Source organism: Ochotona curzoniae, unplaced genomic scaffold (assembly GCF_017591425.1).
Source record: "Ochotona curzoniae isolate NIBS_2020 unplaced genomic scaffold, NIBS_Ocur_1.0 scaffold_2587, whole genome shotgun sequence".
Lineage (NCBI taxonomy): Eukaryota > Metazoa > Chordata > Mammalia > Lagomorpha > Ochotonidae > Ochotona > Ochotona curzoniae.
Genome location: NW_024467096.1, coordinates 4,650,458 through 4,894,971, shown reverse-complemented (window position 1 = coordinate 4,894,971; position 244,514 = coordinate 4,650,458). Strand labels below are relative to the sequence as shown.

Genomic DNA, 244,514 nt, shown 5'->3' with positions numbered 1-244,514 from the left:
CAATGGTTGGAGCTGTGCCAATCCAAAGCCAGGAGCCTGGAACCTCTTCTGGGTCTTCTGTGTGGATGTAGAGTCCCAATGCTTTGAGCCATTCTCGTCTGCTTTCCCAGACCACAAGCAGGGAGCTGGATGGGAAGCAGGACTGCCGGAATTAAAACTGGTACCCATATGGGATCCTGGTGTGTGCAAGGACAGTTAGCTGCTAGACTACTGTGCCGGGTCAAGCTGCACTTTTTTTTTTAAAGATTTATTTATTTTTATTGAAAGGCGGATATACAGAAAGGGGGAGAGATAGGAAGGTCTGATGGTTCACTCCCCAAGCGACCACAATGGCTGGAGCTGAGCCAATCCAAAGGCAGGAGCCAGGAGCTCTTCTAGGTCTCCCATGTGGGTGCAGGGTCCCAAGGCTTTGGGTGGTCCTCAACTGCTTTTCACAGGCCACAAGCAGGGAGTTGGACGGGAAGCAGGGCCGCCGGAATTAGAACTGGCAACCATATGGGATCCTGGGCGTGCAAGGTGAGGACTTTAGCCACTGCACTATCGCGCCGAGCCCAAGCTGCACTTTTTTTTAAATCATTTTTTCCCACAGTATTTTAGAAGTGTCTTCATATTTTTTCTAACTCAGAAAAGAATGGTCCTAGAGAGGTTTTAGTTAGCAGATGGCAATGTTTGTGAATTGGCTCCCCATTTAGACAGCATTGAGCAATATTCCACATTGGATCAAACAGGGGTGACCACTGTGACAGTTGGTGCTTATCATTCATTTGAATGGTAGAGTTAGAAGGAAAAGACAGAGGAAGAGAGATCTTCCATCTTCTGGTTTACTCCCCAGGTGGTCACAACAGCTGGGACTGGGTCAGGTCAAAGCCAGGAACCTGGAGATTCCAAGCATTTGGGTCATCTTCTGCTTTCCCAGGCACATGACCCGGGAGCTGAATCCAAAATGGAGCATACTGGGACACAAACAGCACCCTAAGGAATACTGGCATTGCAGAGAGGACTTAGCTCACTAGGTCACAGCCCCTTCTCCAGAAAGCATCCTTTAAATTCTGGCATTTGTGTTTTCTGCTGACCTGGTTGAAGTCCTGGGCAGGGCAGGACTGGGTGTTAGGTGCTTGCCACAGCCCCAAGGGGAAGCTCCCAGCCTCCCAGCTGGCCCAGACTCTGAGAACAGGCATGCTCTGAGAGCTCCCGCACAGGAGTCAGTTATCCTGTAGGCCCAATCTTTACTCTGTTGGCCCTTTGCTCTGGTTGAAGCTTTCAGATTTTGCACATTGAGTTTCGGTTCTAACGGTTCTAAACGGAGGCTTGATTTGTGCAAATCTTCCAGCTGGATTTAGTGCTAGATTGGGCTGCCATTGATGCTGACTAGGATGGGAGGTAGGTTGTATTCTGAAATTGGAGCTTGCAACTCTCATGAGCAAAGTTCTTAGTGTGCAGTCTACTGGCATGGGTAAGCCAGTAAACCTTCAGGGCATTCCATCCAGTGAGGAGGGAAGTGGTTCCTGTGGTCTTTTGATAAAGCAGAAGCTGTGCCCTTATCCACAGAACGTCAGAATGTCTTGGCAGTACAGCTATTTTACAGAATCTTCCTCTCTGCAAGCCATCAAAATGAAGAAGTGACCGATTGCATCCCTGAAGAGCTACGAAATTGAGGTTGAATTCTCAGGTGCTGTTTGCAAAGAATATCCAAATGCAATCAAAACAAACAAAATAAAACAAAACTACATGATGGGGACCAACACAATGGTTCGACTGAATAATCCTTCACCTGTAAGCACCGGCATCCCCGGGATTTCATATGGACTCTGGTTCATGTCCTGGCTATTCCACTTACAATCCCGCTCCCTGCTTATGGCCTTGGAAAGCCGGGGAGGATGGCCCAATCCCTGCACCCACGTGGGAGACCTGGAAGAAACGCCTGGCTTTGGATCAGCTCAGCTCTGGCTGTTGCAACTGTTTGGGGAGTGAACAAGCAGATGGAATATCTTTCTTTCTGTATCTCCTCTCTGTAAATCTGTAAGTGCATGGCAGGCATTTAGCCTAGTGCCTAAGACACCAATTAAGACACTCATGTATCATCTTAGAGTCCCTGGGTTCAATATCTGTCTTTGGCTCCTGATAACTTCCTGCTAATGCAGAGGCTGGGAGGTAGCAAGGATGGCTCGTGTCTCCCATGGGAGACCTGGATTGAGTTCCTGGCTACAGACCTTTGCCTGACCCAGTCCCAGCTAGGTGAAGAGTGAATTAGCAGATGTGTGCTCTCTTGTTTCCTGGCTGGTCTCTCTGTCTCTAACTTTGTGTTTTTAGAAATAATTTACTTGAGGCATGATAGCCTAGTGGATAAATCCGCCCCTTGCATGTGGCCAAGATCTTATATGGGCGCCATTTCCTATCCTGGCAGCTCCACTTCCCATTAAGCTCTCTGTTTGTGGCCTGGGAAAGTAGTAAAAGACGGCCCAAAGCCTTGGGACCCTGCAGCCATGTAGGAGACCCAGAAGAAGCTCCTGGCTCCTGGCTTTAGATCAGCTCGGCTCTGGCCATTGTGACCCTTGGAGAGTGAACCAGTGGATGGAAGATTTTTCTCTCTGTATATCTGACTTTCCAACTAAAAAATACAATAAAATATCTTTAAAAAAATAATTTACCTTAGGGGCTAGTGTGGTGGATCACCAGGCTAATTCTCCACTGGCATCCCATATGGGAGCTGGTTCTAGTCCCAGCTGCTCCACTCCTAATCCTGCTCCCTGCTTGTGGCCTGGTAAAGCAGCAGAGGGAGGCCCAAGGCCTTGGGACTCTGCATCCACATGGGAGACCTACAAGAAGCTCCTGGCTCCAGGCTTTGCATTGACTCAGCTCCAGCCATTGTTTATTTGGGAAGTGAACCAGTGGATCGAGGCTTTCTTTGTGTCTCTTCATCTCTCTGTAAATCTGCCTTTCAAGTAAAAATAAATTAATTTGCAAACAAGTTATTATAAAGGCAGGGTGACAGAAAGGGAGATGGCCTGTCTGCTAATTCACTCCCCAAATGACAGTGGCAGCTGGGGCTGGACCAGACAGCGGCTAAGAGCCAGAAACTCCATCTGAGTTTCCCATGTGGGTGGCAAGGACCCAAGCACTTGGGCTATCGTTACCAGGCACATTAGCAAGAAACTAGATTGAAAGCAGAGTGGCTAAGACTTCAGCCAGCTCTCTAATATGGCACACCTGTAGTTGAACCGCTCAGCAACGCATGTTTGTCTAGCTTGCTCTGAATCAGCTAACCACTCCCTACCTCAAGCTAACACGCTGTTCCTATGCCTTTTCTTCCAGTAGCGGCTCAAATGCCACCCTCTCTGACCACTGCCCATTTAATAACACGCTTGCACTTTACAATTTTGCTGCCTCTTCTTTATAGTTCTTCAGAACAGTTACCTGATGTTCATGCTCATCAATTGTGACTCAAGTAGAAGAACTTAAGGGGAAACTTTAATTTTCTATTTGGCAAATGAGAGAAACTTCTGGAAAGGGACTATGATGATGATTTTTTCTTTAAAAAAATAAGCAGGATTTGCGGGGGAAGAGGGACTGGCATTGTGGCATAGTGGTTAAAGCTGCTGTCTGCAGGGCCAGTATCCCACATGGGCACCAATTCAAGGCCTGACTGCTCCATTTCCAATCCAACTTCGTGCTAATGGATCTGGGAAAAGTAGCAGAAGTTGGCCCAAGTGCTTGGACCTCTGCCATGCACATGGGAGACCATGATGAAGCTCCTGACTCCTGGCTTTGGCTTGTTTCAGCTCTGTTTATTGCAACCATTTGAGGAGTGAAACCAGCGGGTGGAAGATCTGTGTATGTGTATGCATGCACAACTCTTCCAAATGAATAAATGTTAAAGTATAAATTAAATAAAAATTGTTATTTTTATTTATGTGAGAGAGAACCTGACAAAGAAAGAAGATGCTCTCCCACTCACCCACATACACCTGTAAAAGCTTGGTCTGGGCCAAGTCAGAGTCAGGAACCAGCAGCTCAATCTACGTTTCCCACAGGAGCTTCTGGCTGTGGCCTTTGTCATGATAAGTTCTTTCTATACCTCACTTGTTCGGCATTCATGAAACTATTTCAGATTTCATGAAATGCCATGTCTGCCTCTATTGAGTTGATCATGTGATCTTGGTCCTTGCTCTGTCGTGTATGACTGCTCTGGCCAGCAGCGCCAGTAATGTGGACAGGGAGAAGGTCTGGGGCTGAAGCACCGACAGGAGACCAGTGATGGTAGAAGTCTCTGGGAAGTCTGGCTTTATTGCTCCTTCTCCTCTCCTTATACGCTCTTCTCCCCCACATCCCCATTTAGCAGGATATTGGATACAGAAAAGTCCAATTAGTCTAGGTGTTTTTAGCTGCAAGTCCAGTTCCTGCCCATCCCAATAAATGCTAATCAACTCCTTAGCCCACAACATATGACATCCATTTGCATGTGTTGAACCATCTTTGCATGGCTAGGGTGAATTCCAGCCAGTGAAGATGATTCACATTTTTCACGTCCTGTTGGGAGTTGGCTTGTATTGCATTGCTTGTATTACATTGAGGATTTTCACATCCATGTTCCCCAGGGGTGCTGGCATATAGCTGCTGCTTTTCTTGTTTTCTCTTTGTCTTGTTTTGGTTATAAAGGTAATGCTGGTCTTGTAAAAATAAATGTGGAAGAATTTCTCCATCTTCCATTTAGAAAATTGTTCGTTTATTTCCATTTTATTTGAAAGGGAAAGAAAGATGGAGAGAGATCTTCCAACTGCTGACTCACTAGATGCCAGGGCAGGGCCAAATGGAAGCCAGAAACCAGGACGACAGGAATCCAAGTTCTTGAGTCATCATTTACTACATTCCTGGGGGGCATATACGAAGGAAGCAGGATTGGAAGCAGACTAGAGGGGAACTTGAGCCTAGGCATTCTGACACTGCCTGCTGGTATCCCAACTGGTGGCAGAGCCCTGTGCCAAGCACCTGCCCCTAATGTTACTTTTCATTTCGGTCATGGTTGTTTGGTTTTATTTATTTTTTCTTTTTCCATTTTTTAAATTATATTTTTGACAATTTTTACGTAGTTAATTAGGGTAAAAAGGTTCAAGGGCTATAGGAAAGTGGGTAAGACTATTATTTCCACATTGTTTATGTCATGTTCCTGAAGTAAAGAGGGATTTTAAGGGAGAAACCCCACCCAGTCTCCCACCCATGCCAGGTCCCCATTAGGGGCATGCTCCAAGGGTCTTGCTCAAGTGATTTTGATAGTTCAACAGTTATGACTTGCTGCCAAGCTCGTGATTCTAAGCCTGATGAGGTTGTTGAAGAATCCACTGATTGACATAGTCCATCATAGAGTCTCCCTTTGCCCAGTTTTTCACTGCCAACATATGGCTGGGGTAGTTGATTGACTTGTTCTGTCCTCTGTCTTCATGGTTAGGGTTCTAACTCCGGCAGTTCAACTGGGGAGATCCCCAAGAAACTTTGTCTGAGGTGTTGCCAGACCAGATTCTTGTATGTACTGGCAATTTACAGGACCCGGCACAGTCCATCACCCCAATCACCTGGTGGTTGCAATTGCTGGGTTGGTTCTTTTCCAGCCCTGTCTTCCACTGGAACCAGTGGGTATTACATCCAGCCTGATTCTGCCCAGCACACATTCGGCCCTCACAAAAACTGGTGGAAGCTGCAGCCTAGTTGGAGCGACCCACAATAACCCTGACCAGGCCAGCCCCCTACCCTAATTCCCAAGCTCACCAGTATGTGTAGCAGACTAGTCCAGTCTGTCCCACATCCCACTCAGCTCTCATACATGTCAATGGGCATTGCAGCCTAGTTCCATTTAACCAGCTCCACTATCCAGCCCACACATGCTGTTGGATGCCTTTCTGTCTAGCCACCTCAGCCCCTGTCCTGATTTTCATGCCCTCCTGTGGAAGTGGTAACCCAAGAGGGAGGAGCCCACTATTTCCCTTCTAGGCCACTCCCACTCCCGGATTATGCACTCTCCAGCTGGTTCTGTGATTTAACTTGACAGAATTAGCCCCAGTGCCAGCTTCTGCCAGCTGATGCTGTGGCTAAGCCCAACCAAACCTCACCAACTCTAATTTTTTATTACACCAGTAGGAACAATCAGCTCAGCCTGGCTTTTCCCTGATCTAGTCCACATGAGGCACACAGGTGTTGTAGCCCTGCCTAGTCTGGTCTGCACCCATCCCAGTTCATGCTCTCTAGTGGGATTAGCTGTCCAGCAGGGGAGCAGCCTCATATTCTCCCTGCTGGCTCCATGCCCTCCCTCCGTGGTTCTCATGTGTGCTGGTTGGGTGCTGTGGTCGCATCTGGTACAGGTAACTTCACCTTGGCATTCCGTAATGTGCACTGGCCACAATAATGAAATCAAGCATGCTGATCACTGCACACAAACAAGGATGTAAATTCTCCCTCAAGGCGCTAAGAACTCCACATTTAGAGAGAAGTTTAGCACCCAAGCCATTTTCAGCTACCACTGAAAACAACTGCTCTGGCATCACATACTGCTGAATGGGTGTCACAACCAAACCTGGCCTGACCCACACTCTATTCTGGATCTAATTCGCCAGTGGGTGATGTGAACGGATTCAGCCTGGTCTGCCCCCAACCCATGCCATTGTATGCCAGTGGAAAACTTTCCATTGCCTGTTCTGGGCTGTTTCCTATCATGTTTCTTGTGCTTTCCTGCAGGGTCTGTGTCCTGCCAGAGGAGTTGTCCAGGCTCCTCCATCAGAGCCTCTCCCAATGCCAGATTTCGCACATACCAGTGGGTCCATGAGCCAGCCCTACTCAGTTCACCTCCTGTCCTAGTAGGAACAGTGGCTTTTCCTGACTGGCTTTCAACCCAATCTGGTTCTTACTGTTGGATGTTTCAGCCTAGCCACAGCTCATCCATACCCACATATATCTCACACATGGGTCTGTAGGGGTTGAGACCTTGCCTAGTCTGTCCCACATCTACCCTGGTCTTCCAGAGCACCAGATGGTGTTGGATTCTAGCCTGGCTTGGTGCATCCAGTCCCAGGCCACACTTGTTTTAACTGAGACTACAACAGTATCGTGATCAGGACACAGCCTCCATTCCAGCCCCATGTTCCTTTGTGGGAACCTCAACCCAGCTAGGGTGTCCCTTAAGCTCCCCAACCAGGCCTGTTCCCAGCCATAGATCACACGCGTGCCTGTGATTGCTCTGATTCAGCTTGGCTCAGGCCCTCACCTGTCCCAACCCCTGCCCTAAATGCTGTGGCTTAGCGTCCCTGGCTCATGCTGACCAATAGGTGCAAGAGCCTAGTTCGGCATGACCTGTGCTCCATCCTGATTTCTAATTTTGCTTGTGGGCTAAGGTTTGCTCAGTCCTGCCCAGTACATCCCATTCCATTACCAATCCACACATTGGCCAGCCATTGGAGCTACTTAGCTCAGCTTGTCCGACCCCCAGGTCTGGACCACATGTTCACCAGTGGGAGCTATGACCCACCAGGGGTGTTTCCCAAGTTCCTCCACTTGACCCACTGCCAGACCCAGTTCTCATATATGCCAGTGGGTTTTACACCAGTGTCAGTCTTAGTCTGGCCTTCCACTTGGCCTTGTATGAGCGGGTGAATGTTGCAGCCCGGCCCACCCCACACCCTATTCAGGATGCACATTTGGGTGCTGCTGCCCTGACCAGTCCAGACTGTTGTCGGTTCCTTTACCTGTGAGTGATGGCAGGCTCCTTGGTCACACCTAGTTTAGTCCATCACCACTGCAACTCTTGAGCTAACTAGTGGGGCAAGTATTTCCACAGGGTTTGGTTCACACATCCCCCACAGAATCTACCTCCGAATATGGTTCTCTCATGTGCTAGTTAATGTCATGGCCCTGCCTAATGAGACCTGTCTCCTGATCCATCATCATGTCAGGTAACAGGATATGATCCTGCTGGACAAGCCCTGAGCCTTAGCTTTTGCATAGACTAGTGTTTGGTGGTCACCATTGTTTAGTGATTGCAAGTACTACACAGTATTTAAAGGAGTTTGGTATTTCAGCCTTATCCATAAAGATCATCTGGTGCCTCTGCTCTAACCTACCAGGTCTCATTACCCTCGCTTACCTTTAAAGGAAAAGTTACTCTGTCATTGGGAGTCTTTAGGATTGATTGACATCCCAGAAGTACAGTGGGCTTAACATGGAGCTACCTAAACAGCAATTCAAATCCCCAAAACCCCAGAGTTGGCTGCCGGGAGGCCAGCAGGCAAAGCCTGGTGGCTGGAAGTTTTAATCCCCAGACCCCAAGATCACCTCCTCCCCAAAACCATCCACTACAGAATGATGGTGGCAGATGGGGCTCAGGCCTGCCCAGCCCTCCAAACTTCCCCCTTCGCTGTACTCAATGTGAAAGGAGCAGCCTCTGGAATTCTGGCAGGTCCAGGGACAGGTCACCGCGTGAAGCAGTGGCTGGAATTGGGGCTCTGAGCATGGAGACGATCTCGGCCTGGCACCCACCCCCTAATGATATTCAATGAACAAGCCCATTATTCTATGTATTAATGGAGTAGAAAGTGGGTTTAGCATATTTATGCATATGTCAAGCTAACCCATCATTCATCTCATAATGACAAATAGCACCTGTAGAATCCTAAAAAGTGGAGCTTTGGTAGGCAGGAAATCCAGTGATGGTTACTGGATGTCTTGGTGGGGTGGATGGGGCATTTGTAGTCAAAAGTACAAGATTTCAGATGACCCAGAGGAAGATTTGGGACCCGTCACACAGCACAGAGACCAGAGCCTGAACTGCACACAGGGTGGGGAGGACAGGGAAGCAGAGTCCCAGCTCAGTGACCCTGGCCCATGCATCCCCGTGCCTGAGAGTCCTCATGAGCGAAACAGAGGTGCACACACCTGGCTCACAGCTTTGTCTCGCCCACAATGGTGTGCTCTTCCTCCCATCCTACCACAGAGACCACGTGTGGACCTGCTTTGATTTGGATCTCTCTTAGCTGATGATCTGCACCCATTCTTCACCCTACAACATAGTGCACCAGATCCTGCCTGGCCCCAGACTGTCCTCCTCACTCGGGTGGTCCTTCAGATGTCCCCTCCTGGGATTCCTGTCCTGAATGGCACTCCTGGCAGCTGCAGCATGATAGGATACAGTCAGGAAGGACTCTCTCCTTCTTGGGTTTTAGGAAGAGTTTGAGAAAGATCAGTGTTAAGTTCTTTGCATCTTTGGTAAAATTTTCTAATAAAGCTGTGAGATCCAGAGCTAGCCTTTTCGGGAGGTTTACTGTTTTGTTGGTTTTGGATAACTGACTTAATCTCATTACTAGCTTTTTCAGTCTAGTCAGGTTTTCTATGACTTTGTGCTTCAGCTTTAGTCAGTTTGATGTCTCTAGATCTTTGTTGGTGCCAGCACTGTGGCTCAACAGGCTAATCCTCCACCCTGGGATGCTGGCATCTCATATAGCCACTGATTTATGTCTCTGGTGCTCCACTTCTCATCCAGTTCTTGGCTGATGGCCCAAGTCCTTGGACCTCTGTACCGAGGGCCCAAGAAGAGTCTCCAGGTTCGTGGCTTTGGATCGGCTCCTCTCAGGCCATCACAGCCACTTGGGGAGTAGACCAGCAGATGAAAGAGCTTTCTCTCTGTCTCTCCTTCACTCTGTAATTCTACTTTTCCAATAAAAATAAATCTTAGAAAGAAAAAAAAACTGTCTAATTCTCCCTGTGATGGAATAGTTGCTTGTTTTATTTTATTTTTTTTCTTCAGCGTTTAATGGATTGTTATAGGTTAAAAACTTTATCCTTTGGTCTTGTTGGTGTAGTAGGTTATTCATACCAGCAGTTGGTGTCGCCAGTATACCTCAGCCTCACTGGGTAGCAGAGTCAGTGTAATTACTTGAGTACCTTTCCCAGGGTTGGTAGCTAGCAGCTCACCACCCCCAGGTTGTTGCACCTGCTGCCATAAGGAGGTCCTTGCTGGGTGTTATAAGGTCCTCAGGGCCACAGGTTCCCAGCAGCTCTGGCAAGCACCCAGGCCCCCATCAGAGTCATCTTGTGGAAAGATCAGAAATTTCTCCACCTCCTGCCAGCATGGGAGACACGGGTGGGCATGCAGGTGCTGGCCCCCAAGCAGCTTGAGGTTCCTAGAGCCTGTGATCTCCACAGAGCACCCCTATTCTGGGTGAGAGTGGAGCAGGGGACCCCAGTGTTGGATCAGATGTCACTGGCTGTGTGCTTCCACCACAAGAAGCTGTTACACTGACACAGGGACCTGACAGGGACTTGGAAAGCTGCATGCTGGCCTGAGCGTTCAACATGCTGGATCTGGCTAGAGCCACAGGGTCATGTGGGACAAAAGCTGGCTGTGTTCCCCCAGGACTCCCAGTGCTGTGCCCTGGCAGCTTCCAGACTTGGACTGGGATGGTGTCATAGCAGGACGTGTTGAGCCTCAGCGGCTGGCTCCATGCACTGTGCTAACAGGGTCCCCCTGCCCTGCAACCTGGGTGGCTGGCTCTGTGTGCTGTGCTGACGGGGTCCCCCTGCCCTTCAACCTGGGTGGCTGGCTCCGTGTGCTGTGCTGACGGGGTCCCCCTGCCCTTCAACCTGGGTGGCTGGCTCCGTGTGCTGTGCTGACGGGGTCCCCCTGCCCTGCAACCTGGGTGGCTGGCTCCGTGTGCTGTGCTGACGGGGTCCCCCTGCCCTGCGACCTGGGTGGCTGGCTGCATGCACTGTGCTGACGGGGTCCCCCTGCCCTGCGACCTGAGGTAGCAGGAAGACTGTGTCCCACAAGGATGGGACATGTACTTCCCTCTCATATAAGTTCAGTAGCGCCTCTTTCATTCCCAGAGAGATTGACCTGTGACCCCAGGGAGAAGACCATAGTAGAAGCATCCCAGGCCACTGACAGCTGAACCTGGGCCCCCACAAGAACCTTAAGTACAGACATGGAACCTGTGGTTGCTCCCGCAAGATGCTGAAATCTAAGTCCTCAGCCAGCCTGGGCTTCTGGCCAGGCCTGGAGCATGATCCTTGCCAGACAGTATGGCAGCACCATGGCCCTCAGGCTGGCTGGCTAGTTCCCTAACAGAAGGGCAACCCCAGGGGGTGGCATGGGGGCTGGGGTGCCTCGCAGCCCTGGCAATCTGTGCCTTGGGACTTGAGGGAGAATGCAAATGAATCTCATTTCCCTGCTGCAGCCTGTCTCTGCCTACTCCACTTCCAACCCTCCACTGCAGAAGGACCAGAAGGACTGTCCCCTCCCCAGCCTGCAGCTGAGCAGTCCCTCCCCCACTCCTCCCTGAGCACCAGGAGTGTGTGGCCACTTGCAGCAAGAAGCTGGCCCAGCCAGGCAGCCCCAGGAGGTCGTGGTGGCCTCGCCTCTCCCCCCCACCCCCCGGCATCCAGCAGGAGCCTGGGCTGGCAGTGGTCACTGCCCACCAGGAGGAACTTGAACTTCTTCCTGTGCAGTCATCCTGCATCCCACTGGCCCAGAGACAGGCCTCGTGAAGTCCAGAGGACAACAGTGGCTCCCTAGGAGACCAAGTCAGGGGGGAACATCCTCAAGAGGAGATTCCCGTGCTGCTTGAGTTTGCTTCATTTCTATTTGAAGCTTTTGGCCTTGCTTCTCGGGGATATTGATCACAGTTGTCAGTTTTCCACGTGATGTTTGCACACATTCGCATCATGGCATGGTTAGAGGCAGCACGTGACTGCTGCCCGGGTTACCACCTGATGACAAGCACATTGGAGCATCTAAAAAGGCAGGTCTTTTGGAAGCAGAGGAGAGCTGACGGGTTCCAGAAGCTGGGGGAGCGAGTGAAAGGCTTGAAGCACACCAAGTGCCGGGTCCCTAGGAAGGACCAGTCTGGTCTACAAGAATGTGTATGTCCGAAGAACTGAGAGAACCCATACGCAGTGCCCCCTCCCCACTCCACCCCACGCATTTTCAGTGGAGAACAAAGAGACCCTGAGAGCCACGGTGCTTGACATTATGGGGTAGGGTCTGAGCCAGGGATGAAACCCGCCAGCCGCATGTCAGGGAGGGAGACCAAGTGCCTGGGGTGTCTCTGTGAGGTGTTTAGCATGTCTGGTTGCAACCTTGGTTTTCCAAAGCCGCCTCTGCCAAGCCTGGGGTAAGCCAAAGGGCCGGGGAAAGCAGGCAAGGGAGGATCGATGCTGCCAGTAGAGAGAAGACCCCCTCCAGCCTGGGGACATGGCTGTGCAGGGGTGGGGTGCGGCGGGGACTGTGTTTCCCGGGACCCCAGCCTTTCCCTTACTCCTGTTTGTCTTCTCTTCCATGTTCCAGGGGGAGGGGAAATGGTTTGTAGAGCAGGACCCTTTTTCTAAACCTGGAAGGGAAACAGGTGCTGTAGCCTCAACACGGGTGGCAGATGTCCAGTCTCCCTCCTGGAAAGAACTGGGGCTGTCTTTGCTTCAGTCTGAGCAGACCATGAGTGATGTAGTCCTTGGCGTGCACCTGAGCTATTCCACGGAAAGTGACTGAGAGGATTGCCAAGGTAACCCACCCTCCCCCTTCCGCCACTCCCAGCAATAGCTTACACACGTTGATTCCAAGGAATAAGGCTTGGAGCCAGGCACAGGGTCGGTGCAGCAGCAGCTGTGTGTGACCTCTCGGCACTCGTGGTCCTTGCATCCCATTCTCAGGTGGACAAATGGGGACATTAGTTCCTGCCGGTATGTGTGTGTTCTGTGTGAAAGGTCACAGTGCCTTAGTGAAGTTCCATGAACCACAGTCAGTGGGCTGTCCCATTGTGGCGTATAGGCAGTGTTGGGACTCCTGGTGTGGGCTGTGCTGCTGAGTCCCTGATTATATAGTGTGGGCCTTGGGCCATTCTTCTGGGACACCTTCTCCTTTTGGTGGCAGTGGCACAAGCCATCCTTGCTCCATATAGGGGCCCTTTCACCCTCCTGAGTGCCCAGGGAATGATCAGCAGTGGGCCAGAAGTCCTAGAAGGAGAAGAGAGGGAAGGAGTAGGGTTCACGACAAGAAACAGTAGCTTGGAGGGGTGGGAGCCTGGTGGGAAGAGGGCCTTTCTAAGGCAAGGTCCCAGGTCCTAGTCCTGCAGTAATTCCATGTAGGGCCATGAGTTTGTGCCTTGGGAAGCCTGCGCAGGGACTTGCTTGGGAGCCTTGAGAATACCCAGCATGGCTCCCCGCACTTGTGTGTGGCCTGATCATGTTATCTTCACCATGCAGTGACCTGCCCATGGGGACCACTGCCAGGGATGGCCCTGGAATCTCACCCATTGGGTAAGATTGTCCATGTGTGAAGTGAGGAGGACCAGGTTTGAAAGAAGCAGGCTAGGGACAAGGTGGGAAGTTTGTTGTTCCCCCTGACTGTCCCCCAGGGTAGGTTCTATTTATGCCCAGCAGCCCGGTGTGTGGCCACTCAAGGTTGGCAGTCCCTCACGTCCATGCCTGGCCTCATTCCCTTTCTCAACCTTTGGACCCCCTTCTCCCCTATCCACCTACAGGTAGGTTCTCTTTCTCTTTCTCCCTTCTTTCTTTGGTCATCTTTCATCTGCTGGTTCGCTCCTCACGTGTCCTCAATGGTAGGGCTTGGACCAGGTTGAAGTCAGGAGCCTAGAATTCCCTCTAGGGCATGGAGCTGGATTGGATGTGGAGCAGCCAGGTCACCAGATGCCTCACAATGCTAGCCTGGATTAGGGATAACCTCCAAAGGAGGTAGGGCTAGCAGCCCTGTAGGAATGTGATTGCAGGAGATGGAGAGGGAGCTTGCTGGGCAGGGGGACCCCATTGCAGTGGAAGGAGAGGTGGAGAACCAGGCTGGCAAGCAGCAGGTAGGCCTCTGCCCTTGTTTCCCAGGCAAACTCCCATAGGTGCAACTTGCTCTGGTCTCCAAACTGAAGCACCATGGCCCTGTAGCTCCCACAGCAGGGCAATCTCCTGATGTGACTTAGGGCCCTGCAAGCAGTGACAGCAGCTCCTCTCTCTCATCACTCCAAGCTACCACAGGGCAGCACAACCCATTGACACGGAAGCACCATGGAGACTTCGTGTGTATTATGTCTCAGTCTTTTTCTTTGTGCTTAATTGCTTTTGGAGTTATAAGTAGTGTCTTAAATTTACAGCAAATTCGTTTTCATAATAATTTAATTTCAATCATGTACATATATTCTGCTCCTAGGCATATAAAGTACTTGAGGGGCCAGTGTCGTGGTACAACAAGCGAAGTCACAATCTACTACAGGAGTGTTGGTTCAAGACCTAGTTGTACTATTTCCTATCCAGCTCCCTGGGAAAACAGCAAAAGATGGCCCAAATCCTTATGTCCATGTACACACATGGAAGACTATGAGAGGCTCCAGGCTCCTGCCTTCAGCCCAGCACAAGCCTGGCTGTTGTGGCTGATTGGGGAGTGAACCCAGTGATGGAAGAGTCTCTCTCTCTCCAATTCTATTTCTCTGTTACTTTGCCTTTCAAACAAATAGAACACATTTTTAAGCAACAGCAACAACAACAAAAAAGTACTTAAAACCTCATGGAAAAATGCATTATCAGATAAGTTTATTTTGGTTAAAAAAAAACTTTTGGTGGGCTGACATCTGGTGTAGTGGGTAAAACAACTCTCTTTAGTACTGGCACCAGTGCAAGTTCCAGCTGCCCTACTTCCCATCCAGCTCCCTGCTAATGGCCTGGGAAAAAGAGCAGAAGTTGATCCAGGGGCTTGGGCACCTGCCACCCACGTGAGAGCCCCAGAAGAAGCTCCTGGCTTCTGCCTGGCCCAGTGCTGACTGTTGTGACCATTTGGGGGAAACCTGTATTTCCTTCCTCTGTTACTCTGCTTTGCAAATAAATCTTAGTGTGTGTGTGTGTGTGTGTGTGTGTGTGTGTGTGTGTGTGTGTGTGTTTTAAAATTTATTTTATTAGAAATACAGATTTACAGAGAAGGAGATACAGAAAAAAAGATCCTCCATCCTCTGGTTCATTCCCCAAATGGTCACAATGGCTGGAGCTTAGCTGATCTGAAGCCAGGAGCCAGAAGCTCATTCTAGTTCTCCCACATGGAGACAGTGTTCCAAGGACTTGGATCATCCACTATTGCTTTCCCAGGCCACAAGCTGGGATGGGAGCTGGATGGGAAGCAAAGCAGCTGGGACATGAATCAGCACCCACAAAGGATACCATGCTTAGAGGTGTAGGATTACCCAATTGAGCCATGTGTGTGTGTGTGTAAGTTTATAATTCATGCCTAATTTTCATGATCTGCATTTCTGTGAACTTTTTGAGGACTCTCCTCTAAGATGTTCAATGCCAAGACATATAATACTAGAAAAAGCAGTCAATCTTCCAGGTTCCAGCAGTACTGGGCCAGCATTAGATTGAAGCAATGATGTGTCCATAGAGTCCGGGGGCTCAGTTCAGAGGTCCCAGGGAACATGCTGAGGGATATACGGACACGATAAATATACCTCATCCTCCTGGATACAACCATTTTTGCTAGAGATTTTGAGGAGGAAAACACATTTTGATCCATAACCACATTATGAAACAGACTGTAAAATGCACATGGATTTTAAATATAAATTGCAAATCTTCAAAGAAATTTTTAGCTTACATCTGGCCTCTTTGGGCTACAATCTCATTTTAGCGGGGCCCCGTTGGTGTTCACGGGAGGGCGTGGAGTATATCAGGCCCGTGGCGGGGGTGTAGAGCTCTCCAGTGAACTGGATGCTCATAAGACAGAACCCACAGCCCACCTGTCAGCTGCGACGCTGACACACCTTGGCCAGCCTGCATACCGCTGTCTGGACTGTAAGCTTTTCTGGCATTTAAGACCCACTCAAGCAAGTGCACTAACAGGATTTCTTTAGAAAGCCTTGCCTCAAGATAGTCTTCAGCATCCCTCAGTCTCCTTTATAGCAGATCCACAATCATCGATTCCTGCTGGGATTTGGGTTCTAGAGGAAGCTGCCTCCGCAGAAGGATTTGCTAGAATTCTTGGTCTTATTGGACAATGAAAATTATGTAATGTCCTGGGCTTCCTTCCGCTTCACTGCCCGAATTCCTCATTCAGCTCTGGTGCCAGGGAACGCTGGCCCCTTCCGCCACCTTCAGGTGGTCCCGAGCCATCCTGTCCTTCTGTGTCCAGGTCTTTTCTGTATTGTAAGCAGGCAGCCAGCCCAGGCAGCCAGCAGGGCATGCGTCTCCATGTCAACAGTGCATCAATCAGCTTTTTAAAAAGAATTTGCTTAATGTAAAGCTAAAATTCATACATGTGTAAGACCAACATGTTTTAAAGTTAACTGTTTCTGATGATGATGATTACTTTTTGGAAAGGCAGAGAGGCAGAGTGCCTGGCAGCAGAAAGTCAGTCTTGTTCTGCGTAGGTGGCAAGGATCCGAGTACTTGAGCCTGTCGGGGTGTGCATTAACACAAAGTTGGAATTAGGAATGGAGGAAGGACTCCAGCCCAGGTACTCCTCTATGGGGTACAGGTGTCCCAAATAGTGTCCTGACCACGAGGCCAAACCCCCTGCCCCCCATGAAATTTCTAATACACACTACAAGCAAGTTAAACACCGGAGAGAACTCTTTTAAATTATAATCATAATTTATATCTTATAATCTTAAATTATATCTATGTATAGACACATATCTTTGTACATAGATATAATTTAAGATTAACTTATCTTTTTGAAAGGCAGCAGAACAGAAAAGGAGGGAGAAGCAGTGATTTTCCACCTGCTGGTTCACTCCCTAAGTGACCACCACAGCTGGGACTGGGTTAAACTGAAGCGAGGAGTGAGTTACTGCATCCTGGTCTCCCAAATCCTTGGCCGTCCTTTGCTGCCTGACAGGCACATCAGCAGGAAGCTGGATCAGAAGCAGAGTGACACTTGACCCTAGGTATTCTGGTCCAGAATGTGGGTATGCCATGCCGCACTGCAGCTTAACCCACTGCCCTTCCGTGCCTGCTGCTGTGATGAACTCCTCAAGATGTCATTCTGGAACTGAAGTGGTTTCCCACATGTTTACAAGAACTTATCAATGTTGCCACATCTGTTAGGACCCTGGCTTGCCACAGAAGCAGTGTGCACAGTGGCTGAGAACAGTCACTCTGGATTTCCTAGGTTGAAATTTTGGTTCCATTCCTTAGATTTCAAGGACAGACTGTTTACCCTTCAATCCACTCCATGCCCTGGTGATCCACCTAATAGTCTACTTGGGGAAAAAATAGAAAAGAAACATCAAGGCAACCTAAAAACCAGATCCATAAAGCAAAATGAAAGGGGCAGTCCCACAGACAACTGTTTAACAAAAGTGTGGATGAATTAAACTTACCCAGTAAAAGACAACGATTCTCAATTGGGTCCGAAGTCACATGAGCAACTGAACACCTCCTCACCTGCAGCTGGCTTATTCCACCCTGGGAAATCTGATCACCATGCCCACTTTACCACTGCTCTGGTCACCATGGCCACGGTCATGTTCAGGAGGTCACTACATCCAATAACCTTTTTATCTCCCCCAGCCCTTTGTTTTTCCAGTTCTTTTATTTAATGGTAAAATAATTTTGAATATCACTGGCTCCATTGAATAATGGAAAAATTATCTAATTGTTGTAATTTTTTCTAAGAAGTTTTCCCTCCCCTTTCCTGTTTTGTTTTATTATTTTTTTTTGCATTTTTAGTGTTATTATTTTCCATTACATGGTTTGGTAGGTTTAGGGGTTCCCCTCTCCACTGCTTCTCCCCTTTGTTTCTGCACATTCTCTCCCACCACCACCATTTTTCTTCATATTGTTACAATGATGTAGTCCTTCAGCAAAAGTCACAAGTCCAGCATTCTGCTGTTTAAGCATATCATGGCATGGTAGGTATAGACAATGGTAGAAAATCTAGTATCCTGTTGTTAAGGTGTGTTTCATTGTTTCACTGGGAGTCTATCTTTTATTTGCAAGTAGAGATGTGTATCTTCCCCTCCAGGTATGCTAATCTTCATTATACAGTTCATCTGTGAGAATATATGTATATCCCTTTGTTTTGTATTTGCATGAATGTTTCCTTACATCAGTGAGAACCAATGATATCTGTCTTTTGAGGAGTACTTGCCGCTCTTCAGCCTTGTGCCTCCTCCTGAAACACCAACTCCGCCTGTGGCTTGTGTGGAGTGTATTTTCTCTGCTTTTCATCCTACCTCTCTGGTTCTCCCAAAGAGTCTCTTCCTTTTGCCTTAATGTTTTCCTCAGGGTCCTGGCCTGGGTGCACATGTCTTCCCTCTCCAACTCTTCTTTGCATAAGACTCCAGCCATTCCCAGCATTTCCATTATCCACCTGCCAACAGACCCCTAACCGGGAATCCTAGTCTGGACCTCCCTGCTAAGCTCACACTCGGTATAATCCAGTGTGTATTGGATGCTCCCACGTAGGGAACCGTGGAGGCGCCAAGTGCACTTATCATCTGTCCTGTGTCTTCCTCCTGTTGGCGGTGAACTTGGAGCGCAGGGAGCCAGCTTCATCTTCCCCCTCCCTCTTGCCACCCACAGCCAATGAATCAGATTCTCCTAAATATATTTTGCTATTTGATTCTTCATATCCTCGCTCCCAACACCCTCTTCCAGCCTACTGCCCTTTCCTGCTTGGGCTATTGACTGCTTCCTCAAAGGCCTCCCTGCTTCTGATCAAGTCTGGCAAGCTCCAAGTAGGAGCTCGACCTCGGCAGTCCCCTCCCACCTCGGAAGGCCCTTTGTGAGTTACTTTCTTTCATCTTGAGAGTGTGCCTTGCTGTCTCCCGCTCACACTCAGGCCTTTGAACATGCTGTTCTCTCGCATGAAAATATTGCTTTGCCATTCTTTTCTTAGCTCAATGCCTCTCATTCTGAGGTCTTGGGTTCCATGGTACTTTCTTAGGCTGGGTTTCCTGGCTGTGCAGTCCCTTACCATTTTCTTTTCTCTGCTACTTGAAATTTCACATTCTTGTTTCCCTGTTGGGCCATGACATTCCTGAAGATGAGGACTGTATTGTCTTTTTCACCACCAACATTCCCCAGCACCTAGCACCATGCCCAGTCACCATTAGGCACCCAAGAAGTAGTTATCAAGCAGCTGGAATGGTGCCGTAACAGGCTAATCCTCTGACTGATGGTGCCAACATCCATATGAGTGCCAGTTCATGTCCCAGCTGCTCCACTTCTGACCCAGTTCCCTGCTTATGACCTGAGAAAACAGGGGAGGATGGCCCAAGTCCTTGGAGCCCTGCACATGCATGAGAGACCAGGGAGAAGCTCCATCCAGGCTTCAGCCTGGCCCAGCTCAGGCCACTGCAGCCATTTGGGGAATGAGGCAGCGGAGAGAAGTCTGATTCTCCCTCTTTCTCTGTAACTCTGACTTTCTAACTAAAATAAATGGATCTTAAAAAAAATTAAGAAATAGGTATTAAATTCATGGGCAGCTGTACATGGATGCATACTTTTCATGTGGCTCACAGTGGCAAAACAAACAAACAAAAACCTGGCACACACTGAATTAAATGAGCCTTCATACATTGAATTATCCACAGTCTAGTCATAAGAATATCATGGGGAAAAAAAAGTTAACGGCATCTTCTGTTAGATAAACATAGTGGTACTGAGTATATAGTCTGATTGTATTTTTGCTCTTCTTTGACTTTCCATGGAAGTCTTCCTCTCCTCTGCCTATGTCCTTGCTACTTTTGTCCTCTTCTGCTTCTCTTCCTTATCAGGCTGACTGCACAGGTTGTGTGGAAGGCACCCCTTCCTCCTTTCCATTGAACATGCCCCATGATTTCCCGACATTCTTTTCCATTCTCTTAGTCTTCAAAAAGAGAAGAGATTTGCCCATTCGCTTATTTCTTAGCCCTTGTTTTTCATGGACTCCACCTTTTGCCCTCCTCTTTTTATTTACTTGGAACAAAGGAAACAAAATTGCTCAGTTTATTTGGGGAATGACAACATCCTTATTTTAGATCAACAGTGTCAGAGGAAAAACTAGATAGGCAAGTAATGGTGGGAGGGCAACATATAAGGACGCAAAAGATATTTTCCCATTTCTCAACATATGGATCTCACTTGGTTTCAGAATCCAACAAACTATTCAATTTGAATAATTGAAACATTGGAGCCTCTCTGGGGATATCTATGTCTATATCTACATCTATATCTGTATCTATCTATCTAGTTAGTTAGGAAATGTCAGCTGTGGTGATAAAGGCACTGTACTCTGCTGAAATATTTACTGATGAAATGATGAAGTGTTTATGGAATCTTTCCCAGTTGTGCGGGAGGTGTGAATGGAATATAAAAGACACAAGCTTGGCCATGCGTTGGTACTTGTTGAGCTGCTAATTTTGTATAGAGTTTTAAAAATTGTAATTGCAGAAGATGATCAAGGAGTGTGTGTTTGGCCTGGCGGTTAAGACACCAGCTGGGATACCCGCACCCAATGGGACCTGGGTTTATGTCCTGCAGATGATGGCTCAAATGTTGAATATCTGCCACCCCCATGGGAGACCTGGACTGAGATCCCAGATCCTGGCTGTGGCTTGACCTAGCCCCAACTATTAATGTACATTTAGAGAATAAACCAACAAGAAGGATGAGTCTATCCTCCTATCTGTCTTTATCTCTCAAATAAATAAAATAAATGTCCTGTGTTGTGCCTTGGAGTTAACCTGCTACTGAGGACACCACATTCCAAAGCAGAGAGTCCTTTGGAATTCTAGGATCTACACTTTAAATCCATCCTGCTTGTATATCCAGGGAAACATCCAATGACAGCTCAAGTGCTTGGGTCCCTGTAATCTACCAGGGAGACCTGAATGGAATTATGTATTCCTGGTTTTGGTCTTGCCCAGTCTGGTCAGTTGTAAGTCACTGGAGAGTGAATCAACAGACATTAAAAAAATCTTGCTCTATCTCTATTGTTCTTTCAAATAGATGAAAATAAACAAACACTTTAAATCCTAAAATAACTAGATGAAATTTTAACTTAAAAGCAGATTTAACAGAGAGAGGGAAGAGAGAGAGATGTTTCATTTGCTGGTTCATTCCCTAAATGCAACAGCCAGAGCTGAGCTATTCTGAAGACAGGAGCCCGGAACTTTTTCCAGTTTTCCCACTTAGGTGCAGGGGGCCCAAGGACTTGAGCTACCTCCACTGATTTCCCAAACCATAAACAGAGAGCTAGATTAGAAATGGAGTGGCTTAATGGCTAAATCCTCCCCTTGCAATCACCAGGATCCCATATGTGCACCGGTTCATGTCCTGGCTGCTCCACTTCCACCCAGCTCCCTGTTTGTGGCCCGAAGGAAGTAGAGGATGGCCCAAAGCCTTTGGGCCCTACATCCATCTGGGGTACCAGGAAGAAACTCCTTGTTCCTGGGTTCTGATCAACTCAGCTCTGACCATTGTGGTCATTTGGAGAGTGAACTAGTGGATGGAAGATCTTTCTTTCTGTCTCTGCTTCTCTATGTAAATCTACCTTTCCAATAAAACTAAACAAATCCTTAAAAAAAAAAAAAGTGGAGTGTCCAAGACATAAGAAAGCACTTACCTGGATTGCTGGCACCATGGGCAGAGGTTTAGCCTGCTGTATTACCATGCTGGCCCCAAAAAATGAAATTTTAAAACTTGAAGGAAATAAACCAATAACACTTTACTCTCTGATAAATGCTGACTTTGGACAAGGCAATTTGTGATAAATATCTGTCTACCTATTATTCTATTTATTTATTTATTTGAAAGAGTGTCAGAGAAAGTGTGGGAAGAATATTCCATTTACTGGTTCACTCCGCAAATGTCCGCAGCAGCTGAGGCCGGGCCTTGTCGAATTCAGAGGCCTGGAATTTAATCTGGGTCTCCCACATGGTGGCAGGGCTTACGAGTCTGGTCCATCACCTGCTGCCTTCCCAGGCACATTAGCAGGAAGCTGCTTTGGAAGTGGACAGCCAGGACTGCAAGTGGCACTCTGATATGGAATGCTGGCCTGGTAAGGAACAGCTTAAACTATTGTACCACAATGCCAGCCCCTACAATTGTATGTGTGTGTGTGTTTTTTTTTTAAAGATTTATTTTTATTATTTTTTCATTGGAAAGGCGGATATACAGAGAGGAGAGACAGAGAGGAAGATCTTCCTCCAATGATTCACTCCCCAAGTGAGCGCAACGGGCCGATACTATGCCGATCCGAAGCCAGGAGACTCTTCCAGGTCTCCCACAGGGTGCAGGTTCCCAAAGCTTTGGGCTGTCCTCCGCTGCTTTCCCAGGCCACAGGCAGGGAGCTGGAAGGGAAGCGGGGCCGCCGGGATTAGAACCGGCGCCCATATGGGATCCCGGGCGTGCAAGGCGAGGACCTTTAACCACTTGCGCCACCACGCCGGGGCCCTGTGTGTGTGTTTTTAAAAATTATGTAATTATTTTCTTCTTATTATTACTTTATGACACAGTAGGTCCTGGGATTTCCCTTACTCTCCCCCCCCCACCCCCCCACCACAAGTCTCCTGACCAATCACCACTGAGTTCTACTATATTATTACTGTAGTATAGTTCTTCATAAACAGTCGTATGTCCATCATTGTGGGCATAAACGATAGCAGAGAGTCAACATCCTATTGTCAAGATATAACTAACAGCTTCATTGGGAGTCCATCTTTGATTTGGAAGTAGAGATGCATACTGCATTGTATCCTCACATCTGGATATGTTAGTCTCCATTACACAGTTACTATACATCCCCTTAAATGAAAAGCCACAATACAGAATCAACAATAGGAAGAAAAATAGAAATTTACAATGGCATGAAGTTAAATAACATGCTGCTGGGTATGATAGTCTCCATTACACAGTTACTGTACATCCCCTTAAATGAGAAGTCACAAAACAAAATCAACACTAGGAAGAAAAGAAGAAATTAAAAACACCATGATGTTAAATAACATTCTACTGAATGACTAACATATCACTGAAGAAATGAAAAAGAAAGTCAAGAACCTTCTTGAAGAAAATGATGCTACTGTATGATCTATGAGTCAGTGAAGAATTTAATGAGTTTTAAAGAGGTGAAACTAACAAAAAAAAATCAAAATCCATGAGATATAGTTTCCACTTTGTTGGTGAGATAAATTTCCTGTAGGCAACAAATAGATGTTTTTTTAAAATCCAGTCTACTAATCCTTGACATTTGATTGATGAGTTTAATCCAATTGCATTTAGAGTTTATATGAATGGGTGGTAATTTGGTCCTGACAATTTAGCAATGGGTTGTTCATTAGTCTTCTGTTATTTTACCAGGATGTTGTTCCCATTTGCCTTTGGTTTTGGTGGGTGCTATTCCTTTTCTCTGTCAAGAGAACATCTTTAAGTATCCTTGTAGGGTAGGTTTGGAAGAGACGTAGTCTTTTTAAAATTTTCTTTACTGTGAAAGAATTTTATTTCATTTTCAAACACGAAAGAAAGCATTGCGGGGTATGTTATCCTGGGCCAACAATTTTTTTCTTTTAGAATCTGTAATGTGTCACTCAATTCTCTTCTTGCCTGTAGAGTTTCCTGTGAGAGATCCCCTGTGAGCCTGATTGCCATTCATTTATATGTCAATTGATTTTTTTTTTCATGGGCACATCTAAGGACTTTTTCCTTATGTTCAACTGAAGAGAGCTTCATTACCCTGTGCCGTGGTGAAGATTGCTTTTGGTCAACCCTGCTGGGAGTTTTGTGCCCCTCCTGGCTCTTGTTTCCCAATTCTTTCCCTAGATTAGGGAAATTTTTCATTATTACTTCATTAAATACATTTGTAAACCCAGCTTCTCTTTCTGCACCTTCTGGGACTCCAAGAACTCATACTTGGCCTTTTAATAGTGTCTCTAAATTCTTGAAAAAATTTTTTTTTGCTTGCCCCAACTCTGCTTCCAGCTTTGTGTTTGTTTCCCCCTGGTGACAAGAAATATCTTCTAATTTTGAGATTCTTTCTTCTGCTTCCTTCATTCTGTTTTGGAAACTCTCCATTGTACTTTTAATTTGCTCCACTGTATTCTTCATTTCTGATATATCAGCTTTCATTTGATTCATTTCCAGTGTGACATATTCCTTAAATTCCTTGAATGCCTGCTTTATGGGCTTCTCATTGCTAGTAAGAAGCTTTAAAATGAGATTTCTGAATTCTGTGTCCCCCATATTCTCAATGTCTTCCTAAGTTAACTCTGAGATTGGTATACGCTTTTGCTCCTTTGCAGGGGAGTCTTCGGTAATATTCATTGTGCCTTTGTCTCTTCTTTTGCTCTTGGTCATTGTACTTCTGATCGTCAGAAGTACCTGGGGCGGGTTTCTAAGCTGTGTCACCCACAGGTTTACAGTTCGATTTTACTTATTTCAGTTGGTACACGGCTATTTATTTGCAGTCACTTATGCCACTCCCTCCAACGAGTTCTAGGTCTGGGTTCTTATGTTAGACTTCCACCATGGTCTCATAGCCCCAGCTCCTGGCTCACCACTCTCCACCTCCTGTGACACTGTGCTGAGGCTGCACCGTTGTCTATATAACCTTTCTCCTACTTTTGGTTGGAGCAGGTCTCAGGATTAGGGAGACACCAGGTTTCCTATATAGTTAGGTTGTTGGTGGCGCTGATCTTGTCAGAACCTGTTGGATATTAGGTCTGTGTGCCACACGGACCAATTTTGACCCATACAATGCTAAAGTTGGTATTATTTTCCTGCGGGACCAGTGCAATGCACTGAACTCAGTGAGTTCTCTTAAGTTCAGCATATGCATAGTTCACTGTTGTCCCTGCAGTTCTAAAGCTTTTTGTTTGCCACAGTGTACATAATGGTACCTGATATGCCACTACTAGAGTTCTTGGTCTGCTGGCAATCAGGTCTGATGGCTACCTGGACCTATCTTGGGTGGAACCTGTAGGATGCCACGTTGTTGCAGTTCACTGAGCCAGAAATGAGTTCACTCCCAGCTCAGTGCATGCACACACCTGACCCCTAGTCTCTGTCGGCCTACAAAAATGGCACTCGATTTGGCTCTAGGAGGTAGACTAGGCTGTGAAATCCACCCTGTTCCCGCACCACCTGTCTAGGACCTGCCGCTCTGTCTCTGGTCCTGGTCAGATCAAACAGACCAGCAGGATGGGCAGTTCTTTGGGCTCACCTCCTGAGCTCCCAGTGAATGCCCCTCCCCACCTTGTTGCTGGTGGAATTCTGGCCCATGATGGAGTTCAGATCGCCCTTAGCTGAATGCCACTCTGGTATCAGTCCCTGCTACACCACATCGTTGTTTTTGCTACTTCCCTGTGTCTGTGAGTCTCCAGGTGCCCCTCTGTTGTCATTCTGTCCTCTCCTATATCCTGGAATGTGCCCTGTCTGGTTTACACTGGCTAATGTTTCTCCATCTGTTTAAACGTGTTCTTATCCTATTCCGCCATCTTGATTCTCAGATTTATTTATTTTTACTGGAAAAGCAGATTTACAGAGTGAAGGAGAGACAGAGAGAAGGATCCTCTTTCTACTGGTTCATTTCAGAAGTGGTCATATGGGATGTGGTGCATGCAAAGCAAGGACTTTAGCTTCTAAGCTACTCTGCCGGGCCCCACAATTATGTTCTTTAGTCAGCAACTTAATTACCTTGAAAATCCTCTGTATTTCCCATTAAAGTAACCAAATGTTGCATATACCAAAGTGACCCTCCAAAAATTCATAGAAAATGTATTTAAAAGATAAGTTTATTTTGTTGCAAATTTTTAAAAAATCCAGTGAATGTCTGTGGTCCTCAGAAAGTTCATGCCTATTGTGAAAAATTTATGAGCTTTGAAGACTTTTGACACACAAGAAAAGTTACCTTGCAATTCATTTTTTACAAGAACGTTTTTGAAATACCTTAGTACCTTGCACCGGAGTTTTAAGTGTATTAGCATTGAACTTCTTTCCCCACTCGTTTTCCTGGTGCTGCCTTCTCTTGCTTCTCTCCTTACTCTATCGGCTACTTTGCTGCCTTCCTTCCATCCCCCGTTGCCTGCTCTTCCCTGTGTGCTATGACTTCTCAGGGAAGGTATTGAGTCTCATGGGCTTCAGTGATGTTGGTACACCGATGAGTCCTGGGTTGATACCTGTAACCCAGAGTCCTCCCCGGTCCTGACATGTCCCCTCGGTTGTCTTAAATGGCTGTCACGTTAACATCCTTGAAGCAGCACACTTACTGCCTCACCTTCCCCAATTTGCTCTGTCTCCAAGCTTTGTGGTTCACAAGTAGCAACAGTTTGCTCAGGCTAGAAACCTTGGACGTGACCTCCACACCTCTCTCCCCTCACCTGGTCAACCTTTCTACCTTTGAAATAGATTTAGAGTACTGTGACTTCTTACCACCTCCCTTGCCACCTTGATGGTGCAAGGTGCAAGTGTCTTTTTTTTGGGGGGGGGGGGTGCATCCCCTGCTGCTTTTCCAGGGCACAGGCAAGGAGCTGGATCAGGAGTGGAGCAGCTGGTACATGAATCAGCACACATATGGGATGCCAGCACCACAAGGAAGAGGAATAGTCAATTGAGCCATCGTGTCAGGCCCTGAAAGCAATGTTTTTCACCTGGAGTTTTTCAGTGGCTTTTCAACTGCTTTTCTGGACTTTGATACTTATTCCCAATTCATTTATTTAATTGAAAGGCAGAGCAACAGAGACAGGGAGAGATTTTCTACCCATGGGTTCATTCACCCACATGGCTGCAACATTTTTCCCCATGTCAGGGACCCAAGCATTGGGGCCATCCCCGGTTGCTTATGCCACCACGTTGTGGATTTCCATGGTGTGAGATAGAGGGATCCCCAGTCTCCCCACCTTGGTGGAACTGACTCCCACCAACAGCCACGAGAAAGAGGAGGGGAGATGTGTCCATCTTAGGGGACCTTCAGTGCAGCTGTGGGTTTAAGATAAACCAAGATCCATGGGACCCAGTGAAGCCACATGAGTTCCCATCCACCACAAGATACTAAATGTGTTGTGTGTCACCACTGAGTGCTGTGGTGTCTGTATCATGGCAAATTAACTAGGAGCTGGATCTGCTAACTAGACCCTAAATTCCTAGAGAGCAGGCACTGTTTACTCAGCGCTTGTCAGATGAGTCATTTGTGAATGTCTGAATGACAATCTTCATCTTTTCCTGTGTCCACGTGGACTTTAAGGGGGACGCTGGGAAATGCTGCATCAGATGGTTACAAGCCAGATGTTACTTAAGATGCGCTGTCTCCTGGTCTACAATCCCTCGAATTCTGGGGTGGGGGCTCCCATGGTGTGGCAGAGATGTCCTGCGTGGGTGACTACTCGCCAGCTGTGCAGGGTGTATATTTCAGAGAGGGGTGGAAGCACTATAGGTCAGGGAGCCCCTGGATTTGAAGAGTATGTATGTTGCTCTGCCTCTAATATGGGCCTCTGACTCTCCACCTCTAAGTGCTGGTGGCAGAGCCAGGCACTCTCTCTATGTCTTTCTAGGTGAGTGAATCCCAAGGGCATGAGCCTCTCAGTCTGGATGAGGCAGTGAGGGGATCTTGCCAGATCTATCCATGAGGCTAGCACCTTTCCTGGCCAACATTGGATTCACGGTCAGAGAGTGTGATAAAATCCAATGGTCTCAAGGTATGAACCCTTTGGGGGTCCTGATGTTTGGTTTGTGCAATGTTCCCATAGGCACAGCATAACACCTACTTTGAGAAGGAGCAAGTTCCTTTTGCTGGGAAGCTGACCAAACCCCCAAGTGAGAGTTCTTTATTGTAACAGCCAGAGAGGGTGCAGGGGACAAGTGCTGGGCTCTGCCAAGTCACATGCTCAGTGCCAGGGTGTGGGGAGAGCCAAAAGTCCTTTCACCAACTCTGCTCCTGTAATACCAGGCCTCTCCTGGGCAGGCAGCAGCAGCGGGAGGCCAGATGAACCTTGATTGGTGATCGGGTGGGAATCTTTTCCTCCAATCCCACTTTCTGAAGTCTGAATCTCTGTTCTCTGGGGGATGTGTTATAAGCCCTGGAGATGCAGAGAATGCAGCTGCTTGGAGGTTCGTTTTTTTGTTGTTGTTTTTGTAATTTAAATATGCATGCATCTCCTAAAGATGATTTTCACACTGCCAGGACTGGACAACACTAATTCTAATATTTTCACACACATACACAAAACAAAAAAATTAGGACTTTCCAAGTTGCTGCTTTTTAGGGGGAGGAGGAAAGTGCTTGATGATGCCTCACTAGCTGGACTGGGCCAAGGTATTCTACAGTTAGTACAACTGGGCTGTACAAGGCTAGGGGATTAGCCTGAGACCTAGGGACAGCAAGAGTGGCTTGGCAGGGCATCAGTGGGTGTCATTACGCAGAGTAGTAGGGCCCAGGAGAGTAGCCCTTTGTGAAGAGGGACTTTGAATATGCTCTGGCTGAGGGGGTAAAGGTCAGGGTACCATGCCTGTGGGCCTTCTGCCTGCTGGTTTTTCTTTTTCTTTTTTTAAAATTATTATTTTGTTTTGATAGTCTTTACATAGTTGATTAGGGAACAAAGGGTCAAGGACTACAGGAAAGTGGGTTAAGACCATTTTTTTCACAGTATGTTTCTTTTTTCTTCTTTTTCTATCATCTTTTCTGTATCTGGAGTAAGGGGGGAGATAAAGGGAGAAGCCCCACCCAGCCTCCTACCCATCCCAGGCCCCCGATGTGAGACATGCTCCGAGGGTCCTGCTCATGCAGTTTTGATAGTTCAACAGTTCTGAATTGCTGCCAATCTCACCATTCCAAGCACAATGAAATCTCTCCAGATTCCACTGGCTGATATAGTCCATAATTTTTCTTCTAAAGAAATATTTTGTTATTATTGAAAAGGTGGATTTATAGAAAGAAGAGACAGAGAGAAAGATCTTTCATCCGCTGGTTTATTTCCCCCAAGTGGCCGCCACAGCTCAAGCTGAGCTTATCTGAAGCCAGGAGCCAGAAGCTTCTTCCGGGTCTTCTATGTGGGTATAGTCCCAAGGCTTTGGGCCATCCTCTGCTGCTTTTCCAGGTCATAAGCAGGGAGCTGGATGGAAAGTGGAATAGCCAGGACATGAACTGGCATCCATATGGGATCCTGGCATTTGTAAGGTGAGGATTTAGCCACTGAGCCATCACACCAGGCTCCTGGTTGCTGATTTAGAAGGAGATTCAAGGCTTCTAGCAGATGGACCTGCTCTTGGCTACCTCCTGTGCCTCCCAGGTGGAAAGGTATCTCAAAGGCCTCTTGCTGGTCTCAGAGCGCCCTTCTGGGCAACTCTAGGTAAAAGCTGGATATGGAATCAAGGCACCTGTCTCCTTTCTAGGTGCTTTTTCTTATCTTGCTCAAGTCCTTTCTGAGCCCTGACTATCAGCAAACTCATCCCTTCTCCTGCAGACCTCACTGCACCATGGGCTTTGAGTTGGATGGCCTTCCTGCTTTGAAGTTCCAAGGTTGAGCAAGAGCCCTGGGGTGGTGGAGGTGCCTGCCTGGAGCTTGCCTTTGAGGCAAGGCCACAGGCCTTCACCTCCAGTGGGGTGGCTGTGGCTGCTGGCCCATCAGCTCCTGTGGGCAGCTGTGCCCTACTAGCTGTAGGGTGTGACTTTCCCCAGGGCAGCTATCTGGGAACACATTGTAGGCATGCATGCAGTCAGCATCTGAGAAGCCTCCCTAAAGGACTGTCTGCTCCTCTTGTTGGAGACTCTGGAAGCTTCAGGCATGCTTTTCTGCAGGTGCAGGAGAGCTGGGTCCCAGCAAGGGGCAGTGGAGGAAGCTCACAACACCCATGGCTGATTTTAGCTGGACCATGAAATCCTGATTCCATCATTTGGACAACGACACATATCGCGGCCTCCATAGTTCCGTCAGCTCACATGCTCATAGTGGGTGAGTGGACCAGAGGCACAGGCTCCACCAACAAACAGCAGAAATCAAGGGTCCATCCAGCATAACTGTTGAGCACAATAGTTAAGACACTACGTGGCAGGGCTGCGGAATAGTAGTCTAAACCCCCACCTGCAGTGCCAACACCCCCATATGGGCACCAGTTTGTATCCTAACTTCTTCACTTCCCATCCAGCTCCCTGCTTGTGGCCTGGGAAAGCAGCCGAGAACAGCCCAAAGCCTTGGGACCCTGCACCTGCGTGGGAGACCTTGAAGAGTTCCTGGCTCCTGATTTCAGATAGGCTCAGCTTTGGCCATTGCGGCCACTTGGGGAGTGAATTGGGAGGCAAAAGATTTTCCTCTCTGTCTCTCCTCTTCTCTGTATATCCGCCTTTCCAATAAAAATAAATAAATCTTAAAAAAAAAAAAAGACACTGCTTGGGATGCAGGCCTGGGTTTGAGTCCTGGCTGCACTTCTTATTCCAACTTCTTGCTCATGCTTGCTCTGAGGAGTCAGCAAACAGTGGGTCAAGTCCCATCACCATGGCATCCCTGCCAATCAGGTGGGAGAACCAGACAGTTTGTGGCCTCTGGCACTGGGTTGGCCCAGCTCCAGCTATTGCAGGCATTTGAAAGTGAACTAACAAAGTTGCAGTACCTGCTGACAGAAGTGTGGGTCAGGCCAGGGGGCGGGCCAGGTTGGGCCAGTTCATAACACCCACGAGCAGATCTGAGAACCAGGATGAGGTGCTGGACAGGTCAAGTCAGGCCACAACAACAGCCAGCTCATATTAGGGCTGGGACTGGGGCTGCCTGGGCTGAGCTAGGCTGCAGTACCCACCACCAGCATGAGCTGGAACTTGGGGCAGACCAGGCTGGTCCAGGCTATAGCAACTGCCAGCAAATGCCAAGATGAGATGGAGCCATGTCAGACTGGGCCACAGCACCCACTAGCATACTTGAGACCTACTGTTGGGGGACATACAAGCCCTGTAGGAAGACTACAAGGGATTCCTCTGCAGGGCCACTACTCCCTCTGGTGAGCATGAGAACAGAGTGGGGGCAGACCAGGCTGGGTAGGGCTACAATACCTCTTGGCCTACATGTAAGCTGGGTTAGAGGGAGAGCCAGGATGGGCTAATCAACTGTACCCACTGGTGCATGAATAGACCAGAGTAAGAGCAGGCTGATTGGGCTTTGCTGCAGCATCAGCTGGCAAGTGCTGGGATTGGGGGAAATACTGTCAAGTTAGACTGTATAACCATTTGAACAGTGCAAGATCTGGGCCTGATGGGGGGTTATCACAGGTCACTCCGACTAGGCCGCAGTTCCTGCTGGAGTACATGAGGCCCGAGTGTGTGGTGGGCAGTGTTGGGTTGAGCCACAGTATCCAATAGTTTACATAAGAGTTGGGGCTAGAGACAGAAGTGACTCAGCAGTTCCAGCTACCAGTGTGTACGTAAGCTCATGTGGGAGACAGACTGAGCAGGACCCAGTATTAGCAAGCACATACAAGAGTCAGATCTAAGATCACTTCAGACGAGATTTCGTTGGTGATCCCTCCAACCGAATCCCTGTACTCAAAACTCCAACCATGGGGAGAATCGCATGATCTGTGGTCTAACCATAAAGCTCATGTGTAAGAACTGGGGGTCTCCTCAGTGGCTTAGACAGAGCAGTGGACAGCATACCCAGATGCACATAGAGGACTTGGCAGTCTGTTGGAACCTGCAGAGGACATCTGGTACCATAATAGAGGAAGGAGGGAAGAACAAATTGATCAATTACCCCAGCCAAGTATTGGCAGTGAATATCTGGGTGAATGGAGATGCTAAGGTGGACTGTGTCAGCCAATGGACCTTGGAAGAATTTCCTCATCCTTGGATCCATGATTGAGAGCATTTCAGAACTATTGAAACCACTTAAGCAGAACCCTCAGAATATGTGCTACATCAGAGACCCTGGGGTGACATCAGGTGGCTGTTCCCCATCCTTGTGAGGCTGGGTGAGGCTTCTCCTCTTATCTTACCCCCTTCCCCCAGATACAGGAGGAAGAAAAAATAAAATTTGGAAGTAATGGTCTTACCCACTTTCCCCTGACCCTTCCCACCATGTAAGCATCATGAAAAATTAATTTTAAAAAAAGAAGAAAAAGAAGTGAACTAGCAGATGAGAACACTCCTACTCTCAAATATTGAAAAAAATATATATATATATAACAATTAAAAAGAATCTTTGTTCCTGAGTGGTAGTTTGGAATAGGAGATCCACTGGAACCCAGCCCAATAAACTGCTTGATCTGCAGTGATGTCTCAGAGGAACACACACCATGCAGTAAGTCTTAAACCTCCAGGAAGGGTTTCTCTCCCACGCTGCGTGTTGGAATTTCAGCAAATCCCCAGGGCTGGGCCCAACCCCAGCCCACTGAAGTCAAGGGCTCTGGATGGGGCCTGGGCAGTTAGTTGAAGCTCCTGGACTGCCAGCATGTAGCCAAGCCGAAGACGTACACATTTGAGCGCTCTGGGCTAGAGGTAGGGCTCCTGTTTCAGAGAGCAAAGGCAAGTTCAACAGACTGCTTATACACGCCAGAGGGACTTCCATGCTAACCAGCAAGCTGACCCATAGGTCTCAATTTTCCAAAGCCAGGTTCCCAAATTCAAATCCCTTTTCTAGGACCAGAAACCTTTAAAATGGCTTTAAAAAAAAAAAAGCACACTTTTATTCCCAAAGCAGCTTTGAAGTTTGAAATGTAAAAGCTGTCAGGCTGTGTCCACTTGCAGAAGGGTAAGATTTGCAATTGCTGGAGAGTGGGTCAGCATTTCAAAGAACAAGAATCACAGGCAAAGGCTGACTGATGTCCTGAGCCCCAAGCAGGCAGCAAAGCTTCCTCCGGGCTTGTGGTCGCTGCCACCCTCTGCACCCCCTACCTGTCTTCTGCATGGAAATAGATGTTGTCCTCCTGCCAGAGGACTGCTTCCAGCCCAGCCCTGCTGGAACGCTACAGGTGCAAAGGCAACTCCTGTCTTCCTGGAGCACAAGGCACCACTCGGTGGCAAAGCTGGGCTGCGGTGGAAAAGGCGTCCTTGATGCTGCTCCAAAAACAGCACCTGCCCTGCCCTGCTCCCATGTTGGAGTGCCCATGACAGCCATGTCCTTCTGTGAGTTGGCCCTCCTCCATCCTGCGTCCTACAGTGGTCTTGGTGTGAGTCAGTTCACATGCCTCACCCTATGTTGTCCTCTTAGATTGGTTTGGGTTCGTCCTGAAACCTGCCACCCAGGGGACATACACAGATGCGTGTGCCATACCCAGATGCTCCCATACCAGAAAGGGAGGGTCAAGTGCACAGGCGCCCATCTTCAAAGCAGCCACGCAGTCAAGGGAAGACAGCTGTGTGACTAAGCATCCTCTCCCACCCCCGCGGTCACTGAGGATCATACACACAGATGCTACTTCGCAGTTTTAATATAATCAGTCCCTTTATTTTCACTAGGGAATATCTTGAAAGTGCGTGGTTCACTCAATGTATGGTTTTGGTAATAGGGAAGGTTGAAGGAAAAAGGGAGAACAATAGCAGAAGGATTTGGGCAACCTTCCTGTGCCCTCCTGGGAGGCAAGAGCCCCCATGGACTGGGGTCTGGGAAAGTCAGAGGTCAAGTGGCACTGGGCATGCCCCAGGAGGAGCTGGTAGACTGGAAAAGCAACGTGGGGGAAGAGATGGAGCTGAATGGGCGTGTATGACCAGCTCTCAACCCCAGACACACTCATCAAATGCCACCCTCTGCCCCCTCCCTTGGAAAAAAGGAAGCGGACAGCTGTCTCAGCCGTTTCACACACCTGCTTTGGGAGTCAGGGCTGCAAGAATGTCAGGTGGGGTGTGGGAACGGGAAGTGATCTCCAGAGCAGCAGCCCGAGGCAGATCTGCCCTTGGAAGGCGAAGGCTGCAAGGAGAGCCCAGTCTGAAGGTGAGGCCAGCAGCAAGCAGGCAGCTTCCGGGTGCTGAAGCCAAGCAGGAGGAATGGTAATTAGGAGTGACGTCACTTTCTTGCCTGCTCCAGTGTCTGCAGTTGTCAGAGTGGAACCTGAAGAGCCTGCTGCCTCTGCAGTGGAGGAGAGGTTTGGGATCTTGCAGGCAGGAAGTGGGGTGTGTTTGCATGGAGGAGGAAGCAGGTACCGTGGTGGCTGCTGGCAGGCTCAGGTGGTCCTGGTGTTGGGACCCTCCCACAGGAGGGCGCCTCTGCACTTCCCTAGCCCAGTGGCCAGGCAGCAGCTTTCTCATTGTTTAGTCTCCAGCAGGTCACCAGGTGCACAATGCCTTATCGCAAAAGACTTCCTGATTTTCCGGATGGTTGACAGCTGATAAGGCAGCATCAAATCTGATTTTTGCCCTCTGGGGGGAATCTCCTAAGATAGTAGAGGTGAGACATACACAGGAGCCAGATGCACAGTGCATTCTTGAGTTCTCCCAAGGCCTGCGAGAGACCTGGGCAGGGGCTGCTGCTGCCTGCGATGCAGGCATTCCGTGTAGGCACCAGTTCAGGTCCCAGCTGCTCCACTTATATCCAACTCCCTGTTAATGCACTTGGGGAAACAGTGGAAGATGACCCAGCTACTTGAGCTCTTGGCACCCACATGGGAGACCTGAGTGGGAATCCAGGCTCCTGGCTTCAACCTGGGTCAGCCCCTGCTCCTGAAGATATTTGGGAAGTGAATCAGCAGGCCGAAGATCAATCTTTCCTCTCTCTCTCTCTCTCTCTCTCTCTCTCTCTCTCTCTCTTTCTCGATAGCTCTGCCTTTCAAACAACATAAATAATAATAAAAAATAAAGTGATCTGCCATAATGACAACTGGAGACAAATATTCACAAAAGATTTTCACAAAAGGATATTTATTTTTAGGGACCCCCCCTGCCCACTCCATCACCCCATTATTCATGCTAAGTCTTTCTATTGCAGCAAGTCAGCTTGCTGCCCGGCTCATGAGCAGGAGCTCATATTAGGGACTACACTGAAACACAGGATCCAGAGGCTCCCTTGGGAGAAGCCAGAGCAAAGGGGACTGTCAAGTCTCAGAGGAGAGAAAAGCAGGCTTGGAAATGGCATTTGCTGCAACAGATGTCAACCAGCTAGCAGTCACCGCCCGAGGGAGGAGAGATGGAAAGGTTGTGGACGCGTGTGGCAGTCCAAAGTCAACACAGTAGGACGTGGGCAGCTCCGTCTTCACACGTGCGTGTACCGAGTAGCAGCTCTTAGAGGGCCTGGGAGGGCAGTCCCTCGTGCACAGCGTCCTGCTGGGCTTCTCCAATGGGAAACAGCTCTGGCCCGGGGCTGCAACTATAGCTGGGAAGTACTGCATATTCATTACTTTCCTCCCAGAGAGGCAGGGTGCCTCCCCCAGACGCTGGGATGGATGCTAATCCACCCTAGCAGCAGTCCTTTCTCTGCCTTTTCTGTTAATTTCCCCAGCAGTCTCAGCTGTCGGAAAAGCTGATTGATGGGGGCAGATGACCTCACATGCTGTGGCTGTGACTGGGCTACCTGAATTCAGATTGGCTTGTTTGAGAAAGTGTCCTAGGCTCAGCACTCTACATGCCTCCGCCCCTCCCCGCAAGTCCTTTCCTGTTCCAGCCTCTTCGCAGCCTCACTGCAGTAACCTCCCAGGACCTCTCCACCTCTCCGATATCTCATCTCTCTCCTGCAGGGATGTACCTGTTTCCTACACCTGTCTCTACAAGCAATGTCTCTGTCTCTATTCCTTGTTTCTAATGACAACCTGCCTTCGCAGATGGTCTTCTTTCCTTCCCGTCCATCAGCTCCCTGCAGGCTCCTTAGGGCCCAGTGGAACCAGAACTGCAGAGGTGGCCAGCACTTTCCAGCTCCAGCCTTTGAAGCCATTTGGGGGAACGAATTGGCAGATAGAAGATCTCTCTCTTCTTCTCTCTATAACTCTGCCTTTCAAATCTTGGGGAGAAAAAACAACAACTTGTGAGCATGGTCCCATCAGACCTACCGTCTCCTCGTGATCAGGGCTGCCCTGAGGGTTTCGTTAGGTGGGTAGCTTTGTGTGCAGTGTGCTTTGGGGCTAATTAGTGTGCTACTCCCCACCTCTCTCTGCAGTTTCCTGGAAAGTTTCTCTTGCCTTCTCTGGATGATGATGGTATCAGGATTGAGTGGATAAGGAGAGAGGCCCCTGGTTTCAAAGGCAGATTGATCCATGTTCAAGTGCAAGCTACTTATAAGCATTGACCAATTACTAAGTATTGCAAAATCTGATGTAGGGCATGGGATATTTTTTAAAAGACTCTGTGAGAGAGAGAGAGAGAGAGAGAGAGAGAGAGAGAGAGAGACAGACAGACAGACAGACAGAACAGAGAGAAAAAATGCTATCATTTGCTGGTGTACATCCCAAAGGCCCACAATGGCTGGGGATGGGCAAGGAGTCAAAGGGTCAGAACTTGGATCTGGAAATTCTACCCAGGTCTCTCACATGATTGGAAGGAATCCCATGTCTTGAACCATCACTAGTGCTTTCCAGAGGCTGCAGGAACGGGAAGCTGGAGTTGAGAGCTGGGACCAAATAGGAAACCCAGGCATTGCCGTATGGAATGAGGAATGTGGGTATCCTAACTGGAGGTCTTTAAAAAAAAAATTGCACTTACTTATTTGAGAAACAAATGTTTCCAACTGCATCACGTTTTTCCTCCCCTTAAGTTTCACTTATTTACTTGAAAGGCAGAGTTACAGAGAGAGGGAGAGAAAGGGATTTTCCATATCTGGCTCACTCCCGATAGCCACAATGGCCAGAGCAGGACCAGGCTGAAGTCAGGGGTCTGGAACATCGTCTAGGTCTCACCATGTGGGTGCAGGGGCCTAAACACTTGGGTCATCCTGCACTGCTTTCCCAAGGATACTAGCAGGGTACTGATTCAGAAATGGAGCAGACTGCAATCAAACCAGTGCTGCTATGGGATAACCCAACCTGCTGCACCACAGCACCAGTCTGTTAACTGCAGATCTGCGCCTCTCGGCTACATACCTGCCTCTCCTTTCATTTACATCTTGCATTTATTATCTCATTAACTTTTCACGTGAGGCCTGAGGGTTTTAATTAGCTCCTGTCTCTTGACTGGAGGAAAAGCTCACTGTAGCAGGCTTGCTAGCCAGGGTAACAACTCAAGAATATTACAGTTAAATGAATGGCTCCAGATTAGGCTAGTTGCAGAAATGAGATTAAGTGGCCCTGAGATGGTGCTGAGCTCAGCCCCTGCTGACTCTGAGTAGGGCTCGCCCAGAGGAACTTGGCTTTCTTTCCATTGCAGGCACTGTTCTTGAAGGGCACAGCACTGCCATCTGGCTCTGGTCCTCTATGCTGCTGCTGCTTTAATGTTTACTCGTGGGGCGGGTGCAGGAGCAGAAAACTGTGTTAGAAACACAGGGGCAGAGTTTGGCACACAATGACTCAGTGTCTAAATCCTCACCTTGCAAGTACCAGGATCCCATAAGGGTGCCGGCTGATGTCCCGGCTGCTCCACTTGCCATCCAGCTCCCTGCCTGTGGCCTGGGAAAGCAGCAGAGGATGGCCCAAAGCCTTGGGAACCTGCACCTAGGTGGGAGACCCAGAAAAATCTCCTGGATCCTGGCTTCAGATCAGTTCAGTTTTGGCTATTATGACCACTTGGGAAGTGAATCAGTAGATGGAAAATCTTTCTCTTCTTTTCTCTGTGTATCTGCCTTTCCAAATAAATAAATAAGTAAATAAATAACTCTTAAAGAAGGAAAGAAAGGAAAGAAAAAAAGAAATGAAGGAAAGAAGAAAGAGGAAAAAGAAAGAAAGAAAGAAACAAAGAAAGAGGGGTGCAGGACTGAAGCTGGCATATGGGTCGGGGGCATTCCAACCAGGAGCTTCACCTAAGGACCATAACTCCTCCTCCCCTTCATGCCTCTGAAGTGCCATCATCATGGCATAGCAGGTAAAGCTGCCACCTATCATGCCAGGGCCAGTTCCAGTCCCAGTTGGTCCACTTCCCATCCAACTCCTTACTAATGTGCCCGGGAAAGCAGCAGAGGATGGTCCAAATGTTTGCGTCCCTGCACCCACGTCACAAACCTGGAAGAAACTCCTGGTTCCTGACTTGAGTCACATGGCTGCTGTGGCCATTTGGGGAGTGAAACAGCAAGCAGATGTTCTCTTTCTCTACCTCTCCCTCCCTCTCCTAAGTCTGCCTTTCAAGTAAAGAGAATTAACTTAAAAAAAAAAAAAACAGCTCTTGTAAGTGCAGTGGAGAACACAAGTAATTGTCTGTACCCCTTGCTTCTGGAAAGAAATAGGGCCAGATCGGATAGAAACCAAGGTTATTCTCTCTGTCCCCAGGTAAGATCCCGGCTTCCTTAGTGAGGGTTAGGCGGCTCCCACTGCACTGGCCTTCAAACACTGCATAGGACACACACGCTGACACACTCATAAAAATTTATCACCAGGCGTCCTGTATGGTGTCGGGCACTCACAACTAACAGGAGGTGAAGAAAAGCGAGGGTGGTGCTGCCTGGTCCTGTGTCCACGCGGGAGGAAGTCGCGGGCAGTAAAACCCGCTGGATTTTTTGTAGACAGACCCTGAACCAGCCGGGGCTTGTGGGAGGGGAGCATGAGGTTTGCTTTCTTGCTTTGCATGTTGTAAAGAAGCGCCTGAGCGCAGTCTCTTCACCCCGCTACCGTGCCAGCATGGGTTCTCCCGACCCAATCCAGATCCCCTATGCGCTTTGACTCGCCTTTTGAGCAACAGCATACTGGATGGAGGGGGATGGTGGGGAGAGATGTACAAAGGTACATAGCACAATGCCGAAAGTATAGCCTATGGTGGGCTAAGTGGAGCCCACAGGATCCTAAAAATGAGACACGTGGGCACCTCCAGCCTCTAATTACCCATGAGGATGACGCAGGTTGGCTGCCGCCCGGGGCTGCTATCCGAGCACACAAAACCAGACGTCGCCTTTTCTTAGGGTTGATGGGGAGGAGAAAAGGCACGTGTTTAATTCTTGCCACTACGCTGCACTTGCTGTTTATTCTACTTACCTAATAGAGTTCCGTGACTTTCAGTGCACCCCACGTGGTCTGCGAAGTGAAAAAAAAAAAAAAAGAAGAAGAAAGAAAGAAAAAAAGCAGCTGAACTCTCGCTTGTTATTGGGGAAAACTGAGATTCGAGAACGCGGCGCAATCCTCACTACCTGTCTTCTAGAAGGGCTAAAATTAAAATACAAACCCAAACAACGGATAGCCCCAAGAGCCAAGGAGTTAGATCAACAAGGCAAAAGTGATAGTTGCCCTGGAAACGGTGTGGCAGTTTGTTCTGAAGGTAAACACATGCTCAGCAAAGCCTCTGGCAGGACCACTGCTGGGGAAGAACCCAGGAGTCCACAGCGGCCCTGGGAAACGGGTAAACAAGCCGCCAGGACATCCAAACAACGGAGCGCGCAGCCAGGCGAGAGGAGCAGCGCTGTATGCAAGCAGAGCTGCAGCCCGAGGCTCCCAGGGACTGTGTCAGTGAGACAAGCCAGATGCCACAGGCTCCGGTGCTTTATGGTTCTGTTTATAGGCAGTGTTGAAAAAGGTGCAAAACTTGGAGGGGACCAGAAGCAGATCAGGGGTCGCCTGAGGCTGGGTTTGGATGGGGACTTGCCACACAGGGGCATGGGGGAGTTGGGAGGTGTGATGAAATTGGGCTGTGTCTGCATAGTGGTGGTGCTTGCACAATTGTGGACATTTGTCAGTACTCATTGAAATGTGTGTTTAAAAAGGATGTTTTACTCTGTACAAACTACACTTTGATAAGCTCTCAGAAAATCTAACAAGGGCTAGTGTTGTGGCATATTGGGTGAAGCTACCACCTTCGATACAGGAATCCCTTTTTTTGGAGTAAGGGTTGAATGTCTAGCTGCCTCACTTCTGCTCCAACTCCCTGCTGACGCTCCTGGGAAGGCAGCAGAAGGTGGCCCTGGTGCTTAGGCACCCACGTGGGAGGCTTGGATGGAATTCCCAAGTTTGCCCTTCCCTAGCTCTGGTTATTTCAGTCTTGGGGCGTGAACCAGCAAATGGAAGACCACTCCCACTCTCCACATTTTCCTTCCCAACCCCATAACTCTGCCTTTCAAATATTGACGCAAGTGGTTAAGTCCTCGCCTTGCACGCCCCGGGATCCCATATGGGCGCCGGTTCTAATCCCGGCAGCCCTGCTTCCCTTCCAGCTCCCTGCCTGTGGCCTGGGAAAGCAGTCGAGGACAGCCCAAAGCTTTGGGACCCTGCACCCGCGTGGGAGACCCAGAGGAGGCTCCTGGCTTCGGATCGGCATAGTATCGGCCCGTTGCGCTCACTTGGGGAGTGAGTCATCGGACGGAAGATCTTCCTCTCTGTCTCTCCTCTCTGTATATCCGCCTTTCCAATGAGAAAATAATAAAAATAAATCTTAAAAAAAAAAAAAACCTGTGATACGATTTTTTAGGATATTACTGTCACTTCTGTTAATGTGAACTAATATGTATTTATGCTGGGTATTTATTATGTACCAATGACAGTGCTATAAATTATATATATATATACATATACTTGTAAATGTATATTAGGTGATTATTATTTATGTTAGATGATTTTATATGCATATGAATGTATGTGTATTGCAGTGATCATCAGAAGACAAAATTGAGGCTTGAAGCAGTTAAAGAACTTGCTGAAGGCCACGAAGATGGTAGAGCTGGGATTTGAACCTGGGTCTGTGTGATTGCAGAGCCATTGTGGCTTTGTACCTTAGTTGATGGTGTAAGCAAGACTGCTCTCATGTACTAGTGAGGGTTTCTCAATCTTAGCTCTGTTGACAGTTGGGAGCTAGAAAAAAATTTTTTTGTTTTGAAGGGTCTGTCCAGGATATATATTTTATAAATACATATGAATACATAAAATTACATAAATAAGACATAAAAACCATAAATATTTAAATATATATTATATATATAATTTTATTAATTTTATTGTAAAGTTAGATATATAGAGAAAGAAAGACAGAGAGGAATATCTTCTGTCCATTGATCCACTCCCAAAGTGGTCACAATGATCAAAGCTGAGCCAATCCAAAGCCAAGAGTCAGGAAGCTCTTCCGGGTCTCCCACATGAGTACAGGATCCCAAGACTTTGGGCTGTCCTCCACTGCTTTCCCAGGTCACAAGTAGGGAGCTGGATGGGAAGTGGGGCCACTGGGATAAGAACCAGCGTCCATATGAGATTCCAGCACTGTAAGGTGAGGACTTAAGCCATTAGGCTACTGTGCCAGGCCCTGTCCAGTATATTTTTTAAATATCATTTTTGCTTTAATTTGAACATGTATTTAATTCATTTTTATGTCTATTTGAAAGGAAGAAAGAGATCTGCCATCTGCTGATTCATTTCTCTAATGCCCACAACATCTAGGGCTGAGCAAGCCCAGAAAAAGGAAAAATTCAGTCTGGGTTTCCCACAGGAGTGGCAGGAATCCAAAAACTTGAGCCGTCATCTGCCGCCTACCAGGGTGTGCGCTAGCAGGAAGCTGGATCAGAAACAGGTGGAGGTGGTACATGATCCCAGGTACGCCAATATGACATATGCAGGCATCCCAAGTGATTGCTTGCCCCGATTTGCATTTTTATATAATGTTTTTAAAACTTTTGTGTGCATTCCATATATATATATATATTGTATATATATATATTTGTTTTTATTGGATAGTCAGATTCATAGGAGAAATGGAGAGAAAAGTCTTCCATCCGCTTCCATTTACTTGCTAAATGGCCAAAACGGCTGCAGCTGAGCTGATCCAAAGCCAGGAACCAGGAGCGTCTTCTGGGTCTCCCACGAAGGTGCAGGGTCCTGAAGCTTTGGGCCGTCCTCTAGTGCCTTCCCAGCCACAAGCAGGGAGACAAAGGGAAATGGAGCAACCAGGACATGAACTGGCGCCCATATGGGATCCTGGTGTATGCAGAAGAGGATTGAGCCTCTGAGCCATCATGCTGGCCTCAGGAAATGTCTTTTTGAGCCTCTGACATCACTACTTTCAACTGAATACAACTTACATCAAAATCTTTGTCATAACAACATATGGGGCCTGGCGGCGTGACCTAGCAGCTAAAGTCCTCGCCTTGAATGCCGCAGGATCCCATATGGGCACCGGTTCTAATCCCGGCAGCTCTACTTCCCATCCAGCTCTCTGCTTGTGGCCTGGGAAGGCACTAGAGGACGGCCTTGGGACCCTGCACCCACGTGGGAGACCTGGTAGAAGTTCTTGGCTTCTGGCTTCGGATCAGCTCAGCACCAGCCGTTGCAGTCACTTGGGGAGTGAATCAGGAGATGGAAGATCTTTCTTTCTGTTTCTCCTCCTCTCTGTATATCTGACTTTCCAATTAAAAAAAAAAAATCTTTAAAAAAAAAAACTTATCAGGCCTGGCGGCATGGCCTAGTGGCTAAAGTCTTCGCCTTGAACCCACCGGGATCCCATATGGGCGCCGGTTCTAATTCCGGCAGCTCCACTTCCCATCCAGCTCCCTGCCTGTGGCCTGGGAAAGCAGTGGAGGACAGCCCAAAGCTTTGGGATCCTGCACCTGCATGGGAGACGTGGAAGAAGTTCCTGGCTACTGGCTTCGGATCGGTATAGCATCATCGTTGCGGTCACTTGGGGATTGAGTCATCGGACGGAAGATCTTCCTCTCTGTCTCTCCTCCTCTCTGTTTATCTGACATTCCAATAAATAAATAAATCTTCTAAAAAAAAAGACTTATCTGTTTATTTGCTATAAAAATAAGTCTTTAAAAAATGTTTAACATAAGGAAGATACATCTGTTGAAATAAAAAGAAAACACTATATTTGACTTGAGAACACACTAGTTTGATTTACAGCTTTTCAACATTCAGGTCTCTGGCCTGTGGTTTTAGCTTGCCCCAGGCTCTGCAAGGGCTAAGCCTGTCCTGGTACAGATTCAGGCATGTGGGTTCATTGGCCTAACAGCGCTGCTGAGCACTTCCGGACTCAGCTTGTGAAGAACGAAGCCCATCATGGTCCCAAGTTCACCTTCAGTCACCTGAGCTGGAAGCCTGGCAGTCATTCTGGGTGTTAACTTTCCTCTAACGTTCTAGATAATCCTTGTCCTCTGATCCGGGTTATCACAGACCCTTGCTGGGGCCCCCGGAAGACGCTATCTCAGTGCACAGACGACAGCAAGCTTCCGGATTATCTGCCAGGCAGGCTAAAAACAAACTGCTGGGCCCTACCCCTGCAGTTTCTGATTCACTCAGTCTTGGGTGAACCCTGATGACGTGCTTTCCTGTCAGGGTCCAGTTCCCATGTGAGGTCACTGCTGCTCCACTTTGGGACCCGTGGACTAAGATGTGTTTCAGATTCCCGCTCCCCGCCCCTCGTATTTCCTAGGCGTCCTTGAATTAGTTGCTTGGTGTCTCTGGTTTCTTCGCTTGTAGACCATGGGTAAACAGTTTACTTTGGGGAGTTGGAAACAATAAGGTTATACGGGGAAAGTGCTTAACGCGGTGAGCCAGGACAAGTAAGAGCTTAGTAAATGGTGGTTATATTGTAGGTAAGGAGACAAGGATCAAAGAGAGAACCAGAACTAGAATTCTTCACATGGCCGGCAGTGACTGTCACAGCAAAGCAGCTGCCCAGAATCTGTGCTATCCCCAAATGTCCAACATGGCCACTGACTGTGTCCCAGTGGTGACCTCTGGCCCATTATGATATGGTTCCAATTGAATTACCATGGCTGACACTCCCACACCTAATGGCCTGACACTTCTGAGATTTCCTAAAGTGGCCCGACATTCGGCAGGTTTCAGATTCCTGGCAATCCTCACGCTTTCCTGGAAAACTGCCTACTATACCACCTGCTGCACCTCCAGATTCTGTACAAGGGGTTGGCTGTGAACTTCGTTGTGGCTCACCCTAGCGTGTGTCTGCACTCCCTCTTCATTGTGTACCTATCCTTGGCTAATCTTATTCTTCACCTGACCTTGACCTATGCTTTGTCTTTTTTTTTTTTTGTATGTCAGAGACAACCTGGACCTGTCAGCTCCCTAACAGTTATTTAAGCTCTTGTTGTTTTTCTCCTGAACTCCCTACATGTTTCCAACAAGCCTTTTAAGCTGTACAAGTGACACATCTCTGTTGCTAATCACATCTGGTTTTCAGCTTGCTGTTTCTATAATGGTCATGCATTTTGCTTGAGGATTTTGAGCACTCTGGCATACCTGTAGGATGCTATTTGGAAAACCGGACGTCCCATGGTCCACGCCCGCCTCATGTTCATTCTCCCTTGTAAGGTTGAATCAGCTCGCTCTCTCCTGACCCTTAAAAGGAGAGAGAAGTGAGGTGGAATGACAGAGCTGTTGAGATTAGGTTGCACAAGACTCAGTTACTCTCTGGGCCTGACGTGATAGTGTAGTGGCTAAAGTCTTCGCCTTGCACACGCCGGGATCCCATATGGACGCTGGTTCTAATCACAGCAGCCCCACTTCCCACCCAGCTCCCTGTTTGTGGCCTGGGAAAGCAGTCAAGGATAGCCCAAAGCCTTGGGACACTGCACCTGTGTGGGAGACCCGGAAGAGCTCCTCGCTCCTGGCTTCGGATTGGCTCAATTCCAGCCATTGCAGTCACCTGGGGAGTGAACCATCAAATGGAAGATCTTCCTCTCTCTCTCCTCCTCTCTGTATATCTGACTTTCCAATAAAAAACAAATCTTTTTTTTTTTTTAAAAAAAAAAGACTCAGTTACTCTCTGCTCTGACTCATTTCTCAACGTCTGTGTTCCCGTGTTTTTGGAACTTGGATCCCACCAACCAGGATCAGGACGGAGAGCACTCTCCCAGAGAATCTTGCCAATGAGCCATGGTTTTGGCCAACACCTTGAGAACAGCCACTCTCTCTCTCTCTCTTTTTATTCTAAAGATTATTTTATTTGTATTGCAAATTCAGATATATGAAGAGGAGGAGAGACAGAAAGGAAGATCTTCCATCAATTGATTCACTTCCCAAGTGACCTGAGCCAATCCGAAGGCAGGAGTCTGGAACTTTTTCTGAGTCTCCCACGTAGGTGCAGGGTCCCACGGCTTGGGCTGTCCTCGACTGCTTTCCCATGCCACAAGCATGGAGCTGGATGGAAAGCAGGGCTTCCAGGATATGAACTGGTGTTCATATGGGATCCCGGCACATTCAAGTCAAGGACTCCAGCCACTAGGCCACCACGCCAGGCCCGGCAACAACCTCTTAACAAATCCTGTAACAGGACCCAATGCAGTAGCCTATCAGCTAAAGTCCTCACCTAGCATTTTCAGCATCCCAGATGCTCTGCTCTGGACCATCCTCGACTGCTTTCCCTGGGCACAAGCAGGGAGCTGGATGGGAAGCGGGGCTTCTGGGATTAGAATTGGCATCCATATCGGACCCCAGTGCATTCAAGGCAAGGACTTTCGCTGCTAGGCTATTGCACTGAGCCCTACGTTCACCTGTTTTTATGATTATTTATTCATTTGGAAGGCAGAGAGATGGAGGGAGATCTTGCATTTGATGATTCACTCCTCAAAAGGCCACAACAGGCAGGTTTGAACCAGGCCAGAGCCAGGAGCCTGGAAATTCTTTTAGATCTTTCTTATGGGTGGCAAGGATTTCATAGACATTTGAGTTAACTCACAGTAGGAAAGGGCACTGTGGGAGGATTTGGAATGGAAGAATCTTAGGATTATTCTGGTTCCTGTGTTTGGAACTGGAGGTAGAATGGCTCTTTATCTCTGTCTTCACATCTTTCTCGCGAAGTTCTGTGTATTTTACCTCTTGAATATATCTTGAACCCATCTGCAACTTTTAACTTCTACTGTTACCACCTGTGCCACCTCAACCACATCATTCACACCTCTTGGGCAGTGTCTATGTTCTGGGTACTCCTACTCTTCTCGGAGCTTGGGATACAGTAATGGAAAACCAGTCTATGTGAAGCTTCATCTCTTCTCCCTCTCTGAGTTAGAGAGAGAGGTCTTCCAGCTTCTAGAGAACCATAGTGGCCAGGGCTGGGTGAGGTTGAAGCCGGGAGCATCTCTCCTATGTAGGGGACAGTGGCCAAGGCTCTTGGGTCATTTTCTGCTGCTTTTCCAAGGCCACTAGCTGGGAAGTGGGTCAGAAAGAAGCAGTTGTAGGGGCTGGCATTGTGATATAGCTAGCTAAACTTCAGCCTGCAATGCCAGCATCCCATATGGGTACCAGTTTGAGTCCTAGTTACTTCCTTTTAGTGGCCTGGGAAAGCAGCAGAGGATAGCCCAAGTACTTCATCCCCTGTACCAAAGTGGAAGCCCTAGAGGAAGTTCCAGGCTCCTGATTTGGCCTAGCCCAGCTCTGGCCACTGCAGCCATTTGGGGAATGAACCCATGGATGGAAGATCTCTTTCTTTCTCTGTCTCTTCTTCTTGCTCTGTAATTCTGCCTTTCAAATAAATGACAACAAATCTTAAATACTTCATATGGTTTCAATTTTATATTAAAAAAAAGAAGTGGGGCAGATCCAACGCAAATTAGTACCCATATGGGATGCCAGCATCAGAGGCAGTAGCCTAACCTGCTACCCAACTACACTGGCCCACTCATTTCTTTCTTGGATTATTGATTCTAGGAACTTGCTGTCTCTTCATTACCCAGGTGTGAACTTTGGCATATGATCTATTTTGCTCACTAACTACATTCTCAGTTCCTAGAACAGCACCTATTATGCAAAATGTGTACAAGAATTACTAGCTTCCTAACTGGTCTATTTCCTGTGACTTTTAAACTTCCTTACATCTTTAAAAATGATTTATATGTTTTTATTGGAAAGGCAGATTAACACAGAAAAGGAGAGAAAGATTTTCCATCTGCTCATTCCCTCCCCAAATGGCCACAATCACTGAACTCAGCTGATCCAAAGCCAGGAGCCAGGAGCTTCATTCAGGTCACTCACACAGGTACAGGGTGCCAAGGCTTTAGATCATCCTTGACTGTTTCCTAGGACTTGGAAGAGAAGTGGACATCTGGGATATGACTCGGCATCCATATGGGATCCTGGTGCATGCAAGGTAAGGACTTTAGCCAAGCTACCATGCTAGGCCTAAAGGTATTGATTTTTCAAAAGGGCATTTGGCTTAGCAGCTAAGACACCAGTTATGTGGTTCATGACTTGTGTTAGAGTACTTGAGGCTCATGACCACTGCTTCTTTCTCACTCCAGGTCCCTGCTAAGGTAGACTCTGGGAAGCAGTGGTGATGGTTCAAGCCACTGAGTTCCTGCTACCCATGCGGGAGATCTTCATGGAATTCCTGACTCCCAGCTTCAGCCTGGGCCAATCCTGGGTACTGTGGGCATCGGAGGAATGGTCTCGGACCTCTATCTGTCACTGTCTTTCTCTGCTTCTCAAATTGAAAAATAAGTTTAAGAAAGTATTGGTATATGTGATAACATCCAACTAGGGGTAAAACTATTTAATATTCTTTATTCTTTCCCATTGTGTTTCATTTAAAAAACTCTCACAGTTACACATTTAAATTTGTATTGTGAATTTTCTTTGGTTGTTGGGGCCAGTGTTGTGGTGCAGCAGGATAAGTTGACAGTAAGTTAAGCTGATGAGTGAGGTGCTAATATCCCATATCTGGATGCTGGTGAGAGTCTTGGCTGCTCCATCTGCTATCTATATACTTGCTAATGTGTCTGGAAGGACAGTGGGAGATGGCCCAAGTATTTGAACCCCTGTCATTTTTATAGGAGACCTGGATGCGATTCTTGGCTCCTAGCTTCAGCAAGGCCTAGACTTGGGCTGTTGTGGCCATTTGGGGGGTAAACCAGTAGATCGAAGTTCTCTTTTTCTCTCTCTGCCTTTCCTCCTCTCTTTCAAATAAGTATTAGAGAGGCAGAGAGATGGACAACAGAGGACAAAATAAAGAGGGGAATAATGTGAGAGAGAGTTTCTGTCAGTTGGTTTACTCCCTGACTTACTGAGCCAGGAGCTTCTGCTTCTTCTGGGTTTCCCACATGGGTTCAGAGTCCCATGGCTTTGGGCTGTCCTCTACTGTTTTCCTAGGCCACAAGCAGAGAGTTGGGTGGGAATTGGAATAGCAAAGACACAAGTCAGTGCCCATATGTGATCCTGGCACCTGCAAGGCAAGGTTTTAGCTACTGAACCATTGTGCAGGTCCCCAGTCTTGCTTGGTCTTACCCCTCTGCCTTCAGCCGTGGGATGATGGAGCACTGAAACTTTGTCAAATGTTGGTGCCGTGCTGGCCACTGGACAAACGAGCTTTGTAAATCATCTCAGGTCTTCTGTTACACCAATGGACAATGAATGAGACAGACCCTATTCCCTTCTCTAGGAGCAGAGTCCTTTCTGACTTAGAAGTCCTGGTATGTTAGTTAGTGCTCTGCCTACAGTAGCAGTCTGGGTCACAGGCAATTCTTCCCAAGCATCAGTCTTTTCTGTTGGTTGATGGATGACTGATCCATCAGACAGTTGGTTGTTCAAGCACGCAGTGTAACCCAATATATTTAATCTTTGTCAGTTGAGTCACTTGTCATACAGCCTCATCCTGAACAGTAAAAAAGAAACAATATGCTGGATGCATGAGTTACGTATTATTTCTCATGTGTAGTGAATCTATGAACTACTAATAGAAGAACATGTTGGTTTGTGTACCACCAAAGATCTTACCTACCAGCCAACCACACTTTGGAGAAACCTGCTCTCAGGACAGATGTTAGATGCCTCAACCAAGCCACAGGGCCCTGGGGAGCTTGCTGTTGCTCATGGGTTTCCCTGCAGCATGTATTTATTTATTTATGCCAGTTTCTTTACACATTCACTCTGAGTGGCACACAGGTCCCCAAAGACACTGAATTCTGTCTGGCATGAGGTCTGTGCATGGGTCATCTCCTTCCTTTACCCAGAACTCTCCTTTCAGGTCTCAGCCTAAATGGTCCCTTGGGAAAGCATTCTTGGCCCCAGGACTGTGGCACATCCATACCCAGTATCTTCTGTCCCCCTCACCCCCCCATGGGAGCGCATCATTTTCAAGGGAAGTGGCTCTCTGGTTGATGATGACAGGCTTTTCTTGCAGCAGGTGAGTCTGTTTACTGACCACAGTATTTTTACTTTTTAAGATGCATTGATTTGTTTGAAAGTCAAAGTTCTATATATAGAGAGATCTTCTTGGAGCAGTTCATGCTCCGACATGGCCACCAAGGCCAGGGCTGGACCAGGCTGGAATCAAGAGCCTGGAATTTCTTCTTGGTCTCTCCTATGTATGGGGGCCAAACACTTGGCGGGTGGGGCATCTTTTGCTGCTTTTGCTAGCTTATTAGCAGAAAGTTGGAGTGGAAGTAAAGCAGCTGGGACATGGTCTGGCACCCAAGTGGGATGTTGGTGCTGTGCTCCAGGTCATGGCTTTACCAATTATTCCACAATGCCAGTCCCGTATGATTTGTTTATTTGAAAAGCAAAGTGGGCCTGACATGATGGCTCAATTGGCTAATCATCCACTTGTAAGTGCTGGGATCCCATATGGGATTTGTGTCCTAACTGCTCCACTTCCCTTCCAGCTCCCTGCTTGTGTCCTGGGAAAGCAGTGGAGGATGGTCTAAAGTCTTAGGATCCTGTGTGGGAGACCTGGAGAAGATTCCTGGATCCTAGCTTTGGATTGGCTCAGTTCCAGTCGTTGCAGCTACTTAGGGATTGAACCAAGGGATGGAAGATCTTTCTCTCTCTGTCTCTCCTCTGTGTAAGTCTGCCTTTCTAGTAAATCTTTAAAAAGAAATAAAGAGACCAGGGTGATAGAGGGAGAAACAAAGATGACAGAGAGAGAGAGAGAGAGATGGTTCATCTGCTGGTTCACTTCCTAGGAGACCTCAATAATGAGGCTAGACCAGGCCCAAGCCAGGAGCCAGCAGTTCCATCTAGGTCTCTCACATGGGTGGCAGGAACCTACACATTTGGGCCATCCTCAGCTGCTTTCCCGGGTGCACTAGTAGGGAGCTGAATTGAAAGCAGACCAGTGGGGACTTGAACTCCAAGTGGTCAAGGTTTTACCTGCTGTACTATAATGTTGACTCATTACCATAGTACTTCTAATATTTTATATAGTGCCAGGCATTCAGTGCCAATTTATTCAATCAATAAAAGAATAAATGTATGGATTTTTCAATAGATTGAATATACCTAAACTCAGCACATTAGCTGACATAAGCCAGGCATTCAAAAAAAAGTATTGTTGAGTGATTGAAGTGAGAGCTTTCTTCGTGCTAGTAATATACTTTTTACAAATTTTATTTACTTTTATAGGAAAGGCAGATTTATACAGAGAAAGAGATAAATATCTTCCTTGTGCTGGTTTAGTCACCAAATGGATGCAGTGGCTAGAACTGAGCCAATCTGAAGCCAAAAGCCTCTTCTGGGTCTTCCACGTAGTGCAGTCCAAAGAACTTGGGCTGTCTTCTGTTGCTTTTCTAGGCCATAAACAGAGAGCTGTATGGGAAGTAAAGCAGCTGGGACATGAATCGGTGCCTATGTGAGATGGCAGTGCTTTTAAGTCAAAGATTAGCCAATTGAGTCATCATGCTGGTTCTAACATGTTGTTTTTTTCATTTTTTAAATCAGGGGACAACGCCATGGCATTGTGGGTTAAGCCTCTGCCTGTGATACTAGCATCCTATACGGGTGCTGGTACGAATCCTAACTGTTCCACTTCTAATCCAGCTCCATGCTAACATGTCTGGGAAAGTAGAAGGTGACTCAAGTGCTTTAGCCCTTGTATGTATGTGGGAGACTCAGAAGCAGCTCCAGGCTCTTGGCTCCAGTCCAGCCCAGTTCTGGTTGTTGGGGCCATCTGGAGAGTGAATCAGAAATGGAAAATCTCTTGTGCTCTCTTTCTCATGCACGCACACTCTCTGTAAATCTGCCTTTCAAATAAAAAAAAATATATGTAAGTCTTTTTTAAATTTTGTTTTGAGATGCCTGCATTGTGGCACAGTGAGTAAAGCTATCTCTTGAGATCCTGGCATTCCATGTGGGTTTGCAGGGTCAAGTCCTGGCAACTCTGCTTCTGATCCAGCTTCCTGCTTATGCACACCTTTGGAGGCAACAGGTAATGGCTCAGTTTCTTGGATCCTGTCAATCACATGGGAGATTCAAATTGAGTTCCTGACTTCTGGCTTTGCCCTGGCCCATTCCTGGTTGATGTATTTGGAGATTGAACCAGTGGGTGTAAGCTCTCGCTCTCTCTGTCTCTCCTTTCCTCTGTCACTTTGCCTTTTGAATAAATCAAGTTTTTCTTTATTTTTTAACATTGTTACATAATTGAAAGGGATGCATGCCCATGTGGGTCTCTGATTTGGGTGAGGAGGGCCAAGGTGTGAAGGAAGGTAGGTGGGGCACATGTTTCAATTTTTTTCTTTCCTTTATCCACAGCAGGGAATAGCAAGGGGGCTATTCCTTGCTGCCAAACTAGATCAGCACCTGGGGATCGGACACCTAGAGACCCTGTGTGGGGAAGAGTGGCACAAGGGTGTTGTTTGAATGGTTTTGGCAGTTCTGAGACACTGTTGATTTCATTGCTCTAGGTTTGAGAAAATCTTTCTAAGGTATATTGGTTGACCAAGTCTATCTTAGTGCATCGACGGGCCCAGGCACATGCTGCAAAGCTTGGCCAGGAGAGAGGTCCGACCTGTTCTACATTCCATGCTCTGATGAGACACTCAGTGTTCTCTGCTGGCCTAGATGAGCTGGCTGTCATGCCCCCCATGTGCATTGGCGTATGCTGTCCGATGAACAAATATTAGCAACTGAGGAGCTCAGTGCTAACACATTCACTCCAAGGTCAGACTACACATATTGTGATTTTCCCTGTGGTTGGGGTTTGAGTCCAGTCATCAACTGAGGGTGTCCTCCAAAAAACTTCTCCTGTGGTATCCTCAGACTTGACTCTTGTGTGCCCCAGGCAGTGTAAGGTCAGATTCAGACTGTCACCTGCACCAGCCAAGACATGTACTGGTGGATGCAGCTGCCTAATCTGTTCTGCCTCCAGGCCCATTGCTCATTGACTGATGGGTGCTACAGCCTAGCCCAGCCCAGCCTGCCACAGGCCAGTTCTTTACTCACAGCAGTAGATGCTGTGGCCTGGTTGGGGTGACCCTCAATAACCCTGGCTGGCTGGCCTTCCCCTCTGGTTTTTGTGTGTGCTGGCAGGCTGTGGTCTAGCCTGGTGCATCCTGCATCCCGTCTGGCTCTCATGGGGACTGCAGCTTAGCTCAGCTTGATTCGCTGCCTCCAGTCTTGGCTCTCATGTTGGTATAAGGCAAACTAAGTAGTTGCCTACAGTTGGAGATAAATCAGCTTTTTTTTTTTTTTAAGATTTGTTTTTATTATTTTTTTTATTGGAAAGGAGGATATACAGAGAGGAGAGACAGAGAGGAAGATCTTCCGTCCAATGATTCACTCCCCAAGTGAGCGTATGGGATCCTGGCGCGTTCAAGGCGAGGAGGACTTTAGCTGTTAGGCCATGGTGCCGGGCTCAGCAGTTACAACTTGAATGAGTGCCATAATGGTATACTGCCTTTACAAGTAGATGCCTAATGGCTGTACCACAACACCAGATCCAAATAAGTGAATCTTAAAGAAAAAAAAAATTGAGGGATGGTCACCTACTATATACTTTAGTGCCTGGATTCAATTTCTAACTCTACTTATTCCAGATTTCTGCTCATAGGGGCAGCAATAATGACTCAGGTAGCTGGATTCCTGCCACACACATGAGAGATCTGAATTCCCAGGTCTGGGATTCAATCATCATGGCCTCGGCAGCTGCAGATACACGGAGTGAACCAGGGCGTGGGACCAGAGCACTCATTCTCTCCACAAATAAATAAGAAGAAATTCAAGGCTAACACTCTGAGGCTAGTCTTCAATAAAGCGTGTTTGTGTGACATTATCCTCCCCCTCTGAGCTCCAGGAGAGGTCAGACATGAGGTCAACAGGTGTATCTGTGACCTAAATCAAACAAGCCTTTCAAACCAGGGAAAGCCGTCACAGTGGGGGATATGTACCTGAAAGTGATTTTCTTATTCATTGCATAGTAGCCATAAATTAAATACAAAACATTGAATTAGTATTAAAAACATGCCTTATGTGGGTTGTCACCCACAGTTGAGGTTATTGTCACAGTACTTCAAGATTTTGATGCTATTTTCTCCCTTTTCTAAGTTTTTAGGAATCAACAGATGTGGATATGATTTTTATGACACCTGGTTACAGTGTTTCTTTTAAGATCATGGTATGCATAACAAAGGTTTCACATGAACTGCATTGTATTCAAAACCTTTTGTGTGGGCCTGGTGTGGTGGCCTAGCGGCTAAAGTCTTCGCCTTGAGTGTGCCAGGATCCCATATGAGCACTGGTTCTAATCCTGGCAGCTCCACTTCCCATCCAGCTCTCTGCTTGTGGCCTGGAAAACCAGTTGAGAATGGCCCAAAGCCTTGGGACCCTGTACCCACCTGTGTGGGAAACCTGGAGGAAGTTCCTGGTTCCTGGCTTCGGATCAGTGCAGCTCTGGCAACAGCGGTCACTTGGGGAGTGAATCAATGGATAGAAGATCTTCCTCTCTGTTTCTCCTCTCTGTTTATCTGCCTTTCCAATAAAAATAAATAAATCTTAAAAAAAAAAACCCTTTTGTGTAAGTCTAATGGGGAGTATACTATTGGGAATTACCTTGTGGTTGATTAGTTTTGTTTTGTAAACACCAAGACATTAAGAAACAAAAGGGAGGATTGGGGGTGTTTCTTGTGGACACTAGTAATTTGGGTGTCATATCTGTCCATGGTAGAGGTCCACAGGCAGGGGTGGACACATGCAACCAGAAGATATGTGGTCTGAGGCTAGGTGGATAATGACCTTAGCCCTGACACAAACTTATCTTAAAACAAACCCCCTGTGAGCTGATTCTGGGCTGTGCCTTACCTTCCCCCAACTTTCTTTTTTTTAAGGGAAGAATGATGCTTCCATAGAGAGAGTGTACAATGGTGAGTCTTAGGAAATACCAGTTAGTGATAGAAAATGTTAAGCAGCCTCCTCCCGCCAGAAAGCTATCTGCTTTGTCACTGCTGCTATCATTTCCTTCACCACTACAGCTGTAGATCACTTCCACTTCATGTTCAGTTTGTACTTGCCCTTCAACCTTACTTGCTTATAACTTGTTTGTGCAATGTGGAGGGCTATTCTGCAATCATTTCAAGGAAAACATGTGGGAAAGGACTTGCCTCAAAGTTTACACATTTTTTCAGAAAGACCTGTTTGTTTTCATTTGTAAGGCAGAGTTACAGAGAGAGAGACGGAGAGATCTTCCATCTGCTGATTTCACTCCCCAAATGGCTGTAACAGCCAGAGCTGGGCCAGTCTCATGTTGGTCCAGGCACCTGGGAATGTGGGCTCTCCTCCGTTGCTTCCGCTGGTCATAAGAAGGAAGCTGGAATGGAAATGAAATAGCAGGGACCAAAGCTAGTGCCCATATGGGTAGCTGGTGCCAGCAGGTAGAAGCTTAGACACAACACAGGCCCCAGCTTACACATTTTTTTTTTAATTATCCAGAGACAAATGCTTGTCTCAGTGTGAAAGTCCTTGCATACTGTTTGATACTCGCATAGAATTTTGTCTGTAAGGTTTTAAATATATAAACAAGGCAGGAAATGTTGCTTTGCTATCAGAACAATGTAAGAACCTGGAGGATGTGTTTGCCTGGGAGCCCAGAGCACTGTTTTTTTTTTTTTTTTAATTAAAAAATGTTAAATAACGATTTACTTATTTTTATTGGAAATTCAGATTTACAGAGAGGAGGAGAGACAAAAAACAAAAAACAAAACAAAAAAACCAATCCTCTGTCCGCTGATTCACTCCTCAAGAGGCAACAATGGCTGGAGCTGAGCTGATCCAAAGCCAGGAGCCAAGAGCTTCTTCTAAGTCTCCCGTGTTGATGCAGGGTCCCAAGGCTTTGGGTCATCCTCCACTGCTTTCTCAGGCCACAAGCGGGGCCCTAATTTTAAAAACTTTATTGAAAAGGCAGATCAGATTTACAGAGAGAAGACAAAAGATCTTCCACTGGGCCCAGCATGGTAGCCCAGTGCTTACCTTGCATGCACCAGGATCCCATATGGGTGCTGGTTGTGTCCTGGCTATGCCACTTCCCATCAGCTCCCTGCTTGTGAACTGGGAAAGCGGCCAAGAACGGCCCAAAGCCTTGGGATACTGAACCCGTGTGAGAGACCTGGAAGAAGTTCCTGGCTCCTGGCTTCAGATCAGCTCAACTCTTGCTCTGGTAGCCACTTGGGAGTGAATTGGTAGATAGGTAATCCTCTCTATATCTCCTTTTGTCTGTAGCCTGGACATGAACTTCTGCCCATATTTCGCATACAGGTGCCTTGAGGTGGAGGATTAGCCAGTGTGGGAACCCAGAGCACTTTTGACTTCCTTTGTTTTCAGCCCCTGATGTTAACTCACCTTTTAGTTTTCCCCTAGCTATACAGTTTTCTTTAGGGAAGTGCAACTGCCTACTTGAAAAAGCCAAGTAATCACAACCTTAACGCTTCATCCCTGTGTCTTTCATATCTTGACCTTTCTTTGTGTCTTTGCTTGGGACCTACAAACCCATTTATCTCATGGCTGATGGACTTATGCAACCCAATACCTCTTTTTCTGTGGGGTGTGTGTGTGTGTGTGTGTGTGCTTTTATAGTGACTTGAACAGGGGTGTTTTATTTTTATTTCTTTGAGATGCCATGAGAGAGAGAGAGAGAGAGAGAGAGAGAGAGAGAGAGAGAACGTGCAAGCACGCTGACCTGCTGGCTCACCTTCCAGATGCTTGAGCTGGAAGGGGAGCTGGAAGTCAGGAATGGGCAATGCACCCCAGGCCTGGGTGTATCTCCCACTCGGGCAGCAGGGAGCCAACTACCTGAGCCATTAGCTGTTGCCTTGCAGACTGCCCATGAGCAGGAACCTGATGTCAGGAGCCAGAGCTGAGCACCAGAGCCAATGTGGGAGGGGTGCATCCTAACCACTGGGCTAAACACCTCTCCTGGTAATGTGGGTTTTAAGTAAATATTTAATGTGAGATTGGCATGTAAGAAAATAGTCATTTTTGGGCACTCAACCAAGCTTCTCTGTGTTGATCTACATGACTATTTAGTAACAGGGTAGTTTAAAAATATTTTGGTAAATCCAGAATTTTGGCATACTTTTTAATTTAAATTATATGAAGATGGTAAAAATAAGAAAATTTCATTTCTGTATTATATTATACTATCTCTGCAACAAAGGTGTGAGTTCTTTGAAAGCTATTGAATCTTAAAAAATTTCCAATTGCTATTACTTGTATTTTGTGAGAACTCATGTCCTTAATCTAGAATAGTGACCTTGTCTTTGAAAAACAAGAGGGAGACACTTGGATAACCAGTAGCAAACAACTTTACAACTGATCAATTTGTTCAAGCCCCATAACATTGGTTAGGCAGACTCAGGGCCCTGTGACTAGTGTGTGGCATGGTAGGTAAAGCCAGCAGCTTCTTCTAGGTCTCCTGTGCAAGTGCAGAATTCCAAGCTCTTGGATCAACCTCTGCTGCTTTCTCAAGCCCTTAGCAGGAATCTGGATCAGAAATGGAACAACTGAGACTCAAACAGGTGCCCATATGCGATGCTGGCATTGACATCCATGACTTAACCCGCTGTGCCTCAACACTAGTGCTAGCATTTTTGAGGAGTTAAGTATCTCAGAGTGCAAAGCCCGTAAATGTTATAGATTGCATTCAAACCCACAATGCTTTAGCCGCTCTTTGTGTATTTACCCACAATATCAGCTTCTAGAGGTTAACAGCATTCTCATAATGCTGCTTCATTTTGTTGTGTTTTTCCTTTCTCATGGACATCATCCTGTTCCAAGGTCTCTTTTTATCCCATTCTTGTGTATCCTTTACTTCACACACTTTCTCCTGTATCTCTTCCAGTTGAGCTCACAGCTGGGGGACTTCAGTCTAGCACCTCCGTCCATTGGATGTTTCTGAGAGGCGGAAGACTACTTGCTCTTCCAGACTAAAATACTTACCTGTACTCCGTGTTCCAAGTGGGAGAGAGTGGACCATTCATTTGTGTCACTTGTTTGTTTTAAGCTATTTATTTGAGAGGCAAGGCTGGGGTGGGATAAAGGGGAGAAAGTGGTAGAGAGTACTCTCTCATGGACTGGTTCACTCTTCCAGATGCCTGTGACCACCAAAGCCAGGAGCCAGAGATGCAGTCTAAGTCTCCTACATGACTGGCAAAAGCTTAGCTGAGCCATCACTGCACTGACAGAAATTGCAATCAGGACCTGGGATTGGGACTGGAATTGGATGGTCCAAGTGGGATTGGGGGGGGGGGCGTCTTAAGCACTAGGGCTGAATGGCTATTCCTTGTTAGTTTCAGAACACAGTGAAGTGAGCCCTGGGATCCATGGGAGACTTGTTCCAGCACTCTCCATGGATGCCAAAATCCTTGGATCACCTATGCAATCCTTCTGAATAAAGCATCTCTAGATTATTTATTGTATCTAGAACAATGTGAATGTTAGAAATAGTTGTTTTACTACATTAGTTAGCAATAACAGGAAAATCTTATGTATTCCATATATATACATATAAATGTGTGTATATATATAATACACATTTTTTGAGAGTGTTTCTACCTTTTCACTTCACATTTCATCCACCCCACTTCTGCATCTCAAATATTTTTTAATGAATAAGTGAAACTAACAAATGGTCTACTCTCTCCTGCTTAGAACATGGAATGGAGGTAAATTCTTCAGTCTCAAAAAAATAAATTATCTCTGTGCTCTCAGAAACATCCAAAGGATGTAGGAAGTAGGTTGATCTAAAGTCCCTCAGCTGTGAGACAGCTCACAGTGCTTGGGCTGAAGCTGGGAGCCACCAACTCAGCCCAGTCTCCCAGAGAGGTGGTAGAATCCCAGCTACTTCAGCCATCACCTCCTCCTTTGGTGCCCAATAGCAGCAAGCTGGGTTTGGGGCTTGGAGCTGGGAGGATGGGACAGGGACATCTGTGGTAGCACTTCAACTGCAAGCCAAACACCAGCCCCCAGATATGGATTTTTTTTTAATCAATGTGTTTTTTAAAATTTAAGATTGATTTATTTTTATTGGTAAGACAGATTTATGGAAAGAAGGAGAGTCAAAGAGAAAGGTCTCCCATCTGCTGGTTCACTCCCTAAGTGGCTACAAGGGTTGGAACTGAGCCAATCAGGAGCCAGGAGTATCTCCAGCTTCTCCTATGCAGGTGTAGAGTCCCAAGGCTTTGGGCCATATTTTGCTGCTTTCCCAGGCCATAAGCAGGGAGCTGGATGAAGTGGAGTAGCTGGGACATGAACAGGTGCCCATATGGTATGTCGGCACTTGCAAGCTGATGATTGGCTAATTGAGGCACTGTGCCCACCCCTAAATGAATGTTCTCTATCTGTGTTGGTTGAGTGGGCTGATACAGAAAGATTATTTATCAAAAGCTCAAAAATGAAACAGTGACAATGCTGGCAAAGGGGAATGGAGAAACTGGATCTCAGATACTTTGCTAGTGGGTATGCTCAATGATAGTTACTCTGGAAAACAGTAGAGCGATTTCTAAAAACAACTAAATCATCTGACCTACTAATCATACACTTAGGCATTTATCCCAGAGAAATACAAATTTAAGTGTACGCAATATCAGCATATAAGTGTTTCTGGGAGTTACAATTTGTAATAGCAACAAACAAACAAAACCCAAACTACAAACAACTGAAATGTACCAAATTTGGGGAATGGATGAACAAATTCTGGTAAATCCATATAATGGGATGGCATTCAGCAAAGCACAAATAAACATCTGATACATGCAATAACATAGAAGAAACTCAAGATGCATAATATTAAGGGAGAAAGGTTACATGGCACAATATTCCATTTATGCAGCACCCTTTTCTGAGATAGAACACACACACACACAAACCCCTTCCATCTGTTGCTTCAGTCCACAAATGGCTGTAACCGCCAGAGTTGTGGCAATCCAAAGCCAGGAACCAGGAGCTTCCAGGTCTTGCACGTGAGTAGAGGGGCCCAATTACTTGGAGCATCCTTTGCTGCTATCCCAAGCCACAAGAAAGGAGCTGGATGAAAAGTGGAGCAGCTGGAACTAGAATCGGTATCCATATGGGATGCCAGCATCATAGGTAGAAGCTTAGCCTGCTATGCCATGGTACTGTTCCACAACACTTCTGCAATGACACAACTATGGAGATGGAGATCAGATTATCAGGGGACAGGAGTTAGCTTGGCAAGGGACTTGTAAACTTCTAACTACCAACAGCAGACATGAAGCAGTTCTGTGATGGCCCGACAATTTCATGGCTTGAAGCTTGCCATGGCTGCATGAATCTGCAATGTGAGATAGAACTGCACTGAACACTCACAAGTGAAGGTTAAAATAATGGTAAATATTACGTTCTGGAGTTCTAGTTGACAATTATTTCCATACCATTGTCAATAGCCCAGTGTGGAATCTTACGGGAGCTTTATGAAATGTCACCATGGTGGGGAGAATTGGGTCGTGGGTAAGAGACTCCATATTTTTCTTTCAAATCCTTCATTATTTCAGAAGGGTGTGTTTTGTTTTGAAAGATACCGAAAACGTAGGCGGGTAGTTTTGGGCTGATTTTTGGGGAGCTGGGCAAGAGGAGCATGGAGAGGTACACAGGACTGGCCCCATCTCTTCTGCTGTAACTGCCCAGGAGGGCTCTTGACCCCACCCACTTGATGCGGCTTTTTCTGTTCTAGGTCATGATGCTGAGCAGAGCTGTCTTACTTAGGGAGAAACAAGCAGTGTTGGCCCACTGGGTGAAATCTGCCAGCCTTCCATGCCTGACTTATTAGTTTTTCCCACTGCCTGATACTAAGCGTCTGCCGCTTTGCTGCCAGAGGTATATATATATTTTGGTAACATCTTGAATTTGATGCCATTGCAGATGCTAGAAGTTGCCAGAAGGCTGTCCTCCAGATAACTGTACCCTGCTCTAGCTTATATCACTGTTGGGTTGCAATTAACATTCAGAATATGCACTGTCATCTTATTAAAATGTATGCTTCTTAGTAGAGCTGGTGCAGGGAGCGTTGTTGGTGGAGCTGTCCCCTAGCCTTGCTCTTCTTAGGTACCTGTGTCTAAATTAAGCTGAACCCTGGTGTCCAGGCTATTTCTAAACAGGCATCACGACTTACTAAGGTTAAAGGCTAGGGGAACATCAACCTTGCAGACACTAACTCAGTGTCATCCCAAGTGCGTGATGCCAGAGTTGGGAGTTTGGCCAGAAAGTACTATTCACTTGGTAGGTAAGGGGTGGGAATGTGGGTGTGGGCCGGATATTTTAATGTCACCTCCTCCTTTCTCTCACCCCTCAGAGGTTATGTCCAAGTAAGGCAGAGAGGTGCTAAGCCGGGTCTTTGGTTCATCAGGAAGACATCTCAGGGAAGGTGTTTTCATCCTGTGGCCAAGTTCCTGTCGCTCACAATCACTCAAGATTCGCTGGGCTTCTTTTCTGTTGCTCGGCTGACCTTGCTGCTGGGGGCGGGGACACGTAGATGAGTCACGGTAAACCACAGCAGTATGCACAGGCGCCTCAGGGCTCCTCATAAACGTGAGAGGAACGAAGCCACCCCTAAGGCCACTGGTCATTTACAGGGGGGGAGAGGAGGCAAGGGATGTGACAACCGTGCAGTCCAAGCCCCGAGCCCAAGACCGCAGACAGGAGGTCTGGGTTCTAGTTCAAGCGAGCAGGAAACACTCCCCTACCCCTCGCCCCCCAAAGACCCTGCCTGGGAGTCTCGGTATCTTTGTCTATGCTTGACAACCTGCAGAGAGAGTTCGCCAGCTTCAAGGGCGAGCGGCTGCCTCGTTCGGAACGCGGTGGATTGGGGGCAGGTAAGAGAGGATGAACGGAGAGCCAGGAATGCTCCCGAACCAGCCTCCCTCTGAGGCGTCCACGTCTCCCGGCCCGCGGGCAACACAGGTGTAAAGGCTCAAAGGCGGCCGCAACCTCCTCTCGGAGGTTTCCTTCAGTCGCTTTCCCCGGGGGGCGCCGCGGGCTCGGAGCCAGCTCCCCCGGGCCACGCTGTTCTGGGTGACACGCAGGCGCCGGGATAGAAGCCACGCGCTGGGTCCCGTCCCAGTCAGGTCGCTGCGCCAGGCGAGGGGAGGGCGCCGCCGGAGCGCTTCCCGTGTGCGGGGCTTCCCACCATGCACCGCGCCGGCAAGTGGCGGCGACCGCGGCGGCGCTCTAGCCGCGGCATGTCTGCCTCTCGACTGCTCTGGGAGGAGGAAGAGAAGGAGGAAGAGGAGGAGGAGGAGGAGGGGGAGGAAGAGGAGAAAGGCGCAGGGGTGGGAGCTGGAGCCGAAGCTGCCACAGCAAAAGTTCTCCCCCCTCCCCCCCTTCCCCTCCTCTCCAAGCCCCTCAGGAAGGCTGGAGCTGCCGCCGCCTGCAGTCGGTGACCGCGCGACTCGGCGCCCGCCCGCCCGCGGTAAAGCGCTCCGGCCTGGCAGGCCCGGGCCCGGGGGAGGGCGCGGGAGGGGGAGGGAGCGGCGCGCGGCCGACGGGGGTGGCGGGGGAGCGCGCGGGGAACGGCCTGACCCCGGGGTGGGTGGGTGCGAGCGGCCGGGCGGCCGTGGGGGGGGCCCCCGGCGAGGCCGTGGGAGACGCGGGCGGGCGCCCAGCTGGGCGCACGGGGAGGAAGCCGGGCGCCGAGAGGGGTGGGTGGTAGGGTTGGCGAGCGGAGAATGACGGGGGTGGCGGAGACGAGCAGGCGGCCCGGGAGGCCCGAGGAGGGTGTCAGGGGTCGGGAAGGCGCGGGGCTGTGGGCCCCCGGGGGCGCCGGGCGGCGGAGGGTGGTGGGAAGAGGCGCGAGGGGACAGCAGGTCTGCGTGTGCACCCGTGCCTGGTGCAGTGCTTTATGCACCGCAGGCCTCAGTGCCTGTGAAGGGCAGGGGTTGGAGGATAAGCGAATGCTTGCAGGGGAACCTGGTGGGAGTGTTTGAGAGAGAGAGGCCCGAGGAAAGATGCCGGCTAGGTGGAGGAATGCAGGGGGTGGCCGGGTGGAGGAGTCTTCAGGAGTCTGGGGTTGGCGAATGTTGGGGAGGCGGTGGGGGAGCGGTGTGCATTGTGCAGCTACGTGAGGGATTTCGTGATGGGAAGAACCGGAGCGTTTCTGAGGGGACACGGGGCAGGAGTTTTTCTGTGAATAGAAACGACAGCGTTGGAAAGCCAGAGCGGAGGTGGTTGGTGGTGGGGTGCTAAATATTAAAAGAGAGGATGCAGGGAACGTGCATAATAGAAAAGACAGATGTACTATCATTAATAAACGTAGGCCCAAGGACTAAAGAGGTATTCCAGATGGGCCCGGGTGGCCTAGTTTCGAACCTGTTTGGGCTCCTCGGTAGATGACATCTGGTAAGTGTGGATATCAGGGCTGTGGCTGGGTGGGTTGGTGGGGGTCACTGACCATTAGACTCCCCTCTTCGGTAGTTTGATCTGAGACTATTTTTTTTTAAGACCCACGCACCAGTAAGCGTGAGAACGTTCCACACAGACCTTGAGAGAGAGAAGGGACACTGGCTTCGGACTCTTTGCCGGAGGGCTTTGAGATCCGCCGCCCCCCCTAGATCTCTGAAGTCTTGGCACTCCCCAGCGCCTGGGGGAACTGTTATCCTGGCTAGTGCCCCAGTGGAAGTGACTTGAATTGGCGCTTCTTGGTCGTTGCCTTCCAGTTCCCTGGGCCAGGAGGGCTGATGCCCAGCCTGGATGGCAGCACCCAAGATGCTGACTGACAGGTGAAGGGGTATCCATCTGGGGTGACCCTTCTCAGGAGGGACGTTGGGCAGGTGATTCCAGGGCTGTGGAGGTGGTGAGGGGAGGGAGAGACCCATGCTTCCATCCCCGGTGCCTGATGTTCTTGACTGTTGTCACCAAGGCACGCTGGTATGGAAGACACTGTCTGAGCCAGCCAAGCGTGCACCTTGCGGAATGGAGGAGCTAGAATACCGGTTTAGGTCTTGGGTTGCAGGGCGGTCAGGTTTGGTTATCAGGAGGTGGAGGAACCTGAAGAGACTGGATATTTCTGGAGGCAAGTTGGAGAGAGGATTAGCATATCGGCAGCAGGAAATGAGCCAGCCTCTCCAGCTGATTCCTTGTGCAGAACACCAGACACAGTTTTCAGGAGGGACCTCTGGGTCACAGTACCTGGATAATTACCTTTTGTTAAGAAGGAAAAAAAAAGTACATGCACATCACATTGTACTATTTCTTCAACTGAAGAGCGGGCACCAAGTGTGAAGGCTCTTTTTATGGAACTAGTGGGTGAAGAGATGAATGAGGAAGGTGAAAGGAATTTTGGAAAGGGAAGGGAAAACTCAATTATGTATTCCTTTGGCAAGTACGTTTGCAAGAGGATGATAATTTAGCTGCAGAGAGGAACTCTGTTTTTTTTTAATTACAAGCTTTCGTATAGAAATAATCCAGAATTATTATTCAGAAGGCTGAGAACGCTTCGTCAGTCCGTTTTAGATGTAGCCCTTCTTGCACAGGACTTGATTATATCACACAGTACTAACAGCGTACTGGCTGTTTTTATTGTTTCCATAGTGTGAGAGGGACAGCTTGCAGATACTGTGTTTTTGCCTGTTGTTTTGGTAGGTACAGTTCACCTCAGTGTGCTCTGGGTGTTTCTCTGCTCCTGCAAGTCTGAGGCAGTGCATGCGTGTGGTTTGGGATGTTCCTTGGAGGGGTTCATCCAGCAGCTGGAACCCTGCCTGATGGTGCCTTGGGGCACCCCCCCTCCCCAGGGCATTCCTTGCCTCAGTTCTCTCCCTTGCAGTGGACATTTACTGTTACTTCTTGATTTGTCAAGGACTCAGAAAACTCCTGGGTGAAGGGCTGAAAAGGGTTGAAGTCACTGACATTCTCCCTTTTTTCTTCTTTCTGACTTCTGAAAGCTATCATTTTAGCTCTTTTGTTCTGTGTCTTTACACCTGTGAATGGCATGCTTAAGCCTTGATTTTATCTCTATTTTTTAAATTGCTGGAGAGCTGCAGATCTCTAACCTGCTGGCTCACTCCCTAAGTACTCAAAGTTGAGGAGGCAGGAGCTCCTTCCAGGTCTCCCTGATGTGTGGTAGGGGCCCAGCTGCTTGCACCATCACCTTCCTCCTACGGTGTGTGCAGTGTGCTTTAGCAGCAAGCTGGAATTGGCAGCAGAACCAGGACCTCAATCCAGACACTGTCTCATGCACATCCCAAGCTAATGTGCACCCCAGCGTTGGTCTTTAGAGCTGAAGACACTGGGGCAGTATATCTGCACCTCCACAGTGGCAGGTGAAGGCTTAGGCAAGCAGTAGCTTTCTGAACAAAGGAGAGCATTTAAAGTTGGGCTCAAAATGCCAGTGAGATGATCGGGGAAGCTCTAGGTGGGCTGGGTAAGAAAGCAGTTTGTACATGGTGCACTTGGTGGGAGATGAGGAGGAAGAGGTTTTTGATGCTGGAGTTTGTGGAGTCATGGAGTTTGAGCGTGCGGCCCTGGAGATGCACTGGGATTGGCCTATGTGCTCCTTCCAGGTTTCTTGGGGGCAGTTCTTAGGGTTCTAGGAAGGAGTGGGGTCAGCCTACACAGGGATTTTGTTTTTGTTTGTTCAGAGGGCTAGGAGGGATGGGAAATGTGATAGAGGAGGAGGAAGAGGATGGAGGAGGAGGCCAGAGATGGTGATAATTGGGTGGGAGGGGGAAGGCTGAGAATTCTGAGGGCATCTGCCTGTGGAGCCTTTTCCCTCAGGGTGGTGGTGACATGGAGATTTGTGGCAGATAAAAGGGACTTAGCATATTTAAATCACTAGAATGTTGGGAATGTGATAGAAAAGATCTGGGGGAGGGGGTGCATGGCAGAACAGTGAGAGTAGGGAGCACCGCGGTCCAGTCTCCTAGCCTTCCTCTCTGGATGGTGTACTGCTGAATTTGTGTTTGCTGGTGAGAATTGCTTGCTTTGTTGTGCACATGGTCCCTGGACTGTAACCTGTGCTGAGCTGAGACTTGTTTGAGCTTGTTCACCACCGCTTGGTTCCTAGAATGACTGATAGACAGTAGTGTCCACTGCTGGTGAACACTGGGCGGGCTGTACGCCTTCCTGAGTGCTGTACAGGACCGTGTAGATAACAGTATGTCTCCGTGTGAGAGAGTGAAGGATGAAAGGGAGACCTGGCCGGGGCGTGGATTAGAATGGTGTGGGACGGTCCTGCAGACCAGGAGTGCTAGCAAAGTGTGTCCCTTTAATCTGGTGGGTTTAACCTGGAGCAGGGTGTTGTTGCCTTTGTGTTTTCTTACCTCAGGCATCAAGCTATTTTAATAATCTGTGTAGGGGCCCAGTGTTCAGGCGCTTATCAGAGTGACTCCTGAGCTTTGGAGCCACCTGCCTGCTCTTGCACCTGGAGAAACACAGGGGAGGGATGGCTCTAGTGCTGGTCTCCCTGCCACTCATGGGAGACACCTGCTGGAGTCCCAGGCCCCTGTCAACTCTTGTTGCCATGTAAGGAGTGAACCAGTGGATGGAAGATGCCTGTCTGTCTGAATTTCTTTCTCATTCTACCTTTCAAGCAAATAAAACAATGAGGTTTAAAAACAAAACAAAATCTAATTTGATTTTATTAATTTTTAGGACAATGCAAAAGATAACATTAGTTTCTTAGAGGAATTTACAGTTAAAAAAATGTTTGAAGGACTGGTGTTGTGATGTGGCAGATTAAGCTGCTGCTGCCCGCAGCACTGGCATCCGATATGGGAGCTGGTTCCAGTTCCAGGTCTTCCACTTCATATCTAGCTCCCTGCTAAAGTGCCTGGGAAAGCAGTAAGAGATGGCCCAAGTGTTTGGGCCTCCGTACCCACCTGGGACACCTGGAAGAAGCTCCTACCTCCTGACTTTGGCGTGGCCTAACCATGGGGCCATTTGGAGAGTGTCTGCTCTCTAAGTATCTCTTATCTTTCAAATAAACAAAGTCAAGTAAACAAAGTTACTTGTTCGAAAGGTAGAGAGCTAGAGAGAGAGAAATAGACATCTTCCATTCCCTGATACACTCCCCTCAAGTGCCCTTAAAGAGGCTGTGCCAGGCTGAAGCCAGGAGCCAGGGTCTGAGTCCAAGTCTCCTGCTTGGGAGGTGTGGTCTCAGGTGCTGGTACCATGCTGCTGTCTCCCAGCTGTGCGCTAGCATGAAGCTGGAATGAGCTGTGGGGTCAGAGTTGGACGCCAGGGACTCCAGTATGGTGTGTGGGTATCCCCACACAGCCATTGCACCGACCACCTGGGCCTGCCCCAAGATCCTACGTTCTTCTGGGGGAGAAAGACACATTGGGAAATAATTCAGTAGCAGTGTAAGATTTCAGGAGGTTAATAAATCCCAAAGTTACATCTCCAGATGAATTAATATTCTATTTATTTTTTATTTTTAGTGTAAAGATTTATTTATTTGAAAGGCAGGGTTACAGAGAGAGACAGAGGGAGAGGTCTTGGATTTGCTGATTTACTCCCCAAATGGTTGCAACAGCTGGAGTTAGGTCAGGCAGAAGGCAGGAGCCTGGAACTTGGATTCTCCCCTGTGGGTGGAGGGATTCAAGCATTGGGCCATCTTCTGCTGCTTCCCCAGGTACATTTAGGGACCTGGGTTGGAAGTGGAGCAGCCAGGACTCTCGCCAGCACTCATATGGGATTCTGGTGTCCACAGTGGCAGCTTAACCTGCCACACAGGTAGCTGTGTTCAGTCCTAAAGTTCCGATCTTTACTGCACCATGTTTTCTCAGTCATCTTCTAAAGCTCCAGTGCTGTTGCAGGTGGGGGCTGTATGGGGCAATGAGACGTGTTCTCTATATTTAAGGGTTTGTAATGCATTTGTAAATAACAAAAGGTACAGTGTTATTTCTGAATGATGTCATTGTTGGCGTATCGTTTTGCTTTGAAAGATTTGACTTTTAAAATTACAGACTATAAATAGAATGATTAAAGAATAGTTTTGCTTTAATTTGGATAGAAACAGAAAGGGAAATGATTTTCTTATTTAACTTATTAAATGGATTCTGGAGAACACTCCCAAAGAGGAAGTCAGGCGTATTTTGGATGGTGATGACAGCTTCACCTGTAGGTAGGCACTAGGTAAATGTTGGTGGAGTGTACTGGATGGTTGGATGATGGAGTGAGTAAATGAGTAAGTTATAGCCTTCCCAGATCACTTACTTTATAAAGGACCACAAACAGTCTAGTCCTCTGCCTGTACTGCCGGCATCCCTTATGGGGGTCTAGTTTCAGTCCCTGCTGTACCTGCTGCCTGCTAATTTGCCTGGGAAAGCAGCAGATGATGCCCCAAATACTTGGGTCCCTGTACCCATGCGGAAGGACACCCCTCTCACCGCCCTCCCCTCCATTGTGGCCATTTGGGAGTGAACCAGCTGATGAAAAATGTTTCTGTCTCTCCTCTCTGTAACTATGCCTTTCAAATAAAATAAACAAGCAAACAAAAATTTTAAAAAGGATCATACTGATTTGATATTTTAAATAAAATTTGGTAATGTTTATTAACAATTTCATTACCTCAAACTAAGATAGGTTATGATAGTTTATGGTTAAGCTTGTGTGTGTGTATGTGTATATATATACATATGTATATATATATTTTAAGATTTATTCATTTGAAAAGTAGAGTTAGACAGATAGACCTTCCTTTCACTGGTTCACTCCACAAATGGCTGCAGTGGCCTGGGCTGGGTCTCATTGGTGCAGGAGCCTAAGCACTTGGGCCATGCTTCACTGTTTTCTCAGGCACATTAACAGGGGGCTGGATTGTAAGTGGAGCAACTAGGACTTGAACTGCCCATATGGGTGTTGGTGCTCTAGGAAGCTTCCTTAAATGCTATGCTGATCGCCCACCAGTGGGCTTTACAGATCATAGGTGGGATAGGAGCGCAGATAATAGAGACACAAATATTGGTAAGGTTTGGGTTGCGGGGAGAGGATTTAAGTGAACTATGTTTTACCAGGTGGATGGAAGAATTCTTCAGGGATTTCAGAGAGGCACTGAATGGCTCCACATTTCCCTTACAGCCCTAGAATGAACTTACAGCCTGAATCTATTTCTGCTTTCTGCTTATTGCATTTTAGCTACTCCTACTGGTTTGTTCCTTTTGAAATTCACATTTGTTGGGTAGATGCTGAGCCCCCTGGAACAAGTGTGGATCTTTTTCCATCTGTGTCTAGTGTAGCTCTGAGTGTGCCCTTTGCTGAGCCTGTACCCTGTCGATGACTTGGTCTCTGTATGTGAAGAGCATGAGTCAAGTGGGTCCCTGTTATCCAAGCCTTTTCCTGAGCTCAGAGCTGCTTTATGACCTGCAGAATGAGACAGAAAAGGATTGAGAGCATTTGTCCAGTTAATGCATGCTTGCTAAATAAATAAATGAATGAATGGGAAAGTATTTGAGATCATTTAGGAGCTCTGAATTCTCTGTATGCATTCTGTTCTATTTTATTCGTAACCTACCTTTTTCTACAAAACACTTAATGGGACTGACAAAGACAGGTGCACCAGAAATGAGCTGAAGTAATTCAGAGAAGTCTAATTGAGGAGAAAAAAGATGAAGGAAAAAATCTGTTGAGGAAAGAAGCTAGGTGCTACCAGCACGGATGTGAGAGAACTAGGAAAGCAGTGCAAGGCAGGCAGATGGAGGAAAGAGGGCAAACCTGACAGCAGGGAGGAGTCCGAACACAGGGAACTGAGAGGATGTACAGAGGAGAAGCGGGAGCAGGTAGAAGGTGAGGGCGGGTATTTGAAAGGGCTGTTTGTGAGGAGGAAAATGGTGAGGCTATCGGAAGGACAGGAGTTCACAAAAGTGTGGAATGTAGGAATGTAGTAGAAATTGTGTGTGTGTGTGTGTGGTTTTTTTTTTAAGATTTATTTATTTCTACTGGAAAGTCAAATATACAGAAAGGAGTCGAGACAGAGAGGAAGATTTTATGTCTGATGATTGACTCCCCAAGTAGCCGCAACAGCTGGAGCTGAACTGATTTGAAGCTAAGAGCCAGGAGTTTCCTCTGGGTCTCCCACGCGGGTGCAGGGTCCCAAGGCTTGGGCCATCATTGCTTTCCCAGGTCACAAGCAGGGAGCTGGATGGAAAGTGAGGCCCCTGGGATTAGAACCGTTGCACATATGAAATCCTGACACATGCAAGGCGAGGGCTTTAGCCACTAGGCTTCTGCACTGGGCCCTGAAATTGTGTTATTTATAATAGAAAGTTTCAGAAAACGATGGGGTGAATTTTTCCTTATCTAACAGATAATACACAATTATTGCTTGCAAAAGTATTGTTAGATGTAATCAGGAATAACTCCTTTGGGATTCATATTCTCTTTTGTTTCATTTTTTTAAGATTTCATTTGTTTTTATTAGAAAGATTTACACAGAGAATATTGTACAGAGAGAAGCATCTTTCATCTGCTGCCTTGTTCCCCAAGTGGCCACAACTGTTGGAGCTGAGCTGATCCGAAGCCAGGAGCCAGGAGCTTCTTCCAGGTCTCCCATGTGGGCCATCCTCTACTGCGTTCCCAGGCCATAACCAGGAACCTGGAAGGAAAGTGGAACAGGCAGGATATGAACTGGTGCCCATATGGGATCCTGGTGTACGCAAGGCTAGAACTTTAGCTACTAGGCTACCGCGCAGATCTGGGGATTCATAATCTGGTAGGAGAGCTGGACTTGGGTACATATAGCTATCACAGATATCATAGGAAAAATAACCAGTATGCTTGAACTAAAAGGTAGAAACCAAATCCACTTAGGGCAAATTGTTGGACTGCATTTGAGTTGCATAGATGTAACCTTTTTTTTTTTTTTTTAAAGATTTGCATTTTTTCATTTGAAAGACAGAGGATGGGAAGAGAGTGAGCATGTGAGCGTGTGAGCGAGCGAGCGAGCAGGAGAGCACGTGCACTTCCGTCCACGCGGCTTCAGAGCTGGGACAGGAGAATCTTCCAGGTCTCATGTGGATGTAGAGCCCAAGGACTTAGGCCGTTTTCTGCTGCTTTCCTAGGCATAATAGCAAGAAGCTGCATTGACAATGGAGCAGTTGGGATTTGGAGCAATGCCCAGAGCATGCCAACACCTCGGGTGAAGGCTTAGCTGGCAATGCCATGGGATCCCCCCATACCATGCCACCATAGGCAGAATTTAGCTGGTTTTTGAAAGTATGGGTCAGATTTTCACTGGCAACCATTACTGAAAGACAGCATTCTCGCTAGCACAAAGAAAGACCATGGACATGATAAGCTTAGAATGTATGGAGAATGGTGCTTGTTTTTAATTTCTTAAGAAAGGTTTACTTATTTTTATTGGAAAGGATGTTTTACAGAGAGGAGAGACAGACAGAAAAGTCTTCTGTCTGCTGGTTCACTCCCCAAATGGCCGCAACAGCCGAAGCTGAGCTGATCTAAAGCCAGGAACCTGGAGCCTCTTCCAGGTCTCCCATGCGGGTGCAGGGTCCCAAGGCTTTGGGCTGTACTCTGCTGTTTTCCCAGGCCTCAAGCAGGGAGCTGGATGGGATGTGGAGCAGCTGGGACACAGATTAATACCCTTATAGAATCCTGACGCTTGAAGGTGGAGGATTAGGCAGTTGAGCTGGCCTCTTCCCCCCCGGTCAGTTTTTAATTTTAAATTGTGACCCACAGTAATAAATATAAAATATAAAATCTTCACCCAATTAGTCTGAATGCTTATAGATAAAACAAAGCTTTGTAACACAGTAACTGTTCCTACCATATTGGATATATTTGACGTTATCTATTCTGATTGATTAAAAAGAAAAAGTGCTGGCTGAGAGAAGGGAAAAAAATGTTGGTTGTCATTTGTTAGTCTGATCATGACCAACTAAACACATTGCAACTTGTCGTTTGGAACAGAATGAGTTAATGACTAGGGAAGCATGGGATATAAGGTAGGAAGAATGCGGATGGCCTTGAAGGGCAAGCTAAGGAGTTCATATTTGATATGATGTAATTTTGTGCTCAGTAAGCAAACACAAGTTGAATTTTAGTCTTGGCTCTTCTATTTACTTGCTTTTGATTATGGAAAATTATTTTCTTTGTGAATTTTAAGTTTTCTCATCAGGAAATTTATATTCTTTTTACCTTCCTGGAAAGGGTGGTTGTGAGGATTTGAATTCAAAATGTATTAGCACATGTTGTTAGAAATTATTACTGTTGAATCTAATTTGAGACATTGTAGAGGTGAGATTATGAATGAGAAGACCAGTTAGGAGGATATTGGAAAATTGATAAGGGCTTAAATTATTTGATAGCAGGAATATCAGAAATGTGGGGTGGGGTGTGATTAGAAGGAGGGAGACTTGAATAACTGTCAAGGTGACTAAAAGGTTAGAGTTGTGCAAAGATTGGAATTTCAGCAGTTGAAATTTGGTTGTGGTCTTTGGTATTTTAGCAGTGTATATTAGAGGATCTTGTTAGTTTCATGGAATAGAGGTTCTCTTTGCTGTTGAAGGATTAAACTCATAAATTGGAATTGAACATGAGTAGAGATAGTGATGGAGTATGAGGATGTGCTGTTGAAGGGTTCCCTGTCTCCCTCCCTCCCTTTCTTTTTAGCTGTTTGAAAATTATAGTGACAGAGAGAAAGAGAGAGGCAGCAAGAGAAATATTGTATCTGCTGGTTCATTCCCCATTTGGCAATGTCCTGGTCTGTGCCAGGCTCAAGCTGGGACCCAGAAACTGCAGCCAGGTCTCTCACATGGGCAGTAGGTCTCGAGCAGTCTTTTGCTGCCTTCCCAGGGGTATTAGTTTAACCAAAACTGTGATGTGGATGCTGGTGTTAACGAGTGGCAGCTTAACTTGCTGCACCGTATTGCTGGCCCCTGAAGGGTATTTTTGGTTGCATGCTAGAATTTATTCATTTAGGAAATATTTTTGTATATGTCTTATGTGCAGGTTTCTGTGGTAGGCAGTGAAGTGTACACATTTATACAGAGGGTTTCAAAAGTTTCATGGAAAATGTGGATTATGAAAAGGAAAATGTGGATTATGAAAAAACCGTTTAGATTTAAAACTTTCTAAACAAAAAATGATTTTGTTAATTTTCATTTTCTATGAACTTTCTGAAATACCCTTGTATATGAAATATGCATTCTATATTTATCAGAAATTTATCCAGGTACAGAATGTGTGTACATCCATGGTACAATCACTATGGCAAGTTTGATCAGGGCAGCTTTATTTGAGTAATTGGTGTATGGCTTAACCCTTGGAGGATAAATGGGATTATAGTAGGGCAGATGGCGAGGGCATTCTGAGATGGGGGAGTGATATGAATGATGGTGAGAAAAGTTATCATGTTTAGGGGTTCATGGTTTAGAATGGCTGTATTTTTGAGTTTCATGTTGAAAATAAAGCTACATGATAGAAAACCTCAAAATGTAGACTAAACTGATCTTTTAAAAATATGTATTTGAAAGCAAAGTTACAAAGAGAGAGAAATGGAGAGAAGAGCAGTGTCTTTTGTTTGTGGATTCACTTCCCAATGGCTACAGTGGCCAGAGCTGGGCTGGTCCAGAGCTATGTACCAGGAGCTTTTTTCCGGTTTCCCACGTGGATGCAGCGGCTCAAGGACTTGGGTTATCTTTCACTGCTTTCCCAGGAGCATCAGCAGGGAGCTGGATTGGAAGTGGATTGGCCAGGAGTTGAACCAGGATGATGTGGGATACGGCCACTGCAGGTGATGGCTTTAGCAGCCATGCTGCACACCAGCCCTAGTTTTGTGAGACATACGAATTGCTCTGGTCATAGGGGTACAAGTTAATGACTTTTTCTTAGGTATGTAGCAATCTGAATTCTCAGAAGGCACCCTGAAGTGTTGCCATCTCCAAGCTGGTGTTTCTTCCAGCTGAAAGTGACTGTTAGTCTGACCTCCAACATAATAGAGTTGTCTTGTGTTTCTGCATTTCATACAGGTGGAATCACATTTACTGTGTCTGGTTTTTCTTCTCTTCGTTTCTTCTTAAAAGAAAATTTTTTTTTGGAAGGGCAGAGACGCAGAGAAAGATGAATCATCCACTGGTCCATGCCCCAAATGCCCTCAGTAGCCAGGGCTGGAGATTCATTCTAGACCTTCCACATGATTGGCAGGGACCGAAGTACTTACGCCACCAAGTGCTGCTTCCTTGCTGGATGTAAGTGGAGGATGTGGAATTTGGTCCATATATCTGATACAGGATGTGGGCCCCCCAGGCAGCATCCTAACTGCTGTCTCACACGGCTCTCCTTGTCAGGTTTCTTCTGGTCACCTCTTGCCTGTAAGGGTCGTCCCCAGTGCATGTAACGGTCAGTCCTTCTTTTTCCTTCACAGTGTAAAATTCTGTTATTTGACTGTGTCACAGTGTTTATCCATTCTTTGATTGTTAGACATTTTCTTTCTCTTTTTTTGGGGGGGTCTAAGGAATTGTTTATTTTTAGTATTTCCTTTTTAAAGAGTTTTTTTTAAAATTTGAAAGGTAGAGAGGGTTAAATATAGGTAGATAATTGTCCATCTGCAGTTTGAGTACTCAGGTGCTTGGATTGGCTAAGCCGGACTAGGCTGAAATCAGGAGACCTAGTCTTAGTCTTCCCATGGATGGCAGGAAGCTGCGTACTGAGCCATTGTCTGCTACCGTCTAGGTTGCATGTTGGTGGGAAGCTAGATCAGAAGTGGACTTGAACCAGGCACTCTGACAGGGGGGGATAGAGATGTCCCAGGTAGCAAGCATCTTAGCCACTGCACCAACTGTGCCCCTGAGTCTGGCCCAACATACAGATGAGCTTCATCTGCATCATGTATAGCTGTAACTCACTGTCTTTACTGTGTGAGATTCCACTATTTGAATGTGTCACAGTGTTTCTTATTGCACAGGTGGATAGTTTCTAAGTTTTGGAAATCAAAGTAGCTTCAAGTTGATTCAGTATGCAGTGGAGAACCAGCGGTGATTTTGGACTGGGCAAATAATGAGGTGCTTAAGAATACTGATGTGGATCCTGGCGCGGTGGCCTAGCGGCTAAAGTCCTCAGCTTGAACGCACTGGGATCCCATATAGCCCCGCTTTCCATCCAGTTCCTTCCGTGCTTGTGGTCTGGGAAAACAGCAGAGGACGGCCCAAAGCCTTGGGACCTACACCTGTGTGGGAGACCCGGAAGAAACTCCAGGCACCTGGCTTTGAATCAGCTCCAGCTCCAGCTCTTGCAGCCACTTGGGAGTGAACCAGCAGGTGGAAGATTTTTCTGTCTCTCCTTCTCTCTGTAAATCTGCTTTTCCAATAAAAATAAATTAATTAAAAAAAAAAGATTTGATTGCACATGTGCTTTTGGGAAACTGGGGACGAAGAATCCTTCAGGGGCTTCTTTACGTGGTGACTGAGACTGCCGCTAACAGAAGTTACTGAATCAGGCAGCAGAAATGTTTTGTTGTTCTAAGGCACATCAACCCATAAGTGAGGCAGCAGTTGGAGTGCTCAGGGGCATTTATCTAGCTGGAGGGAAATACTGGCCTGGAGCTGAAAAAACGGTCCAGTGGAAATTTGGGACTAACACAGAGTCGATAATTGAAGCTGCTAATTCTGGATTTGATAGGGTGCTGCTGGTTATGACATTGTGTGGATTGACTGATAATTGAAGTGTTAATTGAAGCAGTGAAGAATGAAGTTTCAAGTATATATATTCTTGTTCCTCAGGATTGTCACAGAGGGTGATGGCTTAAAGATTGTTTTTTGGATTTAAGGAGAGATATTCACATGCAGAAAGAAAATGGAAGCAATGGTAAGGGTTGAGATTCTGAGGGGGAGTTAGAGAGAGCTCCAGGACAGACATTGGGAAAATCCACACAAGTTGGGCCGAAAAGAGGAGCAGTAATGCAAGCAGGAACATCAGCGCAGAATCCTGTGCCGAGAACCGTGTGCAGGCGTGTGCGCACAGCAGAAGCAGGTGCTCAGCTAAGCCAGGGTGGACAGCTCAAGTGTGACTGCTGAGCACTGAAGGAATGGGAGGACTGGAGATAGGGTTTCTATTCAGATTCTTTTTTTTTTTTTTTGTGCGGGTTGGGGGCAGTTGTGATCTTTAAGAGAGCAGTTTAGAGACTAGGATACATGGGGCTTTACTGAGGAAATTGGAAGAATATGAAAAGCGATAAGGGTAGGAATCTAGGAAGGAAGAATAACATTTTTTTAAAAATTTTATTTATTTTTATTACAAAGTCAGATATACAGAGAGGAGGAGAGACAGAGAGGAAGATCTTCCGTCTGATGATTCACTCCCCAAGTGACCACAACAGCTGGTGCTGTGCCGATCCGAAGCCGTGTACCAGGAACTTCTTTCCAGGTCTCCCACGCGGGTGCAGGGTCCCAAAGGTTTGAGCCGTCTTTGACTGCTTTCCGAGGCCACAAGCAGGGAGCTGGATGGGAAGTGGAACTGCCAGGATGAGAACCGGCGCCCATATGGGATCCTGGCACATTCAAGGCGAGGACTTTAGCCACTAAGGCCACGCCGCCTGGCCCAAGAATAACATTTCAAAATTACAGGCAAGAAGTAAAAAGCATTTTACAAGCTGTAAGAGGACATGATTACGGGGGAGAAGGTGTGATTTGAGCGAGTCTTTCGGGAGGGATTGAGTTGGATGAGATTACGGATTTGCATGTGCAAATGGTTGGGGTTATTCAGTGACCTTCTGGTGGTGCTTCAACCCCAGTGTGCTGCTGTGAGGAGAACAGACGGTGAAGGTTATGGTCCATGTTAAGAAGATGCCCACCGAAGGCAGTGGAAGGCCCTAATGTTCTAGGGGAGGCAAGTGATAAAAAGGCTGAGGGACAGTTTTCAGTTGTATGGGAGGTTAGTGAATCAGAGTATGCAGTGGTTATGATTGGAAATAAAAGGGGCGGGGGAGGAGGCTGAAGTCCTGGCCCACTGTGGTAGTATGCACTTGCAGTTTAGGACCAGCGTGGTGGGCTGTGTGCATGTGAAGGCTTCAGAGCTCAGGAAGGTCGGGTGTGGGAAGTCCTTAGCATGCTCGTAGAAGTCATGGAGAGTAATGGTTGAGTATGGACAACACAGAGTTGAAGTGTCTGGAGAGTGAGTGACCTAAGTGAGTTAAGAAAACTGCAGGCATTTTCTTCTTTAACTACTTGACTAACAGTGTGAGTGGCCCTGGGGTTGAGTCCCTTTATCAAGTGACTGACATCACCAGTTTGTGGAAGCAGGTGGTCCAGAAAAAGCCACGTTTGAGTTAAGGTGACGAGGTAGTTATTACAATCCAGGCAAGATGTGATGTAAATGTTTGAGGTATTGAAATTGAGGGAAATAAAAATATTGTTAGATTTACTAACCTTTTGATTTCTTTATAAAATAAAATAATATCTGGAAAAATCATAACTTCATCTACATTATGCTGATACAAATTCAGCTGAGGGATATTTGTGGATTAGCGATGAGACTGGATAAAATGGAGGTGGAGGTGAAAAGCGAAGCATGTGGGGCAGTTTGTTGGCAACACAACATGGACAGGCTGATAGAAGGCAGTAAATGGAGGGACTGGAAGTGAATGAGGAGGTTGGGGTGACCTGCATGTGAATAAGAGCAGGAGGGAAAAGGGAAAGGAGTACCTGCAGCGGAGAAAATGTGGGGAGACATGCCGCGTGGGAAACTGCCACAGTGCCTGGGTGACTCAGGGGTGGCAGCCAGGGCAGGAAGGACACATCCGAGTCCCTAAGGTGGCCCCCTTTGGCTCTGTCCTCCCGTTGTACTGAGTACCCACAGCAAGATAGAGAAAATGCTTTCTTGGCTTATTTTAGTTCTTGTTTATGTTTTGAGTTTCTCTAAAGGAGCTGTTTTGCCAATTCTGGAAACAAAATTTACCTGAAACTGAGACTTTTCCTTTTTTTTGATCTTGAGCATTAGAATCTTGGGGTTTAAAGCTTATCTTCCACTTACTTACCTCTGATGCTGGTATTTAAGACTTGGAGCAGGCCCTCTTTATTTTGGCTTGTGTTTTGACTCTCAGGCTTTAGTTTGTCCAGTTCTAAATCGTGGTATTTCAGTGGTATTTATTTTTGTCAAACTTTGTTTTCCATCACTTCTTCCGTTTTACTGGCTTCTGGTTATTTAACTTTTTAAAGGATTTATTTATTTACTTGAAAGGCAAAATTACACAGACAAAGAGAGAGAGAAAGAAAGAAATAGATTTCTCTGAATTTGCATTCTGTCCCTCCCATGACTGCTGTTTGTGAATGCAAAAAGCACTTTCCTTTTCTGGGTTTAGGTCAGAGTTTTTGATGTTAGTGTATGCTTCAGAGGGAGCGAGAGGGAGAAGACACAGAAACACAAAGTGACAGTGAGCAAAATATGACAAGGTGAAAATACATTGGATGGGTGGTGTTTCATCCTGGTGCTGCTTTGTTTCAGAGTCTCCGCCTGTGTCTAGCCCTGGGATGGTCCTCTTGCTTTGTTCTGCTTTTGCACCTGTGATGCAGCACGTGATGAGTAAGCCTCCGGGAAGGCCCCGCTTCCCAAACGTGGGGATATGATGTAGCAGTGTGGTCTGATTGTTCTAGGATCAGTTCTAGGCTCTGTTGTTGGGTGGTGGGGAGAGAAAGGCTGTTCTGTGGTTTTTTTTTTTTTTTAAGGTTTATTTATTTTTATTGGAAGGCAGATATACAGAGAGGAGGAGAGACAGAGGAAGATCTTCCATCCCATGGTTCTCTCCCTGGTGCTGAGCCAATCCAAAGCCAGGAACTTCCTCCAGGTCTCCCACGTGGGTGCAAGGTCCCAAGGCTTTGGGCCGTCCTCTACTGCTCTCCCAGGCCTCAGGCAGGAGCTGGATGGGGTAGGTTGGCTGAAATTAGAACTGGAGACCATATGGGATCCCAGCGCATTCAAGGTGAGGACTTTAACTGCAGTGCTATTGCGCTGGGCCCCTGTGTGGGGTATTTTGAGGAAGATGTTGGGAATAATTAAAGAAATGGAGAGAGGCATGTTTGCAATGATGACTAGAGTAGTTTGACCCAAGCTGGAGGTGGGATTCTTGGAAACCTAGGCTGGCGTGGGATTTCCCTTGTAAAGTGGAGAACCAATGTCTAAGGGCTTGTGATGACTGGGTGACTGTGTCCTGTATTTGTTGACTTGAACACACTTGTCCGTGTGGATGGGTAGAATGGTAGCGAGAGGGCATCCACCTGATTAGGTTGTCTTTGGGGAAAAGGGCCGGGTAGTGGGGAGTGTTCAAACCGTATAGTAGAGAATATTTTAAAAGATTGTTGTCTTTTTATTAGAAGTATACTTTAGAAATGGAAGCTTTCAACAGTTGGTAGCCTCTCTGAGGGCCCTTTGGGGGGCAAATTTATTTATTAAATTGCAAAGTGTTAGTTCTTAGGGAGTAAGGAAACAGACAAAAACAGAGTGCTGGAGAAGGTTGTAGAGGTTGTGTTTGAGTTGATCTGGTTGGTGTTGATAAAAATTCCAGAGGTTTTGGAGAGATTTTTAAGTAGCTGAAATAGAGGTGCTATGAAGGGACTTCTGCAGCTTGTCACTAGTAGAAAAGTAAACTTTAAAAAAGTTCAGATGGCAAGATGGCCTAGAGATGATTTTTAGGGAAAATGTGGCAAAGGCAGCCAAAAGGTGAAATGCATCATGTATGGAGAAAGAAGAGGGAGGATTGAGGCAGGTACTGAAAGGCCTTTTACGGTTAAGATTTCTGGGGTGTGACGTGGGCTACTATTCATTCTGGGCTCACTAAGGAAAGGGGACTTAATTAGCAGACCGTGGTTTGTAGGGGAGTGAATTTTTACCAAGGGCAATCAAATGTAATAGCTTTATTTAAGCTACCCAGGAAGTGGGGAGCCCAGGCCCGTTGGGACCAGCCGCACTTCTCTGGTGGCTTTCCTGGCTGCGGGCTGGCTCTGCGGTGGCGGCGCCACGGAACCGCGTGCGGGTGCTGGCCGAGTCCAGCGTTTTTGCGCACGCTCGGGCCTTTCGGGGGACGCTCCACTCAAGTGAGCAGGCCCGGGGCCCTGGTGCAGGGGGAGGGGCTCTGGCCACGCGGCTCCCACGGTTTCCTTTTGTTGGGGTGTGTGTGTGTGTGTGTGTGTGTGTGTGTGTGGACGTGGACGCACGCGCGTGCGTGCGTGGATCCGAGTGCCGGCCGGCGGCGGAGCGCGCACGATCCCAGGCTTAGCTTGCCGAGGTGGGGCGCTGGAGCCCTTGCGGCGGCCCGGCCTCCCTGACATCGTCTTCCGGGTCGGCCCGGCGGGCGCAGCGTGGGGGCCCTCTTCTCTGAACGAACTGGGAAACTGAGTGAGTGGCTTCTGGGTGGCTAACAAGTGTCTACCTCACTGCGCATGGTGGTGGGGGTGAGGGTGGCTGCCGCAGGCAGTTTGACCCCCCTCCTCTTCCTCTTAACTTCTTTTTACAAAACCTCCATTGCGCTGCATCGTGTTTACAGTCTGTGGGCTATGGAAGGTCGGCCGGGTAACTTGGTCTAGGGGAGGATTTATTTTTTAAGTTTGTGTCAGAAGCGACAGATGTACTGCGTGGTTATGTTAGTTGCACTAGTAAAATCTGCATGCTTAGAGGAAAGAACGATCCTAAGGCCTTTCTAGAATTAGGTTATGGGGCAAACTTTTGCTCTCCAGACTATGCAAAGCACTTTTTTTCCCTGACATTGCCAGGAAATAACTATTTGTATACTAGACCAAAAGCTAATTAAGAAATGTGAAAGTTGAACTTTTCCCAAAGCTTGATTTTAACACAGCTTTTGTTGTTGTTGCTTTATGTAATAATTGTGATTTGTTTAGTTTGCATACAAATTTTGCAAAATTGACTAAAAACAGTATTTCTTACTGATTTTATATAGAGCAATAGTAGAGATACCAGTTTTGAAATTTCAAGTATGTTAAATGTTGCTATAAATAAAACCTATTCAGATTTTTAGATTTAATAAATCTAAAAATATGTTTGCAGTTGTCCTGTGGGTGCGGGAGTTAGTCCTGGGCTTCTGTGTGCTTGTTTCTGGGCAGATTTTCAATATTGTCAGCATGATATGGGCGTAGAACCTTAACCTGAGTGAATGATTTGCTTGAGATTACCAGTCTGTTTTGCAGCTGGGAATAGACTCTGGGTCTCTTATTCCCAGTCTGATGACCTATCCGAGAATAGACCGAGGAAACTGGGTATTTATCTGTTTGTTGGAAAATGTGGCTCAGTTAATTTTATAGTGAGTATTAAAGAGCTAAAAATGTTAATGTGGGAATGTCTCATTTTCTGTGCTAACATTGAAATGTGATTGCTCTTCACAGGGCTTCTTTGACTCTTTTGAAAACATAAAGGGCTTGAGGACATTCTTGTTGCTTTTAATCGGATTTATATCACATTTACATTTGATTAAAATAGATGCTTTTGGTGTTGAGCTCTGGTGGATGTGGGGATCCTCAGTGGCTAGAGAAGAGCAAGTACTGGAGTTGTTCAGCCTCCTGGCAAACGCTGGAGAGAGGAGGAGGAATTACCTGAACGTCATTACTTTCTTTGAAACCTTTGCCCCTCTTCATTGAGGGTGCTTCTCAAGGTGTATGGACTTCCTACAGATTTCCCACACAGTGTCAATACCCTGCCCCTTACGCCAGCCACACAAAACAATATTTGGTTAATATTTTTCAATAGCCCTCATTCAGAAGGGAGCCTTTGCTTCTTAGGGTATATGAGTAACAGTTGTACCTTTTTGTTTTGTTGGAGAATATTGTTAGCTTTTCTTGCTGTATTACAACACACACACACACACACACACACACACACACACACACACACACACGATATTTCTTTGAAATCCTTAAAAGTACTTGGAAGTTTCTAATACAACACTGTAGACATTTTTGGTTATCACACTGGGGCACTTTCCTCGCTTCTAGTGGATACATGTTAAGTAAGAATCCTACAGTGTATTTGATGGTCTCCACACTAAGAAATAGTCCAGAGTGAAATGCCAGTGTTGCTGTATGGTTGTTGAGGTGCAGTGGGTTAAGCTGCTCATTAGGACACCTGCGTCCTATTATCAAGTGCTTAGTTGAAAATTGGCTACTCTGTTTTCTCTTCCTTCCTCCCTCCCTCGCTTCCTTCCTCCCTTCCTTTTCTTCCTTCCTTTTAAAGATTGATTTGTTTTTGGGCCCAATGTGGTAGCCTAGTGACTGAAGTTCTCACCTTGAACGCACCAGGATCCCATATGGGCACTAGTTCTAATCCCGGCAGCCCCACTTCCCATCCAGCTCCCTGCTTGTGGTCTGAGAAAGCAGTGCAGGATGGTCCAAAGCCTTGGGACCCTACACCCATGTGGGAGACCTGGAAGAAGCTCCTGCGGCCCTCAGGGAGTGAATCAGCAGGCGGAAGATTTTCTCTGTCTCTCTTCCTCTCTGTATATCTTTAAAGATTTATTTTACTTTTATTGAAAATTCAGATATACAGAGAGGAGGAGAAACAGAGAGGAAGATCTTGCATCCATTGAATCACTCCCAAAGTCACCGCAATGGCCGAACCTGAGCCTATCCAAAGCCAGGAGACCTGAGTCTCTCCTGGGTCTCCCATGCGGATGCAGGGTCCTAAGGCTTTGGGTTGTGCTTGACTGCTTTCCCAGGCCACAAGGAGTAGGATGGGAAGTGGAGCAGCTGGGACATGAACCAGTGCCCTTGTGGGATCCTGGTGCTTATAAGGTAAGGGCTTAAGCCACAGAACCAATGCACTTGCCGTGTTACTCTGGCTTGCACATCAATAATTCAGTCTTAAATGGAGGAGTGGTGGGAGCTGGCATTTTGGTATTGTGAATAGAGCAGTTGCCTGTGATGCTGGCGTCCCATATGAGCACACTTTCATATCCCAGGTATTTCAGTTCTAATCCAGCTTCCTGCTAGTGGGCAGGGAAAAGCAGCAGAGGATGGCCAAAGTACGTGGACCCTTGACACCCACTTCGGAGACCTGGATGAAGCTACTGGCTCCTGGCCCTGGCCATTGTGGACACCTGTGAAGTGAACCAGCAGATGGAAGATCTCTCTCTCTCTCTCTCTGACCTTCAGACAAAACAAACCCAGATACTCTTAGTTATTTATTTATTTTTATTTTTTAACATTGTTTACTTAATTGAAAGAGATGCATGCTCATGTGGGTCTCCAGTTAGGATGGGTAGTGTCCAAGTATGGAGGAAGGTGGGTGGGGCACATGTTTCAATTTTTTTTCCCCTGTGTCTGCAGGGACGGAGTTCTCAAACTACATTAGTACCTGGGGATGGGTGATAATCATTTGGTGATGTCCTAGAGACCTTGATGTGGGGAGGAGTGTTCCAAGGGATGTTACTTGAATGGTATGGATAGTTCTGAGACAGTTGTTGGTTTTGTTGCTCCAGGGTTGAGAAAATCCTTTCCAAGGTCTATTAGCTGACCAGATCCACCTTAGTGCATCCACAAGCTCAGGAGCATGTTGCAAAGCTTGAGCAGGAGAGTGGTCAACCTGCTCTGCTTTCTATCCTCTGATGAGGCACTTGACATTCTCTGCTGACCCAGAGGAGCTGGCCGTCACATATTGGTGCGTGCAGTTGCCCGATCAATCTTGTACCCAGCCCCATCTCTCATGCAAAATGATGGGTGCTGAAGCTTAGCCCAGTCCAGCCTAGCCTGCCACAGACTTACTCCTTATGTGTACCAGCAGATGCTGTCACCTGATCAGGGCGACCCCCAATAACTGTCACCAAGCCCCCCATCCTCCTGCCTTGGTTTTTGTGTGTGCATGCCAGTCTCTGCTTTGACCTAGCCCAGTGCATCCTGCATCGCATCTGGCTCCTGTGCATACCCATGAGTGCTGCAGCTTAACTCAGCCCAGTCTGCCTGGCTCTTGTGCTCTCCAGTGGCAGCTGTAGCCTGGCAGAGTAATGCCCACAGTTTCCTTACCAAGTCCACTCCCAGCTCCAGCTCTCGTGCCTGCCAGGGCATACTGCAGTCCAGCCATACATAACCTACCAGGCTCTGGCACTTTCCAGAAGAGTCTGTGGGCTAGCTGGGCTGGTGAGCAACCATTCTGGTTCTTGTGCATGTCAGTGAATGTGGCAGTCTATCCCAGCCTGGTCTACACCAGTCTTAGTTCTCGTGAAGCCCAGCCCAGCAAAGGAGCTGCTAAAGTTTCCCTACACATCCAACTTCCAGCCCCTGAGTCTTGCACATGCCAGCAGGTGCTGTGGCCCAGTCTGAGATGTCCTGCCCCTAGTTTTGGCATTTGCCAGGAGGTTCCACAGCCTTATTCAACTTTCCCCCCTCCTGGTTCTAGCTCTTGTCTGCAGGTGCGGCAACCTAGCCCAATCTGGCCCACCCCTAGCACTCATGGAACTGGCATGTGTTGTGGTCCTGCCTGACTTGGCCTGTGCCCCATCCTGGCTCTTGATTATGCCAGTGTGTGCTGTGGGTTGGCTCAGCCTGGCTTGCTCCCAGACCTGGCTCACACATATGCCAATGGATATTTCAACCCAGCCTGGCCTGGTCTATCCCACCCTCAGTTCTAACTCACAGTCACCAGCAGAAGCTTTAGCAGAAGCTTTAGCATAACAGGGAAATTTCCCATGTTCCCCTACCAGACCCTGCTCCCAGCCCTGGATCTGTTGTGTTCCAGCAGATACTGCAGTCCAGCCTTACATGGCCGGCCCCAGTCCTAGCACTCAGTGGCGGGTGCTGTGGCCTAGCCCAACTGCCCTGCACCCATTTGGGCTCTTGCTACAGCCTAGACTATTCTGGTCCACCCTTGACCTGGCTCTTGTGTGAACCAGCTGGTGCTGAGGCCTAGCCAGGTCTATCCCACACCCAGTCTCTTATGAGTGCCAGTGGGTATTGAAGCCTACCCCTGTCTGGCCAGTCCACAAACCCAGGCTAGACACATGCTGGTGGTGCTTCATCCTTGCCTAACTGGGTATGGCCCACACCCTGTCTCGGTTCTAGTGCGTGCCTGTGGTACTGAAGCCTGGCACAGCCTAAACTACCTTCAGACCTGACCCCCACTGATGCTGACCAGTGCTGCAGCCTTACCTGGCTTGGCCCACCCCTTGATCCAGCTGTTGTGTTCTCCAGTGGGAACTGTGGCTTAACGGGAATTTCCCATGCTCCTTTACCAGGCCCAGGATCTCAGGTATATTGGCATGTGCTGTGTCCTGCTTGGCATAGTTTGCCCTCATTCCTGGCCTTTGCATGTATTGACAGTGCTGCATGCTGATCCGGCCAGCCCCTTCCCAGCGTCAGTTCCTGTGAGTCAAGTGAGTTTCTCTGATCTAGCCTGGCTCAACCTGTCACCATCCCCAGTTCCCCAAGCAAACTGTTGGGTGCCACAATCAACAAGAGGTGATCCCAATTGTTTCCTACAGAATCTGTCCCCAGATCCGGGTCTCTCCTGTTCTGGTGCGTGCTGCAGCCTAGCCTGACATGGCTTGCCCCTTGCTGCAACATTGTGAGGGTAGGTACTATGGTCTAGCCCAGCAAGGCTTGCCTCCCAGCCCCAGCTTTTGTGTGTGTCAGAGGGTGGTGGGCAGGTGACTTGGCCTGACCTAAACATGCCCTTTAGTTTCCTCCCTGTAAACCAGTCTGTCTCAGCTCCCTTGCCTACCTGTGAGTGCAGTAGCTAGGACTGTAGAAGCCCACGGAAGTCATTCCTTCTGCCCTCAACCATTCCCACTCCAGTGTGTCCCCAGGCCTTCTTCCTCGAGCGGTCTGCAATCCCCTCGCCTTGAGGCCCTTGGGGGGCTGGTATTCCCCTCCTTCCTCTCTTATCTTTAAAAAAAGAGAAATAGAATAAGCAACTATGCTGGCACACTGGTGTAGTTAACACATTGGTATTAACCAGGCACAGACTGCATGCCAGCATTGACTGTCTCCCTGCAGTGTAACACTTGCCTAGGTACAGCAACCTAGACTGTTATCTCCAGCTGGAATAACCAGATAACCTTTAAACAAGTCTGTAGTGCTGGAGTTCATCTAGTTGGCTCCTAGTAACATCTCCCAAATAATTCAAAACTATGAAAGTAGTTTATTATGTAATTAATAGCTTTATATCACATATGGTATGACTCTTAGTCCAGAGTTGTTATCAGAATGATGAAGGAATACAGATAATAAAATATATTGTAGGACATTAGAATACAGGATTTTGGATATGGAAGAGTAATAAGTCTGTAGTTGAAGAAATGATGTTTCAGAGAAATTATCTGTGGTCCCAGATAATGTGTAAGTCAGGTCTCTTGTTACTCCCCCCTCTTCCCCTGCGCCATTTGGAAAGTCAGATTTTCAGAGATAAAGAGAGACAGAAAGATCTTCATCCACTGGTTCACTCCCCAAGTCGCCACAAGGACTAGAGCTGAGCTGGTCTGAAGCCAGGAGCCAGGAGCTTCTTCAGGGTCTCCCCCACAGGTGCAGAGTCCCAAGGCCTTGGGCTGTCGTTGACTAATTTCCCAGGCCACTTGCAGGCAGCTGGATGGAAAGTGGAGCAGCCGGGAGAAGAACCAGTGCCCATATGGGATCCTGGTAGATGCAAGGCGAGAGCTTTAGCCACTAGGCTGTTGCACTGGGCCCAAGTCTCTTGTTATTTCTATTATAATTTAGTTTTTAATTGTTTATAAAAAATAATTTCTATCATGTTAATGTGGGAAATGGTATTTTTTCTTGCTGTACAAGTTAAATAACAAAAGCTTTAAATAATTGCATTGTGAGAAGTATTCTTAAGTACTTTTAAGAGAATTATTGTTTTTTCAAATTCGCATGTTTGTTGAGTGCTGCATTTAGCAAGGTATTATAGCCGTTACAAATTTTTCAGTTTTGTAATCAGCGTTTTGGGAAAATGTTTGAAAATTCTAAACAATGTCACATATAAGTTAAAAAAAATTATTTCCATTTTATTTCAAAGGTGGAGAGAGAGGTGTCGTCTATCTGCTGGTTCACTTCCCAGATGCCCACACCAGGCTGAAGCTAGGAGCCTGGAGCTCCGAGCAGATCTCCCTGCAGGAGGCAAAGGCCCGTGCTCTTGGGCTGCTGCCTCCCAGGCTGTACAGCAGCCAGACACTGAGTCTCTTCAATGTAGGATGCAGGGATTGCAGGCGACCCCCTTCCTCCTCCCGGACACCCATCTCAAAATCTTGAAACACAGTGAAAGTTCGGTGTGATGTCTTAGGCCCAATTTTTGACTTATATCTATCCAAAATTATTAAAATCTCTTAACTGTTTAAAAAAGATTTATTTTATTTGAAAGTCAAATATACAGAGAGGAGGAAAGACAGAGAGAAACATCTGTCTGATGATTCACTCCCCAGGTGAATTGCAATGCTGGAGCTGAGCTGATTCAAAGCCAGGAACCAGACGCCGCTTCTGGATCTCCCATGTGGGTGTTGGGTCCCAAGGCTTTGGGCCATCCTTGACTGCTTTCCTAGGCCACAGGCAGGGAGCTGGATGGGTAGTGGGCAGCTGAAATTAGGATCAGCGCCCATATGGGATCCTGGTACTTGCAGGGTGAGTACCTTAGCTGCTAGGCTAGTGTGCTGGGCCCAAAATATCTTAACATTTGTTGAGTGAAAATCACTATAATGGTGAATTGTTGTGCTGATTTTAACTTTAGAAAAAGATTTGAGGACCTGGTGTTATGATGTAGTGGATTAAACTACTGTCTGCAACACTTGCATCCCATGAGCATTGAGTTTGACTCCCAACTGCTCCCTTTGGATCCAGCTTTCTGCTGATGTACCTGGAAAAGCAGCTGAAAATGGTCCAAGTTCTTGGGCCCCAACACTCCTGTGGGAGACCCAGATGGAGTTCCTGGCTCCTGGCTTCTGCCTGACCCAACCCTGGCCATTGCAGCCATTTGGGGGAGTGAACCTATGGATGAAATCGTTTCTTTTCTCTCTCTTTCTCACACCCCCTGCTTGTCTCTCTGCTCCCCCAACTTCGCCTCTTCCCCCACTTCTCTCTGTGACTCTGCCTTTCAAATGCATAAATGTTCAAAAACAGACGCTGAAGTCTGGGGAGTTGCTCGGTCATTTTCAGAGAGCTTGATTCTGAGTGAAGGGCAAAGGATGTGTCGGAAGTACAGAGGAGGATGGGTCACAGCAGTGGTGCTGAAGGTCACCAAGCCGTGCACGCCTGAAGCAGCCTGCTTGTCAGATTTCCAATTTCAGGGTGACTTACCCTGGTTTCAGATGTGCTCCTGTCACTTGGCGTGTCGCCAAAGTTGAGTTGGCTGTTAGAGTTTATGTGTTTTCTATGTCCTAGAAAATGATTTTGAAAACTTGAGGTGCAGTGCAGGTAAATAAGATGTAAATTGAATGTTTATATGAAATATTTTAAAGTTATTTAAGCAGGTTATTGTTAGAAGATGATGTAGGTTTTAGTTTTTGTTTGAGAAGCAGAGAGCAAGAGCAAGTTCTTATCTGCTGGCTGGTTCCTTCCCCAGATGTGGACAGGGGTGATGTCTGGGCAGGGCCTGGGGCTGCAGGGCCAGGACAGAAGGCTCAGGAGTTAGGGATCTGAGTTCCTGGCGGCAGTACCTCAGCTGTTGGAGCAGTCACTGCTGGCTCCTCTGATCTTCACCAGCAGGGCACTGGGGTCAGGAGCTCAGGCTGGGAATCAGGCTTTGGACTGCATAAGGACTGTGGGTGTCTTAAAGCTTGATGAATGTTCCTCAGTAGTGTTTTCTTTATATATATAAAAAAAATGAAACAAGACAAAAGACTTTACCATAAGTAAAGATTTTTAAAAAATGTTTCATGTGAGAAATTCATAGGTGTGGGTGCTGTGGTATAGTGGATTAAGGTACGACTTGGGACAACGTGTTGCATGTAGGAGTGCCTGGGATCTATTCTAGTCTCTGCTTGCAGTCCAGCTTGCTGCTAACCTGTACCATGGGAGGAAGCAGACGATGTCCAGTGCTTGGGTCCTTGCCACCTGTGTGAGAAGTCTGGAGGGATTTCTGTACTCCGAGCCTCTTCGCTTCGGCTTAGGCTGCCTTGGCTATTGGGGAAGTTTGGGGAATGAACTAGCAGATGGAAGATATCTTCCTTTGTCAGTCTTTCCTCAAATAAAAAGTGTGTTAAAAAAAAGTTTGTAGGGGCTAGTGTTGTAGTATAGCAGGTGAAGTTGTTGCCTGTGACAGGTGTCCCTTGTGGGTGCTGATTCATGCTATAGTTGCCCTCCTTCCAATCCATTCCCCTGCTACTGGTCTTGGAAAAGCAGTGGAAGATGGCCCAGGTATTTGGACCCTTACCACCCAGGTCGGGAGACCCTGCTGATGCTCCTGGTTTTGGTCTGGCTCAGCCCCGGCCATGAAGCCATCTGGAGAAGGAACCAGTGCATGGAAAAACTCTCTCTGTTACTCGGCATTTCAAATAAATCTTTAAAAAACTTTATGGAAGAAACCAAAAATGCATATTAGAAAAAAGAAAATCAACAAGAAGGACTGCTGTTAATATGTTAATAAAATTGCTTTCCTGTAGTTTGACCTACCTTTTATTTTGGAAGCACTGAAGTAGATGAAAAGCCAATGCTGTTCGCAAACATCGCTAGCCATGACTGCTCTGCCTTGAGCAGTTAGTGCTAGGAAGGGAGCTGGTTGCAGGGGGAAGTGATTGTGTGGCTAGGTGGTAGGAGCTTGCAGGCTTACCTCTTGGCCTGGGGAGGGATGCTGAAGGTTCAGCGGCTTACCAGCATCTGATGGAGGCCGCTCATCTCTGTAAGCAGGCTTCATAAAAAGCCCAAAGGTGTGGGCTTGTTCTGGATACACTTCGCCTGGGAGTAGTGCACATCCCCAACTGGCCTCAGTGGCTGGAGCTGAGATGTTTTGAACCCTGTAGCCAGAAACCTCTAATGGGTCTCTCACATGGGTGCTGGAATCCAAGGACTTGAACCATCTTCCACTGCTTTCTCAGGCCATTAGCAGGGAGCTGGATCAGATGTGGAATTGCTGGGATTGGAACTGGTGCCTGTATGCGATGCTGGTACCCATGCCACGCCCCACAGTTTATTTTTTTTAAGATTTATTTATTCATTTTATTGGAAAGGCAGATATACAGAGAGCAGGAGATACAGAGAGAAAGATCTTCCATCCAATGGTTCACTCCCCAAGTGGCCGCAATGGCTGGAACTGAGCCAATCCGAAGCCAGGAGCCAGGAGCCAGGAGCTGCCTCTGGGTCTCCCATGCAGTTGCAGAGTTCCAAGGTTTTGGGCCATCCTTGACTAATTTCCTAGGCCACAAGCAGGGAGCTGGATGGGAAGCGGGGCCACTGGGAGTATAACCGGTACCCATATAGGATCCTTGCACATTTAAGACGAGGACTTTAGCCGCTATGCTAGGCCCCGCAGTTTAGTTTGTTAAATAGTTGCAAAAGTATATGATCTGCCTTTAAAAAAAAATGTATGTTAGAAACATGTGTTTTTAAGAATTTGTATTTGAGATGGGGGGATGGAGAAATAGAATGGCAGCTCACCAGGTATACAGAAGGTGCTCTAATGTGTTGGTTTATTCCTCAGATGCCTGTGGTGGCTAAGCTAGGCTGAGGCTGAAGCTGGGAGCCTGGAACTCAATTTGGATAACTCAATTTGGGTCTGCATGGGCAGGAAGCTGGAGTCAAGAGCTGACACTGGAAATTCAACTCAGGTACTCACGGGATGTGGCTAAATGCCTGTTCCTCTTAAAATTTTCAGTGCTCAGTACAGTGTTTTTAACTTGCATTGTTAGTCAGCAGATCTCCTTTTTCATTTTGTGTGATTCAAACTTGGTTCCTGAATAGCAGCAGCTCTCTGCTTCTGCCTTTCCCCAGCTCCTAGCAACTGCCATCCCTCTTTGTCCTTCTCTGAGGGACTCCTTAGAGACCTCGAATCAGTAGGACCATAGAACTTTGAACCTCTGTGATGGACTCACTTTGCTTAACATAATGTTATCAAGGTTTATCCATGTGATTGAATATTACAGAGTTTGTTTTCTATGGCTGAATACCCAGAGTAGATTTGCTGGAATATATTGTAGTTCTTGCTTTCGTCTTTTAAGAAGCCTACAAAAGTTGCTTGGTGGTTGCATCATGTTACATTGCCACCAGTAATGCAGTATACAAGGTTTTCAATTCTTTTCATATCTTTGACAATATTATTTTTTTAATGGACAACCCAACAGGTGTGAGGTCATGACCTGTTACGATTGAGTTGCATTTCCTGGATGCTTAGGAATGCTTAGCATCTTCTTAGATACTCTCATTGGCCATTTATAAATTGTCTTTGGAGAAATGTTTATTCAGATCTTATGCCAGGACCAGTGCTAGAGTGTAGGCTATCTTCCACCGATAATCTGGCACCAGTTCTTGTACAGATGCTCTACTTCTGGTCCAACTCCCTACTAATGGCCTGGGAAAGCAGTGGAAGATGGTTTGAGTCCTGGGTCTCCCGGACTCACGTGGGAGATCTGGAAAAGCCTTCTGGCTTTGGATCAGCTCAGTTCTGGCTATTGTGGCTATTTGGGTAGTGAACCAGTAGATTGAAAATTAGTTTCTCTGTCTCTCCTCTTTCTCTCTCTCTCTCTCTCTCTCTCTCTCTCTCTCTCTCTCTCTCTCTCTCTCTCAGTAATTCTGACCCTCAAATAAAAATAAATAAATCTCTATCTCTCAGTAATTCTTTAAGTAAAAATAAATCTTTTAAAAAGTTCCTTTAACAATTTAAAAAATATATTTGTTTGAAAGTGTGTATGTATTGTGGAGAGGGGTTAAGGGAGAACCTGTATTTCCATCTGGTGCTTCACTCTTCAAATGTCTGCAACTGTGGGGCTGAGTCAGGAGGAAAGTAGGAACCTGCAGCTGCACCATCACGAGTCTCTATCTCATGTGATGGATGGCAGGGACCTGGGAGTTTGAGCCATCAGCTGTCACCTGCTGTGTGCAGCTTAGTAGGAGCCTGGAATCATAAGTGGAGTGGAGCTTGAACTCAAGCACTTGGATGTGGGATGTGGATCTTCCTGGAATCTGTGTAACTACCGTGCCAAAGATTAACCCTTTGCCTGTTTCTAAATCAGATTGTAGTGTTTTCCTTTTTTGCTATTGAGTTGTAGGAGTAGCTTCTATATTTTGATGTGAGTCACTTATCAATTGTGTTTTGCAAATAGCGTTTTCTGTTCCATAGGTTGCCTTTTCACTGAACTGGTTGTGGTAGTTTCTTTGCATAAGCCTTGTAGTTTGACCTGGTGTACTAGTCCTTTTTTATTTTTAAATTTAAACTTTTCTTTTAAATACTGTTTACATCGTTAAGAGGGATGTACACCCATGTGGGTCTTTAATTCAGGTGGGGAGTTTTGAGGTAGAGAGGAGGTGGGTTGGATAAATGTTTTATTACCCTGCGTCCTAAGGGAATGAGGAGGAGGGGCAAGGGGCCACTCCTTGCTGTCAAACTACATCAGCACTCGCGATGGGGGAGGGTCCTTTGGTAATGTGGGGAGGAGTGTTCCAAGGGATGTTACTTGAATGGTATGGATAGTTCTGAGACAGTTGTTGGTTTTGTTGCTCCAGGGTTGAGAAAATCCTTTCCAAGGTCTATTAGCTGACCAGATCCACCTTAGTGCATCCACAAGCTCAGGAGCATGTTGCAAAGCTTGAGCAGGAGAGTGGTCAACCTGCTCTGCTTTCTATCCTCTGATGAGGCACTTGACATTCTCTGCTGACCCAGAGGAGCTGGCCGTCATGTCCCTTGTGTGTATCTAGGCATGCTGTCTACTGCACAGGCATCAGCAACTGCAGAGACCTAAGGTCAGATTCCACATAAATTGTGATTTTCTCTGGCCGGGGTCTGAGTCCATTGGTCCAATTAGTGAGTCCTCCAAAAAACCTTGCTGCGACTGACCTCATAGTTTTATGTGTACAAGTTAGTGCAGGGTCAGGTTGTCTGTCACCTGTACCAGCCAGTGCACGTACTGATGGAAGCAGCCACAGTTTCATCCTGGCCCCATATGTGTGCTGTGGCCTGATCAGGGTGACCCCAATAACCCCCACCAAACCTGCTCCCAGTGTCCTGGTTTTGCATACGCCAGCCTATGCTTCGACCTAATTTGTTGTGTCTTGCATCCCATTTGGCTCTTGTATACACCCATGGGTGCTTCAGCTTAGCTCAGCCTAACCTCACCTATGCTTACAGGTGCTGCTGCCCTGTCTAGCTGCCCCACTCCAGCCCTGCTTGTTTTGTTCACCAACAATAGGTGCAGTCCAGAAGGGGAGAGCCCTGCCCTGGGTCTTAGTTCCCCCAGCCCTGGGTCTTATGCCTGCTAAGGGTTACTGGGGCCATCCTGACCTGACTCACACTCAGTCCTAGTACTTGCCAATGGGTGTGGCAGCGTAGCTCAGCTTAGCCTGCTTCCGGTTCCAACTTTGACTCTCACCCATGGAAGCAGTGGCCCAGCAAAGGAGTCCCAGCGGTTCCCCTACTGAACTTTGTCCCAGCCCTTGGTCTTATGTGTGCTAGTGGGTGCCTGTGATGGCCCACCCCCAGTCTCGGCGTTTACAAGCAGAATCTACAGCCTGAATTGGTGCAGCCCACCTGTCACCAGTGGGTGCAACAGCCTTGCCCAGACTGGCACACCCCTAGCCCTCATGTGAACTGGCAGGTGTTGTGGACCTACTTGGCCTCTTCTGTATCCGGTCCTGGCTCTCACTTGTGCTAGTGTGTGCTGTGGACTGACTTTGCCCATTCTCCCCAGACCTGGCTCAGACATATGCGTAGGTGCTGTAGCCCAGCTGGTCTGGTGTGCCCCCAACTCTGGCTCTTGTTCTCACCAGAAGATACTGTAGCCTAGCATGTGAGTTCCACAAGTTCCCCTACCAGACCTGCTCCCAGCCCTGGATCTCACGTGTGCCATTCGGTGCTGCTGCCCAGCCTGATGTTGCTGGGCCTCGGTTCTGGAGATTATTGCTGGATACTGTGGCCTAGCAGACAGCCTCCTCCCCCTCCCCCATTCTGGCTCTCTCCAATGTGTGCAACAGCTTTGCCCCGCAGATTTACTAATTTATTAGGGGAAGGAAAGACAGAGAGGGAAAGAGCCTCCATCTGCTGGTTCACTCCCCAAATGGCTGCAGTGACTGGAGCTGAGCCAGTCTGAAGCAGGGTTCATTATCAGGGAGCTGGATCAGAAATAGAGTGGCTGGGACCTAAATTGCTGCTTGTGTCCGTGTCTGCGCTGCATATGGCAGCTTTGTGTGCTATGCCAAGGTGTGGGCCTCACCATTTGGATTTTAACAGACATTGCATTGAATCTATCCACTCTGAGTACTATTTAGTCTTTTTGTGTTATTTTTAAAGTGAAAGATTTATTTGAAAGGCCAAGTGACAGAGATCTTTCATCACTCCCCCAATTATCACAGCAGCTCTCCCTGGGCCAGGAGCCAGTGATTCCATCTGGGTCTGCCATGGGGGTGGCAGAGGTCCGAGCATGTGGACCATCATCCATTGCAGTGCATTAGCAAGCACCTGGATTGGAAGCAGAGCAGCTGGTCTAGAATCAACACTGTGGTATGGGAAGCTGTTGTTGCAAGCTGAGGTTTAACTCATTGTGCCACAATGATAGCCCATATTTTTTTTCTTTCATTGGTATTGTGTAGTTGTAAGTCTACAGATATCTTGCCTTGTTAATTCTTACTGATATTATTTCAGCCACTCTTTTTTTTTTCTAAGATTTATTTTATTTTTATTGGAAAGGCAGATATACAGAGAGGAGAGACAGAGAGGAAGATCTTCTGTCCAGTGATTCACTCTCTAAGTGAGCGCAATGGCTGATGCTATGCTGATCCGAAGCCAGGAGCCTCTTCCGGGTCTCCCACGCGGGTGCAGGGTCCCAAGGCTTTGGGCCATCCTCCACTGCTTTCCCAGGCCACAGGCAGGGAGCTGGAAGGGAAGCAGTGCTGCCGGGATTAGAACCGGCGCCCATATGGGATCCCGGGCGTGCAAGGCGAGGACCTTAACCACTGCACCATCGCACTGGGCCCCACTCTAAGTTTTGATGACTTGACTACCACACCCTTTTTTCCCCATGCTTATGCTTTTGGAGTCACATCTAAGAAGGCTTTGCCTTGTCCAAGATTACAAAGATTTATTCCTAAGTTTTGCGAATTTTATGGCTTTAATTTTTTACATTTAAGTCTTTACTTTTAGAGTGGACTTTGGTGCATACTAATGAAGGAGTCCAAAGAATTATTTTACATGCGGATAGAAACCATTTAGTTCCAACACCTTTGCTGAAAAGGCTTTCTCCTATTGTCTTGCTTGGCTGTCTGCTAAAAAAAAAAAAAAGTTAACTTTAAATGTAGGTGTTTATTTTTGGATTGTTTTATTCTCTGATCTATGTGCTTATTTTTATGCCAGTAATACATCTTGGTTATAGTAGTTATTAAGTTTTTTTTTTAAGGTAGAGTTACAAGGAGAAAGAAAGAGGGAAAGATCTTCTATCCACTGGTTCAGTCCCCAGATGGCCCCAATAGCTGGAGCTGATCCAAAACCAGTTGCCAAAAATTTCTTCTAGGTCTCCCACATGGGTGCAGGGGCCCAAGGACTTTGCCAGGGCATAAGCAGGGAGCTGGGATGGGAGTGGGCAGCTGAGATGTGGATTGGTACCAATGTGAGATGCTGCTGCGGCAGGGACAGGTTACCTGCTAGGACACCATTCTGTCTTTAGGGATTAGCTTTTGAAAGTGTACATCCTCTGACTTTTTAAAGCTAACTACTTATTTTTATTGGAAAGTCAGATTTTTACAGATTGAAGAAAAGACAGGAAATTACTCCCTCCGCTGGTTCACTCCTCAAGCGGCCGCAACAGCCAGAGCTGAGCTCCCATCCGAAGCTAGGATCCAGGAGCTTCTAGGTCTCCCACGCGGGTGCAGGGTCCCAATGCCTTGGGCCATCCTCAGCTACTTTCCCAGGCCACAAGCAGGAAGCTGGATGGGAAGTAGAGCATCCAGGATACGAACTGGTGCCCATATGGGATCCCTGGTATGCAAGGAGAGGCTACCATGCTGGGTCCTTTAATTGTTTTGGGTTTTTTTGGTCTGTGTAATACCATATGAATTTTTTCACTTTTGCGAAAGAAAAAAAAGAGACACTGGTATTATGATATTTGTGAGAAGATTAATTAAATGAAATATCTTTGTCTTTTAAAAAAATATTTGTTATTTGCTTGAAAAGCTTATTTAGAATGAGAGATAGAGAGATACAGAAATCTTTCATTGGCTGGTTCACTTAGCAAGTGACTACACAGGCTAGAGTTGTGCCTATTGGGAGCCAGGAGCCAGGAGTTTACCTGGTTCTCCTATATCAGTGTAGGTCCCAAAGACTTGGGCCTTCCTCCATTGCTTTTCTAGGCATATCAGTAGGGATTTTGATTGGAAGTAGACCAGCTGGGTCTCAAAATGGGACCCGTATGGGATGCCAGTGCCACAGGCAACCACCCTGTTTCTGTCCTAACAATATTAAGTTTTCTGATCAGCGAGTGACAGTTATCTGTTTGGGTTGTTGTTGATTTCCTTCAGTGATAGTTTTTAAATTTTCAGTACATGAACATGCTTTTTTGCAGCTTTATTGCTAAATACTCTTTTTTGAAGTTTTGTTTTTGAAAGATTTATTTATTTATTTTATTGGGAAGTCAGATTTACGGAGAGAAGGAGAGATAGAAAGATAGACTTCACATTTGCTGGTTCACTCCCCAGTGGTAGCAGTGTTGAGAGCTGAGCCAATCCAAAGCCAGAAGCCACAAGTTTCTTTCATGTCTCCTATTTAAGTACAGGGTTCTAAGGTGTTAGGCCGTCCTCAATTACTTTCCTAGGCCACAGGCAGGGAGCTGGATGGGAAGCGGAGGCACAGGGACAGTAACCAGCCCCCATATGGGATCCTAGTGCATGCAAGGTGAGGACTTTAGTCACTAGGCTACTGCGCCGAGTCCTCTCGGCGTCCCTTTGAAGGTTTTATAAATTATGCTGTTTATTTCATTTTTGGATTTTTTTGCTTGTTTTTATTAATATAACTGATTTTTTAAAGTACTTTTGTAGTGTGCACATTTACTGAACTTGTTTATTGTAGTGGGTTTTAAAACTGTTCTTTAGGCTTTTCTGTGTATACATAAGGGAACTGCTTAAAAGTGATAGTTGTTCCTTTTGCCTTTAATGTCTTTGATGTTCTTTCCCGATTTACCTTAGTAGGGCATCAACATTTTTTTTTTTTAGGTTCTGCTTATTTTATTTTATTTTATTTTATTTTATTTTATTTATAGTTTCACAATCTTTACATAGTTAATTGGGGTAAAAAGGTTCAAGGGCTACAGGAAAGTGGGTAAAATTAGTATTTTTTTCCATATTGTTTCATTCATGTTTAAAGGGGGATATTAAGGGAGAAGGCCCACCCAATTTCCCACCCTCCCCAGGTCCCAGGTGTAGGGTATGCTCTGAGGTTCTTGCCCAAGTGGTTTTGATATTTCAACAGTTATGAATCGCTGCCAATCTTGCCACTCCAAGTAGTATGAGGTCCTTGACGAATCCACTGATTGGCGTAGTCCATCATAGCTGAGATGGTTGGTTGACCTGTTCTGTCTTCTCTCTTTTCTTGGTTAGGGTTGAGTCCAGTCCAGCATTTTGATTGGGGAGATCTCCAAAGAAACTTTGTCTGAGGTGTTCTCAAACCAGATTCTTACATGTGCTAGCAAGTTCAGGCCCGGCTCAGTCCATTGTCCTGATCAGCTGGTGGTTACAATTGCTGGGTTGGTTCTGTTTTCACTCCTATCATCCACTGGAACCATTGGGTGTTGCCGTCCAGCTTGGTTCTGCCCAGCATATACTTGGCCCTTGCATAAACCAGTGGGAGCTGCAGACTAGTTGGAGCGACCCACAATAACCCCACCAGGCCCGCCCCCTACCCTGGTTTGCCAGTATGTGTAGCAGTAGTCCAGTCTGTCCCACACCCCATTCCACCCCAGCTGCTCTCCTAGTTTTCGTGCCCTCCCATGGGAGTGGTAACCCAAGAGGGATGAGCCCACTATTTCCCTCCCAGGCCACTCCCACTCCCAGATTATACACTCCCCAGGTAGTTCTGTGGTTTGAATTGACAGAACTAGCCCCCAGTGCCAGCTTCTGCCAGCTGATGCTGTGGCTAAGCCCAAACAACCCTCACCCACTGAAATTGTAGCTTGCACCAGTAGGAACAATCAGCCCAGCCTGGCTTTTTTCCCTGATCTAGTCCACATCTGGCATGCGCACAGGTGTTGTGGCCCTGCCTAGTGTGGTCTGCCCCCATCCCAGCCCAGGCCCTCCAGCAAAAGAACCCTCCCTTATTCCCCTGCTGGCTCTGCCCCCACCTTTCCTTGTTCTCACGCTTGCTGTTTGGGCTCTGTGGTCCCTTCCGGTACTGGCAACCTCACCTTGGCATTCCGTATTGTGCACTAGTCTTTGTTGTGACCGAACCTGGCTCAACCCACACTGTTCTGGTGCTTGGACTTGCCAGTGGATGATGTGGACAGATTCAGCTTGGTCTTCCCCCAACCCTTGCCAATTGAATGCCAGTGGGTAACTTTCCATGGCCTGTTCTGGGCTATTTCCTATCATGTTTCTTGTGCTTACCTGCCGGGTCTGTCTCCTGCCAGAGGAGTTGCCCAGGCTCCTCCATTAGAAACTCTCCCAATGCCAGGTTTCACACTTACCAGTGGGTCCATGAGCCAGCCCTACTCAGTCTACCTCCTGTCATAGCAGAAACAGTGGCTTTTCCTGACTGGCCTTCAACCCAAACTGGTTCTTGCTGTTGGATGTTTCAGCCCAGCCATGGCTCATCCTTTCGCACGTATGGCTCACACATGGGTCTGTAGGGGTTTGAGACCTTGCCAAGTCCATCGCACATCTATCCTGGTCCTCCAGGACACCAGAGGGTGTTAGGGTCTGGCCCAGTTCGGTGCATCCAATCCCAGTCCATACTTGTGCCAAGGGAGACTACAACCGTTTCCAGATCAGAACGCAGCCCCCATTCCAGGTCCCACGCCCCTTGGTGGCAACCTCAACCCAGCTAGGGTTGTCCCCTTAGCTTCCCTACTGGGCCTGTTCCCAGTCACAGATCACATGCATGCCAGTGGTTGCTCTGACTCAGCTTAGCACAGCCCCTCACCTACCCTGACCTCTGCCTTAGGCACTGTGGCTTAGCGTTCCTGGCTCACACAAATGAATAGGTGCAAGAGCCTATCTTGGCGTGACCTGTGCTCCGTCCTGGTCTCTAGTTTTGCTTGTGGGCTAAGGTTTGCTCAGTCCTGCCCAGTACATCCCGTTCCATTACCAATTGACACATTTGCCAGCTGTTGGAGCTACTTTGCCCAGCTTGTCTGACCCCCAGGTCTGGACCACATGTTCACCAGCAGGAGCTAAGACTCTCCAGAGGCGTTTCCCAAGTTCCTCCACTTAATCCACTCCCAGACCCAGTTCTCATACATGCCATTGGGTTTAGGCCAGTGCCCTGCGCAGACTGGCCTTCCATTTAGCCTTGTATGAGCTGGTGAACGTTGCAGCCCGGCCCACCCCACACCCTGTTCAGGATGCACATTTGGGTGCTGCTGCCCTGACCAGTCCAGATTATTGGGGGTTCCTTTACCTGTGAGTGATGGCAGGCTCCTTGGTCACACCTAGCATTGTCCATCACCACCCCAACACTTGAGCTAACCAGTGGGGCTAGAATTTCCACAGGGTGTGGCCCACACATCCCTCACAGAATTTTCCCCCGGTTATGGTTCTTGAATGCTAGTTAATGTCATGGCTTGCTTAATGTGACCCTTCTGATCCATCATCATGTCACGTAACATGATATGATTATGCAGGACAAGCCCCAGGCCATAGCTTCTGCATGGACTGGTATTTGGTGGTCAGCATTGTTCAGTGATTACAAGTTTTACAAAGGAAGAGTTACTGTCAATGGGAATCTTTACAAATGCTTAACGTCCTAGAAGCACAATGGGTTCAACTTGGAGTTAACTAAGCAGAAAGAACCAAAATCCCAGAGGTCCCTGTCAGGTGGCCAGTAGGCACAGCCTGGCACCAAATGGTGCACTGGCTGCCCGGGGACAGCTCACCACGTGCACATGGTGGCTGTTGTCTGGGATCCAGGCTTGAGACGCCCCGTCCTCCTGAGACCCACACCGGGCATCAACATGTTAAGTATAAGTTGTGTAGGCAGACTTTTTTTTCCCCTTGGGAAGAAACATTCAGTGCTTCAGCATAGTAAGTTGCTGGCTCTTGACTTTTCAAAGGTGGCCTTCCCTAGGTTGAGGAAAGTTCTTCCTGTAACTTGTTTTTGAGGTAAGGGCGTTAGATATCTCACATGTTTTTTCTTCATTTATTGAGGTGCTCTGCCAGAAAAAAAGATTGTCCTTTGTTCTTTTGATGTGGTGTGTCTGATTTTGAGGTAATAAGCCAACTCCAGGTTCTTTAGGTAAATTCTACTGGCCATGTTGTATCATCATTTTTATGTGGGGACGGATGTGGTTTGCAGTCATTTTGTTGAGGATCTTTGCATCTGTGTTCATGGGATACACTAGCTGGTTGTTGTTTTCTCCACTTGGGATGTCTTTGTCTCCTTTTGGACTCAGTGATAGTGACCTGATAGACTGAGTGGGGAAATGAGCAACCTATCTCCATTTTTGGGGAAAATTTGGAAGAGTTTATGAACACTTGTTGTTGATTCCCCAATAACTATTTAGTGGAATTCATCTGAGCCTGGATGCTTCTTTTTGGGGAGGTTTTTGATTTTCCTTTGGTGGTTAGAAAGCTATTTATATTGTCTGTTGAATGTTGATTGTGTTTTGATAGTATGGTTTTGAGCAGTTTTAAGTTGCTAATAGTATTGCCTTATTCTCTTTGTGATTTGTTATAGGATTAGTACTGATAGACTCTGTTTCATTTCAAGTATTATTTGGGTCTCTTATTATTGGTTTTATATGGCTTTTACTGATCTTCATTTTTATTTTTCAGCTTCCTATTTTTTATTTTGTTGATTTCTGTTCTTTATTGTGACTTTATGCTTGGCTTGAGTACATATCTTTTTTTTTTTTTTTTTTAGATTTTTAAAATTTTTATTGGAAAGTCAGATATACAGAGAGGAGGAGAGACAGAGAGAAAGATCTGTCAGATGATTCACTCCCCAAGTGACCACAATGGACTGTGCTGTGCCAATCCGAAGCCAGGATCCAGGAACTTCTTCCAGGTCTCCCACACGGGTGCAGGTACCCCCAAGGCTTTGGGCCATCCTCAACTGCTTTCCCAGGCCACAAGCAGGGAGCTGGATGGGAATTGGAGCTGCTGGTATCGGAACTGGCATCCATATGGGATCCTGATGTGTTCCAGGCGAGGACTTTAGCTGTTAGGTCACGCCACCAAGCCTGAGTTCATGTCATTTTTTAAATTTTGTTTTAAGATTTCTTGTGGTAGATTATTAGGTTATTGGTTTAATGTGTGTATTGTTTTTTATTGAATATGATTAAGGAATGTTTGTGGGGGTGGTGAGAAAGAGGGAGAAAGAGAGAGAGCTATGTTGGTCTCTGTAGCGCATCTGTTGGATTTCCCCACTGCTCCTTGCAGCCGAGCCTGTGCTGAGGCTGAAGCTTGGAGCTGGGAGCTCAGGAGCTCCGTCCTTGAGCCGGTTCCTTGGCCCTCCAGGGCCTGCATCAGCAGCAAGCTAGAGGGTGCAGTCTCTGGACTCGTGTAAAACCCAGGCATGTTGAGAATGTCCTGCCTGCCCCTTTCTTTATTTCCAATTTCTCAAAACATTTTCTTATTTCTAAATAAATCTTGAGTGCTAAACATTTTTTTCTCATCATTGTGTTTTGTTATGTAATTTTGTCTTCATGCACACATGTACACATAAAATGTACATTTTTAAAAGTTCTTTAAATGTACAGTTTGATCCATGGATTTCTTATTTTATTATTATTAATTCTTCTCTTGTGTCTGTTATTGATTTCTAACTTTAGTTGATTATGGTCAGAGAATATACTGTGATTTTTCCAGTTCTTCTCTGTTTTAGATTTGGTGAATGTTGCATGAGTTAGGGGGAAGAGTGCTTTGTTAGGTGCAGTAGCCTGTGTATGTCAGTTAGACCCTGTTGGTTCATTATTTTATTCATCCAGGCACTTCGCTGTTAAGAAGTGTTATTGCATCTTTTTTCATTGGTTAAAAGAGATTTATTTTCTTGAAAGGCAGAGTCACAGAGACAGAAGGAGAGCTAGAGAGAGATCTTCCATCTGTGGGTTCACTCTCCAAATGGCCACAACAGTTGGAGCTGAGCCAGGAATTGCTTCTCTATCTTTTGTGTGGGTACCGGGACCCAGACGCTCGAACCACCTGCCTCTGCTTTCTGAGGCCATCAGCAGGGAGCTGGGTCAGAAACAGCGCAGCTGTGACTTGAGCTGGTGCCCATGTGGGATGGTGATGTCTCGTAAGTGATGGCTTTATCCACTATGCCACAGCCATGGGGCCCTGACACACCTTATCTCTTTGGTGCTTTGTCAGGAAGCTGGATTAGAAGTGGGGTAGCCAGGACTCAGATAGACAGGCTAGTGTGGGGTGAGAGTGTCTCAAGTGGCGGCCTAACCTAGTCTGCCAGAATGCCCACCGTGCTATCATTTAACTTTTTAATCTTTGAGCTTTTATTTTAACATAAAGGGCAGAGGTAACATTTTTATTTGAAAAATGATCAGAGTGGTATAAATTACCAAAAATTTAAAAGCATTTCTCATTTCAATGAAACTTTGAAAAAGATATCCTTAAATAATCTGGAAGTATGTTCTTTATCCATGGCTTTCTTGCAATAGTCATGTTTGGGAGTAACATTAAGGTACAAAAGAAAATTAAATAATTATAAATCAGTTAAATTTTTATTTCTTAGAAATTCATATTCATGATTTTAAAATTTAAATATTCATTTGAAAGAGTTACTTAGAGATACAAGAAGAGTCAGAGAGAGAGAAAGAGAGAGAATCTTGCTTCTGCTGGTTCTCTCTCCAAATGACTGCAGTGGCTGGAGCTGGGCCGGAGCCAGGAGCCAGGAGCCAGGAGCCAGGAGCCGGGAGCCGGGGAGCCGGGGAGCCAGGGAGCCAGGGAGCCAGGATCTTTTTCTGGATGTCTTATGTAGCTGTAGGGACCCAAGCACTTGGGCCTTCTGCTGCTGCTTTCTCAGACACATTAACAGGAAGCTGGAACTTGAAGCAGGGTGTATATGGGATGCAGTGCCACAGATAGAGGCTTAGTGTGCTGTAACACAGAATTCACCCCGACAGAGTTTTTATGGGTTTTTCTTTTAACACCTGTCCCCCCCCCCCTGAATTTTGCTACATCAGTTAAGAAAATTCTTTTTCTGCAATGCTTTTCTAGGCAATAATTCAAATTAAAATACAAGCTGATAGGCTTAGTATATTTTGCAAATAACAAGGAGGATAGAATTTGAAAATGCTAATAGTGGAAGTTGTCTTTTTTCTATACACAGAACATAAAGTATGTGAAGTATTTAAAATATTAATGTAATTATTCCTGGTTGTTATTGTAAATACTTGCAGATTTTGTGGCTTTTAACAAACGGTACTTAAAACAAAGGATGGGAACAAAGTTGGGGAAGATTAACTTGCCCTTTACTTTGCTAAGAACTATCATGTATCAGGGTACATTTGACACAGTGTTTCATAACTAAGGACCCAAAGCCACATCCTAGGTTTAGGACTCTTGAATGCTAAGACCTTCAAACCTTTTGATGGAAATTTCCAGGTGAAATGTTGCCAAAGCCTGGATAGACTGGTTTTCATGCAGGGTTCTGTCATTTCATTAGCTTCGTGTATCCTGGGATGTCTTCTGTATGGCTTGCTTTCATTAAATGTGGTTCCACAATTGAAGGAGAATATGTGGTCATTAAAGCATCTGGAGATTGATGTCCTAGGTGGAAACTTTAGCTCTGTTTGAACATTTAAAAATTTTAAGTGTGTAGTATGTGTGTGGTACCCATTAAGACAGATCAGTAAACAAAATAGGCAAGAATTCTTGCCCTTTTTCATGCTTGTGTATATTTGGGGCAGAAAACAATCATGAATAAGCAGATTGTGTAACATTAAGAGGTGGTAAATACAATACAGAGTGTATTAATAGCTCAAGATGGGATTGGATGAGTATGGCCAGGTTGCAGTTTTGTTCATATATTTATTTTTAAGAAATTATTTATTTGAAAGGCAGACAGAGACAGGGAAACAGGCAGGCAGAGAAAAGAGAGCTTTCATCTGCTGGTTGACTCCCCAAATGGACACAAGGGTTGCAGCTGGGCCAGGCTGAATCCAGGAGCCAGGAACTTAACACTCAGATCTCCTGCGTGTCAGTGGTTCAAATACTTGGCCTGTCTTCTGTCTTCCGTAGTGTATTAGTGAACTACATATGAAATGGGCCAGCTGGGACTAGATTGGTCATTCCCATAGGGAATGTTGGTATTGCAGGTAGCAGCATAACCTACTGAGCTGCAGCACCAGCTCCTACTTTGCAGTTTTAAATGATGTGGCTGGGAAAAAAACCTCATAAACAAGATGATATTTAAGCAAAAAGTTTGAAGTATGAAAGGAGTTTACTTAGGGTCTCTGTGGCAAGAGTGTTCTAGACAGATGAACAGTCAGTGCAATAGACCCTATGACTTACTGGAACATTCTGGAAATTCTCGAAACATGGGAAGGTTAGGTTGTGGTAGGAGTTGCATGGACAGGGATGAGCATATAGAAAAAGTAAGGTGAAGGTTGTGGTGATGATAGTGATGGGGATAGAACCACCGTATGTGGACCATTGTGAGGACTAAGCACTTCTGCTGGCTATGTGTTCTGTGATAAATTATGTAACTCTGTTGATTTCCCATCTGTAAAATGTGAATAATAGTATAGGGTGAGGCCCGGCGCGGTGGTGCAGTGGTTAAAGGTCCTCGCCTTGCATGCTGGGATCCCATATGGGCGCCAGTTCTAATCCCGGCGGCCCTGCTTCCCATCCAGCTCCCTGCCTGTGGCCTGGGAAAGCAGTCGAGGATGGCCCAAAGCTTTGGGACCCTGCACCCACGTGGGAGACCTGGAAGAGGCTCCTGGCTTCAGATCGGCATAGCATCTATCGTTGCACTCACTTGGGGAGTGAATTATCGGATGGAAGATCTTCCTCTCTGTCTCTCCTCTCTGTATATCCGCCTTTCCAATAAAATAATAATAATAATTTAAAAAAATGTTGCAATAAAAAAACATAGTGTAGGATGGAGTATTATTTTACCCAGAGTGCTTAGAACCAGAAGTGTTTTAGATTTTGGAGTTTTACATATTTGCAAATACTCAATGAGATTTTCTTTTTTGATTTGTTTATTTGAATATCAGTGAGGGAAAGACAGAAACAGACACACACACACACAGAGAGAGAGAGAGAGAAAGAGAGAGAGAGAGAGTCAGTCTTCATCCACTGACTGGCCCACTCCTCAGTGACTACAATGGCTGGGACTGGGACTGGGGCTGGGCCATGCTGGAGACAGGAGCCTCATACAGGTTTTCTGCATGGCTGTAGGAGCTCAAGGGCTGGGCCTTCCTCTGCTGCTCTCTCAGGCTCACTAGCAGAGCTGAACTGGAAATGGAGTAGCCATGACCCACACCTGTGCTCCTATGGGCTGCTAGTGTTGTAGGTGGCAGCTTTACCAATTATATCACCATGGGGGCCTTAATAATGGGATGGTGGTATTTAAGACTAAAACAGTATGCTTATATTTTGCATTTCACATACAGTTTATCAATGTACTTGAAGGTCATTGTATACAGTGTTTTTTTTTCCCCCATGTTCCTGTAGTTTGTGAACCATCACTTGAGGTCAAGATGAAATTTTCTGCTTGTGTGGTCATGTCAATGCTCAGAACATTTGGAATTTTGGAGCATTTTGGATTTTGAGTTTTTATATTAAGGATGCTGAGTCTGCACAAGTCTCATAGATTTGTTATTTACATTGAGTTAGGGCTGACAAAGTTCAAGGATTCGACTGAACAAAGTCTAAAGCATATAATGTTCATTGCATTCTTAAATGTGGAGTCTACATTCAAAGATCCGCTTCTTTGTCCTTGGAGAAAGTGGCAGAGGAAGAACTAACTGCTCTTTGATTTGTTTATGACAAGTTGCTTAAATTTCCTCCTAAGTATAAATCCTTTAGACCAAAGATAATGGTATTTTATGCATGTTTTAGGAATCTTCAAGATAATGTATTTGTCTGTATCAGATGAACAGAACTATTGACTGAATTAGTGACAAAAGTGTTGGCTTAATCAGGCCACCTGTTAGTACAGTTAGACCATTGCCAGGGTATCAGAGCTAAGTAACAGGTTGGTAGCTAGTGGTCTTCATAAAAACATTTTGGTTATTTTTTTAAAATATATTTTTACTATGAATTTTGAATTATGTGGTACAATTTTGTATAGGCTGGGATTTCTCCCCCAAACTCCCACCCCCCAACATTTTAGTTATTTTCTTTCTATGCTATTGTTAATAAAATTAGTAAGGACAGCAAATTAAATAAGTGTATTTATTTGTAGTGCATAATATAAAACATCTTATATTTATTATTATGGTTCTGTTAGCACCCACATTTCTTGGTTTAAAAACAAATACATCTTGTTTGGTAGCACACATATAATAAAGCCTCTACTTTCAAGTATATTTTATAGTGATGAGCGTAATGTCACCATCTGGGATGCCCTGTATCGTACATTGATCATTCGGTGTCTGGTTTAAGTCCCAGCTGCTACACGTGACCAGTCCAGCTTCCTGCTGAGTTACCTGGGATGCAGCAGATGGTGGCTCCTGTTTGGATTCCTGCCACTCATGCGGGTCCGGGCTCCAGGCTGTCTTTGTCCTGGTTGTTGTGACCACTGGGGGAGTGAACCAGCAGATGGAAGATGTCTCTCTTTCATCTCTCTGTCTTTTGTTTTTCTGCCTTTCAAATAAAATAAATCAAGGCAAAGTTAGAGAGAGAGAGACATTGAGAGAAAAAAGAGAGAGGTTTTCCATCAGCTTGTTTGCTGCTCAGATGGCTGCAATGGCTGGAGTTGGGTGAAATCTGAAGTCAGGACGGTCTTCCTGCTCTCCCACATGGGTGCAAGTGACCCAACTCCTTGACACTTTTCCTAGGGACAAAAGCAGGGAGCTGGATTAGAAATGGAGTGTCCAGCGTTTGAACTGGGACCCTATGGAATGTCAGCATTGCAGGCAGTGACTTTTGGGTACTATGCCACAGTGCTAGCCTTGCAAGTGATTCTTTAAGAAAAAAAAATTGTTGTTGTTGTTTGGGAGAGTGAGCAAGTGTGGGGTTGAGTAAAACTGCTCGATCTGTCAGTTTATTCCCCGGATGCCTGCAGTATCCTGGACTGGGGAGATGCTGAAGTAGGAACTAGGAACTTAATCCAGTTCTTGAAAGTGTGGCAGGATCCCTGTTCCTGTGGTCATCACTGCTGCCTCCTGCAGTCCTACTTGGTGGAAAGCTAGGGGTGGGAAGTGGAACCTGGAGGTGGGTTGTGAATCTCTTAACCCGAAGGTTTGCTGTGTGCCAGTTGTAACTAGCGGGTATTCAAGTCGGTGTATTTCCAAGCAGGACTATTTACTAACTGCTTAAGTGGGAGATTGGGGGCAAGGAAAGGGGAAGATCTTGCCTGACTTGGTTGGTTGTCCAGATGACCTTGTTCTTGAGAAGTCTTAGTTTCTGGCTTGATAGGTTCTCTTTTCATTCTTGGTGGAGGAGTGCAAGAGAGAGGAACAGAGACTGGAAAAAGAAATGAAATTGATAGACAGTAGAAAATCAATCAGGGTTTCACAGGAGAGGTTATATAGCAGATGGCTTGTGGAAAATTTTGGGTTTCCACGATAGAGGAAAGGTTGTAATGAGAAAGATGCTAAAATACTTACAGTTATAAATTTATATTTTGTATTGTGTGTGTGAGTGTGAGACATGTGATGTCTCCTTTTATTTCTTCAGTGTCTTGATTTCCTTCCCTTTTTACATATGTAGTTATAGTCATATGTGACAGCCTAACTCAGTGCTTTCGATAGAGTGATGCAAAAAGGTAACTATGCTTTTTCTGAAAATGATTCCAGTAGAATAGTAACACTTAAACACATTTGTCCAGTCTGAAGATACTGTCATATGGTGAAAGATAATAGTATCTGAATTGTCTGATATGGCAAGTCAACCTTGAGACTCACTATAGAAATTAAAATATAGAATTTGATGACTTTTCTTCTACAGAGACTGCATGGTGTTTACTTTTTAAATTAATTTATTTTTATTGGAAAGTCAGATATGCAGAGAAGAGGAGAGACAAAGAGAAAGATACTGGGTTCACTGACTCATTCCCCAAGTGGCTGCAATAGCCGGAGCTGAGCCAATCCAAAGCCAGGAACCCATAGGCTTCTTCCGGGTCTCCCACGTGGGTGCAGGGTCCCAAGGCTTTGGGCCATCCTCGACTGCTTTCCCAGGCCACAAACAGGGGAGCTGGATGGGAAGTGGATCCCCCAGGATACGAACCAGCGCCCATATAGGATCCTGGTGTGTACAAGGCGAGGCCTTGAGCTGCTAGGCTACTGTGCTGGGCCTGTGTTTTTGTTTCTCTACTTTATTTCTGCAAGTCTGTTAAAAATCTTGAACATTGAATACAGTAAAGTATATTGAAACACAGAGAGAATATGTGAAACAATGAATGTGTAATACAAATAGTTTTGCTTTATTTTATTCTATTTTAATAAAGTTTATCACAATAGCATAATATTATAGCTTTTTTTTAAAAAGATTTATTTATTTATTGGAAAGTCAGATATATAGAGAGGAGGAGAGACAGAGAGGAAGATCTGTCCGATGATTCACTCCCCAAGTGACCACAATGGCCGATGCTATGCTGATCCAAAGGCAGGATCCAGGAACTTCTTTCCAGGTCTCCCACATGGGTGCAGGGTCCCAAAGCTTTGGGCCATCCTCAACTGCTTTCCCAGGCCACAAGCAGGGAGCTGGATGGGATTGGAACTGCCAGGATTAGAACCGGCGCCCATATGGGATCCCGGCGGGTTCAAGGCGAGGACTTTAGCTGCTAGGCCATGCCGCTGGGCCCAATTTTATAGCTTTAAATATCCTTTTAGTGTTATCGTTATGGGCATATGTTTTTAATACTAACTTTCTGTGTTATATGTATGCCCTTGAATACTGAGCCACAAAGTCTGACACAGGCAGTTACAGTCTCATACTATGTTATTTTTAAATAGATTATTTTTTGTTAGTAACTAGTTCAGCAATAAAGCTATTATTGGCTGACAGCAGCCCTTCTAGCTTGTCAGAAGGACTGTGCTATTTGTACTCCCTTGATAAAGTTATAGTAACACAGCTTTGAGTTGGTGTAGTTGGTTATTTTCTACAGATTTAACATTTCATTGTGCTGGCTTTACAGTTATGACTTTTATTGATTTGCAAGGTATTTGTTGAGCCCCCAAAATGTGTTATGGTTACTATATAAATACTTTATTATTTCTGAATAAAGATCGTATTTGACCTGTTGTTTAAGACTTTATTATCTCATTTCATGCACCTGGGAAGAATAACCCAGTTACATGTAGAAAATTATCCATGTCCAATATTGCTAAAATATGAGCATAGGGTGTTAGTTTTCTGTGTTTCTCCCTACTAAAAGGCAGTGAACAGCCTAACTGAAGCATCAGTGGAGTATTTTTTAAAAATTCATATTGCTTACCTGTAGTTATTTGTTTATATTTGAAAGGCAAGTTTACAGAGTGAGAGGGAGTGACAGGGAGTTTTCTCCATCCTGTAGTTCACACTTCAAATGGCCAAAATGGCCAGTACTGGACCAACTGGGAGCAGGGAGCCAGGAGCTTCTGCTGGGTCTCGCTTATGGGTGCAGGAGTCCAAGGAGTTAGCCCATCTTCGACTGCTTTTCCAGGTCACTAATGGGGAGCCGAATCAAAAGTGGAGTAGCCAGGACTTGAACTGGAGTTCGCATGGGATGTTGGTGCTTGAAAGAGGTGACTTAGCTTGCTATGCCATGGGGCTGACAGTGGACTGTTTTAACATTATTAAGATGTTTTCACTCTGGAAGCCTTGTAATACCTGTATTTTTGTATAATCTGAAATTATTGCTTTATTATATTTGTTAGAGCTGAGTGGAATGTTCCTGTGGAAGAAATAGTACTGTTAGAGTAACAGAGCGTGTCAGCATGGGATTCTAATGAAGCACACTTGTGTTTCCTTCGAGTTTCAAGACGTTTAAGATGATTCAGGGTTACTATTATGATTTTAAAGAAATCTTAATCCTTTAACTAAAAGTTGGAAAAAGACAGGTGCCTGCCTGAGTCATTTCTTATTTTTATGGCATCAGTTAGTATTGATGGATTATTACAGTTGAACTGCTAATTACTACTCATTTTTATTTAACTCAGCATCATGGAAAAAATATGCTGATTTAGCTAACACATTGAGGTATAGTGATTTTTATCTTATCGTAAGACTGTCTAATCCCGATTCTTTTGGAGGATAACCTATAATTTTCTTCTTCTTTTTTTTTTTTTTTTAGGTTAGACGGGCAAATTAGCAGCTTGGAAAGTTAACCAAGCAATCTGGCGGGATGGGCATCTGTCTGAAGCACTTAATAGAGGTAACTTGACATTCTTTTAAGACAATTTTTATTTTCAGTTGTGATAATTTTCCCTGTTACACTCATGACTGTTGGGTGATCCATTGTATTTATCGGACAGTATATTTTATTACTGTTTTTTAGGTGTTGAAAGGCAGAATATATGTGTGTGAGAGAGACAGACATCAGTTGTTCTTTCCTCTGCTGGTTCACTCCCCAAATGCCTATGGGTCAGATGAAAGGCAGGATCCAGAAGCTGCATTGGGGTCTCCATGTGGGTTATAGGGGCCCAAACATTAGTATTAACAGGGAAGGATGCGTCCGCAGGAAGCATGATGAGAAGCTGAGGTGGTGCTGGAACTTGAAATGGCTGGTATCTCGATAAGGGATAGTGGTAACCCAAGAGACAGCTTAAGCTGCTATACCACAATGCCCATACCTGCATTTTCCTGTTATTCCCATGTAACATGAATAGCACATACAAATAGCATGCTATCACCACGTGTAGATACGGACATCCTCCCACTTTTGACATTTATTTATTAATTTCGAAGGAAGAGTTAAAGAGGGGAAAAACAGATATTCTGTCTGCTGTTTCACTCTCCAAATGGCCACAATGGCTGGAGCTGGAGCAGAGCTTCTAATGAGTCATCCATGTGGGTTTAGGAACCCAAGCACTTGGGCTGTCCTTCAGTGCTTTCCCAGGCATATTATATTAACAGGGAGCTGGATCAGAAGTGGAGAGCCAGAACTTAACCTGGTGCCCGTTTGGGATGCTGATGCTGCATGTGGTGACTTACCAACTATGCCACAGCACCCACCCCAACAAGAACATTTTATGCATTCTCTTATCCTGTTAGCAGCACAGGTCATTGTCTTCTGTTTGTTGGTTTGTGTTGGTATGTTTATTAAATCTGTGTTTCTGTTTTCCAAACAACATGAAAGAAAATGGAATATTCAGTATTTTTCAAGATATTTACATACTTGTTAGTGGCATAATTTCAGGTCAAGTTTTGGTGATCATGAAAATTTAGGAGGGAATTAAAAAAATTGTTTTGAGAATTCCTTGAAGATAGAAAAATAATTGCAGTTGTAATGATGTTTTAATGACTGTTTTTGCCACATCTTCTGGTAGTTGTCATGTTCATTGTTTTTAGTCTTTGTGTTTGCAGTCTTTGTATATACGTTTAAGCAGTAGACAGTGCTACTACAAGAAAAAGAAATAGCTCTCCTCTTTTGTTATTGGAGATCAGCCTTGGGTCAGCCTTCCAGGCAGTCTGTGTATACACACAAGAATTTATTATGTGCACCTTAATTAGCATATTCTTTACATAAATGTATGTGGTATTTAACAACATGCTCATTTTAAAACTTTAAGTCTGTGTTTCATTCCTTCTCATTCTGTTTAATATTCAGTATTTGGATGTACCATGATTATTTAGCTGGTGGTTTATTTATGAACGTTTAGGTTTGTAGTTTTTTTTTTTTTTTTGGTTTTGGTGTTACAAATGATAACATTGAATATTCTTGGATATGTTTTTACTTTTTTTTTAAGATTTAGATTTATTTATTTAAAAAACGAAGTTACAGAGAGAGGGAGCGAGACAGAAAGAGAGAGATCTTCCATCTCTGGGTGTACCTGCTATGCCACAGTGCCTGGACAATTTGTATATATTTTAATATATATCTTAACCTACAAAAGCCTTAGTTTTTATTTTTTTTATTATTTTTTTTAAGATTTATTTATTTTTATTACGAAGTCAGATATACAGAGAGGAGGAGAGACAGAGAGGAAGATCTTCCATCTGATGATTCACTCCCCAAGTGAGCGCAACAGCTGATGCTATGCCGATCCGGAGCCAGGAGCCAGGAACTTCTTCTGGTCTCTGTCGTTGCTGCAGGGTCACAAGGCTTTGGGCCATCCTCGACTCCTTTCCCAGGCCACAAGCAGGGAGCTGGATGGGAAGTGGAGCTGCTGGGAAATGAACCAGGCCCCATATGGGATGCTAGAATTTGAATATGTAGGATTAGCCTGTTAAGCCATAGTACCAGCCCAAATTTGGGAGACCTCAGTAAAAGAGCTCCCTAGAAAATAAACATACTCTCCCAGCCACATGGCTGTGGCTTGGAGAACCCATGCCATGCCAGTCTGCCTGCTGGGGATTCTAACTCTCCATCTACTGCTGCTGGTTGGGGGGGAGGGTTCATGTCTTGTCCAAGCCTGAGGTCTAAGAATTTGCTTCGTCCACAGCGACCATGTTGGGGACGGATATCTGATTCCTCTGTGAATGCTCAGGACCATGATTCCAGCCACCACCACCATCATGGTCTGAGCATGCTCAACGATGCTGGGGCTGGGAACAAGGTGGGGGGGAGGTCCAGCCTGCAACACCTGCATGAGCACCCCATAACAGGGTGTGGGGCTGGCTCAGCCGCACCAACTTATACAGAGGTCAGATTGGAAGGGCAAGCCAAGCTGTGTAAGGGCTAAGCATCTGCGTCTGGGAGTGTGCTGAATGGGAGAGCCTGGGAAACTCCTCTAGTGGGTCGTAGCATCTGCTAATGAGCACGTGGTTTAGGCCTGGGTGTAGGGCAGACTGGGCAAGGTAGCTCCATCCGTTGGCAAGAGTATGAGTTGGTTTTGGGAGTGGTTGGACTGGGCAGGGCTGAGCAAACCATAGCCCACTGGCAAGTTCAGAAACCAGTATGGAATGCAGGCCTTGCTGGGCTAGACTGCCATACCTACTGGCTTGCATGAGCCAGGGATGAGAGCAGACTGAGCAGGGACAGGTTGCTGCATCCACAGAGGAGAGCTGGGACTGGGGACCAGTTGGACTAAGCAAGGGCCAAGATAGATTGAGGGACTGTGCCGGGCTGAATAAAAATAACCACTGGCACACACTAGATCTGTGACTGAGAATAGGCCTGGTTGGGGAGCTAAGGGTTGCCCTAGCTGGGTTATGGTTCCCACTGGTAAGCATGGTGGCCAGAGTGGGGGCTGTTATCTGGTCTGGACATGGCTGTAGTCTTTCTTGGCATGGGTGTGGACTGGGTCTGGGGTGTGCCAAACTAGGCTAGACTCCAGCACCCACAGTGCTTGTGAGATCCAGGACGTGTGTAGAATGGGCTGGGCTATGTGTCTGCCCATGCTGAGCCATATGTGAACTGTGTCTGGGTGTGGACCAGGCTTGGCTGGGCTATAGTACCCAACAGTCAGAACCGGAATGGGTGAGCGCCAGTCAGGAAAGGCCAGTTTTCCTGCTAGGACAGAAAGTGGACTAAGTAGGACTGGCCCATAGACCCACCTTGTGCACGAGCTCTGGCATTGGGAGAGGTTCTGATGAAGGAGCTTGGGAAATTCCTGTGTCAGGACATAGTCACTGCAGGTAAGCACGGGAACCAAGACAGGGGGCATCCCAGACCAGTTCAGGGAATGGTACCCACAGGCTTACTTTTTGTCCAGGTCTGGGGTGAGCCAGGCTGGGCCAGTTCATATCACCTGCTGGCAAATCCCAGAGCCAGAATGATGTATGGGTCATGCCAGGCAGGGCTACAATACTAGCCAGTTCACATTAGGGCTTTCACTGAGTGGGTACGAGCTGGGCTGGCTAGGCTGTATTTCCCACCAGCATGAGCTGGAACTGGGGATGGGCCAAACCGGACCAGGCTACAGCACCCACTGGCAAATGCTGAGGTGAGGCAGGCCATGCCAGACTGGGCCACAACACCCAGCCAGCATGCGTGAGACCCATGGGAGAGTGCTTGAACCCAATAGGAGCACTGTGGGCCACTATTCCCAGTGCTGAACTTGAGAGCTGGGATTGGGGGCAGACCAGGCCAGGCAGGGCTGCAACACCTGTTGGCCTCATGTGAGCTGGATCGGGGAAAAGCCAGGCTAGTTGGACTGTTCCTACTGGTACATGCATTAGCCAGAGCGAGTGATGGTTTGTTGGGCTTTGCTGTAGCATCAGCTGGAAGATGGTGTGTGTGGGCAGGGGAGCTGGGCAAACTCTGTCAAGCCAAACTGCAGTACCACCTGGAGAGTGCAAGATCCAGGAGTGAGAGCGAGCCCATTAAGGAAACAGTGGACACTTTCATCTTGAGTTGCCACTCTGACTGATGAGCATGAGAATCAGGACTGGGATGATAGACAAGACTAGAAACAGTGGCACCTCCTGACACATATGAGGGTTGGATGGGGAAGCTGGTTGGCTTCAACTAGGCTTTAGTGTCCATTGACCTATATGAGAGTCCTATGTGAACCAGACTGAACCAGTCTGCTATACATGCTGGCAAGCATGGGAACCAGGGCAGGGGTGGGCCTGGTGAGGGTTATTTTGGGTCACTCTGACAAGGCTACAATTCCCAATGATTTGCGTGAGGGCCGAGTGTGCAGTGGGCAGGATCAGGCTAGACTGCTACATCCATTAGTTTGCATAGAACACAGGGCTGGAGACAACTGACGAAACTAACTGTGTGCATGAAGGCTGATTTGGGCGATGGACTGTGCCAGACCCGGTATTGGCATGCACACCCAAGAATCAGGTCTGGGATCACCTCAGATGAAGTTTCTTTGGGGATTCCAGCTGAATCATTGGTCTTAGAACCCCAACCATGGAGAGAACACCATGGTCTGACTGTGGAGTGCATGTGTCAGAGCTGGGCCTCCTCAGTGGCTCAGACGGAGCAGTGGACAGCATATCCAGGTGCACATGGAGGATATGGCAGTGACCTGGTGACATAACAGAGGACGGAGGGCAGAACAAATTAATCAACGACCCCAGCCAAAAGCAAACGGAGAGTCTAAGGTAGATTATGTCAGCCAGTGAATTCTGAAGAGATTTCATCATGCTTTGGAGTGGTGAGATTGGCAGTAATTCGGAACTGTTGAAATATTGAAGCCTCTTGAGCAGGACCTGTGGCGCATGCCCCACATCATGGACCCTGGGGTGGTTGGGAGGCTGGGTGTGGCTTCTCCCCATTGTCTCTTTCTTTTCCTCAGATACAGGAAGGAAGAGAATGTGAAAACACCTACTTTCCTCTAGCCCTTGACTTTTTGCACCCTGGTCAAATATGTGAAAATTACCAAAAATAAGATTTATACAAAGAAAAAAAAGCATGAAGTTGTTTTTAAACTGCAAATAATAGACTTTGACATCTGTAATGGGAGCAAAGGTATATTTTGTTTTGAAATTATAACTAAATAGTAAAATACCTGGGAGCAATCTGCTTTAAAATTTGAAACTCTTTAAGAATAAGAAAGAGCATTTGAATCATTTCACATTTTTTGATAGTAAAATACTTAAAATATTTTGGGCCCAGTGTGGTAGCCTAGTGGCTAAAGTCCTCACCTTGCATGTGCCAGGATCCCGAATGGGTGCCAGTTCTAATCCTGACTGTTATACTTCCCATCCAGCTCCCTTTTTGGGGGTTGGGAAAGTGACCAAGGATGGCCCCTGTCCTTGTGACCTTGCAGCAACGTCAGAGACCCGGAAGAAGTTCCAGGCTCCTATCTTTGGATCAGCTCAGCACCAGCCATTGAGGCCACTTGGGGAGTGGATCAGTGGACAGAAGATCTTTCTGTATCTATTTCTCTTCTTCTTTATCTGATTTGCAATAAAAACAAATTTTAATAATCTTACAAAAAATTAAAAAAATAATTTAAAACTATTTAATTTTTTTCTGAGTACTCTTTTAGCTGCATCCCAGTTTCATCTCATATATTTGGGAAAATTTATTTTCATTTTCAGTTTTCTTATTTCCCTTTTCATTTCTTCTTTGACCCTTGTGTTTTGTCTGACCTAGTGCCAGTCTAAAGCCTGGAGCTGGGAACTTACTCTGAATCTCCCACGTGGGAGTCAGGGTACTCGAACTGTCTGTCATGTCTTCCCCCCAAAGGTGCTCATTAGCTGATAGCTGGGTCATGATACCAGATACTGAAGTTAGTTCCAAATGTCCAAACTGGGGTCTTAATCATAGGCCCACTACCTGTTACCCTTTAATATATTGAAAGTTATTTTAAATTTTCATGTGTAGGTTGTCTTAAATAATGTTTTACATATGCTTGAAAATGGGCAGGTTTTGGTTTTTCATGCAGTACTGATGGTGCCGCTGTGTGAGAGTACCCCATCCCGTAACAGATGGTTTGAACTACAGCTACTCAACTTCCATTCAGCTTCCTGCTAATGTGCACCCAGATCACTTCACGGCCTTTTGGCTAATATCAAGTGTAACGTGCACCTGGAGAGATCCTGCCACCTGTGTTTGAGATAGATTGAGTTCCAAGCTTCAGGCTTCAGCCTGGCACAACCCTGAACTTTTGAGGACTGAATCCGTGGATGGACTATCTCTTTCAGTTTGTCTTTTCCAGCTTTCAAATAAAAATGATAATAAATAACAAAAAAGAATATGCATTTTATTTTGTGTGTGTGTTTTTTTTTAAGATATATTTGAATGAAAGAGTAATGGAGAGAGAAATAGTAAGTCCTTTCACCTGTTAGTTTATTCCCAAGTGGTTGCAATGGCCAGGCGGGAGGCAGGAGGCAGGAATTTCTTCTGGGTCTCCCGTATGGCTGCATGTGCCGAGGCACTTAGGTTATCATCACCCGTTGGTTTCCTAGGTGCATTAGCAGATAGCTGAATTGGAAGTGGAGCCCCCAGGACTCGGACCAGCGCCTGTGTAAGAATGCTGATGCTGCAGGTGGCAGATTCACCTTCTATGGCACATCATTGTCCTCTTCCTCTCCCACCCTCCACCCTTTCGTGCCAGTTTGTTTTACTTTTTTATATAGAGGTTTTTTTTTTCTTTAATTTGAAAGTCAGATATACAGAGAGGAGAGACAGAGAGAAGATCTTCCGTCTGATGATTCACTCCCCAAGTGAGCACAACGGCCGATGACCGATCTAAAGCCAAGAGCCAGGAACTTCTTCCAGGTCTCCCACACGGGAGCAGGATCCCAAAGCATTGGGCCATCTTCGACTGCTTTCCCAGGCCTCATACAGGGAGCTGGATGGGAAGTGGAGCTGCCGGGATACGAACCAGCACCTGTATGGGTTCCTGGCGCATTCAAGGCGAGGACTTTAGCTGCTAGGCCACGCCGCCGGGCCCTAGAGGTTTTTGTTGTTGACAGCATATGGCTGGCCCTTCTGTGTTTTTGCCTTTTTTTTAAAAGCTCAATTTGAACAGTTTCTGCTTTTCCAATTAGTTGTTTAGCTCATTCACCTTTAATTGTGGATATGGTTAAGTTTGTTTTTGTCATTCTGCCATTTGTTTATGTGCATCTCATATATTTTTGTTTTTTCTGATGATCCTTACTGCTTTTTGCGTTAAATACTTCGTTAGTGTGCTCTGTTTATTGTGCCCATTATTAAACATTTTTATTGTTTCCTGTTGAATTGATTATACATTTTAAGTCCGCTTAATATCACTAAAATACAGAAACTTTGTTTTAAAATAGTTCTTTTTTTTCCTGTCCTCTGGAGTATCACAGTTATACCGATTGTAAAACCAGAAATAGTGTTAGAATCATCACTTTTTGCATTCTTACAGAAGGAATCACAAAATTATTTTCGTAGACTATTTTAGGTTAATTCACGTTTTCTTCTTTTCATGTTATTCTAAGACTTAATTTATTTTTATTGGAAAGTCAGAGCTAAGGAGAGAGAGCTATTTTCCATCTGCTGATTCACTCCCAAAATGTCTACAATGGGTGATGTTGGACTGGTCAGGGGCCAGGAGCTTTTTCCAGGTCTCCCACATAGGCACAAGCTCTTGAACCAAGTGCTTGGGTCATCTTCCACTGCTTTCCCAGGCCATTAGCAGGGAGTCGCATCAGAAGTGGAGTAGGCAGGATTTGAGCTGGGATACCAGTGCCGTAGACAGAGGCTTCACATGCTAAGCCAAAGCACTATGCATTTCTTTTGTCTTTCAGCTTCATGGGATTCCTTTATTGTTTTGTAATAGCGAAAAATGTACTCAATCTTTATCTGGAAAAATGTTATCCCTTCTCGTAGAATGGTTTTGCTGCCTTGTTGCTGATGACATTTTTCCTTCCAGTCTCTGTGTTTCCACTCTCTAGTCTCTGTTGTTTCTGATTGAAGTTGGCCATTATTGAGCTTTCTCATGGTTCCCTGCATGTGCTGTGAGTCATTTTTCATTCTTTGCTTTCAAGATTTTTCTCATATTTGCTGTCAACAGTTTGACTGTGATGTATCTAAGTGTAGGTTTTTTGGTTTTGTTTTGTTTTTGTATATATCCTACTTTGAAGACCACTGTGCATCTTGGTTCTATGGATTTACGTTTCTAAATGAATCAAGTTTGAGAAATTTTAGGCTAGTATTAAGTTTTGTTTTACCTCTTTATTTTCTTTTGTCTTGGTGTTCCAGAGGTGCTGGCAAGCTGGATATTGTCCTGTATTCTGTTTCAGGCTCCTTTTCGTTTGTTTGTTTGTTTTTCCAAAGGTTTTTTTCTCTGGATTTTTCTGATTATATAACTTCCATTGGTATGTTTTTAAAGCTACAGGTTGTTTCTTCTTATGTTGGCTGTTGAGTCATTGTGATACATTTTTAATTTCAGTCACTGTACTCTTTAGGATTTCCATTTGCATATCACTTTGTGTTTTTATTGAACACTTCTTTGCTGGAGTCTAGCTCCAGTCGAGTTCGGAGCTCGGGAAGGGTGCGTGGAGTCAGCGATAAAGAAAGACACAGACACAGACACTTGGTGCGTTCTCACAACAGTCCAAGAAAAAGCTGTCCCTTTTATTTACTCAGACACCTTACAAACTTCTACACAAGCAACTAATTGTTCTATTTTTACTTCAAGACTAAGGGGGCATGTACAGACATTTGGTCATTCTGTCTGCACTTCAGGGCTAAGCAGGTGCCCCTAGAGATAATTCTGCAAAATACTGTACTCATATTCTTCAAAGCAAGCCATTATTCATTCTTCAACAGTAGCCATGGAGCAAAAGCCGGGCCTCCAAGGCCAAGGCACATACGACTACCTCCTAATCAGTAGTACATTCCTACCACATTTCTATTTCTACAATTTACCCATTATTTAATAGGAAAATAGGTTACAGGGGGAAAAATGCAAAATCTAAAACAAGTTCCAAGTATTAAATCCCCCTACAACTATAGACTCTACAACCCCATAAACAATAAAACAATAATCAAAAGCATTTTTCTTTAATAAAAGCATCCTTAATTTCTCTAGGTAAAAATTATAAAGGTGGCTAAAACAGTTACATTTTCTATGCCCCAAAAAATTGCAAAGACAGGCTAGCCTTTGAGATAACAATAACTATACTTATTGCATAGCAGTTTCGTCTCTCACTCCCATCACTTCCATTACTTTGTAAAATTCTTATTAAGCCATTTCCCAGAAGGCATGCTATATGTCTGGGCCTGATTTCAGGGCAATGGGTAGGTACACAATAAGGTATCCAGAAATGGCATGGGTTTAATTGTACTCCTGTGTGTAAATTGTCAAAGGCCCACTCATCAAGACATTATCAACAACATTAACTCTCAAGTTCACGTTGGTGGCAAAAGCCATCCCACAGTGTCAAACAATGCCTTAATAGATTTCAGAATTCTTAGTGGGGTGGTTGAGTGTTCATGCAAAAAGGGGGTGAGACCGCGTCAAGGTGGTCAGAGAGAAATCCGCTGGGCCCTGCCAAACAGTTGTAAGCTCCCCCGGGCCCTGCCAAGCAGGGAGCTGTTCTCTTCACACCTACTGCATGGACCCCAGTGCTTCTTATTTGTTAATTGTTTTCTTAATTTAAAGTTCTTGAGCCATGGGTTTATTTATTCTACAATATCTGTTGTGTAAGTGATGCTAGGTCAGTGGTCAGGACTATGTCATCGTTAAGAGTGCTGGAGTTTGGTGAGTGGCTCTGGTTCTTGATTCCAGCTTCCTAATTCAGACTCTGGGAGGTGGCAGTGATGGCTCAGGTAATGGGGTTTCTGCCATGCAGACGGAACACTGGGACTGAATTCATGGCTTTGATCTTTGGCCTGACCCACTCCTGGCCAGTTGGGAGTTGAACCATGGGATGGAATCATTCTCTCTCTCTCTCTGTCTGTCTGTCTGTCTCTCTCACAAACAACATCTATAATACAGATTTTGAAATTTTGGTTTGCTTAAACCAACGTATGAGGGACATGCAGGGACAGCTTGTATTAATTGGGGTTTTTCCCTTGAGTGAAAGATTGTATAGAAGTGATGGTTCTATCAGAAACTAATCATTGGGAACCATGTTGAAATGTGTGTTTTAAATGAATTAATCTACATTCTAAAGTGCCAGGGTGGAACTGCTACTGGATTTGCTGCAAGTAGGAAGAAAGCTTTCTATCTTACAAGCTCTGTATACTGATAGAAAATTGTAGGGCCTTTCATGGAGCGTCTCATCTTGAAGCTTCCTAGGAGGGAGCATGTGCAAACTGTTCCTGTGAGAAAGGAGCTAATATTTTGAAGTACTTCTGGGGTAGGGGAATTTTGTAAAATATTTACTTTGCTACCTAGCTCTTTGTACTAATTTCATTTTTGGTATGGTATACTGTTCTCTAGGATTACTTCCATCTTTGTGTCAAAAGATAACCTTGCTGCTAAGTTGTATATTGTAGTATTTAATATGGTTTTACAGTTACATCTTTCTGTTGTAAATACACACCGTTCTATGTGCTAGTAGTTCAGTTTGTAAGACTGCTGTTGTGCTTGCTTCTTCTTTGATAAATACTACAAAGTAGATAGGAATAGTGGCTTTAGTCTTTAATCTTTTTCTTCAAAGGTTTTAGGTCTATAAACATCTAAATATTTCTCAATATCTGATGTCTCTGACTCTACGTTTAGGCTGTTATCCTTTATAAGTCTAGCTGTTTTCCTTGTTTCAGTCAAGTTGTTGTATTGGTCTTTCAGGAGTGGCTCATTTACAGAGAGCCATCATTTCAGTATTGCTTGCACATGTGGTGGTTGTTTAGCGTTTTTCTCCTCTATAAATAACGTGATGATCTGTGTGTTGTGTGTGTTTTATTGTAGGACTTGGATGATTAAAGTAGTTTTGAGAGTTTCTGAACGTGTATGAGAGGTAGAAACTCAACCATGATTTCTGTTTCAACTCTACAGCATTCCCTTCCTTGAAGTCTTCATTTTTACCATAGACTCAGGTAATTTTAACACTGCTTATTCGTAATCTTGAATAATTTCTTTCAAATATAGAGCTGTTCTATTGGCTGCTAAAACTTGATGCTACATTTGTATAATTCTTTGTATTTTTGCATTTAGAAGAAACTTTGAAGGTTTTCTTGACAAAATAATTTTATTTATTTATGTAAAAATATTTATTTATTTGAAAGTCACAATTACAGGGAGAGGGAGAGGCAGAGGAGGTACCTTCCATGTGTTGGTTCACTGCTCTAGTGGGTACAACAGCCAGGACTGAGTGAAGACAAAGCAAGAAACTGGGAGCCAGAATCTTCATCCAGGTCTCCCACATGGGGCGCTGGAAAAGGATTCTTGCCTGGGTAGCTGTGTGTCTCAATTTTTATTATTTTGGTAAGAAGGAAAAAACATTCAAGTGAAACAGTTGTTTGTCGTATTAGTGTTTCTGGCAGCATACTTTTCACTAAAACAAAGTGATGTTGCTTTAAATACTGCACACTTTTTCTATTCCAGAATGTCCAGTTACTATCATACCTATTAGAAATAACCATTAGGTGTTTAACATTTGTTCATAATAAGCTCTATTCATTATAGAATCCTAGGTAAGATTCAGTTTCCTTAATGGAGTCAAATTTTAACTGTTAATGTTTGAAGTAAGATGCAACGAATAGATCTAACAGTGAAAGATTCTGTTTTGCTTGGATCTTTTTATAAAAATTTCTAATTTTATTTATTTGAAAGCCAGAGGAATGAAAGGAGAGAGAGATACCACGCATGCATCCCCTGGTTCATTCCCCAAAGGCCTACAGGAGCTAGGTTTAGTCAAGTTGAAGCCAGGAGCAAGGAACTCGGTTTGGGTCTCCTGTGTGAGTGAAAAGCACTCAAGTCCTTGAGCCAGCACCTGCTGCTGGGGTGCTCATTAGGAGGAAGTTCTAGTGGAGAGCAGAGCTGGGACTCTGACCAAGTTCAAACTGGGATGGAATGTGGTAGTCTCAAGTGGCAGCTTAACGTGCTGTGCTAAATACCTGCCCCCTGCTTGGACTCTTCCACCTCTTAAAGACAAATGACAGCTCTTTCTTAACAGTGTGAGTTGACATAAATGTGATTTTTTTCTTTTTGGGAAAAGAATGTTTCTAACTACCAATATTGTTCCTGTTTTTTTTTTTTTTGGTTTTGGAAGCCTTTGGGAGTGCTGAATATGCCTAGATCCTGATTTATCTGAAGTGGTCTTGCTAATTGTAGCTTAAATATTTACAACTTACTTTAACACAGTTAAAATGATTGTAGTTTCGCAAATTGTTTTATGAAATGATTGATTTTATGATTTCTGATGAATCATGATGCTAGTAGCTGTTGAAATTAGATCCCTGTTTTATTTTTGCTGTCATTAATCAGAAAGACCATTTTGTCCAGTTTCCATTATTATAAATAGTGCTTTGAATGTTTTGAAATAGTAGTACTTCAAAAGTCAACATAGGCTTTATGGATACAAAATGATAGTTATACACAGGTTTATCTGAAGAGGTGTCTGAATGTAGCCTATGCTTAGGCAAGAAATATTTTTCTTTGTTTTTGAATAAGAGATGAACAATTTTTGATTAGATCAAAACTACTTTTGAAGAATGAGAGAATAAGAAACTTCTTGATAATGACAGATGGCAAACTCTTGAAGGTGTTGGTGTAGATCATGGCTTCCTTTAATCTCATCAAATGATTTTGAGAGAGAGAGAGATATGGACAGAGAACTTCTAACTGCTGGTTCATTCCCCAGTCCCTTCCATAGCCAGGGCAGGGTCAGGGCAGAGCCAGGAACCTAGAATCATTCTGGTCTCCCTCATGGTTGACAGTCATCACCGGCTGCCTCCTAAAGGTGAGTGTTGCCATAAAAGTGGATTAGAAAGGGGGGAGTAAGCAGGTACTCTTGAGAGAGGACGTTGGTGACCCATGTGATACCTACTGCTGTGCCAACCTCCACCTGATGTTTGAGTATTCCTCCCCCCTTTTTTTTATTTTTAAGATTTTTTTTTATTTGAATGGTGGGCTTTACACAAAAGGGATAGAGAGAGAAGGTCATCCATCTACTGGTTTACTTCCCAGGAAGTCAGCAGTGGCCAGAGTTGAGCTGATCCAAATCTGGGAGTTGGGAGTGTCTTCCAGCTCTCCTACATTGGTGCAGGGTCCTAATGTACTTGGGCCATTCTCTGTTGCTTTTCTAGGCCATAAGTAGAGAACCAGATGGGAAGTAGAGTAGCCGGAACATGAGCTTGTACCCATATGGCATGCCAGTGCCACAGGGCAGTGAATTGGTTTACTGTGCCAATGCACTGGCCTCTGTTTTGTTTTGTTTTTAAGATCTACATATTTGAAAGGCAGCAGTAAAGAGAAAGAAGGAAGGAAAGAGAGCAGATTTTTTTATCCATTGTTTCATTTGCCAAATGACTAAAACAGTTATCTATCTGAGCGAGGTTGAAGTTAGGAGCCAGGACTCCATCCTGTGCTCCCTAAGTGGGTGGCAAGTGTGCGAGCACTTGGGCCCCCTTTTGTTGCTTTTCCAGAAGTATTAGGAGACAGCTGACATGGAAGTAGACCAGCCTAGACTCAAAAGGATTTCCCCAAATTTGGAAATCTGACATTGTAAAGTGACAGCTCAACCGGCAAAGCCACAGTTTCAGCCCCCCCCCCCCATGTTTATATTTCTGGTGTTAATACATTTTTAGAAAGATTTTAAATCTTACTAGTTTTTTTTTTTTAATTGGAAAGGAAGATATACAGAGAGAAGGAGAGACAGAAAGAAAGATCTTCCATTTGCTGGTTCATTCCCCAAGTGGTCACAACGGCCAGAGCTGAGCCGATCCAAAGCTAGGAGCCATGAGCTTCTTCCAGGTCTCCCACGTGGGTGCAGGGTCCCAAGGCTTTGGGCCATTTTTGACTGCTTTCCCAGGCTACAAGCAGGAGTTGGATGGGAAGTGGACCAACTAAGACACAAACGGACCCACATGGTATCCTGGCAGATACATAGTAGCCGCTAGGCTACTGTGTCAGGCCCCCTATTGTTGATATCTTTAAGATGTAATTTTTACTGACTCAAATACAGGTTAAAATATTAGTCGCCAATATAGTCTAATTGACGTCCTCTATCAAGATGTTTGCTGAAAATACTTTGGATAAGGAGTCATTTTGAGCTGTAGCATCTCTGTTGTACTTGTCTTTAGAACAACTTACTTTCAGTACTTTTACTTAAAATGAAGTTTATTTTTATGTTGATTGGGTTCTGGTACAGGGAGGATGGAGTATTATTGAATTTGTGAGGATGTTTTAATTTGAAGTTACTATTTTCATAGAAAAGGTGGTGAGAATTAGGTTCCTGAGTTGGCTCACCCTGTGACCCCTGCTTAGGCAGTGAGAAGAGTACAAATTCAATGACTTGATGTGTCTAGGACCTGTATAAATTGAGAAGTGACATTATATGATTTAGATTAAAAAAATATATATGGGGCCCAGTGCTGTGGCCCAGCAGCTAAACTCCTTGCCTTGCATGCACTGGTATCCATTATGGGCACTGATTCTTATCCTGGCAGTCCCGCTTCCCATCCACATCCCTGCTTGTGTCCTGGGAAAGCAGTGGAGGATGGCCCAAAGTCTTGGGATCCTGTACCCGAATGGGAGACCTGGAAGAGGATCCTGGCTCCTGGTTTTGACTTAACACAGCTCCGGCTGTTGCTGTCACTTGGGGAGTGAATCATGGGACAGAAGAGCTTCCTCTCTGTTTCTCCTCCTCTCTGTATATCTGACTTTCCAATAGAAATAAAATGTATCTTTTATAAACAAGTGTGTACTTGAGCCAGGAGAGCCTTGTTTGAAATCCCAGTTTAGTTTCTGCTTATTTGATCTTGAATATATACTTAGAGGCTTGAGTGTTATTGTACATTTTAAGTAAAGTAACATGTGCAGGCTATCTTTATGAAATTCACGGAAAAATGTATCTTATGAAAGGATTATGCTTGAGTTAAAAAAAAAAAACTTCTGCACCAAAATAAACATTTCTGATTCCATTTTCTCTGACAGTTTTAAAGTACTCTTGTGGAAAGCATCCAGCAATATGTTTAATTTTTTTGTTCTATTTATTTTGTTTTGTCTTATTTTTAACATTGTTTACATAGCTAAATGGGATGCACGTCCGTGTGGGTCTCCAGTTAGGGCGGTGAGGTTCAAAGTAAGGAAGAGGTAGTTGACATAGAAGTTTCGATTTTTTTACCCTCTATCTCCTAGAGGAGCAGAGGAAGGGGCACGCCTGCTGTCACACTACATCAGCACTGGGGAGTAGTGGGTAGGCATTTGTTTGAGGACATCTTAGAGACCTCAGGGTGGGAAAGAGTGTTGGGAGAGTATTATTGAGTAGTGCTGATAGTTCTGAGACATTGTAGGCTTTGCTGCAACATAGTTGAGAAAATCTTTGCAAGATGTGTTAGCTGACCAAGTCCGTCTCAGTGTACAGTCCACAGGCCCAGGAATATATTATAAATCTTGACAAAGGAGCTTTCCATCCTCTAATGCTGACCCAGATGATCTGGCTGTTGTGTCTCCTGTGTGCATCTGGACATGCTATTCAGCACACAGGCATTAGCAATTGAGGTTGCCCAATCCAACACATGCACATGATGGTTGGACCACATATCTTATGGTTATCCCTGTGGCCAGAGTTTGAGTCAAGCCATCTAGTGGGGTTTCTCCCAAGAAACCTCACCTGGGGTGACCTCAGACTTTGTGTGTGCCAGCCAGTGCAGGGACAGGTTCAGTCTGTCACGTGCACCAGCCAATGCAAATACTGGTGGATGCAGTTGCCTGAAATTGATGGGTGCTGTGGCTGGCCTAGCCCACTATAGGTCCTGTCTTCATCAGCACTAATGGGTGATACAGCCTTGTTGGGGCAACACCAATAACCCCCAGCAGGCCTGCTCCAGCTGCCATGTTTTTATGTGCTGGCATGTGATGCAGCTTAGCACCGCGTGTTTACATTCCATCTTGCTCTTATGCACACTCATGGATGCTGTAGCTTAGTGCAGCCCAACCCACTCCCAGACCCAGCCCACTTGCATGCTAATAGATGCTGCTGCCATTTCTAGCCTGGTTTGTCAGCAACCCTGGCTCTTGCTCACCAGCAGAAGATGAAACTGTAATGCCTACAGTTTCCCTACCAACCCCACTCGCAACCCCAGTTCTTGTGCTTGCTAGTGGGTGCTGCAGTCTAGCCTGGTTGGTTAGCACCCATTCTGGCTTACATGTGTCCCCATGCGTGTGTCAGCCTATTCCAGTCTGGCCACCCCCAGTCCCAGCTCTCTTGCTCATCTGTGGAAGCTGTGGCCAACAAAGGAGTCCCTGACATTCCCCTAGCAGGTCATCTCCCAGCCCTGGGTACTGTGCATGCCAGTGTGTGCTGCTGACCAGTCTGAGATGATCTGCCCCAAGTCTTGGCATTCACCAGGAAGTTCTACAGCCTGACTCAGCCTAGCTTGCCCCCAGTGCCAGCTCTCTCTTATGGGTGCAGCAACTTAGCCCAGCCTGGACCATCCCCAACCCCTATATGAATTGGTGAGTATTGCAGTCCAATCTGGCCTGGCCAGTGCCCTTTCATGACTCTCAGTTGTGTCAGTGTGTGTTGTGGGCTGGCCCAGCCTGGCCTGTCCCTAGTCCTGGTTGATGTAACATATGCTGTTGTGTACTGAAGCCCAGACCAGCCTGGCCTGATCTACTCTCATACCCAACTCTCTTGCTCATCAGCGAGATCTGTAGCCATGCAGCAGAGTTCCCCATGTTCTGCCAGACCCCACTCCCAGCCCTTGGATCTCATGTGTGTGGGCAGGTGCTACCATGTGGTCTGATATGGTGAGCTTCCAGTCCTGGCACTCATTGGTGGGTACTGTGGCCTAGCTCCAATGGCTTGTACCCATTCTGGCTCTCACCAGTGGATCCTACAGCTTAGCCTTGCCTGGCCACCTCCCAATCTGTCTCTAATGTGAACTGGTGGGTACCATGGCCTAGCCTGACCTGTCCCACACCGATTCTGACTCACTTGAGTGCCAGTGGGTCCTAAATCTTAGCCTAGTCTGGCCTACCCTGAAACCTAGACTATATGCATACTAATGGGTACTGCAGTCTTGTCCAGGCCACTGTGCCCGTAGCCTGGCTCTCACACTCTTCAGAGGAAACCACAGTGTAACAGGAAAGTCCCCAAAAGTTCTTCTGCCAGGCAATTCCCAGTCTTGGATCTTGTATGTTTTGGCAGGTGACAAGATAAGTCAACTATGTATTTAAAAAGAGGAGAAAGTGATGGCTGATAACGTATGAAGTACACTTTTGCCACCCAGCCAAAATGCTTGTATGTAAGAGTTATCTGGGGAGAATCAAGATGGCAGAAGAGAGTAAGGACATGTTTAAACAGACGGAGAAAAATTAGCCGGGGTGAAGCAGAGAGGGCACATTCCAGGAATAGGAGAGTACAGACTTGACAGCAGAGGGACACCTGGAGAGATGGACATAGGAAAGCAGTGGAGAGAATGATGTGGTGTTATAATGACCAGATACTCCAGGGATATTCAGTGAGCGGTGACCTAACCTCCATCAGAGGCCAGAACACCACTAGCAACCAGATGGGAAGGGAATTTTACTGGGAGCTCAGGTGAACCCAGACAAAGAACTGCCTGTCCTGCTTGTTTGTTTGATTTGGCCAAGAGGAGAGTCAGAGCAGCAGATCTCAAACAGGCGGTGTGGGGACAGGTAGATTTCGCAGCTCAATTCCCCACCCAGTAGAGCTGATTTGGGTGCCAACTTGTGTAGGGAGGCAAAGGCTATGGGACAGGACTGTGCATGCACTAACCCGGGAGCAAACTCATTTCTAGCTAAGTACATTGAAACACTGAAGCATCCTACAGGTTCCATCCAAAATAGGTCTGGATATCTCCCAGACCTAATGGCTAGTAGATCAAGAACTTCATGAATAACACATCAGGAACATATGGGATAGCAAAGGCTTTGAGACTGCAGGACAGCAGTGAGCTGCACATGTTCTGAGCTGGGAGCAAACTCAGTGAGTTCAGTGCATTGCACTTGTCCCACAGGGAAAATAATACTAACTTTGGCATCTTATGACTCACGTCTAATGGCCAGCAAATTCCAGCAAGAACAGCATTGCCAACAACCTAGCTATATGGGACACCCAGTTTTTCCCTAAACCTGGGAACTGTTCCATCCGGAAGTGGGAGAAAGCTTGTACAGGCAATGGTACAGCCACAGCATGGGATCATAGGAGGTAGTGTGGTAAGCCAGGAGCTGGGACTTCAGAGACCATGGTAGAAGTCTACCATAAGAGCCCAGATGTAAAACTCACTAGGGGGAGTGGCATAAGTGACTGCAAACAAAGAGCCGTGTACCAACACATAAAGTAAAAACAAATTGTAGACCTGTGGGTGACAGCTTAGAAATCTGCTCTAAAGAGAAGAATCTGCTACCCAGAAGTATTATGACCAAGAGAAAAGGAAGAGACAGTGGCACAATGATTATTACTGAAAACTCCCCTGCAAAGGAGCAAAACCCTATGCCAACCTCAAGAGTTAACTGAGGAAGACATAGAGAAAATAAGGGATATAGAATTCAGAAAACTTTTGTAAAGCTTCTTATCAACAAGTAGAAGCACATACATGAGTTCAAGGAATTTAAGCAATATATTACACAGGAAATAGCAACTCAAACAAAATCAAGCGGAATTATTTGAAATGAAGGACGCAGTAGAGCAAATTAAAAATCCAGTGGAAAGTCTCAATAATAGAATGAAGAAGGCAGAAGAAAAAAATTCAGAATTGGAAGGTGCTTCATGTCACCATGGGGAAACAATAAAAAAGCTGAAGTAAAGCTAAGTCAAGCTAAAAAAAAAATTGAAGAATTAAGACACTATTGGGCCCAGCACGATGGTGTAGTGGTTAAGGTCCTCTCCTTGCACATGCCAGGATTCCATATGGGCACCAATTCTAATCCCAGCAGCCCTGCTTCACATCCAGCTCCCTGCCTGTGGCCTGGGAAAGCAGTCAAGGACGGCCCAAAGCTTTGGGAACCTGCACCCGTGTGGGAGAACTGGATGAGGCTCCTGGCTTCGGATTGGCTCAGCTCCAGCCCTTGCGGCCGCTTGGGAAGTAAATCATCGGACAGAAGATCTTCCTCTCTGCCTCTCCTCCTGCCTTTCCAATAAAAATAAATAAATCTTAAAAAAAAAAAAGACACTATTAAAAGGCCAACTATAAGAGTTATGTGAGTTCCAGAAAGTGCAGAAAGAGAAGCTGGGTTTAAAGGTATATTCAATGAAGTAATAAAGGAAAACTACCCTGATATGGAGAAAGAATTGGGAAAAAACATCCAGGAGGGGCACAGAACTCCCAACAGGGTTGGCCAAAAGCAATCTTCACACCAATACATGCTAATGAAGCTCTCTTCAATTGAACACAAGGAAAGGATCCTTAAAGGTGCACGTGAAAAAAATCAGTTGATAGAGGAGTAGCAATCAGATTCACATCTGACCTCTCACAGGAGCCTCTGCAGGCAGAGAAGAATAAAATTTCAGGTTCTAAATGGAAAAAATTATCAGCCCTGAATAAGGTACCCAGCAAAGTCTTCCTTTGTCTTTGAAAATGAAATAAAAGTCTTCCACAATAAAGTAAATTTAAAAGAATATGCCTCTTCTATATTACCCTACGAATGATACTTAAAAATGTTCTCTTTACAGAGAAAAGGAGTAGCACTAACCAAAACCAAAGGCAAATGCAAAGAACATCCCAATTAAAGAACAGTAGAAAACTAAATCAGTTAACAACCCATTGCTAAAATGACAGAACTAAATTACCATCTATTTATATTAACCCTGAATGTAAATGGCTTAAACTCATCAAAGGTCATAGACAGTAAACTGGATTCAAAAGCAAAATCCATCTCTATATTAGATTGAATTGAAAAAACAAAACCCATCTGTTTGTAGCCTACAGGAGACACATCTCACCAACAAAGATCAGTGGATATATCTCATGGATTTTGATGTTTGTTTTCAGTTTCATTTCTTCAAAATACCTTTTTCTCATTAAATTCTTCAGTGACTCATAGATCATACAGTAGCATCATTTTCTCCAAGAAGGTTCTTGATTGTCTTGTTGTCACTCAGTAGCATGTTGTTTAATTTCATGGCATTGTAAATTTTTTGTCCTGTTGTTTTTGTTTTGTGACTTTTCATTTAAGGGAATATGTAGTAACTGTGTAATGGAGACTGTCATATCCAGTGACATGTTGTTTAACTTCATGGCATTGTACATTTCTGTTTTTCTTCCTGTTGATTTTGTTGTGGCTTTTCATTTGGAGGGATTGTAGTGACTGTGTAGTGGAGATTGACATGTCCAGATGTGAGGCTATGGTGCAGTGTGCATCTCTACTTCTCGATCGAGGATGGACTCCCAGTAAAATTGTTGGCTGTGTCTTGACAACAGGGTGCTGGACTCTGCCATTGAACATGCCCGCAATAATGGACTTATGACTGTGTATGAAGAACTATATATTGTAATAATATAGGGAAACTTAGTTTGGGGGAGGAGATTTGTGGAAGGGGTGGGAAATCCCAGAACGTATGAAATTGTATTATAAAATGATGATGATAATAAAAAAAATTATTACTTTGTGTGATGGCTGAACTGGCTAATCCTTCCACTTCAAAGTGCCAGGATAGGATCCCTTTTCAGTGCCAGTTTGTTTGCTGGCTGCTCCATTTCCCATCCACCTCCCTGCTTGTGGCCTTGGAAAGCAGTCTAGAAGATGGCCTAAAGCCTTGGGATCCTGCACCTGCTTGAGAGCCCTGGAAGAAGCTCCTAGCTCCCAGCTTCGGATTGGCTCAGCTGTGGCCATTATGGCCACTTTGGGAGTGAACCCACAGATGGATGATCTTTCTCTCTGTCTTTCCTTCTCTCTGCAAATCTGGCTTTCTAATAAAAATAAATAAATCTTGAAAAAAAAGAAAAGTTACTTTAATTGCTGTCTTTAGGATCCTGTTTCTATAGCTGTGGCAAACATTTGTCAGTAATAAAGGATGGAGAGAGAGAGTGAGATTTAATGCTGCAGAGAGAGAGAGGGTTGAGTGAGAGTGTGTGTGTATGTGTGTGTGTGTGTGAGAGAGAGAGAGAGATCGAGAGAGAAAGAGAAAGAGTGAGGGGATTTAATGCTGTAGGAAGTGTGATGCCCTAAGGACCCTGGGACCAGACTGTCCCACTTCTGGGAACATAGGGGTGATGATGAGTGGGCAGTCCATCTTGGGAGGGGGAGAGGCACTCACAGTAATGGTGTCTTTTAGGGGCATGTTTAGGAGACACTGGCCTGAGCTGGGTGTGCAGTTCTTCGTTTCTGTCTCCTGCCTGAACCTGGGTTGTCCTCTCTGCTCTGAGTGGCCCGAACCACAGAGGAAGGATTGTCATCCCATGTTTATCCACATTAGCTCATGAACATTGGTGTCCCTTCTGTTTTGGTCCTTACTAGCCATGTCATTTTGTTCTCTTGGATGTCAGTTGCTGATGATCCTTTCAAATACAGGTAAAGAATACCCACAAAGAGCTCAGGGTAACTTACTGTTCCACTGTGTACTTTTCCCCCAGTTGGACAGATTTCTGGGAATTCAAAGTTGTTACCTTTTGTTCCCCTTCTGTAACAATCTTTCATGTGAGTGATATGACTTGAAGGAATCGTTATTTTCTCCTCTCTCCTTTGTAGTATGGCTAACCCCTGAATTGCCATTGAAGTTAGCGCCTTATCCTATGATGCCACAATGCTAGGACCTCCACATTAAAGTCTCCTATGAATGAATGCATAGGAGCTTTCTGCTCATTTTTGGTTGTACTATAGGATTGTTTATCTCTAGGTATGAGAATGAGGTTTTAGCTGTTTCCAAGGCTCACATTAAAACTGAGTAATGTTCAGTAACACTGGAATGTGTGTTGATACTTCAGTATTTTCTGGTGTCAGGGAAACTCTTAGAAATCCTCTGCAAGCTAGCCTATTACTCTAAATATATGACTTCATTTGAAGCGACTGGAATTAGGGAACCACATGTAAAATAAAAGAGATTCTTCTTTTTTTTTTCTATGCATGTGGTCTTTTTACAGGAAAATTTTTGAAGAGGCCAATTGGTTTTCCACTTTCTATATTTCTACTTTCTTTTCAGTTTATTGCCTCTGTAATGAAGTATGATATCTTCCTGTCCCAAATCCCTCATTGTGGCTTTTTATGCATCCTCTGTCACTGAGAACTTTTGGTTTCTTCATACAACGAATAAAAATATTCTCTGCTTGTTTTACTGTACTCAGTACATTGGCACAGTGCTGCAGCAGTATGGTTTCAAACAGTGTCCGTATGTTGGACAATGCTAAAATGTTTTAAGTTGATGCAATAGATGCATGCTGAAAACACAGTGGAGGCAGGGAGATACAGACCCTCAGCTGGGTCCGCAATTCAGCCTCAACTTTGGCTACTGTATTCAGAATAGGAGCAAAATGAGAATCTGTCTTAGTTTAGTAACGTCTTTTACATCTCTTGTCTTTTTAAGGAGCATCCACATTTTAAAAATAACAGTGAATTTGGTAATAGGAGCCTCAGTGGGAAAATGTGGTAAAGGATGGCCTTGTGTATATAAGTATTTCAGAAATAATATGCAGAGTGACTGTTATAAACAGAATTGTATGTGGTTTTCACATTGTTTTTCACCAGAATAAACTGATCTTGAAAATTCATGTTTTCCTCAAACTATTTGAACCAACCTATAAATGTTCGTATTAAGTTAGGGATTTTACAGGTTCTTTATGAAAACACTCAACAGTTTAGCCAAGAGTGTAATTGATTTGTAAGGACTTTTAAAGAAAAGGACAATGTAATAAAATTTGAAGTTTATAAGACATTTCACTTATAAATGGAGTATTTGAAGATTATAGTTTTTGGCGAAGTGTTTGGCTTTTAGAATTTAAGTATTCTATGTAAAGATTCTGAAAAATTAAGACAGATGCTTGCCTTTGTCCAGCCTGTGTTCTAGACTTGCAATATGTGGTACTGGGGAAGAAAACATTGAGAAGTATGAATTAAACTTTTGTTGATTCTAGTCTTTATACTGAGTTGTTAATTTGAGTAAAGTGTGTATAAAGGTCTAAGTGCTTGGAATATTCCCTGCTGCTTTCCCAGCCACATTAGCTGAGAGCTGGATGAAGTAGAGCAGCCGGGACTCCAGCTGACGCCCGTATAGGATTAGGGCTGCAGGTGACAGCATTAGCTACTATGTCACATCTGCAGCCTCCTAGTTTTTTGTTTTTTGTTTTTTAATGATTTCTTTATTTTAATTGGAAAGCCAGATATACAAGAGGAGGAGAAACAGAGAGGAAGATCTTCCGTCTGTCGGTTCACTCCCCAAGCAGCCACAACAGCCAGAGCTGAACCAATGCAGAGCCTGGAGCCTCTTCCAGGTCTCCCACACAGGTGCAGGGTCCCAAGGTCTTGGGCCGTCCTTGACTGCTTTCCCAAGCCACAAGCAGGAAGCTGGATGGGAAGTGGGGGCTTCCGGGTTTAGAACTGGTGCCCATATGGGATCCTGGCGCATGCAAGATGAGGACTTTAGCTGCTAGGCTACTGCCCTGGGTCCCAGCCTCCTAGTTTTAAATTTCTTACCCACAACCCTATTGTAATAATTTAGTTGTGTGTGATTAAAAATATATTAGAAGTAAAATAACACTTATTTACACAGATTTTAAACATTTGTAAAATGTAGTAAGAATTTATTATAGAATGTTTTAAAATTAGAGCTCAACATAGTTTCAGTACACAGTGTGGTATTGTCAGCGTTTGCACAAACTCAGGTGCCTTCACATGCACATAAGTGTGGACGTGTTTTCCTTTATATATTGTGGTATATTCATGAATCTGCCTATAATTTTGAAGAATATTTTTATGACTATGATCTTTTCTTTGAATTTCAGCAAGCTTTTATTTTTTATTGACGTGTGGTAAGTGAGAACAAAGTACATATGTCATCATAAATGTGTGTCTTAATATTTTACAAAATGATAGTAGCTCCACAACATTTCCAGATAAAACTCTGGAGCTGGCATTGTGGCACAGGGCTCAAGCCGCTGCCTGCAACACCAACATTCCATATCTAAGTGCTGGTTCAAGCCTGATTGCTTCATTTTGAACCATCTCCCTGCTTGGAGAGTCTCAAGTGCTTGGGCCCATGTCACGCATCCAGGAAAGCTGGATGGAACTCCTGGGTTCAGCCTGGCTTAGTCCTGGCCCGTTGTGGTCATTTGGGAAGTGAACCCAAGTGTTTCTCTTGCCAGTCCCACCTTTCATACAAATAAATAGATTGATATATATATTAAAAAATATATAAAATATCAAAATGCTCGGGAGCTCTCCTTGTCTGCTTGTTATCACAAGCATTTCTTACCACTGAAAAGGCAGTTACTCTACTGAATTCATTAAGAAAAATTGTGGGATATAATTTACATACAATAAAATTTGATGCTTTCCAATAAATTTTATGGAGTTGTGTAAAAAACGTTATAATACATTTAAAAATTTTATTTATTTATTTGTAAGTTAGAAAGCCATCTTGCATCCTCTGGTTTATTCCTCAGCTGCTTTTAGCAGCCAGTGTTGGGCCGGGAGACTGGAGCTCCGTATGGGTCTCCTAGGCACTCAGGTATTTAGACTTGATGTATGTTGTCTTCCAGACGCATTAACAGAGAGATGAATTGGAAGCAGAGGTGAGACTAGATCCCAAATATTGTGTTATGGGAAGCAGAGATCTTTATTGGCACAATGCCCACCTGTATGATGAAGCTTTAAAAATACAGTTGAGCATATTTTAGCCTGTTTTCTTTGTTGACTATGTAATGTGTTGGGGATCCCATATCCAAATGTGTGACGCCAGCTCTCTGGCTCCCAACTCCAGCTTTCTGCTAATGCAGGTCATTGGAGGCAATGGTGATGGCTCATGTGGGTGGATCCCCACCACTCACCTGGTGTAGCCATTTTCTGATATATAATATAATATATAATATATAAGGTATATATAAGATATATATATCTGAAATATAACTTTGTATACATTTCCTTTTTTTTAAAAAAAGAGATTTATTTATTTATTTGAAAGACAGTGTTACAGAGAGAGACACACACAGAGGAAGAGACATGGAGAGAATCTTTCATTTGCTAGTTCTAATGGACAAAGTGGCTGGAACTAGGCTGGTCCAAAAATAGGAGCCAGGAGCTTTTTCCAGGTTCTTACATAGCTGTAGGAACCCAAGCACTTGGGCCATCTTCTGCTGCCTTTTCAGGAATATTAAGTGAGACAATCAGTGCCCACTTGGGATCCTGGCACTTCAGGTGGCAGCTTCACTAACTATGCCACAGCTCTGGCCCTGACCATTCCTAATTTCATCAGGATAAGGGTCCTTCAATATAGAATTACTAGTTCAAAGAGCGTATGGACTTTTATGCCTTTTTATGTGTACCATCAAATTGCCTTTGGAACAGCTTTAAATTATACTCCCATCAGTAGCTGACAGCTTATATTTTTAAGCCATCTTAGCATTGAATATAATTTTAAAACACTCATTAACAGTTTGGTGCATAAAATATGGTACTCTTGTTCTAATGTTTCTTTCTTTGGTTACTAGTATGACTTTTTAACATAGGATTTTATGATTTTTTTCCCTAAGTTTTCATTAATAATATGCTCAGTTACATTCCTTGTCAGTTTCTTATTGAGTTCATCTGATTTTATTTTGCAGTTTATGACCATTTACTGTATTAAGGAATACATATCTTAAAAATACTTTCCTCTGTTTCATCTGAAGTTCATTTTTTCAGTAATTAAATAGATTGGGATTGTATGTCTTACTATCAAAATGACAGTTTATATTTTTACTCTAGCAGCTTTTGGAAACATCCTGTTAATTTGAAAGTTCTAAATTAGGTGAAGTAAAGTTTTCTGTTGAGAGCTGTGCTGTGTCTTTCGAAAGTTGAAATTGAAGAGAAGATATAGAGTGACATACGAAGCTAATTTGTTTTGCTTTGTTACCAAACTTGGTCTTCTAGGCAGTTATACTTAAGCATGAACATTGACGACAAACTGGAAGGATTGTTTCTTAAATGTGGCGGCATAGACGAAATGCAGTCTTCCAGGGCAATGGTTGTAATGGGTGGAGTGTCTGGCCAGTCTGCTGTGTCTGGAGAACTACAGGAATCAGTTCTTCAGGATCGAAGTATGCCTCACCAGGAGATCCTTGCAGCAGATGAAGTGTTACAAGAGAGTGAAATGAGACAACAGGATATGATATCTCACGATGAACTCATGGTCCACGAGGAGACAGTGAAAAATGATGAAGAACAGTTGGAAACACACGAAAGACTTCCTCAAGGACTGCAGTATGCACTGAACGTCCCCGTAAGTAATTGCTCTATAAAATATTGACCATTCTGGTTAGGCATGCAGTTAGTTTTGTGTTAAGTAATGCTGCAAGTCATCAAAAGAAATTTCAGACAATTTATAAGCTAAATATTGTTCTTGTTCTTGAATAGCTGTGCTAAAGTATTGACAGAAACCATATTTAAAGGCAAAGTTAAGTATTTATGTTATTTTGGAAATTTTTCTGGGCTAGTGTTTCTCTATCAGGATTATGGATATACTTGAAAGTGCTTAATTGTTAAACCTCAAAGTTGTAAGGGGTGGGGAAGTTGAATCTTAAACGTCCTAGAAAAAAATCACACACTTGAGGGTTTTTTCTTTCAAACTCTTCAGTTTTTTCAACCCTTGCCCCATCCATCCTTTGCTAATACACCCTAACTCTGCCTGGTCCTTGTTTGTTCCAGTTGCTTGATCTCTGTCTGTATTCTTTGATAGGTTTTAGATCTTTCTCGCTTTTACTTTTATTTTTGCCCAGTGAGCAATAAATCTGCAGCCATACTAATTCTCATCTCTTGTTTCTGTGATATTGAACCCATGTTTTTTTAAGTTCACTGTTTTAGTATTCTGCACTTTTCCTTTGCTTCTGAACTTTCATATACTCCATTTGGCCATATCCTTGTTTGTTTGTTTGTTTGTTTTTTAAACCTACATAATGCTCCTGCTTCTTTATCATCATTATCATCCCCCTGTAGGGACTTGAGGTTACCTGCTCAGTGTGTCTCTGGTAGATTGTGGGTTTTGCAAGGACAGGGGCTTTATCTTACTTTGTTCATATCGCTTTTGTTGGCATATATTTTATTTTAAAACATTTGGTCACTGCTTTTAGCTAGCCAGTATCCTTTTGTTTTTTTTTTTAATACTGTTGGTCTGTTTGATTTTTTATTTTAAAAAATGGATTCTTTTGTTTATTTTGCAAGTCAGAGAGCTTGGAAGAGAGAATCTTCTCTCTGTTGTTTCATTCACCAGATGTCTGCAATGGCCAGTGCTGGGCCAGGCCAAAGCCAGGAGCTGGAAACTCCATCCAGGTCTCCAATACGGGTTTATGAGTGTGTGAGCCATTCTCTGCTGCTTTCCCAGACAGCAGGGAGCTGGTTCAGAAATGCATAGCTGGGACTCAAACTGGCGCTCACATGGGATATAGACGGAGTAGCTTTACTACTCTGCCAGCACAATGGCTTCAGATTTTTGGTCTTTTAAAAATTTTGAGAGGCAGATACTGATATACACACACAGACACACGAACCCCATGTGTGCATATGAAATGACAGAGAACCTCTTTGCTAGTATACTGGCTGGGTATCTGCAGTGCCTGGAACTGGCCCCTGCTGGAGCTAGGAACTTAATTCTGGTAGTACAAGTAGGTGGCAACGGCCCAACTGTTGGAAACAATACAGCTGCCTTCCTGGGCCTGCTTTTAGGAGAAACTGTAGAGTCAGTAGCCAGAGCTGGGGATTTGAAGCCAGTCATTCTAGTGTGGAGTGTGGGTGTCCTCGCCAAGTTTCTTAGCCTCTGGGCTAAATTCCTGCCCCTATTGCTTTCTTTTCTTGCAGTTGTGGGCCTTTGGTGTCAGCATAGTGCTGGCCTTACACAACAAGTTAGGAAGTGTTTCCCCTGCTTCTAGTTTGGAAGAGACTATAGGGAATTGGCATGATTTCTTTCTCAAAAAATTTTTAAGTAGCATTAGCACTGCTTTCTGAGTCTGGTATTTTCTGTGACAGAAGATTATTAATTATTAATAGAACTTCTATTACAGATGAAGGTCTGTTCATCTGTTCAGACTGTTTCTACTTGTGTGCATTTTTTTTTCAGATTAAAATTTTTTTTTAATATTGTCAAACTTGTGAGCACATTTTAGCTTTTTTACTACTGTCCATCGTTCTGAAATGGCGTGTGGTTTTCCCTCCATGTCTTTTTTTTCCCCCCCCTATAGTTAGCTTGACTATCAGCCTACCATTTTTTTTCTCTCTTGTGCCTTATCCTAATAACGATTTTAAAGTCTACGGTTCAATAGTGCTGACCTCTGTATCCATTGAGGACCACTGTTTTCCCTTCCTGCCTAGTAGAAGTATTGATACTTTCAATGAAACAGCTGTTTTCTTCTTTTTTTGAAAGTGTAAGCAGTTGGTGTGATGGCTCAACTGGCTAATCCTCTACCTGCAAGTGCCAGTATCCTGTAAGGTGCCAGTTTTTGTTCCATCTGCTTTACCTGTGACGAAGTTCTCTGCTTGTGGCCTGGGAAAGCAGTAGTGGATGGCCTAATGCCTTGGACCCTGCACCCATTTGGAAGACCTGGAAGAAGCCTCTGACTCCTGGCTTCAGATCAGCTCAGCTCCAGATGTTGTGGCCACTTGGGGAGTGAATCAGCAGGTGGAAGGGCTTTGTCTGTCTCTCCTTCTCTTTGTAAATCAGCATTTCCAATAAAAATAAATCTTAACAACAAAGAAGGAAATTTAAATATTTGTTTGTTTAGAAAGCATATAAAAAGAGAATCAGAGATCTGGATAAATAGATGTATTTCATCCTCTGGTTGCTTTCAAATGCCCAAAGCAGCTGGGGCCGTGGCAGGCTGAAGTCAGAAACCTGGAACTTAATCCAGATCTCCTCCATGGATGGCATGGACTCAGATGTTTGAGCTATCATTTGCTACTTCCATGTTGTGCTTTAAAAGGAAGCTAAAACTGGAAGCAGAATTGGGACTCTTGGGTGGGTGCAGGTGTCTTTTTAATTTAATTTAATTTTTTATTCTTATTGCAAAGTCAGATATACAGAGAGGAGGAGAAGCAGAGAGGAAGATTTTTCATCCATTGATTCACTCCCCAAATGGCCACAAATGGCAGGAGTTGTGGCGATCCAAAGCCAGGAACCAGGAGCTTCATCCGAGTCTCCCACCTGGATGCAGGGTCCCGAAGCTTTAGGCTGTCCTTGACTGCTTTCCCAGGCTGCAAGAAGGGAGCTGGATGGGAAGTGGGGTCTCTGGGATTAGAACGGGTGCCCATATGGAATCCCGGCACATGCAAGGCAAGAGCTTTGGCCACTAGGCTGCTGTGCCAGGTCAGGGTGCAGGTGTCTTAATCTATGATTTAACCACTGTGCCAAATGCCTGACGCTGAAATGCCCTTTGTTTTGCTCACTTTTTTCTAGTAATGTTCTTTTTTTGTTTTTTGCTAAGTTTTATCATTTTTTAATGTTTACCTTGCATCTAGTTTATTTTTCTAATCTTCCAAAGAAGATTAGATAACCAGTTTCAGACTTTTAATTTGTATTTAGGCTTTTTATTTGTGTTTAGTGGGAAGGTAGGACAACAGGAAATCCTTTTACTTAAGCCGTCACTGCAGCTTCCCAGGGTCTGTGTTGGTCAAGTTGCTGGAGTTGGGAACAGAGCCGAGGCCCTGTCCTGTGAGAACGGAGCATCTTCTCTAATTAGCCAAACACACATTTTGCAATGTGTATATGTCCTTTTTTTTAATATTTATTTTTTCATTTGAAACGCAGTTAGAGAGAGAGAGAAACAGAAAAGATCTTTCATTAGCTGGTTCACTCCTCAAATGACAGCAACAGCTGGAGCAAGCCTGATCTGAATCCACAAATCGTAAGCTGCTTCTGAGTGTCCTACCTGGGGTGCAGGTGCCCAAGGACTTGGGCCATTTTCTTGTTTGTCCAGATGACTAGCTGGGAGCTGGATCAGAAGTAGAGCAGCTGGGACTTGAACTAATGCCGCAGATGGAGGCTTAACAGTTATGTCACTGCTATGACTCCAGTATATACATCTTTTACTTGCAAGATTTTTTTCTTTGAATGCTGTGTAATTAAAAAGCGCATTGTTTATTCTCTGTTTATTATTTTGAGATATTTTCAGCTGTTTTCCTGTTAACAGTTTAATTCTGTTGTGATTCAAGAGCAGATAATACCCAGAATATTGTCTGTTGATAGTAATATTATCTGTTGATAGTTTTCTGTCAACATTATTATTTTTAATTTGTTAAGGTGCATTTTATGTTTAAAGTGTGCTGTGTTGCAAACGTTCCATGTGAGTGAGAGAGAGAAAGTAATCCGAGGATTGCAATAGGGTTTATTTATTTATTTATTTATTTATTTATTTATTTTGAGGAGAGAATGAGTAACAGTTTGTGGCCTGAACCTTTTTGCATGTATCTTTTAGGTTAATTGTGGGGAACCTTATATCTGCCAAGGGTCATTTGAAAATTTGTTTATTTTTATTGGCTAGGCAGATCTATAGAGAGAAAGAGAGACAGACAGAAAGATCTATCTGCTGGTTCATCCCCCAAATAACCACAATGGCTGGAGCAAGCCTAACCTGAAGCCATAAATCTAAGCTTCTTTTGAATCTCCCACATGGGTGCAGGGTCCCAAGGCTTTGGGTCTTCCTCTATTTCTTTCCCAGGCCAAAGCAGGAAGCTGAACAGGAAGTGGAGCAGATGGGACGCAAACCAGGGCCTATATGAGATGCTAGCACTTGCAGTAAAAGGATTAGCCACTTGAGTTGTTGAGCCAACCCCATTTGTATATATAACATCATTCCTTTGCCATACAAAATTATGAACTTAAAATTTACACTGCTGTAGAATTACTGAAATCCAAGAGTCGCCTGCAGTTGCTGTGGCAGGACTAGCCCTGATGATGTTGTGGCTGTATATGGCTCATGAGCTAGATGTCCCTTACCCCTGTTTAGGTAGTGTCTATGGGTATCTTTCCAAATGGGATTTATACTTCTGACTAATCCAGTGATTAATTGTTATCAAACAACTACAGTGCATTTTGGCGGAGGTGAGGGCAAGGGGCAGAAATAGCTTTCATAATCAGTCCTTGCTCATCCTGCCTTTTCTGTAGTGATCACGATCTCCCTGACTCCCGCTTGAAGCACATCAAAGAGCTTAGACTGCCCAGATCCAGCCTCATATTTTTCACTTACATTTGTATAGGTTGTATCATATCCCTATAGAGGTTTGTTTTTTTAAAGATTTATTTGAGAGAGAGATATCTCTTCTCTTTTAAAAAATATATTTATTTATTTTTATTGAAAAGTCAGGTATATAGAGAGGAGGAGAGACAGAGAGGAAGACCTTCCGTCCATTGATTCACTCCCCAAGTGGCCGCGATGTCTGGAGCTGCGCTAAGCTGAAGCCAGGAGCTCTGCAGTTAGTTCTTCCAGTGATAGGATTATTTTTAATGCCACAAGTTTTTTTACATTTTTTCCCTCCATCTACTCCCTCTCTTAAGAATGGCTCAGTGATTTTTTTTTTTTTGGTGGTTGAGGGGGTGGTCACCATTTGTTTTCCAGTGGATAGAAGATCTCTGTCTTTCTCTCTCCCTAAATCTGCCTTTTTAAAAATAAAAAATAAAAATAATCTTTTTTTAAAAAAGATTTATTTGAAAGGCAGAGTTATTGAGAGAGTGAGAGGGAGGGAAGGGGTTGACTTTTATTTGGTTAAACAAGCTTCTTTTGTCTTTAAAGCATGAATGTGTGTTTTGTGTTTTTAATTGGACTATGGACATAGGCAAGTGATTTTTGTGTATTAATATGAATTGCACTGATTGGTTCTCAGATGTTAAATTTTGCATTTATAGAATTAAACTGTACTTGGTTGTGATGGTCATATTGCGTATTTGTTGATTCAGTTTACTAGTATTTAAGTTTTTGTGTATATACTCTTGAGGGATATTAGCCTATAGTTTTGTAGCATGTTCGTTTTTAGATACATCATCTTCATTGTAAATGGGTTAGGAAGCATTACCTTGTCTGCTTTCACAGTAGCTGATGTGATTGTGGAATTATTGATTGTTTTCACTGAACAGTTAATTTAGGGCTACATTTTCTTTGTGGGAAGGTTTGAAATTATGAATTCAGTTTAAAAAATATCTGGAGGTCTACTCAGATTCAAAGTTTGTTTTTTTTTCTTGAGTAAGTTTTGGCAAATTTGTTTTCAAGCAATTTTTCCATTCTTAATTGTTTAAATGCTTTAATATTTTCTTACATTGTTGTAAAGATCTGCTGTGATTTCCTCTCTCTCATTCTGGACATTGGTAATTTGCCTTGTTTCTTCATTAACTTGAATAGAGATAGCAACTTTCCTGGCCTGTTAAAAAAATTAAATTATGGTTTCTTTGATTTCACTTTAATTCTACTGCCTTTTATTCCTGCTCTTGTGTCCTTTCTTCTATCCACTACTTTTTCAGTTGCCTTTTTAGATTTATTTATTTTTTTTTAAGTTTTATTGGGAACTCATATATATATAGAGAGAAGGAGAGACATAGAGGAAGAGCTTTTGTCTGCTGGTTCACTCCCAAGTGGCCACAGCGGCTGGAGCTGAGCTGTTCCAAAGCCCAGATCTTCCTCCAGGTCTTCCACAAGTGGGTGCAGGGCCCCAAGACTTTGGGCCGTGCTCGACTGCTTTCCCAGGCCACAGGCAGGGAACTGGATGGGAAGCTCGAGAGCCAGGATAGCAGCTGGTGCCCATGTGGGATTCTGGGGGTGTGCAAGGGGAGGACTAGCCCTAGGCCTCCACGCATTGGGTCCTGAGTTGCCCATTTAAAGTAGAAAAACAGATGACTGAATTTAGATCTTTCATTTCTAATGTAGACTGTTTGAGATTTATTTGTAATCTCTCAAAATTGCTGCATTTATTTTGCCGTTTTCATTGTAGTTCACTTGCGATAGTTTTTAGTATCTTTTATGATTTCTTTTGACCACAGCTAGTTACAAATGTTCTAATTAGGTTCTGAAAATTTTGAAATTTTTCACTTACCATTTTGTTTTTGATATCTTACTGTTACGGTATATACTATATGATTTCAGTCTTTAAAATTTATTGAAATTTGCCTAACATATGCACTAATGTTTTTGCATATTTTCTGGCAAAGAATGTATAACCTGGTTATTGGGTCCATTATTTTTTAAATCAGATCAAATTATGCAGTACTTTGGCTCTTTAATATTCATAATGATTTACTTGTTATATCATTTACTCACTAGACTATTGGTATCTTATGAGATAACTTTTGGTTGCAGGTAGACCCACTTCAAAATTACAAATTGCAATTTATTGTTAAGTCTCCTTAGTTTTGTTAGTTTGGAATTGTTTTCTGTGTTTTATATTTCTGTTGTGACTGTCCCTCAGTTGGCGCTTATCTGACTTTTTCTTCCTCATGAAATGTAACGTAAGCATCTTTGGCAGGAATGTTACAGCAATGTGTTCTCTCCTTGAAGTGTCTGACTGGAGGGTTTTATTTACTTCCTACTGTTCACTTCTGTTGATGGAGTACGATGGAATCTGCCGGGTTTGTTGCTGCAGCAGTTTTTCTTTATGATGTCTTAATAAATTTGTTCATCTTTAAAAAGTACATTTTATCTATTTGAAAGGCTGAATTAACAGTTGAAGAGGAGGGGAGAGAGAGAGTTGTTCAATTAACAGAGGAAGAGGAGGGGAGAGAGAGTTGCTGTGTTTGCTGGGGCTGGGTTGGATAGACGCCAGGAGCTAGGAGCTTCTCTAGCTCTTTCATGTGGGTACAGAGACCCAAGCACATTGGGGACATGTTTTACTGCTTTCCCAGGCGCGTTAGCAGGGAGCTGGAAGCGAAGTAGAGCAGCTGGACCTCAAGTCACTACCCACAGGGGATGCCAGCTTTGCTTGGCTGTGCCGTAACACTAGCCCTTGTTTTTTCTTTATATATAGCAGTATAGATTTGGAATTTTCTGTGATCACCATGAGCCTCTCCAAGCTTCATAGTCTATGGATTATCACATCAGTGTTTGAGCACAAGATGTTCTAGATTTCTCTTGTGGTTTTCCTACCTCGGTTCTGGAGTCAGACATTTTTCCAGGAAGCCCTAGTTCACTTCAGTGGAGAAATGGTATTTAGAAGCTAAGATTTGAGTACCCAAAGGCTACTGCTGCCACTCCTCCTCTTCCTCTTCACTGCTGTTGAGATATACCTGCTGCTGCGTCCCTCTGACAGAGCCTGAGACTGTTTCTATGTAAGTGAGTAATTATGTGCATTTCTGTGCATTTTTGTACACACACCTCTAAAATTATTTGTGGGCATATCTGTCAGTACTGAAAGCCATTCATTCCCATTGAGACCTTTGGTTACACTCCAACAACCAACTAGTACATGTGGCAGTGAGAAACCTGGTTTTGTTTTCCATCTTGGCTCTGTTTCCTGTGCTGCCTAGTGCATATTCCTCTAAGCCTCTGTGCCCCGCCCATGCTTTAATCACTGGAACGGTGCCCCATGGATCCCTCTCCTGCTCGCTCTGCCCTCATACCCTAGGCTTGTCCACACTTGCTCTGTGATACCTCCTTTACCGCACTCAGCCTAACAGCCTGTGCAGGCTGTGCTAACCTCACAGTGTGTGGACTGACACCTATTTCACTTGGACTCCAGCGTCTCAAGCTCTGCTTGAGGAAGGACATTTCTCCAGGCTGTTTTTGGGCTGTAACAGCTTGTCTTGGGCAGTACTAGGGCCTCCCTCTCCATTCTGTCTTGAATTTAGCAGCTTGTTCTGTCCCAGTTTATGGCGTTAGAGCTGTGTGATTCATAGAGGGTGAGAGCAGCGGAAAGAGAGGGATGGGGAAAGGTCAAGTTTGATCCTTTTTGCTTTTAAGAAAGCTTTTTATTTTAAAGTTAGATAACATGGGAAGTTGCACAAATAGTACAGAGGTTCAATAAGCCATTCCCTCAGGTTCCCCCAGCAGTTACACTTTATGTAACTGTCGTGCGGTATCAAAATCAAGCAGTTGTTACTCTACAGCATGTTCGGTGTTGCACACTGTGATACCTGTATAGATTAGTGTAACGACTAGGGTGATAAGGCTAGAGAACTAAGTCATTAGGACACAGCTCTCCCTGCTGTCAGTCCTGTATAGTGTATACCTCTTCCCTGCCTCTTCACCATTCCCAGTAATGAGCTGCCCCTATCTGCTTTGAATCTCCTTAACTTTGTCATTTTTAAAATGTTACATCAATGGAATTGTCACATTATTTAGGTCAGTGACTTTTCACCCAGCTCAATGCCCTAGAAAGCCACCTAAGCTATTGCGTTACCCAATAATGTGTTCCTTTGTGTTATGGAGCATTATTCTCTGGTGGTGTACCACAGTTTATTCCTTTACTGAAACATAGGCATCCATATCTCCAGGATCAGTACCCTACCGTACCCTGGTCACCTTGGTGTATTCACTTCTATCACATTTAGACCTTATACTTTACCCTTCCCTTGCTTTCCCTTCCCTTTCCCTTTCCTTTCCTTGTTTTGTTTTTTATTTTTTTGAAAGGCAGAGTTGCAGTGAGGGAGACAGACAAATTTTCCATTTGTTGGTTCATTCTCCAAATGGCTGCAATACCTGCAGCTAGTGTGGGTCAAAGCCAGGAATCAAAAGCTTCTTCTCCTTCTCCCACATGGGTACAGGGGCCCAAGCACTTAGGTGGTTCCATGTCACTTTCCCAGGTGCAATACAGGGAGCTGGGTGGGAAGTTAGCAGCTGGAATTCCATATAGGATGCTGGAACCACAGACACTGTCTTTACCTGCCGTCCCACCACCCTGGCCCTACTTTATGCTTTTTAAATATGCATACCCTGCATAGATAGGATCTTATTTTTATCTGCTCATTTCACTTGCCTGTTCTGAAATTAACTCCTTTATCCTACAGCTTGTTCAATGCCTGCTTGATGTTCCATTTTTAGGGTGAATCACAGCTGAGTCTTGTTACTCTTAATAGATAAAGACCAATTTGAGTTCTTGAAAATGGTCAATGAAAAGCTGTATCATGCCATATGTCAGGGACAGAATTTAGAGTTTGTGAAGCATTTCATCATAGTAGAATGTAACTGACAAGAAAATACATTTCTTCCTTTTTACTCTGTTCCTGTTGGTAAGGCTTAGTGATGAAGGACAGATCTTGGGATCATGGAATTATATTCAAGAGGACAGTGATTTTTAAAATATATTCTAGATCCCCCACAGTGTAGACACTCAAACTAACAGAATTTTACTCAGATCCTTCTAGATTGTGCCAAAGCCTTATAAAAATTGACACTGAACAAGTTAATGGTTTCCTCCTTTCATTTACTCAAAAAGAACTTTTCATATGTATATATATATATATATATATATATATAGTTTGTCAATTCAAAACAAAAAGTAAGGCCTTCCTTAGATCACTGAAAGTTCTTTTTTTTTTTTTTAAGATTTATTTATTTTGTTGGAAAGTCAGATATACAGAGAGGAGGAGAGACAGAGAAGAAGATCTTCCGTCTGATGATTCACTCCCCAAGTGAGCACAAAGGCCGGTGCTGTGCCGATCTGAAGCCAGGAGCCAGGAACCTCTTTCCAGGTCTCTCACACAGATGCAGGGTCCCAAGGCTTTGGGCCGTCCTTGACTGCTTTCCCAGGCACAGACAGGGAACTGGATGGGAATTGGGGCTTCTGGGATTAGAACCAGCGCCCATATGGGATCCAGGCACGTTCAAGGCAAGGACCTTAACCATTACACTATCACGCCAGGCCTGATCACTGAAAGTTCTTATAAATTCTCTTCCTAGTATCTGATGTCAGTTTATGGTAATCTAGGCTTGGGTCTAATATTTACTTTGTAGGTTCAGTTTTTATTTAAAAAGTATTGTAAGTACATTCATCAACATGGCCAAGAAAATACTTAGGTTTATTCAGAAAGGGGGGAATCCAGGCACACCTGTGGGTGGAGAGTGTGCCAGGAAGAGAAAGGGGAGGGAGAGAGAGGTGTCTAACTTCTGCTGTCTGCGTTCATAAGGGGAGTAGAGAGAGCAGAGAGCCAGCTTCTACTCAGTATGGGCTTGAGCAGGGAGTGGCTAGAGGATACCACCCCTCACATCCCAGAGAATGAGAAGTGTTGATTGCAGAAGCATCATTTGACTGACAGGTGGGCAGAAAGGATTTAGTGTGGCTTCCAAATTTGTGACCCTGAACTAGCTTACTTGCCCGCCTACATCCATATCACAGGGCCTGCCTTTCCAGGCCACAAACAGGGAGCTGGATCAGAAATGAAGCAGCCAGGACACGGTGTGCATATAGGATGCTGGGACAGTACCACGCCACAGCACCGACCCCTGCAGTATTTATTTTAAATCTATTTTTTCTTTTATTTTTTGTTTTCTAGCTTTTTATGGATTCAGTGTGGCTTAAGAATATAAGAATGTAATATTCTTCCCTCCCTTCCTCTTCCTTAATTGCTTTCCTCTCTCTCGTCTGTTTTTGAGATAACATTTTTAGATTTAGATTACAGTCACGTGTTTAATGCTCCACTTAATAAGAGAATGAACTACTAAAAAGCAAGAAGACTGTAGTTTAACATAAATGTAGGCAATGGATATAAACAGTAATAAAATGGAAAGGACCATTTTACCCATATACAGCAAATTTGAAAGTAATCAAAGATCATTAAAAACATATGGCAGCATTTTATTTTCGTCATGAGTTTCTGTACCATAAAATAATGTGAATAAAATTGTAGACATAGCTATGCATTTTGTATCTTTGATTAACTTTAGTGTCCAAAGAGGTTAAAATTTGTTAAAGTAAAAATATAAATATATATATTTGGCCATTGGCATAAAACTTGTGCTTTCTTTCCCCAGCCTTTGGTTCTTAAATTTCCTCAAATCCTGAGTGCCAATACTCTGCCGTGGCATCTCAGTTAGTAAAACCTAATATTAGGTGTATGTCTTGTAATGGGGAGCTTCTTTCCTCCTGTTAAAAAAAAAAGAAATCCTTTTTGTCCATTTCAGTGGTTTTACAGTATTTACTTGTATTGTTTTTGGTACTGCTATTTTAGTTCAGAATTGAATTTGCATTCATTTGTTACAAATTGTGTTTCACAATTTTCCTGGAAGGTGACAAGTCGGTTTACTTTTGTTGCTGAAAGAATTCAATGGTCAGATGATGTTTCTTGTTTTTGACTAGATCACAATTAACCCATTATATATCTTTTTTTAATTATATCATATATCTTTTCAAAGTCATTTATAGGTCATGGCTGATTCTTACTGCTTTAAAAATTCTGTTTTACTTTTGACACTTGTTGACTGCACAGCTATGTGAGTCTCTGATTAGGGTGGGGAGAATGGAGGCATGGAGGAAGGTGGGTGGGACAAATGTTTCTGTTTTTTACTTCATCTGTTATCCACAGGAAGAGTGGAGAGGGGACCACTTTTTGCTGTCAAATTACATATCAGTACCCAAGGGAATTTTTATTAGTATCACATTTTTTTTCCAAAGTTCATTTGAGGGGTTCAGTAGTTCCATTGTGTTCATTGGTTGTTGAGTCTTTATCCTATTTTGTAGTAATTGGATCTGCCTTTGCTGGGGCAATATGGAGGGTTTTTTTTGTTTTTGTTTTTTTATGCTGTCCTTTTTACTTAAGTGCAGTCTTCAGATATCTTTTTTTTTTTTTTTTTAAAGACTTATTTATCTTTTGCAAAGTCAGATATACAGAGAGGAAGATCTTCTGTCCAATGATTCACTCCCCAGGTGACTGCAACGGACGGTGCTGTGTTGATCCGAGGTCAGGATCCAGGAACTTCTTTCCCGGTCTCCCACATGGGTGCAGGGTCCCAAGGCTTTAGGCCATCCTCAACTGCTTTCCCAGGCCACAAGCAGGGAGCTGGATGGGAAGTGGAGCAGCCTGGATTAGAACCTGCACCCATATGGAATCCTGGCACGTTCAAGGCTAGGACTTGAGCCACTAGGCCACTGCACCAGCCCACTACTCCCCCTTTTCTTTAAGATTTATTTATTTTTATTGGAAAGGAATATTTACAGAGAGAGAAACAGAGAGAAAGATCTTCTGTCCACTGTGTCAGTCCCTAAGTGGCTGCAACAACTGAACTGAGCCAATCTGAAGTCAGGAGTCAAGAGCTTCTTCAAGGTCTGCCGCTCAAGTGCAGGATTCCAAGGCTTTTAGCTATCCTCCACTGTTTTCCCAGGCCACAAGCATGGAGGTGGAGCAGCTGGGTCATGAACCAACACTCATATACAATCCTGGCTCTTACAAGGCGAGTTATCTACTAGGCCATTGCACTGGGCCCTTCAGTTATCTTTTTAAAAGAATTTGTATTTATTTGGAATTCAGAGAGAAAAAGAGGCTGTCTTCTGTCTGCTGGTTTACTTTCTGGTTGAGTCTCAGGGAGCCAAGAACTTGAGCTGTGTTCTGCTGGATGTGCGTTAGCAGGAAGCTAGAGTTCCGGCTCTCTGGGGTGGCAGGTACAAGAGGCATCTTACCCACTGTGCCATACACCTACATTGGTATTTATTTAGAAATAAATTAAAATTGCTTCTAGTGGAATAGCTGGTAACTAGTATCAACTCTAGTTTCTTGACAAGATTTTACTTGGCTTCTCGCTTCTGTTCCTTTCAGATGCACTCAGTATCTTATCTGATAGTATTATTGTTTGAGCAGAAAGCATAAGCAGTGCTGTTCCTTCCTTTCTGGTGAATCAGGTTATTGCTTATTGTTACTGATTTCAGCTTACCTGATAAGTATATGAGTCAGAGGAGCTCTACTGTAAGTTGAGTGTTCCTTCTCTGAAATGCTGGGGAGCACAAAGTCTGGATCTGGGAGAAATTTGCATATCTATAATGAGATATCTGGGGGTTTAGATCCAAGTCTAAACTTGAAATTTATTTATATTTCACACCTTATGCAGAGAGCCCGAAGGTCATTTTACGTGCCTCTGTTTTGGCTGGGATCCATCCCATGAGGTCAGGTATATAATTTTCCACTTGTAGAATCATGTTGGTGCTCGCATTGTCTCACATTTTGGAACATCTTGCATTTCTGATGTTTGAATAAAGAATGCTGAGCCTGTGGTAAATGGCTTCAGGAAACCAGCTCAAAGTGGCCTCTGCTTTGCCATTTTGATAATTTTGTGGCATAGTTTTTTAACAAAAAGGCTACATTTTCTGTGAAAATGGAAATAGTATAGAAGGGAATAATGAAGTAAAAGCTCTTTGTTTTTTACCTATGCCTGTGATAATCCTCAAGAGTTTATTAATACTGATCTGCATTTGCCTATATATTTTGAGTATATAATGCTGAAGGCTAATGTAGCTGTTAAACTGTTTTGTTTTACATAAATTGAATAATGTTATTTGCATGCTTTTGAAATTTGAATTATTCATTTAATGATATTTTGTAGAGATTTCTGTGTTATTGCATATAAAACCAGCCTATTTATTTTGATGGTTGATTAAATGGTATGTTATAGTTCATTTAACCACTGTAGATTTACATTTCTCATACTACTAGATTGGCTAGTATGCATGAAATATTTGTGAAAGCCATGTGTTTGTTTTATGTGGATGTATACAGGGAACTTAACATTGCTTGTACAAAAGAGAATTAACTAAGTTGATTTAAGTGCAAAACTTTTTGTAGTCCTTGCATAATTTTTCATAATAACCATTTTTCATGAGCTCCTTGAAAATAGCTTATGGTATTCATATAGAAAAGTGCGCTAATTCTTATATAAGTATCTTTGAAGTTTTTCCTTATTTAAAGAGAAAGAAAACCTGCATTTGCTGGTTCGCTCTCTGCCTGGCTGTAGCAACTGGGACTGGGCCAGAACAAGCTCAGAACTGAACCTAGATCCCCCTGCTTGGTGTGAGGAAGCCCACCTGCTAGGGCATGCATTACAAAAACACTGGAGTATGGAGCAGAGCTGGGACTCACCCGGTCAAATTGGAGTTGACTGCACCAAATACCCAGCAACAGCCAGAACTGAGCCAGTCTGAATCAAATATCCACCGCTGAATATACATCTTGCAAGTTTACTGTAACCTTAAATGTTTTTACCAGTGTTAGACTTTTACATGACTTTGAGTTTTGTGTACACCAAATTGTATTTGCTGTGTGTTGTAGTGTCTGGCCTTCTTGCTTATATTTGTGAGATGTTTTCTTGTTAATGTATGTAGTCGCAGTATGGTATTGTTTGTGTGCAGTCAGTTGTGTGACATCCATTGTCACACAGGAGGCCTTTATTTATTTTTTTGTATTTTTTTTCTTTTTTAATTTATTTTTCATTTTTATTTTTTGTTATTTTAATTAGGAGGCCTTTATTTAGATTCATGGTAATTGTTGGCTGTTATGGCAAGTGCTGCTGTGAATATCCTTAGATGTGTTTTAGGAGTGCTTGTAACAACTGTTAGACTACAAAGGATCTTTAAAAAGAAAGATGGAAAACGTGACACTGAATTTTCTATGAACTTTTGAAGTTTCTTTGTATACACAGGATTGAACTTGCTGGGTATACATATGCTCAATTTCTGTACTTGTTATCCAGAGGCTTTCTAGTTAATTTTGCCATTTCATAATTGTTCCAAGTGCTTGTAAGATTTGGTAAAATACCAGATTTTAATTTTAGCCATTTTGATGGCTGTTTAGTGAAATTGCATTGTAATTTTAGGTTTACTTTTCCTGATAGGAAATTATTTTTTTCATATTTGGTAACAATTTAAGGTTTTTTTTTTTTTAGTTATTCCCATTTTCCTATTGTTTTCTTTTAGAGATTGCAGTTCGTTATATGTTTGTTGGATATGTGCATTACAGTTGTCACTTGGCCATGCAGGCTCACCTCTTTGTTCTTTCCAGAAATAGGAGTTAATAAGGTTCAGTTTTTAACTCTTACCTTTTGAGGGTTGTGAGTGTTTTGCTTGTCCCATTTAAGAAGTATTTGACTGTCCAAGCATACTGAAGATATTACAAAAAAGTAACTTCCCGAAACCTTATGGTTTTCCACTCTCATTTAGGTTGGTAGTCCATTTGGAATTGATTTTTATTGGTGATATGAAGGGAGAAATTAACATTTATTTGATCACCTATATATTATTATTTAAATATTTGTATATCTTCATTTGAAAGGTAGATTTTACAGAGAGAAGGAGAGACAGAGACAGAGGTCTTCCATCCACTATTTCACTCCCCAAATGGCAGCAACAGCCAGAACTGAGCCAATCTGAAGCCAGGAGCTCGGAGTTTCTTCTGGTCTCCTACACAGGTGCAGTAAGTCATCCTCCTCTGCTTTTCCAGGCTATAAGCAGAAAGCTGGAATGAAAATGAAAGAACTGGGACTCGAAGTGGCACCAATAGGGGATGCTGGTGCTTACAAGTTTAAAATTAGTTTGCTCCACCAATGCATTGGCACCTGTGTGTTGTTTTTTAAAATAAAGATTTAATTGGATGCCAGAGTGAAAGAAAGTGACAAATTTTCCGTCTGCTGATTCACTTCCCAGATGGACTCAACAGCAACCAGGTTAAAACCAGGAGCCAGAAACTCCATCCACATCTACCTTGTAGGAGGCAAGAGCCCAAGCTCTTGGGCCACCATCTTGCTGCCTTCCCAAGTGCGTTAGCATTAAGCTGGATTGGAAGCCAAGCAGCCAGAACTTGAACTGGCACTCCAGTATGGTTGATGGCAGCTTAACTCATTGCGCTACAGTACTTCCTAACCCCTGTTTTTTAGACAGTGATCCATAGAGGTTTTCTTTCAGTTTCACTTTGCTGGCTGAATGTTTAATTAGGGTGTTTTTGTTTTCTTAAGATTTACTTTATTTTTATTTTAAAAGCAGAGGTAGAAGGGGAGACACCCAGAGAAGGTATTCGATCTGCTGGTTCAGTCCCTAAATGACTGTAACATCCAGAGCTGAACTGATGTGAACTCAGGAGCCTGCAGCTTCTTTTGGTTCTTGCACATTGCTACAGGGAGGGGTCCAAGGACTTGGGCCATTCTCTGTTGTTTTTACAGGCCATAAGCAGGGAGTTGGATCAGAAGTGGAGCAGCTGGAACTCAAACTGGCTTCGGTATGGAATGCCGCCGTTGGAAGCTTAGTTTACTGTGCCGGGGCACTTCCCCTTGGGATAGTTTTTGGAGCAGTTTGTATTTCAAGATGACGTTAGATACATTTTTGCTTTTTAGTAATATTCATATTAAGCAAATCAAGATCTTTTTAAGGATAAAGTAATACATGTTGAAAATACAAGACTTTCAACTATACAGAAGGTAACACATTATTAACAAATTTATTTTAGAATACCTTAACATTTTAATGTTTTCCTTTTAAACTTTCCTGCGTAGGCATTTGTATGTTTGTATAAAATTTCCTTCATTTTCTTGTGTGTTTGTAAATGTATTAATGCCCTTATTTGCATGTGTCACTTCTCTTTAAACTGAGAGTCTTGCTCTGTCATATTAATAAAAAGTTAGCTTTCTAATGATCAAATAATGCCCACATAGCTATATGGTATGTATGTATATAGCTATATTATCTCACAGTGTATTGCTGAATATGAAATGGTTACCTGTTTTTATTATCAGAAGTAGTATGGCACATTGTGCATTCTTGCCATGTGAGCTTGATGCTGCTGGCCATGTTGTAGTCTTTAAGAGGTGTAATCAGTTTTGTTTTCATGTAGCACCGTGTGAGAATTCTAACTAAATGTCTTTATAATAGTTAGAGGAGTCAGAACTGTTTCTAAATTCATATGTGGTATTGAGGGGAGACAAAGAAAAACTGCATTTGGATTGGGTCTTGCTAGAGAAAATAATATCTTCAGTCAGAAGACTGGGATAATATTTGTATGGTCGGGACTTTGGGAAGGGTATCTAATGTGAAAGGAAAGACTACTTTTTACCATCTTGGGTTTCAGATGCCAAGATGTTTTAGTGGAGCTCTGTGTGTCCTAGCAGTTACACAGTTGCAGTTTATGTCAGTGACTAATAACCATCTGTGTTTATGCAGTACTTCATGGTTTTCATGGTGGGCTACGTGGGATCTCATTTGATATTGTGATATAAGATGGCCAATTAACAGATAAGAAAGTGCGTATAATCATGGGTAGTGTCAAGAAATTGCTGTATATTGCTGTGAATTGTAGGTTTAATGCTTTAGTTGTATAATCTCATTTAACTCTACAGAAATCCTAAGAGGATTTTTCCCTCCATTTTACAGGTAAACCGATTTTAAGTAGATATATTTCAGTTGTTCAATTTCACATTGATAAAATTACTATCTGGAATTAGATTTTATTTGATCTGCCAACCTGTGTTTTTCCTGTCATCTTTATTAACCTTTGTAAGTTTACTCAGCTAGTATTTGGAAGAGATGGCATGGAAGTTAACATCTTGGGGCCGGTCATGTGGTACTGTGGGTTCGGCCATCATGGTGGCATTCCAAAGGAGCTTTGGTTTCAGTCCCAACTGCTCCATTTAGAATCCAGCTGTCTGCTAATGCTGCCTGGAATGGCAGTGGAAGATGATGCAAGTAATTTGGTTATGGAGTTCTCCAGCTTGTGGCTTCACTTTGTCCTGTTCCCAGCTGTTATAACCGTTTTGGGAAATGAACCAGCAGATGAAAGATTTCTGTTTCTCTCTCACTGTGTAACTCTACCTTTCAAGTAAATAAATAAATAAATAAATAAATTGAAGTCCTCTAATGCATTATACCTAAATATTGTAGAAATTTGTCTGCTTTGTTACTTCTCAGCTCACATTTTCTTTCCCTGTGGAACCTATTCCATTGGGCATTCTGGCAGTACTGTAGTTGCTATATGAAGAAAAAGCAATAGCTTATGTAAAAACATTTCGAACAAATATGAATAATGGAGATTTATAAAGAAGCAATTATAATAGTGGAAATAGCATTGACCAGGGGTATCAGATCTTGGTTTCAGTCCTAGTGTGTTTTGTTTTAATTAGAGAAAGAGAAAGTGGGAAATCTTCTGTCTGCTGGTTGTTTAGACGTCTTATAGGTGGAGTTGGGCCCAGCCAAAGTCAGGAGCCCAGGACTTTTTCCAAGTCTCCACGTGAGCGACAGGGTATAAATACTTTTCATCATTGCTCTTTTATACCCTTGGTACTTTTGATGAATGCTGGTCAGTTATTTTGTAGCATTGTCTTTCAGTTTGAGTTTGTTTGATGTTTTCCTAGTTGTGCTGAAGGGCTATATACTGGCAGTCATAGGTAAGTGGCTATTGCATCCCTCTCACTGTATCCTGTCTGTGGGTCATACTGTGAATGTGACTTCTGATAGTCACTTTGATGCTTCTCTGAGGAAGTGCTTACCAGGTTTCCTTGCTGTGATTAGGATGTTTTCCTTTGTAACAAGCACATATTTTGTAATAGGTACTTCCAGATTGTCCTGTTTTAGATTGTTGGCCACTAATTTTAACTTTTGTTGGTATAGGTATTTCCTGCAAATCAGTGTATGTTTTAACAAGTTCATAGGAAATGGAATTGAAAGATTGTGCCTCTCTTTCAAATTTTTTATTCAAATATTTTACATTCCGTGCATATAAGGGACCTTCAAATAGTTCTTAGGAATTCATGTTGTGAGAAAATTACGTATAGATCAAAAACCTGTTTAAACCAAAATAAACTTACCTTTTAATCCCATTTTCCATGAACCTTTTGCAAGGAAGTAACCTTGCAACCCTCATAATTGTTATTGTGGTGTTCACCTGATTGTGATTTTGCCTTTCCTTGTTCTGTTTATCATTGCTGTCCCTTTCCCTCAATTATTTCATTGATATTTCAGTGTCTTTCAGTATGGATACTCATTTTATTCTGTGAGCTGTGATCCAGTACTGTCATTGCTAGTATTATGCCAACATTGGCCATCGAAAGCTCTTTATGGCTGTCTCTTGGGGAGTTTTTAAAAAATATTTGATGAAGCCAGCATGGTGGTACTTTTTGCCAATCCTCCACCCTGTGACACCAGCATCCTTGTTTCACAGCTACTCCACCTGGGAGAAGAGTTCTCTGATTATGGCCTGGGAAAGCAGTGGAGGATTGCCAGTGGCCTTAGGACCCTGCATCCATGTGGGAGACACGGAAGCAGCTCTTGGCTCCCAGCTTCAGTTCAGTTCAGTTGTGGCCATTTGTGAAGTGAACCAGTGGATGAAAGACCTTCTGTCTCTGTCTCTCCTCTCTGTAAAATCTGCCTTCCCAATAAAAATGAATTTATTTTTTTAAGAATAAATTTATTTGAAAAGCACAGAGAGAGAGGTATTTTTCATCCACTGGTTCTTTCTCCAGTTGAATGAAACAACCAGTTCTGGCTGGGCCAGACCAAAGCCAGAAACTAGGAATTTATTTCTGATTTCACAGTTGGGCCATTTTCTGCTACCCTCCTGGGCACATTAACAGCAGGCTGTATTGGAAATGGAGCAGCTGGTACTTGAACTTCCACTTTTATGTTTGCTGCTGATGTCCCAACAAACTGTGCCACAATAATGCTTGCTCTTGTGGTCTTCTTGACATGAGCCCATGTTTTGAGCGCTTTAGCTTCTGGTCCCCTAGTTTGTAAGGTTGTATTTTCCCTGCCATAGATATAACCGGTTCCTAAGAAGCCTTGTGTTTTATTTGGATATTCATATTTACCAAAAGACTCTGTGCCAGGTGTGATTGGTGTTTCATCACACCAAGCTAGGAAAGGCAGTGTTTCCTAACCACCTATGCACACAATACTTGTACTGATTTCTCTATTTTGATGTGAACCAGGCATCCCTATTAAAGTTGTTTGAGTGGAAAAGAAGGCGGCAATGCAGCTTGCAGTTAAGATATATCTAGAATTTAGAACCGCCCATTGTAAAACTAGAAGGGAAATCATTGGGAGGAAGTCTCAGAGCCTATGGAACTGTATCATTAAAAAAGAAAAAAACTAGGTATCTGGAATCTAAATTTGTGGAACCTTTGTTCTGGCAAGGTCCATTTGCATATTTATGACATAATTTGTGAGCCATACAAAATTACCAACTTAAAAATTAGTCTGCTGAAGATTTATTGAATTTTGAGTGCTGCTTGTAGTTGCTTTGCCAGGGATAGAGCATGTGATTTCACAGGCCTTGTATGCCATGTGGGCCAGACATTCCACACCCTGTTCTAGACGAACAGTTCTTAAACATTTGACCTTTGGACCCTTTTATACCCTTAATAAATATTGAGAATCAAAATAGAAACATAAACAAATAATAAATAAGTAAATAAATAAATAAATATTAAAGCTTATTTGAAAGGCAAGTGGAGGTAAATAAGGTACTTCTTCCATGTGCTCATTGACTCCCAAGCAGCCTGCAACAGCTGGGGTTCATCCAGTACAAAGCTGAACTCAGTCCAGCTCTCGTATGTGGGTGGCAGGGACCCAAATACTCGGAGGCGTCACCTGTTGCCTCCCAGGGTATGTGTTAGCATGAAACTGCAATCTGTAGAACTTGGACCTGGTCCTCTGAGCCATTGTGCCAAATGTACCTGTCCTTAGAAGTTTCAACTTTAGTTAGTTACAAAAATTAATATATACTTTATTGGAAATTAAAATTGGGAAATTTGAGGTTTTATTTATCTGTGAATAACATTAAAATTTGTGCATGTTAGTATGTAATATTTTAAATGACAAAACAATCCTATTTTCTAAAATAAGATTTAGTGAAAAGAGGATTTGTGCAAATCTTGCCTGGGTTGATATGGGAACAAGGTGGTCACCTATACTAAGGAATGCAGTCTATGATGACATTATTAGCTTCTTTTAAAATGCCACAGCATACTCATGAGAGAAAAGTTAAGCAGAATAGATAAATAGCACAAAGGTTTTAGTCTCGTGAACTGTGAAAGAATTCCCACACTTTGTTGGCCACTAATGTGGATGTATTCGAAGTGTGGCAAAGGTACTGCAATTGCTGGAAGGATAAATTCAGCAGAACTGCCATGAAGAAAGAGAGGGAGCTATGATCATGTGATGCAAAGAAGTTGGAAGGATGGGGTTATTAAGTAGTAAGATCAGTTGATTTGATCACTCCTTTTACTCCATTATCTAAACTTTGCAATGCTAGTGTAGTAACCAAAATTTGTAGTAATAAACCAATTGGGACAGTGATTAGGATTTGAATGGTGGATCCTTCTGCATATTTGCAACCGAAGAACAGTTTTTGACTGTCTCCCCTGATGATTGTTATCTTCTTTGAGAATTTTGTATGGAATTATGAGGCAAGTAAAGGGAGTAATTACAACTTTGGATTCACAGAGACCTGCTCAGTAGTGTACTGCCTTACCTGCCTGCGTTGTTCTTTGGCTCTGAGCTTGGAATGTAAAATCTTGTTGTCTAGTTAAATTTAACTGTTTTTTACAAAAACTATCTTGGTAGTATTCTCTGCTTCTTAAGTTTCCCTTTTTCTGTACTCCAGGAATACCTTCAAATAACACCAACTTTGTTTTGTGCTGTGTCTTTTGTGTATAAACACTTGTAATACTTGTGGTCACCATGATTGAGCCGGAGTGTTTGCTTGGTAACATTTTGGAACAAGTTCTCTCTGTGGTTACACACACCCTTTCCCAATGGCTGTGTACTACTTTCACTCTCAGAAACACTGTTTCTCTAGCAAAATTTTGGTCCACAAGAATTTATTTTCTAGGTGAAATTTGAATATGCTTGTAGAAAGAAGTCAGTACCTGTTAGAATCAGGAAGACCATTTCATTTATTTTTAAATTTTTAAAGTTTTTGATTGATTGAAAGTTTGAATGAGAGTAAAAGATTAATCTTCATTTGCTGGTTCACTCCCGGGTGAAGCTGAGAGCTGTGCCCGGGTAAAGCTGAGAGCCAGGAACTCTGTGTCTCCCAGATGCGTGGCTGGATCCCAAGTAGTTGGGCCATTGTTTGCTGCCTCTCAGGTACTTCAGTAGCTGGAAATGGAAATGAAAGTAGAACAGCTGCTGCTTCCTCACAAGCACTCTTGTAAGGATGTGAATACTAAGTGCAGCATCTAACCTGTGGTGTCTCACTGCCTGTCTCTCAGACTTTTTGTGGGAGGGAGTGAAGCAGCAGTGGCTTGGTGAGTGGTGGAAGTGGGGTCTTTAGTGCATGATACAGGGGAAAGCAGAAAAAATACCTTCTTGTTACTCAGATGGGATGCAAGGGAAAGTGAGAAGACCACAACCCAAAGTTGAAATGGATGGGAACACATGGCTCCTGAGAGTCCTACTCTTGCCAATAACCTAGGTCTTTTCTGTAAAGTAGATTGTAAGGAATCTTGAAAGCTGAGCTGGGGCGTTTCACATTGATACCTCAGAGTGCTGCTGAGGATTGCTCAGTCTGGAAATGACGTGAAAACATTTGGTATTAATTTACTTGTGGAAGAATATATTGGGACATCATGGTATCTTGAATCAGTAAAGTTGGTAAACTTAATTGGAGTGAAATGGTTATCACTGGCTGTGGATATAGGATGTTGAAAATGAAGACGAATGTGATCACAAGGAATTAACTTTATGTTCAGGAGGTAGGGATAGAGATAGACTAAAATTTACAAACCAAGTGAAGTGTTATTGACAGATTATCTGTTATTATTGTTTTAGTTGCTTATATATTTGTTCTGTCATATGCTAACATTACTGAGTCTTCAAGAAAGAAGTTGGCAAGTTTATCAGCTCTTATTAAGTCCCTTATTTTGTCCACAGTTACTTGAAATCTTCATTTCTCCATTTGAATCCCTGCCCCCTATCTTCTATTTATTGGGTGACCTGTGCTATCTTGAATTACTAGTTTCTTTCTTTTGCCCCATAGTGCATCAAAATTCCCTTATCTTTATTTTCAGAGCTTTGAAAAAGAGACTTCATATGTGGAAAATATCCTCAGTATCTAGATTGGTGTTTGTGCTTATTAGGGTCTCAGTAAGTGTTTATACTGTTTTAACATGATTGAATAAATGAATGTGTGAAAGGACTTATGGGAAATGCCATTGAAAATGTCAAAATAACATATAAGTACATGAAATAATTAAAAATAAGTTTAGTTTGGGGCCAGAAATGAAGTAAAGGGACTCATCCTGTGCCCGAGCATCAGGAGGACAATTTTTTGGACTGAAAGGTCTCTTTATGTGTAAGATTGGGAGAATAAAGAGGGAGGACTATTTTAGAACTAGCAGTGAAGAGCTGGTGAGGACAGTGGCTCAGGGTGAAGCAGCATGACACCGCAGAACAGAACTCTGTTTCTGCATCTTGGGGAACCTCCAGTCACGCGCCAGACAAGGCCCTCAAGAGGCTAGACTTGGAATTAAGCAAGTTTATAGCAGGGGGAAATGTTGAGATGATAGTTGTGTGTGACCTGTGAATGAAGTTGTAAATAACCAAACAGCCCTAGGCAGAAAAAAAGTTCTTCACCTCTGATTTAGAAAATAGAAAGGAGATAGGAGTCACAGTGAATGGCTTCTGTCCTTTGACATAAGGGAGTCTAGAGGGAAGGTTAGAGGAGTGAGGGTCTTAAGGATTTTAGGAGGTGACATTCTGGATTTAGTTAAATCTGATGAAGGAATTGATAGGGATAGAGAAAACACTTCTGACCGGATGAATTGGAACAGCAGCATTTGAAATCCAGGCCCTGGAAGAGGCAGGAAAATGCCTCTTGGTGAGGGCTTGGGTGAAAAGATATCACTGAAAGTATGGGAGGAGATTTTATTTACTTACTTTTTAATAAGGCTATTTTTTTTAATGCTCTAATGGATGTATTTTCAAAATCCAACAACCCAGGCTTTATAAAACATCACCCTACTTTTATTAACTATGTTTTGTTTTGGTTGATAGCAAAAGCAAGTCTGTGAATTTGTGTTCTTTTAAAGGGATTTCTCAGGAAAAGGGTAGGCAGCTTCAGGGTGCATTCTCTCTGGCCATACTTAAGGAGTCTTCTTGTTTTGGTAGATTCTTGTCATCTTCTCTGGGCTGCAGGCAGCTTGAGATTTTCCAGATATTCTGCAACTCCTTTCCAGCCATCTTATCATTATCATACCCATCTCTGTGTTTTTGGGTTTTCCAGCTCTTTTCTGAGCACCTTCGGCTGCGCCACATTTACTTCCTAAATAGTATGGAGAGGAGTTAATTTCATGTGTGAATGATAAAGCTATTGGGGCATTCACTATCACTTGTAGGTCTGTGCTTGTGTTTTCATGATGTTAATTTATGCCTTATGTTAAGGTGGTAGTACAAATATGATTACTTTCCATTCAGGTGGAAACAACTAAAAGATTTAGATATGTGTCTTGTCTTTTTTTTTTTTTTTTAACTATTCTAAAGACTCCTCTTTGGTTTTGTGAATAGCTGCTAGTTGCAGAGTTTACTTAGGAATCTCTCTTTTGCTCTACCTGACAACTCTGCTGAAAAGAATTCCTCTGTTTCTTGCTGTTGCTCATTATGTCTCCATGGGTTTGATTTTTCCTGTAGTTTATAGGCTGCCAGAAATGTTGGAACTACTTTTTGGTGCCCTTTCGGCACAGTACAGAGCAATCCCATTGTGCTGCTTACATTGAAGCATATTATTTCTCTTCAGTCTCATAACCAGGTCCAAATGTGGAGTGGAGGTTCAGTAAACATCCCTTCCACAGTGGTGGTGAGATGAATTCCAAAGCTTTGTTGGTAGTGATTTTACTGTTCTAATTTATGTTCTAAATAGTTGATGCCCAAAAAAGCCAGAAGAATGGTCACTGGACTATTCCGTCACCTGTTGGGATTATCTGCGAACTTGTCATTTGTGTTACGTGTGCTCACCTTCTTGTTTTGTGATTCTGATACACTGCTGTATGTCAGGAATTCCTGCGAGCTCCTGCTTTACAGTGTCAATCTGAAGCCCCTGGCTTGTGTTATATGTCCCCTTTCTATACAGCTGTTCATCTTTCAGCTTCATGTGTGCATCTAGAGATAGTCATAATCTTTTTGCACCATGTTTTTCATTGTATTTTTGAAAATGTAGCTATTTTCAGAGTGTACTTCTCAAATTATTCTGAAGGATTTTTGCTGAATTTCATAGTCTATTTGCATGAAAGTTTCTTTTAAGATCCTTTTGTTTTCATCTTGAAGATGGCTGGGAAATGTAGCATGAAGAGAGCATGACCAAGTACCAGCAAATCGGATGAGAATTGACGGTGCCAAAATGATCTTAGAATGTTGGGGCATGTGGTTTTAGGGCAAGCAGCTCTGTGGGAACAAAGATCTAAAGAGTGGATAATGTTGTTGCAACCTTAATCTCTTTTTAAATGCATTCACTATGTTTTATAAAAGTAGAATTGTATTTTACAGAGCAGAGCAGTGGCCTAAAACTATTTGCATCTCTAGAATCAGAGCTTTGGTGACGGTTTCTTATAGAGGATAGGGACATACTGGCTCTGATCTTGCCAGAAATGTGGAGCATCAAAATAATTCTCTCTCTGTTCATCTTACCTGCTTCTCTCAGGTTATGCAACACTGCAGCCTTCACTCTTACTACCTCCTTTGCTATCAAAGATAAAGATAATCATCTTTTAGTACTTTGTGCCATTGATGTAATGTTTTATAAAGACAGATAAAAGCCATGAAGATACCAGAATGATCTGTCTGTCCCCTAAGATTTATATTGATTTTTGGATCCTATCATGTGTGTTTATAAATGCAGCATCTGTTCTTTGACTGTGGGGATGAAATGGATGTTACTATGTCCTGACTTCTGCTGCTTTTTCTGCTAGTTCTTAAGACTATCTTTCCTCTAGAAATCTTCACTCTTTCCTCCAACTTGATTTTCTAAAACTTCTTCATTTCTCTCTGTTTACTCACTCTTGAGTTTTATTTCTCAATTGCGTGTTAATGAATTCTGTAGCACTTGATTTGGTTGGCACATATGGTTGGTCATTCTAGGAGTGTCAGTGTGCAGACTTAGCAAAGGATTAAACGTACAATGGCTTTGTGTCACAATGGACTTTTTAATTCATTTCTAAAATTGGCTTTTTTTTTAAACAGATAAGTGTAAAGCAGGAAATTACTTTTCCTGATGTATCTGAGCAACTGATGAGAGACAAAAAACAAATCAGAGAGCCAGTAGACTTACAGAAAAAGAAGAAGCGGAAGCAACGTTCTCCTGCAAAAGTAAGAGAATCTGTTAAGGTGGTGGTCGCTACCCTCTTCACCCCAAACTGTCAATGTATTCTGTGGGCAGGAAGCTGTCTTTACCTCAGGGGCACACAGTCACGGCTCGAGTGGCTTAGAGAGTCGGCGCGTCTCACTGGCTTCACCAGGCGGGAGGAGAGGGGTGCATGCCTGCATGGAGGTGGTGGGCCTTTGCCTTCCGTTTGTCTACTTTCTGTACCATGCCCCTGTTTGCTAAAGCAAACTTCTCCCATGTCTTTCTTTTCTCTAAAAACTAACAGATGAAATGTATAGTGCCTAGTTTCTCATTCATAGTGGCTTTACTTATTTTAGTACTAAGGTTCCAGAAAATTTTTATACCAGTTCATCAAGAAAAGGTACAGGACATCATTAATAGAATGTGAGCTCCACGAGGGCAGGAACTCGACTTCCTTCACAACTGTCCCAAGAACTTGGAGTAGGAGGCATAATGAGTTCTTCACAGGTATGCTGTGGATGGAGAGACGGATTTGTAAATAAGGAACAGACACATGACATATTGTTAGGCGGCTCCTCCTCTCCCTCTCTGCCTTCAGTATATATACTTGATTATAAGTAGCATTTTTGGTGTTTTTTTTTTTTTTAATTCTTATTTTTCATTTTTTTCTTCCTCTAAGTAGTGTAAAAGTATTTTAGAAGATTATAACATGATTTTTTGATCATTAATGTTTTGTGATTCGAAGCAATTATTATTTATAAATTTTCTGTTACTTGTGGATTTAGTGGTATGCTGGAGTGACTTTTACTGGCTTGTAAGAGCTGATGGCTGATTTTTGGGGGGAATTGTGTAAGCTAGTTGCTAATACTTGTAGTGACTTGGAATTGGCCAGAATGGGAATATTGACACCCTAGAAATGAGCAAATGATTCTCAGTCCGCTGATTTCTTAACTGGTTGTTAAGATTTTACCAGTTTACCACTGGTAAGCTTACCAGCTCTCCACTGCTTTGCTTAGGATAGCCATTGGTGACTAATGGAGACTGGAATAATACAGTAACATTGTTAGAGGTAAATACTTTGATTTTCTGCCATGTTCTGTTTTAATGTATGCACAGGTACATATAGATTTAATTTCCTCTTTTGTAGCAATGTGTGTGGGCCATTTTAAAATTATTACTGGTTCCGATACATATTTATTAGCATAATGTGATCACATTATGTCTGATGTTGTTATTTTGATGTAAAGTTGTATACTTTTTGTCTTCCTTCTACCCTTAAAATATCATTGTACATTATTGAATCAGAGAGTGAAGTTTTAGAGTTTTCTTGATATGTTTGTTACCCCTTCCAGAAATCTGCACCAGCTACATTCCACCTGCTGGTAGCCTCAGGTGTGTCTATGTTGTCTCTTACATTTTAATTTTATTTATATTTTAAAATTTAAAATTTTATGTTTGAGAGGGACGGAGGAAGAAATAGGAAGCGCGTGAGAGAGAAAGAGAAGAATGAATAAATGAAAGAACAGAAGCAGCCAGATCTTCCAGAAGCCCACAAATGTCAGGGACGAGAACAGGTCAAAACCAGGAACTGGGGACCTGCTCTGATGATCTGTGTGGGTGGCAAGGACCCCAGTATTTGAACCATCAGCTGTTGCCTCATAGGGTATGTGTTTGAAGGAAACTAGAATTGGGAGCAGAGCAGTCACTCCCAAGGGATGCAGGCATCCAAAATGGCCATGCACCAGATGGCAGTCCTGTAATGTTATGTCTATAAAACCTCCCATCTCTTCCTCTTTTCATCCTTCCCTCCTTTTTTTGGTGGGCTTTATATTTTCTCAGTGAGTTATGCAGTATGTTTTTGTCATTTCTGTTCTTTAATGCAAAAAGCGAGTTTCTTATATGTAGAATAATACCATGTTTTAAGAAAAAAAAACTACTTTCTAAAACTGTAGCACTGTGTGACTTGGACTTCACTGCTGATCTGTGGGGGAGTCACTTTCAAGTCTTTGAAAACAACACAATGTGTGTAAGTTCTGTGTTTGGGTTTTTTTCTTTGTTTATTTTGTTACCATGTTTTTCTACTGTATTCTTGATTTGTAATGTCTTGAAATTTTGATTTGTCATGTGGCCAAGTCTTGTCGTGGGATAGATTTGATACTTCTGAATCGACAAGGTATATATGTTGACATGTCTAATAAATAAGAGGATAAAAAGAGCTAAGAAATACTCTCTCGGTCAAGTAATTTCCTAAAACTGTGAAATTAGCTGTTTTATGAAAATATATTTTTTGGGTATTAGAATCTTATCCCTTTTAAATCTCAAATTTTCTTATAGTCATTTGTTGGAAATTGATTTTGCGTACATCTTCTTTTAAATAGAGTGCATTGGAACATCATGTGGCATTCTCTACGTAGCTTGTTTTTTTTCCTCTTGGAGATTTATTTATTTTTATTGGAACTGCGGGTGTTTTATAGAGAAGAGAGACAGAAAATCTTCTATCCACTGGTTCACTCCCCAAATACCCACAGCAGCTGGAGCTGAACTGATCCAAAGCCAGGAGCCAGAAGCTTCTTCCTAGTCTCCCACACAAGTACAGGGTCCCAAGGTCCTGGACCATCCTCTGCAAGCAGGGAACTAAATGGTAAGCAGAGTAGCTAGGATACAGACTGGTGCCCTTATGGGATCCTAGCGCTTGCAAGGTGAGGACTAGCCAATTGAGCTATCATGGTGGACCTTAGATGGCATATTTAAAAAATGATTTTGAAGATATATTTAATTGATTTGAAAGGAAGAATTAGATTTAAATAGTATCTTTTATCCATGGGTTCACTTCTCCTCTGGCCATAATGGCTAGCACTGGCCAGAGTAAAGCCAGGAGCTTCATGTTCTTCCACATGGGTACAGCACAACAAGACTTGGGTAGTTTTTCGTTGCTTTTCCCAGTTGTATTAGCTGGGAGCTAGATTGGAAGTAGAGCAACCAGGACTTGAACTGGCCCCCATTTATTGGCTTCCTTGTTGCCAGATGGCTGTCTTATTGCTTTACTGATTATGTCAACAACACCAAGTCTAAGATTGATTTCTTTTTGTTATTTGTTTAAAGATTTACCTTATTATTATTGGAAAGTCAGATATATAGAGAGGAGGAAAGACAGAGAAAAAGATCTGTCCGTTGAATCATTCCCCAAGTGGCCACAACAGCCAGAGCTGAGCTGATCTGAAGCCAAAAGCCCGGAACCTCTTCCGGGTCTCCCACACAGGTGCAGGGTCTCAAGGCTTTGGGCCATCCTCAACTGCTTTCCCAGGCCACAAGCTGAGAGCTGGATGGGAAGTGGGGCTATTGGGATTAGAACTGGCACCCTTATCGGATCCTGGTGTGTCCAAGGCGAGGATTTTAGCCGCTAGGCCACTGTGCCAGGCCCAAATTGATTTATTCCTTTTGAAAGTCAAAATTACAGAAATGGGGGAAAAAAATAAAAAGATCTTCTATTTGATGGTTCATGTTGCAGATGGCTGCCATGGCCTACCAGGCCAGGTCAATGTCAGGAGCTTCATCTGGATATCCCACAGTGGTAGCAGGGACTCAGATATTTCAGTCATCTTCTGTGGCTTTTCCTAAGCTATTCAGCAGGAATCTGGATCCAAAGTGGAGGAGTGGGGATGCCAACCAGTGCCCGTATTGGATGTCAGTGTCATAGATAGCAGGTTTACTTGCTATGCCACAACACTAGTCCCACAATAACATAACTTTTAGTATCTTGGGGTTAATGTTGTAAACCTTTTTAAAAAATTCATGTGATTGGGGGTCACTGTGATAGTGTATCAAGTTAATCCTTTGCCTGTGGTACGAGCATCCTACATGGGCTCTCATTCAAGTCCCAGCTGCTCCACTGCTGATCCAGCTCCCTACTAAAATGACCTGGGAAAGCACTGGAGGATGGTCTAACTCCTTGGGAACCTGCCTCTATGTGAGACATGGAAGAAACTCCAGGCTTCCAGCTCCAGCCCAGCCCAGCTCTGGTCATTGTGGCCATTTAGATAGTGAGCCAGCATATAGAAGGTCTCTCTCTCTCTCTCTCTTTCTGTCAGATTTTCAGGTAAAATAAATCTTTTTAAGAAGAATCATATGTAATACAGTGAATCCCTTTGGGAGGACTTTTCCTTCCTTTGATCTAAAAACTCCTGAATGCTAGATTCTAAGAACTTTGGACTTTTCATTATTGCTCTACCATCTCATCTGTTAATGACATGCTGTTTTGTCTTTTCTCTTAATGACAGGCTCTACTTATGTGACCGCCTAGCTTCCCTTTGACCCCTTGGTCTATTTTTGTTTCATTTTGGATTAGCAACAATGGTAGGCAAAGTGACTACACGTGGGCCAATATACTAGGCTTAATTCAGTTGTCCCTGCTGGCTCCGCATTTGTCACACCTAGGGCTTTGTTCAGTTAAGGAAGCCCAGTGTGTGTTGCTGGAGACTAACTCAGAGAATTTCTATTTTTAAAAAGTTTTTTAAAAATACAAAAAATAATATTAAAAAAGTCCCTAATGTGATTATGTTGTACCTTTAAGAGCCTCAAATCTGGGGTGCTTACAGTTTCCCAGTAAAGGGAGTGCTTCCACCTGTATTTGCTGCTCCTTTGTTCTGTGAATTAAAAGATTAGTTTTCACCTTAGAAGGATTTTTATTCATTTAAAAAAAAAGATTTATTGATTTTTATTGGAAAGTCAGATATACAGAGAGAAGGAGAGACAGATGCATCCAACAATTGACTCCCCAAGTGACTGCAACGAATGGCCAGAGCTGAACAGATCCAAAGCCAGGAGCTAGGAGCTTCCTCCTGGTCTCCCACATGAGTGCAGGATCCCAAGTCTGCAACGTTCTTGACTGCTTTCCCAGGTTGCAAGCAGAATAATTTGTAAAGATTAGTTAGGATTGATTCAAGAAGTGATTAGAGTGCTTGCTTTGTTATCAGATATTCTGTCAGGGATAGAAGAAATTAATGGGTATGTTTATTGTGGTACATTAACTGGTCTGAATAGAAAGTGATTCTTCAGAGAATCAAGATGGCAGAATAGCTTGAGGACACATTTAGATGGACAGAGAAACTTTAACTAGTATGAAGAAGACAGGGCACATTCCAGGAAATAGGAGAGGACAGGATGACAACAGAGGGTCACCTGGAGACTGACAGACACAGGGAAGCAGCAGACACAGCAGTGTGGTGTTGCAGTGACTGATATTCCAGAGGCATTCAGCAAACTGCGATCTGAACTCCATCTTGGGCCAGAACTCCGCAGCAACAAGGTGGAAAGGGACGTTTACCAAGAGCTCCAGAGATGAACCCAGACAAAGAACTGCTCGTCTGTTTGATTTGACCAGGGGCAGAGACAGAGCAGCAGATCCCAGACAGGCAGTGGGGGAACAGGGTGGATTTCCCAGCCCAGTCTGCCCAACTAGAGCCGAATTAGGCCCCATTTCATTTAAGGAGGCAAGGGCCATGGACAGGATTGCATGTACTGAGCTGGAAGTGAACTCATTTCTGGTTAAGTGTACTGCAACAATGTAGCATCCGACAGGTTCCACCCAAGAGAGGTCCAGGTAGCCCTGACAACCAGCTGATCAAGAACTCTAGTTGTGGCATGTCAGGTGCCATTTTGTACACTGTGGCCAAAGTTATAGGATTGCAGGGACAGCAGTGAGCTACACATGTGCTGAGCTCGAGAGAACTCACTAAGCTCAGTGAATTGCACCGGTTCCACAGGAAAATAATACCAGCTTTAGCATTATATGAGTCAAGATAGGTCCATGTAGCCCTCAGACGTAACAGCTAACAGGTTCCTGCAAGATTGCCACCAACAACAACCTAGCTATATAGGACACCTGGTGTTTCCCTAATCCTGGGACCTGCTCCAACCAGAAGTGGGAGAAAGGTTGAACAGACAGCAGTGCAGCCTCAGCACAGTGTCACAGGAGGTGAAGAGTGGTGAGTCAGGAGCTGGGGCTATGAGACCATGGTGGAAGTCTAATATAAGAACCCAGACCTAGAACTTGCTGGAGGGAGTGGCAAAAGTGACTGCAAATAGTCATGTAACAACTGCAGTAAGTAAAATCAAACTGTAGACCTGTGGGTGACAGAGCTTAGAAACCTACCCCAAGGAGAAGATTCTGCTAACCAGAAGTACAATGATCAAGAGCAAAAGAAGAGACAAAGGCACAATGAATATTACTGAAGACTCCCCTGCAAAGGAGCAAAACCCTATGCCAACCTCAGAGTTAACTGAAGAATACATTGAGAAAATGGGGGACACAGAATTCAAAACACTTGGTATAGAAACTTCCTGCAGCCTGCTGGCTGCTGGTGGGTCTCAGGATGGGGCGTCTTTTTGCTCGGATCCCAGACTACAGCCATCTCGTGCACATGGTGAGCTGTCCATTGGCCTGCCAGTGCACCATTTGGTGCCAGACTGCGCCTGCTGGCCACCTGACCGGGACCTCTGGGATTTTGGTTCTTTGAATCACTGCTGAGGTAGCGCCAGGTTGAACCCACTGTGCTTCTGGGATGTGAATCAGTCCTAAAGATTCCCAATGACAGTAACTATTCCTTTGAAGAACTTGTAATGACTGAACAATGCTGACCACCAAATGCAAGTCCATGCAAAAGCTAAGGCTTGGGGCTTGTCCAGCAGGATCATATCCTGTTACCTGACATGATGATGGATCAGGAGACAGGTCTCATTAGGCAGGGCCATGACATTAACTAGCACTCAAGGACCACATCCGGGGGTAGATGCTGTGTGGGATGTGTGGGCCAAACCCTGTGGAAATTCTAGTCCCACTAGTTAGCTCAAGAGTTGGGTGGTGATGGACTAAGCTAGGTGTGACCAAGGAGCCTGCCATCACTCACAGCTAAAGGAACCCCCAATAGTCTGGACTGGTCAAGGCAGCAGCATCCAAATGTTCATCCAAAATAGGGTGTGGGGTGGGATGGGCTGCAACATTCACTCGCTCATACAAGGCTAAATGGAAGGCCAGACTGCGCCTTCCATTTAAAACCTACTGGCATGTATGAGAACTGGGTCTGGCAGTGGGTCAAGTGGAAGAACTTCAGAAACTCCCCCTGGCGAGTCTTAGCTCCTGCTGGTGAACATGTGGTCCAGACCTGAGGGTCAGACAAGCTGGGCAAAGTAGCTCCAACAGCTGGCTAATGTGTGAATTGGTAATGCAATGGGGTAGACCAGGCAGGACTGAGCAAACCTTAGCCCACAAGCAAAACTAGAGACCAGGATGGAGCACAGGTCATGCCGAGCTAGGCTCTTGCACCTATTCATTTGTGTGAGCCGGGGCGCTAAGCCACAGTGTCTAAGGCTGAGGCTGGAACAGGTGAGGGGCTGTGCCAAGCTGAATCAGAGCAACCACTGGTATGCGCATGATCTGTTGATCTGTGGCTGGGAACAGGCCTGGTTGGGAGGTAAGGGGACAACTCTAGTTGGGTTGAGGCTCCCACCGAGGAGTGTGGGGGCTGGAATGGGGGCTGCGTTCTGATCACGATACTGTTGTAGTCTCACTTAAAACAAGTGTGGTATGGGACTGGACACACCAAGCCAGGATAGACTCCAATACTGTCTGATGACCTGGAGGATCAGGGTAGATGGGGGATGGGCTAGGCTTCGTCTCAACCCCTTCTGAGCCATGTGTGAGCTGTGTGTGGGTATGGACAAGCTGTGGCTGGGCTGAAACTTCCTACAGGAAGAACCAGATTGGGTTGAAGGCCAGTCAGGAAAAGCCACTGTTCCTGCTAGGACAGGAGGTGAACTGAGTAGGGCTGGCTCATGGACCCCTGGTATGTGCAAAATCTGGCATTGGGAGAGGTTCTGATGGAGGAACCTGGACAACTCCTCTGGCAGGACACAGACAAAGGAAACAGCCCAGAACAGGCCATGGAAAGTTTCCCACTGGCACACATTTGGCATGGGTTAGGGGCAGACCAGGCTGAATCAGTTCATGTCATTCACTGGCAAATCTGAGGACTATAACAGAGTGTGGGTTAAGCCAGGTTTGGTCGCGACAAAAACCAGTGTGCAATATGGAATGCCAAGGTTAGGTTGCCTGTACCAGATGTGACCACAGCGCCTAACCAGCATGTGTGAGAACCAGGGCGGGAGGGGTCGAAGCCGGCAGGGGGAATATGAGGGTGTTCCCTTACTGGACAGCTACTCCCACCGGAGAACATGGGCTGGGATGGGGCAGACCAGACTAAGCAGGGCTACAACACCTGTGTGCCTCATGTGGACTTGATCAGGGAAAACCCAGGCTGCGCTCATTGAGTGGGTGAGGGTTATTTGGGCTTAGCTGCAGCATCAGCTGGCAGAAGCTGGCACGGGGGGCTAATTCTGTCAAGTAACTGCAGAAGCACATGGAGAGTGCATAATCTGGGAGTGGGAGAGGCCTCGGAGGAAACTAGTGGGTTCCTCCCTCTTGGGTTACCACTCCCACTGGAGAGCATGACAATCAGGACAGGAGCTGGGCAGGTTAGACAGAGAGGCATCCAACAACATCCATGAGGGCTAGATAGTCGAACTGGTTGGATGGAACTAAAGCTTTAATACCCATTGACATGTATGAGAGCCAAATGGCATGTGGGACAGACTGCACTAGTGTGCTGCACATACTGGCAAACCAGAGTAGGGGGCGGGCCTGGTGAACGATATGGGGAGTCGCCCCGACTAGGCTGCAGCGCCTATTGGTTTATGTGAGGGCCAGGTATGTGCTGGGCAAAGCAAGGCTGGACTGCAACACCCATTGGTTCCAGTGAATGACATCGCTGGAAAAAGAACCAACCCAGCAATTGCAACCACCAGCTGATTGGGGTGATGGACTGTACCGGGCCCTGTAAATTGCCAGTACATAAAAGAATCTGGTCTGGGAACACCTCAGACAAAGTCTCTTTGGGGATCTCCCCAATCAAAATGCCGGACTCAGAACCCTAACCAAAAAAAGAGAGGACAGAACAAGTCAATCAACCACCTCAGATGTATGTTGGCAGTGAAATACTGGGCAAAGGGAGACTCTATAATGGACTATAGCAATCAGTGGATTCTTCAGTGCCCTCAATGTGCTTGGAGTGGCGAGATTGGCAGCAATTCATAACTGGTGAACTATCAAAACCACTTGAGCAAGACCCTTGGAGCATTCCCTACATGCGGGACCTTTATGGGTGGTAAACTGGGTGGGGCTTCTCCCTTTTTCTCCTCCTTTATCTCCCCCTTTACAGCAGATACATGACAGAAACAGCATTGAAATAATAGTCTTACCCACTTTCCTATAGCCCTGAACCTTTTTTCCCTAATTAACTATGTAAAGATTGTCAAAAATATAATGAAAATATTAAAAATAAGAAAACAAAACAAAACACTTGGTATAAAGCTTCTTATCAACAGTGAGAAGCACATAAAGCAGGTGTTCAAGGAATTTAAGGACTATGTCACACTGGAAATGAATCAAACGAAAGCTGATATATCCGAAATGAAGAATACAGTGGAGCAAATTAAAAGTACAGTGGAGAGTCTCCAAAGTAGAATGAAGGAAGCGGAAGAAAGGATCTCTGAATTGGAATATGTTTCCTGTCACCTGGGTGAAAAGCTGGAAGCAGAGCTGGATCAGGCCAAAAAAAGTATTCAAGAATTGAAAGACACTATCAAGAGGCCTAATATAAGAGTTATGAGAGTCCCAGAAGGTGCAGAAAGAGAAACTGGGATTAAAGATGTATTCAGTAAAATAATACAGAAAATTTCCCTAAACTGGAGAAAGAATTGGGAAACAACATGCAGGAGGGGCACAGAGCTCCCAACAGGGTTGGCCAAAAGCAATCTTCACCCATGGCACATTATCATCAAGCTCTCTTCAATTGAACATAAGGAAAAGATCCTTAAATATGCACGTGAAAAAAATCAACTGACATATAAAAGAATGCCAATTAAACTCACAGGAAACTCTACAGGCAAGAAGAGAATGGAGTGACATATTCCAGATTCTAAAAGAAAAAAATTGTCGGCCTAGGAGAACATATCCAGCACAGCTTTGTTTTGTCTTTGAAAATGAAAGAAAATTCTTCCATAGTAAAGAAAAGTTAAAGGAATTTGCCTCTTCCAAACCTGCCCTACAAATGATCCTTCAAGATGTACTCTTGACAGAGAAGAGGACTAGCACCCACCAAAACCAAAGGCAAATGGGAAGAACATCCCAGGAAAATGACAACAGAAGACTAAATCAGTGAACAGCCCATTGCTAATACCTATTTGTATTAATCCTGAATGTAAATGGCTTGAGCTCAATTAAAGGTCATAGATGAGTAGACTGGATTAAAAAACAAAACCCATCTATTTGTTGCCTACAGGAGACATATTTCACCAATAAAGATCAACAGAAAGTATATCATGGATTTTGATTTTTTTGTTGTTAGTTTCATCCCTTCAAAACACTTTTTTCTGATTCAATTCTTCAGTGACTCATCAATCATACAGTAGCATCATTTTCCTCAATAAGGTTTTTCCTTTTCATTTCTTCAACGACACATTAGTCATTCAGTGGCATGTAATAACTTCATGGTGTTGTTAATTTCTTTTTTCTTCCTGTTTTGTGGCTCTTCATTTAATGGGATGTATAGTAGCTATGTAATAGAGACTCTCATATCTAGTAGCATGTTATTTTACTTATGGCATTGTAAATTTCTATTCTTCATATTGTTGATTCTGTTTTGTGGCTTTTCATTTAAGAGGATGTATAGTAACTGTGATGTGGAGACTAACATATCCAGATGTGAGGATACAATGCAGTATGCATGTCTACTTCCATACTAAAGATGGACTGCCAATGAACCCGTTTACTGTTTCTTGACAATAGGATGATGGACTTTCTACCGTTGTTCATGCCCACAATAATGGACATATGACTGTGTATGAAGAATTATACTTTAGTAATGATATAGGGGAACTCTTGAGGGGGGGGGTTGAAATGGGGAGGGGATAAGGGAAATCCCAGAGTTCTGTGCAGCTGTGTCGTAAAATGACAATAATGATAATAAAAAATAAAAGATTTTAAAAAAAAGCGTGATTCTTTAAAGTTAGTTGAAACTTCAAAGGAAGAACACTTTTCGCCCCCCAAGTAGATTAGAGTGTAAGCCATGTAGAAAGTTTTTGCGCAGGAATTGGCTTTATATGCTGGTACCAAGAAATATGTAAGATTTTTGACATCAAAGTTTTTTTTTTTAAGATGTTTTTATTTTTATTGGAAACTCAGGTATACAGAGAGGACGATAGCCCAAGAGGAAGATCTTCCATCCGATAATTCACTCCCCAAGTGGTGCTAGTGGTAGAGCTTAGCTAATCCCAAGCTGGGAGCCTGGACCTTCTTCTAGGACTCCCACATGGGTGCAGGGTCCTAAGGCTTTGGGCTATCCTCAACTACTTTCCCAGGGCACAAGCAGGGAGTTGGATGGGAAGCAGGTTCTGGGACAGAAACTCGCACCCGTATGGGATGCTGTTTTGTGCAACACAAGTACTTTATCCACTAGGCTGCCTCGTCAGACCTGACATCTGTTTTAAAATTAAACTATGTAAAATGCAGAAAATTTATTTGGAAAAAGAAACAGCAAAATAAACATTTATTATACTTTCTTCCACATGTTTTCTTTATTGAACAAAGTTAATTTTGCTAAGAAACTGTATTTAAGCCTGAAGATGAAGATAGGAAATCTGGATTAGTACTGAAGGAACATAGCAATGCATTTTGTTTATGTGTTCCCCCAAGGAATTCTGTGTTGCGGGTAAATTGTTTTTTATAGAGCTGAACCTGACTTAAAAGATTCTGATATAAATCTTTCTTTAGTCATGTTTTATATTCAAGAATATATATGGGTTAGGGTTAGATTAGGGTTAGATAAAACCATTTCTAAAACTCAGGTGGTTAAGGTGAATGTCAAGTACCATGTCATGCTTGTGAGATAATGAATTTCATATTCTGGTGTTTTTAAAAGTTACCATTTATTTTCGAGGCTTATTTATTATTTTGAGAAGTGAAGTTGGAGGGGAGGAAAAGAGTGAGAAAATATGAATGGAATGTTGTCCATTGATTCACTGCTTGAACGATTGCTGCCACTGGGCCCAAGCCAGGAGCCTGAAAGCCATCCCTGTCTGCCATGTGGAGGGGGGCCAAGGTTTGATGCATTAGCAGGCAACAGGATCAGAAGTACAGCAACCAGGACATGACCTGTTGCTTCCATCTGGGATGTTGACTCCGTCTGGCACTGCAGTAGGAGATGTCAGCGAAGCCACAGCTTAGCCCGCTATGCCCCAGCTCACTCTGCCTCAGTGCCTCCTTCCCAAAGCTGGGAGTGTTTTGAAATGAAACTTGGAAAGGAGTGAAATCTGCTACTGAGCGGCAATGAAGAGTCCTGAATGCTGAAAGAATGGGATGCAGTGAGGATGGCCTTTACTCTGGATACCTTTGTGGTTGTATGTCTCTGGAGTTGTACTCTTCCTTTCCTAATGGAATCTGGCAAAGGAAGTGAGTTTTAAAAGATGTGCTCTTTCCTCTGTTGCTTTAAAGTAGCTCTTAATAGATGAGAAATCCCAAATCTCTTTACCTTTGGATTTTGTGACTTAGAAGTTTGTTTTGAATGATTTGGAAATAATGATAAAGTTGTGATCATTAACATCAAAGTATGCTTTAGTAATTTTAGGAGATGGAACATGGGATACAGAAGATTATGTCTGCCTCATAGGAGAGTGAACTTTGCCTGATCAAGGAGGGTCCGGTTTCACTTACCAGTGGCATTGATCCTTGAGAAGTGAAACAGTTTAGGGCTTTGCCTGCTGAGAATGGCTGTATTGCTTATGGTAATTGTCACCACATACATGAGAATATCTGTGTGGTTAGGTGGGAACAGATTTGTCTAAATATATATCTCCACAGTAGACCTGGAAATGAATCACATTAACTGAAGTGTTCTAGTTGTTTGAACAATTTAAGATTTATTTTTATTTATTTGCAAGGCAGAGTTAGAGAGATGGGCAGAGATCTTCCATCCACGGTTTCATTCCCCAAATGCCCAGAGCTAAAGCCAGGAGCCAGGCGCTTTCTCTGGGCCTCCCATAGGTTACCCTTGGATCATGCTCCACTGCTTTCCCAGCCTATTAGCAGGGAGCTGGTTGGGAGTGGCACTGCTGGTACTTAAACCAGAACCCGTATGTCAAGCCAGTATTGCAGGTAGAAGCTTTAACGTGTTACCTCACCACAGCAGCCCCCTGCAGATTTTTCTGCATAACCCTGTTCACGGTTGCTAAACAAATAATTTTTTTTAAATCAAGTATGTTTTATAGAAGATTGTTCCTAATATCTCTACTTGCTAAGGTGTAACAGTATACCGTATTTCACCTGAACTTGCAGTGGCAGGATGCATGGTAAACATCCAAAGATGTTATTTTAGGCTTGTTAGAATTTAAATTTTGACTCTTAAATTCTTCAGTTGTAGTACTGTTCATTGGGGAAATAGCAGAGCAAAATTATTTTATGCTACTGATATGTTGTAAGAGTGCTAGACCTTTAAGATAAGCCATCAACTGGCAGATCACAGTTTTACTAAAATCTATACCAAGCAAGAAAATTTTGCTTGTGTCCTTAGGCTGCTTTTATTTCATTGATGGGCGCTTTTTAAAAAATTTAATTAATTTATTTTTTAATGTGCTAAACCTTTTATTAATTTTAGAAGCTTTGTATTTGTGAGATGCTAAGACATAGGAGAGCTGCTTCATAAAGATGTTATCCCTGAGGGTGAGAAGTTGGGGTGTTCTGGCATCATTTTGTAATTCTTTTTATTGCTAAGTGAGATATAGCAAGAGGAGGAGAGACACAGAGGAAGATCTTCCATCCAATGATTCACTCCCCAAGTGACCACAATGGCCAGAGGTGAGCTGATTTGAAGCCAAAAGCCTGGAGCTTCTTCCGGGTCTCCCACGTGTGTGCGGGGTCTCAAAACTTTGGACTGTCTTTGTTTGCTTTCCCAGGCCACATGCAGGGAACTGGAGGGGAAGCGGGGTCACTGGGATTAGAACCCGCACCCATATGGGGTCCTGGTGCGTTCAAGGAGAGGATTTTAGCTGCTAGGCCTACGCTGTCCTGAGGGACTTTGTTTTTTGCATATTACCTCCTCCTAATAAGACTCAGTGGTCTCAGGACTGAACAATTGAAAAGTATCACTCTTGGCCCTCACGTTTAGAAAACGGTGAAGTGGTGAACATCGAGGGCTGTTTTGTATGGACACTTGGCAGCCCTGTCAGGACACCTGTGTAGGGTCTGCACATGCTCTAGACACTGGCCTACGGCAGTCCATAAAACCAAAAATCAAGTGGGTGTACTTAAAAGAGATCGCAGATTTCAAGTGCTATTGGCACTTTTCTGGGAAAGTCTACCTGTCCTTTCTACAAAGATGTTTCTTACTATGGCCCGAAAAGAAAATACAAAATGTTCAAGAATTTGGTGTTTCTGGCTTTGAGCTGGTAGATAATGCTGGACTTCTCACTGTGTTTCTTGATAGCAGTTTCACCCGTAACATTCACCTTGAATTAAGGCTGGACTATATTACCTCCATTACCAGGAAACAATGACATAGAACTCCTTAACTGTTTGTAAAGGGGTTTTGTCCAGTCAGGGATTACATCCGCTTCCCACTGAGGAGCTGGGGTCAGGTTTGTTCCTTTACAGAGCCTTGTCCTGCTGTTGCTATGCCACTGAAAGCCTTTGAATTGCCATGTGCTTTGGCACTTGGATCTTGCTGGTTATCATCCTGTGTGAGGGGAAGTACCTGCTCCTGCCTTGTTCTTATTTCTGTTTATTATTTAAAGTACTCATCATTATTCATTCATTTATTGATTTTTTTGTTAGAAATATTTTGAACCATACTCCAGGAGATTCCCACCCTCTCCCGTTTTAATCTTGACTTGTGTATTATTATGTGACTTGGAAGGGCTGGAAAGTTTTTAGAATGGCCAGAGATGAAACTTTTCGTTTTCACTGACTGTTCAGGAAGCTGGGACACCCACTTGCATGCTCCTGCCAAATGTTTCACTTCTGTGACTTTGGTGCACAGACTTTGAAGCATTGTTGACCACATTGGCAGTTTGCCCAGAAACCAAATGCCCTGTGTAATTTGCATAATAATCACCACTGATTTGCATATAGTATAAGCTGCGTTGCCTTCCTGAATTTAAACTAAAAACATACTTCTAAAGATTGAGGCCTTTTTATTCTCTACCTACTCCACCTCTTTTTAAGAAGTTATCAACATAGTATTTTCAGGCCTTTTGTATTTCTTAATTTGTGTTCCAGATTACCATGTTTTGGGCACCATTTCTTAGCTCCCATTCTGTATGCTCCCAAGTTCAGCATCATTTCCCTCTCACCAGCCGTGCTTTTACTGAGCTTGTATGCTAGTTTTCTGAAGTCTACCATCTCTTTTATTATCCTCACTAATGAAGCAAAGATTATTTATTATTTTTCATTCTGCCACTGTGTTCGGTGATTGACAGTTTCTTGTTGTACCTTGAGCAAGGTTGTCAGTTGGAAAACCTGGAGTGCACGGGAGGCTGCTCTGTGGTGCTCTGGCAGTCACACTTGCAGTAGTCTGCATCACAGGTCAGAAGGATGGGAGTGAATTCTTTGTCTCCCATCATGCTTGTGTAAACCTACCTCCAATTTATTTAAAATTTTTTAGGAGTGTGTTTAATAGTAGTAGGTCTAGAATAGTCTTAGGAATATGAAACACACTCCAGATTCTATTCTATGTTGACTGTTAAAGATTTATTCTCTGCTTTGATAAAAAGAAAAATGAAAAATAATGAATCAGCACTTAAATGGCTCAAAAAATATGCTTGAAGTACAAATGTCAAGTCTCTACCTCATATTTTACCTGCCCATTTCCCAGGCCATCATAGCCAAGATTGTGTATGTTTTAAGTAGTTTTCAATGATATGTGAAGAAATGTACATTTCCTCTTCGTGTTCTTTTGTATAAAAAGGTTAGCAAAATTAAAACCTAGATTTTGAACATTGCTCTTTTTTTTTAAGCAGATTCTGGCACTTTTCTCGTGTTAAAGAGCTCTTAATTCACAAGGAACCTTTATTTGTGTTAATTGTCCATGATTTATTTAACCATTCTCGTGCTGATTGATTTCTAGGCCATATCTAAAAAGACTTTCCCCTGCATATTTGAGAACTGAAGTTGAAAGTATGTTCCCCATAGCAGAGAAATCCAGGGACTTCACTAGGCATGAGCTTTCCAGGGAGGGGGCGGAGTGGCAAGATCTTAGCTAGCTTCACTAAGGTTTTATTGGTGATTTTTATTCATTGTGAGTCACGTTATGCTTTTCTACAATTAATGGTGACATTCTAATTTCTCAAGATCATTTAAGTAAAAATATTTCATAATCTCTGGTGACCATTGTTTGTATTATATTTTTAAAAATTAGTATTTAATTACATTTTAAAGCTTGTTTCTTTTGTTTTTGCCTTTTTTTTTAAACTAGATCCTTACAATAAATGAGGATGGATCACTTGGTTTGAAAACCCCTAAATCTCACGTTTGTGAGCACTGCAATGCTGCCTTTAGAACGAACTATCACTTACAGAGACATGTCTTCATTCATACAGGTATTTCTTGAATTAAACCAGACTTATGGCCATTAAAATTATTATCTTTGTTATTTTCATCTTCATGTAAATGTCATTCATTCCTAAGATCTTAGCTAACCTGGCATTCAAAACAGATTTCCTAAGCCAGAATTTCAGAAGGAAACCAGGAAAAACTTCAAATAAGAAAACAGTTAGCATAGATGTATGAAATGAAATGGTCTTTAATTGGGCACTTGTTGGACTTAAAGTATTCCTCTAAGTTAGAGGAGTGATTAAAGATTGTATTAAAAACCTGTCAGCATTCATGTTTCTGTGCAAGATGTCCAGGCAGAGTTTGAAATATGGATTTGGAAATCAAATATAACAAAGAACATAAAGTAGAAAACAGAACTAAAGACTGATCCCAGCCATTGGAGAAACTAACTGGGCAGGTAAGGTGAGTCAGGATCGGGGAAGACAGTTAGGAAGGAGAGTGAATGGAGGGCTACCCAGAATGGAGAGTACCTCAGAAGCCAACAGAGAAAATTCCAACCAGCACTAGGTCACAGCAGCAGCCCCCCTCCCCTCGGCAGGGGAGAGAGTGCTAGAGAACTGACACACTCCACCACCCCCGTCCAGGCAGGAGACAGAGGGAATCTCTGGAATAAAGAGCAGGTGTGGGGATACTGGACTGTAGTGGTCACACCACAAGCTGGCTGTCAGGACAGCTGCAAGGCCTCCCAGAAGAGAGCAGGATGAGGAGCATGTTCCTTAAAAGGGACCAGCTCCCAGAGGAAGGCAGTGTCAGAGATGGGATTATAAAGGAGCGCAGTAGAACGTAGGTGAAAGGACATAAAAAGGAGAGTGAGCCTTGGAGACCAGGTTGGGGGGATCTTGTTCAAAGTCAAAAAGACAAGGTTTAATAGAGTCCTTTCTCACCGCACGATTTTGAAATTCTGTTTTAAATCATTCTGTTTATCCTTTTGTTCTCCTTGAAGGCTGTAGATCAAACTCAGTCTCATTTTTATGTGATGGTGAGAACGTGAATTTTTAAATCCTGGGGAAGAACTTGAAAGGAAATAAAGTTGTTAAGCTAATCAACAATATCAAAAATTTGTGAAGATTGTTTCTCAAAACGGACTTCTAAGATTTGTCTTTCCTCAGAAATAGTAAAGTAAGACCTGTTGTTTTATCCAATAACTAATTTATGAATGTGAAATTATTTTAAGGCGAAAAACCATTTCAATGTAGTCAATGTGACATGCGTTTCATACAGAAGTACCTGCTGCAGAGACACGAGAAGATTCATACTGGTGAGTGTTGCCCCCTTACTAAGGTCATTCAGATTACTATTTCAGGTGTATCAGATTGTTGCCACTTCATTGATTTTGTTTCTTAAAAGTAATCACAACTCATCTAAGGTTTAGTTTCTTCCATCAGTAAGTTAGTGCTTAAGACTTTAGATTCATTACCCAGACCCAGTAAATTACTTTGCTGCTACTGGTTTTGAATGACTTTGGCACATCTCATTTGTGATTTAAGATTTATTTATTATTTGAAAGTCTTAGTTTCGCAGATAGAGTAAGAGGGAGAAAGAAAGAGAGACACCTTGTTTCTGCCAGTTCATTCTCCAAATGGCCACAACAGCCCAGAGCTGGGCCAGACTGAAGCCAGGAGCCACCTCTTCTGGATTTCCCACGTGGATGCAGGTGCCCAAGTGCTTGGGCCATCTTGCACTGCTTTCCCAGACACTTAGCAGGGAGCTGGAAGGAAAATAGAGCAGACAGGACTCAAACCAGCGTCCACAGGGAGTGCTGCCTGTGGTGACTTCAGCCAAAACACCAGCCCCCGGTGACTTACTTTGACGTACAGTTGTGTAATAACCAAAAATACATGTGTAAAGTCACAAAAGGAAGAAACCTTTTTCAGAACTAGTTATTTACTTAGAGATTTATCAAGTTTGGCATAGGTAAAGTTACCATTCACATTTGAATGAGCACTAAGGTAGCAGTACCATTCTTTTAAGTTCTTTTTTTTTCCCTTCCTTTGTTAGTTTATAGCTTACCCTATCAAGAGAAATGTAATGTTAATAAGCTGGAAGATACCAGTTTCTCATTCAAGTTGTTAATGATTTAAAAATAAATATTCCAGATAATCACTGTAAAGGAACCTTTATTTTAGAGCAGATGCTTCTTTGCATAGGTTTTTTGACTAAACCAAGTTTCTGATTTGATCAACTGTCAACTTCTTGCTCTTTGATATCTATAAGATTGGTGACAAATCAGTGTTTATTTCAAGTTGATTTCAAGTGTTTTGCTTTTGTGTACTGAAATAAAAACAGAGTTGATGAATTTATGTAAATTTATTTTGACATTTAAATAGAATTGGGAAGGCTGGAAATATTACAGTTCTTTGTGTGTATTAAGGCCTCACACAAGTACCTGCGCAGTTGTTCCTTGAACTGTTGTGGTACTTGCAGTACCTGGGGAAGGGATCCTTTGGCATTTATCACGTACAAACAGCCTCTCTTGCTTGATACTCCTTTATTTGAACTGTCTTTGCTCCAAAGAGAAGCATGAGTGTAGCAGATTGTTTTTTTTTTTTTATGGTTTATTTATTTTTATTGGAAAAGCAGATTTTTTGTTACAGAGAGAAGAGACAGAGAAAAATATTCCCATCCATTGATTCACTCCCCACGTGGCTGCAAGTTGGAGCTAAGCTGATCCGAAGCCAGGAGCCAGGAGTTTCTTCCAAGTCTCCCACATGGGGGTGGAGGATCGCAAGGTTTTAGGCCGACCTTTACTGCTTTCCCAGGCCACAGGCAGAGAGCTGAATGGAAAGTGGAGCAGCTTGTGCACGAACTGGTGCCCATGTGGGGTGCTGGCGTTTGAAGGGGGTGGATTAGCTGATTGGGCTAACCATTGGGCTTTGCCCAGCAGGTCTGTGTAATTAAAACCCTCCACTGTACAGTACATGCTCATGCTTTGGTGTTGTGCTTTCTGAAGAGCACTGTCCACATGGCTTATTTTAGTGAGCATGTACTCCTCCCTTTCAGAAGGAAGTGAGTCTCCCAGCACTGGGAGAAAGGACAGTTTTATGAATTCTGTGATTTACAGATAAGTTTGGGTTTCTCTATAATGATAGAATTGACTCAGATACAAACGAAAGTGGTTAAAGATTTTGTACTTTTTTTCATAGCTTAGATTTTGATGACTTCTTACTCATTCAGCAGGTTTTTTATTTACTTAGAGAGTATAACACAGTTTGTTTGCGGTCTGCATTACCTTAGAAGAGCCAGACATAGATGAGCATGTTATAATGAATTGTTGCAGTTTCATATAAAGTGTTCAGATTACTGCTATGCCCCGAGGGCAAGGTGCGTGTGCTGTCCTTAGAAAGCTCCTTAGGGAGAGCAAGATGGGGAAGTGGCATGGGCCACGCTGAGAAATAGATGTATCTGTGTATGTGGGGGTGCAAAAAAGATTTCTGAAACAATGTTTTGTATTATGGTATTTGGATACTTTTATTCTAGTGTTGGTTTCAGTTCTGTGATCCCAATGACTGTAGAAACTGCTGGGGGATTTCAGTTAACCAGAGTGCAGAGGGTAGTTAATATTTCCTGAGGACTCACTATGTCCTGGACACTGTGCTGAATGTTTTATTAAGTGTCTTATAGAGTCCACATGTTAGTGTTGAAAGACAAGGACTATTGCTACTGTCCCCATTGGATAGATGAGGAAGTAGTTGAAGATGCACAGAAATTAAGAAATGTCACTAAGGAGACAAAATTCCAGCTGAAATTTTTGTGGTTCCAGAGCACACATGTGAAATCACCGACCATGTAGAATGGAACTAGAACAGAAAAATATCTTTGTCCTGTTTAAGTTTTCTTGTCTTTCTAAGCTGATTATGACTTACTTGGTTAAACTTTGAAAAAGGTGGAAGTCTGGGCTAGGACTCTTGTATCAAATAGTTCTGATGAATGAGGGCTCTGCCGTTGCTGTAATTCCCTAGCAAAGGAAAGTCTTTAGGAGAAGGGCTTTGTTCTGTACCACTGTCCCGGATGCCCTCTCGTGAAACCAACCTAAGAGGAAATAAGAATAACTTTTCCTTCTCTCTCTCTTTTTTTTTTTTTTTTTAATATTCTTGACCATTTTTCTGGAGTCTTTCTAAGGACTATAAAATATTTATGTAATCACATGTATAAGTACCTATAGTTTAAAGCTCTTTGGAAATACACACATGTAAGCATATGTGTGTGTGTTCTCAGGTAGATTTCTGTATATGTGTAAACATGCATATGTGTATGGCATGTGCATATGCATCTAGAGATAGAGACACAGAACTGTGAGTTCTTTATCAAATCATACAGTGTTCTGAATGACTCTTATTTTTGCCTGTGTCAGAGCTTTCTCTCTCTGTAGGTATGTATAAAAGTCATTTAAATTGTACCAAATGTTCCCTTTGTCTGTCCATTTTTAAATTGTCCCTTGGATAATGAGTCACCTGAAAGTTGATCTCAAGGTTTGCATGGTGAGAACCATCAGTTCTTAAAGGCAGTGTTTGCTTTACAGCCTTCCTCATCCCATTTGGTGTCCCATTCCCTGCTCTGTTTGCAGTAGGGTCAAGCATTCCCACCTCTTGCGGGCCATGAGGCTGAGGTGGAGAGGCAGGGTGTGGGGAGGTCGCTTTTTCCAGCGTGACGTCATGCGAGCTGCTGGCACTGTGGAGGTCTGGGCTGTGGAGCACACTTCTGACTGCCCATGCTGCTAGAACAGGTGCAGTGCAGAAGCCCTTCGAAACCCTGTGAAGCTGGGTGTGGCTGGACACACCAACAGGTGCCCCTGGGAAGTTGCACACCGTGCAGAGCAGGCATTGCTTGCCTTAGTGATGTCTCTTACTGATGCAGCAAGAGCCAAAATATGTACAAGAGCATTCTGTAGTTGATCCTGTAGAGAAAGCAGTGGAATATAAGTCTATAATTTCATTAATAAATGCAGTTTCAGTAGATGAGAGACTTACAGACAAATCATAACCCCAGGGCTGGGAACAACTAATATTATTCAAGAAGCCAAAATCGTTGTGGAAGGAGGCAGTCTAGGCAGGTTAACTTGAAGGGCTAATGGCAAGTAAGATGATCTTCAGATGCTGTAATGGCCAAGACGGTAAAACGAGTAACACGTAGGTAGATGGCAGAGTGAAGAATCAGCAGCTTGGCATGCGGAGGCCTAAGAATACTGATGGTGGCTATGGCAGCCTTGGAGAGAATGATACCGAAGGTTGTCTTGCACCAGCAGGTCCCCCAGGCTTCTCCAGGCTGAAGGTATGGCTTTTTTGTTGCTTTAAAACAAAGCAAACAAAGAATCAGTGTATTTTAGGTAGACACTTTTTTTTTAATGGTAGTCTGTAGTGAGCTCTGTTTGACCTATAATGAAAACAAAAGGATGTAGGGGTTTTAAGTCAAAGCAGTCATCTGAAATTGGTGGTGTGTGAGATAGCTGTTTAAATTTGAGGGCTCCAATATTTATGTGAGGATAGGGAAATTTTAAAAATATAATTGGAAATTAGGATTGACACTAATACTTCAGAAATTAGAGCTTATGGCTTTCCCCGTATTGGAACTGTACCTGGCTTTTGGAGCAACTTGAGAATAAAACAGAACAACCTTTACTAGCCTTCTGCTTTAAAATGAGGAATTGTGGAGGAGGTTGTTTAGCCAAGTAGTTGAGATGGCTGCATCCCGCATCCAAGTGGTCTCAATTACTGGCTCCGATTCATGACTCTGAGTGCCTACTAATAGAGACTTTGAGAGGTGGCAGTAATGGCTCAAGTCCTTGGGTTTCTGCCATTCATGGGGGAGTCGTGGGCCATATTCCTGGCTCCTCACTTGGGCCTGGGGTAGGAAGTTAGGGAGTGTGGGGGCCAACTCTGGTTGTTTCAAGCACTTAGGAATCCAGCCAGTATGTGGGGGCTTGCTTTCTCTTCTTCTCACATGCATACACACTCTTACGTTACTTACAGTTTCATAAAACATTAATTTGCATCAAAGATTGTTTGCTGAAACAGTGTTTTAATTTGGTACTTCAAGGATATACTTGGTGAAAATTATCACTAAAATATGATTCTGACAAAAATATTGCAGAGTGTTGTATTGATTTAATGAGGTTTTGTCATTTAATAAGGCTGTGTAACCCTTGTTGGATTTATGCTCTAAGGCTTACTATTCTCTTCCGTAAGTGGTTATGCTTGCTGAAAACAATAAAGTCTGCACCTGACAAAAATCATTACCTGCTTTGCTGCTCTAACAATAAAGACGTTTTCTCTAGCTTTTAATAGCCAAGAGTAATGCTTATTGTGTTTTCAATCAAAAAAAAAAAAAGTTTAACCTGCTTGGGACAGGCTATCACTGAATTCTGTCAGAAATTTGGGCTTGTTGAGGGAATACCATTTTAGGAGTGAGAGTTTATTTTTTTGCCCATAGGCAGCACTTTGAAACCCAATTAAAGCTCTGTTTCTTTAAGGCACTGAAAATAGTCAAAATTCAAATATCTTCAGGACTGCTATCTTTAGTAATTTTGGAGTTCTATTTCTTTGTGAGCTCCGTATTGTTACAACATGTTCGGGGATATGGGAGAGAAGGTGCAGACTCGAGGCTGCAGCTAAAGCTACTATCCTTGCTCGTTGTGTTGAAGGCCAGAGGTACTGCTCAGTAGATAGCCAGGATAAGCAAGGTTAAGTATTTAATGTCGCTGGCGGGGTGCTTTGTGATCAGGTGCTTTTGTCTCAGTGTCGTCTTTGCATTTCCGGAATGCGTGTAATAGAATAAGAGAACAAACAGCACGTGTCCGTGGGCGCTGTTTTCTTCTTACCTGTGATCATTTCACTGTGAGAAAGTGCTTGGCTTAGCATGGGGGTTAGGGGTGGGATCAAAAAGGAGTTAAAGAACTTAAGTACAGTTTAATATTTCTAATTTTTCTGAATGACTCTAGTAAGCAACAAAATAATTACCTCCTTCTAAACTTTTTTTTTCCGAGGATGTTTGTATTTAATTGAGACCCAGTGGGTGAGTTCGTGGGGAGAGATTGATCTGTCTGCTAGCACACTACCTGAGTGGCTGCAGTGTCTGGATCTAGGTCAGTTCGAAGCCAGGAGCTACAAGTTGCGTCTGAGCCTTCCGTGTGAGTGACAGGATCCCAAGCAGTTGGGCCATCTTCTGCTCCTTTTCTAGGTACGTTAGCAGTGAGCTGGAACAGAAATGGAGCAGCTGAGACTCAAACCAGCGCACCAGTGTGGTGTGATAGCAGTGTTGTAGGCTCCGGCTTAACCTGCTGTGTCAGGATTGGTAGCCTCCAGAGTAGCTATCTTGATATTCTGACTCTTATAGCGAATTATGGTTGCTTTTTAAGTCATGGCAGTTTCTATAATTTGATTTTTATTTCAGCTGCTGAAAAGTTATGAAACTATATCTAAATATAGGGAATTTTTTATAAATGATCTTCCCTTCAACCCCTAATAAAAGGAATTTTGAATGTAAACTAAGTTGTTTAAAATTACTGTTTATAGGTTTCTATCCTCATAGAGTCCTTTTTAAAAAAAAAAAAAGTTTTAGTTCTTAGATATAAACAATTCTAATGTATCTCTACAAATATAGTAAGTGACCCTGGAAAAAAATCTGTCTTCCAGGTTAGCCTTCTTCATGCCTGGAACTCCTGACTGTGATTCTTAGAACCATATTACACAGCTGAATATAATTATTTTTTAAACCTGGTAGGCTAATACGGTAGGGTTAAAGAGAATGTTGACTATCCCTTGGCTAATCTAACTCAACATTTTTGTTTCTTTCCATATGTTATCAGTTATTGATAAAAACCAAATTTTCCTTTTGTGTTTTTCACGGTTGTGATTTATAGTTTATCAGTTGTTACGGAGAAGTCTTATGAGTCGGAATAGTTACAGACCTGGCTAGAGCGAACTCCTCCGTGTGGGGCTGAAGGAACTGAATGCATTGCTGCTGCTCAGAGTTGTGTCACCAGGAACTCCTGGGGTTGCGCTCGCTGAAACCAGGAAGCATTGGCTTGCACAGAACTTGCCAGAGTAGATGCAGCAGGGAAGTGTACACCAGGATGAATGACAGTCTCTGGTTTAACAAAACATTCATAAACCATTTTTTTTTGGTTTAATTACATCTAAAGTTTTAGTTGCACATAGGACATATCAAAGCTTAACATACATACAGAAGGCTCAACATTATTTACCTATTTCAGTAAACATGAGTCATACATATTACATGCATATGTACATATATACCGTATGTTTTAACTTTTGTTTTCTTTAGGGGAGACAGGGAGATGAAGAACATTCTAATATTATATCTTAGAACTAAACTATGGAGAATTACAGACTTTATGGTTAGTGCTACTGAGTTTTTAGTTAAGCATATATGTTTTTTTTCTGTGAGCATCCTTCCCTCTCAAATTCAGTTGAAGAAGAGTTCGCCATTTGTTTTCACAGGTCTCTAGTTTAGCAAAGTTGGGACTCCGGAAGCAATCCCATTGCTTTTTATAATCTTGACTAAAGGCATACACAAATCACGTGACCTGGAATTTGATAAGGATTTTGTGGTATAGACAACCTTTGCTCTTAGGAGTTGAGATGAAATAGATTAGAGAGGACTTAGGTTGATGGCTTCCTGGAAGAGGCAGGACTGGGATGGCCTTGAGAATGCGTGAGGTGTGGACCATGGGTAGTCATCGAATTTCTCTAGGTGGTGGAGCAGAAGAATAGTCAGCTGACGTTGGGCATCTCTAGGCATGGACAGGCAATCAGATGGGCTGATACTCAGTTCCAGCACTCACAGAGAATAGGGTGTTAGAGCTTGGGCTCGGATAGTTGCACATGCTGGACATGAGGAGCAGTAAATTGTCTATTCAAATATTCAGACTTCCAGGAACCTGAAGGAAGCAGGTCCTTGTAGATAATTAAGAAGATCTTTAGGCCCTAATGTCATGCTCACAAAGGATTTTCATATTTATTCCTGGAAGCATTCCTGCACTGGGACATTTAATTTCCATGTTAGAATAATATAGTATTAACTATGAATGATTTTTGAGGAAAGACAAAATTTGAGAGAAAGGTTTTTTTTTACTAATTGCTATAGAAAAGTTTTCTGTAGTATTTACTACTTTACCTAATAATATAGATATATTTTTTCAGAGGATTGCAAATGTATAATTGAGTTTTCTTTAGATATTTTTAAGTTTTTTTTAAGAAAATGGAACAGCATGAACATGGTTAAGTTTCAAAGATTATAATATTATTTTAATTTTGACCAGTTTGAGAAATAGATAAAACTTGGAATTCTCAGTCAGTAGTATGATGCAACAAAGCAATAATCCTGAACTTTATATCTTTGTCAGTTTTGAGGAGAATAGAAAACATGAACTGTCAGGTTAGGAGCTAAGAACTCCCAAATTTAACAACATACAGAGTTCCCTATTTACTCCAGGTCTGATGTGTGGAGTTATGCTGTTGCCATTTAAATGCCTGTCTTGACTGTTCCACTTCCCATCCAGTTCTTGGGTGATGTACCTTGGAAATTCCTGGAAGATTGCCCAAGAGGTTGGGTGCCTGCACCCATGTGGGAGACCTGGATAGAGTTCCAAGCTTCTGGTTTCAGACTGGCCCCATCCGAGCTGTTGTGACCATTTGCGGAGTGAACCAGCAGATCCCTTTGTCTTTCCCTCTCTACCACTCTGTCTTTCCAATAATTGAAAAATAATTCTTAAACACGTAAGAGAAAAGAGCACTTGAACCTGCTGGTGTACTTCCCCAGATAGTCATGGTGCTGGTTCTGGGCTGTGCTGAAAATGGGGACTTGCAACTCAAAGAGGTCTTGAGTTGTCCTTGCTGCCTTCTAGGGTTGGGATTAGCAGGAAGCTAGAATCAGTAGACATCTCCATTATGGGATGCAGGAGTCTGCACTGGAATCTTTTTTTTTTTTTAAAGATTTATTTTTATTATTTTTTCATTGGAAAGGCAGATATACAGAGAGGAGAGACAGAGGAGAAGATCTTCCGTCCGATGATTCACTCCCCAAGTGAGCGCAACGGGCCGATGCTATGCCGATCCGAAGCCAGGAGCCTCTTCCAGGTCTCCCACGCGGGTGCAGGTTCCCAAGGCTTTGGGCTGTCCTTGACGGCCTTCCCAGGCCACAGGCAGGGAGCTGGAAGGGAAGCGGTGCTGCCGGGATTAGAACCGGCGCCCATATGGGATCCCGGGCATGCAAGGCGAGGACCTTTAACCACTTGCGCCACCGCGCCGGGCCCTGCACTGGAATCTTAAACCACTAGGTCTGCTGCCTGCTCTCCTCCTATGTCAGATCCCAAACTATATTAAAATTACTTCTCATGTTTTTTATAGTTTTTCTAACTCTGATCATTTCAGTAACCTTAACAACTATTTAAAATTCTCTTTATGATCGTTTTGTCTTTTTTTTAGTCTAGTTTTTTCTTTGCCCTTGATAAGTTATTTTAAATTCCATAGAAGATAAAATGTCACTGCACTTGAATCTAGAGCTAATGCTTTTATTTTAGAAATCCGTGTTCTTGAGCTCAAATACCTGAAGAGCTTCAGAATTTTCCAGAATTTGCTTTTGCCTTTTTGACAGCAGTTACTGTCACTTCAAAATCTAATTGTGCAAATCACCAACGTTTGTGACTTCAAGCCATGAATAAGTTTTCAGATATATGGATTGGCTGATAAAAAAAAATTTCCGTTGTTGAGAGAGCTGCTTGTCAAGTGACCTTTAAGCTTAACATTGATGTGTTTTATTTGGTCCTTGGACAAAAGAATGACAGAAATATACTGTCTTGATTTACAAATAATCACAATGAAGAAATCGGATTTAGAATGGTTAAAGCAATCTTAGTTTAGTAACCAAGGTTATTTTTCTGGATACTTTGAAGATCTTTGTATGTTACATCTAAAGGACTTTTGTTTTTCGAAAATGCCTAAATGTCGTCATTTCTACTCATATTTGAATTTAGTTAAAATGTCCTGACATTTCTTTCTTTGAAAACTGGGACAATAACAACAACTTACACACTTTTTGTATCTTGTTTTGCTTTTCTGTATGTCTTTTGGAAAAAGTCTTAGTGAACGATGCTGCTAAAAAGTGTAGGTTGTAGTAACAGGTGGTTGTTTGTCTAGCCAGATTCATCTCTCACGCTGCCTCCTTACTGGCCCTCAGTGCGAGGACTTCCCACTCTTTGTATCCTGTACTACTTGTACTACTTGTCTTTAGAAAGTTCTTAACTATGTTTCCTATTCATAATTATATAGAACAGGAGATGGAAAAAAATAAAAGCTTGCTTTATTTCCATGCATATCTTATTTTTATTTATTTAAAAGATTAGTTTTCTTTATTTGAAAGGCAGAGTTACAGAGCAAGATTTTCCATTTGCTGGTTTATTCTTTTAGTGGTTGTAATACTGAGGACTAGATCAGACCAAACCTAGGAACCTGGAGCAGCTTATGAGTTTCCCATGCAGCTGCAAGGGTATCAGGACTTGGGCTATATTCTGCTTTTCTAGGTGCATTATTAAAAAGATTTATTTGTTTGAAAGTGATGCAAAGAAAGGGAGAGTTTCTATCCACTGATTTACTCTGCAGATGGCCACAGTGGGCTAGGTAAAAGCCAGGAGCTTTTTCCAGTTCTCCCACATGTGAGACAGGCCCAAGTACTTTAGGACATCATCTGCTTTTCTCGGGCATGTAAGCAGGGAGCCAGATCACAAGTGGAGCAGGCAGGACTCTTTATGGCTGACAGCATCACAGACAGCAACTTAGGCTGTTTTTTGTTTTTCTTTTTAAATGATAATTAGGAGAAGTTGAGCAATGCTCTCTTAGGAACCTGTAACTAAATTTTTCAAGATTTTTTTTATTGGTAAGGCAGATCACATTTATGAAGAGATAGAGAAAAAAATCTTCCATTCGCTGGTTCCAAATGATCACAATGGCCAGAGCTGAGCTGATCTGAAGCCAGGAACTTCTTCTGGGTCTCCCACATGGATGCAGGATGCCAAGGCTTTGGGCTATCTTCGACTGCTTTCACAGGCCACAAGCAGGGAGCTGGATGGGAGGTGGAGCAACCAGGCCACAAACCAGTGCCCATATAAGATCCTGGTGCATGTAAGGCAAGGATTTAGCCACTGAGCCGCTGCCCTGTTCTAAAATATTATTTGAAAATGTTAAGATTCAGTGGCAAATGTAAAAATCATAGATATAAGCAGTAGGGACTGCCCTACAGATTTAAGAAGGGATGTTGTTAAGTAGATGAGATGCTAGACAAGGATCTAAGATGCTAGGTAAGTTGGGCACCAGCTGCCAAAAACAATGCTTGATGCTGCTCTTTAATCCCCTGGAGCTGTGCTAAAGTATTTTCTTTTTTTTTTTTTTTTTAAAGATTTCTTTATTTATTGAAAAGTCAGATATACAGAGAGGAGGAGAGACAGAGAGGAAGATCTTCCATCCGATGATTCACTCCCCAAGTGAGCACAACGGCTGATGCTGTGCCGATCTGAAGCCAGGATCCAGGAACTTCTTTTGGGTATCCCACACTGGTGCAGGGTACCAAGGCTTTGGGCCGTCCTTGACTGCTTTCCCAGGCCACAAGCAGGGAGCTGGATGGGAAGTGGAGCTGCCGGGATTAGAACTGGCGCCCATATGGGATCCTGGCGCGTTCAAGGCGAGGACTTTAGCTGCTAGGCCACGCTGCCGGGCCCTAGAGTATTTTCTTATGTTTATTCTGTAACTATCAAAGTTACTAAGACTTTCAGAAAAGGAACAAGATTATAGCCAGAAAACAGTAACATAATGAATTATGTTAACTGATTAATAGCATTTTTTATTCTTCTGCTCTTACATTTTACATGATATCTTGTATTTGAGACATTAAATTTGACTTGTTTTTGCATTTGGATGACAGCTTTTGGAATATTGAATATAAAATTAAGTTTATACAAATTACTGCCATGGTGAATTGAGAATTGAAACTACTGCCTTTGTAATGGTCTGGGTTTATTTACTCAGCAGTGTTTGTGTTTTAGAGCTAATTCACTAGCTATGAAATTGTTTCCCCCTTCAAGAAAGTAACTTTTGAAGCTAATCCTAATTTTTCTTTCCCTGACTTCATTGGCATGATCACTTTTATAATGAGATTTCTTAGCAGTGCCATTATCCTGTAGCAGAGCATATTTTATTAGATGATGAGGGCCTGCACTATGAACAAAACTTTAAGGCTAGACGTTGAGTGAAAGGCACAGGAAAGGCATCCCAAAGGCAGGGTAAAGATGGGTGAGATTTTACTAGTGCTAATGGAAGGTGTACAAAACAAGGATAGGACAATACTTTTCCAACTTCTTTTGTGGAATGATAATTTTCAAATTAAATTCTGTATGGGAGCAGTATCAGCAGTCGGTTCAAAAACAAAGGAAATGATTCCAAGTGGGTCTCCTTGTCTGTTGGTGAGCTGCTAAGATGATAACCGTTACTCTGTGGTCTGTTTCTGACTTGAAGCGTGTGGGAGTTTTCTTACAGCACCTGTTCTTCAGCTCTCTGGATGCCTGCTGGGTATCGTACCCTCTAATTCACCTTTGCTGCCATCTAGTCTGCCGGTAGTTGGCATCATCTCTGGGAAGGGCTCAGTTGCCCAATGTTTGTCCTACTTGAGGAAGCAGCTCGTGGCCTGGGCCCCTTGTACATCTGACCACCTATAAATCAAGGGTTCTCATAAGCCGCCTCTTGGGCTGAGCATTTGCTGAAAGGACTCACAGAGCTCAAGAACATACTTGACTTGCATCGACCATGGTTTTTGCTTGTTTGTTTTATAAAGGGTAATGAGGCAGAAGGTACATGGGTGAGGCCTGGAAAGTTCCCAGGGGCAGAAGCTTCTGTCCTGTGGGGTTCGAGTGCACCTGCTATGCAGCAGCAGAATGAGTTCACGCGCCAGAAGCTCTCTGAGCCTGGTCAGATAGGGACTCTGGATCTCTGCTATGGTAGGCAGCCTAGATTATTAGCTTCACCTCCAGCCCCTCTTCCCTCCATGGAGGCTGTGGGGTGGGGAGTAGACTGAAAGTTGTAGGTTTTCTGAAGCTGTCTAAGGCCATGCCAAGAGTCACCTCATTCAGACAGAAGTCGCTTCTACTGCCCAGGAAGTTCCCAGTAATGTAAGAGCTCTTTTATCAGAAACAGAAAAGCACTCCTATCACTCTCGTCACCCAGGAAATTGCAAGGTTTAAGGCCCTGTGTATCAGGATTCAGAGTGTTAAAGACCAAATGTTAGAATAAAATAATGCTATATCACTCTGTCATTCAGGAAATTACAAGGGTTTTAGGAGTACTTTGTCAGGGGACAAAGATCAAATATATCTTATTATGCCATCAGTATTACTGTTATTTATGTAAGTAGTCAGTGCTGAATATAAAATACCTAAAGAAATAACCTCTATGGAACAACTGTTGGCAAAAATGTTCTCAGAATAAAATTAATACACTTTAAGTGCATGCATTTCATAGCGTATGAAGGAAATCTCAATGAATTTTTTAAAAGAATCTTTGCAAAAAAACAAAAACTACTGTAGGAAACATTGTTTTTTAAAAAGTGTATCCCAAAGTGGATCTGCTAAGTTTTATTTCAGCTGGTGGTGGGGAAAAAAATAATGTGTGGAACAGAAAAGGTCTCAGTTGGACTCATTTGCAAAGCTTCAGAAAATGTGAAGCGTTTAGAATGTAGGACTTTTCCCCTGTATTTGTGAGCAATACTTGGTGCAGTGCGTTTCAGTGTGTTAAATGTCATTGACCTAATAGTGTCAGCGGTGAACCTCATTTGCTTTTGAGCGTAACTATCATCAGTTCTGGGTATTTTTTTATTTTGTTTTTGTTTGTTTGTTTGTTTGTTTGTTTTTTAGCCATAGAAGCTAAATGCCCTCACTTTTACAACCCATATAGCCATTTGATAACTTAGAGGTATAACATTTTCTTGGGAGGTCTGAAGTATGAATTTTTGAGCCAAGGTTATTTTATTTTTCTTTCTGAATTAATAGAACCATTCTCAGATGCTGTTACTGAATACTGCAGAGTGGCTTTGGAAATTTGCTTTTGTTGAAGCCTTGAAAAGTGTTTCTTGATCCAACCTAGTACAAAGGTACTTCAGAAAATCGAGGGAAAGTAGAATTAAAAGAAGTTTATTTTGGTGTAAATAATTTTTAAATGCATGCAGATTTTTTTAATATACACATCTGCCAGGATCTGTTTGAAGACCTTGTATTTGTGAATTTCAAACATTTTGCATAAAAATGAACTTACCTTTTAGTTCCATTTTTCACAAAAATTTTTAAGCACTTTGTTATCAGAACTGCTTCTGTGGTAATTAATTATTTTGACATCAGCTAATGTTGAATCATGAGATGTTGGTTTATACTTTTCATATTACTAAAAGTTATGAATTATAAAATCCATATTTCCTGGCAAAGTGACCATGGATGTATATTTTGATTTCAAGCAACAGTTGCTTCCCTCTTTTCCTCACTCCATTCCTTCCTTTCTCTTTCGTTTGTTTCGAACTGATCTGATCTGAGGCCAGGAGCTTCTTCCAGGTCTCCCATATGGGAGCAGGGTCCCAAGGCTTTGGACCGTCCTCGACTGCTTTCCCAGGCCACAAGCGGCCAAGACACAAACCAGCACCTATATGGGATGCTGGTGCATCCAAGGCGAGGTCTTTAGCCACTAGGGTGCCATGACAAGCTCAATAAAATTATATTTTCACGGGTTGATGTCAGTACGTGTTAGTGATGGTGGTCTCTAAGGTTATGCACATAAAACCTCATTGCAGTTCAGCATTAACAGATAAACATTCACAACTCACTTAAAAAAATACTGATTTGTTGGAACATGGGAGTTATGGAGAGAAATCTGCCATCTACTGCTTCATGCCCTTGACAATTGCGATAGTGCTTCCTAAAGCCAGGAGCCAGGTGCTTCTTCTGTGTCTCCCCCATAACAATGCCCCAAGTTCTTGGGACATCCTCAGTTGCTTTTGCCAGGCCATTTAGCAGGGAACTGCATCCAGCTAGAACACAAACTGGCCACAGCTATGAGATACTGTTTTCACAGGTGGCAGCTTAATGCACAACACCACAACATTGGCCCCTGCAATCCTCCAAACCGCCTTTCAGTGAAATATCGCTTTCCACCTTATGATGGAGTTCAGATGTTCTCATTAATAGGCTTCTATAGTGAAAATTAGTAGTTTGAATTTTATTAATAAAAACTCACAAATATTTTTTCTCTTTTTGCATGAGTCTAGATATAATGCCCTTGATTTTTACCCTCTGCCCATTTGGCTAGAGGTATTTACTCTGACCCCTTTGCTGTAGACAGTTTCTGGTTTTAAAACATTACCTACTGTCATTTCTATTCATGCCAGGTAGTTCATAGCTTTCAAAAGTCCTTTGTCTGAGCCTACACAGAGGCACAGCAGGCTCATCCTCAACCCTGCTGCACCAGCATCCTGTATCAGTTGTTCCACTTCTGATCTAGCTCCCTGCTTATGGACTGGGAAAGCAAAGGAGAATGACTCGAATCCCTGGGACCCTGCACTCACATAGGAGACGTGGAAGAGACTCCTAGCTCCTGCCTTCCGATCCACTCAGCTCTGGCTGTTGCAGCCATTTGAGGAGTGAACCAGAGGATGGAAGATCCTTCTCTCTGTCTCTCCTTTCTGTAAATCTGCATGACTCACAGATGATGCTACAATTACCCCATGGCACTTGATGGTAGAAAAAAATTTCCTGACCTTCCTTCAAGTGGGCTTTTAGTGTCCACTGAAAATGATTTTCTTAGTCCCAGATCTCTTGACTGGCTATGCAGCTGGACCAGCAAGCCCGTTTCTGCAGTCTGTTCTAGTAGTTAAACTTTCATTTTTAGAGTAGAACCGTGTCAGTTACATCATGGGTTGTCTGCACCTGTTCTCTCTCCCAATCAGAGTTGAGAAGCTGTTACAGACTCATAATGGCCCCACCCCACCAAATCTGCAGTCCTCTTCTTTGATGGAAATACTGACTATGGCCATTTTCAGAAAAGAACCTCTCAGCCTTCCTGCCGTTTATTGTTATTTCATATTTTCTCGTTTCCATAAATGCCCAGCACTTCCTCTTTCCCCTTCACATTCAGCTGATTGCCTACCTGCTGTGTCATGGCGTCATCAGATGACAAATCAGTCGCTCCTGTATACTGTGTCTAGTCAGCTGTAAATCTGGAAGGTCTGCCCTTTGGGAAGAGTGTGGAAAGTAGTGGTTTACTTTGCAAAACAGCTGGAGAATGTGTTCCTGGGGTCTTTTAAAGATGCGTAGATTGAGGAGTCACATTTTGTTTTTCATCTTAAAAAAATATGTTTTGACTTCAGACTTGTCTTTGCATAATGTACCTATGTATAGTTATGTAAGCTTTACACATGTACCTGTTTTTGTAACCACTAGTCTAGTCAAGCTGCAGAATGCTTCTGTTATTCCCCCAAATTCCCCTACTTCAGCTGCCCTCTAACCTCGCATTCTCTGGGCAACTTTGATGTTTTTTCTGTATCTGTAATTTTGCTCTTTGTGTTTTATTTGCTAAGAGATCAGTGCATGGAGATTAGCCACAGGCATTCATCTGTTTTGTGGTTGAGGTATATTTGGATTGTTTCCGGTCTTTGGTATTAATGAGTAAAGCTTTCAAAAACATTAGCTATAAAAATTCTCTGCAACTTTGTTTGTGAGCATATTTTTTGCGACTTCCTTTGGGAAAATACCTTGAAGTAAAATTGCTGTGTCATATGGTAAATGTATGTTAAAATGTTACAAGAAAGTACCGAATTGTTTTCTACATGACTGTGCCAGTTAGCATTCCCGCAGGCCCCTGTGAGACTGCCCGGCAGTCTTCATCCTTGATGGTGCTTTTTGTTTGTCCTACCCACAACTAAAAATTATTGATCAGCATGTGGCTTAATCTGCATTTCCCACAAGACCTGCCTTTTGTGTGCTCATCTACATTTTAAAGAAGAGGTCATGTCAGTGTAATTTGTTTGTTCATTGAAAATTGGATTATTTTCTTATTGTTGAGTTTTTGGAGTTTTAGAATTTTATTAACATTTTTTCAATTTTTAAAATGTATTTGAAAGGAAGGGTTAGATCTTCCATCTGATGGTCACAACATCTTGGGCTGAGCCAGGTGAAAGCCAGGAGCTTCATTTGGGTCTCCCCTGTGGGTACAGGGCCGTCTTCTGAGGTTTGCCCGGGCACGTAAGCAGGGAGCTGGATAATGAGCTGCACCACCAGCCCCAGTCCCAGTATTTATGTAGTCAGATATGTAATTTGAAGTTCTTGTTCCATAGATTTTTTTTTCAAATTGATTTTTTTAATGTTTTGATGAGTTTCTCATTATTGTCCAAAATTTTCATATTTTAATGTTGGTGCAAAATGAGAAAATAACAATTTTACATTGATTTTCTGAAATTTTATAGAAATGCAAAAGCAAAAATCTATAAAATCTTTTAGATTTTATTTTTCTTCCTGTTAAGTTTGGTGCTTAAGTATTATTATGTTTTAATTTTTACAGTGAGTTTTAAATTTTTTTCTTAGCATTTAATTTCATATTAAATATTTAATATTTGTCTTATTACATCTGTTTTCTAAAGAAGTAGGTAAATGATTTCATTTAAGTCAGTGTTCATTGCCAAACTCAAAGGCTGATAGAGTTAAAATTAGCTCATCTGGAAAGCAAATTACCTTTAGAACATGTTTTCAAGGGCCCGGCACAATAGCGTAGTGGCTTAAGTCCTTACCTTGCACATACTGGGATCCCATATGGGTGCTGGTTCTAACCCCAGCAGCGTCTACAGCCATACCACCCGAAATGCGCCCAATCTCGTCTAATCCCAGGAGCCCTGCTTCCCATCCAGTTTCCTGCTTGTGGCCTGGGAAATCAGTTGAGGATAGCCTGGGGCTTTGGGACCCTGCACCCATATGGAAGACCCAGAAGAACCTCCTGGCTCCTGGCTTTGGATCAGCTCAGCTCCAGCCAATTAGGAACTAAGTCAGTGGACAGAAGATCTTCCTCTACGTCTCTTCTGTCTATATCTGAGTGTCCAATAAAAATAAAAGAACATGTTTTCAGCATATAATCAATTGGTATTCTAATTATGTAGAAGCTTCAAACTGTGCTTTATAGCAAATTGTAGCGGACACATTGTGTGTGATATTAACTGTGTAATCCTAGTAAATCAAGACCGTCTTTCACATTGAATCATCTAGAATTCATCAAGACCTGATACTATTAGATAAGATGGTTTATATAAAATTTGAGGAATGCTATTGGAATAGTTTTTGCAGTTGTTAATACTCTTAGGCTAGAAATCGTTGAGGCACTTTGTTCACTGACTAGAACATCTCCAAGGTAGGGGAAGTGAGGGAGACAGATGGGGCGAGTGAAGCAATAGCAGAAGATGGGGAACCAGATGGAGAATTAGGGAGTATACTGTTGCCGCAAAATGCAGGTTTTGTGAAGCTGTGGATATGCATTGCACACCCAGAAGAATGGTTCTCATTTTTTAAAGTTATGGGGATTTTTTTTTGTTCGTTTATGTGTGTGGGGGGGGAGTGCGTTTAAGGGTAAAAGAAAAATGGGAAGGGGAAATAACTTTGAAGAGCCAGTTTTGAATTTGATATAAAATAACTCGGGGTCAGGCTGGCTTTGTCTCTTCTCTAAGCCCTGGGAAAGAAAGGACCAGTTCTGTTTTAAATGGTAATGTCATTGAGCATTTCTGTGATTTCTCATGTGTATTTCTGAACCAAAAGTTACAGTGAGTGACAAATTATAGGTCAGAATGTCCAAAAACGGAGAAAAAATTGTAACAAAAATGAACTTATGGGTATCCAAATTTTAGGGGGAGATTAAATCAACACAGAGCCCTGTGGCAGGCTTCAGAGGTGTTGCGGGGTCCGTGAGATGGAACATAAAATGATAGAACAGCAACATTTGGCGTTAGAGCAACCCTTAGCACGACCAGCGTACATGTCTGTTACCAGGAGTGGTGGTATACATCATTGCACACTCTACATTACCACACAAAGCCAAGAATGTCACCACTTTATTTTAGAAATTAATAAGATCAATGAATACATTTATAAGGTGATAAAGTTTACAACAAAAGATAAATAATCGTCCAGAGAACCTACAATGTAAATTAATGATTTTTCACAAAGAAATCTCCAAGTTCATGTGGCTCCCCTTGGATGTTTTGTTTTGCTTTTTTCACGAGATTTATTGTGTTTTCATATGACAGAAAGAGAAGAAAGAGAAGGTTTACTTCAAAAGGACCACAACAGCCGAAGCTATGAGCTTTGCACTTTTTCCAGGTCTCCCATGTGGGTCTCAGGGCCCAGTGACTTGGGCCATTCCCAGCTGCTTCCCCAGGAACCTGGATGTGAAGTAGAGCAGCTGCTGAGACTAGAACTAGCACCGATATGGGATGCTGGCGCCACAGGTGGAGGGTTCAGAGGCTGTGCTACAGCGCCAGCCCCATAAATTCCTCCAAATATTTAAGGAGAAAATACTGTGGTATTAAAGTGTCCCAAAAAATAGGAAAAGAAGAAACTCTTCTTAATTTGTTCTAGGAAACTACCACACTCACATCCAAAGGACATGAAAAAAATTAAAGAAAATTTGCAGACTTGTTTTGTCTCACAGGTACAAGAGTTCCATGCAGAACTTTAATGATCAAATCTACCAATATGTGGAAAGGATAATGTGTTATAGTGACCGTGTTAGCTTTCATAACTTAACTTTGGCAGACAGGCGAAATTGGTTAAATAGTCCCAAAGCAGATCTGAGAAAAATTTCATCTCAGTAGATGGAAACATTGAATGAAATATGGCATGATTTACAGGCAGGGGGCACCTTTTTTCTGCAGAGTGATTTGAATGCTTATAACATCATTCGTGGGCTGCCACAGAATTAGCAGCCAATAGATTAGCTGTAGACTTACTGAATTTTGAGTCTTGCCTGCGTTTGTCTTGATGGAGCCAGACCAAATAACTGTGTGCCTGAGATGGTCCTTGGGTTGATGTTCCTGACCCTTGATTTAATAAGTAATTTCCTAAATACTAAATTTCCTGTAAGACCTTAGTATATAGTGGGGCTGTCTATAGTTTTACTTTCCATGGTATCGATTACCTATGGTCAACTGCCATCCAAAAATATTAACTTTAAAGTGCACACAGCTCTGAGCAGGGTGACAGAATCTCACACCTTCACTCTGTGTCAGACCTGTATACACTACCTGTATGCACTACACTGAATACACTACCTGCCTGACAGTCACTCTATAGCCATCTGAGTTAACAGGGGACTGTCACGTTGTCACAGGGGTCAAATGCCTTTATCTTGCTTCGTAATGATCCCATAGGGTGGAACTGCTGCTTGCAGTTTGGGCATATGCCGAGGAGAAGCCATGAAGGCTAACATGTTGTTCGAGTGAAAGGCTGAAACTCAGGATACTTCAGAATGTTTCTGGCAAAATGTGCATTGTAAAAGAAAAAAAAAAAAAGCTACACATGGGTATTGGACATTTTTTTCACTAAATAAATTTCTCAGTATTTTTTTCTGCTACATTTTTTACATGATTTCATATGGTGGGATCATTTTAAAGACTACGGTCACGTTACTTTTATAATATATTGCTATAATATTCTGCGTCATTGTTGGTCTCTTTCTTTGCCTAATTTGTAAATTAAACTTTTTTCTAAAGAAAATATATTTTCTTTGAGGACAGAGAGAAACAGGCACAGGGCAGGTGTTGTGTTGCAACATGTTAAGCTGCTCCTTAGGACATGTGCATCCCAGATGTGAGGGCATGAAGTCCCAGCTCTGCTTCCCATCCAGCTTCCTGCCGATGCAGACCTTGAAAGTTGGTGGGTGATGTCCAGCATCCTTAAGTCAGCCATATGGGGGACCTAACTGCTGCAGGCAATTGAAGAATAAACCAGCAGATGGAAGATCAGTCTCTATATCAAACTTTCCTTTCAAAAAAAAAAAAAGCTGTAAAAATGGAGAGCAGGGCTTGGTGTGGTAGCCCACTTGTGAACCCAGCGCATGCAAGGTGAGGACATTAGCCACTAGGCTGCCATGCCAGGCCCAATCAGTGGTATTTTTAAAAATTAATCATCGAATATTGTTTCAGATGTCTCCCTAGGATTAGGGGTGAGACAATGATTTCTAGTTTTTCCACTTGTGCTGGTGGTCCAAGCCAGTATAGGAATGCCAGACCCAAGATAAAAGAAAAAAAGGGAGAGAAGAAAGTAACTGAGCTGGGTCCAGCGTGGAAGCCTAGTGGCTTAAGTCCTTGCCTTGAACACTCCAGGATTCCATATGGGTGCCAGTTCTGATACCGGCAGCTCCACTTCCCATCCAGCTCCCTGCTTGTGGCCTGGGAAAGCAGTCGAGGATGGCCCAAAGCCTTGGACCCTGCACCCACATGGGAGATCTGGAAGAGGCTCCTGGCTCCTGGCTTTGTTTTGGCTTTGGATCAGTGCAGCTCTGGCCATTGTGGCTACTTGGGGGAGTAAATCATTGGACAGAAAAGCTTTCTCTCTGTCTCTCCTCTCTGTATATTTCACTTTTCCAATAAAAATAAATCCTTTAAAAAATAACTGAGCTATTACTGCAAATTATTTACATACACAGAGGAGCTGAAAGAAACATGCAGATAGTGAATTCATTGCAGTTATCATTGTGTATAAGATCAGTAACAAAAAATCAATAATAAGTTAATTCTGTTTTTATGTATACAAATTTTAGTGTGCACTTGATATATTAAAAATTAGATAACTAGGAGTATTTGACAAATTACATGCAAGGATTTGTAATTGACATGAGATACTAAAGAAAATTTAAAAGAAACAGAAGGGCATAATGAGTAGAAATGGAAGAGCATAATGAGTTCTTTGATTGGAAACTATTAACTGATCTATTGATTATCTTGGATTCCAATTAAAATACTTGTGTATGTGTGAGAGAAAAGAGATCAGGAGGGCACAGGAGGGATAGAGGAGAGAGGATGGCAGGGAAGAACTTAGTGAAGTGATCTAAAATTTGAACTGGAGGAGCCAGCAGGAAGGCTCAATTCAGTAATACCTCTTCCTTCAAGCACTTGCATCCCATGTGGGCCTCGGTTCATGCCCCAGCTGCTCCACTTCCCATCAAGCTCCCTGCTTGTGGCCTGGGAAAGTAGCAGAGGGCACCACCAAAGCCTTGGGACCCTGCACCTGCATGGCACACCTGGAGGAGGCTCCTGGCTCCTGGCTTCAGATAGTCAGATTGTCTTGGCTCCACCCCTTGCAGTCGTTTGGGGAGCGTACCACAGGATGGAAGATCTTTCTGTAAATCTGTCATTTCAGTAAAAATAAAATAAGTGATAAGAAACAGTTTAGATTTGAAAAACTTGGAGAAGGGAGTACAGCCATGTAGAAGCTGGTAGCTATGTCATGGTAGTATGATAAACATTAAATCATATTACACAGTGTATCGGCAGGGGGAGAAGCAGAGAGATTAGTTGGTCCAGAAGGAATGTGCACCTGACGGCACTGTAGTGTGGCTGTAAAGGGTTGGCGGTTCATGGATGTTGCTGAGTTGATGGGGAAAATTAAGCTTGACTTTGAACTTTACCTTATACATGGAAGCCAGTTCTGGATGAAATATAGATATAATTATGAGAAGCAAAATGATGAAACTTCCATTTGAAAATGCTGGAGAATAGTTCCATTATGTTGGGTTGGGTAAATCTTCTGTTTATTGATCATATGAGCCAGTGAGCTTTATGAAAATTTACTTTTCTCTGGTTTCACTAAAAGTTCACTTTAAAGTAAGAAGTAATGAAATGGGAAGGGTTAGCTGAATTAAAATTGCCTGTTCGAAATAATTATAAAAGATGGGTGATGCTTATAGAAGGACTCATTACTTTCTCTTGCTTGCTTCTGAAAAAAAGGTATAATAATAATTAAGATAAACTGGGGCCTGGTGTTGTGGTGCAGCAGGTGTAACCACTGCCTTTGAACCAGGATTTCACATTGTGCCAGTTTGAGACACATCTGCTCCAGCTCTGATCTAGCTCCTTACTAATGCACCTGGGAAATCAATGGAGGATGGCCCACTTGCTTAGGCCTTTGCCCCCATGTGGGAGTCCTAGAGGAATCTCTTTTTTACTGGCTTCATCCTGGTTCACCGCTGGCTGCTGTGGTCACTTAGGTAGTGAGCCAGTGGTGGAAGGGTCTCGGTCTCTGTCTCTCCCCTGCTCTCTTTAACTAAAGGAATGTAAACTGTACAACCAGAAGTAGCATAATTGGTTGCCTGGAGATGCAGGAGGGAAAGACAAATCGGGGAGGGGTTAAGGGCAATGGGACCTGACAGGAAAATTTGTGATTTTATATAAATTCATTGTTTTGATTGTAGTAATGCTTTCAAAAGTGTATACATTTGTCATAACTAGGGAAATGATGTTTTAAAAGAAAAACAAACATCAAAACACTTTTTCCCCTACTATGGTAGCAACTGTCTTTTTTCTGGAAGTAGACCCGACCCTCCCTGAGCCCCTGCTAGCACCATTCTGTGTGTCTGTAAGTTGTTGCCCTTTAGACTTCACATATGGAAGATCATGCTAACCTCTCTGCGCGTGGCTTCTTTCACTTAACAGTTCGCTCAAGGTTTATACATGTTTTTGCAAACAGCAGGATTTTCTCTTTTAAAAAACCATTTATAACTCACTCCGAGGCAGGAGCTAACACTTTACAGTCTTCCTAAATACATATAAGGATCCGCCTTTCTTCACATCCTTGCCACCATTCGTTACATTTATTCGACGGGATTTTATGTATTTGGTACTTAGTGGCTTGGATTGCTGTCCTAGTTCCTTTTCAGAGTTCACAATTAGTGTATAAAAAAGGTACTGATTTGTGTATGTTGAGTTGTATCCTGCATCCTTACTAAAGTTGTTCATCAGTTCTGATAGTCTTCTGGTGGAGTCCTTAGGTTTTTCTGGATGTAAAGTTTTATCATCTGCAGTTAGGAATAATGTGAGTTTCTCTTTTCCTATTTGTATGCCTTTTATTTCTTTCAAAGTCCTAATCTTTCTTGGTTAAACTTACAGTGCTTTATTTAATCGTAATAATGAGACTTTAAGATCTAGTTTTAGAGTTCTACTCAAAGATCTACAAAATGCCACAAATAAGCAGTTTAACAAAGTTAGGAAAGTGAAGTACGACATGAATGAGAAATTCAGAAAGAGAAATCCTGAAACAGAATCAAACAGAAATCTTGGAAATAACTCAGTAAGCCAAATTTTAAAATACAGCTGAAAGCCTCAACAACAGGCTAGGTAAGTAGATCAAGCAAGAAGTACTATATGAAATTAAAGACAGGTCTTAGGAACATCCCAGACATACAAAAATAAAGAAAAATAAAAGAAGGACAAGAGCCTTCAGCACATTTAGGAAGACCATTAAATGAATAAATATTTGAATGTGGAGGAGTCTAAAGGAGGAGAGAACAGGCATAGAAAAATCTATTAAATGAAATTAAAGCTGAAAATCTGGGTAAAGATGCAAACTGTCAAATATAGGAAGCCAACAAGACCCCAGAAAGATACAACCAGAAAAGATCCTTATCATGACACCTTTAGAGTCAAACTCTCAAAATCACATCAGGAACAGTTTCTAGAAACTGCAAGGGAATGGGCGGGCATTTGGCAGGGCAGTGAGGATGCTACCTGGAACAGTGGAATTCCCTAGCAGAGTCCCAGCTCTGCTCTGAAATTCAGATTCCTACTCGTGTGTACCCAGGGAGGTAGAGAAGATGAATTAAGTAGGTGGGTCCCTGCCATCCCTATGGGAAATTCAGACCAAGTTTCCAGCTCCTGGATTTGGCCTTGGCCAGACCAGGGTGTTGTGGTATCTGGGGAACTAACTAGTGGATGGGAAATCTCGGTCTTTCTCCACCCTTCGATTAAACAAACACCAAGTCACATTTAAGACAGTGCCCAGTAGACTAAGAACAGATTTCTCAGCAAAAGCATAGATCAAGAGAGAACAAAATGGCCTATTTCATGCCCTGAAACAAAACAATACATAATACCATGCCCAGCAAAGTTATCCTTTAGAAATAAAAGAAAACAAAAACTTTCCAAGACAAGCAAAACCTGACAATTTCATCACCACCTGACTGGGCTAACCAATGATGCTGAAGGAAGCAGCACATCCAGGAGCAAAAACGGATTAACTACTATTATGAAACATATTACAAGTGCAAGAAACATTATCAGTGCAAGAATTCATTAAACCACAAAAAACTGTAAAGAGACCAAAAAGATCACAACGATCAATTCAACAAGAATACATAAGTCATATATATTAGGCCACAAATTCAAAAATATTAAATTGTATCATATATACTTTCTGAAGATACTAGAATAATACTAGATGTCAATAATAAAAAATTCCAACAATAATTTAATAATGGAGACTGATCAACCTGCTTCTGAGTGAACACTGAGATACTGCAGAAATCAAAGGGAAATTTAAAAATTCCTTGAAACAAAACATATCAGTACTTATAGGATTCAACAAAAACTGCATAGAGAGAAGTTTATAGGAATAAATGTCTAAAGTGAAAAAGTAGAAAAATGTCAAGTAACCCAACAGTGCACCTCAAGCATTGCTCACTTCTCCCAGCCCACACCCACTCTGGCTTGTGCTTTCACCGGTAGAAACAGTCAACCCAGCCTGGTTTCCCCAGATCCAGCTTACATGCAGGCCTGCAGGTGCTATAGCCCTGCCTAGCCTGGTCTGCCCCCATTCCAACTCATGCTCACCAGTTGAAGTAGTGATCCAGCAGGGGAGGCCCATACAGTCCCCTTACTGTGTTTGCTACCTAACCCCCCTCCCCAGGTCTCACGTGTGCTGGTTGGGCTCTGCGGCCCATTCTGGCATGGCCGCCTCACTTCGGCATTTGCCAGTGGGTGCTTTAGCCTGGTCTAACCTGGCGCCTTCCACAGTGTCAGCTCACGCTGGTAGGGCTACAGCCTAGCCCAGTCCAGACAGCCCCCAGTGACGGCCCCAGTGTGAACTGGCAGGTGTCGCAGCCTAGTCTAGCCTGATCCACACACCATTCTGGTTCTGGGGTTTACCAGCTGGTAATGTGAGCTGACCCAGCCTGGCTTGCCCCAGACTTGAACCAAATGTATGCCAGGGGATATTGTTACCTGGCCTGGTCTGGGATGCTCCCTTTCCTGTTTCCCGTGCTCACCTGCAGGGACTGTGTCCCAATAGAGGAGTTGTCAAGCTCCTCCATCAAAACCTCTCCCAATGTCAGATCTTGCACATGGTCCGGTGGTCCGTGAGCCAGCCCTACTTAGTCAACCTTCTGTCCTAGCAGGAAAACTGGCCTTTCCTGACTGATGCTTACCCATTCCGGTTCTGACTGTTGGGTACTATACCCCAGCCAAGCCTGGTCCACACCCAGACACATTCACATGGCTCAGCATGGGCAGACACATAGTCCAACCCATTGTACACCTGTCCTGGCTCTCACAAGCTCCAGTGAGTGCTGGAGTCTAGCCCAGGCTGGCACACCCCAGGCCCAGGCCACACCCATGCCAAGGGAGACTGCAGCCATGTCCAGACCAGATAACAGTCCCCACTCCAGCCTCGCACTAACCAGTGGGAACCACCACCCAGCCAAGATGTCCCCTTAGCTCCCCAACTAGGTCTGTTCTCAGCCATAGATCTAGTGTATGCCAGTGATTGCTCTAATCCAGCTTGGCATAGCCCTTTATCTGTCTTGGCCTTTGTCTTTGGATGCTGTAGCTTGGCCTAACCCAGCCAGCCCCCAGTTCCAACTCTGGCTGGCAGGTGCTGAGAACCTGACCCTGTTCTGTCTGCTCCCATCCCTGAGTCTTGCAAACCAGCTGGTATGGTAGTGTAGCCTGGAGTGACCTGCACCCCAGACTGGGTTTTTTTTTTTTTTTTTCTTCTTCTTCTTTTCAGACTGGTTTCTGCACTTGAAAGTGAGCTAAGGTCTGCTCAGTCCTGCCCGATCCACAGCTACCCAACCTGCCCCCTTCTACCATCAACCCACATACTTGCCAACAGAGCCACCTTGCCCAGTCTGCCTGACACTCAGGCCTGGACCGTGTGTTTGCCAGCAGGAGTGATGACCCAGTGAGAGAATTGCCCAGGTTCCCCAACTGGGTTTTTACTTGCAGACCCAGATCTCATACATGCCAGCAAATGCCAGGCCCCTCCCCAGCAAAGCCTGCCTGCTCCATCTAGGCCTTTGTATGAGCTGGTGGGTGATGCAACCTAGTCCGCACCACACCCTGTTTTAGGGTGTGCATACGGTTTCTGCAGCCTGTACCTGCCCATCCTATTCCCAGTTCCAGTACCCATGAGTGTCAGCAGATTCCATGATCAAGCAGTGGAACTTGTATTTCCAAAGGGTTAGTCCGATATATCCCCCCATAGAATCTACTCCTGGACCTGATTGTCTTGCGTGCTGATTTGTGTCATGGCCCAGCATAATGTGACCCATCCCCAGTTCGGACACACAGTCAGGTACTAGGATCTACCCCTGCCACACAGACTCCCAGCCCTGGCTTTCATGTGGCCTGGCATGTGGTAGTCAGCAGTGTTCTGTGCTAACAAGCCCAGCTCAGAACTCCCATGTGGGCTGGAGCATCAGTCTGGCCCATAAACATCTTCCAGTCTCTCCCCTTCAAACTACCAGGTCTCAGTCCTCTTGCTTACCTGCAAGTATAGTGGACTTGTCGTTGGGAGTCCTTCCAGAGTCATTCCTCACCTACATTTATGGTGACTTTTTCCAGGGGTATCTCTCAGCACTAATTCCTTACCTGGGTGTAATTCTCCAAGTCATCACTCTCCCTCAACTATACGATCCTCCAATCTCCCTGCAAATCCTCAACCTCAAATTCTTGCATCATGCCCAAACGCTCTGAAATCTCCCACAGCTCCTGAGGAGCTTGCGGGCTCAAGATGGCTTCAGGTAGGCTCAGTCAGGAGCCACCCCTGTCACCGCCAGCTGGGCAGGGGTCAAAAGCCCCCAGCAGGCCCCTGAAGTCACCTGCAGCTCTTCGTGATTCGGCTTTCATATTTGTGCATTTGGCAGACCGTGTGTCTCACACAGGATATCCTTCCTGGTTACAGGCTTTTTCCTGAAAAAATGTGTCTTTGTTTTTAGTTTGGTAGAGTTTTTTACTTTAGTTCCAGTTGGAGGACTAAGGTAGTTTCCCTGTAATTTTCCCTCTAAATCCATGGTAGTGGTGGCAGCAACATGCTATGTTCCTCTCAATCCCAACCAAGGGTGTGTTAAAATCTTTGATGGCCCGTGGGTAGAGATTAGGTTCAAGGGAGCACCAGGCCAACTAGGCCAGAGCATGTGGTACCCAGTAGTTCTGTGCTTTACCCTTGTGAGTGAGGGGAGAGGGCAGAGACCAGGTAGACCCCACAGCCCTGGAGCAGATGTCTCCATTTGTAAGGTCCTGCCGCGGGGCTTGCCCTGCTTTGCTGAAGCATGCCTCTCCTGTAGTGTGGGCGCTGCTGCTCTGGGCTCTTCTGTTCCTGGTTCTGCTACCCGGTGCATTTCAGTTCATGAGACTGCAGTCCTTGCCAGTGTGGCCCAATGTGGAGGTTGGGTCTCCTCGAGCTTCTGTCCCTTCGGGCACTGACAGTGGCTCCTTTTCTCTTGATTGCCCCAGTGTGCTCTGGAGGCTGGCGAGGAGAAATATGTGTGTCCCAGCACATTTTAATCACACCTAGGTAGGTGCACAACAAAATTTTTAGCCAAAATAGCACAGAGAAGATAGGTGCTCTAGTTTGGAGTAAAAGTTTTCGCCTGTATTTTTAACTCGATGCTCTGTGGAGTCCTTATAGCAAAATTCATGTCCCTGAAACCTGTAATGCTTGTTCTCTGGCGTATTTAACTGGCAGAAAAGAAGGTTGCCCAGCTTCCAAAGCATATTTCTCAAACACAGTACACAGGAAAGAAAAGTGTAATTTTCGGTTAATATAAAAATGCTTGTGATTTTACTCTGACAGTGTCACGGAGACTTGTCCTGAGTAGGGCAAGGACTGCAGAGGTGAGAACACGCTTTGAAGAGAATGGTCCTTTATCCTCTGATGCCTTGGCTCGTTACAAAAAGGTGGTGGCTGGGGAAGGCTAATGTGCACCGGTGCGGTCTTTCATGAAGAAGGAAATAAACAGAATTCTTACTAACCACCTTAGGTCCTTAACGTGGCTTCCACTGTTGAGCTCTCGTTCTAGGGTGACTGTTTTCAAGTGGTAGCTGGTAACTGGGAGATTTATTACAAATTCAGAAGTAAATCAAAACAACCTCAAATGTTATAAGTTCAGGATAGTGTTTCCTTAAATGTTGTCATTTAAAATCTGTTTTATGAGTTTGGGTTGAAGCCCATATTTTTTTTGGTTAGTACATGTTGATATTCAACATCTAGCTAAAATGTAACATTTAGATGATGTTTACTATAAGTTAATATTGCTTTAATTTAGCCTGGGGGCCATTTGGGGACCTCAAATGTGTAGTATCATATGCATAGATACTTGTGCAAGATAGGTACTGATTTATGACTCTGATGCAAGTTTTAGGTGGCGTTCCATTTGTTCCTGCAGAAAAGAGGATTTTTTGTTTGTCTACTTTTGCATTTTTGATATATGATTTCTAGACTTACTCTCAAGTCGTTAAAACTGTAACTGCTGCTTCTCAAATTTGCTTTCTCAAAGTAAAGCTAAAAATTGCTAATGATTTTCAAATTTGAAAAGTGCTTGAAGTTTCTCCCCATCCTTCATTGTCAGGAAACAAAACCATTTTAAACTATAAAGGTGCAGCTTGAAAAATATACCATCTAGAACAGCAGCTTCTTGCAGCAGTTACCTAAGGCCTTTATTTCAGACCCCTCCTCTCCATTTGATTTAACTGCTCTTAACACGTTTCAGCAGCTTCAGAGTTTTTGTTTAATAACCTGATTTTTATTTCCTGTAGATTGTAATTTCCTGCATGGTATGCAAGTATAGATTTTTCTTAGCCCGATAAATGATCTTTTTAATTTCTGGGACAGTCTGTGCTAAAGATCTCACATTCTCTACATTTCTAAGTAAAAGTATTGGGGTGTCATCCGTTGTCCTGGAATCTGTTTCTGTAGATCTCCTTGTTTGATCTTTCCCATACATCTTACTTGGTTTAACGATGCCCCTATTTGGAATTTCCAGGCATTTGTTTTAACTATAATTTATATGTAGGCTTAAGCATAATCATCTGTTGTCAACTATTTCATTGCATTGTTAGCAGCCACAACATTTATTGGTCTGTTGTAATCTGCTAGTTCTTGGTTGTTTTTTTTTTTTAAGATTTATTTATTTTTATTGGAAAGTCAGACATACAGAGAGGAGGAGAGACAGAGAGAAAGGTCTTCCATCCATTAATTCACTCCCCAAGTGGCTGCATCGACCGGAGCTAAGCTGATCCGAGTCCAAGAGCCTCTTCCAGGTCTCCCACACAAGCGTAGGGTCCCAAGGCCTTGGGTCATCCTTGACTGCTTTCCTAGGCCACAAGCAGGGAGCTGGATGGGAAGTGGAGCTGCCAGGATTAGAACCGGCACCCATATGGGATCCTGGTGCACTCAAGGTGAGGACTTTTAGGCACTAGGCAGGCTGCTGTGCCAGGCTCAATTTGTGGGTTCTTAAGTTCCTATTTATTATGTGAGTTTTCTAACATTTATTTCTGAGGGAGTTTTAATGTTTCCTTCTTTCAGGTGAGAACAGTCTTGGGAGATTAAATGCTTGTTTCTCACAGTTAAGAAATGCTGAGACCAGCATTAAAATCTGAGAACTTGCACCCTTCACTGCTGTTTTATATTCTTTTTCATATTAGTGCATGATCTTCTTTGGTTAGTGTATTATTTATTATACACTAGGGTTTTTTCTGACTGACTAAATAGATGGTATACTTTTCTTGTTAAGTATGGCAGTACTACACCTTATGAACTTTACCCTAAGTTGCATAACTTTGACCTAGATTTGTATAAATATCATTAAAATAATTTCCACTTATATTCCAGTTTAACAATAGTAGATACCATTCCTCAAGTATTGAATATTTCACATTTAGCATTGTAATGAAGAATTGATTTAGGAAAAGCACTGAGGGAATTTTGCGGGGAAGAAGATCTAGAGGTGAGAAAACACATGGACCGGCGCGGTGGTGCAGTGGTTAAGGTCCTCGCCTTGCATGCTGGGATCCCATATGGGTGCCGGTTCTATCCCAGCAGCCCCGCTTCCCTTCCAGTTCCCTGCCTGTGGCCCAGGAAGGCAGTCGAGGATGGCCCAAGGCTTTGGGACCCTGCACCTGCGTGGGAGACCCGGAAGAGGCTCCTGGCTTCGGATCGGCATAGCATCAGCCGTTGCGCTCACTTGGGGAGTGAATCATCGGACGGAAGATCTTCCTCTCTGTCTCTCCTCTCTGTATATCCTCCTTTCCAATAAAAAATAAAAAATAAATCTTTAAAAAAAAAAGAAACTGAAAGAAAGTTACTGTGCATGTAGCCTAGAAAACAAAGGGATTAGTGTGAAGAAAAATTGAACACAAAAAATTGTAGCGATTGGATAATGGAGGACCCAGTTTCAATTTCAGCCTGAGAGCAGTAGAAAGCCATCAGTAAGCTTTGAACATGATCAGATGTGCTTATGTTATCAGAACCTGGTTGTTGTGGGAATATCGAAAGAAGAGCAGATGTCAGAGGAATTCATTCAGTAGTCTAAGCCAGGGGCTGTTAGTGACTTGAATTGGAGAAAAATGAGTAGTCACAAGCATTTAGCAAACAATCAGTAGGACCTGTTAATGGGTGAAAATGGAGAGAGACCTCTGGCAGGCACAATACCTTCACTGCCCGTGCTGTGAGTTGGACATCATGCATTAGCATGGTGAGTGAAGTGTGCTTGAGGTGCTTAGGAGGCATGCAGTGCCTGTGTTAGAAAAGTGATGTGGTTGGAAGTAGATGAGCTTCCTTTCTCGCCAGATGTTAAGATGAAAACAATAGAAAACTGAAGAAGTCTTGAAGAGCTAAAATGTTTCTCATTTGGTGGCTGGAAGGTGAACTGGAAGGAAGGCTGAGAAAGAGCAGAGCCTAAAGGCGTCTGGATGTCTCCAAAGCCAAGGGAAAGTGGAGTTCAGGACGAGGAAAGGACCCCTTGTGCTGGGCACCACTGAGGGCTTTGAAGTAACCTGTTGTTAGCACCACCTCACCCTCTGGAAGCCTGGTTGGAATAGCAGCAAGAGGAGCTTGTTGAAACTGCCCCAAATCAGTTTAAAATGTGAAGCCATTGTGAACTGCAGTTGAGCCTTATAAATTCTCTTACACACAGTGTACCCTAAAAACAGCCTGCATTAAGTAAGCATTCTTACCCATAAGCTGCTGGGTGTGTGCACTGTTGGAAGTTGTCGGGGGAAAACATCACTGTGAAGACAAACTCCAGAGCCCATGATGATTGGAAAATAACTGTGGGCTGTCTTGGGATTGTTGTTCCCTCACCATATTACTGTGTCCTGAATATAAGACATACGTACAAACTTTTAAAGAATGCTTTCCCAGGCAGTCTCAAATTGACGCAAATACTAGACAGATCTGTTTTCCAGTTCAGGGGTACAAGTTTTAAAGATGACAAATGAGGGCCCGGCGTGATGGCGCAGTGGTTAAGGTCCTCGCCTTGCACGCCCGGGATCCCATGTGGTTCTAATCCCGGCAGCCCCGCTTCCCTTCCAGCTCCCTGCTTGTGGCCTGGGAAAGCAGACAAGGACAGCCCAAAGCCTTGGGACCTTGCACCCGCGTGGGAGACCGGAAGAGGCTCCTGGCTTCAGATCGGCATAGCATCGGCCATTGCGCTCACTCGGGGAGTGAATCATCAGACGGAAGATCTTCCTTTCTGTCTCTCCTCTCTGTATATCCGCCTTTCTAATAAAAAAATAAAATAAATCATTTAAAAAAAAAGAGGACTAATGAAGGGATTTCTTCAAGGGAAATTTTCATTCAAATGTTCACATTTTCCTTATGGAAAATAGGTGCCAGACATTTCATTTTCATTTCTATTCAAGAGTAGGAAGCATACCAAAGTAACAAAATCAGGAACAAGATAGAAAGTTTATTATCAGTACTAGTTTTTAATATAATATGCTGCTCAAAAATAGTAGCCAGAGGGCCCGGCACGTTGGCCTAGCAGCTAAAGTCCTCGCCTTGAATGTGCTGGGATCCTATATGGGTGCTAGTTCCAATCCCAGGGCAGCTCTACTTCCCATCCAGCTCCCTGCCTGTGGCCTGGGAAAGCAGTCAAGGACGGCCCAGAGCCTTGGGACCCTGCACCTGCGTGGGAGACCTGGAAGAACTTCCTGGCGCCTGGCTTCGGGTCGGCGCAGTACCGGCCGTGGCGCTCACTTGGGGAGTGAATCATTGGACAGAAGATCTTCTCTGCCTCTCATCCTCTCTGTATGTCTGACTTTGCAATTAAAAAAAAAAAAAAGAATACTAGCCAAAAAAAGTACAAGTTTAACAAAAGCCTGAGCAATTAAAAAAAAAAAAAACCTGTGCACAATAAAATTTATTAAAATAGCAGAAACTCATTCTCTTTGTTACACAAACAGTAGAAGTTACATAGGGGACCTGGAGGCCTCACCTTGCATGTGCCAGGATCACATATGGGCATCAGTTAGTATCCCAGCTGCTCCGCTTTCCATCTGGCTCCCTACCTGTTGCCTGGGAAAGCAGTTGAGGCGGCCCAAGGCCTTGGTACCCTGCACTTGCATGGGAGACTCAGAGGGGGCTCCTGGCTCCTGGCTTCAAATCAGTTCAGGTCTGTCTGTTGCGACCGCTTGGGGAATAAATCAGTGAACAAAAGATCTTTCTCTTGGTGTTTCCTTCTCTCTGTGTATCTGCCTTTCCAATAAAATATATATATATAAATCTTTTTTATGAAGAAGCTGAATAGGAGAAAGCATTTTTTTTTACAATAACCTCAACAAAAGCACAAAATAGGTAGTAGTAAATGTGATGAGATATGGGAGTCCTCTATGAGGAAAATCAATAAAGGCACTGTTGAGGATGCAAGACTTTGTGAAATGGAAACACATAACCTTTTGTTTTAGCAAGTCAACATTACAAAGGATTTCAGTTTTCCATAAACATTTCAGACAGTTCTACTTCCTCCCCTCCTCAAATACTAGATAACCTAATTTTGAAGTTTATGAGGGAACAAGACAGACCACACCCCAGGAAAGAGCAATGTGAAGGAAAGCCCTGCCAGGGACTTCCTGGTATGTGATCATGATGTAGAAATGTGGTCAGGAAAAGTCAGGTTTTTCAGTGAATGGTGCTAGGAAAACCAAATAGTTATCAAGAAAGAGGTTCGTGCCCACTTAGACCCCGTATTCTGCCTCAGATGAACTCTATATTTATCAAAAATCTAATTTTAAAAAACAACTATAAAAGTGTAAAAATCTGAATATGCTGGAACAGGAGGATCTAAATAATGTTCAGAATAAAATACCACAAAAAGAAGACTGGTAAATTCAACTACATACACATGAAATCCTCTGTACCAAACTACTCCACCCTGACCTTGCCCACCGTTTGATACAGGGAAGAAGGCCAGGAAAAAGTCTTGGAAAGAGACCAAAGAGCAGCCTCTTTAATAAAGTTCTTTGAAGTTCATCAAGAAGAAGGCCAGACTTAGAGCGTGGAGGGTGAGGGGAGTGAGCAGATAGTTCACAGAAGATGAAATGCAAAGCTGTTCCCCCTCCTGTGGCCCAGATGCCTTCCCGCCTGTTGGCTTCCTCACTCATCAGAGACTTGAATTGAGGAATAGCCACTCAGCCGTGGCTTACAGTAGCAGGTACAGTGGATTGGGTCTGCTGTGGAGATCAGTTTAGTTCAAAATCCTAAGTACATTTTGGGAGTGCATTCTATGAGTATACCTCAAGTATTTACAAGGCTTTTTATTTGATTTGTAATAGCAACTGTTTGGAAATAATAGAGTTTTAATTAAAAATAGGATGTAGTAGCTTATCTCCTGTCAGTAAAAAGCAAATGCTAGCTATCAGAAAGAATGAATTAGTCCTCTTTCTACTAATTAGATTTCTAAGATACAGTGAAGAAAGGATTCCTTATCTGAAAGATAAAAGTAGGTGAGAACAGTGAATAAAATGTTCTCTTTGTAAGAGAAAACAGAAAAGATAGTATTTGTATTTTACTTATACTTGTTTTAAGAAGTTCTGGAAACAAATACCTGTGGGGGAACAAAGCCAGGAAGGAGGCCACTGTCCTAGAACACTTGTTTTTATTGTTGTCTATACTTTGAAAGTATCTAAGTAACTTCATTACCTATAAAGATTTCTAAACAGCAAAACTGACATCTTAAACATTTCTAGATTGACTGGTATAAAGACAAAGAATCAAAAGCTAAAAAAAAAAAATAAAGTTTAAAAGATGTAAAAGAAAGCAGAGGAAGAAAGAAAGTACATCCTAGAATAAAGCAAAAAATCCAAATGAACAGAAAGCAATGAAGATTACAGCAGTTGGCTAATCAGACGAATAGGTACCCAGGAGGGTAGCTTCCATCAGTGTTCCTCTTTGGCTGACTCAGTCACCACAGCTCTTCTGTGAAGTAGAGGGCCCTTCCTTGAAATGCTTGGGACCAGACCTGCTTTTGATACCAGATTTCTCAGATTTTGGAGTATCTGGGTTTATACAGTAAGATGAAGTGAGATTGGAAATGTGATCCCAATTTGAACATAAAATTCATTTGTGTTTCAGATATACCCTTTTAGCCTGAGATTATTTTGTACTGTATTAAAATAATTTTGTGCAAAATTTTGTCAGCATAGTTGCGGGAATTTCCACCTGTCAAGTGAGTCCTCACGGACTTCTGAACTTTGGAGCGTTTCGAATGCGTAGATGAGGAATGCTCTGGCTGTGTGTAATTACGGATAGGCTGTTGAAAGCTTGTTTTTAAGCAACAAATGAATGATTGTGAAAAGTGCTCTTAAGTCATGGGTGTTTCAAGTGCTTGTTATTTCTGAAAAAGCCAGAGTTTTCTTCAGTTAATTTATCTTTAGTTTAATTTTTTTTTAATTTTTTCTTTTGTTTTTAATTACTGTAAAGAGAATAGGTTTTATAGGTACAATTCCAAGCAGACCACCACAACTTCATCCTTCTTGCCAGCTCCCCCCTTTGTTTTTTTTTACATTTTATTATTATTATCATTTTATGATACAATTCCATATTCCCTTATCCCCTCCCCAGTTCCCTCCACCCCCCCCCAGTTCCTCTATATCATTACTAGCATATAGTTCTTCATACTTAGTCATATGTCCATCATTGCGGGCACGGGATAATGGCAGAGAGTCCAGAAAACTGTTGTCAAGATATAGTAAACAGTTTCATTGTAAGTCCATCTTTGCCTGGAAGCAGAAATGCGTACTACACTGCATCCTCACATATGGATGTTAGTCTCCATTTCACAGCTACTGTATATCCCCTCAAATGAAATGTCGTAATACAAAATCAACAATAGAAAGAAAAATAGAAATTTACAATGCCATGAAGTTAACTGACATGTTATTAGATATGACAGTCTCCATTACACAGCTACTATACATCCCCTTAAATGAAGAGCCACAAAACAAACTCAACATCAGGGAGAAAAAAGAAATTTACAACACCATGAAGTTAAATAACATGCTATTAAATGATTAACATGTAGCTAAAGAAATGAAAATCAAGAACCTTCTTGAAGAAAATGATGCCACTGCATGATCTACGTGTCATTGAATGATTTAATCAGAAGAAGGTGTTTTGAAGAGATAAAACCAACAGAAAACAACAAAACCCATGCGATGTAGTTTCCGCTGATCTTTGTTGAAGTGTGTCTGCTACAGATAACAAACAGATGGGTTTTGTTTTTTAATCCAGTCTACTAATCTATGACCTTTAATTGAGCTCAAGCCATTTACATTCAGAGTTGAATACTTTGGTCTTGTCATTATAGGAATGGGCTATTCATTGGTTTAGGCTTCTGTTGTCATTTTCCTGGGATGTTCTTCCCATTTGCCTTTGGTTTTGGTAGGTGCTATTCCTCTTCTCTGTCAAGAGAATATCTTGAAGTATCAATTGTAGGGCAGGTTTGAAAGAGGCAAATTCTTTTAACTTTTCTTTACTGTGGAAGAATTTTCTTTCATTTTCAAAGACAAAAGAAAGCTTTGCTGGATATGTTCTCCTAGGCTGACAATTTTTTTCTTTTAGAATCTGGAATATGTCACTCTTCTCTTCTTGTCTGTAGAGTTTCCTGTGAGAGGTCTCCTGTGAGTTTAATTGGCATTCCTTTATATGTCAATTGATTTTTTTCACGTGCATGTTTAAGGATCTTTTCCTTATGTTCAATTGAAGAGAGCTTGATGACGATGTGCCTTGGTGAAGATCACTTTTGATCAAGCCTGTTGGGAGTTCTCTGTCCCTCCTGCGTCTTGTTTCCCAGTTCTTTCTCTAGATTAGGGAAATTTTCCTTCATTATTTCATTAAATGTATTTGTACAACCAGTTTCTCTTTCTGCACCTTCTGGGACTCCCATAACTCTTATATTAGGCCTCTTAATAGTGTCTTTCAATTCTTGAATACTTTTTTTTTGGCCTGATCCAGCTCTGCTTCCAGCTTTTTGTTTGCTTCTCTCTTGATTTGATACATTGCTTCCTTAAATTCTTTGAACTCTTGCATCAACTTCTAATTTTTGATCAGAAGCTTTAAAATGAGTTTTCTGAATTCTGTGTCCTCCATATTCTTGATGTATTCCTCAGTTAACTCTGAGGTTGGTATAAGGTTTTGCTCCTTTGCAGGGGGAGTTTTCAGTAATAGTCATTGTACCTTTGTCTCCTGTTTTGCTCTTGGTCATTGTATTTCTGGTTAGCAGAGTCTTCTCCTTTGGGCAGGTTTCTAAGCTGTGTCAGCCACAGGTCTACAATGCAATTTTACTTACTGCAGTTGTTACATGGCTCTTTGTTTGCAGCCACTTGTGCCACAACCTCCAGCGAGTTCCAGGTCTGGGTTTTTATGTTAGATTTCCACCTTGGTCTCCACAGCCCTAGATCCTGACTCACCTCTCTCCCCTCCTGTGACACTGTGCTGAGGTTGCACCGTTGTCTGTACAACCTTTCTCCCACTTCTGGTTGGAGCAGGTCCCAGGATTAGAGAGACACCAGGTGTCTTATATAATTAGGTTGTTGGTGGCGCTGATATTGTCAGAACCTGTTGGACATTAGGTCTGTGTGCCACACGGACCTATTTTGACTCGTACGATGCCACAGTTGGTATTATTTCCTGTGGGACCCATGCAGTTCATTGAACTCAGTAAATTCTTGTGAGTTCAGCAGATGCACTCACTATTCACTGTTGTCCCTGCAGTTCTAAAGCTATTGCTACAGTGTACAAAATGGTGCCTGACGTACCACTACTACAGTTCTTGATCTGCTGGCCGACACTTATGAGGGCTACCCAGACCTGTCTTGGGTGGAACCTGTAGAATGCCATGTTGCTGCAGTTCACTGAGTCAGAAATGAATTCATGCTCAGTCCTTTCCCTTGCCTTTGCCTCCTTACATGAAATAGCGCTCAATTCAGCTTTAGGGGGCTGACTGGGCTGTGAAATTCACCCTGTTCTTACACTGCCCGTCTGAGATCTGCTGCTCTGTCTCTGCTCCTGGTCAAATCAAATGGATCAACAGGATGGGCAGTTCTTTGTCTGGATTCTCCTCCCAAACTCCCCATGAAAGTCCCTTCCCACCTCGTTGCTGGTAGAGTTCAGATCGCCATTTGCTGAATGCCACTGGAGTTTCAGTCACTGCCCTTCATTTCTTTCTAATATTATTCTAGTCCTTTTCATTCTAAAAGAAAAACATTATTTATTTTTATTGGAAAGGCAGATTTACAGAGAGATTAAGAGAAGGAAAAATATTCCATTTGCTGACTCACTCCCCAGATGGCCACAATGGCCAGAGCTGAGCTAATCTGAAGCTAAGAGCCAGGACCATTTTCTGGTTCTCAAATGTGGGGGCAGTGTCCCAAAGCCTTGTGCCATTCTCTGCTGCTTTCCCAGGGCACAAGCAGGGTACTGGATGGAAAGTAGAGCAGCCAGGACCCCCATATGAGATGCCAGTGCTCGCAAGTGGAAGATTAGCTAATTGAACCCATTGTGCCAGCCCTTAATCCTTTTCATTTCTATGAAGTAAAAAAAAAAATTTGTAAGACTTTCTTATTGTTATTTGAAAGTCAGATATACAGAGAAGAGGAGAGATAGAGAGGAAGATCTTCTGTCTGCTGATTCATTCCCAAGGTGGCCACAATGGCCAAAGCTGAGCCAATCTGAAGCCAGGAGCTTCTTCTGGGTCTCCTACACGAGTGCAGGTCCCGAGACTTTGGGCCGTCCTCGACTGCTTTCCCAGGCCACAAGCAGGGAGCTGGATGGGAAGCATCACTGCCAGGTTACACACTGGCGCTCATATGGAATCCTGGCATGTGGAAAGCAAAGACTTTAACCACTTTGCAACCACATTGGGCTCACAAGATGCTCTTAAAGTATTAGAGATTTTGTGTCATTTAATAAGAACCAACTATCATTAGCTTTCAAAAACCACTTATTTTAATAATTCCTGCGGTAAATCAGTTCCTTAATTTACACTACTTATTTCAAATTTTGTGTATCATGTACTAGGTGAAAAACCATTTCGCTGTGATGAGTGTGGTATGAGATTCATACAAAAATATCATATGGAAAGGCATAAGAGAACTCACAGTGGAGAGAAGCCTTACCAATGTGAATACTGTTTACAGGTAAGAGAATGGCCTGAATAGCTTCCTGTCCTAATCAAATTATAGAAGAAGTCTAGTGATTTAATTAGAAAGTGTGATGCTAGGACCTTTATATCAGTCACTGATAAGACTTAACAGAAAATTGGCTCAGTGATTTTACTTGGGGTGATTTATTATACTTATATAGCTTTATATTAATGCTCTTCTTCCTTTCTTTTTCTTTTTTCCTGGTTTACTAAAAAATATAAACAAACAAACAAAAACTACTTGCAACCTCTGAACTCGGCAGTATTTTTCCAGAACAGATCGTGTTTTGAAACATAAACGTATGTGCCATGAAAATCATGACAAAAAACTAAACAGATGTGCCATCAAAGGTGGCCTTCTGACATCCGAGGAGGATTCAGGCTTCTCTACATCACCAAAAGACAACTCACTGCCGAAGAAGAAAAGGCAGAAAACCGAGAAGAAATCATCCGGAATGGACAAGGAGAGTGCTTTGGACAAATCGGACCTGAAGAAAGACAAAAATGACTATTTGCCTCTCTACTCTTCAAGTACTAAGGTGAAAGATGAGTACATGGTAGCAGAATATGCTGTTGAGATGCCACATTCTTCAGTTGGGGGATCTCATTTGGAAGACGCGTCAGGAGAAATACACCCACCAAAGTTGGTTCTCAAAAAGATTAACAGCAAGAGAACTCTGAAACAGCCACTGGAGCAAAATCAGACCATTTCCCCTTTATCCACATATGAGGAGAGCAAAGTTTCAAAGTACGCTTTTGAACTTGTGGATAAGCAAACTTTACTGGACTCAGAAGGCAATGCCGACATAGATCAGGTTGATAATTTGCAAGAGGGCCCCAGCAAGCCTGTGCATAGCAGCACTAACTATGACGACGCTATGCAGTTTCTGAAGAAGAAGCGGTATCTTCAAGCAGCAAGCAACAACAGCAGGGAGTATGCGCTGAATGTGGGTACTATTGCTTCCCAGCCTTCCGTAACACAAGCAGCTGTGGCAAGTGTCATTGATGAAAGTGCCACAGCGTCCATATTGGATTCACAGGCCCTGAATGTGGAGATTAAGAGTAATCATGACAAAAATGTTATTCCAGATGAGGTACTACAGACTCTGTTGGATCATTATTCCCATAAAGCTAACGGACAGCACGAGATATCATTTAGTGTTGCGGACACTGAAGTGACTTCTAGCATATCCATAAATTCTTCAGAAGTCCCTGAGGTCACCCCGTCCGAGAGCGTGGGATCCAGCTCCCAAGCATCCTCATCAGATAAAGCCAACATGTTGCAGGAGTACTCCAAGTTTCTGCAGCAGGCTTTGGACAGAACTAGCCAAAATGATGCCTATTTGAATAGCCCGAGCCTTAACTTTGTGACTGATAACCAGACCCTTCCCAATCAGCCAGCATTCTCTTCCATAGACAAGCAAGTCTATGCAGCCATGCCCATCAACAGCTTTCGATCAGGAATGAATTCTCCACTAAGAACAACTCCAGATAAGTCCCACTTTGGACTAATAGTTAGTGATTCACAACACTCATTTCCCTTTTCAGGTGATGAGACAAACCATGCCTCTGCCACGTCAACACAGGACTTTCTGGATCAAGTGACTTCTCAGAAGAAAGCTGAGGCTCAGCCTGTCCACCAAGCTTACCAAATGAGCTCCTTTGAACAGCCCTTCCGTGCTCCATATCATGGATCAAGAGCTGGAATAGCTACTCAGTTTAGCACTGCCAACGGACAGGTGAACCTGCGGGGACCAGGGACAAGTGCTGAATTTTCAGAATTTCCCTTGGTGAATGTAAATGATAACAGAGCTGGGATGACATCTTCGCCCGATGCCACAACTGGCCAGACTTTTGGCTAAAAAAAAAAAAAAAGTGTAAATAATACTGGCACTTTAGAACAGATTAATCAAGAGTGGGGTTACTCTGTGTAAAATGGAGTGCTGTACAGATTTAAGAGCAATGCGTTATAACAAGTTAAGCTGATATGAATAGCAAGATAATCCAGTTACTGCATTTTGTTTGGTTAGTCAGCATTCTTTGAACTGCCTTACATGTTGTCACCTTTATAGAAGCAATGCATTACTTGTTTTAGATCAGAAACTTGCTATTCCATCTACACCAAGTTAAAAAGGAAAAAAAAAAAAAGACTCGCACAATTGTTTCCTAACTGATAACATTGTACCTTCTTAGGAGATTAGTAATTGTGTGAAATTTACTCATACTGTTTCTAAGTTTTTCAGCCTAGTCATTGCACTTCAGCAGGGAATCTAAGTATACTTTATAGACAGAGTGAACTTCAAAGTTTAAATGTCAAGAGATTATGGCTTAAATAAATTAGTGTGTCCTATGGGAGAAGAAAAATAAAACCAAGAAACCACCTTTTAAAAAGAATGATATGCCACAGACCCTTGGTTTTCGTTTTGCATTATATTGACCTGTGTGGGGTTTTTTTGAAGAAAAAAAAAAGTAATAAAAATCTGATAGTCTAAGACTCTACTATTTAAAAGCCTAATTACTCTTAAAATATGCATACTTTCAAAACTTTTACCAAAATACACAACTGTTGAAGCGTTCACTTCTCTATGGAAGTGTGCATATTGGTGTCAGTTTCTTTGTACAGTTGTACCTAGATATTTTCTATGATTTTTCATGTGCAGGTATCAAGGTTTTGAAGTTTTAGCAAAGAATACTCTGTAGATTACATTCCCAAGAACATAATGCTTACATAAAATGTATATTCCACGTTTTAAAGCTTAATTGTATTTTACTTTACATATACACTTCATTTAACATAGAGCACTTAGAATCTATTTGGTATTTTTGATTTCTCAGACTAAAAAAAAATTAGATTTTAGGTTTGATATGATTGTGTCATAATCATCTCATAATTGACAATTTTACTTTTTGGCAATAAAAAGAAATTGGAATATCTTTGGAACTGTAAAACCTGGTTTAATCCTCCTCTTTCTAGAATCTTAATAGATTGGATAATTAAACAGTATCCAGAGAAACTAAAGAAATGGGCATTTTTATTGCTTATTTTATCTTAAGTTACTTTTTAATGAACACTGCTCATTACAATTTTACAAACCAAAAGTGTTTACTAATTCCAGTAACTAATATTTCTTTTTCAGCTAGATGAGTGATGGGAATTTTTTTTTGTTGAATTTCAAACCTAAATAAACTACAGACTTTACCTTATACCATGAATGTTTTTTTTAATACTTTGTCTTAAAATAATACAGCATGGTACAATAAATAGCGCTTTTATATATATAAGTATATATATACTTTTCTGAAGAATGATGGTTGGAGTTACACACGGGCCAGTTTTAATTTTTGGAGACTACCATTAGTTATATTCTGTTACCTTTTTTGATTTGTTCCAGCTTTTTGGTTTTTGTGTTTTAAATCTGCCTTTGTGACGATGCACATGTGGATACAGCACCAGTGATCATCTAAAATCAATACTCTTGGAAGGTGAAACTTTAGACTGTTGAGCTCCATTTTCACTTTTATCATTGGCCCTGTGGAAGTGCATTCTTGGTTTCAGTGTAGAATATGTTATCCACTTAAATTATTTTCTTTTATTTAATTGTTCTCCCAAGACTGTTCTCATAAAGAAAGGGAACAAAGAAATACCCACCCTTAATACCCTTCATTTAATATTCATTTATTTTGAATATATTGGTGTGGTTTTTTTATTATAAGGAATATAAATTATGTTTAATGTGGTTTCCTCTACACTTTGGTTATGAAGCTTTGCTTGAAATAGTAGTTTTCCCATTTGACAGCTTTCTTTGCTGCCAAATTTTACAAGTATTTGAGACTTCTTTGAAGTAAATATGTTTAAGTCCTGCCATTATTGACTCTGTAGATTGATGTGTGTTGTGCACGGGAGACTTCATCCAGGTGAGCTGTGAGCACAGAGCCCCACCCTGGAGTGGGAAGCCGTGGTGTCTCTCCCAGAGGAGGCACTGAGCTCCTGAGTTTGATCTCTTGTGAGCCTGATGGAAAAAAAAAAAAAAAAGGGTGTTTGAGAACTTGCCATCGTTTTTGGTACAGTGTAGATTTTTTTGTTGAACATCACCAGCACAGTTTTAAGAATTTGATTCTTGCTGAGTTAGGGGAGGGTAGGCTTGGGAAGGAAGGCCTTGGACAAATGGTAGTCATGTGAACAAAATTTCAGGGGTTGCACTCCTGTCAACACATTTCTTTCAATCTACTTAATGGCAGACTTTTCTACCAGGTTATAAGCATTCTTAAGATAACATGATACTTAGCCAGCATAACTTACTGACTAGCTGTTTAAGTATAGTCATCACTCTCTTACTGTGAAAAGCTGAATGCCTACCAGACTCACCTTGTATTATCATCATATGATAAACATCTCAACACTTTGGGTTTCCCAGTTTGGCTCAGAAAGTGATTTGAATTCCATCCGGGCATTACTAGAGAAGACAAGCAGCCTGGGCTGCTGCTCTAGATAGAAACACAGAGGATGGGAGGTCTCCTCGTGTAACTCAGGCTTCCCATTTCTCGCACTGAGCAGATTGTCCTGTGAAAGCATGCTCTCACACACTCTTAAAACTTTGGATCGATGTAAGTAAGCGAGGTGCGCTTTTTCACTTAGGGTCTACTCACCTATTTGAAGATTGGAAGCATCATGGTAGATGAGGTAATATCTCCTACACATCCTCTAAAGGTGTTTTGGGGTTTACTCTTTATTTTTCAGCTTAATTTTTTTTATTGCATATATGTTTAATTTGGTTTGGAATATTTGAGTGGCTCTTAAAAGTTTTCTGGATCTACATGCAGATATGCTACTTGCTAAGGTAGAAGTCTATCTCTTCTCAGCTTTGGCTGAGGGTGCCCGCGGATGGGTCATCGTGTCCCTGCTGAGGTAGAGCAGGCCATGTGCTCCTTATTAGCACAGGCTTTTGATTCTAAGACGGGAAACACTCGCCAAGTGCCAGCCAGGTGAGATCTCTTGCCACTTCTCTCGTTTTATTAATTTGAGTTTCTAAAGGGCTGTAAAAAAAAAAAAAACTAATAAATAAATAAAAAGCCGGGAAACTTTGAAAGTAGGCATTTACTGTAGTACTACGTTTCTAAGGACATTTTAAACGAGAACTCATTTTTTCATGGTGTATTTACTTGAAGAAGCACTATTATAATCAGTGAGACATCTTTTGAGTCTGCAATTTAATTTAAACCTTTTCCGTTTCAAATTGCTTTATTTCAGGGAAATAATTTTCCAATTGTTTTTGCTGTATTCTGCAAATAAAAACCGTACGTTTCCTTTTTTTTTGACTTAAAAACTTTAGTAGGAAACAAACTAAAGCAGACAAACATTACTAGTTATGTTTGTTGCTTTCTTTAATCCAATGGATAAAAAAGTAAAACCCTGTAAACATTATTTTATTTTTTTATGCAATACCATGCTGTAAATATGGTTCATCGACTGAGGATGGACCTGTGATTGAACCTGTAATTCTGCACAGTTAGAGTTTATATATAAACGTGTCTTGACAATCAAGGACTTTTATGTGAGTCTTCCTTTATGATGTTTATTAATGTTATGCATTCCATTTGTTTTGAAGTGAGTACCAATGTGCTAATTTGTATTGTCTGAAAGTATGTAATGTTTTTACAGCTTGTTTTTAAGAATCTGTAAATATGTACAAACAAATCACAGTACTGCTTTATGTTAGAAGGCATATGATGATGTACTGTATGTAAGCAATAATACATAGCAGTGCTAACTTTACAAGTAGCATCAGGAAAGTTCTAAAAACATTTCAGAGTTACTAATTCTCCTTTGATTTCATAATGATGATCTTTAATCCGTTTTTATAAAAGCAAATTCCATTGTTCCTTCTGTTGGAACGTAACACTGTTTACACAGCATAATCGAAGTTGCAGGGGAAACAGGCTCAATCTGACAGCATCTGTACTCACCTCCACTAGGCATTGACTGGCCTGAGTGCCCTGCTGTGAGAGGGGGAGGACCGGAACACTGACAGTGCCCATCACACTAAAGGAAGGGGCGTGGGGGTTTGTTTCTTTCCTTCTTCTTCTTGCTTCTGTACTTGCTACCTGGCCTTGTGGTTTGCTTTGGATTTTCACACGTTTCTGTTTTAGATTCAAGCCTGTAAGTTGTGAGGTGACCTCCGTTCCTTTGTGAAATAGTTCTCTTCGTATTTCATAGCCACATTTCAATAACTAAAGTTTCTACTTTGGTTCTTTTTTTTTTTTTTCAAGAAACTTATTTTTCAAACTTGATTTCTCAGCTGATCAGATGAATATATTCAACTTCAATACAAAGAAAGACAAACCTATTGTAGTTTGGGTAGATAATATACTGTACAGAACAGCTAACTCTTTGAACACCCATCACCGCTTTAGAAAGAAAACCGCCAATTTATAAGTGTAAATGACCTACATTTTATAGGAGAAATGTTTTTAAATGCTAGTCATTTATATAATGTGCTTTGAAGGGTTTGCTAGTCCACTTCTGTCACTTTTTAGTACACTGGTATCTTTTATATGTAATGTATGCTTTTTATTATTGTAGCAAAGCATTTCAGTAGGAAGACTTTTGCAACAATATGGGGGAAATTTTTCATTGTTGGATTTGAATTATACTGGATTTTATCTGTGTAGTCTTGTCTTTATTTTAATGCTGTCTGGAAGGGAACTTGGTATCCAAATAAAGCAGGTAACCTCATTTTACTTCAAGGGCATACTGTGTAGTGCTGAATTTAATCTGGAAATCCAATGATTTTGAAAAAGGAAAAACAAGTTTATAAAAAGTTGTACCGAAGAAATTAAATGTGTGATGGACATCCTGATGATGGAGCACGTTGAATTTTCTGAAATATATATATATATATATGTACCCACACACACACATATATAGTGTTATTTTCCTGAGACTCCCTATGCCTTCTTTGTATTTCAGCTAATAAAAGGAGCACCCTGTCATTAAAACTGATAGGAGAATAGGCTGTTCTGATGATACAGTATTACTTTCCTATCCCTCTTTGGGTCCTTTCTCAATCACTGTAAATTTTTATTTTCTATTGATAATTAAACCTGTGCATAATAGAGATGCTGTTGTATAGAACTGAATGAATTGGATTTTATTGTGCTTGAATGGGTAGCTACTTGGAAATATGTGATGGCTACTGAGGATTGATAGAACGCCAGAGCCAATTTATGCGGGAGAGAGGGGCAGCATTTGGGGAGGATGATGGCAGCGCTGGTCCAGGAAACAGTGTGAAAGGAGCAACCAGGAGCTCTGTCAGATACAAGAGTGGGGCTTCCCTCTCCTCCTCAGCCTTCCTCGCCCCATCCCTACCCCCCAAAATGAGCACTCAATTTCAAAATCTACTCAGGTGAAAATTGCTTTGCAATGAAACCACATGGAAATTTTCACTGTTAAATAAAATAGATATTTGTGATATTTTTAAATACAGTCTTTTACATCAGTAGTCAGCAGCCTGACAAATTGAGATTTGGTAAGTCAGTATATTTTAAAATAGATTTTGTCCTCCACAAGCAATTGTTTTTCAACAATTGAGAAGATTTTCTGTTTGCTTAAATACATTTTCATTGTCGTAAAAATAAAGTCTTGCTTGACCCCAGAGTATGCCATGAATGGATTTGCTGAGCCTTTATAATGCAATGAAAGCTTGTTTCATGTGTAGTCATGGAACATGGAAATGTTCTTCCAACTAACCTGCTCATTCAGAGATTCAATGACTTTCACAGCTTTTGGCAGTATTGTCATATAAGTAACCTTGACATCTGGAATTTATAATACCATTTTGTGTATTGTGATACTAAAGGAAGCTGTTTTGCTTTATTTTTAATTGAATTATTAGACTAACTTATATTTGCAAATTCTGCATTTTAAATGTGGACCCTGGTTGTTGGGAAAATTTTTTAAAAATGCAGAATAGAGTTTAATGAATAATTTTCTAGCTGAGTTTTTCACAGTATTCTGAACCAAATAGTTCATGGTAAATATGCAAAAATTATGGTACATGAATAGTTGCAGAGCAAGGAATGCTTGTGCGGAATTAACAGTTACACAAACTGGGTAACAGTCATCAGGGCCTTTACTATAGTTTTGTGTGGAATGTTATTTATTCTAAAATGCGAAAGGTAAATGTTACTGTCATTGGATATTTTATACCTGAAATATGTTTAACATAGGGCTAAGAGTATATACAGCTTTTTCTTTACAGATAAGATTTTACTGACCCACTGTTAGTAGTCAGTCTCCTTTGGACTTTTTTTCTCTCTCTCTCTCTTGATTAGTAGAGATAGCTTTGTTTTCACCCATCTGTCACTTTGCCAGTGTGCTGGACGCATTGTCAGAAAGCATGCGGGTCCACGGAACAGATCTCAACTCACTGGCGCTTGGAGATTAGTCCTAGGACACTGGCCTTACTAGCATGGTGCTTGAACCAATTGTACGTAACAGTACCGCTGATCGTCTACGACTGCTTTAACTAGACCCCAGTTTTTCTTGAATGATTAGAATTGGTGGGGAGAGGGGTGGGCAGAGATTCTACATGATACTTCTCCCACCTTCTGAACATTATAAGAAAAAAAAAAAGAATAAAATTGAAGTCACTTGAATGAACATGTTGTCAATGAGTCTTACTTGACAGTTTGCCATGCTCAGAACTAATATGAGGATTTTTGTAATTCAGCACTTGTACAGAATGTTAAATCTTTCATAGTGCTATTTGTTTTGTCCCTTGGTGACACCAATAGGTATTAAAATGAGTTACATACAGGTGTTAGATAAAACAGTTCAGGGAGGTGGAAAGTTTTAAGTAAACTAAAATTTCAAGTAAAGGGGACATTTAGATGAAAATGCTTGACCCACACATTTAGAGATGTGCATGAATTTGTGTAAGAGCTGGGATGTGGAATGTGATGTTGTAAAGGAGGTGACACTTTGGAAGTGATTTGCAGACCCCAGGGAGAAACTCCAGTCTTAGACATGGACCTGGATTATAAAGTAGAGATCATTTGAGGCTTTGCATTTTCACCCACTTACATGAGCTGTTAAGATCATAGCTTTGTCACGTTTGCTCATTCTTAAGACTCTGAAACCGTGGTGCTCGTGGCCAAGGTGGAGGCAGGGGCCTAGGATGTGCATTCCCCATGACAGGAAGTGGTGTTTTCTACTGATGGAGCCCGTGCTTGCTGAGGCACAGTACCCCTCACCTACTTGGACCCCTACGTTGTGCTAGTTGCCAGTAAGAGGTGGTTGAGGCCACTAGCACCTTTGAGTAGGTGAGAGGTATTTATGGCACCATGAATTAGAGGTTACACTATTGTACTTTAGAATTCTAAAATAAACACAAAATGTAAAGATGGCTTTGGGTGATGTACTGAGTAGTTCACGTCTCATTCCTTGACAGATGGGTAAGTATACATATTTCTTGCTTTACAGTTTGCTTAAGATTTATTTTCATTGGAAAGTCAGATATATAGAGAGGAGAGACAGACAGATTTCCATCTGATGATTCCTTCCCTAAGCAGCTGCAACGCTGTAGCTGCACCGATCTGAAGCTAGGAGCCCTGAATCTCTCTGGTTCTCCTGCATGGGTGTACAGTCCCAAGGCTTTGAGCCGTCCTCGACTGCCTTCCCAGACAACAGGCAGGGAGCTGGAAGGGAAAGAAGGCCGCCAGGATTAGAACCAGCACCCATATGGAATCCTGACAAGTGCAAGGTGAGGACTTTAGCCGCTAGGCTACCATGTTGGGCCCTTTATGGTAGTTTTTTATGAAAGAGCTTTTAAAGAATGTTTTTTGCTTGTTTGGACGAATTCCCATCTGCTGGATCACTCTCCTGTTCCCCAGAACAGCTGGGAGCAGGCTGAGCTTTAGCTGGTAACAGTATAGGTGTCAGAGGCTCAACTATTCAATGTGTCTGCCTGCTGCCTCCCAGGATTGCACAGTCTCGAGCCAGGCACTCTACAGGTAGTAAGGATGTCCCAAGCTCTGTCTTACCCATTAGGCCAAACGCCTGCCCATATGCTGAATTTTTAATACATTCGTCCCAGGAGATAGAAGATACCCCAATATAGTAGAAATAGAGAATACTGTTTAAATTATATATATTACTTAACATATATTGTCTGTAATATATTGCTTGAAACACCAAACTAGGTAGGATTCAAACCTGAATTATGGAAATGAAAAAACAGACCAATTTTTTTCTGAACCCCCACAGGAGTTTAAAAATATGAGGGTGAAAATAGACTGGAGGATCAGCTGTATCCCTGTAGGGGATTGGAGATGGAGCTAGGGGACACTTCCCTAGAGGAAGGGGAACTAACTGAACCAGCGCTTGCTTTTGTCCTTCCAACAGTCTCCATGACTCTCACTGTAGTCCGCTCTTGTCATTGTGATTGTAGGGTACTACTCAGGCTAAGTAACTAACGTTAATTCTTAATTGTCCAAACTCCCTCTTCTTTGACCATTTTCATCTAAGGTGGTTGGGCCAACTAGAAAACTCCTGTAAACTTCCTGTATGGTAGTTCTTTGTGGCCACCACAGAACCATCGTTTGTACACCTCTTGGTGAGAGCAGAAGAGTGGAGATTGCCAGAGCACAAAAGCAAGGCCAAGAGACAGAACCACTCAGATTGTCACCAGGGCTGCCTCGACTGACAGCAGCTGGTACAACAGAGCCAGCCAGGGCAGACGGTGGTCCGAAACAGAACACTCAGCATCTCCTGCCAACTATGGAGATGCATACTTTATTTAGGAAGGTGCCTGCAAGGCAGCTCTGATTGAGCTTTGGGTGATTTTGTCGTTGAGAATGATGGTGAGGACAGTGGGATGAGCATTGTACCTAGAATCAAGGGACCTTAAATCACCGCCCTGTTTCGCCCAACCCACGCAGCTTTGTTCAAGTCACTTATCCTGAGCCTCCATTTTTTTTTCATTTGTGATATGAGAAAATTAAACCATCTGAGTTGTTGCATCATGTGAGGTGAGTTTGGAATGTGTGAATCCCTGAATGTTGCCTGGTTCAGATTTTGGAGTATGGCAGCAGTGTGAGATAGAGCAAAATTGGACCAACATTGGGACCTTCAGTTGTGAGCAAAGCATGTAAGTCAACTTAAAGCTTTTGGTGTGGACTGGATAGCCCTCATCTGAAAACTTGGACTTCTCCAAAACCTGAAAGTTTTGTGAACGCCAGTGTGGGAAAGTCCACAGCTGGAGGCAGTCATTTGACCCAGAACTTAAGAGGCCTGCACCTCATGCCATGGTGTCTGGGGTTGGTACTTGCTCTGTTCCCAACTCCAGCTTCCTGCCAGACCCTTGGGAGGCAGCAGTAATGACTCAACTTGTTGATTTCCTGCCAGTCACGTGGAAGTTTTAGATGCCCATCTTCTGTCTGGTCTGTCTCCAGGCTGTTGGGGGCTTTTCAAAAGTGAACCAACAGTGCAGAATATATTGCTTGCTGTCTGCTTTTCAGATGAAAGTAAGAAATTTTACATAAAATCATCACTTTCAGGCCTTATTTATAGGGTGTATATGAAACAAATGAATTTCATTTGTACTTGTACTTACCCCAAGAGCTGTCATGATGTATGTGCAAATGTGCCAGAACATAAAATCTGAAACACTTCTGGTCCCAGACAAGGAATATCCAACCTGTCTTGTATTCCAAGAGATTGAAGGAGAAATGAGAGAATTTTGATTTAATTGACTAGCAAGGAATAACTTCAGTAGAATGTGAAAGGAAGTTCCCTCCTAATGTATGGTCACTGATGAACAAAGGGCAGGGTGTTAACAACACACGCCCTAGACCCTAGGGCCACAACACAAGCAGCTCAGCTTAAATGTATCCAGATATACATAACTATTTCTAGAGACTGGAAAAAGAGAATGTCTCAGTATCGACGTAAATCAGAACAAAAGGCAGAAATATAAAAGTCAGGGAGTATATGGAGATGGATTTGTAAGTTGTCAATCAGTCATGAACAGGTGCCTGGCTCAGCCATGAGACAAAAGCAAAATGTCAGACAAGGAGGTGAGGGTGCCACAGAGAGCGGGCCAGCAAGAAGGCGGTCTTCTCTCACCTGTTTGGCCTTGTGCATGGTGATCTACAGATCCAGATGGATGTGGTTGAAAGGGAGGGAACTGGCAGAGGGTGAAGAGGAGCTGGGAAGCGACAATAGGACCAGAACATTGGCCATGTGATTTAAAAAAAAAAAATTTTTTTTTTCAGAATATAAGGGAAAACTCGGTTCTGGAAGCAACAGACAGCCCATTTGAATGTCAATCTCCAGCAAAACTCTAGAATGTTCATCATTTTGCCAGAGGCCTGGGAGGTCTCTCCATCATTAACCCCATGTTACAAATGAGGTAACAGAAGTTCTCAAATGTAAACTCTTAAAGGGCTGTCATTGGCTGTTTCTTCTAGGGTAACCGAAGGTACATGTTGAATTCCATTCCTGTTGTTTCCTGCTGGGTAAAAGCTACCACTATCATCAAACAAACGGGATCCTGTTGACCCAGCGTCTGTCTGCATCACGTGTTTCCTCATGCTCCCACTAGGTCCTGGTTGGCAGCAGATGCCAGGTGGCTGATGGAGGGAGAATGACGTTGTCTTGTCAGAGGGCAAACTCCCAGAGTCAACAAACGCTGATATCCTGGAGGAGAAACCTGCTCAACAGGAGCTGGAGACACGTGGCAGCAGACGCCCCTCCCTCGCCACTGAGTCCTGCCCTGGTGGGGAGAGGGGAAGCCAGAGGCAGAGCCCAACCTCCCTGGGCTCCCATAGCTGCCTCCTGGAGCTGGGGCTCGGGGTTGGCTGAGGGACTGAGGCTGTTGTGCTAGGTTTTTCTTCTTGCATCTTCCCCTTCCAGCTCTCTGTAATAATGCCTGGCTTCAGCCCTTCAAACACATCTGTTTCCTAGGCATGGGGCTCGAGGAAACACATCTCAAAGTTCAGGAAGAGGGAAAACTTTGTTCTGTCTTAGAAATTCAGGTGAGTTCAAGAGGCTACATTGGCTTTGAGGACTTGGTCATTGGAGTGAGAAAGTTCAAGTCTTGGCTCCATCTTTCAGAACCAGGAAAACTGCCCGAGTGTGTACAGGATTTCTGTGATGGTATGCCCCAGGGAAGGCGCAGTGCAGTGAGGAAGTGCACTGGGTGTGTGCCCATGCAGTAATTTCCTGTGCTGCCTGGGTGATAGCCTTCACACACTGTCCTTATCATTGAAAACTGCAACTAGAGTATGACGCCTTTGCTGACGTAGTATATTTAGTCTGGTGTTTTGGAGCAGGGGAGCAACAGGTGGGCTAGCTAGTCCATACTGTTTACCTTCGGCTGCACAGTAGAGGCGCCTGAGGAATTTAAGGGAAATGCTAGTGGCAATGCCCCACTCAGACTGCAGGGAGCAGGTTTCCCTCAGATGCTGGTTTCTGAAGTGACACCCAGATGAGGGTGAAGGCCCCAGCAACCTGGTTCTAAGTTCATCTTTGTGTATGTATGTATGCATGTTTCCACATCAGAATCAACACCCATGTTCTCCACCTGTTTCCATTCCTGTCTGGTTGCCCCTGCCCAAGCTCTCCCCAGTGGCCCTTGGTGCTTTGTGAGCCTGCACACAGAAAGCAGTTCTCAGCCCCAAGCCACGGAAGGAAGGAGAACTGGGTTCTGTCCTTGTCTCAGCTCGATGACGTCTATGGTGCAACAGCTTCCCTTTTGTGTGACTTGATGAATGATGGGGCAGGAGGAAAGTGCATTTATTACCAGGATTCTTTTTTCCCTGCAAAGCTGGGCTGTAATGACAATGAATTCACAAACAGTGAAATCACTACAAATACCTGAAAAGGAATTTTACTTTCACCTTGCTTGCATGGATTGTGTATCCACTATTGATTACTAATAACAGCAAAGATTTATTCTCCCTCCCTTTCTTCTTCCCTTTTTCTCTCTCCCTCCCTCCTTCCCAATCTCTGTCCCTCTCAGTTCCTGTGGGTCAGAGGTCCCAGTGGGGGCCAACGGGCACAGTGTGTCCTTGCTGGGCAATTGTCTGGGACGTCAGCATGGGCTGGTTTCCCTGGCAAGTCAGGCAGCTGACCTTGGCTATTGGCCAGAGCCCATGTGTTCCTAGCTCATCAGTGTGGCCTGGGCTCCTCGTTGACATGGGGTCAAATCCTCATGGGGAGGGTTGGGGAGAGGCAGTCCCACAGCCCCCTTTCTGCATCAAGGACCCATGAAATCCAGCTGCTCTGGGCTCAGCAAGAGGGAACACAGACCCCACAATCTCACCTTCCTGGATAAGAAGGGCATATGGGAGGGTTAGAACAGTCCTCTCCTCTCTCTCTCTCTCTCTCTAAAACTCATCCACCCTCCTTTCACAAGCTCATTTTAAGAAAACACTTCAATAGTGGATTTCCTATAGGTCTCAAAGCCCATACCATAGACATAACTATTATTAGCACAAACTATGCATGCGTACAAATATCCCTGCTTTCCTCAAAGGGTGACACGGGACATACACCATTACTATGTGACGAGCAGAGTTCCACATGGGTGCATACAGAAACACCCAATGCTCATGTGCCAGGACCAGCCAAACTTACTTAACCAGTCTTGTGATGGATAGTCTATTTTTCATTCCATGCGAAGAAATTAGTACGATGCAGTGGAAATACAACAGTATCTTAAAAATGGAGATGTTTGTTCAGAGGATATGCATGGCAATTTTCTTAGCTCAAGGATGCGTGAAGATTGATGTTGCAGATCTACATTAAGCAGGATTCATTCTTTTTTGCATGTGGGCAGGTGTGTCTGTCCGACCTTAACATGGAGAAAAAGCAACACACCTGTTTGTTCAGAAGCCGCTGGGAGCTCTGAAAGAAGCAACTCGTTTATTCAGAAGATGCTGAGTACTTCTCAAGACAGGAGGAGGCTTCCCTTTCTGATGTATGTAATTGAGTGCTTTTAGGCAGTTGGATGTGGATTCTTCAGGGCTCACAGTGGTGCTCGGTGGTCACCTTATGGCATCAGGAAACTGGGAAAAGCAAAATAAGTAAATAAAGAAAAAGCATGTGTCTCTAAAAGTGAGTGAAAAGGATTATTGGCTGCCCAGAAAAACACATGGATGTATTATAGTAAAGTGACCGTGACGGCCAGCCACCTGTCCAGCCTGCGTTGGCAGACGGCTGGCCTGTCACTCACCCTGTGGCTTTTTCTCTGTGCCCCGGCCAGGCAATCCAGTTCTGAACACTCCACCATGTGGGTAGGCCTCATGGACTTTTTCCTAAGCGTAATATTGGCCAAAAACAGGACGAATATTGGGTGGTTCTACTTATGGGAAGTACCTGCTATCAGCCAGTTCAGGGAGACAGCGAGACTGGAGCTTACCGCCCAGACTGGGGGTCAAGGGGACTGGGTCTGGAGACTTGGGTTTGGGGCACACCACCTGCAGCGACCGAGGTGCACAGGGGAGGCCAGGGCTCTGCGGCAACACTGGCTCGGCCTGCCTTTCTGTTTTCCAAAACACACGCTCTATTTTTAAAGATTTCCACACAAAGGCCTGTAGGCGTGGGAAGCGCTCACAGCTGCCCTCCTGGTTCTCCCGGGCCCGCAGGGAGGCCCAGCAAGTTATTTAAGGAAATAAGGCCAGATTGGAACCGGATATAACTTCACCCCTGTAGGTTCATTCCCTTTTTTTTTTTTTTTTTTTTGCTTGGCCCTGAAACCCTCCACAGTAGGTCCGGGGCCGGCCCATCTCTCTGCGGGTTTGGGGGCCTCCTGGTCGTGCTTGGGGAGTCCCGGCAGTCCAACTGGACGGCGGCAAGCGTGCCGGCGACTCCTGGGGAAAAGGAGGGGGAAGGCCCATTGCCCGTGCCTCCCCCGCTGGACCGAAGACCCGGAGGTGTTGGCGGGGTTAAGGTGTCTCACCTGGGGCGGTAACCGCACCTGGCCAGCGGGACAGCTGGGACGCGGCAGCCACGTGGCGGGGGCGGGGACGGGGCGGGCCCGGCGCCGGGTGCTCGCAGTCCCGGGAGCAGGTGAGGGGGACGGCCCGGGCCGGGTGGAGGTGGTCTCGTAGACAGGTGGTCCTGGGGTTAGGGGGGAATGTGACTCGCAGGTGAGGGCCGGGTTTGGGGTCCGCTGGCTCTGGAGGGGATGATGCCTTGGGTTGGTCGCCGTGGTGCCGTCCACAGCCCAGGAACGCGCGCTTGCCAGGATCCCCAGGACCTGGGGGAGACGTGTGAGGCTGCGTGTGGCAGGGAGTGCCCAGCGGGCCAGAGACGCGAGGGGTCGGGGGCGAGTGGCCTGAGCCGTCGGGAAGGGCGGGCCTAGCCCGTGGGATTTGCTCGCTGCCCCGTCGCCCCTTACACGTGTCTTGTGCCTGTGGCAGAACCCCCGCCCAGCGGGTCCCCGCAGTGTCTCCGGCTTGCCATTGCGCCCGGTGCCCAGGCCCCGCAATGCGCCCTCCAGCTTTCCGCCGGCAGACTGCGTTCCCAGGTCTTGTTCTTCCCTTCCGACCCCTTTGGCGCCTCCGCCGCCTTCCTTCCGAAAGTCGACAGCCCTACAGCGTTCCCCCAGTGCTGAGAGAGGAGGTGCCTAAGTCAGGGACAAGATCTCTGCTCTTTCCTCCTCCGCTTGCCCCCAAAGCCGTGCCGGTGCCTCGGGAAGGCCCTGCCCGAGCGCTGGGAACCGCACCTCGTTCTTCTCTGCCCTGGCCCCTTTCTGGCCTTCCTCTAGACAGCTCCAAGGAGTTTGGGGGAGAGGATCAGTGTAGCCCCACCACTGGGCACCTGGACCCCAAAGTGTTCCCTGACCTCAGGGTAGAGAACAGCTGTGGCCTTAGCACCGGCAGGATCTGCGTGGGACCCGGTGGGCACCAGAGAAGGGTAGACGAGGGGTTTCCAAATGCGGAGGGAACAAGAGGGAAGGATGGCGAGAGAGGGGGAGGTGGGGGCAGGGAGGGACCAGCCTGCCGGAGGATGGCGTTTGTTTTCCAGAAGGGGCCTACACCTGCGCGCCAGAACCCTGAACTCTCGGCGAGGCTGGCTCAGATGCCTCAGGTGCAGGAGCTCTTCCATGAGGCAGCCCAGCAGGTAGGCAAGCGAGGCCGGGCCTGTGCACGTGGGGACCTCAGCGGCAGCCAAAGGAGGCGCTGCACGCCCTCGGCTCTGAAGCTTTAATTCCCGAACTGCTCCAAGCCACCTTACCTTCTGCATCTGGAGGTCTCCTTTGCCATTGTTAGTAGTGGGATCTGCATCGCCCAGCACTGGGCCAGTGGTGGGAGCTTTTTCTTGGTACAGAGTGAGCTCTGGGAAATTGAATTCTTTGAACTTGGGGATCGAACCAGTATAAAAGGGGAAGTTCTGTCATTCAGATGACATGGATTTCTGGGTTCCTTGAGGTGTGTTTTTTGCTTTTGTTTTTCTTCATTCTCTCCCTGTTGATTATGAGCTGTAGTAAATATTCAGCCTGGATATATGGAGTTAAAGAGGTCCTCTCCAGAAACAGAGTGGTTCCTTTTCAATGAAAGAAATTGGTGCCAGAATTGTGGCACAGGGTTCAGCTACCACTGGCAACACTGGTATCCGACCCTGCTCCCTGCTAATGCACCTGGGGAGGCAGTAAAGGATGGTCCAAGGCCTTGGGTCCCTGCAGCCATGTAGGAGACCTGGAAGAAGCTCCTGACTCCTGGCTTTGGGCCTGGTCCATCCTTGCTGTTGTAGCCATTTGGGGAGTAAACCAATGGTTGGAAGATTTCTCTCTCTCTGCCTCTCTCTTGTTCTCGCTCTCTTTTGCTCTTTCTCTGTGCCTTGCTGTAATTGTTTCAAGTAAGTAAATAAATCTTAAAAAAAAACAAAAAAACCTGCAAGAGCCTGTGCCTCAACACCGCCGAGAGAGAAGCAAGATACAGATGCATCATGACTTGATCTTAGAGTCGGGGAAGCTGGGCTAGAGTGTGGCACAGCAGGTTGACACCGGCCTCACTTGTCAGAGCACGGATCGAGCCCATAGCTGCTCTGCTGTTACTCCAGGTCCAGCAGGGACTGGCCCAAGGGTCTCTACCAGCCACATGGGAGAGCCAGAGGGAGTTCTAAAGTGCAGCCCTGGCTCTTACAGTCATTTGGGGAACGAAGCAGTGAGTGGACAATCTCTCTCTGTCTGAAGCGCTGCTTTTCAAACAAATACATCTTTAAAGAGTAAGCAAACAAACAACTAACAAAAATACAGGCTTAGGTGTTTACAGGAAGTGGCTTGTAGCTGGTGATTTACTACATATCAAGCTTTCACTGTCCCCTTGGATTTCTCACGTGCTTTGTAAAGAGGAGGGTTTCCCAGAAGTGAAACAGGACAAGTCCCCAAGAGGCGGGTAAAGCCAGTTCAAGGCTTTACCCATTAGCAAGAGAGCAGGGCCCAGAAGTATCCCAAGCTAAGGGCAGAGGATGTTGTTGAAGATGGGGTGCGGGGCGGAGAATCCAGATGGACTGGTTCCTTCCTTGTCCTGTGTATAGGAATATGTGGCAAGTGCACCTGCCGGCAGGTGTAACTGCTTGGCCACCTGTCCCCACGGGCAGGATCAGGGCTGTGGTCCCGAACACTTGGCCCTACATGATCAACTCCGCATGCCTCACCCTGAAGGCGTTCCAGATGGTTTGTAGCGAACTCCTGGGAAATTTAGAGTATCTTCTTTTAAATATTTCCCAACTCTTGCCCCAAGGCATTCACTCCTTGCTGCAAAGGCCTGGGGAACTCTCGGCGAGCTGGACTTACGTCCACTTTAGCAGAGCGCTCACATATTTCCCAGGTGTTTTCCTTGGGTGCCTGAGACTGAAGCTGATGGTGCACACTGTCCACGTAGGTTGTGGATGACTCCTCTGTGTTTAGCATGAAAAAGGACCCCCAGATGCAGAGTGTGAGGCCCTAGGAATCCCCAAAGGAAAGGTAAGCACGAGGGGACCTTAGAACAGTCATGGAAGCTGGAATTGAGGGGTAGAAATGTAAACTTTATTTACTCAGCAACTCCACTAAGTTGAATACACCTTTGTAAATGCTGATACCAGCCACTGAGTCTGTCCTTCAAAAAGATTCTGGGGAATTTAAACCAAGTCCATTGTCTTTATATATGCATATATATATATGTAGGCATACAGTATATATTGTCTATGTTAAATATGTATTTTATATGTGGAGCTAGATATTTGTGGAGCTATACCTACATAATATATATGAAATATATGCATATAAATATACACACACGCATATATGTAAATAAATATATATTTAAATGAAGAGAGTTGGACACCCACTAAGGAGTCTTTTAAGATGAGACAAAAAGAGATTGCAAGGAGCAAAGCCAGGACTGGAAGGCGGCTGCGTAATGATGTCCCAGCAGAAGTCCTCACAGAATTGTTCTGTTCAACAACCATTGTCACTGTGGACAGGATTCCGGCGAAGCCCTCTGCCGAAGCCGAGGCCCACTTTCTGAACCCTGTCTTCTACATCTCTACATGAGCAGGTGTCATTATTCTTGGACAAGCAAAATACCTGTGCACCTCCCCCACTGCCTTCCTGCCCTAGGGCGGGGTCTCTTCCCCTGCTGGCAGCCCTTGCTCTGGGCATGCCTTGTGTCCAGGATGTTCCCAGACTAGCCATTTGCTCCAGCTCACTCCCTGCTCTCCAGCCAAGCCCCTCTACTCCTTGGGCTCGAGTCTCTCTCCTATGTTGGCCTTTGCTTGTACTTGGTGCTGCAGCGGTTGTGGCTCACTCCCAGCACCCTAGGCAGTGCCTGACCTTTGAATAGACAATCCATGTTAGTTGACTAACCCAGTGAGCAGACAAGCCCAATGGGAGTGGAGCTATCTTCAGAGCCCGAAGAGTTCATTTGTAAAATATGATGGATACAAAGGCCTCTGTGTCATATCCTTTCTCAATATCTAAACACTGAGGGACTGCACAAAATCCAAGCTCATGGCTGCAGGTGTTCTCTCTAGGAACACATTAAAACTCATTGCTTTTCTTTCTAAATATTATATATATATGAATTTTATATATACATTTAAAAGAGTGACAGAGAAAGAGAGAGAGAGCTCTTTCTTCTGCTGGTTCACTACCAAATAGCATGGTAGTCAGGGCTGGGCCAGATTGAAGCCAAGAGCCTAGAGCTTCTTCCGGGTCTTACATGCAGGCGCCCAAATCCTTGGGCCATCTTCTGCTGCCTTCCAGGTGTATTAGCAGGGAGTGCATCAGAGGTGGAGCAGCCAACACCTGACCTGGTCCTTCAACGGAGATGGCAGCATTGGCATGGCAGGGGCTAGCCGACCCTCGCTGTTCTGCAGCCATTGCTTTCCTGGTTTGTTCTCGCCATCCTAACCATTTTCTCCCAATACTACTGATGTGATCTTTTACAGAGACATGTCAGTCAGTCTACACACTGAGCCCCTGGCTCAAAGTCCTTGCGTGGTATCTCCCTGCCTTCAGATAGGAGTGCCCTGGCACTCTGGTGGGATGTACCTCTCCAGCTCCCTGCCCGCACCCCGCCTCTCAGCATGTGCCATTGAGATAAGCTGTCTTGCTCCTATCTCCCTTAGGGATGTGAGCTCTCTAAGTTCTTCTTCAGTTGTATTTTCCCGACACCCATTGCAGTGCTTGGTTTGTGGAAAATTCTCCATTGATGTTGAACTCGAGGGGCTAGAGTTTAGGAGAGTGGCCATGGGTACTGGCTCTAGAAGAGTTGGTGGTGGTGGAACATGCTGATCCTGGTGGAAGGGTAAGAAACTGATTCCCCACTGGATACTTGGTGTATGCTATGAGAACTTAGCATGAATTTCCTCTGTTCATCTTCACAGCATTTGGCAGTAGGTGCAATTTTAGTTTTTATTGATTTATTTGAGAGAGAAAGAAATATCAGTCTCATTCACAAGTTTACTCCCCAAATGTTGATGGGCCAGGCCAAAGGCAGGAGCCCAGGACTCAATGCAGGTCTCCCTCGTGGGCAGCAGCAACCCTGGTATTTGAGCCATCCTCTGCTGTCTCCTAGGGTACTCCTGAGCAGGACCCAGTTATTCTGAATTGGGAAGTGGCTATCCCAAGTGGTAGATTATCCCTGTGCCAAATGGTCATTGGGTTGGGCAGATGAATGACCGAGCCCTGTGAGGTAGGTGTGTTGGATGCTAAGATCCTGGGCTGTTTTAATCCTGGCTGCTGTTGTAGGGTAAGCAGAGCCCCCCAGCTGGAGGTCAGGGGCCTCTGGGGAGGGACAGAGGAGGGGGCAGCTGATGCCCTGGAGCTGACCCCTGGGCATGGCTGGCTTTCTTTGGAGGCTTTTTTTCTTTCCCTTTAGTCTTGTGGGTCAGGAATTCCACCAGAACTTTGTAGGCTGCAGAACACAGGCTTAAGCAAGCAGTGCCTGGTGGAAAGACAGGTCGTTGTCATGCCAGACCCTTCATTCTTGGCCCACTCTTCCATAGTCACTGTGATTTGAAAGCAACTGGTGGGACATCTGGCCAAAGAGATACTCATGGCTTAGGTGAGAAGTGGCTGAATGGAATGGATTCTTCATTTGGGTCTGATCACTTTAGGAACAGGTGCTCCTTCTCTTGCTCTTAGGTGGCCTACTGAGTTCAGAGGGCTAATGCCCAAGTTAATCCTGGTGCAACTGAAGTTCAAGAAGTAAACTCTAGCATTTTGTGACCTTGGGCAAATTATACTTACCACACCTCTACTTCCTGCCTGAAAAAAGGCTTCCATCATTGATGTCAGTCTAGAGAATTAGCAAGATTGGAAGAGGTAACATGTAGACATGTTAGTACTGGACCTGTTTCCCTGTGAGTGCTCCTGCAGTGTCGGCTCAGAATCCTACTGAGGAGGGGAGTGTGTGTCTCCTCCCCAGGCTGCTGGTATGAGTGAATGGGAAGACCAGTCAGCGAGTGAATGGCATGGCTCAGCAGAACCCAGTCCCACAGGACACCTAAGGCAGAGTCTCAGTCAGATCATTCCCATGGGCCCATGTCAGAAAATGTGCGTGGAGGAGAAGGGCTTTAGGTGTCAGATTGAAGCCCACCCTGCTCCGTCCCTATCCTTCCTGGCTGGAGTCTCAGCCCTGTCTGCCTTTCCACTCTTTTCCTTTTCTGTCTTTCTCTCTCTGGCCTGCTCCCTTTTCTTTTCTTTTTTAAAGATTTATTTTTTGGGGGCCCAGCGGTGTGGCCTAGTGGCTAAAGTCCTCGCCTTGAACGCGCCAGGATCCCATATGGGCACCGGTTCTGATCCTGGCGGCCCTGCTTCCCATCCAGCTCCCTGCATGTGGCCTCGGAAAGCAGTTGAGGACAGCCCAAAGCCTTGGGTCCCTGCACCCGTGTGGGATACCCGGAAGAAGTTCCTGGTTCCTGGCTTCGGATCAGCATAGCATTGGCCGTTGCGCTCACTTGGGGAGTGAATCACCGGATGGAAGATCTTCCTCTCTGTCTCTCCTCCTCTCTGTATATCTGACTTTCCAATAAATAATAAATAAATCTTAAAAAGAAAAAAAGATTGATTTTTTTTTAATTGGAAAGTCAGATTTGCAGAGAGCAGGAGAGACAGGGAGAAAGATCCTCCATCTGCTGGTTCAGTCCCCAAGCGGCTACAACAGGCAAAGCTGAGCCAATCCGAAGCCAGGAGCCAGGAGTTTCTTCCACGCAGGTACAGGGTCCCAAGGCTTTGGGCCATCCTCCATTGCTTTCCCAGGCCACAGGCAGGGAGCTGGATGGGAAGTGGGGCAGCTGGGACATGAACAGGTGCCCACATGGGATCTTGGTGTATGTAAGGGGAGGACTCTCACCACTGGGCTGCTGAGCCTGGCCCATGGCTTGCTCCCTTTCTTCTTCTCTTCTTCCTCCTCCTCCTCTTTCTCAATGGCTTTTTCCCAAATCAGTGTGGCATTATAAGGGAAGAACAGCTTAGTCTCTGGTCACGTTTGAGAGCAACAGGGCATGGGGAGGCAGTCTCCTTGCTTAGCCTGGCAGGAAGCAAGCCCAGAGATGTTGAATGACTTACCAAAAACACATGCCGTGAGTAACAGTGACAGAGCAAGGCTGGGGGCAAGGTGTCCGCCTTCAGGGGGCAGCTCTGGGGCCCTTCAGACACACATACCTTTGGTTTTCACTTCACTCTGCTGCCAGGCTCTGAGGCTCAAACTTTGCTCTTGTTTTCCGAGTCCTCACTAGGCAGGGCGCAGTTAAGAAGCAACTTGCATTTTCACTATGTGTTAGCATCCCTAAAAAGCCAATATGCAAAGTGAGGCTTGGCATATCAAATGCTAGGCAATGGCATATCGCTGTGTTCGGGTGGAAAGAAATGGATGTAACAGAAAACAAAGGAAAAGGTGAAACAGCACTGCGCTCTTGCCAGTACTGCCTGGTACAGTTTCAGATGCTGGGGG

The 244,514-nt window shown here is 44.0% G+C and overlaps 1 protein-coding gene across 8 annotated transcripts; it reads left to right on the top strand.

Moving 5' to 3' along the window:
- Window positions 1-61,395: 61,395 nt before the first annotated feature.
- On the top strand, window positions 61,396-227,923 carry LOC121171225 (zinc finger protein 148). Of its 8 annotated transcripts, none has more exons than XM_041002835.1 (10): window positions 61,396-61,525; window positions 109,717-109,797; window positions 120,818-120,945; window positions 133,972-133,998; window positions 136,097-136,445; window positions 163,262-163,387; window positions 179,942-180,065; window positions 181,256-181,339; window positions 220,943-221,061; window positions 221,330-227,923. In XM_041002835.1, exons 5-10 carry the CDS (start codon window positions 136,113-136,115, stop codon window positions 222,926-222,928), a joined length of 2,385 nt encoding a protein of 794 aa, XP_040858769.1. In that variant the 5' UTR covers window positions 61,396-61,525; window positions 109,717-109,797; window positions 120,818-120,945; window positions 133,972-133,998; window positions 136,097-136,112; the 3' UTR covers window positions 222,929-227,923. The 8 variants fall into 8 exon arrangements, with proteins under 8 accessions (XP_040858769.1, XP_040858771.1, XP_040858775.1 ...); XM_041002839.1 differs by lacking the exon at window positions 133,972-133,998 and having other exon boundaries at window positions 61,397-61,525; window positions 221,330-222,013; window positions 222,615-222,781; XM_041002840.1 differs by lacking the exon at window positions 133,972-133,998 and having other exon boundaries at window positions 61,400-61,525; window positions 221,330-221,605; window positions 222,615-222,781.
- Window positions 227,924-244,514: the final 16,591 nt, after the last annotated feature.

What these genes read in the sequence shown, in the direction of transcription:
- LOC121171225 (XM_041002837.1), top strand. Translation starts at nt 136,113, where the DNA reads ATGAACATTGACGACAAACTGGAAGGATTGTTTCTTAAATGTGGCGGC. An exon ending in AGCAACGTTCTCCTGCAAAA is followed by an intron (nt 163,388 to 179,941) that starts GTAAGAGAATCT and finishes TTTTTAAACTAG; the next exon opens with ATCCTTACAATAAATGAGGA. An exon ending in AATGTGAATACTGTTTACAG is followed by an intron (nt 221,062 to 221,329) that starts GTAAGAGAATGG and finishes TGAACTCGGCAG; the next exon opens with TATTTTTCCAGAACAGATCG.